General features: G+C 37.3%; 2 protein-coding genes and 2 long non-coding RNA genes across 5 annotated transcripts; 1 reads left to right on the top strand and 3 right to left on the bottom strand.

The window, feature by feature from the left end:
• The first annotated feature begins 30,786 nt into the window (after positions 1-30,786).
• PLEKHG7 (pleckstrin homology and RhoGEF domain containing G7) lies at positions 30,787-97,168 on the top strand. Its single transcript, XM_079142854.1, has 17 exons — positions 30,787-30,855; positions 34,002-34,723; positions 35,235-35,257; positions 55,714-55,841; positions 58,836-58,876; positions 64,102-64,197; positions 65,020-65,163; positions 67,744-67,839; positions 68,438-68,539; positions 70,603-70,716; positions 77,575-77,749; positions 79,682-79,797; positions 80,118-80,211; positions 86,921-87,000; positions 89,204-89,357; positions 92,308-92,405; positions 93,594-97,168. The coding sequence occupies exons 1-17, from the start codon at positions 30,825-30,827 to the stop codon at positions 93,699-93,701; spliced, it is 2,322 nt and encodes a 773-aa protein (XP_078998980.1). The 5' UTR covers positions 30,787-30,824; the 3' UTR covers positions 93,702-97,168.
• On the bottom strand, positions 96,435-224,375 carry EEA1 (early endosome antigen 1). Of its 2 annotated transcripts, XM_079142821.1 has the most exons (30): positions 222,922-224,375; positions 179,274-179,366; positions 176,224-176,349; positions 168,236-168,363; positions 163,202-163,256; positions 163,046-163,111; positions 161,144-161,183; positions 160,049-160,162; positions 159,091-159,212; positions 157,592-157,747; positions 152,848-152,964; positions 148,732-149,070; positions 144,668-144,817; positions 143,650-143,769; positions 139,036-139,239; positions 136,086-136,286; positions 134,293-134,406; positions 131,592-131,747; positions 129,579-129,718; positions 117,945-118,275; positions 117,369-117,470; positions 114,334-114,528; positions 111,076-111,258; positions 105,274-105,459; positions 103,552-103,683; positions 102,443-102,628; positions 101,275-101,513; positions 100,885-101,005; positions 100,183-100,281; positions 96,435-99,483 (listed from the first exon to the last, which is right to left on the bottom strand). In XM_079142821.1, the coding sequence occupies exons 1-30, from the start codon at positions 222,943-222,945 to the stop codon at positions 99,361-99,363; spliced, it is 4,362 nt and encodes a 1,453-aa protein (XP_078998947.1). In that variant the 5' UTR covers positions 222,946-224,375; the 3' UTR covers positions 96,435-99,360. The 2 variants fall into 2 exon arrangements, with proteins under 2 accessions (XP_078998947.1, XP_078998948.1); XM_079142822.1 differs by lacking the exon at positions 176,224-176,349 and having other exon boundaries at positions 222,922-224,101.
• On the bottom strand, positions 149,078-152,722 carry LOC306662762. The gene is made up of 3 exons (XR_013764223.1): positions 152,070-152,722; positions 150,642-152,015; positions 149,078-150,593 (listed from the first exon to the last, which is right to left on the bottom strand). It is a non-coding gene; the product is annotated as an uncharacterized lncRNA (long non-coding RNA).
• A 50,565-nt stretch (positions 224,376-274,940) lies between the features above and the next one.
• On the bottom strand, positions 274,941-277,852 carry LOC306662697. The gene is made up of 3 exons (XR_013764201.1): positions 277,678-277,852; positions 276,045-276,148; positions 274,941-274,969 (listed from the first exon to the last, which is right to left on the bottom strand). It is a non-coding gene; the product is annotated as an uncharacterized lncRNA (long non-coding RNA).
• Between the last annotated feature and the right edge of the window lie 10,506 nt (positions 277,853-288,358).

The raw sequence follows: 288,358 nt of genomic DNA on the forward strand, positions 1-288,358 counted from the left end.
TAAATAGCTTCTATTATTAGCATTCTTTGTTTTCTATTGAATTATTAACCTGGAGCAGAGAAAAAGAATGTCCTTCCCACCAGTTTCTATGCATTTGGCAACACTCTGGAAAGATGGGGGGGGGGGGCGGGGGAGAAACAGCTAATATTAAAATGTCAACTCAAAACTTTTTATTATGCTCTGGTTTTATACTTTATGAAATTTTTCAGCTATCATAAAAGTGTGCTGGAAATAAATGCCTTCCCTAGTTAAACTTGTTATTTCAAGAAAAATTGGGATAAAATTTTCATGCAGGAACAAAATGACTTTATGCCTGCTGATCCAGTGTTTCTTAAAAGTGAATAAAGTGATCAAATTGTACTTGTTTAGGAATAGTTGGAACTTCAAATATAAATTTTAGGAGCTGTGTATTCTTTGATAGATTGTAAAGGTTATGGAAGTTCAAACATATTGGGAAGGTGATCATTAGACTAGGGAAATGATCCAAATTATTCCTCTTCTTGCATAGCTTTGTCCTTTACAATAAGGCTTTGCAACTTCTTCCATCGAAAGGCAGGATTCACTTCCTCCCTCTTGAACATGAGTTGACCTCTGACATCTTTGGCCAATTAAATCTGGCAAAGCAGCATGTGCAGGAGAAGGCTGGGATATTTCAGAGATATTTCAGAATTTCCCACTTGCTGCTTAAGGAACTCTGGATCCACATGAACTAACCCAGGGTAGCCTCCTGGGGAATCAGAGACCATCTGTAGTAAATATGATCCATTGAAAGTGAACCCAGTGTCCCTAAAACCACTACACGGCAGCCAAATGTGAGCTGACCCAGCACCCAGTCACATCTGAACCCCACCCAAATGGTATTTTCCACAGATTTTTGTGCTAAATAACAAGCTGTTGATAAAAGTCACTGCAAAACTTAGTGGCTTGTATCAACCGCTAAAGCTGACTGATGCAGCCACTCATAGATTAAACTGAAAAGACTCATAAATCAAATGCACTATGGATCTTTTGTGGATGTTGATTGAAACCAAACCAACTACAAAAGGATACATTTAAGATAACGAGGGAAATTTAAAATGGAATGAGTACTAGATGTTATTGAGGAACAATTACCAATTTTGTGAGATGTGATAATGACATTGTGCTTATTTTTTTTAAAAAGTCCTTATCTGTTAGGAGCATAAAAATTATGTATCCATATATATGTATGTAATAATTATATGCATACAAACACATACAATCTGAAATATTTAAAGGTGAAATGACTTTATACTTGGAATTTGATTTGAAGTATTCCAGCAATGAAATTTAAAGTGGAGGGGAAATGAGGAATAGAAAACATAAGAGAGGCAAAGTGTTATGGTGATAATTAAAAATTGGTAATGCCTACAGGAGAGTTTGCCAGGCTTTTCACTCTAGTTTTGTAGATGTTTGAAAATTTCTAAATTAATTTGAAATGTGTTTTTTGCCAAAAAAGAGGTTCTTAAGATTATTTCTGGGACTTTTCCAAGAATGTGGAAAAGACACAATTGCTAAATAGAAAAACCCTCTGATATAATCACTGGCTTGACTGTTTACTCAAATAACCAATAAGTTACATAGTGCCACTATGGAGACAGGATGAATCAAGTAGTGGAAGCAGGGATTAAATCAGCTAAAAGTCACAGTAGAAGTCAAACCCACAAAGTATATGAGTTTATGTGAACCCTAAATACCCAAAAGACAAAATTAGTAGGGGAGGGACAAAGAACTTGGATTTTCTGATTTTGGGGGGGGGGGGGGGTACCAGGCATTAAACTCAGGGGTACTCAACCACTGAGCCACATCCCCAGCCCTATTTTGTATTTTATTTAGAGACAGAGTCTCACGGAGTTGCTTAGCACCTTGCTTTTGCTGAGGCTGACTTTGAACTCGTGATCCTCCTGCCTCAGCCTCCCAAGTCACAGGGATCACAGGAGTATGCCACAGTGCCACAGTACCCCACTTGGATTTTCTGAGTTTGAGCCCTGTGTTTTTCCACTGTAACACCAACAACACTCCCTCACTTAAGTTACATTAAAGTGGTCAAAGGTTGTAAACAAAACTCTTCTGGTTGCAAGGAATAAAAACACAACCTAAATTGCCTTTAGTAATAATAGGTTAATTTTTAGATTGATTAATTAAGGAACTCAATCATCAATTGTTTAAATAGTTAAACCTCCAAATCTCAGTATCCTAACAAAATAAGCATTTCCTTTTTGCTTATACCACTGTTTGATGGTAGCAGTCTTGGCAGAACTTGCAAGATCCAGCTTCCTAGTCAATGGATAGAGAAAGGAAATGAAAGATTCCTCATGGGATGTGCTTATGGGCTGGGTCCGGAAAGAGGTTATATTGTGTTTTAGTCATTTTTAGTGAGAAATCACAGCCTACCCTTAACTACAAAAGGGCCTGGAACGGTAGTCTAGCTCTGTGCACTAAAGGACAAAGAAATGGGTTTTGGTGAACACATTGCAGTTCCTTCCGTAACTGAGCTTTATCCCTGGGAAGGCAGAAGTGATACATCATGCACAACTAGGTCCAGAGTTCTACCATCATGTGGTCTCTTTCACACTGTCTCTTCCTCTCTCATTCCTAGCATTTTACACCTCAGTCCTGTCCACTGGCTTTAATTTTCCTCTACTGCAGGATGTTTAGGCATCTATCCTGTTTGGAAACATAGTTAGTGTGCATGATTTACATATTGGCTTTTCCTGAATATCACAATGCTGTCATGTGTTGCTTAACAATGGGATGCTTCCAAAAGCTGCATCATTAGACAATTTCATCACTGTAGGAACATCATGGAGTATATACTTACACATCCCTAGATGGTATGGGTCAATCACTAGACATAGTTTCTTGATGCAATCAAGACAGCTGGTTAAAAACAAGATGAGTGAGACTGCAGTCAGCATAATGTCATTCTTCTTTACAATAAACTTCTTTCTATAAATAGGAGTACCTTACAAAATTATAACAAAAGTAAGTACATAAATCAGCAACATAGTTTATTATAAAGTACTATATAAAGTGTATGTGCTATATTTTATATAGTGGAGAGCAGTGGGTTTGTTTACACTAACATCACCACAAGCATGTGAGTAAGGTATTATGCTGTGACATTATGGCAGTGATGGTGTCAGTAGGTCACAGGAGCTTTTCAGCTCCATTATAATCTCCTGGGACCACTATCATCTGTTCAGTCCATCATTAACTGTATTATCTTTTTGTGGCTCAGGACTATAGTGTCAATCATTTGTTGAAACATCATGGTTTCCAGCAGAGACACAGGGAAGAACTTGCAAAGGTGGTAGGATAAATACCACCATTCGAGAGTGTGCACACCTATGGGGAAGAAATTAATGTGGTTGGAGCACACAGGCCATCAAATGAATGGGCAATAAGATATGAGGAAGGAATTTATAGTCTAACTGCAGAAGATCTTGTCTACTAAGTTTGAGATTTTGAATTGATAACCACATAGGTAATGGAAGATTTTGATTCAGAAGTCACCAAAAGTGGGGTTGTTTGCTTTGGTCATGAAATTGTTGTTTTATACCCAGGGATTTTTAATCTGATAGGGTGTAATGGAAGATTTGTAGTGGAAATGTGGAGACGTGAAGTCCAGAGAGGAAGCTGAAGTGCAGGCAAGAGATGAGACATTGCACATGAGAAAAGTGGAAAAGTGGGTAAAGAGTAGGGAATTTCCACAAGGGCCTGTGGACAAATGACCCCATTGATGGCTTGCTTCAAAACGAAATGTAATTCAAGGGAAAAGAAAAGGGAAATACTGGGGAATGATATTGGCCAAATTATATATGCATAAATCCCACCATTATGTGTAACTATAATGCACCAATTAAAAAATGTGTAAAAATAAACAAACAAAAATCCCTAAGAACCAGAAAAAAAGAAATGTAGTTCATTTGAGTCATATTTCCATATGTTTAAGCTATAGGAAAAAAATAGACAGAGAAACATTTTTTTTTTTTTTTTTTTCGTGGCCAGGGCTCAAACCCAGGGCTCTGTGCATGCAAGGCAAGCACTCTACTGACTGAGCTATGTCCCCAGCCCTGAGAAACATTCTTTGTGAGATTTTATATCAGGTTTTCAGAACAACCATAGTACACAAAACCTGAATTAAAAGAGCAGAAATTATGTTGTATAAAGTTTGATTGCTGGATGGTATATGTGGTATTTTCAAATGAAAACCATAATCAAAAACCAGTCAAAAACTTTGATCGGGTCAAATTTTTTCAGTTTTAGAGTTCGACATGCACCAATACTGTGCCTATTTAATACTGTACCTTTTTAATAATGTCCTTTATGTACTTAAAATCCAGATAAAAACTAGAGTCCAGGAAAGTATGCATTCTGCTACCTGAGGTAGTTTTATTTTGTGTTTAACGGAAAATAAATCATAAAACTAAGTATTTCAATGAAGAATTTCTAGATGGCATTACTTGGAAAATGTACAAGAACTAGCTAATGACCTTTTGAGAGACTCATAGCAAATGTTTTAGAAAAAATAGGTGTAGAGATTGAATATCTACCACAGTACTCGGAACTGGAATTGAGAAATGTCCAAAGACATTTATCCTTTTGAAATCGATGTAAAATATTTGATGTTCCCCCAGAGTCAACTTAATGTGGCAGAAACAAGCCAAGAGAAGAGAGGTGGAAATTAGAAGAATTTTTAAGATGATTTTGAAAAAGTAATTAGGCCCTCATTTGTTCTGAACAGATCACATTTTATACAATTTTAATAAGGACAGGATACTTAACACCATTACCCTATTTTACTTAATTACCAATTCCAAATGTTCTATGTTAAATACAGCAAAATTTCCGTCCTAGGGAAGCCCACTTTCCCTCATTGGGCCAACACTGTGCCTCCTTCACAAGAGACTGTGGTGCAAAAGCAAACACTTTTTCTGCCAGTTTTGAAAAATCCTCTGACACCACAGGCCAATCTCAAGTATGTAATTGGTCTGGGGAGCAAAGGGAAGCCCCAGGAAATCACTGAATCTTTCCTCTCAAGGACCATATGGACCATCTGCCTTCAATACCAACTGTCTACAGGACATGGAGTTTTCTAGTCAGTTTTCTATTACTGTAACAAATACCCAACATAATCAATTTATAAAAAGGAAAGGTTAATTTTGCAGTTTTCAGTCAATGACCAATTGGCCCCATTGCTCTGGGTCTGTGGTAGTCCATTGTGGTAGGATCACATGTGGAATTAAAAGAGAAAATTCCAGCATACCACAACCCCCTTTGAGCGCACATCCCCAATAACCTAAGCTCTCTCACTAGGCCCCACTTCTTAAAAGTTTCCACCACCTACCACCAAACTAAGGGCAGAGCCTTTAACACATGGGCCTCTGACTGACAATCCAGACCCAAACTACAGCATGGAGCAAGTCACTGAAACTCTTCACCTCTAAAATGGAGAAGTGCTATAGCTGGTTTTCACAAGGTCTTTGGTTTTGTAAGCATGTATAAAGATTCAGTGAGATGATGCAAACACAAGATAAAAGCAGAAGGGATTCTTCCACTGATGTTGTCCTTGTTATAGTACTATTTATAATAATACAAAATTTGGAGAGAAGTTGAGAGGACAATGTTGAAGCAACTTGACTTTTTTGCAATCCCAGAATTCCACAACTGGACTCTTCAACAGAATAACGTGGTGCAATTTATTCAATTGACAGGATAGATAGTACCACATTATCTTTGGCTCTCATTTCTTTCTTACAAAAATAGGTTTCTTTAAGTAATACTTGCTTGATATATCTCTCACAAGAAACATCCAGCCCTGTAGCTATATCCTACTGAATTAGAAAAGAATTAAGGAAATCAGTATTCTCAGGGTTTCCTGAGAAGCAAAGGTTATGGTAAGAAAAGTTTGGATTCAGACCTTAATTAAATTCTGATTGACTATTGAGACAGTGACTTTAGATTCTCTTTAGCCTCAGTTTTCCATCTTTAAAATGGGGCAGAGGGTAGAATAATACTTACTTTTCAAGAGCTGCTGCGAGTATTTGTGGCAAGGTGTAAATGTGCTAGCCAGAGGCCTGGGTAGCAGGAACACACTCCATAGACAGTAAAGATTGCTCCTGGTTCACCCTCTTGCTCCTTCTGCCTGAGTCTGAAGAGATTTCTAGTTTGGATCAAGTTCAGGTTGGCTCTTCAGGTGTCAGAAATAAGTGAATATTGACTTAGGTGTTATGTTGACAGATTTTGTGTTTTGCATATATTTTATTCATATTAAACATGAGAATGGAGTGAGAGTGACCCAAATGTATTCTATGGAGACTGAGAAATTAACACAATGTGTAGTTTTGATAATCTAGCTCTGCTCATGGTGAAAACCAAGAAAAGAACCAAAGCAATTATCTTGAAAATACTCTAGGAGATAAATGTTACAACTCACAGAACACTGGCAATTACTTATTAATAGAAAACATCTATATAATAGTTCCTTCCCCTTTCATATTAATTTGCATCTTTTATATTCATAAATTAAAGGATTTTAATAGCTTTTAAAATTGTCACCTTTACATTTGCTAAAAAGTGAATGCCAATTCATTGGCTTTTCAGTAAAGAATGTTAAAATTGTTTATGGAAAATGAAATTGACATAGATTTGTTATACCAGATAATAAGTTTTGTCTCAATTCTAGCTAGGAGACAAATAAAATTCCTGAGACAATACAGGCATTTGGAAAATCTCTTTAGTTTTGAATCCAACACTTATGAAGACTCTATAGACTACCCCAAGTACCAGGAGAATATCATGCTGGTGTTGGCCTTGAATAATGCAGTTTGCATGTGATTTCAGTGATCAGTATTGTGGTTTTGAATGTCTTCCAAACTCTCATGTGTACAGATGAGGCTTTTAGTCAATTAGAAGATCATGAGTTCTCTGATTTCATCAGTGGATTAATGCATCACATGGATTAATCCATCATGAGTCCATTTGATAGATTAATCCCTTGATAACTGAATAGACTTCTGGGAAGTGGAACCTAGTTGAAGGAGGTAGATCACTGGGGTCAGACCCTAAAAGGATTTATCTTCTCCCCAGTCCCACTCCCTTCCTCTCTTTCCCCCTTCCCACATTCCCCCCTGCCCGTGTTTCCTGGCTACCATGAATGGAGCAGCTTTCCTCCACCGTGCCTTCCACCATGATGTTCTGCCTCACCTCAGACTCAGAGCAATGGAGTCAGCTGACCATGAACTGAGACCTCCGAAAGTATGAGCCAAAATAAATCTTTCCCCCTCTAAGTTGTTTATGTCAAGTATTTTGATCACAGCAACAAAACACTAACAATCAGATATGCACTTCTGAAGACTTGCTGCTCTTCACCACTCATGGAACCCAGCCAGAAAAATAAGCATGAAGATAATGGTAATAAAACTTCCCATCCCACCTAAGAAGTTCTCAGAGATCATCGCCTCCCTGTCTCCCCTCTTCCTCACCTCTCCCTTCTCACAGAAGGTGACTACTTACAGGTCTAAGCCAGGCGATTCATTCCTTCCACCCCTTTTTTCCTATTAAAGCCACATCTCTAATCCTAGCCCATCCACCTTCCAGCCCTCAAGCTCTTTCTCCTCTCTCCTCAAAACAGACACAACTCGTGCAAACACCTCTCGGCTAGAAACTCTCAGACTAGTGAATTCAGTTTGACTGGGTTGCATGTGATCTGGTGTCATGGATCCTCCCTGTGGGTACATCACAGTCAGTTTGTAGCTGTCCCTTTGTTTACATAAAGCAAAGATGGGACTTTAGTGACAAAGCTAGAGAAGGTCAATTTGAAGCAAAAGAAGGGATCACTCACCTTGAATGCCTTCTCCAAATTGATGACTTCTCAAAATGCTTTAACCAAATATGTTGACATAATGATTGCTTAAATTAATTAATGAAATTAAATGCAAAAGGAGAGCTAGAGAAAGTTAGATGGTAATTAAAGGGCCCCTATTTGTGCTTGCTTTCCTGTCCATCATTAGCCATCAGCAGAGGCCCATCCCCCACATACCCTCCCCCACTCCCTGGCTCTCAATGCTAAGAGATGTCTCTAAAGGTACATTTACAGTGTACTTTCCCATTACCCTCAGAACCCAACTTGGCCTGTGTTTAATATTGGAGTAAATTTTTTTAGATTAAAAATGTTTTTCTCAGGATAAGAAAGGACAACAATAATCCAATACACTTAAATGTAGTTTTCATACCCTTCAAAAAACTTTTATCTTCAATATCTTATGCAATAGGTATGAAAATTTATAGGTTCCCTTATATTGGAAAGGAAACTGGGGTATTTGATGGTGAATGAATCTATCTAAAGTCACACTATGATTAGAATCCAACCCTTGAATTTAACATCCAAGTCTCCTGTGAATATAAGAAGTTGGCTTCCAATTCATGTTGGAATTAACATAAACTAATGGATTTTAAATTATGAAAGATATTAGAAGAGTCTAAAAGAAACCAGGCTAAAGATAAGTGAATATTTCAGTACTTTTCTATTATTATTTTCATTATTATTAATGACCCCCTGGTGGTATATTTTAGGATATTGATGAACTTGACCTTGGATGTCATACCATCATGACATTATTAAGTGTCAGAAGAATTGATAGATTTTAGAAAGTAACAGCAAGAATGAAATTAACTCCCAACCGGTATGCAGTTGACAGCAGCAGATGGATGGAAGGAAAAAAAAAAAAAAAAAAAAAAGATGTGGTTGCAAAGGAAATTGCAAGTTCCTGTCCCCTGAACCTCCGTAACCAACTTGACTCAGCTCAGTTAGCATCTGTGTTTTCCCCATTATGATCTGAACTCAGGGGTGGGAGGAAATGAGGCCTTCCCTTTTACTTCCATTTACCACAGAACTGGAGAATCCTGATTTATGGATGCCTTGGCCAAATTAGAAGCAATTCTCTGTCAGTTCTAGCTGGGAAGCAAAATGTCTGGGACAATATAACCATTTGCAAACCCTGTTTTGCTTCTGTAGAACAGGTGCTTGCAAAAGGGCTAGCAGAATACAGACTATGGAAGAGGTTATAGCCCATGGAGCTTCCAAGGTTCTGCTATCCTCTGGCTTTGTCCACACCATCTACATGTTGCTTGGAAACACAGCAGCCCAAATTTCCAAGTGGAAATTTGAAAAGAGAAAATACAGGTCAGGAAATTTTGAATTTTTTTGAAAAGGAATAGAAAAATTTCTGGAAGAGTAGAGGAGTTTAATAATAAAATTAGCTTTGAGAATAAATAAGAAAGCAAAAGTAGTATTTTAATTTTGTTTTAATTTTAATATCAAAATTAGAGAGCAAAACTGTGGTTAAAGCGGGGAACTGCCTTACTTCTGTGGTCACCCCCACCTTATGCCAGTCCCTCTAGGAAGCCCATGTACTCCCAAATAGTTTTTGGAGGAAGGGTGCCTCTCATCAGTCTTAGAGTTGTGGGGTCGGGGAGGCAGGAAGTAAATAATTCCTCTGTAATTATATAGGTCATAAGTTCCGTGAAGGACCAAGACTGTCATGCCTGGGGGCCTAAGAAATTGACAACAGAGGAGGGAGGGAAAGGGGAAACCCTGAGGAATGACGTGGGTCAATTTATAGTGTAATATCAAGTGCATCTACAAATATGTTTCCACCGATCCTGCCATCATGTGTAATTATAATGCACCAATTAAAAATATGGAAAAACATAGGAGAGTGACCACAGAACAGAACCAGGGTGAAGGGGAGTGATGGGCAAAGGCAGAAAGGGAAGAGTTGTTTCAAAGTTCTGTGGCAGGAAGGACCGTGACACGTTCAGGGATCTGAAAGACAGTGACGAGAGCAAAGGACAGCGTGGGGAGGGGAGGCTGAGAAGGGGGGCCCTGGGCCACTGGGACCCTGGTAGGCTGTGTTAAGGGGTCTTACTTTATCTTGAGAACACTGGGAAATGTTCAAGGGCTTCAGGCAAGGAGGTGGTAAGATCCCTTGTGTCTTGGGAATGGATCTTTCTGGAATGTGGAGAACAGGGCATCTGTGCTCAGGCAATTTGGGAAATGGAGTTAAACAGAGGGAACCAGCTTTCTTTCTGTGGGACTTCTCAAAGGTTATAAAAACCAAACATGCATTGGGAACCTCCAGGACAGGGGTTAGTTAGGATGCAGATTTTCTCAAGCTTGTTTGACAAGTACTTTTCCCCTCAAGCCAACAATTATCATATCCTAAACTTCCACTCCCTGGAATACCCATTTGGGAAACAGTGGTTTGGGATTCTGGCTGCTCCAGAGTTCAAGGATATGGAACACATCCCCAAGGACCTCAGGCTCCCTCAGAACAGGTCTCTTCCCTGAATCCTCCTACACCCCAGCAGGCTGTCTCCCCTGTGCCATCCCTAAATGATCATCTTACTGACGGAATTACTATTATGTTTTGAAAACTTGCTGTGAGTTCCTGACACTGAGTATACATATCTCATCTCCTTGGAGCCTCACAATGTCCCTCTGAATTTCATGAAGCTGCAAGGAGACGAAAACGAATTTTCATGTTTCAGCAAAGACATGGTAAAGGCATCCAATATTAATCTTAATTTCATAGTAATTAATTTTACTCTTCCTATTGTCCTTTCCTGCTTTATCTTGAAAAAAGTGGGGAGACGTGTTTCATAGCCATCAGCAAAGGCTTTGTGACATATCCTCCGTGGCTTCTTGGTAACTCTGTAATTCTAATTATGACAAACTTGAATGGCTCATTTTAGAGGATTTTTTTTTTCCATGAAACAGGAGTGAAATGACAGCTTGCTCGTAGATGATTCAATATGCAAAGAACTCTTATTTGAGAAACCCAGGGCTAGAAAAGTCAATGATCAAATACCAAAATCCCTCTTGGCCACCTGCCCAGCACAACCTCCTGGTAAAGCACTTCTCAGCATGGAGTCAGGCCACCTGCACTTCTGCTCATGTGTCTGCTTGTCCTCCGGCCCTGGGAGGAGGGCAGCGCCACCTGGGCAGTGCCTCAGGGTGTGGCAACACCCTCTGCTTCCAGGAGTCAGCCCAAAGTGCTGCTTGCAGGGAGAAGTCAATATCAATCCTACAATGGTCCTGAATCCCCCATGTGCAAAGGTGTAAGAGCTCCTCAGAGAGGCAGAAAATCTGTTCCAGATCATCGAATCAGTATTTTCACCGTCATTTTTATCTTTGAAACTAACTGAGTAAGTATTCACAAGTGACTAAACAATAATAACTGTTGGGGTTTTAGAAAGCTGAGAAATGATACTTATCCTATTATTTATGAAATTAATGAAAAAGCAGATGGATAATAAGACTAGCAGTTTTATCATTGATAGTAAAACTCCTAGTCTGATTATTGATAATGGTGGAACTGGATAAATATGACCACATTAGGTTTCCTAAATATCTCCTTCCATAAAAAAAGAATTTAGCCCCCTTTAACTGAATGACTCCCTCATGACAGAGCTGATACAGTGTTCTCTGTAGTTGAGAGCAAATGAAAATGTGCATCCTCTGCAGAGAGCCAGATCCCAGGAATGCTGTTTCTTCTTCCTGATCTCTAGTCAAGGAAACCATTCTCCTGCTCTGGAACAGAGTAGGACAGAGGAGATAGAAGTTCCTTCCGATATTGTTATTAAGGGAATTGGACTAAGATCCCTTTGCTTTTGCCATGACATGAGGAGTAGGAGATACACTTCCCACAGTCCAAATCATCATCATGGTGACCACAGCAATGAGGGAGAACCCTTCACACAGGTGGGCACAGATGGTAACAGAGTTCACATCAGCCCTTGGAGGGCAATGCACTGTCATCCCTACCTTGCAGATGAGAAAAAATATGTTTTGTGAGGTTAACTGACTTGTCTATATTTGCCCAGTTAATAAACCAAACTCAATTTCAACTGTTCTGCTACACTGTCTTAAAATGGGGCCAGTAAGTAAACCCGAGGTTCTGGCCTCCCCTGAGAGCACCAACCACATGCCATTGCCCACCTCCCCCCACAATGCTGGCTGCCCTACACCATCACTGACATGACCATCAGCGTTGGAATGAGAGTCAAGGGTTGGAGACATTAGCAGGAGAAGTTTGATATAAATTCCATGTTTGCTTCATTTGGAAATTCTCAGAAGCTAATATGATAAGAACACCACAAAGCAGGATCTGATGGTGAATTTGGGTCCAATTTTCCTCTTTAAGCTCCCCTGCGATGTGATTTTGGGGGACCAAGTCCCTACTTCATCACATTAAACCAGAGATGTGTCCAGAGCTGCAATAGGCAGTCTCTGGAACGACCCCAGTGGTCCCTCCTCCTACTGTCCATGCCCTGTGTCACCCCTCCTCTTGAGTGTGGACTGGACCCAATAACTTTTTTCTAATGGAATGGAGCAAAAGGAATGGAGGCCAAGATTAGGTTACACAAAGATGCCAGCTTTTGTCTTGGACGCTGCCCCTCTCCTGCCGCTCACAGGCCCCAGGTGACACTGGCTGCTGTGCTGTGAGCCTCTCTATAGAGAAGCCCAGTTAATGAGGAACTGTGTCTGTCCAGCAGCAGGAAGGACTGGAGCCAGCAGCCATGCAAGTGAGGGGAGGCAGATGCTCTCCCAGTTGAGCCCTGACCCAGGCACAGCACCAGAGAACACTCCACCTGCCGCCTCACCCAGACCCTGAACCAGAGGCACCTGGCTAAGCTGCGCCTGGATGTGAGGTAGTAAGTGGTGGCTGTTTAAGACACCACAATCACTTGTTCTACAGAAACCGATAATGAATACAATAAGAGACATTGCCATAGCTGGGTATGAAAGGTGACCTTGAATTCTTCTCAGCAGATTCACCTTTGAAGACTCCTCTTCTATATTTCCTATGGAGGAATAGGAATTTTGTGAGTCTCCCAAACAATGACACGTCAGGGACTTTGCGATCTGAGCCCTGAGATTTCAAGTGTAAGGGGGTCTACATTCATTGACCCTAATGCCCTCTGTTTAGCCCAGCACTTGCCTTTTCTAGAAGAGTAAAACCGATGTCCTCTGTTGTATCTAAGTTCCTCTACTTAATTGTCAAGTAACTTTTGTGTGTGTTTATATTCTTTTTTAAATCTGAAAATCTTCACACATGCATCTATCGAGTGTATTTGCCTTTGACACAAACTGTCAGCTCAATGATATGAACAAGTGAGCAGTATTATATTAAGATGTACTGTATACTATACAAAGAGTACATTTATTCATAGAGAGACTTCAAAGAAAGTCATGGTGTTAAATGGTAACTGCTGTAATAGAAAAGAAATGAAAAGTGGCTTTGCTTTACTTAGTATCAATGGAGCAAAAGCCCAGCACATAGAACAATGTATCTCCTAACAGACTATGAAACAGAAATTATTACTGAGTCATTTCATCAATTAGCTATTGCCAGTATCTGTCGCTTCCCTACTATAACTGCCTCTTCATTAATTTTATTCTTTTCATGTAGAGGAATACTCTTGGCAGACAAATACTCCCTCTTCCCCATTTGTTCAAACTTGACTCCCCAGCTCTGAAAAGCCTGTGACTACATATGGCACTGGAAAAGAGAATAATGACCCTTCATAAATTAACCCTACTATAAAAAGGCAAGTCACCTGTCTCCCTTGATAAGTTAAAGAGATGAGCACCATGAATAAGGAATAGCATGTTTCTCTATTTCTCTCTCTCTCTCTCTCTCTCTCTCTCTCTCTCTCTTTCTCTCTCTCTCTCTCTCTCACACACACACACACACACACACACACACACACACACACACACACAAACACACACACACACACACACAATTCCTTCCCCCAAAGAATCTATATTTTTCCCAATTGATATTTGAACAGTGTAAGGATTTATATCTCAGGGCTTAGTTGATGACTATGGAGATGCTTAAGACCTCGTGGAACCAAAACAATTCTCCAACTCTGAACAGACTCTGCAGTACTAAGGCTCACTCAATATTAACTTGCTCAGAGGAGAAAGCAGGTACTGTGTCCAGACTCTCAAGGCAAATGAAGCACTGACATTTGTGGTTTTCACATCCCAGAAACAAGCCCTTGGGGGTGAAACTGTCACCAAATTGACCCTTCCCTCAAAAGGCTTCCCTTGGTGCAATTTCAGTCTCATTAGAGCCATCTGTGCAAAGGAGAAGGCAAAGCATCTCCCAGGTTCCTGTTAACAAGCAGCCACATGCACAGCTTCCAAGTGCAGGGCTTTGGACCAGCTGAACTACAAGTTTTCCCCAACTCTGCAATTCCTCTGCTGCACACCAAACCCAGCATTGGTGAGGCCATCCCTAAGAGAGTTCCATGACCACGTGGATCTAGAACCCTGAAGTCAGCCTGGCCTTGTCCTCTTTGCTACAGGCACAGAGGGTCTGTCAAAGACCAGAATCTAGTCCCCAAAATTCAAGTGACATGAACTGAGGGATCAACAATCCCAAGAAATCAGAGGCTGTTGTAAAAGGTCCATGCTAGGCAATGCTGGGCATTGCAAGGGACTGTTCCAACACCCTCACAGAAGTTCCCGATTTCATCCTGATTCTTGGTAACACTCCTTGGAACAGAATGGAGTTCCTGGACGAGTCAAGGATAAGATCATCCTCACAATGATGACTTTGAGCCCTACCACTCCATGCTCAGTCTTCACTGGAAAGCTGGGGTTGAAGGACCACATGCAGAATAGCACAATGATTACGGGGCTCCAGAGTCAGAGAATCTGAGTTCAAATTCCAGATCGACTCTTCCTCGTGTGGCTATGGGCAAGAAACTGAACTTTTCTGGGCTTCAGTTACCCATGTTAAAATGGAGACAATAAGAATACTTAATTCATTGAGACTTATAGAATTAGCTGAGACAAATCTCATGCAACACTTAGCAAAGTGTTCAAAACAAAATAAAATCATAGATCCACCTGGAAATTATCTCTGCTTTCTAGCAATGGAGATTACTTTGATTGAAAGGAAAACTAATGCCCACATGTAAAAAGTGTCCCATGAAATCGTTTATTGTCAGTGTTCACTCCAGAATCAGGCACATCAAAGACTGTCGTGATTGCAAGAAAAATAGCATATTGTCCTTGATGGTTGGCCTCCCAGACTGACTCCAGAATAAGGGAGAGTCAAAGACCTGGACCTGGAAACTCTAGAACAGTGTCCAGGTAGCCACTCACCCTGAAGAAAAAAGCAGTTCAGGGGATGTGATGACTGAAGGAGCTTTGAGTTTGACACCTCAATACCATTGAACTCCTCTTTCCATATGTCAAATCTAGAGTTGTGTCAAGTATTTATAGTTGATAAAATCCAAAGAGCATAATGTGAAGAGCAGAGCAAGAAAATAGGTACGGGCTGTCCCCATGTTTAGTGGATTAAGAACAAGAAAATGCTCTCAGCAAAGAGGTACCTGAACGCCTTGTTTATTGAGGGTCTCTTCACAGTAGCTGAGACATGTGGAAGGATCTTCATAACCATCAACAGATTAACAGATAAACCAAATATGGTAGACATACATAATTCACAATATTATGATATTATTACACAATAGACATTATTATTCTGCCATTAAAAATTATATCCTATCAATTGCTGCAAAATGGGTGGAAGTGGAGGACATTAAGTGAAGTAAGTCAGACACAGAAAGATAAATACTTCCTGTTCTTTCTCATGTGTCGTGCTAAAAGCAATCTATATGCACATTGAATGGTGACTACTAGAGGCTTAGAAGTGGGGTTAAGGAGGGTGGAGGGAGATTGGATAACAGGTACCAAACCACAGACAGAAGTAATAAGTTCTAGCGTTGTATAGCAGAGTAAGAGAACTATAGTTCACAACAACCTATTATATATTTTATGAAAACCAGAGATAAATTTGAAGGCTCCAAATACAAAGTAATGGTAAAGAGATATAAACCTTAATACCCTGATTCAATCAATACACATTGTATACATGTATTGAAATATCACACGGAATCTCTTAAATAGGTGCAATTATTACATGTTACTAAATGTTTTGGGTTTTGTTTTTTTTTGATGTTTGAGCCAAGCACGGGATTGCATGCCTATAATCCCAGCAGCTCAGGAGACTGAGACAGGAGGATTCACGCATTCAAAGCCAGCCTCAGCAAAAGCAAGGCACTAAGCAACTCAGTGAAACCCTCTCTCTAAATAAAATACAAAATAGGGCTAGAGATGTGGCTCAGTGGTTCAGTGCCCCTGAGTTCAATCCCTGGTACTCAAAAAAATAAAAAATTAAAAAATTAAATTGTTTGCGAGGGAAACATTAACTACCCTGATTTGATCATTAGACATTATATACATTTATTGAGTTAGCATACTGTACCGCATAAATTTTTCCAATTAAAATAATAATTTAATTTTTTAAATTTTAAAATAAAAAAAACCATTTCAATAGCTTTTAAATGAAGGCTCTTACCCTCATCATAGTGGGAGAACTGTTGGAATAAAGAGCAGTCAGGACCAAACTGAGACAACCCCACATCCCAGAGTGACGTCAGGAGCAACAACAGCAGGCCCAAAGTTAGGGACAAAAAAGCAGAGTCACTGCAGTGGAGAGTCCTGCCAGCCCTGAGTGGAAGATCGCAGGGTAGAAGACCTCAGTACCTACTTGTTGAGTTAAACAAGTAAAGTCGATTTTCAGAGCGATGACGTATAGCTGGTATTTTCTATTATCCAGATACGAAATCAGAGATTCAGATGGAGGAAAATGTCTAAAGTTACATAAGCAGATAACAGAAGAAAAATCAAATGGAAATCGAATGCAGATCTCTATGCTGAGTTCACGTCTCTTGGTCATTTTTAAGTGTCCAGTAAGTGCAAATTACTGCATCTGCAGCATGTCTACAATGATGCGCAGGTATCTTGGCCTTCATTACTTTGTGTCATTATTGTTATTACATCATAATTTAAGATGAACAAAGTATATATGAACTCTGCCTTCCAGGAGCATGTCAGTTACTATATACAAGTCTGCGACCTAAATAAGTTGACTGGAGCCACCTTCCAAGGGTTCTACCAGTCCCAATGGGACATTAGGGGAGTTATTTCTGGCTCTGGGCCCTTGATCTACCTGTGCTGACTTAGTTTGGAACCATTGCAATAGGAGTGTGAATTCCACACAAACATATACACACATGACTGCACTCAAAAAAAAAAAAAAAAAATCCAACTATAGTAAAACTTACTGACTGAAGATTTACAAGGAGAGAGTCACATCTACTAGTGCACTCCACTTCACACTGAGCTTTAGAGTCAAGTTTGACATGAGATTTCTCTGTCTCTAACATACTTTCTAGGCAACCAATCACTGAGGAACTTTGTCTAGCCACTTCATCCCTGAGTCATCCCAGCCATGTTACATAGAGCTGACTTCTTTCAACCTAAACGTGTCCTCTCTCCCACTTTTTTTTTAACTTTCTCTACTTTCATTTTTCTTCTCAAAAACATAAGAATATTTATCTCATGTCTCATTCAGAGTACAATCATCACCTTTGGTGTTTTGGCTTTTACTAAAACCAGCACATCTTTTGACATCAAGTAACTTATCAAGTTCCCTCCCTGAGAGTTATTCTGTTGGCTGTTGAAATAATCCACTAAAGACTTGCTACAACTGTATTATTGTTCAATCTTATAAGCTCAACAGAGATTTAGAAAACAAGAGAGAGAGAGATTAAAAAAAAAATTAGAGTAAGAAAAGGCTTACTTCCAACTACAGATGTTCATAAAAATCTTAGGTGAGGAGGCTGGATTTAAGGTCATTCCAACAGGAACAGGATAAGCAAGAAGGGGTACAGGTATTCTGGGAAAGATGTGTGTTCCAGGGAAATGAATGGAAGTGGGAAATTGGGGGGAAAAAATTGGGAAAGTGTGCTGACACGAGCAAGAGAGGGATTTGAAGAGATCTGTTTCTTTCTCTAGGAACTAAGAAGCTATTTCTGAACAGGATATTATTTTACAATCTCAGCACAGAGGAGAAATACAGAAGATCATTTATCAGAACAGAAAGAACTCTCCACGGTAGAGACATGTGTATGCAGACTGAAGGGAGACTAAAGAGTTCAGGGTCAAGATCTCTCCCATTCCTTTCCTTGATTCTTTAGGAAGTTCCTTAACTGTGATAGGACCAGTGGGTAGAAAGTAAAGAAAAGGACTCCCTCACACCTGCTGCAAGGGAGGGAGCTGGCAGACTACCTGGCTACACGTACACCAGAGTGCACAGGTGAAATAAGAGCCAACAATTCTGATTATCTACTAATGAAGATTTTGCTTTTATAGTTTTCCTCCAAGTTGAACTAGAAAAAGGGATCTCAACCCTGTGATACTCCTCCTAACTGTTGATAGACTTAGACCAGAAACCACCAATTTTGAAGGTGTCCTAAAGAAGACTATGTAGGAAGGGCATACAGTCTGGCTATTTGTACCTGGACTTTGGAGCTGAACAGACTTGAGTATCAAACCCATTTATCAACTGCTATTTACCAGCTATGTGACTTTGAGCAAATTAATTAACCTCTCTATGAAGACCAGCCAAAATACAATTATAATCCAGATTAAGTGTGTGAGCTTCTGACAGATCATCAAAGAAATACTATTTGGAAAATATCTGGTACATACTCAATGCTTGAAAAATAAAAGCTATTATCATTGTCATTGTTTTGGTTTGGATGTGAGGTATCCCCCAAAAGCTTATGTGTGAGACAATGCAGGAAGGCTTAGAGGAGAAATGACTGGGTTATGAGAGCCTTAACCTAATCAGTGAATTAATCCCCTCATGAGATTAACTGAGTGGTGACCGAAGGTGGGTAGGGTGTGGCTGGAAGAGGTGGGTTCATTGGGGCCATGCCTTTGGGGTACATATTTTGTATCTGACGAGTAGAGTCTTTCTCTCTGCTTTTTTTTTGTTGTTGTTGTTGTTTTTGTGGTGCTGGGGATCGAACCCAGGGCCTTGTGCTTGCAAGGCAAGCTCTCTACCGACTGAGCTATCTTCCCAGCCCTCTCTCTGCTTCTTTATTATCATGTAAGCTGCTTCCCTCCACTGCACTCTTCTACCGTGATGTTCTGCCTCACCTCGAGCCCTAAGGAACAGAGCCAGCCTTTTATGAATTGAAATCTCTGAAACTGTGTGCACTCAAATAAACTTTTCCTCCTCTAAAATTGTTTTTTTTTTTTTTTTCAGTTCTTTTAGTCATGGTAGCTTGAAAAAAGAAAAAACTGACTAAATCAGAAATCAACGTCTTATTTTTCTTAAAGATGTTGGGAGTCCTGCTGAAATGCCATGTCCAGGTCTCTCGGATAGGACTCTATATACACAGGTTCAGAAAAGCAAAACAGACCCCTCCCCAAGTTGCAAAGCATGACCTCTGCATCTGTCATCTGGTGGCTGCCTCACCTTGACCTTGTCAATGAATAAAGATGGCCGACCCCACCTCTGTTAAACATGTGCCAGCAACATAAGCATAGCCTTCTATTCAGTCCCCAGCCCATGCCTACCTTCTTCCCCCAAACATTGTGTTCGTATCCAACTCCAAGTTTTATTGGAAAGCCCTTGTATCTCCTCTCTACTAGTCAAATCCAAAGTCTGCTGCAGACAGAAATTACACAAGCTATTGGGAAGAAGTAGAAATATGTAAGACCCAGATCTGCTTTGCAGGGGCCTGAAAATTATCAAGGACTTTTGTCTAACAGGCTCCTTTCCTTTCTTATTAAAATCAGCCCACACTGATACTTGGCAGATTATCTGGTCCTTTACCTTTTACACTCAGCCACCACCTGCACTGAAAGTTTTCACACTGAAGTGCTTCCACACTCATTGAGTATCTCTGTCTTCCATTCCATCAATGTAAGGTATGGGCCCTTGATCCAAACATTCCAGACTCCTCTTTTTCTAGTCCATGAAGCTCATTACTGGTCATCTTGAGAATTCTCTGCTTGGGAAACAACTGTATCTACATGCTGAAAATCAATATATAATGTGTCTGTTCTCCACCTGGGTTCAAAACCAACTGTTAGACACTGGAGTCAGGAAGATAGAAGTAAAAATACCACCTCGATCATAGATGAACTGTTTGGAGAATGTTTTTGTCAGCTTTTTCACTGCTGTGACTAAAAGAACTGTAGAGGAGGAAAAGTTTATTTGGAGGCTCACAGTTTCAGAGGTCTCAGTCCACAGAAGGCTGGTTCCATTCCTTGGGGCTTGAGTGAGGTGGAACTTCGTGGCAATAGAGTGTGGCAGAGGAAGCAACTCACATGATGATCAGTAAGCAGAGAGAAAGACTCCACTTGCCAGATACAAAGCATATATCCCAAAGACACACCTTAAATGACCCACATTCTCCAGCCACACCTTACCACCTTCAGTTACCACTCAGTTAATCCCATCAGAGGATTAATTCACTGATTAAGTTAAGGCTCTCATAACCCAATCATTTCACCTCTGAATGTTCTCACATTGTTTCACACGTGAGCTTTTGGGGGACACTTCACATCCAAACCATAACAGAGAACACAGATGTGAAAAACAGTTGGACTTTCGATATGCTTTCTGCAATCCCACCTTGTCTAAAATTTAGAACCATCTGCCCAAAGGAGTGGATGTACCTATCTGGGAACACTGTCCCAAGCAGACTGAGGTAGGGAGGAAGGAAGCAAAACCTGGGATCCTTTAATAGATTTTCTTTACCCATCTGAGCTAACCCATCTGGTTTCCCCCTAACCAGCTCCAGCACTTGTCCTCTGGGGACAGAGTGAGTGAGAGATGGAACAGGAGTAAGAGATGTCTCTTTGGAGAATTCTTCACCTGGAAACCTGAAGAAAGGGTGATGGGTAGTCCCCACAGGTCTTATTTACATGCTTTTTCACAAGGAATAGAGAGAATAATGTCAGTCCTGCTCTGCACGTGGGGATGAGGCAGGCATGCTGAGATTCCCAGGGTGGAAAGTTGGCTAGGGTGGTTTCTACAGTCTCTCAGTGGCCAAGAGTTTCAGAACCCACATGGAATCCTGTGGGGTTATACCCTGCCTCTCCTCAAAAGGCAGACCCCAGGACTTCGGGGGACTCCCAGAAAACGTCAATACAGACTCTGTCTCCAGGAAGAGACCTAAAGACAAAGACCCTTTCACTTCCCACATATGATGACCCTACAGTGTGCTCTGCTCTTCCCTATATGTAACCAGGGTGATAATGTTCTCTCTGATTGACCAGACCTGGTTCTGTGTTGGGGAAAGAAGTAAAATCAGCCCTATCCAAACCAAAGAAAAAGAATCTAACCACCAGATGAGGGAATGGAGGATCATCACCCTAGTTCAGCAGTGTATCCTGCCATAAGCCGGGTGACAGCATTATTGATAGAAGCATGACTGCATAGTTCTAACTTCATATTTAGAAGAGTAGACAGCTCTTAAATATGTATACACTCAGTGACGCTAAAGGACGCCTATGATTTGTTAAATGAAACCAAAATTCTCACAATGGAATGTAAACTATTTTATTATTTTTATAGATAATACACTTCTGGGCTGGGAACGGAGCTCAGTGGTAGAATGCCTGGTTAGCATTCATGAAGCCCTGGATTCAATCCCCAGCACAACCAGAAATAATGATGATGATGATGATAATAATAATAATAATAATAATAGTAATAATATGTTCTAAAACCTGCCTCCATACCTATCGCTACGAGCTCTTTTGACATAGAGTTGATCCCTACTAACCTACTACATGTCAATTTAGTCCAAATGTCCCCATCTCAGCCTAATAGATAGCAGGAGTATCTTTGTCAGATACAGTATTAAACTCATCTACGATAATTCTCTTTATCAATGAAAAGAAGAAAATAAGAATATAAATTATTGATTTTTCAGACAGTGAAAAATGAACCCATGCAATCTTTCCTAATTTGGTTGACCTTAAATATAAGGTCTTTAATTATGCACAAAGGGTTGAACAAAATGGATAGCAACTGAATACAACAATATCTGCTGAAAGAAAAAGACCAATGAATTGCAAATGATTATTTAACCACCTAATGTTATATAATCAGCCTTGCACCCTGATCATTTCTCAACAAATGTTCTCACCATGCAAGCAATAGAAAGCAAAAATAAATTTCTGATTGTTCTAATCCTTTAAACAATAATCTGAGAAATATTCCTGCCTGCAAAGCAATGGATCAAACCAGGCAAAGGGCTCCTTGGACATAAAAGTTTAAGGATGACTCTCTTTATACAATGAGTGTAGATCACATCAGAAATTATATGCACTGCATTTGGAAAAAAAATTTACATCCATATACAATGCGACTGTAATATGACCCTCCTGACAGAGTCCCTTTGGCTGGAGAAACTTCACAACTGTCATTTGAGAAAACAGAATCAAACTTCCTTCCATTTAGAAATAGTTTGTGCTTTATTGAAAAGCCCATATTTTCTTTCTTCCCTACCCACTTTCTTTGCTGTCTTCAGGAACATTTTCAGAAGGGCAGAAGGCTTTGTATCCAGGGCTCCTGCTGTTCCTGCTTACTTACCACCTGAAGTCTTAATTCTCTGTTTGGAACAGCACAATTGGCTGCTGTGGAGATAATTTTGACATAATTGTGCTAAAATTATGACTTAGGGACAGAGATCATAGGGAAGTGGAAGAAGTCTTACAATGAGTCCTAAATCACACACAAAAAAATTTAAATGAAAAAAAATAAATAAAAGAACCAGAAGCAGGATGGTTTTCAGGCCTAATTATCTGTTCTATCTTTACTACCCTGAAAAATAAAATTCACAGGCGTATTTCCCCCTCATGGGGCTTTTAAAACTCATTCCCTAGGTTGTTACTATAGTCTTGAACTTCTTTCTTCTCAGCTAGAAGAACCCTGACAAGGGAAGCAAGCCCAGTCACTTGACCACAGTCAGAACCAAATGTGGGTTGAGCTGAGCCAGGGGTCGAGTGTGCTGTGTAAGTCAGCAGCAGCTTGGGACTTCAGCACAACTCAGAATGAATTTCAGAAAGAAATCTCATCTCCCTGTTATCCCGCTATCTGGGGAGAGCATTTGCTGCTGGTTCAGTCAAGAGCAAAACAGCTTCATTCACAAAGGACTAAGCATGACTGTGAGCCCCTGTCAAAATAAGATTCAAAGCAGTCCATGCTAAAATTAAACAGAAGAAATCAACCCCACAATGTCTCTGCTGGGTGTTGGCAAACATAGCAGACCTGGACCAGAGCCAGGAGCTGCCTTAGCAATCGTGAAACCCGAGCCGTGACTGCTTTGCGGGTTTCTGTCAGGTAGAGTTGCTTGGTTTATTTCCACTTTTTCACACTGCCTTCTATCTCTCAGAAGCCAGGATTTAAACACTTAAATCCATTTGTCAGGTCAATGCGACACCAAAGACAGAGGAATAGATGTGGTGCTGGGGGTAGAGGATATGTCTAAGCCTAGCTGCAAACCAATCAGAAAACTCACTATTGAAAATAACTGTAGCAGACACAGTCTAATGTGACCTTAAGCCACATTCTTGTGTAACCCTCCCATCAAGTGTGGGTGGGACTTGTGATTTGCTTTCTTTTTTTTTTTTTTTTTTTTTTTTTTGTGGTGCTGGGGATTGAACCCAGAGCCTTGTGCATGCAAGACAAGCACCCTACCAACTGAGCTATATACCCAGCCCCAATGTGATTTGCCTTTAACCAACAGAACACAACAAAAGTGCTGAGATTTCACTCCTGTCACTGTATCGTAACATATTCAGAAGACCCGACTCCACCCCACCAAATTGACTACACCGCTGGTTTTCAAGGATCAAGCTGCGATGTAAACTACCCGTGGAGAGGACCAGATGGCCTCTAGGCACTGAGAGCTTCAGTCCTACAACCACAAGGAGCTGAATTCTTCCAACAACCACATGAGATGGGAAGAGACCCGAGCTGCAGAAAAGAGTGCAGCCCAACCAACACATTGCCTGCAGCCTTGGGAGACACTTGGCAAAGAACTCAGATAAGCTGTGCCAGACTCTTGACTGCCAGAAACTAAGACAACAACTCACAACTGCTCACTCTTTGAGCCATGGCATGGATGCTAATTCACAAAGCAGCAATTGAAAGCAAATATAGTAACCAAGAAAGTACTCACAGCCAAAAACATCAGCATGACCACTGGAAATCAAGAATTGGTGCCGACTCTCATCCCCAGACTTAGAGGGGTTGATTTTTTCAGATATAGTTTAAATGCCCTGGATGAAAGAAAGATGCTGAAGGCTGCCCTCTTCCTGAGGAAGAAGAAAAATTAACAGATCCCTGCAGACACCTCTGAATCAATGGGGGGGGGGGGGGGGGCAATTAAAAGCAAGAAAATAAAAAAGCATGTACAACAAATTTAGAACAAATAAAAAAATCTTTTAGAAAGAAGAAAGCATGATGCAAAGTGATTTTTTTGGAAAGGTATTGAGTTCAGGAAACGTCAATGTAGAGAAATGTCTTTCTGGAGTTCAAGGACTATTTCAGCTACACAGTGATGTCACTAATGTCCAGTTCTGTTTGGTTTTTGTCTCTCCTGTCCTACTCTCCCCATCATGGTGGCAGACATACCCTAAGCCTGGCTCCTCCACCCCTCTGATACCAAGTTGACTGCCAACTGCCCCATGGCTGCCTACCTCCCCAGGCATAACCTTCAGGAAAGAGCATCCTTGTCCCAGTATTCTCAGAGGAATTTCTGAGTCACACTGATTGGACTGGCTTCATTCACATGCCCATCTCCTCAACCAATCCTTGAACCCCTTGAGGACAGAATGCCTATTTGGCTTAGCTCATGTTCCACCCCTCAAGCTGGGCATGGAATATGCATGAGGGAAACACTAAGACCATAAATGGAAATCTCAACTCTTTGGAAAGGGAAGGGGTTCATCATGGTACAGAGAAGCTACGTACAAATGTCTACTAAAACTCCAATTGCAAGAGTTAAGGTTGAAACTCAGAGGGAAGAGGGCATTTATCAAAGCACCTGTCCTTCAGGCCTTCTCACTTCAACCCACAGATAGCAGCGACAGTAATGTATGGGAAGGCCTCTGTGTTTCTTGTAAAAAGTGTCCCCAGCCCCCTCAGAGGTTCGAAAGTGCTAGAAAGCTCATGTGCTGGTTGCAACTTCAGCTGTGACTCTGGATCCTGCCCCTTCAAAATCACCAAACAAGCAATCTGATTTTTTAATTCTATCATTCTCATGCATCCCCTCAAAATAGATTCTATTTGCTATAAACCTACACAGTATTTCTTCAGAACCCAGTTCAACATTTTCTTAACCATAATTCAACATAAAGCAAGCAAAGATATACCTCAATAAGGAACAGCAAATAGAATAACTGCATAGGAAATAGGAAAATAGCTTACAGGTCATAAGAATAAAGTAAAAAAAAAAAAATCCATGATGCCTCAGTAAAGCTACTTTTATTGGATAAAGAGTTATTTCAAGAAACAGGAAAAGTTGGAAATGTTCTGATTCATGATTCTCTGACTTTAATTTTTAAAACCACATGTACATAGTTCAGTTAATGATATGCCTCAGTTCATGACACACTAAATAATTCATATTTTCAACATGACTCAAGAACCTACAGTCTGCCACCATTAAAAGGAAACATTTGCAATAAAAAAGAATTGCACTGAACTAGTCCTATTTATATTAGAAGTAAAACTGATGTTGAAGCCATTATGCAAACAGTTAAAAGCAATCTGGACTCTGGAAAACTGACAAAGCAAAATAGAAAATGATGTCAGGAAATTATTCCTGACTATAGGGGAGAAGGTAAAAACAATGAAAATAACGTAGAGAGAGGATGAAATGTCGGAGTCAGGAGAGAATAGACCTCCCTGAAAGAAAGAAAAGGAAAGAGATACAGAAAATATTCCTTATTTGGAAAAATTATTTTAAATAATCAAGAGTGTGTACCAGATCCTTGGTAAAACAGAATTTACCTCGTCATGTAATAAACAACTCTACCTTCAAATTGAAAAAACAAATTTTAAAATATGTGTAAGGAGAAATTACTTCACAAAAATATACACAATAGCACAAAGAAATATAAGGGGAAAAATAAAGAATACTTAACAAAAAGCAAATATTTTATTGACCTATTTCAACTACTATAGATTTAAAAATCATGCAAAATGTCTTTGGATGCCTAAAGGAAAAATCCGTGGTACAAGAATTCCATGCCTAGCATTCATACATGATAGCAAAACAGACATTCTTAAATATGGGACGACTCAAGAATATGTGCTGCCTAGAAAAGTTTCCTGAACAAATAACTCAAAATATTGAAATATATCAAAATGCATTCATATTAATTATTTTAAACATGATATCACTGGACTTTTGTAACCCTAAAGTCTAAAGCAAACTCAAATAAAAATAGCACTTCTCTTTTTTTTCTTTCTTTCTTTTTTTTATTCTTAGCAAGTACACATCAATTTCATTTGGGAACAGGGAAAATGTGAACATTTCAGAGTAATCTTAGTAAAGTAATATGTGGCATTGAAAAATTTCTTTCATTATCTTTGACAGTGATAAATTGTTCTAAAAATTTTTTTCATACATGTATATTAGGGTAATAATGTCTGTCTCATTCTACTGTTCTTCCCATCCCCACCACCTCACCCCTTCCCGCACTCCACTCTGCACAATCCAAAGTTCCTTCATTCCCCCCACTATGGATCAGTATCCATTTATCAGAGAAAACATTCAGCCTTTGGTTTTTTTGGAATTAGCTTATTTCACTTAGCATATTCTCTAGCTCCATCCATGTACCTGTAAATGACATAATTTCATTCTTCTTTAGGTCTGAGTAATATCCCATGTGTATATGTACCACATTTTCTTTATCCATTCATCTGTCTGTTGAAGGGCATCTAGGCTGATTCCATAGTTTAACTATCATTAGCTGAGCTAGTTGTTCTTTTCAACAACTAGAAAAACGGTATTGTTTTTTAGAAATTTCCCAATTCAATGCCAGAAAGTCACTTAAACAACTAGTTAAGCAGAATATCACCTTTCAACAGATACACTTCAAAAAATACTTTTTACTGAAAGAAAACATACATAAGCATCAAGACGCATGCATCCTAAGTGTGCTAGTGACTGAATTTCCACAAAAAGAACACACTCAGTGCCACCACCACTAAGATCAAGAAACAGTGAAATATATAACTTCCCAGAAGCAACACTCCTGACCCTCAGTCACTGACTCTCCCCAAAGATAAAACTGTAATGAGACAAGGAATTGCCATAGTCGTGTGTTATGTAGTAATAATGAGCTGTATTTGGTATTTGCCTGGACTTGTAAAACTAAAATCACAAAAGGCGCCTGGTGACAAACTTGCTGTGTGGCAGGATGACACTCCTGAACAATGCTGATATGAACATTCATCTATGATTTGAGTGGTGGCTCCTAGTCTAGTCGTGTTCTGGTCTTTATCAGTGAAGACCAGAGCATGACTGGGCCGAAAATCACCACTTAAACCCCTGGACCCTTGGAGCAAACTGTCAGCAGCACCGCGATCAGAGGACTCCACGTTGCTCTGTCTCTTGACTGCCCCGGCTGCTGTCCACTCTATCGCTGATTGCTGATCAACCATTGTCACTGAGACCAGACGACTGACCACCTCTCCCGTGGCGACGACTGCCACCCAGCCTCTGGCTTATGGGACACCCAAGGACATCCAAAGACATCCAAGGAACTGAGAGAGGTTATGGCTGATGAATCCCCTCGATCTTGCTGACTGACTTCTTGGCTAAGAGACGTTGCACTGAGTAAGTCCATGGGGATTGGACTCTAGGTGAACGAGGGAGTGAATCTTCAATGTATTTGTGACTTGCTATTATTAGGGATGTTGAGTGTGCTTTGCATGAATAAAATCCACTTGATGGAACCAAACTTGATTCCTCTCTTACTCATTGCTCACGACAAAAACCACGACCCTAACTTCTAACCCCATCAGTCAGCCTCACCTGTGCTGGATGGTCCTGTCAATGGCATAGGACAGCCTTGCTTCTCTCATTGAGCATTCTGTCTGAGAGTAATCATTTCTTCATTTTCTTTGCTGAACAGACTTCATCATAGAATCATGCATTCATCTCTTGATGATGGATATCCTACTAGAACAGACCTTGGGTTTGTCTCCAATTTGGAACTATTACATATCGTGCTATTAAAAGAAAGAAAACTCTACAAGCACAATGATAAATACCAACAGCTTACCCTGTGTCAGGGAGACTGTCAGGAGTGTTAGAAACTGGTGAAACGGGTCGTGCCTGTGCTGTCTGAAACAGGGAGCCCATCCTCAGATCTAGTTCTTCAATATGTGTGGGAATATGGGCATAGGAACACAGCACTGCCAGATTTGTTCATCTTCTTAGAAAGCAAATTTTACAATTCAACTTTTTAAACAAATTCTCCTAATTTCTAATGTGGGACTATTTCTTTTTTAAAGCCAGAGCTCCGTATCTAATAACCTCAGATCTGGATATTCATGATACCAAAACAGCTTATAGCCTTTTGACTTCACATGGGGCACATTCCAAGTGACTTTCTCCCTAGCCAAGATGGGCCCCTCCAGTGATGCAAAGAAAAGGCCAAGACGCCGAGGCAAGTTGCTCCCTCTGCAGATTGGAGAGTCCTCCGTGCATCACACTGAAAGATAAAGGGCCACCTTGCAGTTTGCGTGGTTGCCCCAGGGTCTTAAAAAAGCTGACCCTAGAGACCATGTTTCCTCCAGAGTGTCCCCTCCCCTCCTGGTTCAAGTGGAAAGGCAACTTTTTTTTATGATCATCCTTTGTGGCTTTTCTGTAGACTCTCCATTTTCTTGTTTAAATTACTACTAGAGATCAGAGATTTCTGCATTGGGATCTAGTATTCTATTATCATGATTCCCCGGGAGTGTCTGCTTTACAACCAGAGGCGTGTGAGGGGACTCTAGATAAAAGACGACCTACCTCCCACTAGCCGAAGGCTAAAAGACTCCATTCATTTTCCTTTCTTCCTGAAGCAAAGCAATCCATTTCTAGACAGCCTTGGCAGGAGCTGTGACTCTATGATGTCAGTCCACAGTGGCAAAGTAGATATGACTTGATATTCCACTGTGGGTTGAGTGCTGGCAACAGTGGCCAAGGGAGGAGGCTGAGCCGTTTTTTAAAGCGCTAAGGAAACGCTGTTCTAACAAGACCAATATGAGAGAATTCAAGACTAACACAAAGGTTATCACAAGGCCAAGATCTGTAAGTTAGGTGTTTTTATTTCCAAGACAGAGGTTCCCAAATTTTAACGTAGTTCTCAAATCACCTAGAGGGCTGGTTAAAACACAGAATTTTGGCTCCACTGTGAGGTTTTTGAGAGCAAGGGGTGAAATTTTCCTTTCTTTCTTTTAAAGATGGTCAAGCCCTGTATTTATTTATTTATTATCATTTATCTGTGCATTAGAATTATGCACAAAAGTGGGATTCATTGTTACATATTTCTACATGCACATAACATCATTTGGTCAATTTCGTTCTGCAGTTTCTCCTCTTTCCCTCCCTTTCTCCCTCTCACTCGTCCCCTTTCTATACTCTACTGGTCTCCCTTCTATTTTCATGAGATCCTACCCTCTTTGATTTTTGTTTTCTTTTGTTTTGTTTTTTCCTCTTCCTTTTTTCTAACTTACACTTATTAAAGAAAAAGTGTGACCCTTGGCTTTCTGAGCCTGGCTTATTTTGCTTAATAATGCTTATAATGCTCTCAAGTTTCCAACCATTTTTCTGCAAATGACATAATTTTTGTTCTTCTTTGCAACTGAATAAAACTCTATTATATATATATATATACATATATATATCTATATATATGTATATATATATAGATATATATATACGCCACATTTTCTTTATCCGTTCATCTGTCAATGGACACCTAGTCTGATTCACTTGGTGGGTCCTTTGGGATCTTCCTAACAAGTTCCCAAGTGATGTTACCCTGCTGGTCCTGGGTTTCTACCTTGAACCACTGACTAGAGAAACCTTCGCAATAAGTATCTTTATTGGTTCTAAGTGATAAAATGTCAGTAAATTGGCAATTAGAATTAGTTTGATATTTTCTTAAGACTACAGAAAAATTTTAATGTATATGCCTTTAAAAAACTCATACCTAGGCACTAAATAAATGTTCTTTGGGGCTAGTATTGGTGAGAATGCAGGTAGGTATACTTTTCCATCTGCATTTTAATTATTTGAAAATCAATGTTCACAGATTTGCTCCCTAGTACAATGACCATTTCCTCTAATTGTTCAATGTTGACCAAAGCATCCCATTAGTAAAGGAGATTGGCAGAAAATATTCTAAGATGTGAAGAAAATAAAGTCCTAGGAAATGATTCTCTCTGCTTTAGAAGAAATAAACAGAATACAAAGATAGAACTGTCTCCCTGAACTATCGTCAATGATTATTGGACACCTTAGGGGGAAGTAAGAGGCCAATTTGCATCCTTTCTGCATTGGAGCAGCTATTGTTCAGTAAAAACAGATCACCTGACTCTGTCTTAGGCGGTCTTAGATTCTGAACTTGCTTCTCTTTAGGCTTTTTCACAAACAAATCACTAGAAAGGTCTCTAAGGAGAGGAGAGGCCAGTTCCTCATTTCAGCTCTATCAAGGTCACCTGCACTCAGCAGGGAGGGTGCTTTGTTACAGGTGTTGAACCTTTTGCTTGGAGCCCGGGTCTAGCAGCTCGCTTTGGGATTCTGCAGTCTCTAGATGATCAGGACCCACGCAGAAAATGTCGCACTCAGAGGCAGACCTTCCCACAGGTAATAAAGACATTCAGCTGTTTTCTGTGTTTCCCTCCTGCATTTTCTGTTTGTTGAAAACCGGTTGCCACCGGCTTTGCTGGGTCCCGTCTGGCTGGTCTTTCCAGATCTAATTAGAATCCGTGAATCATTAATCCATGTGGTTTAATTTCCAGTACAGTGAGATCCTTCTCCAACAGTGTGAATGGCTGTTTGCTGGATTTCTAAAACTTGGGAGGTCAAAGGCTGAAGACCTCTTTATAATGATCAGGAATATCAATCTGGCCTTCTAGATAACACAAAGCAGTGTTGGCATGAACCAGTTCACGGTTAACTTTCAACTCTTTATCAGATTCACAGGGGTAGTCTTTTGGGGAGGGCCTCCCATGAGCCTTAGTCAGTATCTCATTTAATTCCTGAAACCAGCCCATGAAGGAGATACCACAAAGGCCTTCTCCTAAATGCTGCATGCACACAGACAGGGAAGTGGCTCATGGTAGGTCACACGGCTTAGTTGGCAGTGAAACTGGAAGAGAAGCCAGACCCACCTACTCCTGAGCTTGAACCCTTCCTACCTCTCTGCAAACCACCTCCCAAAGCCCTGCTGCTTTTCTCCAGTGCTGGGTGAGTCCTGTTGCCAGTCACTATGCCTTGGCCCAAGTGCCACTAGTAATGCTTTGGTTCCAATATTTAAGACGCTGGCCAATAAGCAATACTTAATGACTCTTAAATCCTACTGGACATAAATAAATGCCTACCAGTGATTATCCACCTGTGTCTGGACATCTATAAAGGCCACCCAGGCTGTATTCTAACCCTTCCAAGGAGGAGAAAGCAGGCCAAAAGGACAGAGGGGAAACCTAAGGGCTAAGAACTCTGGTACAACCAGTATGGAAGTGCCCATGTAAAGGTACTGAATTTCTGTAACATTATTGCTGCCTTGAACTTGGATAATCCTCTAAAGGAGAAAAATAATAGAATCCTTGGGTGTGTGCATGGGTGAAAGTACCTATAACTCCAGGCCTCAGTTCAGACATTTTTTTGGCAGGAAAATGAGGAACTGGGTCCTCCGTGGAACAGCCAGGGCCTCACGACCTGAACAGACCTTAACACACCTAACGTAGCTGAGCTCATCAACAGTCAGGCAGGCTTTCTCCTTCTCCAGCAAAGCTGTATTCATCTTTAGAGCAGCAACCAGAAATTACCAATCTCAGAACAAATCCAGTGCAGCCTCACCTTCATTAAATACAGGTTCTAGCTGGTATTACCCACCCTGCTCCATCCCCCATGAAGTTACCCCATGCATTCCAGCGTGACACATGAAGTTTCATAACATGCAAATCCTCAGCTCAAAACATTTTACAAAGTTCTTTTGTAAAAAAAAAAAAAAAAAAGAATTGCATTCACTTTCATTGCTAAGTAGCTCCTTAAACAACTCTCCAGTCTAAAATCCAGTACCTGTTAGTTTTTATCTGACCTGAAACCAAATGAGAGTCAGGGAGTCAATAGAAGAGGTCAAGGAGTCCTCGACATTAATATCACAACATCGTCATGACAACGTGGCAAGGCTGGGTTCCTCCTCTTTACTGATAAGGATGACTCTAAAAGCCTGTTAATTCTTTCTGTACCAAGTTGTTTGACTTCTATGCCTAAATACATCAAAGGAAACAGAGTGGGAGAGAGTGCTGCCATAGGCAAGGAAGTGCGATGAAAAGGAACAAATAAAGTAGAAGAGGGAGATAATCATAGGCTATGAAAGCCTGGACCGATTATTGTCTTCTCCACAGAACTTCAACAAACACAGTAACAATCACAGTACTGGAGTGATCGTCAATACGATGAGGTCAGGTCACAAGGAAAAAGTTTATTGGCTTTCAGCAGTTTCTGTTATAAAGTCCAAGCAAATAATAGACTCTTAGAAAACGCTCTACTAAAAAGTATTGTCGATGCAATTAAAATCACATAGCACTAAAAAACGTAGATTATTAGGATCTTTAAATTTTGGCAATTCAAATATATTCATTCCCAAAAGGTTCCACATTGCTGTTTCACTGTAGAATTGTAGAGTGGTTCAAACTGTTACTGGAGGTCTCAGAATAAGCCATCAGCTGCTGATATTCCAGCCACAAACCATCCATGCACAGTCTAAAGCCACCCTGCCGATTGCCGGTGGCAAGGGAAGACAATTATATTCTCTCTTCCACAGTGTCGCCCTTCATCTGTAAATAATCAAGTGTTGACAGTCATGCAGGAATTGATGGGTGGGTGAGGAATGATGTTTTCTCACACAGAAATACTTTGTTCATGTGGGAAACTACAAAATAAAAGAATTGCCATAGATCATTTCCATTTTGCCATGAATCAAATTGTCAAATGGAAGAATCAGCTTTCCTTGAGCCTGAGAAGGGCTTGATAGGGGAGTAACTGTGCCTGTGTGAATCCTAGAAGATAAGCTAATTGTGAGAAGCCAGACATCTGGTGACACCTGGATTTACCTTTTCAAACTCAAGTCATTTTTATAAAATATGGGGATTGATAAAACCTGAAGTTTCTTTTGTCAAATACTTTACACGTATTATCTTTGAAGGCATGTCTCATTATGTAACGTAAAACTTAAGGGACATTATCACCCTATATACACTGTTGGTGTGACTCTGCACCATGTACAGCCAGAGGAGTGAGAATTTCTGCTCCATTTGTATACAATGTGTCAACATGCATTCTACTGTCATGTATGACAATTAGAACAAATTTTTTTTAAAAACTTAAGGGAAAGGATCTTATTCTCTTTGTTCTAGAATGTACCAAAGTACATAAATATACCCATACATACATACAAGCTGAATGTAAGGATAATTTAGTGTATATCTGATTCTCTTAAAATGGAATAATCAAAAGGTGGTTAGCTATGTGGCTTCCAAGGAACTCCTTAAATCACTAAAATTTTTAAAGTTTTTTTGTTTGGGACTAGAAGGAATATTAAGTAGAGAGTAAATAGATTTCAGTATACTATTTAGATATGATGGCTGAAATCATGAATGCTCATCACCCTCAGTGAAGGATGCTAATGTGAACTCACTTCTGTCTATTTCCTGTGACGAGCTGGAAGTTTGCCTTGGAAGTCTCGGACACTTTTGTCCTCACCTCAGTCTCCTCATTTACTGCAGATTCCACAGTCTGCTTCTCTTCACTGGAGAAGCAGCAACCAGCTTGTGATTCTCCTCTGGGAAAGGACCAAGAAGTGCCAGAACAAGAGTGGCCCCCGGATGTGGAAACTGAGCAATGCCACTGTGCTCCAGAGAACAGCAACCCAGAGGGTGTCTCCTGGAAGCTTCCATCAGTTGGTCCTCTTAGCTGTGTGGGGAGAACAGAGTCTTCCTGCCCAGGAGTGCAGCCCCAGGGCTGCGGGACCTCTCCTCCGGGCCCCTGGAACCTGTCGAAGAAGCACTGTGAGAACCAGGGAAATCTTCTCCAGTTTGACCGGCAAGCCCCGGGCCGCATTTCCACCTCTCCCACTTTGAGGAGATTGAGGGGCAGTAGCCAGGGGACTTCCATCTCGCCAGCTCCGCAAGATGTCTTGGAAGTGCCCACCCGGAGAAGCTGGAGAGACCCTACAGGCTCCCCAGGGCCCTTTTCCCAGAGTCTACCTGGAAGCCCGAAGGAGTCTTCACCCTCCCTGTCACCCCTGAGACCCCGCTCAAGACTGTTTTCAGATCCCGAAAGGGCCCTCAGTGCAGCCGACTCCTTCAAGTCCCAAACCAGGTCCCCTGATGAACACGCCCTTCTTGCACGTCAACCCATCAATGAGACGTCTCCTCGCGGGGCCTCCCTTCCAGGGCAAGAAGGCCACTCCCTGCCCAGCCCCACTGCAGGGGCCTCAAGACCTCAGGTAACACGGCTCTAAGCCCCCTGCCTAGCATTTTGTAGACTGCAAAGCAAAATAAGTCTCAGGGTTGCCCATTCCCCAAGGGCCAAGGGACCCCGACCCCCACTCCCGCCCCCGTGAGGGGAGGCAGCACAGAAAGACATGCTGAGGGGAAGCACTGGCTCTCGAGTAAAAGAGGTGCCATACTTGGGAGAAGGAAAATGGATGTCCAGCCTCATTCACCTTCTCCTGGGTCCTTGAAGGCGCACTCTAAGGTGAGGCTACCATGGTCTGTCAAGCATTGGGTCGCAGTGGTGGTGACCCTCTCGCCAAACACCATTTGAAGACAAAGAGAGGCTGATTTAAGAGAGGAAAAAGAGCTGATGATTCAAATTCCCTTCTACCCCCTCCCCTCTCCCCACCCCCTAATCCAGAATATTAGCTGGGAGAGTTCAGAGTCTCTCCCTTCGAGAAGTCTGCTTTGGAATACGGGTTCCAGCAAGACTAAAACAAATTCTTTTCATTTTTATTTCAGGGAGAAGACCTGCATCAATCCAGGTGTGTATACGCTGGTTTCCTCCCACGCCCAACCCTGTGCACCGTTTGCTTTTAGATCCTTCATTTCTGTTCTGACGCAGCACACCTGATGGTGTAGTGATCATGCACCTGCACAACACCCAAGTCACTCTTCACACATCCTGCAGGAGTGCAAGGTGCACGAGTCTCGAGCTCAGGAGTCTCCTCCCAGGGCACGGCATTTTGCCAACCCTCCAAGTGCAGGGTATGAGAGACACAGAGGCACTCAGAATCATGGATGATTCTGAATCATGGATGCCTTGGCCCTGTAGCTTCATTAGCATCCATTTAGTAATAGGTTTTGTCTGGGTAGAGAAAATGGAAAGGCCAAAAACATTCAATAGCTTTTCAAAGAGAAATTCAAAGCACAAGGATTAAAGGAACAAGATGTCCTGCTTGATTCTAGCATGACCTTTAAAATGCCTATTATGACAGCCTCTGCCCTTATCTCGAATGCAAGTGGATTGTGTCACTTCAGAAACCGGCTCTGAACTTTCAGTGTGACCTCCAGGTTGTAGCAGCAGATATGCGGTCCCTCCCAGGGATGAGAAGTTTCTGTAGCAGGAAGGGAAAGATCCATGCCTGGTTTTATCCACCCAGTTTGTGGATTGGTAAGAAAACCTTCATTACATTTGGAAAGTCACAGAGGTGTGGTGGGGGAGTTAGCCACTGTTGTATTACTGAAACTGAATCCTGGAGCCACAGTTACTATTCATAAAGTAGGGTGATAGCCATCTATACAGTCTTTAACCCTGATTTTCCAAAATATAAAGGTTTACTATGAAGAGTAAAGATAGAGGATATTTACCAAACCCAAGAAAATGCAAGTCATTGTGTCTAGTGTATCAGTTAGCTATTGCTACCTAACAAACAACCCCAAAACACTTAAAATGCTATCATTTCCCATAAATCCATTTGTCCACTGGGGCTTACTTGACCTAGGCTGGGCTCCATTGGGCATTTCTGCCCAGAGATCCCTCATCCTTTCCCTGGGACCAAAGGACTTCCCTGAGCATAGTCCTCTCACAGTGAAAGGACAGGTTCACAGGGACAAGTGGAAATATGTAGGTCTCTGGGGTCTGGGCTCTGAACATTATCTAATTTTATTGGTCAAAGCAAGTCACTTGGCTGAACTCAGAGCCAGGCAATCAATTATGTGTCCCCATCAGTGGGAGGCCTCTGAAGTGCCACATGGACAAGAGTGTGGACACATCCTGGTGAAGATGAATCACTGGTAGAAATCTATAGATGAGAAGCACAATAATGTTCTAAAATGATACCTTATGTAGGTGTGTCCGAGAGTTAAGGGAGAGTAGTCTCAGAGAAAGATCAGTGTCATTTAGAGTCAGAGCAGTAGGGTCTAGTACATGTTTAGAAATTTTGTTTCTTACCCTAACAGCAATGTGAAGACATTGAATGGATCAATATAATTAGATGGATGTGGGATTCAGATGAGAGTGAACTCTAGCAGAACAAACAGAATGTCTGAGTATGAGAAGCTGGTCGGTTAGTTAAAAAGAAATTTCTCTAAGAGGTGTGTAGAAGATATAATCATCTAGCCTGTGAGGGGCAAAAGGAAGGAAATTGACAAGAATGACCTCTGAGCAGCTTACACAACTGGGCAGTTAATGTTTCCACTCACTGAGGTAGTTTAACTTGGAAAGGAACTCTTTTTCTGACTATCATAACCTCTCTTCTTCTACAATATGTACATGAACTCGTGCTTACTCCAAACTTTTTCCTACAGGAAAGAATGCCTCCTGAAACCAAAGTCTTTACAATACATTCTTACTAAAGTGTGAAGGGCTTCAGGCTTAACCAATATCTGCTCTCACTTTTCCAAGTAGAGTCAGTACATTCCTCCCTTTTAGATTTCCCTGCACCTTATAAATGCCTGCATCCTGGCATCTAAAACAGTATATTGTTTCTTTTACATTTATCTGCTCCTCAACCCTAACCTTCCTGAGATCAGAGATCACTTCTTAATTAACTTTTTTTTTTTTTTTTACAGTTTGTCCGTTTCTTTTATTTCCCCATTCTTTCTTTTTTTTTCAAGAAAAAGTTAGGTTTTATTGTTTGTTCTATTAAGTTATACATGACAGCAGAATGCATTTTATTTCATTGTACACAAATGGAGTACAACTTTTCATTACTCTGGTTCTATACCATGTACAGTCACACCATTCATGTAATCATACGTGTACATAGGGCAATGTTTGTCTCATTCCACCATCTTTTCTACCCCTGCCCTCCCCCTCTCCTCATTTCTTTCTACACAATCCAAAGTTCCTCCATTCTTCCCTTTCCCTCCCACCCCAGCATTATGTATCAGCATCCACTTATCAGAGAAAACATTTAGCCTTTGGTTTTTTGGGATTGGCTTATCTCACTTAGCATGATATTCTCCAACTCCATCCATTTACCTTCAAATGCCATAATTTTATTCTTCTTTATGACTGAATAAGATTCCATTGTGTACATATACCACAGTTTCTTTACTCATTCATCTATTGAAGGGCATCTAGGTTGGTTCCACAATCTAGCTATTGTGAATTGAGCTGCTATAAACATTGATATGGATATATCACTGTAGTATGGGTACATTTTAAGTCCTTTGGGTAGCCAAGGAGTGGGATAGTGAGTCAAATGATGGTTCCGGTCCAAGCTTTCTAAGGACTCTCCATACTGCTTTCCAGAGTGGCTGCACCAATTTGCAACCCCACCAGCAATGTATGAGTGTACCCTTTCCCCACATCCTTGCCAACACCTATTGTTGCTTGTATTCTTTTTTTCTTTTTTTTAAATTTATTTTTATTGTAAACAAATGGGATACATGTTGTTTCTGTTTGTACATGGAGTAACAGCATACCATTTGCATATTCATACATTTATATAGAGTAATGATGTTTGATTCATTCCATTATTTTTTTCCTTTCCCCCCACCCCTCCCACCTCTCTTTTCCCTCTATATAGTCCCTCCTTCCTCCATTCTTGCCCCCTTTCCACCCCCCATTATGTGTCATCATCCGCTTATCAGTGAGATCATTTGTCTTTTGGATTTTTGAGATTGGCTTATCTCACTTAACATGATATTTCCCCAATTTCATCCATTTGCCTGCAAATGCCATAATTTTATTATTCTTTATAGCTGAGTAATATTCCATTGTATATATATCCCACAGTTTCTTTATCCATTCATCAATTGAAGGGCATCTAGGTTGGTTCCACAGTCTGGCTATTGTGAATTGAGCAGCTATGAACATTGATGTGGCTGTATCTCTGTAGTGTGCTGATTTGAAGTCCTTTGGGTATAGGCCAAGGAGTGGGATAGCTGGGTCAAATGGTAGGTCCATTCCAAGTTTTCTAAGGAATCTCTACACTGCTTTCCAGAGTGGCTGCACTAATTTGCAGCCCTACCAGCAATGTATGAGTGTACTTTTTTCCCCACATCCTCTCCAACACCTATTGTTGCTTGTATTCTTGATAATCGCCATTCTAATTGGGGTGAGATGGAATCTTAGTGTAGTTTTCATTTGCATTTCTCTTATTACTAAAGATGGTGAACATTTTTTCATATGTTTATTGATTGCTTGTACATCTTCTGTGAAGTGTCTGTTCATATCCTTAGCCCATTTGTTGATTGGGTTATTTGTATTCTTGGTGTAGAGGTTTTTGAGTTCTTTATATATTCTGGAAATTAGTGCTCTATCTGAAGTATGAGTGGCAAAGATATTCTCCCACTCTGTAGGCTCTCTCTTCACATTGCTGATAGTTTCTTTTGCTGAGAGAAAGCTATTTAGTTTGAATCTATCCCAGTTGTTGATTCTTGCTTTTATTTCTTGTGCTATGGGAGTCCTGTTAAGGAAGTCTGATCCTAAGCCAACAGATGAAGATTTGGACCTACTTTTTCTTCTATAAGATGCAGGGTCTCTGGTCTGATTTCAAGGTCCTTGATCCATTTTGAGTTAATTTTTGTGGAGGGTGATAGATAGGGGTTTAATTTTATTCTGTTGCATATGGATTTCCAGTTTTCCCAGCACCATTTGTCGAAGAGGCTATCTTTTCTCCATTGCATATTTTTGGCACCTTTGTCTAGTATGAGAAAATTGTATTTATTTGGGTTTGTGTCCATGTCCTCTATTCTGTACCATTGATCTACCTGTCTATTTTGGTGCCAATACCATGCCGTTTCTGTTACTATTGCTTTGTAGTATAGTTGAAGTTCTGGTATTGCAATACCCCCTGTTTCATTCTTCCTGCTAAGGATTACTTTAGCTATTCTGGGTTTCTTATTCTTCCAGATGAATTTCATAATTGCTTTTTCTATTTCTCTAAGGTACATCATTGGGATTTTAATTGGAATTGCATTGAATCTGTATAGCACTTTTGGTAGTATGGCCATTTTGACAAAATTAATTCTGCCTATCCAAGAACATGGGAGATCTTTCTATCTTCTAAGGTCTTCCTTAATTTCTTTCTTCAATGTTCTGAATCTCTAGCACTCAGTACCCAGCTGAAGCACACTTCCAAAAATACCTGTTAAGTAAAAGACAGGTAGTTAAAGAAAACAAGCTTGCTGGCGGGATACTTAGGTTACCATGTCCTTTATCCCCAATGTATTTCATTTTGAAAAAGGACACGGCTAGAAACAGAAGCATTTTGGAATTCCACACATCAGGAAGCAAGGGAAGGACATTTTCTGGTAGAGAAGGCCTTCTGACGCTCCTTAAATTCTCTGTGCACAAAAAAGCTGCCTGCCTGACCTAATTTTCAGGTCAGCCCTGCTGTTGGGAAGGGAAATGTATATATTACATTTCTGTGACAATAAAGGCTATCCTTCAAGGAACCAGGAAGAAAGTTATATATCCAAATTAGCAAGTAGTGCAATGTTAGCACAAAAACCAAGGACAAGTTATTTGAAAGTTTATTTTGAGGAAGAAATCACAAAAATACCAGTAAAACTTCCCCATAAGGCAGATCCCTCTGCGGTTACCACTAGAGGGCAGCATAAGATGGAGTTAAAAGCTACGGGAGTCAAAGGCCTGAGTTTGAATCCCATCTCCACTTCTCTCTGACAACGTGATCTTGGGCAATTTCTGTAACTGTTGGAAATAGATGTTTTCATCCAGAAAGCAAAGATACAAACAGTAATCATCTCATAAGCCTTTTGCCCTGATTCAGTAGTACATACAGCTCAGTAGCGACTACCGTTCATTCATTTATTCGGCATTTATTCTGCATTTCCTGTATGCAAGTCATTGATGCAAGTCTTCCTAAAATATTATGATGCCAGCAGTAAGTGATTGATTAAGGAAAGTTCATCCGATGTGTTCGAACATTTTCATACAATATTAAACCTTCCATAGACTTTCATTTAAAAATTAGCCCTGACTGAAAACAGAAATATTATTAATGGAGAAGATATCCAGTAAACTTTCCCCCCATATTATTTCATTGGTTCATTATAGTTGTACATAGTGATGGGATTTTTTATCACATGGTCATGCATGCACACAACAGAGCAGTATAATTTAGCCAATGTCACTCCCCTGTACTTCTCCCCTCTCTCCCCATAGTCCCTTTCCTGCTCTCCCTTTGATTTTCATGAGATCCACCCCCAACTTTCTTTTCCTTTTTCCTCTCTAGCTTTCACACATGAAAGAAAACATACAACATTTGACCTTCTGAGTTTGACTTATTTCGCTTAACATGATGGTCTCTAGTTCTATCAATATTCCTGCAAATGCCATAATTTTATTTTTCTTTATGGCTGAATAAAATTCCATTGCATATATGTACCACATTTTCTTTATCCATTTATCCACTGTTGGACATCTAGACTGGTTCCATAATTTGGCTACTGTGAATTATGCTGCTATCAACCTGGGTATGCTTGTATCACTGTAGTAAAATGACTTTAATTTCAGGATAAATACAGAGGAGTAGTACAGCTGGGTCCTATGGTAGTTCCATGCCTGGTCTTTTGAGGAAACTCCATACTGAGTTTCATATGGTCATGCTAATTTACCATCCCATCAACAGTGTGAAGTGTTCTGTTCCACATCCTCTTCAGCATTTATTATTATATGTATTCTTGTCAACTGCCAATCTGACTGGTGTGAAGTGAAATTGTGTAGTTTAATTTGCATTTCTTTAATTGCTAATTATGTTGAACATTTATTCATATATTTGATGGCCATTTGTATTTCTTCCTTTGAGAAGTATTTGTTTAATTCATTTGCCCATTTATTAATTGGGTTATTTGATTTTTATTTTTATTTTTATTTTTTTTTTGGTGTTATGTTTTTTGAGTTCTTAATCTACTCTAGATATTAAATCTCTTCCAGAAAACTACCTAATTGTTGCCTGCACCTATATGCTGGAGTGTTGACCCTATGTTTTCTTTGAGGAGTTTCCTAGGTCTTTGTTCCATTTTGAGTTGAATTTTGGGCAGGATGGTAAATAAGGGTCTAGTCTCATTCTTCTACATATAAATAGCCAGTTTTCTCAGCACCATTTGTTACAAAGGCTGCTTTTCTCCAATGTGCTTTTGGTACCTTTGTCAAAGATCACATGACTGTATCTGTGTGTTCGTCTCTGTGTCTTCTATTCTGTATTCTATTCTTCTATTCTGTACCATGTATCTGTTTTTATGCCATTCGTTACTGTAGCTCTGTAGAACAATTTGAATTCATGTATTGTGTTGCCTCAGCATTACTTTTTTGGCTTAGAATTTCTTTGACTATTCTGGGTTTTTCATTCTTTCAAATGAAATTTAGGACTGTTTTTTTCTAGTTCTGTGAAGAACGTCATTGGTATTTTGATGGAGAATGCATTAAAACTGTATATTGCTTTTGGTAGAATGGCCATATTAACATTATTAATTTGGTCTATCCATGAGCATGGGAGGCCTTTCTGTCTTCTAGTGTTTTCTTCAATATCTTTCTTCAATGTTCTACACTTTTCATTGTAGAGGTCTTTCATAAATAGGATTGTTTTCCTGATTTCTTTCCAGCAGATTCATAATTGATTTATGGAATAGTTACTGATTTTCATATGTTGATTTTGTAAACTGCTACTTTGCTGAATTTGTTACTAGCTTTATCTGCCTTTTGGTGAAGTATTTTGTTGTTGTTGTTTTGATCTTCTAAATATAGGATCATAACATCAGCAAAAAGTGATAATTTCACATCATTTTTTCCTATTTTTATCCCTTTTATTGTCTAGTTTTTATTGGCTAGAATTATATTAAGTAGGAGTGGTGAGAGTGAGCATCTTTGTCTTGTTCCAGATTTTAAAGGAAATCTTTTCAGTTTTTCCCCATTTACTATGAGATTGGCTTTGGTTTATTGGATACAGCCTTTATAATGTTGAGGTAGGTTTCTTCTATCCCTTGTTTCTTTGGTATCTTTATCTTAGCTGAATTTTGTCAAAGGCTTTCTCTGCATCTGTTGAAATGACTAAGTGATTTTTGTCCTGAATTTTACTTATGTGATGAATTACATTTATTGATTTGCATATGATAAAACATTCTTTCATCCCTGGGATAAATCCAACTTGGTCATGATGTGCAATCGTCTTAATATATTGTGGAATGCGATTTACTAATATTTTATTAAAGATTTTTGCATCTATTTCCATCAAGGATATTGATCTATAGTTTTCCTTCCTTGATGTGTCCTTCTTTGGTTTGAGTGTGATAATGACTTCATAGAATGAATTTGGAAGTGTTCTATCCCTTTCTATTTCATGGAATAATTTGAGGAATATTGGGATTAGTTCTTCTTTAAAGATTTGGTAGAATTCAGCTAAGAATTTATCCAGTCCTGAGCTTTTCTTTGTTGTAAAGCTTTTATTACTGCTTCTATTTCATTTCTGGTTTTTGGTCTATTTAGATTTTCTATATCCTCTTGATTCAATTTTTTTTTTAATTTTTATTGTAAAAAATGGGATACATGTTGTTTCTCTGTTTGTACATGGAGTAAAGGCATACCATTTGTGTAATCATAAATTTACATAGAGTAATGTTGTTTGATTCATTATTTTTCCCTCCCCCCCACCCCTCCCACCCCTCTTTTCCCTCTATACAGTCCTTCCTTCCTCCATTCTTGCCGCCCTCCCTAACCCTAACTCTAACCCCAACACTAACCCCTCCCACCCCTCTTGATTCAATTTTGACAGGTTGTATGTGTCTATAAATGTATCCATTTCTTCTGTTTTCCAATCCACTGGATTTCTGTGATGTCTGTGATGATTTCTTTTTCATCTTTAATTTTATTAATCTGGGACTTTTTTTTTTTTTTTTGGTTAGTTTGGCCAAGGGCCTATCAATCTTGTTTTTCTTATCAAAGAAAAAACTCATTGTTTCATTGATCCTTTGTATTTTGTTCTATTCTCAATTTCACTAACTTCAGCTCTGATCTTATTTTCTTCCTTATACTTGTTTTGAAAATTTTTTTTTTTTCCCAAGGATCTTGAGACACATCATTAGGTTATTTATTTGGCATATTTCTGATTTTCTTATGTAGGCACTCATAGCTATAACCTTTCCCCTTAGAAATAACTACTTAGTGGTCCCAGAGGTTCTGGTATGTTCTATCACTATTCTCATTTGAGTCTAAGAATTTATTCTATCGCCCATTTATTTTTCAAAAATGTATTTCAGCTGGGCATGGTGACACACACCTGTAATCCCAGTGACTCGGGAGGCTGAGACAGGAGGATCATGAGTTCAAAGCCAGCCTCAGCAACAACAAGGCACTAAGCAACTCAATGAGACCCTGACTCTAAATAAAATACAAAATAAAGCTGGGGATGTGGCCCATGGTTGAGTGCCCCTGAGTTCAATCTCTAGTACCCCACCAGAAAATATATTATTCAATCTTCACGTGTTTATATAGTTTCTGTAGAGTTTTATCATGTTGATTTCTAATTTCCATTATGATATGATAAAATGCAAGGGATTATATAATTTTTTTGTTTGCTAAAAGTTGCTTTGTGGTCTAAAATATGGCCTATTTTGTAGAAGGCTCCATGAGCCACTAAGAAGAAAATGTATTCAACTGTTTTTTGATGAAATATTCTATAGATGTCTGTTAATTTCATTTGATTATCATATTTTTCAAGTCCCAAAAGTCTTTACCAAGTGTATGTCCTTATGACTTTATCCAATGGTAAGAAGTGTGTTGAAGTCAGTCACTCAGTATTATTGTGAAGCTTCAATTTGAGTAGTGCCTATTTCATGTAATTACTTTCATCCAGGGTGTATTTATTATTGTTATATCTTCTTGTTGGATTGTTTCCTCTACCAGTATGAAATAATCTGCTTTGTCTCTTTGGATTAATTTTGGTTTGAAGTCTGCTTTGTCAGCTATGAGAGTAGCTGTTTGGGGGCTCCTGCTTGTTTGGGGGCTCCATTTGTATGATATATCAACTTTCATTCTTTCACTTTCAGCCCGTGGCTATCTTTGCCTATAAGGTGCATCTCTTGTAAATAACATATAGTTGGATCTGGGTTTTTAATCCATTCTGCCAGCCTATGTATTTTAACTGGAGAGTCAAGACTATTTACATTCAATGTTATTACAGGGATGTTTATTAATTTATTTCATTTTGATCTATTTCTCATGTTTAATTTGGTCCTGTTTCTCATTTGCTTACGTATTCTGTAGATGAGATTTGTCCATTTGTGAACTCTGGAGTTTGTTTTTGATTTCTTCTGTGTGGAGTATTTTGTTCAGTAAGTTCCATAGGACTGGCTTTGTTGTCATGAATTCTTTTCATTTCTGCTTATCTTGGAAGGTTTTTATTTTCTCTTCAAATTTTAAGGATAGTTGTGCTGAATATAGCAGTCTTGGTTGACAGTTATTTTCTTTCAGGTCTTGACCCACATCATTCCAAGGCTTCCTGGCTTTTAGAGTGTGTGCTGATAAATCAGAAGTGATTCTGATTGACTTGATGCTGGCTGTACATGACATTTTTCTCTCAAGTCTTTTAAAATTCTATCTTTATTCTCTATGTTAAGTGCTTTAATTTTAATGTATTGTGGAAAGGTTCTCTTTCGATCTTGTTTATTTGTGGTTCTGAACACCTCCTGTATCTAGATGATCATCTCATTCTCGAGGTTTGGAAATTTTTCTGTTATTATTCCCTGAAAAGATAATCCATTTCATTAGCCTGCATCACACAACCCTCCTCAATTCCAGTGATTCTTAACTTTGGTCTCTTAATGTTGCCTCAGATTTCTTTTATATTATGATCATGGTTACTGATGTTCTTTTCCTTTATACTGTCTGAAGGTTCAAAGCAGGCTGTTGTGCCTTGAAGCTCTGAAATTGTGTCTTCAGCATGGTCTACCCCATTAGAGAGACTTTCAACTGAACATTTTATTGACTTATTGTGTCTTTCATGTCCAGGATTTCTATTTGATTCTTTTCCGATATATCTCCTTATTGAATTTATCATTCATATCCTGTACTTACTTAATTCATTCAATTGTTTTTCTGTGTTCTCTCAGAATTTATTAATCACTTTTATAATGATTCTTTTGAATATTTTATATTTCATCCATTTCAATGTCTTTGGGGTCAGTTGATGTTATAAACTTTATGAAATGCTATTTTTTTTTTTTCATATTTCTTGTGTTCCTGTGTTGGGTTTTATGCATTTGTTGGGAGGAATTTGTCTTTCAATCTTGTGTGTGGGCCTTTTTAGGACAGTCTTCACTCACAAAAGTGCCTTAGAATGATCTTGATTGAAACCCCCTTGTGGATGGTATCCACAGGCTTTGTGTTAATTCTCTCTCTTTTTGCTGCAGCAATGGATATCTGTGAATGGGATATGAGGGTCCACCCCTCGCCATTTCTACTTGGGTCCTGGTTGTAAGTTTGGGTTTTTGTCTCTTTTATTCTTTATATTAAACTGTAGATAAAATTGAGTGTCATTACTCTGTGTGGAGCGAGGTACACTATATTTTGGTTGAGTTTAGTTCAGCAGCAGAGTCTCTACCCTGAGAAATTGTAGTGTCCATGTAGGTTCCCAGCACCTCACAGACTAGGGGGAAATAAACAGCAACAATTGATGCAAATATACAGCATTAAAATAATTACCTGGTTCACACTATGACAGCTACAATGTTAATTACCACTCAAAAGAGAAATGGTGGGGTCAGCAGTTGCCAATAGCAAAAACAATAAGTAACCATATATGTATTATATACTTATTGGCATTAAAGCAAACAACAAATGCCATCTATGTCATCCACAGCAATAATAATTGCAACAGCATGAATGGTAGGGGCAGGAGTTTTATAAACCAATTAGTTCTAAAAGATGATAAAAATATAGTTAATGAAGAGAATAGAAATTGTGATAGAAAGTAGGAAAGAGTTTACAATTTCAAAAAGTAAATGTAGAAGAGACATAGCAAGAGATGATTATAAGGAAGCAAGAGAAAAAATAGAAGAAAAAAGTTAAGGAGGAGAAAAACAGAGAACAACAGAATTTAGCTCTTAGCAGGAAAAGGAGAGAAAGAAAAAACAAACAAAAACAAAACAAAAATATAGGAGCAAACAAAAAAAACCCTAACCCTCAAAAAACAAGGCAAAGAAGAATAACACCATTATTAAAATGCTAAAAATAAGAAAAAAGAAACAAATATTTATATGTGTATATGTCCATGAAGCAATCAGCACAGCAAGAAATGCATATGCACAAAAACAGGAAAAGAAAAAAGAAAGAAAAATTTAAAAATTCTTAGTGAAAAAAGAAGAAATCATTTCACTGAGGTGGTCAAAATAGTCAACAAGAATGGACAGTAACTGTTTATGCCCAACTACCTTTCTTTCCATTTCTTCTTGAGCTATGTTCTGAGAGAGAGAGAGAGAGAGAGAGAGAAGGGGGGGGGGGGGGGGGCAAGGGCTAAGGGTTGTTGACCCCTTCCTCTTTTTGTGTTGCTTTCTGACCTGCCAGTTGGGCTGGCCTAAACCTGAAGCTGGATTAAATAATTCTCAGCTTTCCTTCTCCCCAGTATGAAGTGGGATGGAGTGGAATGTACTGTCATTTGGAGTTTCGTCCACACAGACCAGATCTGTTCTCCAGGACTGCTGCAGAGGTCTATGAGTGGAGTGCCTACAGCTGGGGCTTAGGTCTAATCAGGCCTCAGGGGCTTTGTTGGATGGTGTCTGCTCTGGAGAAATTAGATCAACACACTGACTTCCTTAGGGCCTGGGAACTGCCAATCTCTGACAGGAGTCTGGAGTTCAGGGACCTCCCAAGAATTCCACTTAGGGAGCAGGGGAGCCAATCCTCCACATACACAGTGGCCCACGAGCACCGCTTTCCTGGGCTTAGTCCCTGAGTTTGTCCACACCTCCCTCTTCAGATTCCCAACCCAGTTCAGCTGGTCATATGAGCCCCAGGACTCAAACGCAAAGCAGGCTGGGCTCCCCTTTGCTTTTCTGACTTGAATCCCCCCCAGGTACAACCTTCTCAGTGCCTGTTTCACACACATCCTGCTGTCTAACCTCTAGGCCACATGGCAGGGCGTCCAGGACAGTGTAGTCGTGCGTGCTCAGATCTCCCAGCTCCTGCAGCTGCAGCGAAAGCATGGCCTCCTCAAGATGGCTCCTGCCTCAGCTCTCACAGACAGTTTGAAATAGAGCACTTTTCAGGTATCAGTGCCCAGGGCAGCTTCTGGATCAGCTAAGTTCAGGCTTCTTTCCTCAGCTCAGGTTTTTCTGTACCAAATTGGTATTTCCCTCTGTGTTCTCCCTCCCTCTGTGCTGAACCACTCTGCTGCAACCCTCTTAGCTCCAATTTAGCCTCTACTCTTTGTATAACATAGCCAAATTTCTGAGTCTCTAAGACTCTGACTGTCCAATATTGAATTTTAGTGAAATCCCTCTTTCACCTACCTCCCTGAGAAGCAGTACTCCCTCTGCTGAGCCACATAGCACATAGGAACGCAGGCTTCCTCCAGCCTGCCATCTTGAATCACCTCTCAGGAAGTTCTTAAAAAGATTGTTGGAAAAGTATTAACCAGACACTATTAGCTAGTATATTGTTAATTCCTGAACAAAGAAGGCAGCCGTCTTGGACCAGCACTCCTGACACAGGCCTGGCAGGAGAGGAGCCATGTGCCCTTCCTCCTCCAGCATCCTCACCTCCAGAATGGGTGTTCCAGGAAAATGCTTTTTGTCTATTTGTTCTTTGCTGCTTCTCAAGTATACACGGCCTGGAACATGGTAGGCACTGAATAAATGTTGAAGGAAGGGCAAAAAAGAAAGTGGATTGGCTATATATTAGGTTTGGACACACTTTGTGGGGGAAATTGTATGATCCCCTTCTTCTTTTGTATATTTTGTCCTCTGATAACTTATTTGTTTGTCTCAACACCCTTTGGCTTCTCCCATCTTTCTTATTATTTTCTGTTTATCTCTTTAATGCACCTCAGGTTTATAGGAATTTGTGTAATTTTTGTTTGATTCCATTAAATAGGATTTTGACTCTTGTCTGGAAAAGACAACAGTCTAGAAAAAAGGTGAGCGCTAGAGACAATTGCTGACCTAGTCACCCTGGTACTCTGAACACGGGTGTGTCCAAAAAATATTATTGATCGAGCCCAAGAAGTCCCAGCACAGGGTATTGAACACATACTGGTGAGACCCTCAAGTGGGGTCTCTGCTTTGTGTTTCAAAGGATGTGGCAGCCATGCGTCTTCCAGTGGTTCACTCCCCTTTTCTGAAGCAACCACCAGGTCCCAGGTTCAAGTCTGTAAACAGGTAGAAACCCCTCATTCTTTCCGTCTTCTCAGTTGAAATTCCATTATCAAAGGAGGCATTCCGGTAGAAAGTTGAACTAGAAATGACAAACATACATTCCCAACAATCTCCCGAAACTCCTAATGGAAAAACATATCCCAGGTAACCAAGAGAGCTTTAGTTCCAAATTGGCAATAGAGTTATCATTTCTCTGTTAATAACAGGAGTATTTTTTTAAAAACAGACTATTACTGATTCTTAATTTGCTCTTCCCGTGTAATCAACCCATCATTATAAGCAAGCATTGCAAATTGCACTATATTCCTTGTGTAGGGTAGAACATTACAATTCTTAAAATAAAATAGCTGCTGCTTCTGTCACCCAACTGCTGAAGAGCACCTGCTAAAAAAGGCTACATTTACCATCAGCTTTTACTATCAAAGATTATAGTTTCTGAGAAATAGGACCTGAGACAGCCTGGCTGATTAAAAAAAAAAAAAAATTGGGCAAAATTTATAGTAAAGGAAAAGATGAGACTGTGCCTTATTCAAATTATGGAGCTTCCGATGAGATGTTGTTCAACTAAGGCACACGCGTCACTGCAGGGAAGTTGCCACTTACTTCCCTTATGCTCGAGACTTTTTCATTGTTCTCCCTTAAATATTGCACCCCGGAATTAAAGGCCAGTAGTCCTGGTTTTAAATCTGCTGAATAAAAGGAAGATTTTTAAAATGCAAGTGATCTATCAGTCATATTTCTAAAGGGGGAACTTTGAATTATTCATCTTCAAACAGTTCTGTCAAGATAAATTACTACCACATAATTACCACCCCCATCCAGTGCCCAATGAAGGGGACAATGAGCATGGTCCTACTGGATCCTCCCATGTCCTGAGGGATGGAAAGGGTCTCACCACACTTCATCTCCACATAGGGAAATGGAGACCCAAGGAAGCAACACCCTAAGGTCACACATGATAAAGGTCACAGCTGGGAATCTGGGTCCTGAGCCCAGCACCTCTGCCACTCAACTACAGTATTAGTTTCCTGTGACTGCTGTAATGAATTACCATAAACCAGGTGGCTTTAAACAATAGGAATGTATCCTCTCAGTTCTGGAAGCCAGAAATCTGAAATCCTGATCTAGGGAAGACCTTCCCCTGCTCCTCCATCCAGGCATTCCTTGGCTTGTAGCTGTGTCACATTGATCACTGTCCATGTCTTCACATGACCTTCTCTGTGTCTCTCTTCTTTAGCTGTCTCTTATCAAGATTTTGGCATTAGATCTGGGGCCTACTTGACAACCTAGAATAATCTCGTCTCTAGATCCTTACTTTAATTACATCTTTTACAAATACATTCACATTCATGGGTTCCAGGGGTTAAAATACGGGCATATCTTTGTGGGTGGTCACCATTCAACCAATTGTACTCCTTCTTTTACTAAAGTAGTTACCATCATTATATCCATTTTTTAAAGTATGTGTCCTTTACAATTGGCAATACCTTTTTCTCTTCTTCCTATTTATAAATCCTTTTGGAGGTGGTCCTTCATATTTGAATTTTGGATTCTGGTTATGTCATTCACTAAAACAATGTGTCTGCAGGCGAGTTCTTTATCCATCTTTCTAAGCCTCAATTTCTTTTGGTCTAAAATGTGAATAGGAATGTCCATTCCTTAGGGTGCTTGTGAAAAATCTATTTGATTATAATGCATGAAGGTTTTGTTTAACAGAGTGTCTAGGAAAAACTGGTGCTCAGTAAAGGTGGGCTGATTTTAAGTTAGAATAATATTCACCAAGACCAACAAAATGTGTGCATTGGGCGTCCACTAGGGGGCACATTTCCAGCACCCAGAAACTGTCCTGGCACCAACATACCAGGGCAGCTTCATTGTTGAGGACTGACTCATGGGCGCAGGGCCTGCTCAGCAGTGGGGGGGAATTCCCTGGATTCTCTGAATTGTTTCTGTCCCAGCCCACACCATGGATCTTCCGATCTGCAGCAGAGGACAGAATAAGGAGACATTCTGGTCCCAGAAGGAAGATAAGATTATTCCTGCAACCATGGGACTAGTCCCTTCGGATCTGACCAGCTTGGGGCATCGCAACTCAGGGTTAGTGTTTGGGGTTTCTGAGTGGGGGTGGGCAGGCCAGGGCAGGGGTGTCAAGCCCTAGAAAGCTGCAAAGTCTAGGTGAGGCACCCACTTATACAGCCCCAGGGATTTGGAAATTTACCTGAAGCAAAGAATCAGATTAACCAAGCATGAGACCAGCAAACAATAACCAAGAAATGCAATTCTCAAAGATACTTGTTTAATTGTGTTTTTCCAAACAAATGGAGGGCAGCATAAATTGCACTGTATTTTCACAGTGACGATGCGTTGCTAGCCACACCCTAAATATTTTGCATGTATTATTACTTTATTTCCTAGCTTAATTTCCTCAAGAGGAAATCAGATTTCTAAAAATTCTGCTTCCTGCCCTCTACTCAGGACACCCCTACCCCAGGCACACACCATTTTGTTTGGGGAAGGTGGGTACAGATTCTGAATTCATTACAGTGCTCACTTCCAGTGCATAATCAATCTGGAACCCAGTGCAATGATCCTGCATGCATGCTGCTTTTTTAAAGACTCTATCCTAATATTTAGAACAGCAAAAACAAGACATCAATTTAGAACCAAGCATGTGTGCTCACACACACAGGAGACCTAAATTCAAAGTCATGCTGATCTCATTACAACTATTTGCAATAACGTCATTAATCCAATAATCTGAGCAACTCCATGTGACACAGATCAGGATCCTTTTCAAAATCCCAGAAATCCAGTCCACTGCCAGGCATGGGATGTGAGACCACATATTCTGTACCAATCCCTGTCTTTTCATATTAAAGGACTGGCTTTCCTAAGTCTCTGTATGGTAACAGCTGCGGTTCCTGATAGTCTCATTAACCCTGTGCCTTCTTGATGAACAAAAAATGTTCACATCCACAGAGATTCTGTTAGGCCTTTCCAGGGACATTCCCACCTCCCAGAATGAGCATCATGGGGTTTGACCACAAAGACCGAAAGCCAAGGTCATAGCTCAAGCCCTGTATAAGACAATTGTCTTCCCTCTGCTCCATATGTGCAAATTCAACTCCAAACCTGACCTGTGTTGTCCCAAACAGTTACCTTATGCTAGATTACCCCGGCTAAGGAAAAATGGATAGTGGTAATTTAACCACCTACAACAGGACACAAGGCAGGTTGGCAGGTGTGGGGGATGGGGCTCAAACTGTATCTGGCTTTGTATATATATATATACATATATATGTATATATATATGTATATATATAATTATTTATTTATGATCCAGAATGTAAAGCCAAATTCATTTGAAGACTGCCGATATTTTATTCTATCAGTCAATGTGTCTATTTATTCAACAAGTTTATTTGAATACCTGCTCTATGTCAGAGTCCATGCTCAGTGATTAGATTCTCTGAGGCATAAGACCCCGTAAGAGACTTCAAAAAAACTTTCTCTGAGTGGCAGAGGAGAGAGAGCTGACCCTTCCTGAATGGATCAGAAAAGACTTCTGGGGGGAAGAATGCCTAGGCTGGAATTTGCCAGTAAGACCCGGTGGAGATGGGCAGGTAGATGGGGACCACCTCACCAGGGCGTGGAGGTGGGCAGTGCAGAGCATATCTAAGGAACTGTATGAAGCTAACTCACCGAAGCACAGGTTCTGCAGGAGTTTGTGTTGGAAAACGATGCCTATTGCTCTAAGCTTGTGCAGGTTTGGTTATCGTCCCACGTACCTAACAAATGTTTACTGAACCCTTCCTAAGTAGGGGGATTAAACCAGGAGCTAGGGACTTAGGATAATAGAGGAAATAAGACATGAACCTATAAAACCACCTTATGAAGTAAGTCACTTCCCATGAGGGAGGACCTCTGTTTTAGTCAGCTTTTTCAGTGCTATGACCAAAGGACCTGACCAGAACAACTGTAGAGGAGGAAAAGTTTATTTGGGGGTTCATGGTTTCAGAGGTCTCATTTCATAGACAGCAGGCTCCATTCCCCAGGGTTCAAAGTAAGGCTGAACATCATAGCAAAGTGTGGCAGAGGGAAGCAGAAAGAGAAAGAAAGACTCCACTGTCCAGAGACAAAATATATACCCCATAGCCACGCCCCCAGTGAACAACTTCCTCCAGCCACACCCCACCTGCCTCCAGTTACCACTCGGTTAATCCCATCAGGGATTAATTCACTGATTGGTTAAGATTCTCACAACCCAATCATTTCTCCAATGAACCTTTAACTGTCTCACACGTGAGCTTTCAGGGGACACCTCACATCCAAACCATAGCAACATCAGAGGACTGTTCTCGTGTTCATCAGTGATAGAGCATTGAGAGAAGCAGAGAAAGTAAGGTAAAATCAATTTTTAAACCCCAGGGAGTATAGATAATTAAATAAATCTGAGCCAAATTTTATTTATGTGTTTCCCTTTTTAAGCTACTTAGCCAAGATCCCCCATGGGCCTGCATCTCTGCCTATTAGGCTTGGGAGAATAGGAGAGGGGCAAAACATTTCCAAAGTACCGAGGTGTGAAACACCACTTTTGTGGGGACTTACAATCCATTCCCTATTTCCAGAAAATGAATTTCCAAGTAAAAAATACCAGTAACATCACAGAAGGGCTGGGTGCATGGTTTAACAATGTGCTTACCTGGTATAAGGTGAAGAGCTACTGAAGCCAGAGGGTATCAAGGTCAGACTTGTATTGTGATAACTCATGTTTAGTGACCATGCACAGGACAGAATCACAGCTGAAGGTAAAGAATTGAGTTAAGAGGTGATCGTGTCACTCTGCCCAAGATGCTGAGGGCCTGACCCAGTAGGTCCCAAAGGAGTGTGCAGACATGAGGAATTGCCTCTTTGAGCATTGGCAGACTCCTTGGAGCAAGCAGCCTTTTCGAACTGGAAATTTAACTTCCCATCTGCAGAGCCTGAGGCAGTCTTCATATGTTTTATAGAAATTTACAGGATTTAGGTTGTTTACCAATTAAAATTGCTAAACAATTTGTTCTACTATCAATATGAAAAAGTTTTTTAGCCACAAGCTAAACATTTGAAATAATCCTTTAAAATGCAAAGGAAGGGAAGGCCTATATTAAGTTATTTATAAACTTAAAATTAGTTTGTTCTCTGACTCTGGTGAGTATCTAGGAAGCTGGGTGAAACTCCTGATGGCAAGGCTCACCACAGACCTACAGAATGGAGACCCCATAGCCACGCCCCCAATGACCCACCTCCTCCAGCCACACCCCACCTGCTTCCAGGTACCACTGGGTTAATCCCATTAGGGATCAATTCACTGATTGGTTAAGACTCTCACAACCCAATCATTTCCAAAGGCGGGATGTGAGATGGGTATTTATAACAAGTTCCACAGATTTCGGTCAGCAGCATGATGGACATGATGGGACACGACTAGACCCAAACAGCAGACATATTAGACAAGAAAGGAACTGTAAGATCCAAGATTACACAATCACGAGGCAAGAGATGAAGCTCAGGCAGAAAGCTGTCTCTCGTGGAAGGTCAGAACCATGGGACCTTGGTAGGTCTAGAGGAGCAGGCAGGTAGGAAAGTGGAAGAGGCAGAGGGAGAACTGCACTAGGAGACTTATGGAGTGCCACACGTGGCTAATTGGGGGTCAGGGGTGCTACATGACAATGAACAAAATCATAAGAGCTAAAGGGCAAGACCAACCTGAGCTCTCAATTTTCCAGGCAGTTCCTCGGCACTTGTGTTAACATTTCCACCTGACCACTTCTACTTTGGATTAGCCAAAATTTCTATCTACATAAAGTAGCCTATATGGTAGATGATGTGTTGGTAAAAGAGAATTTCAAGATCACATTTGTCAGTGAATAGAAGGAATTATGTCTTCTGTCCCATAGAATAGACTACAGGAATATATGAATGGTCCTGATGAGGAAACTGAGAATCCCTAGGATTTGCTATACCGTGTGTGTTCCCAGCGTGGAGACCCCCTTCCAGCTGTGCTCCTTAAATAGCACTGTGCAAATGCTCAGTGACTTTGGAGCTTCTCCCCACCATGTCTGATACTTGAACTCTTTATTTTGTGACTATCCAACAAATAGGAAATTTCATGAAACAGTAGAGGAAAAGAGAAGCTATATGTATCTTCCTCCTTGCTAAGTTTTTCCTGCAATATTTCTTGTTTTTCTCTAAGAAAAATAACAGTGCTGACTTCAAACAACTGACTTTGAATTGCTAGGAGTGCCAGAGGCCACCACCATCCTATTCACTTGTGAGGCAGTGTGCCTCATGGGCAGAGACTTCTGTGTTTGATACTAGGAATTCCTCCTGGTATCCTTACAAGTCAGAGCAAATAGGATACATTCACGTTAACATTTCTACTGGCCTCTTCTGCTTTGGATTAGTTAAAATTACAAATGGCCAATAAGGACCAAAGAAGAGGTGGCCAGTAAATGTGGTCTGTGTGTCATTATGATCTGGATCCTGAAGTGGCCCTGAGACTTTCCTAGAACAGGCACCAGGTAGCTAGCAGCCACTTCTGCGTGACCAGAGAGGGTCTGAACAATGAACCCGCCTGCACCCCAGCTCTGAGCTCTTGTCTTTCCTCTTTGGGGCACAGGTTGTACGAGCACAGACGCAGCTCTGTGGTGCTGAACTTACCTGGACTCGAGGTGTTCCCTGGGGACCTTCTGGTTTCTGATGGAGCTGCGGATTACCTGTGCCATCCACTGCTGCTGCTGAATCCAGGTCCCGTTTTGCTCAGCCTATGTTCGTGATATGCCAGCTCTGGGACAGAGAGTGCCATAAGCAAGAAAGGTGTCCCTAGTATTTTAAAACTAGTGAAGTACGTGAACTGACCAGTTAGAATGGAATGGAACCGACACAGGCGTGGTGTACCGGAAACCAGCCGGCTCCCAGGCCTGGTTTTAGGCATTCCGTTCAGAGGTGGATGAGTCATGGTTCTCCCCTCACCATGTCCCCTTGCCATAATTTATCCCAAGTTGAGGATCTGGGACAGTTGCACCAGTACAGTGACCATTTTGGACCAGAGTGCCCTCACTGGGCTGATGGGCAGCTTGCCAATAATTGCTACAAAGCTTATCTCCCACCCACTCTGGACTTCAGCCCCACATTGGCATTTTCCAACCAGGTGGTACCATGGGGAGCCAACGGTGCTAGAACAGATGAGCGTCTGATAGAGAGAGGCAGCTTTGGGGCTGACTCTTCAGCTGAGAAAGAAAAGAAGAATTGTTCAGGGTGCTTTCCTCATGGCTCTGAGGGTAAGCAAATTGAAGCATTTGAGAACTAAAAAGGAGGCCTAAAAATTGTCCATGATGGTAACTTTAAGCTGGTTTTGTTCTTAGCAGGATGTTTTACAAAAAAAATCCTAACTTGAAAATTCAATGTATAAAATAGATGTAGGTGAAGTTGTATTGGTTGAATCTGGGTGGACGCCAAACTCACACCAAGGTGTCCATGGACACCTGGCAAAACAGTCTGAAAATCATCAGGTTCATGCCTCATTCACATATGTACGAAGTGAGACCCAAAAAGGAGAAGCATCCTATTCACGGTACGAGCTTGTTAGTGTCCAGGGAATGAATCCAAGCTCCAGACTTCTGGTCCCCAGCCCATTCTACCAGCCTGCATCAGTTACCCACTGTGGGCAGATGTAGCCTTCTGGATGTGGAATGCAGAAGCCACCAGGAACACAGAAAAATGAACAACCCTTTGTTCTGTGTAGATCTCATCCACATCTACTGTCTGATGGGGCACACAACACATAAGGACCACTATCTATTGTCTCCTATGCTACCACAACTCAAATAACCAAACCAAGAGGGGTTCAGGACACACCCCTACAAGGCAGAAGTAGTTCTAAACAGTGCGTTCTTAACATAGGTTAGTACATGTTTCATGATGCTTCACAAACACTCACACCGAGGGACAACGAGAGCCTTGATTCCCAAGGCTGGTCTTAGATCAGCAGCTTCAGCATCCCCTCCCCAAGAAGTTGTGAGAAATCCATATCCTGGGATCCCATCCCATACGTACTGAATCAGGAGTTCTGGGAGTGGTGTCCAGAGATTCGCTTTCTGACAAGCCCTGCAGGTGCTCAGATACCAGCTGAAGTTTGAGGACCACCTCACTGAAGAACAAGGTCCTGACTGCTGTGTGATGCTTCCATTTCACACTAGCTGTTTTTGTAGTTGTGTGTCTGGGGTCATAGTAGCCACCACATAGTACAGAAGACAAGCAATGTCCTCCACCACAGCCCTCCAAGCCCACTCCTCAAAGTGTTTAGAATAGAGGTCTCATGTCCCAAGTTCATGCTCCGTAACAAGGGTCTCTCAAGCTTGGATGCACATATAAGCCACCAAGAGATACTGTTAAAATGGTCTGATTCAGCCAAGATGAGATTTAAGATAGATAATGAAAGATTGTAGTTTTAATAAAAACTCATTCAAATCCTCTTCTGAATACTTGGGAAGTATTCAGAATCATTTTCAAAATTAGAAAAACAAAAAACAAAAAACAACAGAGGAGAGAAATTTGCCTAGGATCCCAAATATTATTGGATAATTTGCCACTAGTCATTTGAGGGCTAAGTATAGTGAATCTCATTTATCCCTATGGGAAATTCTACCTACTTTCCCCTTGAAAAAGATCAATAACATGGTCATAACAAATGAGAGGATACTCAATTGGGTTGATTAGGTCTCATTCAAGGTCACAGTCGAGCAGGTCCCTCAAGCACATCTTTGCAGTGAATGCTGTAATTACTTCTGTCTGATTGAAGTATTAGGAAGACACCCCTGGTAAACCAGCCTGAAAGAGAGACAGATCTATAAGATTTCCATTTTCTATATTGAGCGGTCAGAACATCCCATGAAGCTAAGAGGCAATTCCCAACTTTTTCTGAGTAGCATAAACAATATAAAAACCAAAAGATCAGAATTTACTCTTTACTACCTGGTCACCAAAGAATGTATAACTGAATAATGACTCTCTTCTCATCTCAAAGTCACTCCTAAAGATGATTTGGATGGTGACCAACAGCAACAAGCCACCATATAAAGATTGGTGACATCATGTTGATGTCCCCTATTTCAGGAATCTTCCTTTAATGGTAGCTGGGGATTCCTGGGTTGATGTAGGCTGAGTCTCAAGTTTGGTCGGGTGTCTGAAGTTCCATGTCATAGATGTCATAGCAAGCACTACGATCCTCTGTATTAACTACTTGACATCTTTATTGAAGCTCATAGATTTCTTCCCAAGTGATAAGGGAAAGGAATCTAAACAATATCCTAGCATAGACATGCAGGAGCCAGGTGTGATGGCACACGCCTCTAATAATCCTAGCAGCTGGGGAAGACTGAAGCAGGAGGATCCCAAGTTCAAAGCCAACCTCAGCAACTTTAAATAAAATGCAAAAAAGGCTGAGGATGTGGCTCTCAGTGGTTAAGAGCTCCAGGTTCAATACCCAGTACAAAAAATATATATATGTACGGCACCATGTCATCTTCAGGCAGTAGAAACTCAACCTTTAGGTCTCGATACAGGATCATTCACTCCTTTGCAAAAATATAAATATTCATGCTGTGTATTTTCAAGAGAAGAATGAAAGCAGGATGAATTCTGTTTGACTTATTTTCAAAAAGGAGGCTTCACGAAGCACTGCAAGGATCTGTCACCAGTTGCTCTGAGTAACAACATATTTTCTTTTATTTCACCCACCAGAATCCAAGAAACCAAGATGGCCTTTCTCCAAGAGAGGAGTGGTAAGTGTCTCACGTTGTCATTTTTGTTTTTAATTAAGCCTCCTGTAGCTAAGAAAGTAAGAAACGGCTGAAGAGTCTCTTTATTCTGCTTTCTCTCTGCTTAAAAGCAGATGGCACATGAAATGTAAATGATATCATCACATCCACAGTATTGGCTATAGAACATGCCAAATGGTGTCATTTTGTGCAGCAAAACAGTGCTAATTGCCAGCAGTTAATGAGTTCTGCAGAAAAAGTGAAGCAACTCTAACACGGTGATGCTTTACAACCCTAAATTTATACCCTGGCATGGCTTAGGATGCACGCAGCTCCCTCGGTGAAGTAAAACTTAACACCAGTGTGTGTGCCCCAGGTCGTAGGCAGCACCGTATATACTGGGAACATTAAAAAATTCATGAGTATTACAGAAACAGATTCCACAAATACACTTCTATTTCTGGAAGAATCCGTTGGATTAATCCTACTGGGCTTTTAAATTTGTTCTTGGTTCCGTCAATTATTGAAGAGTAATAAATCTAAATCAGCAGTCCCAAGTCCTTACTGCCTAGGACAAGTCAAGCCTGTCCTATGACAGGTCATAAGTGGAGGGGGAGAGTTCATGATCACGACTGAACTCCATGCTCCTGTTTCCTGGAGGAAGGGAAAGGACTGATGTTGGTCTCCCCGCAGTACCAGGTTTGAGACCTGTATATCACAGCCAACAGCCACAGGGCCATGTGGGAAGTCACTGTGCCTTGTTCTGTTAAAAATCTGCCCATGTGGCCTCTCTTATTCGTCTGTCACTGATTGCTGACACCTGTGATGGTTCTACAGACACATTATCTTGAAATGTCTTTTAAGTCCAGTAGCTAAATTAAAACCCCCCTGAGGTTCCAATACCCACTACTTTCCTTCCTGCTCCAGGACCTTGGCCAACTGGTTTACCTTCCTCAACTTCAGGTCTTTTCCCATAAATGGTGGACAGTCCCAATGCCAGCCACACAGGGCAGTTGGGATAAGTGAACTGTAATACACAGGGCGCTTCCCCCAGAGCTGGGCACTCGTAAGCAATCAAAAGTGGTCATAGTAGTATTTTAGAGTTTGGAAAATGACTCGTTCTCATAGCCAGATATATGATGGAATTTCACATTATTGTTGTCCGAAAATAAAAAGTTCTTATGGAATGGGATCTGAATATTGCAAGTTGCAAATCATAACCTGTCAGTGATGTGGCCACACCGTTGACTCTGAGGTTGTTGTCATCAGGCATCCAGGGATGCGTTCTGTTTCCTGGCAAGTCTGAAACAGGGCAGCCTCTCCTGAGTGCCTCCCTTGTGTGAAGGGAGGCAGGGCCGGTCACTAGTCAGGTCTGGTGTCCCAGGAGTGGGGGTCATTTCCCCTTGGCCCTTCCAATTTTCCTGGGGGCAGGGAAGCTCTAGGAGGTGCCTGGGAGACGTGTGCCTTCAGAAGGGAAGAACGTGGTCACTGATCGGATGTCCTACAGCTGGTGAGATCAGTCCATTCTTTCCCCCATCAAGAAGCTACCTGTTCCTATGTGTATTGGGTGACCATTATGTCCTGGGTACTGTGCTGTAGAGATCTCAGACACCAGTTGAGAAGGTCAGACCTGATGTGTAAATTGGGGAATGCTAAATGGTTTGCCTTCTGGGGTGGGTGCGGTGATGGAGATATGCTAAAAATGAAGACTCAAGTCCCTTATGTGAAATGGCGTAGTATTGGCATATCACCTAAGCACATCTTCTCGTACACTTTAAATCATCTCTACGTTATTTATAAGACCCAATACAATGTAAATGCTAGGTAAATATTTGTTATACTGTATTATTCCAAGAATAATAATAAGAAAAAAATCTGCACATGTTCAGTATAGACACAACTTTTCTTTGAATATTTTTGGTCTGTGGTTGACTTGAATCCATGAATGTGGAATCTGTGGATACAGAGGGCTGACTAGAGAAATGACAAAATGTCTTTGACAAGTGTTCTCAGCAAAGAGGACAAATTCATTACTTGAAGCCCCATTTCCATGTGGACACAATATCTGCGTCCCTTGAAATCAGTATGTCTACTTCCTTCATTTGAGCCTTGTTTACTAAGTGATTCATATCCTTATAAAGGATAATTCACATCAATATCACACACTTCTTTTACATATTTTCCTTTTCTTATTTGCCTGCCTTCCCTCCTTCCTTTCTTCCTATCAATAACAATATTAGTACTAAAGCTAAAGTAATGCTACCACACTACCAGGCCACTAGGCACTGTTTCTATTTACATGTGTCCTTGTCTATGCATGTCATAGTTTACATATGTGAACTCAGATTCTCACAACAATCCAACAAGGCAGGTAACATTACACCCTTTTCACAAATGGGGAAACAGGTTCAGAGAGGTTGAGTAATTTGCCTGAGGTCACACTGCTTATAAGCAGAACAGGGATTTGTCTTCATCAGTCTCAGGCAGTCTGACTCTCAGCCTGTTCTTTCCTGACGTTGTACCACTCCTCGAACTGTGGGGGTCTCCATAACCAGACCTGAATGCTCCTTCCTCCTTTTCTTTGTCATCAGTACTATGAAAGATCTTGTCTGTCCCCACTGAATCAATGTCACTCTGTCAACCATTCTAAAATGTAGATATTGGCTTTTTTTTTTTTCTTTTTTCTTTTTGGTAATAGGGATTGAACTCAGGGGCACTCGACCACTGAGCCACATCCCCAGCCCTATTTTGTATTTTATTTAGAGACAGGGTCTCACTGAGTTGCTTAGCACCTCGCTTTTGCTGAGGCTGGCTTTGAACTCGTGATCCTCCTTCCTCAGCCTCCCGAGCAGCTGGGATTACAGGTGTGCACCACCACACCTGGCGATATTCAGTCTTAACCTTCATTTTCCCTCTAGTTCCCAGTGTCCACTGCAAGTTCCCATTCCTATTACCTCTTGGGTACTAACTTTGAGAGCCCAGAATCTGCCTGGATTCTCACTTTTCTTCACCCTCCAGTCCTCTCAATTGCTCTCCCAATGCTTCTTCGCCTCTCATAGCCAAGGCTGCCATAGTAGAAGCCACTGTGACTCTAAAGAGTTAATGTGTCCACTGGAAGAAGCTTCTCCTCCCTTCTCCCTGGTATATCCACAAGGCTTTGACCAGGAGGTTGGTCAGACCCATGGCAAGCCACAGTGAGTGCCCTTCAGGAGCAGAGCTGGCGACTGCTTTCCCTCAACTCCAATGCTGCTTCCATTGTCTCAGTTTCTTCCTTTTCCAACTGGCCACTGATTTTTTTATTGCCACAACACACAGTTGCTATGGTTTCAGACATCAACAAAAGGCATATGTCCCCGTTTCCGTAGGAGGCCCCCGACCAGCTCCAAGATTCCTTTGCTACTGTGGAGGCTGAAGAATCTACAATAGATTTCCTCTCTCTGTGCCCCAATCCCACCTCAGAAACCAGCCACAGCCCTCCGCACATTTTGAACCCATCCAGAGTCTCCTCTCCGCCCCACAACAGCAGAGAGACTGTCTTCTCATGTTCTTAATGTTGGTTCCTTTGCACCAAATTCTTCAGATCCATGCTAGCATCCTGCACCCAGAGGCAACACAGCAAGTCGAGAGATGATTTGTGATAAACACTCCACTGAAATGCAGCCAAGTTGACTTTAGAAAGCCTTATACAGTTATTTGATAGCTTTTTCCTACTTTGAATGATAACGCGAATTCCTTATGAGGGTAGTTCCTGATGTTGCAATAGAATACTGAATCAAATAAATGTTCTTAACATATTGCCTTTAAAAATCAAGTTATACAAGAACATGTAAATATCCCTTAAAGTTACTTATGAATATAATCAGAAAAATGATCATCTGATGATGGGGTTTATAAGTAGCTTTAATTTTCGTTGCATTTTTACTTCTCAAATTTTCTGCAGTAACCACATATTACCTTTGTAGTCAGATTTTTTAAACAAATATTAAGAATAAAGACTATATGATACAGCCACACCAATGTTTATGGCAGCTCAATTCACAATAGCTAAGCTATGGAACCAACCTAGGTACCCTTCAACAGATGAATGGATAAAGAAAACGTGGTATATATATACACAATGGAATACCAGCCTTAAAGAAGAATGAAATCATGGTATTGCCATGGAACTGGAGACTCTCGCGCAAAGTGAAATAAGCCAATCCCTGAAACACCAAAGGCTGAATATTCTCTCTGATATGTGGATGCTGACTCACAATAAGCAGGGAGGAGGGAAAAACAGAAGTTCACAGGATTAGACAAAAGGGAATGAAGGGAAGGGAGGGGAGATAGGAATAGGGAAGACAGTAGAATGAACCGGACGTAACTTTTCTGTTCATATATGAATACAGGACCAATGTAACTCCACATCATGTTCAACCACGAGAATGGGAAGTTAGGGAAGGGGCAGGGGAAGGAAAGATAATTGAATGAGACAAACATCATTACCTTATATGCATGTATGACATGCATGGAAGACCCTCCTTCCTACCAGAGAAACGATAGTTGTACTCCATTTGTGTACAATGAATCAAAATAGGAAAAAAAGTTTTTAAAAGAATGGGGAGTTAAACTCCATGTATGTATGATATGTCAAAATACACTCTATTGTCATATATATCTAAAAAGAACAAATAAAAAAGAATAAAGACTATAACAGAAATAAGTGGGTGGCTCCATTTTAAGGAAACTAGCATTTCTTTCATATTCTGGTATTCTTTAGCAGAGAATTATTATGTTGGCCAAGTCTGTTTAACACCATGAATTTTATTTAGTCATATGCCAGCTGAGGGGTTGAACTGACAGGTCAGAAGCACTTTCCCATGCTAATGTCCTATGATCCAGAGTCCCAAAATGTTAAAACCATGAAGGACATGTATCACTCCACAGGTGGGCACTACACTTGGGTCCCTCTAATGACTCTATGACCATTCTCTGGTATTTTATTTTGTGTTCCCATTAGGAAGAGGACAGGTTTAGAATAGACATTCTCACAAGCCTCTGGCACCAGCTCTCTGTGGTCCTGGAATCAGACTATAGCTCAAAAATGGCATTGAAAGTGTTCATGCCTAAAGGTGGCTGGTTCTGGTAGTGGTTTGGTCTATTCTTATGAATGTCAATGAATGTCAATCAACTGAAGATGCTGAAGAGACCCAAATCATGTCATTGAGAATGCATGTCTGAAAACCCTGTTTCTAACGCTCTTGAAGCAGGGCAAAGACAAGCACAAGCACATAGCCGAGCTGGAGAACTGCCTCTCCTCCGTGAAGATCACAGACTTCAGGGGCTACGAGTTCTGTGGCTTGAAGGTAGGGTGCGTGTCATTTATAAAGTGGCACAGCTCTTCCTTTGTCTTTTCTTTCCTTGATTATTATTTTAAGTTGTCAAAGTACAGCTCGCACAGGGGAGGAGCCCAGGGCTGGGCAGGACACTGAGCCCTGGGAAATTACTCTATCTGCAATCAGGTAACGGCAAGGAGAGCCCATTATAGGTCAGGAAACGTTTAAGGAAGCGTTACTGCAGCCAAGCACCGCACAGTGATGTGCTGGTCAATAGCAGGCCACACCTCTGGTGGTCTCCTCACCAGGGTCTAGTGACATCATCGCCACCTTTGTCTGCGTAGGTACATGCTGATGTTCACGCAGCTATGGAATCAGCCAACAGCACACTCCTCAGAACATACCTTAAGGGACAGATGGCTATAGCTCTTAAACTATTCACCCCTCCGGGCCTCAGGGCCTCCTTTGCACAGTTAGATGTTTTGGGTAAGACAATTTCTAAAGGTCTCATCCAGATTTAAAACTCCTAATTCTTGATTCTTCAGTAGTTGATTTCAGTGAGCTTTGCCAGTGGAACCTGGCATCAGACTTCTCGGACCTGGGAGGGTTCAAACAGGGCTCATGAAGTTCTCAGGCATCATTCCAAGCAACGTCGGTTTGAATTTTTCTTCATTTTAAACTCCCATGCTTTGCATGGGGGGCAGGGACTGGCTTCCCCAGCCGCAGGGAGAAGCCAACAGGGACACGGGGGCCTGCAGGATTCCTGCCATGCACGCTGCAAGGAAAGCTGACAGCAGACAGGTCAACCACTGGGGTAGAATGTTTTGTTCTCTCTTTTCTCCCCACGTGCAGGATAAGACCTGGAATGAAGTCATGGAAACGCGTCTGAAATGCCCCACTGCTGGATCAGACTTGGGAAAGCAGGAAGAGGCCCTGTGGGAACTCTTCACAAGTGAATGCACTTATTTCTTGGACCATTTATTGGTTCTTAAGATGGTAATGCAGGCTTTAATTTTTGTAATACATGAAAAATACTAATTTGATTCTTTGGGAATTTGTTTTTCTTCTTCCATGCTAAAAAAATAAAAGCAAGTCGAGAGATGTTTTCCCCTTCTTTCTGAGGCATTTGAAGAAAATGGTATTCATTGTTCATTTTTGTTTAGCTACTACTTAGTTGTCTCTGTTTTTTTCTAAACATATCTTCTCAGGGTTAAATAAGTCATCCCAGCTTCCCATCTGCTATCCAGATCTCACCAGTGTTAACATATCGTCAAATCCAGGAGCCCCCCCGCCACCTTCAAGGCAGTCCATCCCATCTCTGGTGGCTTCTGTCATCACAGTGCAAAACTGGCCAGGAATGTTCACGACTGGGTCACAGCACCCCCTACTTCACAGAAGCAGGTGGCAGCACAGATTTACAGCCTGCAGGCTGCAGTTTGATGATCCCTGTGCTAAGCTATAAAAAGGAAGTGACGAGGCCACCTCTGGCTATGCACTAGATCATTGTGATGATCAAAGCCGTTTCCTTTGAAATCGGTTAAGTGCTATGCGAGTGTCAGTTGTTTTTATCTGTAAGATTTATTGCCAGTCACTGCACACCTGACTTAGCAAAATTTAAACCCCAAAGACACAGTATGAGAGAATTGAAACTTAGAGTCCATTTGGTTAGGATGCTCGTAAGAGCAGGCAACAGAGAACTAGCTTAAATTATATTGGATTTTTATGGGCCCATGTGGCTGTGAAGTATAGAGGTGGGAGAGAATTCAAGAGTGGGTGATCAAAGGGCTCAAAACTAGGGACAGAATTTCTTTCCATCTTTCATCTCCACCTTCTATGGCACCAGTTTTATCCCATGACTAGCTTCTCTTCATCCCAAAAATGCTATTCTTGAACTCAAGAAGAGAGAGAGAGAGAGAGAGAGAGAGAGAGAGAGAGTAAGAGGAAGTGGTGGGGAGAAAGAGATCTTCTTGCACTGAGGACAGAAGTCTTGAGATCCATTCTGATTGGACAGCATAGGTCACATGCCCACAACTGAACCTGCTACTCTAGCTAGATAAGGAAAGGATGCTAATTGACCTGAGGTAATCCAGGTCTATCCCTTGGGATTAAGGACATGGCATGTATTTAAATATATATGTACTTCCCTATACACAATCAATGAGTATCCCAAAGTTGCTTATGAATTGAAAATTTGAAACTCAAATAGTAAAATAAATATACTGGAGGACTTAGTATTTTTTTAAATGGAAAAATGTTCTGTAAAGCAATGACTCTTACAACAAAAAGAATATTTCTTCTAAATTTTCCTAGTTGAGCTATTATAATGAGTTCTAGTTCTTTTTACAATTAAATGTTTTAAATGTTTAGACATTGACAGGTTTCTAGAAACCAGTATTATAAGGATTTGGGAAGCCGTAATTCAGTGGTTTTAACGTGGCCTGCAGAGCAGCTGCATCCAGATCACCTGGGAACTCGTTAGAGACACATTCTCAGATTCCATCACAGACCTACGAAATCACAAACTCTAGAGGTGAAGGTCTGGTTTAACAAGACCTCCAAGTGATTCTCATCCATGTTCAAAAACCACACACTGGTCAGGCATGGTGGCACATGCCTGTAATCCCAGCAAGTCGGAGGCTGAAGCAGGAGGAGCATAAGTTCAAAGCCAGCCTCAGCAATCTATTAAAGCCCCAAGTGACTTAGCAAGACCCTGACTCAAAATAAAAAATAAAAGGGTAGGGTTAAGTGCCCCTGGATTCAATTCCCTGTAAACGCCCCACCCCCCCCCCCCCCCCCAAAAAAAAAAAAGACCCCATGTACTGCACTAATGAAATAGTGTGGGGATGGGAATTGGAGGAGGTTAACCATCTCCAGTCCCATCTTTTCATACCTAGAATTCTTTGTCCCCTTGAAAGTTTCCCACTCTATATATTCATAGCATTCCTGTGCCCATTAGCAGCTCTCTCTTCAGTTTATAGAATGAAGAGCAGCTTGTCTGTGAGGACTGATTCTCCTTTCTTCCTTTGCTGTCTGGTTCCCCTGGTGTGTGAAAGAATTGGATCAGGTAATAATAACAAAGACTCCCTTAATGTTTTCATGAATATTTGATACCTTGATCCAAGTCAAAACATTCCACCACTTATCAGCTATTAACTCACTAATTCTCCATTTTTAATTCCCTGAAAGTAAAGGACATCAAGGTTTTGGCAGAGGAAGTAATCACCAAGAACACAGCAGGGGAGTTGTTTTGTTCTCCAATCAGGGCTGTTGGCAATAGGAGAGCCCCTGGGACACCCTAGCCCCAGAAACAGCATGTCCGTTTGGACTGATCATATTCCACAGACATATTCTCAGGACTCACATGAGCAGCAACGTCACACTGAAGAGCACATCTCCAGTGTGTTCTGAAAAACTTAAATGTCATGATGTGTATGGAGGAAAATTCTTAAGCCTTGGGAATACTGATTTTTACCTTGTTCTGTAAGGTTACACCCAGAAGGTTTATGTTTAAAGTTCTTGTAAAGGGCATGCTTCAAATTTTAAAAACAAAAACTAATGTACATTTATTTTTTTAAGATCTTTATGAATACATTAAAATATCTGCAAATTCATGAATATCTCCTGGATGTGGATTTATGGAGACTTTTTGCAAACCTGGAGGAGTTAACTCAGGTGAGCCAAAGTAGGGAGATGCCAGCGTCCATGTGTTAAAATTCACCAGATGATCTTGAAAATCCATGCTTGGTGCATGAATGCAGGACTTGTATTCCTTAACAGAAATTGAAATATGATTATTCCGTCTTCTATCCCCACATAATCTGATGATCAGGAGTTCAGATTTATAAGGATGGTTAAGCATCCACCAACATTTTCCATTCAATTATAGATATTTGTTAACCCTCACTTTTTCATTTTTCCACAACTCTTTAAGAAAGTAGAAATATTCCTAAGTTCTTCATCAGCTTTATGAATGTTTCTAAATGCTTTCTCACATATATTATAAATAAACATATCGCTTCTCGGCCTTTTGGCTAAGATCAAGTGTATTATAAATAAACAATATCTTTCAAAAAGCAGGGTAGAGAGCAAGAAGGATTTATTTTTGAAAAACTTATAATACATACATATACATTTCAGAGGAGGGGAAGTAAATCTTAAATTTTGCTAGGAGATGACTTTGAAATGGGAAATGTGTGTAAGAATGACGTTTGAGGGTCATCAAATTTTTTATTCCTCAACCTACTCTTGTTCTCTTTCTCTCTGGCCCTAGACAAGCCTTGGTTTTGTAAACAGTCTTTTCAGCATCATTAAGGCCTATGTAGAAGCTTCTGAGACGTCACCATTGATGGATTTCATTTCTGTGCTCGCAAAGGTAAGATCCCTCTGAGAGATCTCAGCTTCCTGCAATGAATCTACCCACCTCCCAGGATGGTTGTTCATAGCTATTTGATTTTTTTTAGTTCCTGGGAAATTTCTTCCACTACCATCTCACAAAGGGACCATCCCTTTCTCCCCAATCAACGTGTTCAAAAGTAACTTGCAGATTCTGTTTTCCCATTGTTACATCTCCTGCGGGTTTTATTGACACAAAGATCTGCATGCATGGAAAAGCCATTTCCAAGTCTGTTTTCTTAAATGACTTCAATTTAAAGCAATATTCATGGCAATAGTTTAGTGTTCGCTAATTACATGGTTGAGTCGTTCTTGTAACAAAAGTGCCAGTCTCTCAGAAAGGAACAAAATAAACTCTCAAATCTATCAATACCCTTGATAATATTTCTGTGTGTGAAATGAGGAGAAAAGGAAAAATCTGCAGGCCTGGCTTGATAAGTGCTACTTATTCCTTGAGAAGATATTTAGACCTCATCCCCCACCTATTTTTTTCTTTTAACTTTTTAATCCAGTCCCTATCTAATGTTATTTGTCAAGATTTGAATTCTTATGCTCCATTTAAAAAGCCATAGATTAAGATTTATTGAGCACTTAGTAAGTGCTATGTATGAGGGTGATATTCTGTACACAATATGCAAAATTAGATAAGCTTCATGCCCTGGAGGAATTTTCAGTCCAACAGGGAGAGAAATTAATCCAATAATGGGACTAATGATTATAGAATCAAATTGAGATGAATGCTGCAGAAAAAAAAAGCATCACAGCTATTATAAGCATCTAACAAAGGAAACCTTCCATTTTGGGGTAGTTACTGGAAGGAAGTACTTCCTGGAAAATAATACTGAAGGTGAGATATTAAAAAAGGGGGGGGGAGTTTTAACAAGGTAAAAATAAGCAGGATGTTAGATATGAAATAGGCAGATCCTTTAGTGAACTTTGAAAACAATTAAACTTAAAAAACTGTGAAAAACAAGAGAGATTGTCAAGTTTGGGGAGTCAGTTAAATTCTCAAGCTCTCTCAGTTCCTTAAAAGTCAAAAAAAATCTAAATTTAATTCTTAGTAAATAGTCTGGAGAAATATCAGCTTCTCATTAAAAAAAAAAGCGTTCTAAAGAATGAGATATTAATAGACTCTTTATTAAATGTCTCTAACACACTTTCAAACACAGAACTTCAGAGAGATGTTCCAGATTTCTATAGTTTAGAAGCCAGGAGAATTAAATTTAATGGGTATTTTTGAGGAACATTTGATGAAAAGGTGAATGTCGTAACTTTAATCACTTACTACCAACACAAGCTTAACCTCAACCATCATGAGCACTGAAATCAAAGGCAGTATTTGTCACTGGCACCATGCGGCTTTTTAGGACAAAAGGACCAGGCCAGATGCAAACTTCACAGATCAGCTCAGCACAGTGATGCCTCTGAGGGACCCATTTTCCTGGTGGAAAATGAGCCATCATCCAAAGGGTTTGGACTAATATAGGTTACACTGAGAGGTGACTCAATTAATGAGCATGTTGGTTTGGGCTGTCTTTACTGGGCCAGATGATCAGTTTAGGGTAGAATCAATACTTTGGCCACTTCTCAGAAACTGTGATTCAGAGTTGATGGAAATTTTCTCCCAGGGGCCTGTCTTGTCACTGGGAAAGATGACGACTCCCTCATTCCTTCTCCCTGGGCCACATCATTTGGGGGTTTATCTTTTTCCATATCCAACATAGGTTGTGTTAGCCTCAACAAAGCATAAGTGGAAGTAAAAGGGTGAATTAAATCAAGAAGTCCTAAATAGAATTTTCTTAAAATATGGGAGTCGGGGAGAGATTGTATATTGAGGTATTAATTTTATTATGGGAATACCATATTTTTTAAAAGAATGTTTCTGGTGGAGATTCCCTGTTCAATTCACACAGCCATAGCTCCTACATGATCATGGGGGCTCCTTTGCTCTTCCCTATTCTAGTTAGTGAGAAAAGTGAAGAGAAAAAGGAGGTCTGCCAGGCTTGGTGCTCGCCCTGACTCGCGTTGGTTCTCCTCTTGCAGTATTTCCGAGGGAGCCTCTGTCAGAGTCACCAGACCTACTGCCTGAATTACTCTGCAGCTGTGTTTTATCTGGAGAGCCTGAGGCAGAGAGATGACTTCAGCATTTATTTAAAAGTAAAGTACCACTTTATCTTCTTTAATATTTTACCTAACACTCTTTGGGTGTAAAAAATACTGGGAATTATTATGCCCAAATTTAATGGGAAAGAAGAGAACTAAGCGATGTGAAATACATTATAACTGTAATTCTACTTTCTTTGTAAATACAGCCTCCACTTCTCACTTAGGAATTTTAGACTGTATACAGCTGGAAGCACGCACGACATCATCCAATATACCTTTTTGAATTTTGACTGGCACATGAGATGTATTATTTGGGCATTGGTAGAAATTGGTGCCTTGTAATGAGACAACCGGAATAAGAATGTAAGCTTTGTGGGTGGCTAGAAGTTTGGCTCTTGTAGGATTTGGTCCCAGCAAAGTCCTATAGTGCAAAAAGTAGAAGCACCATTTACGTTGTGTTCTGCAGGAACACGCCCCTGGAGTAGCTCAGAGAGCACAATCTAAGTGTCGCTCCTGGAATTGTGCAACATGGTATCTCTGGGTCCCAAAAGCATTAGAACAAAGACTTTCTGCTACGGGTCTTCGGGTCTTCAGCATTTACTAATAAGCAAACCAGGAACCAACTTTCCTTGACTTCTCTAGCTCCTTTGACCCTTCCTTTGTCATTCCAGTAGCCTCAATTGTACCTTTTCAGTAGTGATCCTGAGAAAATGGTCCAAATCCTCCCAGAAAACCCTCCTTTCCCTGCAGCTGTAAGAGTCTGGGAGGAAAGACAGCCACATTCCCAGTGACTCAGCTCTGAATCCCTGGGCCTTTGCCACAGCTTCAGCGTGCCAGGAAGCCTGGGTGTGGCAGGGATAAGAAAAGGGAAATGATCTTGGCGAAGAGAGTTGACTTATTTTTGTTGCTTCAGCCTTTCAGTATTTTCTTTGCTACTCAAACTGAAAACTGAAAGCTCATTAGATTTCTAAATATGTAGAATAATCAGGCTGCAAATGTTTTCCCTGGAAGCAACTAGAGAGGATTGGGTCATTTCTCTCCCTTCCCAGCTGGGGGGAGAGGTTAATTTAGCAAGGTCCAGCTACCATTTTCAAATAACTGTGGAAAAATCCCACATGAATTGTGATAGAGAAGGATGGTTTACATTAGTATGTGAAGCACACATAGCATCCAAAGATATTGAGGAAAGGGGGCAAAGGACACCATGCTGTTAGGGTAACACATGAAGCTTTTAGAATGAGAAATGCTTTACCAGGCACTTTTCTCTTTTAGTTGTTAGCACAAACCTGTGATGTTGATGATATTGTTCTCATGGCTCCCTGAGGGTCAGAGAAGTTATACTCCATTTTCAAGTTCACGCACATAACCAATAGGCAGCAAATAAAGCACCATAAAAGTCTTTAGGCAAAGAAAGATACATTTATCCTGATTTAAACATTATACAATGTATGCCCACAACACAACATCACAGGGAAATCCATAAATATGTACAATTTTTTTAATGTTTCTCTATCAGCTAAAATGATTTCAATTTAATCTCTAAAAAATCTAATGCTGTTTACACTCTCACGGTTTCCAACTCCTCGGGGCTCTTTTACATCTCCAGGGAAGTATTAGCCTCGTGAAACAAAGGTGTGGGGTTTGGGGGAGACTCTGAAGGAGATAGAGAGGAACGTGCCTTCCACAGCCCCATAATACAGAACAAAAGCGTCCTTGCATACACTGAGTGGCCAGGCTTGGAGTCCTTGCACCATGCTCTGTACCAGACATCAGAGATCTCTTTGTCTACAACAACTCAGCAGAATTTGATATTATTCCCATTTTCAGGAGCTTGGGCAGATCAGGCAAGTTGCTGTAAGTCATGTCGTTCTGGGGCACAGAGAGGACTCACAGTCAGACCTGTCTGAAGCTGATCTTCATTCTCTCACTATGCCCTGCTATGAACACCTTCCTCAGAGAATCTAAATTTATGTTGTATTGTGGCTTAAAATTGGACTGTGAATGCACTGAGGTCTATTTACCCTCTGCACCATGTGAGACTGGGCTTGAATATATATACATTACATGCATTATCCTGGTGCCAGGTCTGCTAGTGCAGCTCAACTAACAATAGTTAACAATAACAATCACTGACGGGCACAATGGCACATGCCTGTAATCCCAGCAGCTCGGGAGGCTGACGAAGGAGGATCCCGAGTTCAAAGCCAGCCTCAGCAAAAGCAAGTCACTAAGCAACTCAGTGAGACCCTGTCTCTAAATAAAATACAAAATAGGGCCAGGGATATGACTCTTTGGTTCTGTGCTCCTGAGTTCAAACTCTGGTATACCCACCCCCCCACCCCCCAGTGCCAAAAAAAGGAATAACAATCACTAACAACAACTAAGAACTCCAGAACTCAGGGAATCTGGAACTCTAGAATTTCAGGATGTTACAGGCACTCTTCTATGCTTTTTGTGTGGATTATCTCATTAAAACCTCTCACCAACCCAATGAGGTACTTACTGTCATTATCTACATTCAGCAGTTAGGTTTGGAAGAGCGTAAACTTCCCACAGTTCCAAGGATATTCACTGTCCCACCCCAATGCTGTGTCCCTGTTTTAGTCAGCTTTTTCTCTGCTGTGACTAAAAGATCTGACCAGAACAATTGTAGAAGAGGAAAAGTTTATTTGAGGGATCACAGTCAGAGGCCTTAGTTCATAGAAAGCCGGCTCCATTCCTCAGGGCTCAAGGTGAAACTGAACTTCATGGCGGTAGAGTGTGGCCGAGGGAAGCAACTCACGTGACAGTCAGAAAGCAGACAGAGTGACTCCACTCTCCAGATACAAAATACATACCCCGTAGCCACGCCCCCAATGAACCACTTCCTCCAGCAGCACCCCACCTGCCTCCAGTTACCACTCAGTTAATCCCATCAGGGATTAATTCGCTGACTAGGTTAAGGCTATGACCTCATCACTTCTCCAAACCTTCTTGCATTGTCTCACAAGTGAGCTTTAGGGGGACACCACATCTAAACCCTAACAGACCCACCAAGACATATTTACTAATTTTTGCCTGTTAACTCCTTACATTGGTCCCCTAAACCATTGGATATATATTATTTTTTTAAAAAGGAGCTGCCATTGATCTAGATCCACTCATGAAAAGGCCTTTTATGTTCAATATCTCTTGAAAGAGATGTTCTTTGATTTCCCTAATGGACATGAAAAAATAAAGAGAGATGAAAGAAAAACTTAGAGCTTTCCTTTTATAATTTTCAACCAACGATTTTTGCTCTCTTCTGAGGCCTTCTAAAACACTAAAGGCTTCTGATCCCTCTGACTCTTCTTCCAAGTTACCTGTCGCTGATGCCTCTGGCCTCCTTGCCTCTATCTGGAGGAGGTGGTGATTTCAAATTTACCCTCACTACCCTGAGTGCCGGGGTCAGTGCTGCTCCTCACAGCATGGCAATCTGGGGCAGTGGCCCAGGGCCTTGTGTTTTGAGGGGGTCCCTAACTACTGCTGAGAAATCAGCTACTGATAGCTGAGGTATGGCTGCGAATCAGACACTCAAGCCACGCCCTCCTTCCCGCCCCTTCTCGCCAGCTGCCACTTGCAGGCAGCCTTTCCCCACCCGCAGCCCTTGCTTCCTTCTCCGCCTCTGCCACCCTAGAGAGAACCGCAACCATTTGGAGCTGGATGAGGACTCGGAGATCATCTAGTACTTTCCACCACGTCACGGAAGAGGGAATTGAGCACCAAAGAAGGGCAGGTGGTCCTTGTGCCCCAGGCACCCAGGCCCCACGCTCACTCCCACAGCACTGTGTGCGCTCAGGGTGCGAAGGAGTTCCGGTGAGGAAGCGCTGACTCTTTTCAAAGGACACACCTGGCTGAGGGGCTGGGGCTTAGCTCAGTGGTAGAGCGCTTGCCTCGCAAGTGTGCGGCACTGGGTTCCATCCTCAGCCACATAATAATAAATAAGTAAATAAAGATATTAAATAAGTAAATAAAGATACTGTGTCCATCTACAACTAAAAAATATTAAAAAAAAAAAGAAAGAAAGAAAGAACGAACTACCTCGATAAAGCTGCTAGTGGGGCCGGGTGAGAGACCCAAGGACAAGGTCAAGCTCTAGAACCGCCAGTTGCTAAGCAGAAGGCAAGGAGGTGAGAGGGGAGGATTTGGAGGGGGGAGAGGCAGAAAGCACACACGTTACAACGAAGATAAAATAACGTAGGGGGCTTGGGGGTGGAGTTGTGTGCAATGTATTCAACCCTTTCTACAACCCAAAACCTCATACTCACAAGCCCCTTGGCATGAGGGGGCTCACAGTGAAAATGGACATAAGAAATCAACCGCGGGTGCCATGAATTGAACGTCTGCCCCACTGTGAGATGGTAAGAGGTGAGAACCCGTGAAGCCTTTAAGAATTAACTAGGTCATGAGTGCTGTGTCCTCATGAATTCTATTAATTCACTTACGGATTAATGGATTAGTGGGTTTTCCCAGGAGTGGCTTTGTTACAAAAGCCAGCTCTCTGGCTCGTTTGTTCTCTCACCATGTGGTACCCTGAACTGCCCTAGACCCTGTAGAAAGTCCCCAGCAGCAAGAAGGTCCTCACCAGATATGACCTTCTCACCTTGGGCTTCCCAACATCCAGAACTGTAAGGAATAAAATTTTTCTTTATAAATTACTCAATCTTGGGGGGCTGGGGATATAGCTCAGTTGATAGAGTGCTTGCCTTGCAAGCACAACGCCCTGGGTTCAAATCCCCAGCACTGCAAAAAGGAAAAAAAAAAGAAAAGCATAAATTACTCAATCTTGAGTATTCTATTACAGTCGCAGAAAATGGACAAAGGCAGAGGGGCGGTGATTGACCCATGCTGTTCAGAGAAGAAATGGTGTGTGTGGAAACAGAGCCAGACAAAGCCATTAGAATCTCAGCAGTCATAGGTTTGTTAATATCCAGGGAAGGGCTTTGGATTTCCACGGGCCATTGGATTGGCAGGAGTTTGCGCCAATTGTACCTAGATTTCTGAAATGCAATGACTGAAATTTGGGTATAGAGACATGTCTGGGGAAGCAAATGGAGCCCCCCCCCCACAGTGTACCTGGCCCACCTGAGGACAGCCGTGAAGCATCGGAGTCACAAGGAAAAGGAGTTCACCTGGGCAAGGCCTGAGAATAAAGGTGGAAATTAGGAAAATATTGATGTAAGGCCAGGATCCCCACTGCAGCCAATTCGGGCTGCCAGTACAGACCCCCAGAGACTGAGAGCTTAAAACCACAGAAATTTAAGGTTCCTCCTCGTGCTCTCATCATCTCCCCAAGGCCCCCCCCCCATGATTTCATCCCACAGGGGTTAAGATTTCAACATATGAAATTTTGAAGGGATACAAACATTCTGCTCATATTAATATTAATTCCTTTGTAGCTGAATTCAGGATCAACTGGGCAGAAGCAGGTGGGTAAGTGAAAAGGAAGAGAATACACCCCCCATAAGACTCCTCAAGGTACCTTTTAGTACAGGAGCCGGGAACCTACCTCCATGCAGCATATGTCACCTTCATAAAAGCCAGGGCTCTTACATCCTAAGAAGTGTCACATTCAAAGACACTATTAGCTGACAGCCAGGCGTGGTGGCACACACCTGTAATCCCAGCAACTCAGGAGGCTGAGGCAGTTCAAAGTCAGCCTCAGCAACTTAAAAAGGCCCTAAGGAACTCAGCAAGGCCCTGTTTCTAAACAAAATACAAAAATGGGACGTGTATGTGGCTCAGTGGTTAAGCACCCCTGGATTCAATCCCCAGTACTGGAAAAAAAAGAAAGGAAGAAAGAAACAGCTAACAGACAAAGCAAATGGAAAAGCTATTATCATATTGATTTGTGTTTCTCAAATGTCATTTACAGAATGTATAGCCCATAACATTACTTCCTCCTTTTCCTGTCTTCCCCTGTGCTTACATACCCTGGAACTGCCTCTTCCCCAAACCCCAACTCCAAACACTCCCTATTACCACTGTGTATGCCTTCATCCTCTCCTCCTCCTGGTTTGCTCTGTATCATGTGGATCAACTTAGCCTCCTGGACTTAGATTTTCATTTTCGATCACTGCCCTGATTCTTCCCAGCAGAGTCAAGGAACTGACCCAACAAGCAAAACTCCTTCCTTTCCCCTTCTCTCTCTGCAGTCTTGACTCTCAATGCTGTAGCCATGCATCACAACAAGAATGGGAACAAGGCTGGTGAAACCAGACACCCCCTTAAGGGCCAGAGAGTAGAAGAAGCCAAGGGGAAAATTAAACCCTTACATGAGAAGTGTAAGCAAACAGTTGGGTACAGTGGCGCACACCTGTAATCCCCACAGCTCAGGAGGCTGAGGCAGGAGGACCAAAACCAGCCTCAGCAACTTAGCAAGGCACTTAGCAACTCAGCAAGACCCTGTCTCTGAATAAAATCTAAAAAAGGGCTACAGATGTAGCTCAGTGGTTGAGCAACTCTGGGTTCAATCCTCAGTACCAAAAAAAAAAAAAAAAAAAAAAAAGTATAAGCAAGACTGGAACTCATGTCTTAGTACATCTTATCACCACCACAAACACTTCACATGTGTGCTTTGGGGTATTTAATGAGTATCAAACTCTTCTTGTGAAGGATGCTTGCCTTTCTTTAACTGAAAAGCAACAATGCTAGTCAGTAATGTGTAATAAATAATTCTCTTGATCATACCTAAGAACCCAATGGCAGGCTCCGAATTTGTCACTGATACATAGAAGCTTGCTATCGGCAGTTTAAAATGGAGTTTTCAAAATGATGTCTAGTAAGTTTTCCTAGCAAGCTTGTAAGTGTTCCCAACTTCTTGGGTCCAGGTTTCTTAGAGCCTCGATGGGAGAGGTGATGTTCTGATACCATTGCTTTTGCCTTCCCCAGTGGTGTGAGCAAAATGAACAGTGTAGACGGCTCCACCTGACTGAGCTGCTGGTGGCCCCGCTGCACAGGCTTACTCGATATCCCCTGCTGCTGAAGAATATCTGGAAAAGGAGCTCAGACTCTACTGAGAAGATCATGATCTACTCCATCAAAGAGAAGGTGGAAAAGTCAATCCGTGAGTTCCCGAGATACGTGGGCTTAATTGAAGAGTTGGGGATCCACATGGCTCCTGGGAACCATCTGGGCTTCCATCCCAGAAGGCAATTCCATTGACTTGAGGTCACGACTCTGGGAAATGGGATCCACATCTGAGGGTTTTATAAATCAAACACAAAAAACAATGGGCTCTGGTCACATCCTGGTGAACTGATGAGAATCCAACACCAAGTTAACACAGGACATGGCTCTGTCTCCAAGGGTTTCAGAAGTGAGGTCAGGCAGGCAAGTCTCTACTTCCCAGATGACTGAAGGCATTCCATTTTTAACATCCATCCAAAACCACACACAAAGTAAATGGCAGTCAGCTCCGTGAAAAACCTATCTGGAGGATAAATTACTGAAATCCAGGGCCATTGCAAAAATAATGTGAACTACCATAGGAACAGAAATCTAGGGATAGGAACTGAACAAGCCCTGTGACTATTTAAGTGTACCTAGATAGCTCTGTATCATTAAAATTCAAATGAAGTCCATGATACATGCCCATAGTACAAGATTTCCTGGTGGGCATCAAAAGGGAACACTTCAAACTGATAATTAACAGCTGTACAGAAATGACATGTTTGCATTCCTTTGCCAATTCAAAAGCAAAATAATTATCGATATAGTGGGGGATTCCTTTCCTCTTTTCCAATTTTTTTATGCAAATTCCAAAATAACCTAAGGAATTGGAATTAAGTTTATCAAGTAACAAAGCAACAAATTCAATTAAAGACCAATTTTTAAAAAGCTTTTAAAATAATTGAGGATCATTTGGATGGGAAGATAAAAGCAAATCCCCTGGAAATATCTCAATAAGAGATGGCTTCTTACTGTTGAAGGAAGGGTATCCTTTAAGTCTGTCTCCTTAAAGGTGACAAATTCTCCAGGGTTCCTCAATCCTTGTGATTCTATGGGTTCTAACTTGTCTCCGTGTTTTCAAAAATTATTTCAAAACCTCAAGAGTTTATAACAGCAACCTAGATGCTCCTCAAGAGATGAATAGATAAAGAAATTGTGGTTTATATACACGATGGAACATTACTCAGCCATAAAGAAAAATGACTTTATGACATTTGCCAGCAAATGCATGGATCTGGAGAATATCATGCTAAGCGAAATAAACCAAACCTAAAAAACCAAAGGTTGAGTGTTTTCACTGATATGCAAAAGCTAAACCACAATAAACAGGGATAAGGAGAAGAAGTTCAGTAGATTAGACAAAGGAGAACAAAAGGGAGAGGGGATAGGAATAGGAAAGACAGTAGAATAAATCTAACAATTTTCTTATGTACACATATGAAAATACCTAAGCGAATCCCACCATGGTGCGCACTCACAAGAATGGGGTCCTAATTAGAATAAGATGTACCCTATTCTTGTATAATTTTATCAAAATGGATCCTACTGTCAATGTTTATCTAAGAAGAACCAATAAAATAAAATTAAAAAAAAATCCTCAATAGCAACAATATATTGTTAGAAAATATTGGAAAATTAATAAAAATCTTCAAAGAACAAATCAAGTTCTTACCAGAAAAGATCATCCCTGTCTTAAAGTAAATGTATGCTTTATGATTGAGACAAAAAAGATGTTTGTCTTTTCTGGTCCAGTATCTTTTTTTTTTTTTTTTTTTTTTTTTTTCTCTACTTGTAGGCTGTGTATGGTGTGGCAGGTAAGAAAGATTACCAAGCTTTTATTAGCATTATCTTTCTCTGCAAGAGGCTGGTTTTAAATGAGTGATTTTGGGGGACATTTAAACAGCAAGGATTATTTTAAGCAAACCTAAATTCTGATTTGCTCCAGAGGTAATCAGTCTCTCTAAGTGATTACTGTGAGTATTGGTTAAAATTTATGCTGTGGTGTATCATGCCTTCAAACATACATTGGATGTGTTTTGTCTTTCAGGGGATCTTGAAGGAAAAGTGAAGTGGCTTGACAATTTCCAAAAATTTAGACATCTACAGGAGATTATAATATGGCCTCCGCTTTGGGATAGAGATAAAAGGTTTTTCATTCCAGAGGTACAAAAAGGATCAATAAGGACTTGCCTTCTTTTCTGGAAGTCTGGCATTCAGGTGGAAATACAATAGACTTAGAAAGCCCCTAGTGTCCACCTGAATAAATCTACTTTTACTGGCAAGAAGTAGAGCCTTCCCCCACGTGCCCTGTATAGGGGGAGGCCCATGACCCTCCAAGAGATTTTCGCACCCTTTCCATCCCCCAGTCCCTCTACTGGCATTTCTAAATATCTCGAATTTTCTAGGTGGAGTTGATTGCCCCAGCTTCTATTCTTTAAAAATCACTAACAACATCTCTTTTATTTTCTCCCTTGTTTTGCAAGTGTTTGAAACACATTTTTAAAGAACACACGGCAGAACACATCTTGTCTCCAACCAACAGACACCTTCTCCATGAAGGAAAATTAACTCTTGCAGGTAAATAACTGCTTGGTCTAAAAACCCAATGTCTTTGCTGCCTTATAATTTGCTCCGTTGCTCTTGGTTGAAGGATGGGAGGCATTATGTTCATCTATGTCCAAGGTAGCGTTGGATGTGAACCAGAGAGCAACCGGCTTGAACAAGCACTTCACAGTGGGACTTACATCCGTAAGATGAGATAATTATATCTATTTCACAATATTGTTGTGAAAACCAAAAGGTGTACATATACACAAGTTCAAGGTTTGGCATTGAGTAGCTCTCAGTCAATGTCAGCAGAGGTCATCACATCACTTACCCCTGACCCCAGTGAGCTGGGCAGTCAAGCTAGCAAGTGTTTATTGAGAACTCGTTATGTGACACATGTCATGCCAGGTAGGCACCACTGAAAGGTATAAAACAATTGCTCTGTGTATCCTTTCCCTCCAGTTGAGAGGTTCTATCTTCATTGCCACAGCTGAAGTGTAAGTTCAGAAAAGACTCTAGGGCTGGAGACCCAGGCGAACTTCATGGGACACATGGGATGGGAGGCGAGCTTTGAGGAATGGAACAGGAGGGAGGACATCCAGAATGAAGAGAGCAGAGCAGAAGAGGCTGGGAGGCAGCAGCCTCTTGAGAGGATGGTTCCTGGCAGGGCCATAGGCCTGTGAGCCCCGGCTGTGCCTGGCCCACTGGCCTCTCAGCACTTTTTGCCTCTATACTCTTGAGCCAGTCACAAGGATCCTTCCCACTTCAGTGTCCCCTCTTTGTCATGATGGGTAAATAAGCCAGTAGATGTGCAACCACCTGAGATAATGATGGACCTAAAGTTCACACTCAGGGATCCTGGAGATGGGGCTCAGTCAGTCCGGCCAGGGGTCCTACGGGGCCTGGCTGTTGTTTCAAAATGGCGGCAGCCAGGTGTAATCAAACCTGCAGGTACTGTGACAGTGAACTTCCAGGCAACATCAGGCAGCTGGTGCTCCACTGGCGGTCTGCGGTCAGTCTGCTGGCAGCTGGACGTGGGCAGGTGGCCCGGGGCTGCTCCGGGGCCGGACTAAAGTTCACACTCAATAGATGGTCAGAAAGGGCGGCCTGACCAAAAAGGAATTTGCAATCATTCATTTATTCATTTCTGCACAAAATATTGCTTGGGTACCTACTGTGCTAGTTGCCCATTTATATTGGCCTGAGATCCTGTGAGGAGGTTCAGGGGATAATTCCTCAGTCAGTAATCCCCACCTGGGATCAGATAGGGAGGATGCGTGTGTCCAGCAATTTATATCAAAGTGCTTTTCATGCATTCCCTTCTTCCAGTGAGGTATACAGAGAAGGGGACCAATCCCATGTTACCGGGGAGGAATCTGAGCCAGAAAGGTTTCATATGATGCTTAAGGTGACCCAGCCCATAAACAGCAGAACCTGGTAGGCTTCCAAAGTCACAGAAGCTGCCTGGAAGCCAGAGGCGTCCACCTAGGAAACGCAGGCAAGGACAAGTCCTTGCCTTCCTCTGTGTGTGTGTGTGTGTGTGTGTGTGCACTTGCACACCAGGGACTGAACTCAGGGCCTCACACGTGCTCACATGCTAAGCATGCTCTCTCCTGTGAGCTATACCCCAGCCCTAGTCATTGCGTTCTTGCCAGGGATGTGATAAGCCTTTAAGGGTGCTGAAGAAAGAGCTATCTAGAAGCAATGCACACAATGACCCAGGGAGCCCAAAGCAGAAAGACCAGGCAGGAAGTTCAGTGGAGAAGCAAGGGGTGTGGGAAGCCCCCGAGCCAGTGGAACTCAACCATCCTTAGCCTATAGTTTACCACCCCACACTTTTGTTTAGAATAACAACAGGTTCAACTTTTCTTTAATGTTACTTATTATTTCAAAATAATTATATATCATGACAAGACTAAATCAAAATAATGAAGCAAGAAGATTATCGTTTCCTGCTCCGGAAACATGACTCTCTCTCTAAATCTGGCCTCCAGCTAAAGTTCTCAGAGATTTTGCTTCCCCTTCCCTCTACCTGCCAACCTCCGGACAGTGCGAAATGCACTGGCCTACATAGGAAATGGACATTGATAGCAAAGGAGAAATGTAAGGGGCATTTCAGAGGCAGAACAGGAGGACCTTATGATTGATAAATGGATGACGAGGAAGTAGGCCATAGATGCCTTCAGGTGTTGTGATCCATATGTGAAAATATCACTGACAGCACTGTGACAGTGGAGGGAGTGGCCAGGGGGTTGATGTTCGGTTCAGGTGTGGGTATGATGGGAAGCCCTAAGACAAGCTGGCCAAACAGCTCCTGGTGGGTGGAAAGCCACATCAAGTGTGCATGCACATATGGTGAGGGCTCAAACTGACTGTCCTAGAAGGAGAGGTGGAGACTCACCTAAGAGTCTTGGCAAATCGACCTACCTTTTCTAGGAAATTCTTCTCATAGGATCAGATATGGTTCAATGGAGATGAGCTACATAACATTACTAACACCAGGACCTTGTTTAATGGTAGAATCTGCATTAGGAAAATTCCAGCAGAGAGGAACCCCAGAGAGTATAACAGGAAATCAAGTTTAAAGTCAGTGGAACTCCAACTTAGAGTTGAACAGAGATTTGATGGGGCAGAGATAATAGTATTAGGAGAAATAGGACATCATTTTTGGATGGGAGAAGTACTGAGCCAAGAATCAGCAGAGGTTCTGGGGAAGTAGGTCGGTGATAGAGCTCAAACTTGTCATGCACAAGGCCCTGCACTCAATCCTAGCAGCGATTAAAAAATACATATATATATATACATACATATATCAGGGGGTCTAGCACCAATTGTGGCTCTGGGAAAATTGTTTAAATTTCCTTAATCTCCTCTGTAAATGTTAATAGTGATGATGATGTTGTTGATGATGGTAATAAAATCTGACACATAGGTTGTGTTTCCAAATTTCTTCCAGTCTTAAAAACTATACTACTGTGACCAAAAATAAGTGTATATATATATATATTTTTTTTTTTTTTAATTGCTGGAAGGTACTAGTTTTCATAACTTTCAGAGCCTAACCATAATTGTCATTGGCATTCAGGCTGTACTTCCTTCCCAAATGTATTGCTCCCTTCAGATTGGCAGTTCTAAATAAAACAGTCAGTAAGGGCACACCCTATCTGTCCCACAGCTGTAAGAGCACATGCTGGTCACGCTGCTGCAGAATAGAAGTAAGGCAGTAATGCTATTCCCTTCTCTACCACAGTTCAGAACCTATGAAATAATAAAGACCAAATTGGTATAACATTGCAAAAATGTGAAAGTCTCAGGCCAGGTTGCATAGCAATTATCTGATCTAATTCCTGAGTCACCATGTTCATTAGCTAAGAGAATGATCTCTTTTGATGAAAGTTATCACTGGGCTACAATAGCCTTAAACTACTGAAATAGTAAGTGTGAACTAATTTAGGACTTACCATTGTCCTCCTCAGTCATTCTCTTTCAGATGATCATATTTTTCTCTGTAGCAATAATTGTTTCTAGATTTATCTTATTTTAGACCTTGTTTGCAGGTGCACTATGATTCAGCTCCCCTAAAACTAAAGCTCCCTGAAGGCAGGACAGTGTCTAAATGACTGATGCATAGGTGTTCCAAATTTGTAGGCTACTTGGTGGAACTTGGAGGCCTTCATAAATTGTAGCTAAAAATAATCATTTCCTAGAATAAAGTCTAGGACATAGAAGGTCTTTGCTACCCATTTGTTCCAATGAAGTGTTTAAAAATGTGCAAGGGTGATTAGGAAGAAAACACAAAACTATTTCATTTGGACAGTGCTCATCAAGCTAATTCGTGTGAGAGCAGCAGGGGGTGAGGAAAACAAAATGAGCAGGTCTTACATTTTGCTATGGACTGAATCATGCCCCCTCCCCTACCCACATACACAGTTCATATATTGAAGCCCTAACCTGCAGTATAAGTATTTAGGAAGGAATTAAGATAAACTGAGGCACAAGAGTGGAGCCCTGATCTAAATGGATACATGCCCTCATAAGAGAGACACCAGAGAGGTTGTTCTCTCCCTTTGCTGTGGGAGGACATATTGGAAGGTAGCCATCTGCAAGTGGGGAAGAAAGCCCTCTCTGGGAATTAAATCAGCCAGTACTTTAAGCTTAAATTTCCCAGCCTCCTGAACTGTGGGAAATAAATTTGTATTGTTTAAAGCACCTAGTTTATGATGTTTTATTACAGCAGCCTAAGTTGACCAAGAGGAAGATCTAATACTGTCCAAATTTCCCATTCCTAGCCATCTGTGTTAGCTGGAATATAGATCAGCCACTGGAGACAGACAGATACCAATCACCAAAGGATTATTTCTCTCTTGTGTTCAATCCCAAACTATATGTCTGTTACACTCCATGAGATAGAGACCCAGCCTCCTTCTGTCTTATTGCCATCTCTTGGGCATTGCTTTCTTCAGTGTGGCCCAGGATGACCCACCCATGTGTCTGTCTTCACCAAGTGAGAAGGAGGGGGCCATGACAGAACTCAGCCCACCCTTCCGGGATGTGACTCATAAGTGGCAATGTGACTCAGAATTTAGTTCCTTGGTCATATTCAGCTATAAAGGAAGACAGGAGATGTACTATTTATTCTCTGTGGATGTATGCCCACTAAAACTCAGAAAGTTCATTATTACAAGAGATGGGGAGAAGGTTTTTGAGGGACAAACAACAGTCTTTGCATAGCCTGATTTATTAAAAGGAAAATACTATTTGTAATACAATAACAGCCTTTAAAAATATGCAAATATGCTGTCTGATTTCTCTTCTATACACATGCAGAGGATCTTTCCTCTAATCTTAATAGAGGAGGAGAAAATAGAAATTAATCCTAAATACTTTATCTATTAATTTTTAGTCTTTGCCACCTATTTTCTAGGAGAAAGCAGATTAATATAAATGAATAAAATAAGTAGAACAAACAAAAAAGAATAACTTGGGCTGTGGTTGTAGCTCAGTGGTAGAGTGCTTGTCTAGCATACACGTGAAGCACTGGGTTTGATCAGAAGCACTTCATAAAAACAAATAAACAAAATAAAGGTATTGGGTTCATCTACAACTAAAACAAACAAACAAACAAAAAAGAATTACTTGATTTCTTACCAGTGCCTGTCACACCCCCTTCCTTCAAAAAACTGTCTTCTCCTCTGAAATCACTTAAATTTACCCATTTGTTTTTCTAATTTCTAACAAATGGAGTAAAATAAGGAAAGAGATACTTTCTTCTAATATTCGATTTCCCTTCTCTACTATTTCTTTCTTAGGGAAAAGTAGAAAAGCCTATTTGCCTTAAATAACTCTCAAAAGTGGGATTGATGCTGGTGATGAGAATCATCCCATTCCTTGAAGAGGGAACACCCTGAGAAACACTGAGGCAGCATAGAAAGCAAGCTTTGCCTGGAGGACAGAACAGAGGTAGACTTCACTGCAGAGAAGGGGCCCCAGAGCTAGGCATCTGAGGAAGTGGGGGTGCCCTGCCCCTTTTAAACATTTTAGATATCCTTTGTTCTCATGCTCTCTCCTCCCCCATCCTATCTCTCTCCTTCCCGCATCCTGCCTACCAGACTAGTGACCCCAAAGGTGGGCCAAAGGTGGGGTGATCCTGTGCAGGAAAGAAAGGGAGCAGCCCAGGAGGCATTCATTCATTAACAACTCCTAGTAGGGCGGAAGGATCTGCTGGAGGCTGGTCACCGTGGTAACAGGTGGAGGAGGAGGAAGTGTCCTGAAGGTACTAACATTTTATTTCCTCCTGAATCTGCCCCCATCTTTCTGACCCAATCATTCATTACCTACACTGCTTGTCTTTTTGTCCCCCCGCCTCAGCCTCAGAAAAGTTTGTAATCATAAGACTATGTGGAGAATATTCAATTCCATAGACACATTGTGAAACATGAGAACTAAGTAGTTTAATGACTGTTGTAGTCAAGTAGGGCATCCAGACAAAATACCATAGACCAGGTGAGGTGGCTCAAACAACAGAATTTCTGCTACACTTGAGGCAGAAGTCTTAGATCAAGGCGCTGGCCTATTTGGTTCCCGGTGGTTCCTGGACAGGCTCTCTTCCTGTCCTGCAGACGTCCTCCTTCTTACTGGATCCTCACGTGGCAGAGAGAGAGCTTTCTGGTGACTCCTCTTGTGAAGACACTAATCCTATTGGGTTGCTCCATCCTCAGGACCTATTTTACCTTATTACTTCCTTACTCTATATGCAACCACACTGGGGTTAGGGCTTCCAACTTATAAATCTGGGTAAGGGGGTCCCAGTTCAGTCCATAGCAATGCCAAAATGTCTTTTTTTTTTTTTTCTGAGTAAACATGTGTCTTGCCAAAGACCACCCAAAGAGATGAGTTCAGAAGCCAAAATGCAACAAGTTCAATTTGCTGATGGATTTGTATGGGGCTTTGTTGAAACCACAGCATATGAGTTATCTGAGTTATCTTAGATTTTCTTGAAATGCATCACAAATACAATGTCCTTAAAGTTGAAAGCCTGAGCTCTAATCAGGTCTTAGGAAGAAATCAATTCAACACTGATGTGGTTTTTCTGATTCACTTGACAGGAGCTCCCTGAGCTACAAGTCCACCCTGTTTTGCTTTCTAAAAGATTCTTTGATTTAAAACGAAAAAAAAAAAAAAAAAAAAAAATCTGCCTACTATTTCATGTCCCCATTTTACCTTCTCTTTCTTTTCTCAGAAAGCACAAGATTCCTAGATGTGTATCTGTTCCTCTTTGATGATTTCCTCTTAATTACAAAAACTAAACGCAACAAAAAGGTAAAACTAAAGACATTTCTAAAGAAGTTATAAATATTTCTAAATCAGCCCTGTTCAAACCATACAATATTCTTATACATTCAATTGAATCTTTCCCTCTTAAAAAGTCAAATAAATAACAAGAAAATTGCAAATTTCTCAAGTTTGTGAAGGGAGATATCCTTTTTTAGAACAACTTAGTCTGTATATCCTCAAGGTTTATAGAAACAATGGGGCCTGACCTGCCTAAACTATGGAACCCCAAAATATCTTTGTCCACATTAACCCTTCCAAATTGGCCACCTTAGCGCTGCCAGTTTGGGGGCCCTCCAACCTCTGAGTGGCCACCACTCATTCTAATTCATATCCACCGCTCATTCTAATTTGAAAGTTCACATTATTCTTGAGAAATGATGCTTTGGGACACAGACATCAGAAAAAGCTATGATCTTTCAGTGTCTACCTGTACAAAAACTGCAGAGGTAAAATGTGTACAGCTGGCATCACAGAAAAAAATGAGTCAACTAGGGGCTACAGAGAGTATGGATTTTTCGAACTTCTTAAGTATTAGTGTTACCATTATTATCACTGCTGTTGTTGTTTGTCACTATGATTAAGTTGCCCATCTGATGGTCCAAAGTCTATCTTTCTAATCCCCCGCCTCACAGTCTGCTCCCTGAATAGTGTGTGCGAGTGGTGTCAGGAAGGGCAGTTCCTCTAAGGTTCTCAGACCCCTGCCCTCAAAGGTGGGTCTTAAGCCCTGAGAGATATCTAATGTGTTATTCCTCTTGCTTCTTTACCAAATGACTCACCTTACACAGATAATATCACAAGAATAAGCATCTCATATCTTTTAATAAACCAAGCTTCTTGATGATAGGTCGGTCAGTTGAGCTAAATAATTCAAAGATCTTAAAGCAATAAAATAGATACCCATTCATCAATCTATGAATAGTCGATGGTTAGCTAGGGAAGGAGTGGGTGTAGGAGAACACTGAGACTCAATGTTTCACAATGTGTATGGCCTCCTATTTTAAGCTACCGAGAGTAGCATATCTGAGCAAACCAAGTTCTGAAACATCCTACCCACTTCAAATACCTTAATGCTAACTCTGCTTATCTTCACTTCAAATAGTGCTACAAAACTGGGCATGGTGACACATGCTTACAATCCAGCGGATCTGGAGGCTGAGGCAAAAGGATCACAAGTTGAAAGCCAGCCTCAGCAATTTAGCGAAACCCTGTATCTGAATAAAATTTTCAAAAGGGCTGGGGATGTGATTCCATGATTAAATGCCCCTGGGTTCAATCCCTATTACAAAAAAAAAAAAAAAAAAAAAAATTGTGCACTGGTACAAACCAGAGCACATGAGTTAACAGAGGGCCATATTGGTTATACTCTAAGGCAATATTCTGGGTTCATGCTTCAAAAATTGACTTCAAAATAAGAAATGTTATTAGTTTATTTCTCTGTACTATTCCATTCACATTACATGCAAATCACATCTTTTACACCTTTTCAGAACATTCAGCATCTTAGATATTCAAAACCATTTATATTACTTACAAATTCTAGAGCATAGCCTCCATTTGCAGTTTTATATTATAGCCCATACACAGCTTGGCCAACATGAAGCTCCCCTTCTTCCTGCCTCTAACTCTGTACTAGAGAGAGATGAAGAGATTGAAATACCCAATGATATGATGGTGATTAGGGTGTTTCCCAATTATGAATGCCAAGCATTATTTATTTAACTCAACTTGGAGTCAGGTATACTTTGCCTTAATCACTATGCTTAAGGACATGTTTTTCAGAATCCATTAAAAATAGTAAGTTAGATGTTGAGAAACTAGTTTCTATGGCGGAAATAAAGCTAACCAAACTCTCCTAGTACATATGTGAATATAATACAGTGAATTTTACCTTTAGGTATATCCATAATGCACTAATTTTAAAAACTACAAATAAATAGAAGCAAGGCCATAGAGTAGAGGAAATAGGAGGGAGGGAGGAAAGGAGGGAGGGGGGAAGTACTGAATTGAAGCAAATTATATTCATGCTTGTATAATTATGTCAAAATGAGCCCCAATATTATGTATATCTATAATGAACAAATACAAAATGGACTTGTTTCTAAGAATCTATCTGCATCAGGATGCCCTTCAGGTATGTGCACCAATATCTCCTTCCTATATGTTGCTTTATTTTTCTCTTTAATTTCAGAAACTTGGAAGCTCAGACACTGGTTTAATATGTCCTTCACTTACTCCTGAGCTGCAATCCGTAATAAAAGAGGGTGGCTCATGCACAGTACTTGATCAGCCCATTCCACTAGACAGACTGGTCGTCAAGAGCATTGATCCACTTTACGTGTCAGGTATGTGTGTTTCCATCATGCAACTCTGCTGCTTGCCACCACGGTTTTATATTGGACATTTTCGATAGCTGGACCTGAATCCAGTTTAAGTCTTCATAGAAGATGACTGCTTTCTTATGTGGTGTATATCATTCACTCTATAAATCGGTTATGGTATCCAGTGACCCAGCTCTGTCACTTGCTAGCTGTGTGACCTTAAATGCTTACGCAAGTACTTCTAAGCCTTGAGTTCCTCTTGACAAAATAGGGATAATAATGTCTACTTCCATAGGTTTGCATGAGAATTAAATAAAATAATGTATGTAATGCATTCAAAAATTATAGCTATTATTAGTATTGCTATCCATTAAAATTCTGTTATTGCTATTGTTCAAGCACTACTAAACCATGATGTGCTATGAAAGAGTAAGACATGTTATTACAAACACTCTATTAGAGAAATGTCAGAGAGAAGTGAAGGGAAGGGATGGTGAGTGGGATTAGGAAAGACAGTAGAATTAATTGGACAAAACTTTTCCTATGTCCATATATGAATACATGACCTGTGTAACTCCACCACATGTTCAATCACAAGAATGGAATCTTAATCAAAATACATTACCCTATGTACATGTATGATTCCATGAACGATATGAATCTACATCGTGTATTACCATAGAAATGAAAAGATGTACCCCATTTGTGTACAATGAATTTAAATGCATTCTGTAAAAAATAAAAAATAATTAAATAAAAAAATACATTACATGTATGTCAAAATACACTCTATTGTCATGTATATCTAAAATGATATACATGACAACAAAAAATAAATGTCAGAAATACCTAATACATGTGTATACATATATATGTGTGTGTGTGTGTGTGTGTGTGTGTGTGTGTGTGTGTCTGTGTGTGTGTGTGTGTGTGTGTGTGTATTTCTATATATATTTGCTTCCTGGTCATGAGGTGAGCATGCATGTATGCACACATTCACATGCACACATTCATATCATAAATAGATATATTCTTCTTAAACTTTTGTTCAAGCATTTCCTGAGTGTTACCTGTTACCTCAGCAGGCAACAGCCCCTGTCCTTGAAGATCTCTCAGAAAAGGGAAAGATCAGTAAATTTGTCAGTCGTAGGACTCTGAGGGACTGGAAGGACATTTTGTCTCCTGGGGCTTGGTTGGGTGGTGGCAGTGTTCAGGAGGAAGCAGGTGGCCACTGTTTCAGGGGGAGGCTCCTATATCAGCTGAGGCCAGGCAGGTAATGATTGTCTTCCTGTCCCATGGGAGTAGCAGCAAGAAATGTGCTTAATTCCTAGCTGAGTGACTAGCATAGGACCAATCCATACATAGTAGAACATCCTTACAGAGAATGAATGAGTGAATGAATGGCCAACATTTGCATAGTTATATTATTAAAATATATTTAAATAATTTCCATATACTAATTCATGAATGGATGTGATTGCTCTCTCCCCAAGAGCAAAAGGGCTCCACTAAGGGAAGCTTGGACCCAGAAATACAGCTTCTGTCTCCTCTATTCTTTTTACTTTCAAAAAGATTTGCTCACAGGTGACATAGACAGGTCAGAAGACTTTTTATGTTTGATTTGGATGGGATAAATAATGATCTATAAAGCTGTATTGGTCAGCTTTTCATCATTATAACAAAATTCCCAAGATACCTGACTTATAAAGAGAAAGGGCATATTCTGACTCACAGTTTTGGAGATTGGGCCTGTGATTAAGCTGGCACCATTGCTTTAAGCCTGCAGTGGGTATGCATGGCAGAGCATAGCACTCACCTCAAGTAAAAAACAGTAAGATCAGGATCCCATGATCCACTTTGAAGACACACAGTATGACCTAAAGACCTCCCACCATACCCACCTCCTAAAGGTTCAACCACCTCCCACTAGTACCACCCTCCTCGGGACTAAGCCTTTAACACATGAGCCTTTGGGGGAGGTTGGATGTCCAAACACAGCGTAAGCAGTTAAGAAAACAAGTCTACATTATTTTGAATCTGAAATGAAGCCCCATCTGCCTCTGATAAATTCACAAACTTCAGCAAGTCACAATGACACGGAAGGAAAGTCGGGAATAAATGTCACTTGCTTTCTCCTTCCTGAAGGGCTTGATGTGACCAGGAGACAGCCCCCGACTTCATTTATTTATTAATTTATTTTGGTTTGTTGGTTTGTTTCTGAACATTAACAACTGTAGAAAGAATGGATAAACTGCAGAATTCTATACTCTGTGTTGTATTATTAATAATTCAAGGAAGAGCCTTTCATTTTCAGAGTCCCTGCTATGTTAAAAAAAGAAATGTGCTCTCTAGTACTTCTTGTCTTTTTTTTTTTTGAAAGATCAGACAGAAAATGACAGGACAGTTTTTTTCTGCAAACAGAAAAACTATGCATTTCTTTTTGTTTCATTTCACATTTCATGTAATTTGGGGCAGAATGCATCATTTGAAACAGTTTTTTGGCTTTTCTTGGTCTGTTGGGAAACATTCAGGTACTTTTGCATTTTTCCCCATCTTAATTTGATTGTAAGCTCTGTTTTGATGTGACTTCCCTTTAAATACAAAAATGAACACTTACAAAGGAGGGGCAGGGGATAGAAAATGTCTATTGTTTTTCATATTTTTATCAACTACATCTTCACATACACGCAATCCTCCTAATTATGCCTTGCTTCTATGAGGAGCCTGCTTTGTCATTTAAGCCATAGTTGCATTTCATCAACTCTCAGAAGTCTTTAATTGAGGAAAACAGAGTTATCATATTAAAGTGAGCTCTATTTGGATGTAGTAGTAGATATTTTTTCCTTAGTAATCTACATAAACCTCCACCCTCATTAAAATGAAAACATACCAAAATACAAGACAAACTCTGGGCTCCTGTTCGGATTTCATATTAAATGATTTGGCTTTTTGTCTTTGTAATATCTCTTTCTAGGCTTTGGGCTGAGAAATGCTTTCCTTATACAACATGAAAACAGATATCGACAGTGTATAGCAGCATTTTTATTACAAGCCCACACGGAAGACATCAAAGTATGTATCTTAACTGTGTATGTTTTTGCTTTTCAGAGTTTACATAAGGCAAACCTTCAAGCCTCCTAAGTAAAGGTGAATTAGAAATTCCCTCACCTGCTTTGAGAAGGGCAGAAGTTGGGAGGAGGGGAGACAGACATCTAGTCCATATGCTCAGAAACCTTAGCGCTGACACTTTGCTGACACAGGCAGAGCTAACACAGCCTCTCGCTTTCTCTGCTGCCAAAAGCTGCCAAGAGCTGACTCTTCTGCGCATTCTGTAGGAAAAATGGGGGAAAGAATTGCTTTGCATTGCCTTATTAACTTTTTTTTTTTGGGGGGGGGGTACCAGGGATTGAACTCAGGGGCACTCGACCCTGAGCCACATCCCCAGCCCTATTTTGTATTTTATTTAGAGACAGGGTCTCAGTGAGTTGCTTAGCACCTCACTTTTGCTGAGGCTGGCTTTGAACTTGCGATCCTCCTTTCTCAGCCTCCTGAGCCACTTGGGATTACAGGCATGCAGCACTGCACACAGCTGCATTCTTAACTTTTAAGATGCTCCAATTTCCAAAGTGCAAATAATGCAATGTCAGCTTAAGTGATGGCCCAATGCAATAATGAGCAACATCAAGTCCGTTCTTCAACCTTTGAAAATATGCCATTGCTTTATAGCTATGAGTTGAAAGAGAAGCCGCCTGACTCTGGCTTCTCTGTAAGTTCCTACTTTCTCGTCTTACCCCTGGTGGTCTTTCATTATAGCAACAATATGGCCAGACCATAAACACAACGTTGCTTTATTTTTAAGAACTCCATTTTCGGGTTTCCTTCCTCAGAGTCTGTTTTTCAAATTATACCACTAGTTAAGAACCTCTTTCTTAATGGAAGTCAAGAAAATCAACTTCCAAACTATTTTTATTCTCAGTACACATTTTTCTAATTAGTCATCACTGACGATTATGGTTCCTTGATTACCCATGACTATTTATCCAGCTTGTACACCATATTCAGTTAAGCTATTTGCATTTTTCTATATGATTAGAGATACTTAAGTTAGATGTAAGAAAGAAATGGAAAACGTATGCAAATGTTTGTTAGTCTTCAGTCTTCAAAATCAAGCCAATAAATATATTGGAAAATATGAACCCAAACATGTGAGAAATAATCTGTTTAGCATTCTAATCTAGGTGTATTATTCTTTTTTCACAGAAAACATGGATGACACAAATAACAACAGCTATCTCTTGCTTCACCAAGAGTCAGGAAACCAAGAAAATACCATTATTCAAAGTACCTGCAGAATCCTCTGAAATTTAGGGACCTAAAGCAAGTGGCAAACTTTATTAGAGGTTAGGGCTTAAAGTATTCTTTTGTTCAACTTTTTGGTTAACACTTACCTAGTAATGAGCTAGAAGGAATTGTGCATTTTATAGGCATTCCAGAATTTGAGAATTTGAGCTAGGAAAGTCCTTAGCATAGAGGAATAATGACTGCACCAAATTTGAACTCTGAGGAACTTCTTAACAACTACATATTGATATCCAGACTGTCTTCTAATATTTCAGTCAGATTTGTATGAGGCATGAGTGAAGAATGGTGCTACTGTAATTTATAAAGGATGAATCATCAGATAAATGGAATATCAGAAAGAAAACAAGGTCCACTCCTTGTGTCCAGTATGAATTCTGATATTTTACTGTGTGTATCCATAAAAATAATGAAATCAATTTTCCTACATTGCTTGTAAACCAGTCTTACTGCTTCAGAGTCCTACCTCAAACACAGTAATTTTTTGATACAAAGTTTGCTCTTTTAATATATTAAGAAATAAATAAGTTCTGTATTTTAACAACAGCAGTTTTAAAATTCCTATTCTCCAGTGGTCAATTTACTCACCTTAGGTTTATTTATAATACTCTAACTTGGAAAGAAAAAGAACCCAAAGATCAAATTCCATTATTTTATTTTAAGAAAAATAAAACAAATATCTCTTCTACATTCACCAATTAACACTTTAATATGGAAGATATTTGTAGTTAGGTATCTTTATCTTTGCTTTTTGAAGAATGATGGTATTCATCAAAAAAATATTTTCAGGATTTGACTGGTTTGTGTGCGTGTGTTAACACAGTATAGTCACTCAATTTTATTCAACAGAACTTAGAACTTTATTCAAATTTTTATCAAGAAAGGCAGCTTGAACTATTATTCATGGTGGGATGTACCATTAGCTGCCTTTAAAGAACCTGCTTGTAGGGTCAGATAGTATCAAAGGGAAGCCCACAAACTTCAATCTCAGGCATGGTGCTTTTTGCAGTTTCCAAAGTGGAAATAACAAATTTATCAAATTTTGCTACCAGAAAACTGAAACCTTAACTGTTTTATTAAAGCTGCAGAACAGAATAGAGAGGATGATGTTTGGGGAAGCAATGTGCACAGTAACTCTTTGAGGAAGACACAGATTTCACCATGCAAAGTAGTGTGGACAGTGCAGCAGAAAAGCCCTTGTGCAAGAGCCAAGCACCATTGGATTGAGTCATGACATTCGTCTGTTAGGAATCAGTGAAAATGAAAGGAAAATCTGGAAAGTGGTAACTATTGCTCATAGCTAAAAACAAATGAGAAGAGGACAAGGCAGAGAAGAGAACAGATTTCAAGTGAGTTCCAAGAGATGTTATCTGGGTGAAATTGAAAGCAATTATGTCCAGGTGAAGACAATACAGGTTTATGCAAGAGAAGACTTATGAAGAAACTTCTGACTAAAATAAATATTTTTAGGAAAAAAATTAATGATCATCTTACAAGGAATTTTTGCTATTTTTGCTATAAATCTCCCAAGGAGGAAGGCAATGGATTAGGATGAGGCCATCTCTCTAGATCCCTTTCAGTCCCTTGAGTCCAGTAAGATATAAAACAAGAAAAAAGAAGAAAAAAAAAAGTATATTGGGTCTTCAAAAAAGTATCTTTAAATGGTCACCTGAGTATTAAAGTTACATATACTATGAAAGGGGAAATTAATTTTATATTTTTGATATTTCTTTTTGGTTTGTTAATTCTCCACAATGTGGAATGGAGTGAAAAGGAAGTGACTCAAGCAAAAATGGCATTTAATTTCTCTTGAGATCAGGAACTTAATTACTATCCTAAGTTGAATGACACTAAAATATAATCACTGTCTATATCCAAGTGCAGAGTCCTAATAATCTGTAAATAAATTCATGCGAAATGGTTAATATCCTGTTCTCTTCATTTATATTTTATTTTGGTACCAGGGATTGAACCTAGGGGTGCTCAACCACTGAGCCACATCCCCCACCCTTTTTAAATATTTTATTTTAGAGACCGGCTCTTGGCGAGTTGCTTAGGCCCTCACTAAGTTGCTGAGGCTGGCTTTGTATATCTTGTTCTCTTTTTAAAAATAGACGAAATAATTTATAGTCATAGAATACTTCTATTAGAAAGAAATGCTTTTTAATATCATCTTTAACATATTAAAAAAAGACAAAAGCAACAATCCAGTAAGGATCCTTCCATTGGTCTTTACACAGATTTAAATGCTGTGATGTGATTTATCAGTTATATTTATAATCAATAACCCGAATCACTGAGGTTAGAAATTACAGTATTTACTGAGCTAAACTCTCTCACAAAATAAGGCACAACTACATGATCACAAGTAGTAAATACAACACAAATAATGAACCCAAAAACTAAATGAGAAAATATTCATGCAAAGGTATGTACAGAAGCTATGAATATATGATCCAGTCCAAGTACAGAATGTCATACACACAACTACATCATTTTACAATAAGTTCATTACTTCTACACAGAAAGAACTTAGTGATTTCCAATTCTATTTTACACAATTTTACATAAATTTAGTAAGTTTATGCACAATATTCACATCTGCAACAATAACAAATTGATCATTAAAATTCAGGCATAGGGCAAGTAAGACACGGTAATGTGTGGCACATTATAATTACAGACTATCATTCATCAGGCTCGTGTCTAGGAATACAAACTCAATGGCACATTTAAATCATATGGATCAAATCATCCATGGTTTTATAACCAAAGTGCATTTAAAAAAAAAAAAACTTCTATCGTCAAACAGGTCATGAATATCAAAATATATGATCATAATTTGCTCTCCACTTAAAAGCTAAACATTTTTAAGCAAGTGCAAGATTAAAAAAAGTGACTTTAAAGATCTTAAAACTATATGAAAATCAAAGACTTTTTAAGAGAGATGGGAAAATAACAAATTTGGCAGTTACTATTTAACATTACTGTACGGAAACTACTAAACTAGCTAATTCCACTTTAAGAGGTAGTTGAACAAAATGTTATTTGTACACTGCATTGAGGTTTTTGTGTGTTTTTTCCCTCTTTTTTTTTCCTTCAAAATTAACAAACCCTATACCAGCAACTTTGCCTTCTATTAAAAGAATTCTGTAGGTATGATTTATTCCACACCACGCCAGCAAAACCTGATTTTAACTAACATTTCTGCAGTTTGCAATTTGCTAACACTTGATGCCAACATGTTTTTCATTAGAGCCAAGAACTGAGACTCTGTACTTGCCAGCTCCAACTTACTGAAAAATTAATAGTACCAGCAAACATCTAAAATGTACAGCCAATAAGAACTCAGAAAAGGACTTCTTAATCAAAAGGGGAAAAAAAAAACCCTTTTTGTTTCCAAAACACATTAAACTGTTGAGAGTGAATAGCAAGAATGTTGGGTTTCATTTATATTATCAGTATAATAGTCTAAATAGGTAAATTATTGAGACCTATGAAAAGAGATTAATTAGATAAAAACAGAAAAGTCACTCAAACACACATTGTTTTATTTGTTACCCCTACAATTCTGTGAGTACATGTGGGTGAGTGGGGGTGGAAGACCCAGGGAAGTCTGCAGTGCGTCCAGTGATAAAGTTAACATTCTAATCCAGAATTCTCATGAAGTTTTACTACCTTAAAACAACAACAAAAACAAAAATTCACAACGGTGTTGTGAATATCTGTGTTTTTCCCACAGACACAGTGTTACTTACATGTAAATGTATAGAATTAAGACAACTTTGAAAGAATTTATTAGTATATAAAAAGGATAAATTGTTCAGTTTATATTATCCAACTATTATTTTTCATTAAGAGCCATAGTATTTATTTCATCATTATAGATGCTCAAGGATATGTTTATACAAGTTCATGAATTTAAAATCAGTATCCTTAATAGCTACTGACTGACAACAGGATTTCTATAAATTCTTTTTAGTAATTAAATGAATATGTGGCAATCTCTTTTTATTTATATATGTGTAGGTATGACAAAAACATAATTTCATTTCAGAATGATATTTGAAAGCAAGTGCACCTTATAAATTATTTGTGGTAAATGAAATATTAACTCTCATTCTTAGCTACTATTGTTATTAAATGATTCCACTGAATGAATGTATGACTTTACATTTCTTCTCTAGAAAGATAACTAATAAACGAATATTAGTGACTTCTGTCTCCAGATGCTTTCCAGTTTTCTAAATTAACAAGATAATGAAAAAAATAATGTTCTAATTCATTGTTTAGCATTCAAAAGGGTTAATTATTATTTACCCTTAAGGTGTGTGGTAATTCTGTTTCAGTTGTTATCATAGCTTTGGGGTTCTTAAATATATTTGTTTTGGGTGATACACGCTGTTCTCCAGCTGTTACTTAAAGGTAATTTCCAAGCATTATTTTTGCAAAGTTAAAAATTTGAGTTCCCAGTTAACATGGTCCCCAACTCAAAACCATCTGAAGTCAATTTTACAACTTTTAAAAATTCTCCCCTATTAGGTAAGAAGAAAATGTGAAGTAGAATATTTAATGATTTCTTATCATTTTGTATTTTGTTTTCATGGCAAACACGATAGCAATACCATTTTCTAGCCTTAAGATGCAAAATTACTAAACAATTACAGTGATGCTGAACTATGCTTGGGAAGATAAAACCAAATAAAGGAAAAAAAACCCCAGATACATTAAAAAGCAAACTCAGAATCCTGAAGATGCTGGAGAGACAAAATGAAGGTGTAACATGAAAGCTAACCTCAGGAGACTTCCCACTTACAAGAAAATGAGAATAGGACCATGATACGATTTCTATTATTCATGCTCCAATTGATGGTGAGGGTGGGAAGCTTTATAGGATTTTTAATGGAAAATATGTGGGAGTTTAAAAACAAAATGGAAAAAGACAAAAAGAAAAAGAAAATTTAACCCTAATATTCGAAATACAATCCCAGAGTTACCATAAAGTAAGCAAACTGATTTTATAGAGGTTTTCATAAAATCTACTGAAGAGAATTTAATCCATAATATCAAAACAAAAACCATGTTTGAATCCATGGTTAGTACATATTTTTAACACAAATTGTATTTAAAACATCCAAGTAGTAAATTTATAACATAACAACATAACTGAGCTACAGACCTATATATAAGTGATAAAGATAGAAAGTTTTATAGCTCTGTGCATGAGTCCACAAAAAGAATACTTAAAACAATTAGTGTGCTACTGTGCAACAAAAGCAAGTGATAACATGATCCATGTACACTTTTGTACATATAATTTGGGAGAAAGAAGCTATGGAATTATACTCATTTGTGAACAATGAAATTATATTTAAAAAAATACATTGCTATTTTCTGTCCAAAGTTTATTTACATTTCATTGGCTAATTCTAAACTTGGCATGAAAGCTGTTCCAGGGGTTAAATGGAAAAAATAATGGAAGATGAACCCAAGTTTCACAAAAATAGAAGAGTTTTAGTTGATATCGATAACATTCCAAAATATACGAATTCTAATTTGGTCTAGTATTGCAACCAAAGTCCAAAACAGAGTAGTCCAAGACCTCTATTAAGCACATTTATTAAAAATCTAATGTTAGTGTAATATTACTCCAGAGTTGTGATGACCATCAGCCTTGCAAGTCATTGAAACATGCATCGCAGACGCGAACAGGCTTCTTGGAAGAGGGAGTTAAGGCATTTTTGGCTGAACATTCAGCACAGAAGATATTTCCACACTGGCGACAGTGATGCTGTAAATGACAAAAATTAAACAATTTCAAGTAAAAAACTATACCAAAAGCATTATAAAACTACATGAATGTCACAAAATACACTGTGAAGGCATACTAACTTTCCAGTGATTATCCTATTATTTAATGAAATAATATTTCAATATGTTAATTTAACCCCTTTGTTATATTAAAGTGAATGCTTCCTATTTAACACTACATCTAAACATTTAATGCTGGTTTTTATCATAAATTTTTCAAAAAAAACTCTAAAAGGCATTTTTAAGTGTAAAAACAGGCCTATGGAATGGAAAACTATTCTATTTGCCAAATGTTTCAGAAATACTGTCTTTGATCGTAATTTAAACATAACAGTATTATTTCAAATACATTTTCTTATATCTCTCTGCTTTTTCTTCCTTTAATAGAACCCAATGATGACTAAAACTCATGAGTTTGACACTGGTGCACTGGATCAGAAAATGTCCCATAGAATAACTCAGTAGGAAAAAAAAAAAAAAAATGACTGAATTTAAAGCTAAAATTCAAACACAGGCTAACTAGAAACTAGAATACATGAAATTTATTCTATGTGCTTAAAAATTAAAGTTTACCAATAAATAAAAAATTTTAAAGAACCCATTAAATGCCCAACTATTTTGATGATTAAAATATTGCCAATGAGGAATGAAATCCAGCTCCAGGAACCAAATCACTTACCCGTCTCACTGTGACTGAAAAGCCTTTCCCACAGGCCATACAGTTTTGTACTTCATTGTCCTCGGCCCACTTTCTATTCAATGCTTGTGTATGTTTGATCTATTTTTTTAAAAAAAGTTCCAAGATATTATGATATTCAACATTTTAAAGAATGATAAATTATTTCTAATTTTGGCTGTCTGCAACATGGAATAAAATTTAAAAATCAGAAATAGATTGCTCAACTTTCATTTGTCAAAAAAAAAATCTGAACAAAAATAAAATTAAATTATATTCCTCAGAAGCACTGGTAATTAGTCTAACCCTAATGATCAATCCTTCCTGGGGATTCTAAGGACATACTCATATCACTTCTTTAACACATTCTGACTTTTCCATTCTTGGGTATTCTTGAATTTTGTAATTCTTTCCCTGTACTGACGATTCATGCATGAATGACATGGCTCTCAAACTAAATAGATCTCTTAAACAAGTTCTTTATGTTTTATATTTAATAACCTATAAAACCTATAATATTGCTGCACAGACAATAGCCATTTGAAAATACTTATTAAACCTGAGCTCTGTTGTTTTGCTTTTTTTTCCAGTGCTGGGATCTTACCCAGGCCTGGCATTCACTAGGGTAAGCCACACCTCAGACCTGCTTTGCACTAGGAGGTCCATTCTAGACTGAGGAACTGCCTCACATCTTAGGTGACTTACCTGTAGGGACTGGTTTTCTCTGCCCAGCTCCTGCACTGCTGCAGTTGTATTATCCAGCTTTCTTTGCAATTCTAGGACTTTGGTCTGAAGTTTTTCTATTTCACCTTCTCCTTTAAGACATCTGGAACAGACAGAAAAGAGATAATTAAAAAAAAAAAAAAATCATGAAAGAATCTTTCCAGAATATAGGCAATGGACTAGTTAGCAATTTTAAATATAATACATTCATTTCAATTATTTGATTGTTCTAAGGATTAATTTTTTTAAATGGCTTCTTAAATACTTGGAGTCTTAACATACTTTTCTTAATTCCTCATTTTAAAAGTATGGACTGTAACAATCTTTTAATTACCCACAATGGAAATCGACTATGTAGTAGACATCAGTTACCTTTCTAGCAGTGCTCTCCTTTCATCTTGATTATTCTGAACCGTCGCTTCTAAGACTGCAATCTCACCACGTAAGTCATCAGTTTGTTTCTCCAGCTCACTAACTCTCCGCTGACTAGATTGCCACTCCTTCTTGACAGTGCCCAAATTCTCATTCAATGCTGTAATCTGCATGGTAAGTTTAGCCTCATTTTCTTCATGTTTCTTCATTCCTACTTCCTTTTCTTTTATTTCAGAGTGCTGAAAAAAGAAAAAAATGTGGGTGTGTGGGGGGACCTATTACAAAATTATTAAATTTACAATACTAGCAATATAAATAAAATTGCTGCTTTAGGAAAGGAGATAGGAGAATGTATTTCTTTAGACATACATAAAACATTCTGCAAACATCTGTATAATTTGAATGGGCTCAAATGCTATATTGCTGAAATGATGGGTAGCAGGCCTCTCATAAGGTCCAGGTAAAGTGACATTACTTGAGAGTCTCGTTTTTCTACCAGAGCAGGAGAAAGCTGCACATGGTCAGGGATAGCACAATGCCCTACAGATAAAGCTGCCATTTCCTGAGGTCACTCAGTGTATCCTGTAGTCTCTATCAACCTGCCAAAAACACAATACAAGCCCTTCAAGTCACTCTCTGAACTAAAAATGGCAGCTCTTCAACTAGGACATTCAGCAGTCAAGTTATCTGGGGATATTTGAAGTTAATTCAATAAAGGAAAGCCAGATGCTTCCCATTTGGCATGTACAGCTTAGGGAAGGAAAAGCTGACTTTGTTCATCCTAATTCCAAACTGAAGTTTCCGTTTCCCCTTATCAACATTCACTTTGACAAAACAAATTTCACATGAGTAGCTTTCACCCCATTTATGTCTCAATCTATAAGTTTGTGTGTTTATGTGTTTCAAACATTTCTGGCACACACACACAAAAAATGTGTTTTACAATTATATTTTAATTGAATTTTCACTGATATAAACCAAAATATGATAATAGAATAAAATGTTCCCAATCACATGTCAACTATTTAAGCAAATCAGATTTCCTTTCCTGAAAACTAAAATGTTAAGAAAGCATAACTTCAGTCACAACTTGTAGGTAGAAAAATCCTCCCCCAGACTGATTTAGAGCACTGTTCCAGAACATACTTCCCACCACTAACCCACTGACCAGTTTAGCTTCTTTCTCAATAAATTCTTTTTTCAACTCATCTTCTTCCTTTTTCACCTGCTCTGTTAGAATCTGCAGGTTTCTCTTCTCCTGTTCAAGAGTTGCCTTTAGTGAGTCTACTTTTCCTTGAAGTTCTAATTTCTGCTGAATCAAAAGTTGTTTGGCATCCTTGAGATTGGTTATCTCCTGTTGAAAGGTAAAAAATAGATCATTCTTGATAGTAAATATTTCACAGGCAGCTGAAATTTATGCAATTTACCACAGACACAATGAGTCTTACTAACATATGATGTTCTTCAAGTTCAGCATTTGGAACAGTTGGCTAAAGAGCTGCAAGAGTAAATTTGCTTTCTGCCCACTCAACATCATTATTTAACTTGGGTGACGTGTGGCATGTACATGTTTTAATTATATTATGTGGAGAAGATCTCTACCCCTTCCTCTCCCTTTCTCACTTAATAAGCATTTATTAAAGGTTGTCATTGAGTCATCACACATTGTTACGTTCTGAGGATGTAATGAGTTATAGACCTTCCCTGCTTTACGGAAGTCAATTCTGGAGGAATATGAGGGTGTGAGACAATAAATTATGATGCAAAATGTTAGGTGTGCTGACAGAAATAAAGAGTATTATGAGAGCACTTGAGAGAATCTGTCCTTTCTCTAAGAAAATGAATAACATTTTATAAAGCAAATGACAAATGGTTTCCTTAGCTCACACCTGATCTATGCTTATAACAGACAAAATGTTAAAAACAAGAGATTTAAAGGATTTTAAGAAGAAAAATAATTAGAAAAAACAATTCCTTAAAGTCTTAATTCCAAATTTTTACATATTTTTATTATTTACAAGTATCATTTTCTAAATCAATCTCTTAATTATCATTCAATGAAATCTAATCTCTTAGGGTTATTGTAGGTAAGGTACCATGAAATGCAAAATCACTCTTCAAGAGTTACTGGTCAAAAATATCAAAATAATTTGCCTAGCACACAGCAATTTTCTCTCAATTTTCCTAATATAACATATTAGTTATGTCAGCACATATGCAATTTTATAGAAAAGTACAACAACACAGAGGAAAGGAAAAATGATTATTTTAACATACCTTTATGCTTTCTTGTTTGTGGGACTTGAGTTCTTCACTGAGCTTGGTGATTTCTTTTTCTTGTCTACATTTAATTTCTTCTATCTCTGCCAATTTAGATTTTTCATTTGCTAGTTCTTTTTCTTTTATTGACTGTTAAAAAAAAGGGCTTTATTAAAAAAAAATTTCAAAGCAAACACTCAACTGAAAATTAGTGTAATAAAAATACTGCAACTATTGACACTAGCACTCCCTTTTGTACTTAATTTGAGCAAATTAATGTACCCTCTCTAGCCTATTTCCTTCAATAATATCATTATAAGGTCTAAATGGTTATAGTTAATACTGTAAAATGGACAGTGTGGGACCAGAGTAACAAGTCTACAAACTTTAGCCAAAACTACCATTCTTCTTCTTTTGTTTTTTAAACTTTCACTTTAACTTTTTTTATGTGATGCTACTAAGGATGGAACCCAGTATCTCACATGTGCTAGGCAAGTGCTCTGCCACTGTCACGCTACAGCCCCCAGCTCTCATTCTTATTCTTCTAACTTCTATTCTCTCAGTATCACTATCTTTACATAGGTGCCTAGCAGAACATTACATATTATATCACTTAATCTCTATAATAAATAGATTTTTAATCCCCATTTTGTAGGAGAAAGATCAAAAGTTTAAGATAAATAATCCATTATAGGTGAAGTTACCTCTGAAACCAGATGTGTCTGATATAACACTGTTGCAATTAAATACCTAAAAACTACAGTTCCAGCTTGGTGTGGTAGTGCCTGCCTGTAATCCCAGCTACTTGGGAGCTAAAACAGGAGGATTGCAAGATCAAGGCCAGGCTGGGCAGCTTAGACCCTGTCTCAAAATTATATTTTAAAAAGCGGGCTGAGGATGGAACTCAGTGGTGGTGTGCTGCTGGGCTAAATTCCCTGTAACTAATACACACACACAAGCGTGTGTGCACACAAAACCTATAATTCAGTCAGAACTTTCCAAACTTGACGTATAAATCATGAATTCCAACTTCACCATCCCTATATCCACAAAAACATCCCCAATTTTTTTATAATTAAAAAGAATTTTGGGAATTGCACAATTTAGAACATACCAATAACTTCAGGAATTATTTAGAATAATGCCTTATCAGCTGATAGGAATATATAATTTCAAATAATAAACAAAAAATAAAATGTTTCTGGATCTAGCTTTCTCTTCTACATAAAGTTTGAAGTGTTTTTTTTTTTTAATGTACTGGTCATATAAAGCAATGCTTTCAACTTCATAACTTCATATTGTTTATATAAAATAAACTTCTACTTCCCCTTAGTAAAAGCCAATTCTTTCTTTTAAGAATTTTTAACACGCATGTTCCTAGACCTTTTATTATCTCATTCACACATTTAGAGAACAACATATTATATGAGAAATAGTAAAAAACTGTAATACCTGTTCTTAAGTAACCAAGATTCAATGGTGTAAAAAGCAGTTGCTTGTAAAACTAAGAAGAGCAGTAAGAAAAAAATGGGTAGAGATGGCAAGGAGGTTATTAAGAAGTACTTCCTAACACAAAACTCCCAGTGACCAAACATGTTTTAGCTATTCTAGCCATCCTGAGAAAGCTATTGAAAGTAAAGGTGATACCTATGTTGAATATAAGGCTAAAAGGCTTGACTAGAAGATCTCCAAACCACTGAAGCTTTTAGATTCTGCATTTAAGTCAGAAAAATGAAATACCTTTTCTTTTTGAGTATCTTGTAGTGTTTTACACTGCTCCTTCAATTGCTGTTCTTTCCTTGCCGAATCCTGTTCCAAAGCAGCTTTGGCAGTCTTCAATTCTTGAATCAATTTGTTTTGGTTCCCAATTTGATTTCTATTTGATATCAAGTCCTCTTGTGCTAAAGAAAGCTTCTCTTCTACAGACTTATAAAAAAAACAAACAAAAAAAAAAACAAATTATTATATGCTATTTTTTAGCAAATTTCAACAGCAACATAACAGTTAATATAAGCATTATGGAAAACTATATAATCATGTGTCACTTAACCATGCGAGCATGTTCTAGACATCCTTGTTAGCTAATTTTGCCAAGTGACATGTCACAGAGTGCATGTACACAAATCTAAATGGTACAGCCTATTCCACACTAAGGCTATGTGGTAGAGCTTATTGCTATAAACCTGTTAAGAATGTTACTGCACTAAATACTGTAACCCAATGTTAAGTACTTGTGTATCTAAACATATCTTAAAACAGAAACGTTCCAGTAAAAATACAAGGCAATAGGAATTTCTCAGCTCCATTATAATCTGACGAGACACCTCTGTATATGCGGTCTGTAGCTAACTGAAACATCACGACATAGGAGCTAACTATATTATAAAAAGTTAACATGTTATGCCCTTCAATAGATCATGTAAAAGTTAAAAAAATCTGGATGTTTAACTGCTAAGTCTGTGAGACACATTAATGGCACAAAATATTTAATAAAAGCAAAATAATTCCACAACCTCTAGAAATAATCTAAGCATATTTACTGAATGCTTATCACATCTTCAATATTGGCCAGGTGATAAGAAAGACTATCAAATAAGTAGGGATCATACCAAATACACTTAGCAAATATATATGTGGTTAAAGAAAAGACTGGGGAGACATGAAAGGACACAGTTTTAAAAGAGAGTTAAATGCTACATATGTACACATATACATTTTGTAGGATACATGAGGTCCTAAGACATACTAAAAACTTTGGTAAATAAGAAGGAATTTTGTCTTTATGAAAAAGAAAAAAGTGTTCCATAGTTGCCTGATCAAGTGAATCAAAAGAATAATTCAGTCAGACATCTGAGGCTATATCCTGAAAGGAATACCAGCCCATCTTCTCAACTGCCTATCTATGTGGTACAAGTAGTTACTGCCAGTTAACAGACTACAATCGTTGACAATCCTAAGATCCAAACACTGTGAGAAGGTAAAGTTGAAGAAAGGGCAATTTTTTCTTCCTCAATTAGGTGTCATTTGGGGGAAGATATGATAACAGCTAAATAATGGAAATGGCAGGAACTTTGCCACTCTCAGTTGCTTTTGCTCACATTCAGCAGGGACAGAGAACTAACTCCAAGATGCTCTTCCACCAGATCTAGAAAGCTGAACTTTCTTATTTGTGTCATATAGTTTCTTTGAAAAGGAAGCAGACAATATAATTCAGGAAAGAATCTTTACTGGCTAGGATTATATAAATAAGTACTTAGTAAAAATAAATGAAAGAATAAATGAGGACCTCATTTACCAGGATTCTTAAGGTTCCTAAAAAAATTTTACTGCTTACCAATAATCAAGTTCAGAATTCTTTCTTATATAAATTAAATTTTAGTTTTCAATGACTGCCAGTAGGACAATAAACTTCTTAAGCCTCCTTACTAATTGGTCAACTAACCATTAAGTGAGAAAGGTATAAGCCAGTGCTTAATTTACAGGAATTGACTAGATAGCCTGAAAAAACAAAATAAGCATATAACATAGAAACCAAATAGGGTAGTAAAGCACTTGCTATGTGCCAAAAACACAGAAAAAGAATGAGTATGAGACCCTCTAAGAAATGTGGTTCACAGAAGGCTCCTGAGTACACTTAGGAACTGACGTATATGTCATAAGCATAAGAGTGACTTCACATGTAAACAATAAAATTTGCAAAGTTAGTCCAGTAAGTCTATTGCAAATAGAATAAGGTAATAGAGGGCCTAATGTAATACTAAAGAATACCAAGGTTTACCAGAGCCTGGAAAGCAATTCCACAAGAATTCCTAAGAATTCTACAAGAACTCCATAAAAATTTGAAAATGGCCATGGATTATAAAATCTTAAACTCATGGCCTGTAAAATTTTAAACCTATAAAATCCAGTGATAGCTCTTTAAAGCCAAACTCAAATTTGGACTGTTCTATGAGGTCCTTTTGAAGATACCAAGACATATTGTTATACACTGCCTCTGAATATTCATCTATGTTATTCTGTGGCATACTGTTATGCACTTGAAAAGTTGTTTTTATATTACTTGTCAACCATGTTATCTTGTCTGCCAAGCTTTAGGAATCCCTTCTCCCACTCCGTGATTTTGTTGGAATTATCTTAAACTCATCCATACCCATTGCAATAGGCAAATCCTTGAGTAGATTACCTATTAACCTTAACACTGATCACACCAATCACATTTTAGTATCTCAGCAAAAGAGAGTTCCTGTGGTATTGTGAAGTAGCTATTTATTTTGTCTGTTCAGCAAATTTTCTCAATCTCCTTTCAAAATAAAACCTTTTTGATTTATTTCTTTTTCTTGATGCGTGATAAAAAGAAGAGATAGTACTAGGTGAAAGAGATTTAAATTTCATCCTAAACTTATTACCCTAGAATTTTCACTTCACTCAAGGTATAATATTTACAGTTAAATTCCACTTTTATCTTTCCTGGACAGCCAAGAATAATATATAGCATAACTAATTTGAAATATTCAATCAACAAACTTAAGTATTTCATAAGTGATCCAGCAGATGGGGCTAACATTGTAAACTGGGCCTGGCTGTCTTTTATTTCACTGGTGTCCAAGTACACACTGTGATTCACAGTGGTCAAGCGGCCTTAACTTAGGTGGGTGTTGTGGTGCACAAGGTTCTGAATCTTTCCCCTTCTCTCTCTCTCTTACCTACAAGATCATATAACATCACTGAAGAAAAAGAAAAATAATAGTTGATCTCTTATAGTGGTCTATAGTATCATTTGCACTTCCCTAGGTATTTGTCCTTTATTTGAAATTAAATTCCTAAGTAGTTCATACACTTTTCATTTTAAAGGCATTAATACAAGATTTGGAAATCTTTTGTCAAAAAAAAAAAAAAAAAGCTAGTAAAATGGTGATGAAAGAAACAAAAGAGGCTCTGAATAAGAACTAAGACCTAACCTTGTTCTATCATTGTACAGCATTAGGCCCATTCTTACCTGTAGAAGCAAGCTTTAGAATAAATATCTAGCCAGGACTTCTTAGTTGTAAAATTCTATGGCTAACTGACCCTCTGTTTTCTTTTTGCTTGCATTTATATTTGAATTATTCTTTCATGTATGAAATTATGAATATACAATATAGTTTTCAGGTATAATAAAAATTGTGGCTTAAAATGAAAAAAATATTGATTTAAGAGATTTAAGTCCTGTTGTTAAGTTATGTACTCTGGGTAAATAATAGATCTATATGAAAAGAGTGATTTCTACAGGACCTTTACAATCATTAAGTTTCAACTCTTTTATCATTTAAGTATTCTTCAAATTCAATCACTTTTCTCCATCCTTACTGCTATTACTAGCCCAAACCACCATTATCCTGCAGTTGGACTACTGTAAAGTCTTCTCCCTGGTCTCTGTATTCATCCCTGTTCCTTATTCTGCAGCCAGTCATTTACCTAAAATACAAATCTATGTAATGTCTTCAGTGGTTCCTAATGCTGTTAGGTTAAGTCCCAAATCCTCCACAACAGTGTTTTGAAAAAAAATAAAAGTAATTTAACACCACCTAAATGTCAAGGGATCTTTTTTTCTTATGTTCCCTTATTTTTTGTTTTTTGGATCTTTTTGATCTCTCTTGCTCTTTCTGTCACACACAGGTAAATACATGTGTATACTACTGACATTATAAAAATTCTCTTACCCATTTTCTTATTCTTTGTTAAATCATGAATTATCATTTCTTCTTCCACTTCCCTTGAAGCCTACTATGCATTCATCCCTTTTGTTTCATCTCTGTGGTTAATCTCTTCTATTCCTTCCTCTTTAACTTTATTCCTAGTTCTAATCAATTCACTCCTGATACAAGAATTTATGGAAAAAGGGATATAACCTCTTAATTAAATTCCCAACCACTTGACAATCCACTCCTGGTTAAGTTTCCAAAAGTCTATTCTCTTCATTTATTCTCTGCTTAGACTTCACTTTCCCTTACCCCAAATGTAAAATCTAATCATCTTTATTAGGCATCTAAGATACTTCACCATTTAGATCTTCCTTTGGAAACCTAAATCCCACACATAAACCAGCACTTGAGTCAGACAATAACTTGTGTCCTGCCTTTTTATTCCCACTGTGGCACCTTTTCTCAAATTGTGCCTCTAAGTGAAATGGCCTTTCTAGGATTCTGCATATTCAAATTCTACATATCCTGCAGGACCTAATCAAGTCCTACCTCTTTCATAAAGCCTTCCCTAAAAGAGCCTGAGAATAAAATATATACATTATATATGTAAAACATTTTAACATTCTGTGATTTTCAACAGAAATTTTCCAGTAGTGCACTTGAAATAACAAACAAATCCCAAACAAAGGATAGAAACAGAAAGCATGATATTTCACCTTATCAAAAAACAAAACCAAAAAAGAAAAGAAAAAGAGATCAGGTATGGTGGCGCACGCCTGTAATTCCAGAGACTTGGAAGGCTGAGGCAGGAGGATTGGGAGTTCAAAGTCAGTCTCAACAACTTAGTGAGGCACTACGCAACTCAGCAAGATCCTGTCTCTAATAAAAAATAAAAAAGGGCTGAAGATGTGGCTCAGTGGTTAAGTGCTCCTGGGTTCAATCCCTGGTACAAAAAAAAAAAAAAAAAAAAACCTGGCTGGAAACTGTGAGAACACACAAATTCCATTTTCCTTAGAGAACTGATACTTTAGTGTTATATAAAAATTGTTTATCTTTTTTCCATATCCTTCATTTTAATAAACATGTATTTTATCAAATCAAATAGTATTATCAAGGGTAAAATTTCTATACATTGTTAGTTACAATTAGTATTAATTTGAGTTAAAACCTCCTAATTTAAATCACTGGACATTTCAGTAATCTAGGGGAGTTGACAAATATACAAAACTAGAGTCAGTATTGCCTGACAAGCAAGAAAGGCTGTATTTTTCACAAAGTAGTTAACCTTTAAAACGCATTAGATTTTCTAACAGCAGACCATTTTTGAAATCATTTTTTAAAAAAGCAAAAAAAATTTAATAAGCTAACAATATAACATGTTGAAATATCCTACTATTATAGATATAATCACTTTATTTTGTATTTATTTATTTATTTGGGGGTGGCACCAGGAATTGATCCCAGGAGCGCTTATCCACTGAGCCACAACCCCAGCCCTTTTCTATATTTTGTTTAGAGATAGGGTCTTGCTAAGTTGCTTAGGGCATCACTAAATTGCTAAGGCTGGCTTTGAACTTGGAATCCTCCTGCCTTAGCTTCCTGAGCTGCCGGGATTACAGGTGTGCACCACCACGCCTGGCAAAATCCATTTTAAAATGTTCATATTTTGTATATCATTATTCTAATATAAAATAATTTAATTTTTAAAGCATCTAATCCAAAAGTAGTCATTTAGTAGAAAACAAGTATGATATTTCACAAATATTAGCCTTCCCTTTCCAATCTGGGCTCAAATTAATCAATTAATGAATGTCTATAAACAAGTAACAGAGTTTCTAAGACATAATATAGTTTATTATACCTTAAGATCTTGCCTCGTGGCCAGAAGTTCAGATTCCTTCCCATAGAAATCAGATTGAAGTTGTTTTAGATTTTCCTGACATTTTTCGTAAGTGTTCTGTAACACTGATATTTTCTCTTTCTCTGCTGCAAGTTCCTGGGCTGCCTGTGCTGACTGCTGCTGCAGTTTATTCTCAAGCTCTGTCTGAAACATACAGTAGTTATTTGAAACAATATGCATACTAAAAATCATAAAATGAAATTCATGCAACTAAAATTTCTGAAAATAGGTTAATCGCATTTGTGCTCTAAAATTTTACTTCAATAAAGAGTAATTTATTGTATACTTCTAAATCAAAGAATTACCAAATCCAACAAGTCACAACTTAAAAACCATAAAAAACACAGGCAGAGGTGTAGCTCAGTGGTAAAATGCTTACCTAGCATGCAGGAGGCCCTGGGTTTGATCTCTAGCACCACAGAAAAGTTAAGTAAATAAATAAATTAAAAACCATAAAATGCAAAGGCAATTAAATGAAGAAAAAAGCATTTAACTAGGAAGTAGTATCAGGTCTCAGAAGAAAGAGTAACAACTGCATTCTGATGGAAAATACAGTGCTGGATGCCTCAGATAATATATTTTAAGGTTAAACTAAAGGAAACTTCTACATGAAAGAAATTAAGACATATATGTTTTCTACTACTTGGAAATTCAAGAATAACAATTTTCTGAAAATTTTCTGAAGGTCATCTTTATTAATATCAAAGCAGAAAAAGAAAAATCTCACAAAGATCAAAACATCTCTAAAATCAACTTGTCTTTAGTCTTTAAGAATATTTGGTAGATACTGGGTGCAGTAGCGTACACCTGTAATCCCAGTGATATGGGATGCTGAGGATGGCAAGTTCAAGCCAACCTGAGCAACTTAGCAAGATCCTATCTCAAAATAAAAATAAAAAAGAGTTGAGGGTGCAGCTGGATCCAATCCCCAATACAAAACAAAACAAGCAAACAGAAAATTGCTAGATATGCACACACAGGCTAACTTACATACTCCCTTGAAATTAAAAGCACCAAATTGTTTTAACTTGCAAACTGAACTATCTGATATTGCCTGATATTGACAATGGAGGCTGAGGGGCTTCCACCACCCAGGTCCAGACACTTGAGATAGTGACATATTTCTGATTAATACAGCCTAGCTATATCAACATATGTAGAATTCCTGCCTTTTGTTTCCCTATGCCTCCTCTCTCTTACAAAAGCTTTCTGTGCCTTTGAGTACCTGAAGATGGAGAGTTGAGAAAGAAAAAGTTCACTGTCTTCCTCAAGACCAGCTTTGAATAAAACCTATTTTTTTCCCTTGGCAAGTTGTCCTGAGTTATAGTGAAGTACCATGATCAATAAAGATTTTCCTTCCCAGTTACATTTGGCTCCCTATTATTCTATGCATGCTCTCTCCTTTGAAGATCGCAAACGGACCCATGTCTTTAAATACCTTTTATTTATAAGTAACTCTCAAACTGATGTCCCAGTTCTAACTCTCCATCTGAACTCTGGGTTCTTAAATCCAAGAACTTTCCTGACCTCTCCATTTGAATGATCCATAGATATCTATCTCAAGAAGAATACTTGATTTCTAATAGTAACCTTTCATATCAAAAAGCTGCTACTTCTTCCAATATATGGCATTACCAACTATTCATGAACACAAACTCAAATCTAGAGTTATCCCTGATTTCTCTTTCCATTACCTCTCACCATCTAATCTATCAGAAAGTCTCAATAACTTAACTTCTAAAACATATTCCTAAATCATTCATTTCTAACACTTTAGTTTACATCATCTTTTACTGTCTAGATTATTACAACAGTTTGTCAGTGCTTTCCCTGCTTGCTCCTTTATTTCAATTCAGTCAAATCACCTAGCAAAAACCTCAAAAAGCTAAATTTTAATTCAGATCCACCTAGCTCTAAAATTTGTCTTTCGAGATGCCACACTGTTCCTCAACAAAACCAGCCTGACAAATATTCTCCAGTTGGTTACTCTAAATTCCAAGTCTAATTTATGAAGACCATGAATGCAGAACTCCCAAAAAACTCAAAAGGCTGCTGCCCTCCTCAAAGTCAAGAAACAGATTCCTTATTCTAGCACCCAGGTACTAATATAAAGGTCTATATATTTAATTCAAAAATCTGAAAGAAATTTATCTAATAATTTAATGAAAGAGAAAATATGCTAAAATAGCTGTATTTTAAAAATTCACTAAGTTATGAGGCTATAAAAATGAGCTTCTAACAAAAAAAATAAACTTCTCAGGAAGTTCTCAGGAATATGAAACTAGAATATTTTGAAAAACAAAATAGACCTAAGATATCAAAGTATGCAATAAGAATGCACACTGTGGTAATTGCACCCTGGTTTCTGATTACCTGTGATAATAAAATTTGTCCACTCTTGCTTACATTACTGGAAAACTACTCTTTTGTAAAGTTGCATAAGAGCTACAAAAACACTGATCAACATAAAATGCATAATTATGATTTTTTAATTTGTATTCTTTTTACTCTAAAAGTATGACAGCCAACTCTCAATGGCACGACATTTAGTTTATTCTCCACACAATGGACTTATGTCTCTCTTCTCCATTGACCAATTCAAGACACATGGGAATGTTCATTTTGTTCAAACATTTTATATTAAATATAACCCACTTTTACCAACTTTTGGTCTGGACAAGTATTAAGACATATTTGAGCATGAAGAAGAGACACTTAACAATAAATTGTGCCATTTCTTATTGAAAATGGAAACCATTATGAAGTTATTTAAAATATCAAATATGCCACGTGAAATTTCATATTACTGAATTTTTTAAGATACATCCCCACTTTGTGATTTTTGTTCTTTTTTTCTTAATAAAGATGATTTGTGTTGAATTCCTTTAAATTTTTCTTATACACTAGAAATGTTACACAAGTAATTGCCTTGACATTAAGTGGTAGTTATGTTATTCTACAAAACGCAGTTTCATGTCCAGCAGACAGATGATTAGTACCAGCATTTTAAGCAGGAATTATCTGACAACATGGTTATGGTGAATGGAAATCCAGACTTAGAGATTTAGTCATACAATCAAATGTAAGTCATACATTTAACTTAGACAAATTTGGAGCATATATAAACTTTCCTGAGCTACAACTCATCTGTTTTAATCATGTTACCTTAATTTTCCACTTTTTCTTCCTATAAAAAGTAAACAAATTTCTTATCAATACCTTCTGTGAATGAGCAATTTTAACTTCTCCTTGGAGTGCTTCAATTTGCCTTTTCTTTTGTTCAGTTGATTGCTTTAGTTCATTTATGTTCCCCTGAAGCTGTTTCTCTTCTTCTTCCTTTTGTCTTAATGTATTTTGGGCCTGTATGACTTCTCCCTTAATAGAACTGAGTTCCAACTTCAACTGATGAGAAGTCTAAAAGAAAATGAAATATTTGGCATTCATTTATTCATTTGAAAGACATATACTGAGTTCTTACTACATGTTGTGCACTCCTTTAGGAAGAAACTACTGAGCCTGTTCAACAAGAATAACTAGTACTTAACAAAAGAGAACTATCCCTGCCTTCATGCTGCTTTTACAACTAATACTTTTCGCTTAGATGGCATGTAAGATTAATTTTCTTTAATCCTATCTTCTTTTTAGATTATAATTATATAAGGTAGAGTTGAAAATGAACTAATTCGTATGCTCTTGTATCACAGAGAATAGGAAAGTCAATATCAGAGTCTAGATTGCTGGAATATCTATTCACTTCCAAGAATATGCTCAAATGTTATTGAGCCTATTTGCCACAATTAATCAGAAAGATTAGCTCTATATGAACAATGATAAAACTAAGTATCTCTTTAGCAATTATTTCAGTATCTATCCAACGAAATGAAATTAAACTGTACAATAATTATTTGGAGACCTGGGGCATATTTTGCTACTATTTTGTTTTTATAATCTACTAGGTTGTTTCTGTTCAAAATTAGATAGCATGTAGAAGTCATCCTGAGGATCCTGTGCAGTCAATTGAGCTATTACTATTTTTCATTTTCCAAAGTTATATTTTCATGTTTCACACATACTTTTTTTTTAATGTCATAAAACCTTTAATCAGTGAAAGAATGTCTTCAGGGGGAAATTCATCTGCTTTTCTTTTGCCTTCCATTTTATAAATGGAAGACATATATACCAGTGAACATTTTCATTTACTTAGCCTTTAAGCTTAAAAGTGCAATTGAGATTTATTCATAATAATCAGATAATTTTCCACTATGTGACTGCATCCAAAGGACAATCTTTTGCAACCTATAACATGATCGTGAATACACATCACTTCAAGGCAGCTTCTGTTTGACTAACCTTTGTGTTAATGCCACAAGTTGTTTACAAAAACAGTAGACAAATAATTTGTTAGCTGCACTACTTTTCTCTGCTTCAAAAACAAAATCCTTGGTTGATATATTTGTTAGATTTTGAATTTGGGGAGGACCTAAACTGTATTAAAATAACTTGTCTGATTCTTTATAAAGAGAATTGCAGTCTGAGACAAATCAAAATTAGAAATTTCCCATCCCTCATATGCTGTTGGGGACAGTGAATGGATTCCTCAACTGAGTCAGTTTCAGCACTCAAATTTCCTTATGTGTAGCTACTATGAAAGACAGATGAATATTTTATGAACACTCTTCTACTTGAGAAGAAACAGAATGCCACACAATGGTACCAGTAACTAATATATCTTGAAAACATCCTGTTTTAGATTTTTATTGAATAAATGTAAATGAATCAAACATACTTTTTTAAGAACTAGGAAATACCTTTGGGCATTTAGCCATATTCAAAGTTACTTTTGAAAAAGTTTCAGTGCTATGTATAGATGCCCCAGTTTATCTCCAGTGTAGAGCCTAATATTTTTGTTCAAAACAGAAGTAAGTATAACAATAGGAATGCTTATATAGTGTTAACCAATAATAAAACATTAGCTAATATATGAACATTTACTTTTTAAAATCATCATTCTCAGTACTTCAAATACATTATTTCCTTTTTAAAATTTTTTATTTGTTCTAATTATACATGACAGTAGGATGCATTTGGACACATCATACACAGATGGAGTATAACTTCTCATTCTTCTGCTTGTACATGATGTAGAGTTACATAGGCCATATAATCATATATGCACATAGGGTAATGTCTGATTCATTTTACTGTCATTCCTACCCCTATATCCCCTTCTCTCTCTCCCCTGCCCTTCATCTAATCCAAAGTACCTCTGGTCTCCAGTCCCCCATCCCCAATTCTTGATTATTGTGAATTAGCATCCACATATCAGAGAAAACATTCGGCCTTTGGTCCTTTAGGATTGACTTATTTCACTTAATATAATATTCTCCAGTTCCATCCATTTACCATAACCCATTTATTTCTAACAATAACTTCGTGACATAGATTTTATTATATTTAGCCCCCACTTTATCGCTAAGGAAATGGAGTATTTTTCTAAGTTGTCAAACATAAAAAAAGGTCATAGCTAATAAATGACATTGCCAGGATATAAATTTGGAAAATTTTGATTCACAGCTTATAAGCTAAACCACTATTACTTTGTCACTTACATGGCTAGTAACTTATAATACAAATATCTTCTATCCATCAAAAACCAGAATACAATAACATCACACATTTGTCAGGACCACAAATCAACATTATCAAATCAGATTTTCTAGAAAGCTGCAAGTCTAGACTCCAGCTGCCAAGAGGTATGTCTTTGGAGAGTAATAACTATACTTTATACCCATTTGCTTGAGTTTTTAGCTAGAGAACAACAAAAGCATTAACCATAGAAATAAATATCTCTTGATGATTACATAATCATTATCAAATATATTAATATGAATTTTCATGAAATAAATGCCCCCTCAAAAAATCATTCTATGGAAAGCCTATTAAGATTTTTTTCAGCCATAATAATATTTCTTAACCTAGATTATCTAACTATAACTATCATTAATTGACCCAATTTTCTACTTTTATTAACTATATTCCTTTATTTTAGTCTTTTATTTTAAACTAGCTTAAATATTTTCAGTGGTACATAGGACACAAATATTAATTTTAAAATTAAATGTAATTGCATGACCCATTACATTTCAAAGAAATAAACCTTCCTTTTACCTAAGTATCCAGGTGGAAATATTTTTTAAATATAAAAGCCTTATTATACTCTATATATTTGTGCTACAGAAGAAAGAAAATCTTACCTCCTTCTCCTTTTCAAGTGACTTTTTCAGTTCATTTTGTTCCTTTAGTGTGCTTTCTGTTTGTACTTGAAGTTGATGCTTTAATTCTTTGCAAGTGTTTTCCTAAAAAGGGGGAAACTATATTACACAGAAAATATTTGTAATCACCTTAAAAAGTCTGTTTTATAAGCTTAGTAAGATACATACAAGAACATAAACTAAAATCATGGAATAGGCTTATCCATTTCCATGATAAAAACAGGTAAATAAAATAGTAAAGGGGAAGAAACATCAACATGCTAAGAGTTTCTATCATCAATTAATAGTTACAATAAAATAAGTTACATAACATTTTAGAACATTTTAGAACACTTTGGAAATCACATTTTACATTGCTTATAATTAGTCTATTTTTAAAGTAAAACAATGGGTTTTAAGAAAATGGAAACAAGAAATTTTTAAAGTAAAGTGTTAAATAAATTAAGAAATAATCACATAGGGCTGGGGGGTATAGTCAACAGTAAATTAAGCAAAAAAAAAAGTACATTTAAAATAAGATATCAATTTTACCTAAGGAAGTAAATGTAAACAACTAACCAAATCTAATATGGCAGCTTTTCCTTTCTGATTCTCCTTTTCAAATTCACTTTTGGAGTTTTTCAACGTATCAGAAACTTTTGATAATTTCTCTTTTGCAGCAGAAAGCTCTGTCATTAGAGTTTCTTTCTCCATCTTCACTTCTTTCAGTTCTGTTACTGCTGTTTGAATTCTGTCATTCAATTCCTTGTGCTGCATCTTTGCATCTTGATTTAACTTTTCAATTTCTTGTTTCAGGATCATTTTTTCCTCTTCTTTCATGGTAAGCACTTGCTTAATATTTTCAAGGGCTTCAGATTTTTTCTGTAAATCCAATTTTGTACTGGATACACTGGACATTTAAGAAATACTTTTAAAAAATAATGCATAATTTACCCTTGAAGTTTAATCATAAATAATTACTGAGCTTTAAAATTTTCTTGTACATAGTTCATTAGTAAAAATAATTTAATTTCATAAAATCACACAACTGAAAAATGCCTTAAAACATCTGACCAAAACATTTAGCAGATGTAGATTTTCCTTAAATAAGTAAATTGTAAAATCAAAACCCTTTAAGCCTCCTGACCTAATCCAGTCTTGTCTACCACAATAGATCCTCAAAACAAATTGTATATTGCAGACCTTACAGGGTCTACCACAACCAGAAAAGTTTTCCATGTACCCTAAAGCACCTAATTCAGTGTGTCAGTTCCTCAGCACATAGGAAAATTTGCTTCTTTCCTTGAAAACATGAAACACATGATGTGTTTGGTCTTAAACATCAAAATATTTAACATTATTGCAGAGAAAAAAAAATATTTTATTTCAAAAATAGATTTTGAAATAATCTATTTAATCTATTTTAAATAAACGATTTCTTTAACCATAACCTGGTTGATTACATGAGTGATTTGTTATCATTTATCCTCTAATATAGCATTTTTGTACCAGAATGAATAGATGAAGATATAATTTTAAGAAAGTTAAACTACAGCCTTTCACTATTTTCAAAAAAGACATGAAATCATGCATATTACACAGTAAAAAAACACCATTAAAAATCAACCATTTTTAAAGTCAAAACTAGATGCAAAACAAAATTTCTAAAAAGTATACTCTTTCCCATGTAATCAGTATAAATTTATAACTAGCATAAATTCAGTAATATGCTAACGTAAGGTTGTTTAAAGACATACTAGTCACACATTTCAAGTTGAGAATCAATATAATAACAGAACTGTATTTGTATCTTGAAATCTTCCAACTTTTAGTGTCAGAAACATGATTTTACTCTATTAAAAAAAAAAAAAAAAGAAAAGAAAAAAAGCCAAAAACATGCTGAAAGTTAGCAGGTTCATAGGACACAATAGTTCCCTGACAGTTCCTTGACATTTAAAGGTCTAAACAGATAAGGCATTTAACTCTTATTATACGATTAAACACATTATGTCTTACCATCCCATATATGACATCAATAAAAGATTAAGTGGAGCAATTTTATAGTGGCCCTTTAAAATTTTATAGGATTTTATAACTGGCCTATACATGAAACAACGGGACATGATGGATTAAACGTAGTTCAATTCTCCATAAGGGGATGGGAGCGTTGCTCAGAGGTAGTATGCCAGCTTGATCCATAGCACCAAAACAACTTCTAAAAACAACCCTAAAATTAGGACTAGCTACATTTACTTACTATGCCATATAACTTTCCCCAAAATAATTAGAAAAAAAGGTGAAAAAGGTGGTCCCAAAAAAGATGAAACAGAAATAAAACTTGTTTATTAAAAATAAGTAGTAACTGAACTTATACATAAACAAATCCACAATCATAGTCAGAAATTTTAACATGCCTTACTCAAAAATTGATAGAACAGCCACAGGAAGGAAAAACTGTCAAGGATAGAAAAGAACAACATTACCAACTACCTCATTTCATTGCTATTTATAAAACACTGTACCCAACAACACAGAGTACACTTATGTGCACACAGAAAATTATCTAAGATAAGTCATACATTGGGCCATGCATTTTGAAAGTTTAAATTTTAACCAAGCATATTTTCTGCAACAATGGAATTAGAAATCAATAACAATAACATATCTAGAAAAGCTCCAAATAACAACAAAAGTTCCAAACATTTGGAAAATAAGCAATGTATCAAAGAAGAAATAAAGAAATTAGAAAATACGTAATACTTCAGAGTAATAAAAATACATTGTAAGATGAGTGTTGGCACTAATTAGAAAAAAATTTTAAATAAGTTAATTAAAAAAAAAAAAAAAAAAAAAAAGATGAATGTTGGAGGAAAGGATTAAGTGCCCAAATATAGGTTGGCCCCGGGAAAGTGGAACTTGGTGGCTAAGCCCTGTGCTCATTGGTGGGGTTTGGTCAAACCCCAGATATGTTTACATGAAATAAGAGCAGAAAGGACCCAAATTTCCTTTCCTGTGTAGTAATCTAGAAATACAAGACCCCAGAGGAGGAATATTTGCATGAAATACAGAGGTGATAAAGATCTTAGTCTTAAAGGTTTTCCTACCTTGATATGATGTGGGAACCTATGAGTGATTTCTGAAATATGAGATTAGGACAAAGAACAAAATAGGAACAGAAAGATTAATGGGCCTGCTGGAACCTTGAGGAAGAACAGAAGAATCAACTCAGAGGCGATCTTCATGGACTAATGAGCAGATATTCTCCCCAGATACCCAGGTACCGGAAACTACAGTGAGAGGAATGCCACTTAAGGCAAAACACACCTGTAGATCATTCAGTTCCAATGATCAGAACCTGATTTACCAGGTATAAGAACAAAAAATGTTTCTTTCCTACTACATCTTCAAAACAAGGATGAATTCCTTGAAAGTGTGAACCAACTTAATCATCAACTCTGATGGGTTTGTTTCACCTCCCTGAAAGACATTTTTCCCAGGCTCTTTGTCTCCACTTTTACTTTTGGAAAGATCAACAGTCCTCAAACATTTGATACCATTCAAGTTCATCAACTCAGACAGACTGGCCTATTTGGAGTTTAAATACAAATTCTACTTAAATGTGACCAGTCACTAGTTCTCAGACTCAACTGTCCCCCCTTTAAAAGAATGTGTTTTTGAAATATTTAAGTCATAAAAAGCACAAAGAATTACACACAAACATTGTGTGCTCATCACCCAGTTTAAGAAATACAACACTGCCAGTAGAATTGCCAGCCTTGTGTATTCATTCTCAGTAACTTCCCTTGTAAAAATAAATCCCTTAAGGGATGCAGAAGAGATCATTATATGAAATTGGGACATAGAGAAAAAGAAGAGCAAGGGAGTCAGACTTCCCTCTGCTTTTTAGTGTGAGCTCCGGAGTAAATTAAGTAGCCTTCTGGGCTTCAGTTTCCTAAATCATAAAAAGGGTGATGGTGTCTACTTTACAGGACTGTCATCAGGATCAACTGAGAAAAATATATGTGAAACAACCCAGTACTAGGCTTTCAAAAAGATCAAATGTTCTGTGTGGATTTCTTTATACTGTTTTCACAAGTATTCTTGAGGGGCCTCTTCCTATTTCTACAACTCCTATTTATTTTTCACTATCTTATATGTAGAGAAGTGTCTTAGGACTCAGCCATGCCCTGGGCACACAGGAAACTTGAGTTCTCTGCTTGCAATCAGGCAGGGTCAGGAGACAAGTTCTTGCTCATGAGCAGGAAGGAAAATGAGTATCATTTCTAGGTCAAAACATTTGATTTTCATTGCAATACTCTGTTCCTTGTGTTCAACCACAGAGACCATGAGACAGCAATAAGAAGGAAGAAGAGGGGCACTAAATTGCTTGCATGCATGAAGGGTGGTAGCCTTGGAAAGTAAACCCACCTGCCGTGGACTAATATGATCAGAAATAAGTCCCTGTTGCTTAAGCCTTGGAGATACTTGGGTTTTCTTTTCTGCAGCATAACCCAACTTATCTCATGCACAGTTCCTTCTTGAAGTCTTTTCTGATACTTGGAGTCAAAATATCAAAGTTATACTTCTAGTTCTGCTTCTCATTAAAATTTGGCCTGGTCAGGTGTCCTCATCTATAAAGTTGAAATAAAATCTACCTTGTTTTCATTTCAGAGCTGATATGAGTTCAAATGAGACCATATGTGAAGATGCTTCATAAAACAGAAGTACCCAACAGATGAAAGGAATTGTGTATTTTAGCTAGTAGAGTTATCTGTTATTGGCACAGCAACCACAATGCTCAGGTTTCCTGAAATGCATTTAAATATTGTATTCAAGTGTCCTTATAAGCAAATAAAATAAGTACAAAATATAATTTTTTAAATGTGACCAGTCACAAGCCCTCCTATGAAAACATTCAAATGAATGGAGCAGGAATGATTTTTATTCATCAAAAGTCTGGTGAGTGATGTGTCCACTGAACATCTCATGGCATGACCAAAATCAACATTAACTTCAAGGAATGACAAGCTGAGCAAGAGATTAACTCTACTTTGAGAGTGAAGGAATGATGCCACAACTCTGCACTTTTATGGCTATATGGAATGTTCCCAGAACCACATACTCACTTCTGCCACCAGAAAGAGCTGAAATTTCATAACACAATTGTTATAGGTCCTAATATATTCTAAACTAATTTCCCCTTATACTTGTTACTGCCATAAGCCCACTGACCACATTAGTGCAAATTATAAAGAAGACATCATTCAAGATAATTTATTCCATGTTAAAAAACTGTCATACTGATTTTATTAGAATAAGACATGTAACTTCCAACTGCAGAAATCTGACATCAAACATTGAGAAATAAAAAGGTAGTGAGGAGCTGAGAAAAAGAAACAGACACTACAGGGGCTGGGGATATAGCTCAGTTGGTAGAGTGCTTGTCTCGCAAGCACAAGGCCCTGGGTTCAAATCCCCAGCACTGTAAAAACAAATAAACAAACAAAAAAACAGACACTACAAAATGGGAATAGCCACAGGAAACTTTCATATTAAAACACTATTTTTTACAAAAAGGGAAAACACTTTGCCCTTGCCTGCAAAAGTAATATGAGGTCAATGGGCAAGCACTGCCAAAACTGGTGCAAATTGTACACTCCACCCTGGCCCCACCTCTAGTCCAGCCCTTAGCAACGATCTCTCTATAAATAACAACACCCATAGCAAGGGGTTGCTGTCTCCTCTCCAGCTGGCCCTCATTGTCCCTTAAATGTGTATCTTTGCTTTACACCCAAAGCTGCTCACTCTTGAGATAGCTCACATTCTCTCTTGAATGTGTCTCTACTTTCCAAAATAAACCTTTGGGTCTCAAAAAAGCTGTGGGGAGGGGGCAAACTAAACCGAAAGTAAGTCAAAGGAAAACGTAATAGAGGAGAAATAAATGAAACAAAAAATTAATGGATAAAAATAAAATCATGGGCTAGGGTTGTGGCTCAATGGTAGAGTACATGCCTAGCATATGTGAAGCACTGGGTTCAATTTTCAGCACCACATAAAAATGAATAAATAAAATAAAGATACTGTGTCCATCTACAAAAATAAATAAATAAATAAATAAAATCATTTATATCTAATAATTCTGATGATATATCTACTAAAGATCTCATGGCATGATCAAAATCAACATTAACATGAAGGAAGGACAGCTTTTTTATACAAGTCTGTTAAAACTGATAAATCTCTAAGTTCATCAAGAAACAAGAGGGAAACTACTATTAAGAACAAAAATGGGACATTATCATACATCCTACAGACATTAAAAGTAGAATATTATGTCAATAAATTTGAAGATCAAATAAAAGGGGCAAATTCTTAGAAAGATGCAAATAACCAAAAAAACTCAAGAAAAATAAATTTAAAAATCAGAATAGCCTTCTATCCATTAAATAAATTGAATCCCCCGTTTCACACCCAGTTGGGTGAATTAATTGGCAAATTCCACCAAACATTCATGAAGTAAATAGTACCTATCTCAAATAATACTTTCAGAAAGTTGGGGAGGAAGAAATACATCTCAATTCCTTTTTATGATCAGTGTAACTATAATACCAAAATGTGACAATGATATTAAAAAAAAAATTACATTTCATGAGAGCATGAAAAATACTTAACAAAGTACACTTGTCTTTCATTATCCATTGAAATTGTTTTCAGGCCCCAATAATAAATAAAATCTGCAGATGCTCAAGTTCTTTATATGTAAAGTGGTGTAGTATTTTCATATAACCTACACACATCCTCCTGTACACTTTAAATTACCTCTAGATGACTTAAAATATTTAATATCATATAAAGGTTATGGAAATAGTTGTGCTACATTGCTTAGGGAATAATGACAAGGTGGAAACAGTCTGTACATATTCAGCTCAGACACAATTTCTTTCTCTGAATATTTTCAATCCTCAGTTGAATATACAGAAGTGGAACCTACAGAATTAGGAACCAACTGAATTATCAACTAGAAAACAAAATACAGAAAAGATAATACAGCATGGTCAAGTGGAATTTATTCCAGAAAAACAAGATTGGTTTATATGAGAAAATCAATTCACTAAACAGATAAAGAAGAAACACTATATAATCATATCAATAGATGCAGAAAAAGTTCATAAAATGCAGGCATAATTTAAGAAAAATTTAAACAAAACTAGATATAGTAAGCAATGTTGTTGATAAAAGGAATCTATGGAATACCAACAGCTAACCTCAAACTTGGTGAAACACTACTGCATAAGATTGTTAACAGTGCAAAAATATCTCTTATTACAATTTACATTCAAAATTTTACTGGAAGTTCCATCCAACAACAAATCAAGAAAAAGACCTTATTTTAAACAAAAACAAAAACAAAACCTACACACTGGGAAGGAAGAAGTAAAACTGTCTCTATTCACAGGTAACAAGATTTTTCTACTTTAAAAAAAAAATTACACAAATGGTATGCCTTTACTTCATGTACAAACAGAAACAGCATGTATCCCATTTGTTTACAATAAAAATAAATTTAAAAAAAATAATAAGTAAAATTAAAAAAAAAAAAAAAAAAAGAGTTAGCCACCCCCACCAAAAAAAAAAAATCTCTCCTGGTGTGGTGGAGCAGGCCTGTAATCTCAGTGGCTTGGGAGGCTAAGGCAGTAGAACAGCAAGTTCAAACAAAGCCAGCCTCAGCAGCTTAGTGAGGCCCTAAGCAACTTAGCAAGACCCTGTCTCTAAATAAAATATAAAAAGGGCTGGGAATGTGGCTCAGAACTTAAGCACCCTGGGCAAAATTCCCAGTAGCAAAACAACAACAACCAAAAAAAAAAAAAAAAAACTCAAAAATTCTACAAAATAATGATTAAAACGATAAGATAAACTTGACAAGGTTAAGGGGTAAAAAGTTAGTCAATAAAAAAAAATGTATTTTATAGTAGTCATAAGCAAGTGTGAAACTAAATTTTTAAAAATTAATTTCATTTAAAATAACATTGAAGGGCTGGGGAGATAGCTCAGTCGGTAGACTGCTTTCCTTGCAAGCACAAGGCCCTGGGTTCGATCCCCAGCACCGCAAAAAAAATAAATAAATAAAATAAAATAAAATAACATTGAAAAACATATAATAGTAATAAATTTAACAAAAGATGCCCAAGATCCATTTTTTAAAAACAACAACATGCTACCAAGAGAAATTAAAGATCTAAGTAGATAAATATATACCATCTTGGTGAATTAGAATACTCAGTATAGTTAAAATGTCAATTCTCCCCAATTGAATTATAACTGAATTATAGTTTCAGTGCAATTCCAATCAAAATCCAACAACTTTATATAAAGAAATGGATGAGTTAATATGAAAATTTATATGGAAAACAATGAGCTTAGAAAAATCAAGACAATCTTTAAAAGGAATATAGATGGATGACTGATATAATACTTACCATAAAACTAAAAAAAACAAGATCATCAACATTGGATGGTACCATTGGTGTCAATATACATAGAGACACACAGATTAGCAGATCAGCAGAAAAGAATAAAGGCCACAAATATAAGGTAAACTGCTTTTGACAAAGATGTCAAGTCACTTAATGGGGGGAAAGTTGTTTGTTTTTTTCTTCAACAAATGGTATTGGAATAATTTAATAATACATGGGGAAAAAAGTTATCCTGGATCTCTCACTCAGACCTTCACACAAAAATAAATTCAAGATAGAGCCCTGACTGAAATATAAAGACAAAAACTATAAAACTTCTAAAAAACAAACAAAAAAACTAAAACAATTTTTCATAAATTCTAGGGATAAGCAAAGGTTTCTTAGAACACAAAATATAAAAAATAAAAGAAAAAACAAGAAATTGAATTTAACAAAAATTTTATATTTATATTCATTGAAAGACACCATTAAAAAAAAAAAAAGAACTAAAGATAAGCCACGGACTGGGGAAAAATGCTTTATTATATATCTGTCTATCAAAGGATTGGCATTTCAAATATACAAGTAACTCCAAGGAAAGAAGTTAGAGAAGGGGCACCAAAAAACAATTCTAGTTTTCTATAGCACAGTAGGGTAACTACTGGTTATGATGAGAAACATATATTTCAAAATAACTGGAAAATATGAAAGCTTCCAACACATAGAAATGTTTAACATTTGAGGACATGGAACATGGAAGGGCTTAAGTACTCTGATCTTTTCATCACACATTGTATGCATGTATGGAATTATAATGTACCTCATAAAGATGTACAACTATTCGGTCTCAATAAAAATAATAATAAAAAAGAATTCTAAGAAGTCAGTAATAAAAAAAAACTCTAATAGAAATATTTAAAGAGTCAAAAGAATTTAACAGACTCATGTGAGCAAAAACATTTGAAAGGTTTTTAAGAGCCTCATGAGAGAAACACAAGCCTGTAATCCCAGAGGCTGGGAGGCAGAGGCAAGATGATCACAAGTTCAAAGCTAGCTTCAGCAACTAAGAGAGGCCCTAAGCAACTTAGCAAGACCCTGTCTCAAAATAAAAAATAAAATAAAATAGGACACAGAGACAAACCCAAATAAATAGTTTTCTCATACTAGACAAAGGTGTCAGAAACATACAATGGAGAAAAGATATCCTGTTCAACAAATGGTGCTGGGAAAATTGGAAATCCATATGCAGCAAAATGAAACTAAACCCCTATATCTCACCCTGCACAAAAGTCAACTCAAAATGGATCAAGGACCTCGGAATCAGACCAGAGACCCTGCACCTTACAGAAGAAAAAGTAGGTCCAAATCTTCATCATGTTGGCCTAGGATCATACTTCCTTAATATGACTCCCAAAACACAAGAAATAAGAGAAGGAATTAATAATTGGGATAGATTCAAACTAAAAAGTTTTTTCTCAGCAAAGAATACTATCAGCAATGTGAAGAGAGAGCCTACAGAGTAGGAGAAAATCTTTGCCACACATACTTCAAATAGAGCACTAATCTCCAGGATCTATAAAAAACTCAAAAAACTTTATACTAAGAATACAAATAACCCAATCAACAAATGGGCTAAGGAAATGAGCAGACGCTTCACAGAAGAAGATCTACAAGCAATCAACAAACATATGAAAAAATGTTCAACCTCTCTAGTAATAAAAGAAATGCAAATCAAAACTACCCTAAGATTTCATCCTCACCCCAATTAGAATGTCAGTTATCAAGAATACAAGCAACAATAGGTGTTGGCAAGGATGTGGGGGAAAAGGTACAATCATATACTGCTGGTGGGTATGCAAATTAGTGCAGCCACTCTGGAAAGCAGTATGGAGATTCTGTAGAAAACTTGGAATGGAACCACCATTTGACCCAGCTATCCCACTCCTTGGCCTATACCCCAAGGACTTAAAATCAGCATACTACAGTGATGCAGCCACATCAATGTTCTTAGCTGCTCAATTCACAATAGATTGTGGAACCAACCTAGATGCCCTTCAATTGATGAATGCATAAAGAAACTATGGTATATGTACACAATGGAATATTACTCAGCCATAAAGAATAAAATTATGGCATTTGCAAGCAAATGGATGAAGTTGGAGAATATCATGCTAAGTGAGATAAGCCAATCCCAAAAAACCAAAGGCCAAAAGATCTCTCTGATAAGCGGATGGTGATACATAATGGGGTGTGGGAGGGAGGCAAGAACAGAGGAAGGATGGATAGTGAGGAAAGAGGGGTGGGAGGGGTAGGGGGAAGGGAAAAAAAATAAAAAAAAAAAGGACAGTAAAATTAAAAATAAAGTAAAATAAAATAAAATAAAAAGGGTTGGCAATATGGCTCAGTGATTAAGCACCCCTGTTTTCAATCCCTGGTGTATACATACACACACACACACACACACACACACACACACACATATAAAACCCACAATGAAAGACCATTTCACACTCAACAGATGCCCAAAATTAAGAGAACCGATAACATAACACCAAATACCAGTAAGGATATGAAGCAACTGCAACATTTCCAGTAGGAGTATGAAATGGGACAACCACTTTGCAAAAAGTTCTGGCAATTTTATCTATTTTTAAACACACTTTCCCCACCGTAACCCAGCAGTTTCACAGAAAAATACTTTTATGAGAATATTCACAGCATCTTTCTTCATAACAGCTAAAACCTAGAAACAACCCCAAAATACCTGTTAGCAAGAAAATAAATTATAGTAGGTTCAGTGGAATAACAGTAATAAATAAAAAGAATGAATTCATTCGACTACATAGATGAATTTTAAAAAGCAGAACACTACGTGGAAAAGAGCTAGTCACAAAAAGAATAAATCATGATTATACTTAGACAAAGTTCAAAAACAAAATCTATACAGACTAAAATAGAACTGTGATTTTCCACAGGGAAAAGGGAAGGTATTGACTAGGACATATGAAGAAACTTCAGGAGTGATAAAAGTTTCATATAGGGGAGGGAGAGTTGAAGGAAGCATGGTTACACAGAGTATACACTTATTAAAACTCAAATTGTATACATAAAATCTGTGTATTTAACTGTGTGTACATTTACCTCAATAATAAAATTTAAAAGATGTGGATGGATTCTGGTGTTTCCTTTATGCTCAATAACATAGACAATTTGCCAAAATGCATCACAAAGCTAAAAGAAAATAATTTATTATAAGAAATTATACAAGGGCTGGGGATATGGCTCATTTGGTAGAGTGCTTTGCCTTGCAAGCCCAAGACCCTTAGGTTCAATCCCCAGCACTGCAAAAAGAAAAGAAAAGATCCAATCCTTAACTTGACACAGTACTTGAAAGCATAAGCCTGAGTGCTCTTGGGTGATACACATAAATATCCCTAAACTTTAAACTTTGATATTAATATATCCAAACTGGTAAGAACTCAAAACAATTGCTCAATAGAAATAGGTACCATATTATCATTGAAAAGAGACTATCTGGCCCAAATTTTATAAAATTAAGTTTTCAGTCCTTTCTTAGTGACATTAACTCTAACCACATTATGATGGTTTCGTTTTTCTTTCATATTGACATCAATATGTTACAAAACCAACACAGAATAAACATTTAAGGATGATGATAGCAAAATTGAAATCTTAAGGAAATTTTAATATTTAATCTATAATCTCTTCCTTAATTTATAAATGAGGGGGTTTAGCTTACATTTCTTTCTCTGCTTCAAGTTGTTTACTCAATTCTGTGGTTCTAAGCTCTAAATCTTTATTCAGCTGTCTTTGCTGTTGAAGATCCTGCAAAGCTTGCTCCTTGCTTGCTTTTACATCAAGAGTATCAGCTTCTAGTTTCTATGGAAGAAATAAAGTAGTCACTCTAAAGTTGATAATTATCAATCTATTATTAAAATACTGTAACATTTTTGCTTATATTCAAATTGGTATTGACATAACACACAAAAATGTTACAATAAACACATTCTAAAACCATTACTGAGTAAGGGGTTTATTTATTTTATGATCTTTCACAGGACCTAGCATACACTTTATACATAATAAACATTTACTGTGTACTTTTAAAATCAATCCGGAAAAAGAGAATAAACTTAAAACATTTATTACTAGACTAAAAGAAGTTAATGTAAATTGAAAAATATTAAGTAACAGGTCACTCGTGTACCTACTTAAAGTACATTATCTTTATATTCAGTTAAAAACACTGAAGTAATTATAAGATTTAAAATTAAAATGGAGTTATCCTATAGGCCTTCTCATTAACACCCATTGACCTTAAATATAAAGACAATTTAGTTCCTGATTTTGCTTCATTATCTCTTGGTTTAGACATTATTGTTCTTCAGAATGTAGTATGCATTTTTACAAATTTGCAAACTCAAATGCTAAACACAAGTTTAAATATCTATAAGCAATGTGTTTTCTTGCACAGTCATAATGATTTTGCAAACAAATATTTTATAAAATGGTACCTATGGCTCTTAATCAACACCTATATTGAAAATATTCACAAAAGATTTTTAGTGTTACAAATTAATTCCACAGCAATGTTCATATGAAACATATAGAATACCTCTTAAAGTAATAACAAAATGTTAAAGAGCTGATGATCACAACAGAATTCTCATTCTAAATAACTACTATTTTTAAAAGGTACCCAACATAGAATTCTTATTAGATACTTTTCAGTGAAATAGTATTTCCATTCTTTTCAATCATAATCTGAAGTGATTTGTCATTACTACTATCATTGGTTGTAAAGAAAAGAAAAAGAAAAAAAGAACCCATAAACAGAATTATAAACATCATTTCCTCATTGAAAACACACACACACACACACACACACACACACACATCCCCATATCTTGTGATTCTGTAATCACATATACATTTCACCTTATTATGGAAATGTAAGTTATATATATATATATTTATACACACATATATACACATACATACATACACCCACTCACAGAGTAACTTAAGAAAATTTTGTTTAACACCTAATAGTTCTAATTTAAAGGACAAAAGACTCAGATCAAATCCCTCTTTGATATATCCAATGACTTCTTCTCTTAGTAAAGCAACTCCTTCACTTGGAATTGTGTTAAAGATTCAGTTTATCATGTATGGCTTAAATGTATTATTAGATTAGAAGCAAAATCCAAAGGTTAAATATGTAAAGCTTAAAAATGAAAAAGTTAAAAAAAGAAAAAAGTCTACCATGTCTGAAATATTATATTGGAATAGAAAGGAAGATGGAAAAATGAAGGTATAAAAGATACTTTACAACAACAAAAATTTGATAAATTTCTTGTAATTATAAAATGAATCCCTGGTTGGTCATTTCTTGGAAATAGTTAATACTTTATAAGGAAATCAGTATATATGTTAACTGTTACTTATAAAAGTCATCCATTAATAAAGGAATTAAAAATAAAGATGGATATACATTTATGAATATGTCAAAATGAACCCCACTATTATATATTACTATAATGCACTAATAAAAATAAAAATACACATCAAAAAACAAAAAATAAAAATAAAGATGGAATCCAAAATTGAAACAGTTAAAAATTATAATTTTTTGAAATTATATACCATAACTTCACCTTTCTTAAATAAAAATCTTTGATTCCATGTAGATATCAGATTCCAAAGCTACTGAGTAGAAAATACAACTAAACTCAACTTCTTGTATACAAACCTTAATCTGACCTTCTAGCTCTTCAATTTTTTGTTCTAAAGAGAGGTGTTTCTCTTTATATTCTTTAAGATGGCTTTCCAGCTGAATGCAATGTTCTTGCTTATCTTGTAACTTTATAGTGACCTGATCCAACTGAGAGGTGATCTTATTCAGTTCCTACAGAGAAGCACAATTGATGAAAATTTTGGTAAGGTTTACTATATTGTAGTGCCCAGATATTCAAAGTGAAATAGAAAACTAATTTTATTAAGAAAAATCTGGAGTCAGACCCCAAATAATGATTTGTCAGAAGCTCTCTTTCTCCACCAATATAAAGGACCTGAAATGGAGTTTGATAGAGTGAGATACTTTGTATGTATAACAGTTAAATAATATTGTTGTTTGATTGTGGTTCTGGGGATCCAAAACAGGGCCTCTTGCATGCTAGGCAAGCATTCTACCACTGAGTTATACGTCCAGTCCAGTGAAATAACCTTTTAATGTTCTTGTAGAAAGTTATTCTAGGAGCTAAAACCTACATCATAATACTAAGGAGGCTAATAATAAAGTCAATTTTATATTACAATTAAACATTTTAAAATATTCCAAATACTATTTTAAAATATATTTTGAAAATATTACAGTGGTTACATCTATTATACTACAATTCATTTGAAATACCCAGTGGCACAGAGAACAAACAAAAATTACTAATAAGTCTATTACCCATGGATAATCACTACTGATGTTTTGATAACTTTCTTTCCAGTCTTTTCTGTATGCTAATTTATATTTTTTGTGTATTTTTAAAATAAAAATAGGATCTTACTTTACATACTATTTTATTTCAGCCTCATTTGTCTTTACAAAACAAGGCATTATAAAACTTCAATATTGTTTTCTAAAATACTGTACTCAACTGCATGAATTTTCATTTTATTGATACAATTTACTGCTTAGTCAAACCTCTTGCAATTAAATTCTTAGATTGCTATTAAATTCTCTCCATATTAACAAAGATGCAAATAGAATCTTTAAATCTATGATTATTCCCTTAGAATGAAAAAGTGATCTAAAGAATATGAAAAATTCTAATGTTCTTGAAATATATTGCCAAATAGCTCCTTCTCACCCAACCCACCCAAAAGGTTGAACTAATGTATTCCACCACCAGCAATGTACTAAAGTGATTTGTTCTTCCACCATCTTTCATCCTTCTACTAGTAATACATACTTTTCCTCTATACAGGTAAATGTATTCCATTATTGTTTCAATTTGTACCTGACTCTTAATAAACTTGAATATTTCCTAATAAAATTTTGAAGATACACAAATTAAGAAGGCCTTAATTGAAATGCTTCAGACCATTACTGTTTCATATTTCAGATTTTTATTTTAGAATATCTGCATAGACTTTTACAGGTTGAGCACCACTAATCGGAAATCCAAAATTCTAAATATTCCAAAATTCATCAAGTCAGTGCTCAATAAATTTTGGATTTTATAGCATTTGGGACTCAGAGTTTTGTATTAACAATGCTAAGCCTGTATTTTCTTGTAGGCTCATTTATTTCTTATGTAAAAAGTGTTTTAAATAATTAGGATATTAACCCTTCAGACATATTCCATAAATTTTTTTTTTGCTATTTGCTTTAGAATTTTGTTAATATTTTCACAGATAAATTTTAAGCTTTTATGTGGTTATTCTTATATTTTGCCACTTTATTTTCTGACTCTGACCTCATCATTAGAAAACATTCCAGATGTATGAAGAAATACTGTAAGTAAAAAGCAAGTTGCAGAACAACATACATTCTCTGATTCCTTGTTCATTAAGAAAAATTTCTGTGTGTACACATATGTAAATAATTAAATACACATACATTTTCAATGCTTATAGAAGTCTGAAAGGATACATATCAAATTTAATAGCAAACATTCCGTCTAAGGAGATAAAAAGAAATTGGAGTAAACTGGCAAATAAATAAAACTGTTTTATCTTGCTTTTTAAATTTGTTATACTTCTGAATTAAAAAAAAAAAAAAAAAGTACCAGGAACCAGTATCACTTCCTGAGTAGCAAGTAAATTCTAAAAACTTGTACCTGATAAAAGGTGAGAATATCTAACTAGTACTTTGACCCTAAAATAGAAATTTCTGTTATATCAAAAGTATGAGAAAAGTACTTCTATATTCCATCCAGCCCTCAGTCCCTCTTACCCCTGAGAAAAAGAGGAGCTTTTAAGTGAACTGGAATACATAGCCCTCTTTTCCTATTTCTCAGAGGTAAGAACATCTGGGTCATGGCCTTGTATAACTACTAAAAACAAATGTGGAGGTCTATCCTCTGTCCTAATCATTGGTGCTTGATGGGTTGAGGCAACAATTCAGTAATTAGGAGTAAATGTTTCCACTCCAAATCAAGGCCTAGGCCAGGGAAGAAATGCAATACAATATTAGGAAACCCAAGTACATCTGCACACCAGTTGAGTTTTATCAAAAGCAAAGATATATAGATATCTATCTATATATCTATAGATAGATATCTCCATCTATCTGTCTCCTGTATCTACTCTCAAATGGGTCAGAACTCCAAGAAGGAGTAAAGGAGGATAAACAATTATAAGATAATATAAAATTGGGTATCATTTTATATAAATTTTCAATAAATTTATCTACCAAAGCATTAGATTATAATATGAAATTGCATCAGGTTCCTTACCTGCTGTTTATCTTGTAATGCATTCTGAGCTGTGTCCAAATGATTCTGAAGATCAGCTCTTTGGGCAGTTTTTGCTGCTTCTGCTGATAGTAGTAATTCAGTTTTGGCTTTAATCTGTAACAAAATTTACAAATTATTTTATCCTATATTTAGTTGTTGATTTTCCCTTGCTTGAATGCACATTGGTTTTTCACTAAGCTATTTAAAAATTAAGCCCTTTGGTTAAAGAGAAAAATAAGGATTTAGATATTTAAAAATATGCCTGAAAAAATCCTCAAAATAGGAATGGTAGGGGAGAAAACTCTTAATAAACGTTTGAAGAAACAATGGGAAAATGTTCCTATATGACCCCAAAACACTAAAGTACCCTTTTGGTGAGAAAGAAAGGGTATACTTTTTTCCTGAGAAAGGACATTGCAGTTTTTTAAGTGAATCTAAGTCTACCACTGTTAACAACAAACTAAATAACTATGCTTTAAAAAAAAAAAAAAAAAAAAGATGGCTTCAAAGAAAATTTTTCCAGAATCCAAGGACACAAAACACCTAGACAAACCACAACTACATTTGAAATTCACTATTACCCAATAACTTCTCACCTAAAGGGTTTTATTTTTGATGCTCATAAAAATGTCAAAAAATTACATATTAAAAGTCAACGTTTTCAACAATAAGCTTTAAATAAAATCAAGCAAAAAGCACACAAAATATAAGCACCTATTCAGAACCAAAACATTTTGAGAAAAGGGTAAAACATGGGAGGACAATAAATATAAGAAAGGATCAATAAACATAAGAAATCTAAAATACACTGTAGGAATAATTTTAAGTTAACAGGAAAAATGTTTTCTCAATAGCTAAATACTTAGCTTTCACAGAAACAATGGTTTTATATATATATATATATATATATATATATATATATATACACACACATTGAATTAAAAGTGAAAACTAAAAAGATCTACATTTTAAACAATAGGAAGCAAATCTGATGAATGCATGTCACTGACTATAAAGAGCTTATTTTTTCAGAAGCAGCTTCATTTACACATGACATTCTATCTGAGGAACCAAAAAGTTATAAAATATTTTAATGCAAAATAATTGCCCATGATATTTTAATATAGTATGCTTCAACTAATATGAAATATTTTCCAAAATTATGGGACACATAAAGAAGAATCAGGGGAGATTAATAGTTTTACTGGTTTATGTTATTTCATAAATACTTTGATGGGGAAATACAAGGCCCTTCATATAGCCTGCCCCTCTGCAATCAATATTTAGAATGGAGAAAGAAATTCATCTTATTTCATATGCCATGATTTACTCATTAAGCAAAACTTCTGGAACAACAGAATTAAAATACTAAAGGTAATACATATAGGTGCTCTTTTTCTTAAATCAAATCTTTACATAAAATTTTTTAAATGAAAATAAAAAATACATATAACATAGAGATCTTATGGTAAAATAGCAAACTAATTTGAACTTCCAAAGCAAATAAGACTTGATTAAAAAAAAAAATCAAAAAGCTAAATGATTTAGTAATTTTCAGAAGTGTAGTTTGCTAAAAGGGGCAGGGGAGCAACAGGGAGAGACAAGAAGAAAGAGAAAACATGTCCAAACAGAAAAGTTCAATACATTTTCTAGATTTTTAAATGTCATTTCTATTCCAAATATTTTTCTAATAATATGTGAAGCCAAAGGAGAGAAAGAATCCAAAACATTTGACAGCCTAAAATTTGTGCACTATTCATACAAGTTCATTAAACAGCATAATTCCATACTACCTGTATGTCAAGCTGGGAGACCTTCTCCTTGCTTTCATTTAATTGGCTATTTAATTCATTGACACTGGTTTCTAGAGAAAGGACACGGTCCTGTGCAGCTCTAAGATGTGCCTTCTGCTCTTGTACCTGGTCATGTAAATTTTCCTGGGCTTGTTTATGACTTTCCGACTGATTCTTTAGCTTCTCTGTTAGTTGAGTTACCTATTATAGAAGCAAGATTCTAATTATGAAGTTCACGAATGATATAACAAAAACTAAGAAGCCCAAATTTAAACACTATGACAATATTAAACCTATACAATGTTATCTCAAAGTTTTTAAGGTAAAACTTCTCAGATCTTTCCAAAAATACTTGACCTTGATATCTCAAATCATAAGAAGTAATATCAAAGACATATTTTTAAACCATCTCTATTCAGTTATAACTTATATGCAATAAAATTCATCTAATTTAAGTTGATAATGTGAGATTTGATAAATGTATACTCTTCTTTAACCATCACCATAATCAAGACAGAGAATATACTATCCTAAAATATTCCTCATGCCCCTCTGTAATCATTTCCAACTACCATCTCTGGCCCTGGACAATCATTGTTTAACAAAGTAACAAGAGTTCCTTATATATGCTGGCTATTTGTAAACTGTTATTTTCTCCCACTCTGAGTCTTGGCTTTTATTTTCAAAATGATATCTTTCAAAGAACAACAATTTTTTTAATTTATATGAAATTTTTCATGTACCTTGCTTTGAATTTATTGAGTTTTTGAATCTTTGGATTTATACTTTCAAATTTTAAAATTTTTCAGCCATTATTTCTACAGCTATATTTCTCCCCTCCCCATCTTTCTGCGACTCATTGTATTAAGCCAGCCTACTTAACGATACTATCACATGGATTAAGGCTCTCTTCACACCAACTCCTGATAGCCATTTTGTTTGTTTGTTTCTTTGTTTCATTTTGCATGGTTTCAATTGCCTTGTCTTCAAGTTCACGTACATTATTTTCTATTTGCTTAATCTATCCAATGATATTTTTATTTAAGGTATTTTAAGATTTTGCTCTCTAGAAGTTCATTTGGTTATTCCTTAATATTTCCACTTCCATCTCCAATCTCCATTATTATAGTTTTCCCTTTATACTCATAAGCATATTTTAAAAGGCGTTTTAAAGTACTAATCTGATGAGTTTATCAACTTTTATTTTAGGGTTTGTTTCCATTAGATGATTTTTCTCTGGTTATTTTTTTTTTTTGCTTATTCATATTTCTAGTAAATTTTTTTGTTATTTGTCATGATCAGTCAGGATTCTGTTGCATTCTTTCAAAGAATGCTGAGTTTTGTTCCAGGAAGTAGTTAATGCACCTGTGGCTCATTTGGGCCTTTTCAAGGCTGGTTTTCACATTTTGTTAGGTCAGATGTACAGCAGCTTTTACTCTAGGACTACTTTAGCCTTACTCCTCTCCTAAGGTGTGACATTTCTGGTGTGGATTTCCCACTCTTTATGTCTTTCTTCTCTGACTACTGGCACTTAAACAAATGCAGCCCTGTGTGAGCTCTGGTAATTTTCCAGCCTGTAGCTCCCTGATATTGCTCATTGTCTGGCCTTGTAGAATCTCACCTTCTAATACAAAACTTAGCATTCCATCAAAGCCTCCAGGGGATCCCCAGAGGTTCCAGAGCTTTTTCTCTGCCTTAACCTCTCTGAACTTCAGTCTCTCAATTTATATCAATCTTTCACTCCTCAGTTCAGTGAGATCATTGTGTTTTCCTTAGACTCTCCCAACCTTCACCATGGTCTGGAAAAATGTCTCTGGGTCAAAAACTTCACCTCCCTGATTTCTCTTCTCAGAGAAGAAAGGGATCACTGAAAGCAATGACTTTATACATGATTTCCCATTTTTCTAGGTGGCAGAAGGGCTAACTATGCATTACTAACTCCCCAGAAGTAAGTCAATTTATTTTATTTTTTTAAAAAAAGCATGACTTTGTTGATCATATTTGTATGATGAGCAAAGTCAAATTGCAGATAACTAAAAAATAAGCTAAACAATTTTTCATAAAAACTAACCAAAGAAGTTCCTTATAAGAATTCTTCAAAACTAATTTGGAAATCTGGGGGGTAATCTATATTATATTCTAATTCCAAAATTAGAAAAGTGATATGACCTACTGACACTTTGTTCTTAGTATGTTCTTATTTAGATAATAATAATTCTCTAGGTTCCTAAATAATTCTTCCCCAAAAAAAGCAACTGTCAATTATTTTCAGTTTGAATATGTATTAATTTAAATTTTATGTTTCTCTTTAACTACATATGAATATTGTGACAACAAGGCAACTTATCAAAATTATTAGCTATATATTGTCCAAAGACTTATATTATCCAAATATAAGTAACTGTTAAATCTGAATAGTAACACCCAGTAACAACTAGTACTTGATTAGTACATATAACTCATGAATACATTTTGTTTTTCATTCCTTTTTCTAAACAACACAAAATGCTATAAGGCAAGTGTGCACTATTAATAACATCACCACTTTTCCAATAAGCTAACAAGGTTAAATGATTTACCTATAGTTAACAGTTTAATAAGTTACATCCTAGAACATTAACTGAGGATTTCCTATGTCAAATCATGTTAACTAACTTCACTATAGTAGTAACCAACCTCTAGGGTAAATGAAATGCTGTGTCAAAAATACAAAGGGTTTTAGGCTGGGGATATAGCTCAGTTGGTAGAGTGCTTGCCTTGCAAGCATAAGGCCCTGGGTTCAATCCCCAGCACCGCAAAAAAAAAAAAAAAAAAAAAAAAAAAAAAAAAAAAACAAAGGGTTTTAAACATAGAAAAGAGTCAGAATGATGAGTCATTGAAACAAAGCATTTAATGAGCTTTAGAGAGAGGAAAGTAAATCTGAGAAGTAAAATATATTTTACAAGCTTACTTGCTCCTGTAACATATGGTTTTTTTCTTGCAACTGGTTAAGAACAGCAGTCTCTCCTTCACCAGCCTGAATTTTTGCATAAAGATCTTCTCTTTCCTTTTCTAGTAATGAAATATTTTCTTTACTCTTCTGTAATAAGGCTTCAAGGTTCTGTATCTTTTGGTCCTTATCACCAATCTGACGTAGTACTTGTTCCAAATCATTCTGTAAAGAATTGAAAACTAGTGTTTTAAGGATAAAGAATTCAAAAAGTTATTCCTTAAACAAAGAATGATTGATAACAAATTCTATCAAACTATTAGTCTTATTTTTTAAACTAAGTATGACATATTAACATGGCAAATTTAATTAATTAAATATACTTAACAGTATAAATCTATATTATTGATAACAAACTAGAATTTAACCAAAAAAAATCTTTACTTAACCACCTTCTTTTCATAGTCTCTTACCTCACCTTAAATCACTCTCTCACCCATTTCAGACGTATGGGACTCATTATTCTTGATCACACCAGGTGCACTGCCACCTCAGAGTCTTGCACTAACAGTCCTCCTGCCTGAAATGCTTCCCTCACAGAAACACTCCCTATCATTCAAATGTTTGCTCAAATGGCACCTTCTCAATCAGGCCTACCCTGACCAATACAGTTAAAATTGTAGCCTTTCCCAGTACTTTGTATTCTGGCTATTTTTCTCTTTCCATTGGACTTATCTTTAACACACTAAATAACTGACATATTTTTCATGTTTACCTGCCTCCCTCCACCCCCATCATTTGAATATATGCTGCACAAAGATGAGAATTTTGTTCTGCTTTATTCACTGAAATACATCTAAGATATCTGACACATGGATTCTAATTTTAAAAAATAATTACACTTTAACACACATACCCAGGCTCATTTCAATAACTCAATAGGACTCTTATTTTACTTTAACAAGAATTTTAATGTTTCACAGAGCATAATTCAACAGCCCATATCCAGAATAATATCTACTTTCTCAAGCTATTTGACACCATGGCCTTTGCCTCTGCCTCAATCCTTTTACGAGAGCCAGAGAGCCTCTACCCAGAACAAGGCACTAATCATCCCCTATGAACCTTCTAGTAACCCAAACCACCTTGCTGAGGAAAAGTCAGCCACCCCCTGGGACCCTCAATGATTTGTGCCAATATTAAAATATCTGAAGGTCAATCACTTTCAAACATGCTTCTCATCCCTCTAAGCTTTAATCGTGAAATGATGAAAGGCAATCTAACCTCTTTGCTCTCAGCTTTTGTTCCTGCCACCAATTACCCCTCTCTCCACATTCTATTAATTTTCTGGAATGACAGTTCCAGGCAAAGTTTTCTTCCAGAACAGTCACTCTGTTTTCACATCTTAATTGAAATTTGGTTCTCCTTTTACAGATTCCAACTCCCCCTTGCCTTCTCTAGTCAGGGAGACTTACTTCAAGGGGCACACACACAGAGGAGGCTGAGCATCCCCTGCTGCTTCACTGTTATTACTCACTCCCTCACGTAAAAGTTGTGTAATGCTTTAGAAAGAGTGCCGTTCTCACTTATCTACTTTCTACTCTTTACTGCTATCATCTATAAATCCCTACCTCATTCACTGAAGACTTGAGACCTGATTTAGTTTTTCTCTCAATCCCAATTTCTGCCAATTTCCTGGGAAATACAAAATACATACAGAATTAAGAGCATAGCCTCAACATGCATATCATCTTAATTCCTGGACCTAACTCATTTTTACATTGTAATTACTCATATATAGGATCTTGTGATAACCTGAAATTATTCCAGCTTAAAAATTCCAACTATCTTATCCTGTAACTACAACTTCCTGTCTTCCAATTTCATGACACTCTCATATTCCATGTCAGAGACCTCATCTCCTCCTCACTTGCTCACTATACGCCAATCTTTTCTTCCTAAACCTCATACAAGGACATGAACTAACTTGATTCTAACATTCCCCATTTCCTTTTACCTCATAATTTCCAAGGTAGCCACTCCTGCAAAAGCTAATCTACAGCAATACTGCAATCTGTTTTTTCTACTTCTATACTTCTAAGTACTGTTAGAATAAAAGCACAAACTTCCATTTTTCCAGGTTTGGGTCATTACAAATTTCTAGATTCCACCCTCCACAATATACTCACAAGCATCTTTTCAACCCTTTCATTTGAATAAGGTCCTCACCCTCAAACATTTTCCTCAATAACTATTTAAAAGCTTCAATATTCTTTCCAAGTTCTCAGTTTGCAGTATGCCAGTCAGCTACTGCTATCTCCAACTTTATCCTGAAATACAAGATTTTCTGGAATGATCTTGATTTTTCAATCTTTCATCTATATAATTATTTATACATGTGTGTGTGTGTGTGTGTGTGTGTGTGTGTGTGTGTGTGTCTCCATATTTACCTTCTTTCCTCCAGCTTCAGGATAAATTCAAACTCACCTCTCCACTGTATGAGTGATAATATAGTTTATTATTATTATTGAATTCCTCAATCACTTTTCTTCCAATATCCATAATAACTACATCCTTACCTGTCTCTTTGTCCTAGACTAGAAACATGTTTATGTCTTCTCTTAGTCTCAAAAATACTTCCTAGACCAAGTTCCTAGCTATATACAAAGATGGAAATGTGAGTGTAAGAAAGGGGTACAGTATAAGAACACCTACTTGGTTGCTGATGTATGCCAAATTGTGCAAGCTAGCTTTACTGCCCCATTTCTTTCCTACCCTTTATGGTAAAATCTCAAAACTATCTATATTTATTTTATCAAACTTCTCTCTTCTCATTCTCTCTTGAACCTTCTCCAATCAGGCTGTCATCCCACCTTCTCCATTTAAATTGTTCTCATCATCAAGGTTATCAAGGATCTCTATGCTGCCAAATCCATTGGGATTCTCAGTTTTCTTCTTGCTCAACCTCCATCCTTCTGATTGCCCAGGCCAAAATCCTTGGAATCATCCTTGACTTTTCTCTCAATATTCTATATCAACCCATCAGTAAACTTGTAGCTTTACCTTTAAAATACAACTAGAATCTGACCACTTCTCACTACCTAAACTGTTCCCACTCCAGTCCAAGCCACACCATTTTTTGTCTGGATTACTATAGTAGACTCTCAGCTAATTTTCCTGCTTCTACTGTCCCTATAGTCTACTCTTACTACAGCAGCTAGAGTAATCCTGTGCAATTTTCAGTCAGATCATACCACTGCTTTGCTCAGAACCCTCCAATGATTTCTCATCCTACTCAAAAATAAAAAAAAGGAAAGTAAAATCCTTTAAATTGTTTATGAAGTAATACCCGTTCTGACCTTCTATGATCTCTTGTCACTCATATCACTCCAGCCATTGATTTCCTGTTGAGATGTGTTCCTGCCTCAGGACCTTTTACTGTACTACTGATGCTCCTCTCTGATAATTACACAGCTCACACCCTCCTTTGGATCTCTCATCTTCTCAGGGAAGCCTTTCTTAGCAACCCTACCTAACTCTATAGTATCACTTTCAGGCCCTACATACTTCTTATTCCTTATTCCTCGTTTTCTCGTCTCTACAGCAATTATTAATGTTTAACATACTACATATTTTGCTCATTTACCTTAGTTGTTATTGGCCTCCCTCACTAATGTGCATGAGAACAGACTTTTTTGTTTGTTTTGTTTGCTTCCACAGCCACATCAGTTCCTTGGCTGAGAGCTGACATAAATGAATACTTATTAACTGAGTCAAAGAACAGATAAATGAATCCAAAATTTCAACATCTATTTGTCTTAATCCCATGTCACACTCCAGACTTGAAAGGGAAAGAGATTACTGCTTTCTTCACACTCCAAGACTACCCTATGTACACATCTTAAAGGAATGGCAGGCACTCTACCGCTCTATTCTCAGTGCTGAGCACAGTGTCTGACACACGGTGCTCAGTAATAGTCAATGAATTAATGAAAGCATAAAGGAATAAATGAATATCAAAGTCAAATTCACTTCAAACATTTGGGTACCCTTCCCTTATCATAACAAAATAAAAACTAAACTCTCAATCTTCTAAGCTATGTTATAGGATTTTCATAAATTTAACCCATTCAATTACATTTTCTATGCCTACAATTCCAATATTCAGATGACAGTTAAGAAGAAATAAAGGACATGACCAATAAATACTCAGTTCTACTACAGGAAATATATAATGCTCTTGCTTACTGAGTTAACAAAAAGAAAATTGCACTTGAATATATTTGATTTTTCAAATAAGGTATTTCAATAAGTAATAAATAACCATAAATATTTACTTATCAATTATTTCAATAAAATTAGTTATATTTAATAGATCAATTTATGTAAAGTTCATAGATTTAAATATTTTACATAAATTTATTTACCATAAAAAATTGTTCCTAAAACATTATTTTAAGCTATTTTAACTTTTCTCCAAAATAATCAAAAAAGAAAGAATTTTCTGATTCTCTAGACACTGAAAAGTCCCTAAAATTCCTCATAACCAAGTATTTTGCATTATCTACACCTATCACAACATAATGGTTCAATTTGAATTTTGTTTAAAAGGTTAATTATTCAAATAATTTTTACCTGAGCTTCTCGAAGTTTTGCTGTAGTGCTTTGCTGAAGAGCCTGTTGTTCTTGATGCTGTTGCTTTGTTTTATCTAATTGGTGCTGCAATTCTGTCGAATTTGTTACTTTTTCCTTCAACTTTAAAAAAATGTAGACTGTCAGTTGACAACTTAAAGGTATAAATGCAATTATTCATAAATATTTGGCATTAAATTCTCAATTCTCAAATATGGTCAGAAAAATAAATTCAGACCATGTGGAAGATATCAACTTTAAAAGCAATATATTGCCAGGCATGGTGGCACACACCTGTAATCCCAGCAGCTGAGGCAGGAGGATCACGAGTTCAAAGCTAGTCTCAGTAAAAGAGCAGTGCTAAGCAACTCAGTGAGACCCTGTCTTTAAATAAAATACAAAAAATAGGGCTGGGGATGTGGCTCAGTGGTTGAGTGTCCCTGAGTTCAATCCCAGGTTCCCCCCCAAAAAACAATGTATCATTACTTATAGAATCTAAATCTCATAATGAAACTATTCTCTAGTGATAGAATTTTATCCTAAAAAAATACAGATCTTTCTCTAGGTTGGCATTTGTTTACTATTGTTTGTTGTATACCAATATGAACAATTAATTACATATACAATTTATTTTTTAATAACAATCTGAACCACAGAATCAACACTTCTTTTTTTCTATAATAGTCATGATTATCACTTTAGAGGAAAAGAATCAGATCATCTACCATATCTAAGATTACAGTTCTAAAAGAAAATTATTGAAACTATAGATTTTTTAACTCTGAATACTTATTCAACTCAAATAAAAGACATAACTTAATGATAACTTTTACTTTAATCATACAATGGGTACCATGTTGAGCAACTACAACTTTAGCAAAGCCCTGTCAAAACATTTTACAAGGACTGGGAGTGCAGTTCAGTGGTAGAGCACCCCAGATTCAACCTCCAGTATTACAAAAGATGTCTCAAATTCATCAATAAACTTGATAATATCAACTCATTTGAAAGTTGGACTTACCTGTTCTTCTAATCGAGAAAGTTTGAGCTGTAAGTCAGCCACTTGTTGTTCTCTATCCATCAGCTTTTCACTGGAAAGCTGTCTCTGCTCCTTCAGCCTACCATGAGCTTCCCCTAGTTGGCGCTCAGTCTCCAGAAGTTTGCTATGCAACTTTAAAAACATAAATAAAATAAGTGCATATGCATGCATGTGTGTAAACACATATATACACTACTACCTATTTTCCAAACAATATTCCTTTTTCATTAATATAAGTGATAATTTGGAGAAACCTAAGCTAATATAGTAATTTAAACTGCAAGTGATTTTTTAATCACATAAATGATAATGAATCTCATAAACTTATGACGAAGCATTACAGATTTTATTCCTCATACTAGTTTTATCGCTCTCTTTAAAAAATATAGGGGATCAAGGGCTGTTTTATAGATGTAAGTATTGCCATCACTTAAAATAATAAAATGAAACTTAAAAATTAAGTTACTCAGGGCATAGTCAGACACATTTGATAGTATTTTTTCAAAGATCCACAGTGATTCCTGCTGTATCTATAAGTTAAGAACCACCACAGTTGACTTTTTACACTTAGGTATTGAACAGAGCTCAAAGCATTCCCAAGTCCTCAAACTGGTATGCAATTTCTAAATAAAATGTAGAAAACTATATTTTTTAAGGAAAACATTAGGTGATCTTCATTCATTAATTTTAGAAATGTCAGCAATGGACTAGGGGTATAGCTCAGTGGTAGAGCAGTTGCCTATCACATTTAAGGCCGTGGGTTCAACCCCTAACACCAAACCCCCTTGCCAAAAAAACTAACAAATTACAAGCACCATTTTCTCTGGAACTAAGAACCACCACTTTTTCAAATGATGTAGTTGTATTACTCTGATTGTATTAACAATAGAATAATTTGTTTTGGTTGTATTAATATAACCCAGAATAATTATTGGTTTTTCCTGGAGCGGGTAGGGAGGAAATTTTCTTTTTACTCTTTTCATTAAAAAAAGGACTACTATGCTGGAAGAATACTATGCTGGAAGTGTAGAACAAGAGTTGCATGGATCTAAGGATGTTAAGACACTTGGCAAGGCTTACACATTAAGAACATCTAGAATATCAGTCTCATAACACACAAAATCAAATGCATTTAATATTAAGTATAAGCACCTAGGTTCAATCCCTAGTGCCTTGCAAAAAACAAAAAACAAAAAACACAAAGAAGAAAGAAAGAAAAAAAGGAAGAAGAAAGAAGAAAGAGAAGGTGGAAGAGAGGAAGGAGAAAAAGGAAGAGCAGGAGAAAGAAGAAAACATAGGTAAAGGACTTAAGATAGATAATAGCTTGAAGTGTTGGTACGTTTGAAGAACTGAAAGAAGATCAATATGGATTCACAATGGTATGAGAGAAGTCTAAAGACATAACCTGGGCAACACTATATACATAGAAGCATACATGCCAAAGAAAGAAGGCTGGGTTCAATTCAAATTGCAATACAAAACCACCAGCAGGTGACAGCAGGTGTGATTATATGCTCCATGCATTAAAAGGGGACCTCTGGCTTCTGTATGGAGACTCCATTAAGGAGCCCACTCAAAGGGAAGCTGTGAGAAGGGAAATGCAGTATTTCCAGGCAGGCAAAAATGGCAGCTTAGATTAAGAATGCTGGCAGTGTAGATGGAGAGAAGTAGAAAGATTTGAAAAATATTTTGAAGGTAGAATACAGACGACATGCTGAGAGAAAGAAGATAAATGGCATTACTTCAAGATCTTCAATATGACCTCTTTATTTTGCATGAGGTGACTAAATTAAATAATCATAAATTCAAGTCTTATTGTGTCTGAATGAGCTCCAAAAATTCTTAATGCCTCTCCACCCACCGACAACCAACTAAAGCCCAAATCTCTAGGCCTGTATTCAGGACCCTACATAATAAATTCCTATATGCTCTTTCTGGAAACAATATATACTCCTATAATACAGACCTTACCTAAGAACAAATCAATGTCCATTCTTTTTATAACATTTTTCTGCCAGTAGTTTGTTCCCACTAACCTTTCTGACAGGAAGACTCTCCTGCTTTCAAACTGCTAGTTGTTAAATTCTATTCAAGGTTTTAACAATTTCAAGGAATAGCTCTCTTACACACAAAGCTTTTCCTGATCATATAATTAGGGGAAAAATTTTTTTGCATAAAAGTACTATAATGAAAAAAAAAAAACCAAAGTGATGAACTCTTGAATTCCCATAGTATATGGGATTATTTTATCATGATTCTCACAATCTTGGTATGGCATAGTACTTGCCTTATCTCCCCATGAGATATATATACATCATCATTAAAGGCAAGTACCATTTCCCATTTGTTTCTGTATCCCTTAACAAACGAGGCAATGGTGTCTTTTAGAAAGCATAAATGCTGACTTTGTATATCTGAACTAAATGTCAAATACAGAATTTATTTTCAAGTTATTTACTAATATTCTCAAGCCTCAGTTTCCTTCCATTATGATGCCTTCATGTATTTACTCACTCACTCACTGTAACATTTGCTGAGAATGTGCCAAGTAGTAAGGATTTTAAAAAATGGATAAGATGAGGTCTTTGCATCTAAAGGGTTCATTCTAATGAAAACATAAAGTATGAAAATATACTCCACTTTGGCAAGTAAAATATTCAGGGTGTGGGCATGCCTAAGTTATCTTGAGGTGGAAGGAGCAGTGGTAATGTTTACAAAGGTATTTCTAGAACAGTGACAAGTGAAGTAAGTAATATTTATCAAGGTCAAGAGAAACAGGAAGAATATTTCATATCAAGAAAACGAATGAATGACACAAAATCAAGATGCAGTATAACTTATAGAAAAAAATGAAGGACACATCTGTATTCTTGCCATGGAGAATAAAATAAAGAATGGTACAGAACTGAGTGGGTATACCAACAAATCACTGGGTGTGCTACATGTCATAATAAGCACTGAACTTCATCTATTGTGCCATAATGAGCTATTAGAAGATATAAGCAGGTTGGAAACATGTTAAGATTTGTTTTTAAAATAGATTACTTTGGTGGTTGGATGGAAGTTGACTTTTATGGAATGAATTGAAGGTAGAGAGATCAGTCAGCAGTTGTTAGAAAGGTTTACAAGGACAATTAAGATGACAGGGCAGTGGAAAGACAGAAGGCAAGGACAAGCTAAAGGAACATCCTAACTATTCTGATACATTGTCTCATGGACAGTCTAATCTCAAAAATTAGTGACAATAAATGTGAAGTATTTACTCTAACTCCCGAAATATGACTGAAGTTCAATAAATTACAATCATAATTATAACTATTATAAAGGAGTAAAAAGTCATGAAAATGACTAATTGTAATAAAATATCATGGCTCCTTAAGTAAAAGTAGATGAAAATTTTTAAAACATGGCTAAGAATTTTAGCCTCCACCATAATTTTAATCTCTTCCAGTTTTCAGTCAAATCTTAATGTTATCTAAAAGCAATTAGAATACACATAAAAAATATGTTAATGACAAAATCAAAACTTGTATCAGCTTTACCAGGTAGATACTATTTACCTATTAAAATAGTTTTATTGTACTAATTTGTCTTCTACTTTCAAAATATCTGATATTTATACTGATGATTTGATTATACTGTTAAAAGTTGGTAGCAAAGAAAAAAGATACGAATTTTTACACTAAAGAGTGGTCAACAATTTGACTTAATACCTAAAACCTAGTATCTACCATGTATCAGGTACCCTTCTAAGTAATTTATATGTAATAATTCATAAATGCTTCACAATAATGCTGTAAAATGGATATTAACTTCTAAGTTTTCTAAAGGGAAAATGAAATTAAAGCAAGCAAGATCTGATAATACTAAAGGATACAGAAAATACTAAAAGATATAGAAAATAAAAATGAAGGATAGAGAAAATAAATAAGAATTTTTTCAATAACAGTTTTTTAACATGAACAATATTATGATCAAACAACCACTAAGCACTCTAAGAAGAAACCATAAGGAGAATTATAATAAATAAAACTAATATCACTTACTTGATTAATTTCACTTTGGAGTTGTAACCCATGCTGTTCCTTTTCTTCTCTTTGTTGCTGTAGCTGTTTCAACTCTGCCTTGAGATGCTGGTACTTAGTCTCTACTTCAGATAATTCTTCTTTGAGCTTTTGGGTTGCCTCTCCTTTTTCACTTAGTTCTGCCTGAATCCTCTGCAGTGAGGTTTCAGATGCAGATAACCTTGATTGAAGCTGTTGACAATCTAGGTCTTTTTGATGAAGGGTTGCCTGTATATTCTTTTTACTCACAAATTCTTCATTATATTTCTCCTCTAACTGGGTATAATCCAGTTCTTTCTTCAGCAACTTTTCTGACAAGTTCTGAAATATCAATTTAAAAATGTATTTTTCCTAATACTTCTAATCTCCAATATTGTCTTAGTCAATATTACAAGTATAAAACAATAAAAATATTCAATAATTATAAATACTAACTTGTGGTTTTGTGATTGGTCCATGTGACTAAACTATTAATACAACATAATAACTGCCATGAAAATGTTGATATAAAATGAAAACACTAAAATCTACTGGATTCCTAGCCAGAAGTGTCGGCACTCTGCCTGTAATCCCAGCAGCTCTGGAGGCTGATGACAGGACACCAGCCTGGGTAACTTGGCTAAGCCCTTTCTCAAAACAGAACATTTTTAAAAAGGACTGGGTCATAGCTTAATGGTAGAGCACCCCTTCATTCAATCCCCAATACCCCAAAAAATAAAATAAAGTCTACCGGATTATTTGGGGTATGCAATGTAGAATCAACAATAAAAATCACATAATTATTTCAACAGCTGTGGAAAAACCCTTTGACAAAATTCAACACTCATTCATATTTAAATACTGGAGAATCCAGGGATAGAAGAAACTTACCTTAACATCATAAAGGCTATATATAACAAACCCAAAGACAACATCATACTGAACAGAGAAAAACTAAAAGCATTTCCTCTAAAATAAGGAATAAGAATGTTCACTCTCACCACTTCAATTACAGTTCTTCAAACTCTAGCCAGAGCAAGCAAGCAACAGAAGAAAATTAAAGGTATACAAATAGGAAATCCAACTATCTCTATTTGCCAATGACATGATGATTCTATACCTTTAGGACCCCCCAAAAAACTCTACCAGAAGACATTTAGATTCTATAAACAAATTTAGCAAAATACCAGGATACAAGAGCAACATACAAAAAATAGCTTTCCTATACTCCAAAAATAAATTTGTCAATAAAGAAATTTTAAAAACTATTCCATTCATAATAACTTTCATTCAAATTAAAAAATTAAAACTATCTTTCTTCCAACAGAAACTATTTGGAATAACAACATACTATGCCAATTCTGATTGTGGCTTTGTAATTTCATGGTTAGTAAGAGCTTTAGCGATATCATCCATTGCTGTAGTAGACTTGATTGTATTGATAGCATTTTTCCTTTCTTCTTGACAAAAAGACCATTTTTTAGAGTCACCAGCTAAGATTAATTTAAATTTATTTGTAGAGATATAAAAATAATGATCTAAAGATATCACATACCTGCTTTTTATTTTACTCAATACTATAAAGTATAAACTTTAAAAATAGTACCTTCCAAAGATTATATTGACCAGCCTATATCAAACATCAAAGTTTGATCTCAATGATGGTGTTACAATTAATATTGAACATTTAAGTCAACTTATTTACAAATAAAACATATATCAGAATTGTAATTCGCCCATGAGAAAAACAGCCAAGATAAGATGCCACGATAAGCACTTTGATGAGTCAATCAGTGGATATTGGATTATATGCAGTGTGCCAGAAGGGGAAAATACAGAAATAAGGACAGTCAAAACCTCCTAACCTTAAACAGACTGTGACCTAAATGAAACACACACACACACACACACACATACACACACAAAAGTCCTCCTAAGAAAGTTAGAACATGAACACATAATACACAACCTAGAATGAATTAATAAGAGCTATGGATGCCAGTTTAGTAGTAGAGGCCCTGGGTTTGATCTCCAGCACCAAAAAACAAAACACAAAACAAACAAGAATTAACATAAAAACTTTCTTAAATGCACCACTTATAAAAAGAAAAAAATGAATAAAAATCAGATTGGGCTAGCAAGATCCTTGAAAATAATAGTTTGCCAGTTTGGTTTGAAAAGTGGTAAGAAGAATTAAGGAACTGATGTACATGACTCATGCCATCTGCTAAATTCAAAGACAGAAAGAAAGGGACAAATAAATTGCAGGCGGGTAAGAACAATCCTATTACTTAAGGGGGAGTGATAAATCTAGGTACCAACATGGGAAAGGCAGAAGTAAAGGTTCTTGAACATTATCTAAGAAAACATGAGGGATATAAATTATCACGTAAGAATACACTACAGAAAAGCAGTGTCCAGAGAGGAGATAAGTATGTATAACTTAGGAAACAAAAAAGAGCAACCAGGAGACTGCAGCAAATTAAGCCAACAGAAGTGTTCTTTGACCAAGCAAAAGAAACAGAAAAAAAAGGAAGAGTCAAAGGACTAGAGAAAAAAATTATATTTTTGATTCAACTAGAAAAGCTTTGAATAAACACTTTGTGTTACTCATTAGTGACTCCAAACATTTCTTGATATAATTTTACATTTATTTTTGTTTAGAAAAATAGCATTTATTTTTGAATTCATAAGTTAAATTATCTACTCATTGATCTAAACATATCTTTGTAAATAAAATTCTAAGTTACTGAATTTAATAATGAAACCAGGCTCACATATACTGAGGGTTTACATGCTATACAATTTTTAAATGTACAAAAATTAAGGTTAGTAACGAATTAATAAGTCTTTTTTCCTAAAGTAATTGTAAAAGTGACCAAGTAATTCCACCACTTTCTACACACCATTCAGACAATTTTATTATTTCAGAAGCAAAAATATATGACAATACCAGGGATTATTTAAAGTTCTCTTATAATAAAAAATTAATCAAAATCTACCTTTCTAGCTGGGTGTGGTGGGCATCTGTAATCCCAACTAAAAAGGAGATAAGGAGGATTAGAAGTTGAAGGTCAGTCTAGGAAGACCCTGCCTTAAAATGAAAAAATAATGGGGGTTAAGTTGTCCCTCAATGGTAAATCACTGTACTAGCAAGCATGAGACAAGTGGTCTGGTTCTACACCCAGTACCCAGAAGACAAAAACAAAAACCCTTATTGCACAGGTGATAGTGAAATAAATTTTCTTCCAAGAAACCTAAATCATTCTCTTTCTTTTTAAAAGAACCTAATCCACTCACAGTGCATACTTTTCCTAAACCATTTTCTTTTTTAAAAGAACCTAATCCATTCACAGTCCATACTTTTCATATGCAAAACGCTGTCTAATTAGTATTACAAACTTTTCATTCTTATTGTGATCTTCTCATAGAATCTGAAGCAAAATATTTTGGGGACTCCACAGTTTGTGAAGACTGATTTCTTAAAAGTACTGTGAAATTCATTAAAGAAAATAAAAGTACTTTTACTTCTCCATACCAATTCTTAACAACAGAAATTGGAGATCAATATTCTCCCCATTTGCAGATAATAAAGCCAAAGTGGAAAGAACCTGATATGATTTGGTCAAGAAGTAGAGTCATGGATTATGATGCTAAATCCAATAAAGTTTCACAATACAACTTAGTAAACCAATTCATCTTTCCTAAAATATATCCTATTCAAGTTTAAATTATAAAATGCATGCTAAGCCTATCTCATAACCTAATTATCATTTGGGTATGAAAAATTCTTCTCTTCAGAATGTCCATTCTTCTAATTTTCTCAAGAACTATTTTCTCAATACACTTTCTTATAGTTACAATTTCCCTTTATTAGACTTCACTCATTATTCATTTGTTATTTGCCCAGGTAATGAGAATGGATGAAAAAGAATGGCATTTTTAATGCTTACCACTAGCTCTCTGACATCTTAGATTTCATGAGATGTATATGCCCTTATATAAACACAGACACACACAGAAACAGACATTTTGTGCTATCATATAAAGACGATTCACAAAACTAAAATTTAAGTCATAAAATCAATTAACCACTATATGTAGCTTTAAAATCCTCACCTGATTTTTTTGTGTTAACTCCTGAACTGAACCTTTAAGTTTTTGTAATTCCTGCACATATACAGCAACTTCCTGGGGACCTTTGGCAAGTTCACTCCTTAGCTGGTTTATTGTAGCCTAAAAAATAAAATAAAAATTAAAGTAAACTAAATTTAAAAAGGAAACACAAGTATACAAGAACTTTAAGATTATAAATATTCTGTTGTAGTAGTTAAATTGAAATAACACTTGGAACCTTCAAGTTGATTCTTTATCCTACCACCCTGATTGTAACACCAGTTTTTTTTTTTTTTTGGGCTTGAAATTAACTTTAAAATTTTATCTAACGTGTACAACATCATTTATCTAATAATACATGAAATGAAGCATTGACATCTGACTTTCTCTAAGGTAAGCATCAAACTGTGAACTTCAATTTATTCATTTTGAAACTCTATACTTGAATCCTCTTGAATTTAAAGAGGAGAAGCAAATTATGTCTATGTTTCTTTTTAATTTCTATCACATAAACTTTTCCTTTTAAAACACGTAAATATAAAGCTTGTACATATAATAATATAAGAGAAAGTCAGTTAAGCAGAGATCCTGAAAATATAAACTTTCTACATTTGAAACCTCAACCATTAGAAAGATCACCTACTGCTTGGTTTCCTGAAAATGATATTAACAAAAGAAATTTGTATTTCTAATACTGCTTACTGGTTTTACTTTTCACATTCTTAAAGTTCGTTATTTTCATTGCTTCTATTCTTTATTACTGAATAAACTTCATAATAAGGATGAGACATATTTCAATTGAGATTTTAATTGTGAGGGAGGAGATAGAGTGAATCAGACTTCCCCTTTTCCTATTGTACATCATGAATCATTTTAATCTTTTACAACGATGATGTGTCATGTTTATATTTGGGAAAAAATAAAACCTAAGAAAGACAAAAATTTCAAAGGAAATAAAATACACTCTTCTTTCAATGTCACCAAGGGTAAAATTCAAATACCTCTGCCCTTGCTACACTGACTTTGCTCCCCACTTAACAGGCTAACCTCTTTGGTGCCTTGGATTTCACCAAGCACATGCCATAATTTCTCAGGAATCCTCACTCCCAAGGCTGCACCCTGATTCTTATTACTCTTTCTCACTTGTATCCTCCTTGAGATGGTCTCTGATCATTCTAAAACTATCCCATGTTATTCCCAATTCCCCTACTGCCCACATCCTGGCTTTTCCCCCTTCTTCATAGCACAGTCATTACCTTCCTATAATGATTGGTTTACTTATATATTGTTTGACTTTCACAAAAGAATATGAACCTTATGAGAGCAGACATTAACTTACTCTGTGCTATATTCCTCACACCTAAAATACTTCCTGCCACTGAGCATGAATGCAAAAAATACTCCCTAAAGGAATGAGTCATTATACCTCCAAAGATTTAGTAGATATTTATTCCCATGGAAACAGTATATTAGTCCCTATAAAATAGTCTGCAGTTACTTAACACTATATTATTCAATTCAACATTAAATTTTTACTACAATCTTTAAAACAAAAATGATTAAGAAATAATATTTCAAACAAACATTCTGCTGGTTGTTTTAGAATTACATTTTTAACATTTTACTAGTAAGTAAATAATCATTTTACAGTGGTTGAAATTTTGCTGATTAACAAAACAAAAACAAGCATGTCTTTGAAGATCTGAGATTGCCTTAAAACACAAAATTGCCATATGACAATAGAAAGTTAGGCTAGCATTAATACCAAAAGCCTTCCATAAACACATTACCTCAAATTTAAGCATCTCCATAAGAAAGCACAAAAAAAATAATAAAATGATGGATGAAATGTGGAACACAAGACTGACAAAATTATACATTGAGTACACAATAAAAAATGTCCAAACATACCTAAAAAACTGACCTCTTAAATTAGTATACTTAAAAATATTTACTCTCCCTAATAGTTACGGGTGTAATCATAATTATTCCATACCTATATAAACATTCTTACTCTTAAAAGGAGGATTTAAATGAGTTTATTTGGAAGACAGATAAAATTCTTTAAAAATTATTTTCAATAAAGACCACACCAAATGTTAAGTTGATTTTAGTTGATACTTTTAATGATGTAAATTTTTTTAATTAATTCTTTTTAACCTTTAAATCTTCAATTTCCAATCTATAAAACAGCCAATTATTTATTAATTGAAAAGCCTTAGAATAAAAAATATGCCTTTAAAAATATAAATACAAGTCAATGAATTCTCAAATTATATGTTCAAGTAATAGACATTTGATGACATTTAATAATGTATACTAGATTATATATCTTCAGCCTTAACTAGAAATACTAGTCAAATAAATCCTTGCATCTTTAGATTCTTGAATTCCTGTTAATGTGTTTGTTTCTGATTGCCAATATTGAGATTCAGTAAGAGTAGCAACATCCATAATAAAAATTTTTCTTCTAAATTCTTTAAGTGCCATAATATACCAACCCACTTGAGAACACATAGGACTGAATTTTAATAATTTAATAAAATATATGCCATATATTCAAAGTAAGTAGAAACTAAAAAAAATGGAGTTTAAACAAATAAGTGAGATGAAGCAATTACACAGTAATTTTTCATATGCAAATGGTGTGAGATACAGCTCAAAAACATTTAACACAATATTATAACATATAATTTGGCAAAAATTTTAAAGTAATAATAATAACGAATATTAGGACAAGGTTGATAGCAAAAATTTGCTTATAAGTCAATCATCAGGCACTGAAAATAAGAAACAACATACTACAGGTTTTGGATAAAACCTGGGTCAAAACCCTAGTTTCTTTATATTAGGCACATGACTGTGAACAATTTACTTAACCTAACTGAGCCTCAGGCCCCTCCTGTGTAAAACAGATCTAATACTTAACTAATAAGGTTATAAGAAACAAATAAAACCACAAAAAGTGCCCAACATGGTACCAAAACCTAATGATACTCAAAGAGTTCAATTCTAATAGTAAGATTAGCACACTTTATACTACCACTTCTTAAAGTTATTACAAATATTTTAACATAGCCTGAGGTCTCATTCATCATTATATACATATTAACCAACTAAAGAAGGAATAAATGTCTTCTCTATTTCACTGAAAATATAGTGAAATATTAAATTACCTATTCAAGTACTCAGTTAAGACTAAAATTTATCTTAAATATTTGAAAAGAAAACTTTTTATGAAAACTTGAACAACATTAAGATGTAAAACAATTGATTTCTAAGGCATTTTCCTTCTTTACCAGAAACATCTTTTCTATAAAAATAAAACAAAAATATTCTTTCCTACAATTAGCCCTGCTTATAGGACAAAGGGAGACACTAAATTCTTACATGTCCAAATATTTTATAACTCTTGTCATAACTTTTTCATCTTAAATAATCTTGATAAATTTGTGATTTCCCTGAAATTATTTGTAAAATTGTGGGAGTATGTGTTATTGGGGGATGAAGAGTCATTTTTCAGAAATCTGTATCTAATGGCCATAAATCAGTGTTAAAGCATCATAAAGCTTCACATGTCTATGCATGTTTAACCCACACACTTTTGCCATTCCTCCCTTGACAAGAAGAAAGACAAAGGAAAATAAAGCATGAATTAGCATGGGCTGTCTATAATATTTATACCCCATAGTATGGTGGCATGTTACTACTTAAGAATAGAGAGATTTTAGATCACCGGCTAAAAAACTGTAACACAGAGAACCAAACTGAATATCACTATAACAACTTTTAAAACTGAAAATATAAAAAACAGAGGTACACTTCACATAAGGAAGTTTAAAGACTGAAAATAATAATAATAATAATAAAATACATCCTATAAGGAAGTAAAAAAAAAAAAAGACAATGGTTAGCCTTTTTAAGCAAATACATTTACTATCTATATTAGCTCCTGTCACATATTAACATAATTATGTAAGGGATTTACAGGCCAAAGTCATGCTCTGTGAAAAATAGGAGAAAGAACTAAGAACATTCTGGAAGAGGAAATATGAACAGTCTTCAAATATCTCCAGTGGAAAGAGTAATAATTTGGTCAGTGTAATTCCTCAGAAGAGAACTGGAACCAATGAATGTGAATTACAGGGTCACAAGTGTCAACTCAATAGATTAGGAAGAAATATGCACATTTTATATTATCCAACAAGGGTTGTGGGTCTCACCAAGGCTGCTGTAATTCGGCAGGGAACCCTGGATGTACTCTTAGACTAGATTATTTTTAATATTTCTTTCAACTATATAATTCAATGTCTATCAGTCAGAAATAAACTTATTAGAAATAAATCTTTCCTAAATACTTTTCTTAAACAATATTGATAATATAATTATAGAAAATTTTATTATTCTCCCTTTACTCCTACCAAATTAAGTTCAATTAGCATTTGTTAACTAGTCTTGAGTAAATTTAACTTTAAATATGATCTCCCCACTTAGCATTCATTACACAAAATAATAATATATTATTCAAACACTCCTCTCCAAATGTCTAGTTTTACAAAATAAAGGTAAAACACATATGACTATCAGACCACTATGACTATAGACAAATATTACTCATATCAAATGAAGCAAAGGCAAATACTGTTTTGAAAAACCACCTGGAAAAATTTCAAACCTTGGTTTTATTCAACAGTATACACTATTCAAGTTAGTATCAAACACATTTAAGTACACTGAACTTTATTACCTCTGAGTTAGCATATTCTGCTTGTAACTTTTTGCAATCATCTTTGAGTTTTTCAGATTCTCTCTCACGCTCCAAGGTCATATTATCCATGAGTGTTTGAACTTGGACCAATTCTTTCTTCAGCACAGCAACATCTTCTATACCAGGTCTCTGAAGCTGTGAAGTCACACATTTTAATTAAAAATTACAGTGAAAAACTAAAATAATATACCTTTTTAGAATGGATTCACTAAAAATAAATCAAAATGAAGATAATCTTATCACTTTTGGACTCTGAACATTGATAATCTGAAACTAATCTGAAACTGATATCTCTTTTCTAATAAGCCACCTCCTCTTCTCACTCTTCCATTTAACAGTAGTATCACCCGAGGTACAATCTAGCAAATTCACAATTATTTTTCCTGCTTTCCTTTCCATGGCAAACAGCATACACTGGTAATAATGACAACTTGATAAAGACCTTGTGCCCTTTTTTTCTATCCTAGGAAACTGGTAATAAAAATGAAGAAAGAACATAGCTCAGTGGTACAGCAATTGTCTACAATTCTAAGGCCCTGGGTTGGATCCCTAGTACCACAACAACCAAAACAAAAAAAGGGGGGGGGAGGGAACAGATATAAGAACAAGTAGAGGGGGTGGGGAGATAGCTCAGCTGGTAGAGTGCTTGCCTTGCAAGCATGAGGCCCTGGGTTCAATCCCCAGCACAGCAAAAAAAAAAAAAAAAAAAAGAACAAGTAGGGTTTTCAGCAAGTTGCATGTTGTTGATTCATTTACTCATATATTTATTAAGTGCTAAATTAAGGAAGAAAGAAGTCAAGGATAGAGTCAAGATTGGGAAAGGTGTTGAAATATGGTATCAAAGACAGAAAAACAGTCATAGATGAAATGTGATGACTTGGATTTTATACTTGTTGAATTTGAAATGAAATTCAACTGGTAGGATTCTAAAAGCAGGTGATTTTATAAAACTGAAGTACAAGGGAGCTAGGAATGCCTGCATATGCCTGTAATCCCACTGATTAGATTGGCTGAAGCAGGAGGATGATGAGTTCAAGGCAACTTAGCCTGGGCAACTTAGCAAGAACCAGGCTCAAAATAAAAAATATAAAAGGACTGAGGATATAGCTCAGTGAGAGAGCAGTCCTGGGTTCAAACCCCTGTACTGCAACAAAATAAAATTTTTTTAAATTTTTTTAAATAAATTGCAAGAGAATGTCAGAATCAAAGATTCAATTATGGAAAATACTAAAAAAGACATTTAGATAAAAGCAACAAAAATGTTAAGGTAATGTTATGTATCATAACATATTCCATTTTTATTTTAAAAGATCACATATAGTATACATATGTAGGTGGCAGAGTAATTTTTTTTTTTATTTTTATTTCCTTCAGTTTACTCAAACTTCTTAAAAAAAAACATTTCTTCAGAGTATACATTTCATTTTAATTTAGAAAGAAATAAAAAAATACATTCTAATAAATGGTTTCTAAATTACCAGTTCAGTCTTCAGATCCTGAATTGCAGTTGCCTCTTTGTTTAATTCTTCTGTCAAATGTGTTACCTTCTGTTCTGCAGCTTCTCGAAGGCTCCTCTCCTCATCATATTTTGACTTTAGATCTAAATAAAGATAGTAACAAAAATTAGTTTCATGACATTATCTCTGAAGGAATTTTTATAAATCCCTGCATATTACTCTGCATATCTGTACATCACTCTAACTTCAATTAACATTCTTTAAATAGCTATAAATACACACAATAAAATTATACTTCTGATTACATAAATAATGAGTTTAAAATAATCAGATGATTTGTCTACATGAATTCCCCCCCAACACTGCTACTAGTTAGGCATTTTAAAGAATAGTTACATGTAATATTTTACTTAAAAGCACATACTTTATATACATAGTATGAGCTGGGCATAGTGACACAGGCCTATAATCCCAGAGACTCAGTAAGTTTAGACAGGTAGATTGCAAGATTGAGGACAGCCTCAAGAATTTAGGGAGACCCTGTCTCAAAATTTAAAAATTAAAATAAACGGGAATATAACTCAGTGGTAAAGAATTCCTGGGTTCAATCCCCAGTACAAAAGAAAAGAAAATTTTTAAAAAGTATGTATAATTGATACCATAACCAATGGTTATATATCTATTATATTATGCAATTAATTCCTTTAAAATATTACTTTTTAATCTTTAAGCATACCCAAAAAGAAAACTTATCCTCTTTAAATTTCAAGAATAATTTGCAGAGAAAGCCAGTTCTTTGAAGGGAGGTAAGAGGACAAACAATAATTTATAAAACAACTATGATATCAATCCATTCATCACCACTATCGTCTATAAAAAAGGCTTTCTCACACTAAAATACTATTTTTTTCCTAGGATATATAATGGTGGAAAGGTAATGAGGCAAATTTATTAGCCAAAAAATTCGGATTCAATTTACCTGCAATTTCAGTTGCAAGTTGGGCTGCTTTCTGTTCAAATAAATCTTTCATTTGCTTAATATTAAAATTTTCTGTCTGGGCTTCTTCTAATTGTTGTTCCAAAGACTGTAGTTCTACAAGAAAGAAAAAAAGTGTAGTCATTATTTAAATACAATGTTAATTATATATACTAAATTATTTTAATTATATCATAATCACTGTCTTAGTAAAAACAATCAACATGAGCTTATTATCTAATTACAAATAGAATATTTTCACATTTCAAGAATTAAGGGGGCTGAGGAGATAGCTCAGTCGGTAGAGTGCTTGCCTTGTAAGCACAAGGTCCTGGGTTCAATCCCGGACACCCAAAAAAAAAAAAAAAAAAAGTATTACGTATATCTGACTTCATTCATGGCACAAATTGTAATGTATAAACATAAAACAATTGAAAGAAATACCTAATCACCTCCAAATAATCTAAAAATATTTGTTATCTATAAATTTATAGATTTGTAAATCTATAAATATTTAAAAGTTATACTGACTTCATATTTCAGAGTTATTTTCTTATATCCATCAAATGATTTGATGTAACATATCCTGCTCCTCTAAAAAAAAGTAGTTACAAAGAAAGATGAAATTAGAGATGGTTAAGAACAACCAGGTTTTGAAAAAAATTAATCAGTTAAAGTATAGAGTCAACTCCTAATATTACTTCATTCTCATAAAAAAGAGATTTCATAAATACAACAGCTAATTGTGACATATAATTTTGGTTAGTCACTGAGCATTCCTCCACATAAAGACAATTACAAAAATTCTAGTTCCATCAATTTACTTCGAGGGATACAGACTATACAACTCCTTCATATAGACTTCAGTCTTCATTAAACAATCATATTGATGTAATATTACAGAAGTTCATTTCTAACTAAATTATGAAGGACACAGGTAACTTTCTAAGCCTAGAACATGACCATAAGCAGAATACATTTTAGAGTTACAAAGGATAACCACAAAATTCCTTTAGCAAGCATCAAAGGAGGGGAAAAAAAAAGAATAAGAAAGAAGACAAAGAAAAATGAAAACTATCTGTTCTAAGTAAAAGTTACCTGCTGATGAATCAGCCACCAATCCATCAGGTTTAGCCTCCTCAATGAAAACAAAAGACAAAAAAATACATTAAAAGAAGACAATACTGTACAATTACAAATATTAAAAATCTCTCAAAGCTACATGTCAGGTCAAGTAGCAAGATTCTGGTAAAAATTCAAGTCTGATAGTCCTCATTCTTCCAGATCTATAAGGTACCACTAGGCAGACTACCTGCAGTTCACCAGTTATGAGACAGAATTTTTTGAATGTTAATATATGTGAAATTGTGATGAATCTGACAATAGATAGCATCCTAAATTCCATAACTTCAGTAATAAATAAACAGAGGACTTCCCCTTCCTTCTAGAATGTGACATCAGACTTTTCCTATCCCAAATGTAAGCTACTAACCTCAACTACTACACTTCAAAATATATAAAAAAAAAAGTGTCTGATAGACATTTTGACAGCTTAGGTCACAGCAGGCCACTCTCTATTGACTGCTTCTCCAAGATCCACAGCTCAAACTGTGATAGGTCCATACCCTGTCAGCCTTTGAACTTTGAAGTCTCGCCCACCAACACTTGCATTGCTGGCTAGCTGCAAGAAATTCAGTCATTTCAGATCTCCATGTTGGAAAGAATCACTCCCAAGAAATGCTCATAAACCTATATCTTAAATTTTAACTAGACAACTTTCTACAGACACCTGCTTTCATCATGACTGAGCAATCAGACATTAATAATTTGGGATCTTACTCACTGTGATTAATGTATCTCATCTACTGAGTATATTTCATGTGAAATGTGTTGACATATTTTCCCCCTCTTTAAGCACTATGAACCTAAGAAAAATTTCTTTATAGGTAATGCCATAATATAATGCATTATCCATGTGTTTGTTTTGATAGTGGTGTAAACATACTGTTCTGACAGTCAAATAAAAGTATAGCATATACAATTACATACAGTACCTAATAGTTAATAACGCAGATAAATGATTATTACTAGTTTATATACTTACTATCCTATTCTTCTATTATGATTTTAGAGAATACTTTCCGCTTTTAAAAATTGCAGTAAAATAGACCCAATCAGGTCCTTCAGGAAGAATTTCCAAAGAAGGCACTGTTATATGAGAAGAGATCTATATGTGTCACTGCCCCTGAAGACTTTCTCTACAAGACAACATATAGAGTTAGAAGATGGTGATACTGATGATCCTGTCTCTGTTTAGGCCAAGGCTAATGTATATATGTGTCTTAATTTATAATGAAAAAGTTTAAAAGCTAAAAAAAATTTAAAACTTAAAAAAAAAAGGCTTATAGAATAAAGAACAAATACAATGTATTTGTGTTTTTAACTGTTATGAGTCAAAAAGTTTACAAAATGAACAAAGTTACAGTAAGATGAGGTTAATGTATTATTGAAGAAAATTATTTTTGTAAATTTTAATGTGGCCCAAGTATATAATGCTTACAGAGTCAACAGAAGTGTATGGTAATGTCGTGGATCTTCAGATTCACTTGCCACTTGCTGACTCACCAGAGCAACTTCCAGTACTGTAGGTTCAATTCATACACGGCCAAGTGGCATATACACATATCATTGTTCATCTTCTATATCATATTTTTACTAGATCTTTTCTATGTTCAGATACACACATGCCATTTTGTTAAGCCCAACATAAAAAAAGATACATAGGTAACTGATTCTTAGTAACATCTTTAAAAAGTTACAACTTTACTTCTCATATACTTCTCATTAGCATTACAAAGAATATATTGCAGGCTATTAAACACAGAAACAAATTAGAAAGCTATTTATATCAGGCCACTTACTTACAAAAATATACACAATTTTCAACAATGAAAATAAACTACTAATGTAAATGTTTCAACTATTTAAAAAAGCAATTACTTGCTGTTGCAGTCCTTGATATTTTTCTAATTCTTTCTTTAATTCTTCTGAGTACCATTTTTCTTCCTAAAAAAAAGATATTTTAATTAGTAAATTTTAAGAGACTTTTAATATGAAACACTAAAAATAAGCAAGTATAGTCATATTTATTATTACCTTAAGTGAAGCCTGTAGGTCTTGGACCTCTTGTCTGAGTAGTGTTATATCATCTCTAAACATGTGGGGGGGGGGGGTATTAATAGTTAGTGTCCTTTAATTTATAACCTGTTCTTTTAACAAATGACAATTAATTATATAATAATAAGTAGTTTTGCAATCTTTAAAAAGAACTATAGAAGAATTTATGTATAACAACAAATACATAAATCCCTTAGAAAAATAATTTTATGCCTAAAGCTCATTATTTATATGTGGGAAAACATTTTCTCATGGAAATAATCATATTACTGATTGTCAAATGCCTGAAGCAGAAGTAAAATATCTTCTATTAATTTACCAACAATAAGCATTAATGTCTTCCTGGTGCAGCTAACATAAAATCTAAAGTCATTAACAAAGACTATAAAATCAGTAAAATCTAGTCCCTGCCTTAAAACTCTCCCCTTCATTTGCTTAGCTCTAGCAACACTGGCTTATTCCTGTTCCTTGAGTTTGACATGCTCTTTCCTGCTGAGAACCTTCTCACATTCTGTTCCCCTCATCTAAGATTCTGAAAAAGAATGGTAAGCAGACCTATGCTAGGCCCTAATGCAGGAGAGAAATTCCATGAGAAAAAACATTTAGGATTATTATTCTGCATGTCAAGAACATTTCTTCCCCTTGAGAATTTAAACAGTAGAAAATGGAGCTCTCCTCACTCCATGCCACTCTGATAAAAGATAAAGGAACTGGAATGGGAACGGGAGTTGAGTAGAATTATCAAATGAATGATTCTAGTCTAAAACAAATAGAAGAACATGGTCAGTTCTATGATGGAAAAAGTCAAGATCACTCCAGCACAAGTAAAAGATATGAGCAAAGTGAAAGATAATGGAAGAGATCGGTGGGAGAATTATATGCTATAATAGGGGTGGGAGTAAAGGGTAAGACAGCTTCATCTGTGAAGAAGGGCTAGTAGCAGAAAAGGAAGAAAACTGCCAATAGAGGAAAGGTAAAGCATGAAGAAATTAGTCCTCTACCTTTATAGCCATTCATATGTAAAGAATTCATTCATTATTCAACAGGCATGTGTTGTCTGTGCCAGACTCTCAAGTTGTTCAGTCTAATGGGGGGAAGTAAACATGTAAACAAGTAAGTGCAATAGACCATTATCAGTTCTGTAACAGAAATAAAAACGGAGGTACACAGAGAGTGGTCACTTCTACCTAGAGGACTCAAGAAGGGCTTCTAGGAGCTGGGGTTTGTGGCTCAGTGGTAGAACGCTTGACTAGCACACGTGAGGCACTGGGTGCAATCCTCAGCACCACATAAAAATAAGCAAGACAAAGGTATTGTGTCCATCTGCAACTAAAAAAAAAAGAAGGGCTTCTTGATGGAGGGAAAGAAAACAATGACACAAGGTCTTTTTATTCTCTGACTACCAAAATAAAATTCATAGATTTCAGCTACTTTTATTGACTTAAAATTTGTCTTTCTGTGAGTTTTTCATTTGTTACCATTTCTCTGGTGTTTGTTTATGTGTGATTGTGTGTGATATGGGTGCGGCCATCCTTCCCTCTCTCCCATGTCTTTGAATAATGTGATTTGTAGAAATCACATGTCAACTGAAGGTCACTTAAATCATATGTAAATGAAAATATGTGTGTTTTAAGTCTTCTCTATTATTCACTAATCTTCTAACTCTACACATAAACTAAAATGATAAAGAAAAGAATTAACAGTATTTATACTATGTATATACCAAGTATACATACATTTAAAAATCCTGTCTAAAAGCTCATTAAAATACATCAGGTTTCAGGAACACACCTATAATCCCAGCTACTCAGGAGGCTGAGACAGAAGGATCTTAAGTTCAAGGCCAGCCTAGGTAACTGAGTGAAACCTGTCTCAAAATAAAAATAAAGAAAGATCTGGGCAGGAAGTTTTGTGTTTACCTACTATATGCAATATCAAGTTCCTCAGTACCACAAATAATAATAGTTGATAAATAAAAATTAAAAAGGATACCTGCAAAGACAATTTGGGAATATCTAAGTTTTAAAAGAAAACTTTATTTAAAAATTCTACTTTTAGAAATTTATTTTGCAGTACATTCAAACTGAAAATGCTATAGCCATCATACATAAATTACAGCATTATATTAATTCAAAAACACCGGAAATATCTTAGATCAACAAGAGAATGATAAAATTCCATACTATCATTAAAAAGAATGAAATGGCTCTATTCATAAGATACAGAGAAAAACAAAAGGTACAATGCAATGTAGAATTGCTACTTTTATGTAAAGACATTCATTTATATACATAGATACAAGCATATGTACAGACTCTGGAAGAATACAAAAGAAACTGATGAAGAGGATAGGAAAAGGGGTATGTACAAGGTTCAATTTTCACCTTAGGACTTTTTTTTTTTTTTTTTTTTAGTTATAGATGTACAGAACACTTTTATTTTATTTATTCATTTAATGTGATGCTGAGGATTGAACCCAGTGCTTCACACGTTGTGAGGCAAGCACTCTATCACTGAGCAAAAATCCCAGCCCACCTTAGGACTTCCTGAACCATTTAAATTTGGTACTATGCATATACCAGCTAAATATACATTTAATACATTAATGTATCAGGTTCCAGTATTTTATCAATACTCATGTAATTTACAAGTAAACTGACAAACAGCTTTACAGCAAAAAAGGTTGTATGACTCACTTATTTGTGAACTATATAACCTGCCCATAGCCACATGCTATCTAATGTATTACAAGGAGGTAGCAGTTCGTCAAAAAACTGAAGAGGTACAAAAAAAGGGAACAAGAAATAAACCTGGAAGACTACACAGTAAATATCCTATAAGCAATGAAAAAGTTTCTTTAAAGAGCAATACAATTCTCCAATAATTTGAAGAATTAATTATACGGGTACTATTAATTAGCCAACTATAAATACTGAAACTATTTCTCAGTGAGACATAAGTCATAAAATAAGCTGTAGCAATGAGGATGGGAAAAGATATGAAAGCTGTTCAGGAAACAGAATGACAAATTTTGTGACACTTCAGATGAAGGAGAGCAGAGACAGGTGCATAAAAATGAGCACACACAATTTTCTGGCTTTAGTAACTGGGTAAGTAAATAATGCCACCATTCACCAAAATAAGTAACAGCACACAAGAAGCAAGTTCAGAAGGAAATGTAATCAATTGTTTTCAAAATGTCAACAGTGAGATGCCTTGGGAATATCCTAAGGGAAGATAACTACTAGGCAATTTGGGAGATAATTCTAGGTTGGAGATGTAGTTTAGTAGAAAGTTATAGATGTGGATATTACCACAAGTGGATGACATACAGGAAGAATAGCACATAAAACAATAAACAAAGAATGATCACAGTATTAAGTTGTCTCAGAAGTTTAGAAGAAAAAGGGACTAGCAGAGTTAAATTTTGCTAAGGTTGCAGTAATCTACAAAGATGACTACCATTGAATTCTTCCATTCCTGGACACAACTACTGCTCCACTGAAAGATGAAGTTTACTTCTTGGCCTCTTGAATTTGAAATGGCCCTATGACTACTTTTACCTATAGAATGTGGCAGAAATGATGCTCTGACAGTTTTGAATCAGGCCTAAATTAGAAGACTGGCAGCTTCTACTTCTTTCCTAATGAAATGCTCTTTCTTGGAACCCAACTGCCAGTCTGTAACTCTAAGTAGTCATAGAAAGGTCATAATGAAGGAAAACAAAGACCTCTGGAACTAGCTGAGCTCCTAGCCAGCATTCAATGCCAACAACCATCAGTCATGAATGTGAGGTCACTTTGGACCTTCTTGACTCCTGCCTCCAGTCGACCTCACTTAAATCAGAAAAACCATTCAATCAAATCAGAGACACGAGAAGTAATGAACTATTATAGTTTCAAACCCTAAGCTTTGAATGAATCGTTAAGCAGATAGAGATAAACCAGAATAGAAGTTCTTAAAATAAGAACTGAAATTATGCCATTGGCCTCGGAAGTGAGCTAAACACTAAAGAAAAGTAAAGAAGAAGGATAGACCATGGATGTTTTTATGTTGAAAGTTTATGTATGGTATTAGACACATCTAAATCACAGCTAAAAAAACAACTTTACTGAATTTATATTAAATATAAAAACATTTGTAATGTGATTTAATATAACTATATATTTTATCTATTTTCTAACAAATGACAAAATATAGCAACCAAACCAAAATTATTAACTTACAAATAAGAGCACCAAAGAGCATTAATAGTCACAGAAAAGATACACTCTTCCCAAAGCACATTTTAATGTATTATAACAATATATTTTATCATTTTATTGTTTTATTGTCCTATTTTATTGTTCTACACTATCACCCACAAAGTTATGTAGCCACAATACTTTTCCTTTATTTAGTATTCTGTGTTACATCAGAATAATAAACCAAGAATTTTTTTTAAGAAAAGCATGAAAAAATTTTTTCCAAGTAGAATGAAATAAACCCTTATTCCTTAATGGGTATAAAAGACAACAGCAGAAGAAAAACAAAGTCATATTGTTGAATGCTGTTCTAAGTTGCTAAATATTTTGGACTAATTTTAGTCCTAAAAATGGTTAAGTAAAATTGCCAAGAAGCACACTGGTGATTATAAATGAATTTTTAAGATTTAAAGTTTTAATTTTATTTCTTATCTAAATTCATTATTTTATTGACTTACTATAAAATCATCTAAAAAAGCATATCATTCTTTACTGAACAGAATACACCAAATATAATTCAACCTTCTTTTGCTAATTTGGAATCTTCATTAAAGACAACCTCTATACCATGTTGCAGATGTTGGTATAGATAGCTGCTGGTCACAGGCTGAATAAGTCACAATGATAAGAGAAGAAGGCAATGCTGAGAACAGATTTAAAATTAAATAATATGAAAATATCACTATTTTTAGAAACTAATCATTACTAAACAATGATATCACGTGCACATTCCATAACAACATTACACTTTGAAACTATCATACCATACCGCTTCAAAGCGAGATTGGCCTCTCCTCCGTGACTTGCATCATTACCAGCATCATGAACTGCCTGATAGTGTTCAAAAAGTTCATCAGCAGATCCAAGAGATTTCATACACTGGGGACATATGAAGCCCTATGGAAAGAGGTAGAAAAAGGTATCAAAATGGTTTTTTATATTGTAAAATAATACTTTGCATATTATGAAATAAAGTCAAATGTCTTATTCATACAAATGGAGCAATTGTATGTTTTGTATGTAATTGTGGTATTAGCCCAAATTCATGTATCACTGTATATTCTTGTTGAAGTTTACAAAATAAAAATAAAATCCTCGCAACTATCTTTTAGGTTGAATAACTTAATGGCTAGAATACTGAATTCTAATCTAAGAAGTTTTTTCTAATCTAGATTAGTTGAAAAGATTTGCCATTATATATTTTCTCTCTCTAGATATCCCCTTTATTAAAATATGTGCTCTATTTTATTTCACAGGAATGCTACCAAATAAATTAAGATGAGTACTATCATCACTGAGGTGAAGATTAACCTAAAATGAACTTAAGATTAACACAGTAATAAAACCTAAAATTATGGGGCTGGGATATAGCTTAGTCAGTAGAATGTTTGCCTTGCAAGCACTAAGGCCCTGGGTTCAATCCCCAGCACCACAAAAACAAAATAAAATAAAGTTAATGTATAGCCCTACATTTTATAAAAATCTTATCATTAATCCCAGAATTTTTATATGGTTAAGACTATTAACTGGAATACTATGTTAAAGATGCTGATATAGATCCGTGTTTTACAAATTCGGGCATGTAATTCATTAATGAATCATGAAATAAACATTGGGTTATAACTTTTTCAATAAAATATATTAGAGTTTATCTTATGTAGTAAGTATAATATTATCTGATTTACTTTTGTCTTGAATGATGACAAATAAGTCATTTATTACAGTGGTTGCCTTAAAAAGTATTTGAGAAGCACTCAGAGTTGTTAAATGAAGAATATAGGATAGAATGAGTAATAATTATGATTACTCTTTTATTGATTATTTTTAGTTATACATGACAATAGAATTAATTTTGACATGATTATACAAGTATGGAATACATCTTGTTCTGAGACAATTACTTTTTTACTGAGTCCATACTATTGTGCCAAGTATTTTCCCTACACAATCTCATTTAAATCCCACCAGTCTTTATTAGATAAGTATTAATATCTTCATTTCATAGAAGAAGAAATCTCAGAAAAGTTAAAGGATTTTATAAGGTTATAAACCTAACTAAACCAGGGTATACACAGGTTTACTGGAAAAATTCCACTTTCTTTCCAGAACAGTACACTATCTCTTGAACTTATGACTTAACCCTTAAAAAGCACTTCCTTAAAATAAACTTTTTAAATCTGCTTTCTAGTAACTTCATTCAACAGATACTTTTATCAATTCAAGTATTATAATATTTTACTGGAAGATACAAATTATTAAAATAGAGTCTCAGTCTTCAAAGAACTGAGAAGACAGTGTATATACACATGAAAAAATATCTTTATATGAAATCAAATTAATGACTAATCATGGCACGAAAGCTTACATTTTAGGGGCTTCTGATGGCAAAATTTATTACCAAGTCAAGGCTGAAATAACTTTTTCTCCAACTTTCTGTTGACCTTATAGAAAATTATTTACTTGACTTCTACATTTTTCATATTGTCAATATTCTGAATATTACATATTACTTCAGTCTAATTAATCCAATATACAAGAGAAATTTTTCTCAACCTTAAATTTATCTCTCAATTAACTGCATTCAAAATTTTTACAGACATTAAAGAAATAATTTCCTATACTTTGTACTCAAACACTCCCCACACTAAGGGTTTTGAGGCCACCTTACTCCAAAATCTTTTTTTTAAAAATATCAGTTCTGAAAACTCTACAAGTCCCTAGCAGACCATCTTTCACCCTAATCTTCAAGAATATACTCATACGATCTGTTTTGCAGGAGTATGATGTCATAAGCTAAATATTTAAATTCATTCATTAAGTTAAGGATGAAATAGTGATCAGCACAAATCTGGTGAATTTATTACAAATACAGTTCTGCTAAACCAAGGTAGCAAGACATAAACTTATTTTACTTTCATCAAGTGTACAATTCTAAAATTATCCTCTTTAGGAAGACAAAATGTAATGCATGTGAAGTTGGTTTTTTCAGTATATTCATATATTGTAAGCAACAAGTAAATACATTATGACCTTGAAGGGTCTATAGAAAGTTTTGTTTAATGGGAATGTACAGCTTTTACCTATTGAAATAGTCCTCTTCTCTTCAGTGTATGGTGTTTTGTTTTGTTTCGTGTAGTACTAGAGAAACCAGGGTCTCAGATATGCTAGGCAAGCACTCTGCCACTAAGCTACACCCTTAGCCCTCTCTTTTTATTCTATTTAAAAAAAAAAAAAACCATTCCCCTTGAAGATCACTGTTCCCCAATCCTACCTCATTGTCCTTCCCATTTTCTGAATCAACATTCTTCCTAGTATACAATAATGCAAGTGGTTTTGGCTATCACTTACATGCTAATGACTTCCAAATCCATATAGCTATCTAAGAACTCTTCCCAGAAGTTTTCTGGATCTATATATTCAACCACATACACTCTCTACCGGCATCCCATAGGCATCTCAATACAATTAATCTAAGATTCAACTTATTTCCCAAACCTCCTTTTCTCACTAACACAAATCTTTCAACTGAACTAAAAATCATGCTGAACTATTCTTCTATCTCATTTCTAATAAAATGCTAAGCCTAAACATTGCTCCTTTCCATTTTTTCATCTCTATCCCCACTGCAGTTGACCGTGTTCAGACATTCATTATCTCTTGTCCAGACTACTGCAATAACATTCCAGAAAGTGCTACTATGCCTGGTCTCCCTTCTCCCTGATGACCTTTCCACACAGCTGCCAGAGGAATCTTTCTAAAATAGATTCTACAGTATTCTTCACGAATCTTTATCATCAACATGGCATACAAGTACTTGCCTGCATGATTATTCTCCTAATGACATTTGCAGTCTGAAGTCTGGATACCTCGCAATCTATACAATATGCTTCAATGATACTAAAGTACCTGTGTTTCCCTGCACTCACCATGGTATTACAAATTTCTGGGCCTTTTGCATATATTGCTTTTTTCCTCTGGCAGTCATTAGCCTGTCAAATTCCTTCACTCTAATATATAACACACAGGATCTTTTCATCTGTATTTCCCTAACGGCTAAGGTAGTACCTTCAGCATAATATATATTTTCTACATTCTGTATTTATTTACTTATGTATGCATGAACCTGGCAATGCAAAATTTGGTGGAAAAGCAGGTCTTTAAAAGCTTACAGATTAAAAACCTTCTTAGAACAGGACTTCATTCTCTAAGGCCAGTATGACCTCTAGTTCATGAGCTACAACCAAAGAAGGGGAATAAAGAAGGGAGTCTTTACACCAGGGCTTGTACAAAGCAGACTGCCCACAAGTCAACCAGTGGAAAAGCTACAAAAGCTGCTCCCAAGAGTGCGCCCTCTATTGGAGGGGGTGCAGAAATGTCATCATTACAGGCCTGGTACTGTGGCACTCTATGAATTGAGACTTTTCAGAAGCCCACTGAACTTCTAGTTTGCAAACTCCCCTTCCAGGTGCAAGAAATGTTTCAGGATTTCAAAACAGATCTGCACTTCTAGAGTGCAGTTACAGGTGCTCTGCAGAAGAAAAGTGAGGCCTGTCTAGTTGGCCTTTATGAAGACAACAACCTGTGTTCTAGATATGCCATATGTGTAACACTTATGCCAAAACACATACAGCTAGCACAAAACATACTTGGAGAATGTGCTTAACAATCCACTATGAAGAGAAATATTTCATTCTCATTTTTTTTTTCTCTTCTTCCTTTTATTCTGAAGGTAGGTTCCCCACCATCCCCACATGGAGTTATAAGGAACCTAAGTATATGCCTGTCCCTGGAAAAAGAGGGGACAGATAACAGGTATTGGCAGTTTTTCCCTTTGTTTTTCATCTGTGTGTGGTTTTTAATACAAATTCAGGAATTTAAAGCACTAATGAGTCAAAATATTTCAGTGAACAAGCTTAAGCAGTTCAACTTTATAATGATTATAAATAAACCTGCTAAAATTTTCTTAATAATGCCAGCATTTGGATTTCTTTAAAGAAGCAAATTTCTGTTCACCATCTTTAGTAATAAGAGAAATGCAAATCAAAACTACACTAAGATTCCATCTCACCCCAATTAGAATGGCGATTATCAAGAATACAAGCAACAATAGGTGTTGGAGAGGATGTGGGGAAAAAGGTACACTCATACCTTGCTGGTGGGGCTGCAAATTAGTGCAGCCACTCTGGAAAGCAGTGTGGAGATTCCTTAGAAAACTTGGAATGGACCTACCATTTGACCCAGCTATCCCACTCCTCGGCCTATACCCAAGGACTTAAAATCAGCATACTACAGAGATACAGCCACATCAATGTTCATAGCTGCTCAATTCACAATAGCCAGACTATGGAACCAACCTAGATGCCCTTCAATTGATGAATGGATAAAGAAACTGTGTGTATATATATATATATATATATATATATATATATATATATATACACACACACAATGGAATATTACTCAGCTATAAAGAATAATAAAATTATGGCATTTGCAGGCAAATGGATGAAATTGGAGAATATCATGTTGAGATAAGCCAATCTCAAAAATCCAAAAGACGAATGATCTCACTGATAAGTGGATGATGACACGTAATGGGGGGTGGGAGGGGGACAAGAATGGAGGAAGGAGGGACTGTATAGAGGGAAAAGAGAGGTGGGAGGGGTGGGGGGAAGGAAAAAAAAACAGAATGAATCAAATATCATTACTCTATGTAAATGTATGAATATGCAAATGGTATGCTGTTACTCCATGTACAAATAGAAACAACATGTATCCAATTTGTTTACAATAAAAATAAATTAAAGAAAAAAAAACTGGAGAAAGGGATATTAAATGTTTTCAGCTCAAAGAAATATAAGTATTTGTGGAGGTAGATATGTTTACCTGGATTAGAACATCACACAATGTGTACAGGTATTGAAACATTATAGGGTACCTTATAAGTGTACATACATTTTAATGTGTCAATTTAAAAATTTCTAAATAAATAAAAATAAAATTTTAAAAAGAAAAGAAAAAAAAGTTAATGTGTGTACATATATAATTCTAATATCACACTTAGAAATTACATGTGTGTGGAAGGAGGAGGGAAAAGAGGTTTGTATGTGTCTTAGTGGATCTTTTCTCTTGGCACAGTGAAAAAATATTGCAGTGTCTTATCATTTTTGCTTTTGTTATTGATAACTAGGTAGTTAACTATGGGTAATTTATCTTTTGAATCTGTTAATTTTTAACATCACCTATTTGTTGTTTATTTTAAATACCTTATAACTAATGAATGAAATAGAGCAAATATTTTAGAGGTAATCACTAAATGTTGATGAGAGATATGCGTATTCAAAATTAGCTGATGATGAATAAAATTTTTAAATCTTCTCCCTCTGTCTTTCAAGATTTGTAAACTATTTTCCTCAACTTCTGATCCAATGGTTTTCTACTATTTTCCCAGTAATTTCTTCAAATCTTATAATTCGTTGAATTTCTTGTGTGCTATTTCAAATATCATCTTACTCTGAATTTCTAACTCAAATACATGTTTTCAAAAAAAAAGAAGCAAATTTCTTACTGATGGCAACTAAATGATGTTTATGGCATTTTTTCATAGTAAATTCTATCCATTCACTAAACTTTTGAGTTGTCCTACATGCAAGTATATGTTTTTAGTGTTATCTATCTTCTGTGCTATGTCTGTAAGTTTGCTATTAAAATATAATAAACTATCTTTAAAACTTCCAAGAACAAAATGAGCCTAAAAAATAAAAATAATGCATATCTTCTCTATCATTTATGCATATCAGATGGCGGAATCAATGTTACAATATAGATATATTAAAGAACTATGGGAATACAGGAGATGAGGGGTCCAACTCTGCCTATGGCAGCAGTTAAGGCTTTATTTAAAAATACGTACATGCATACATGTGTACAGACTATGTATTTCATCTCTATCCTCACTGCAGCTGAACATATTGTGTGTGTGTGTGTGTGTGTGTGTACACACATGTATATATGAGACTTTGGAATTAGGTACTCAAGAATAAGCAGGAGTTTACCTGGCAGAGTAGAACAAAGGCATTCTAAACAAATGGAAACGCATTAGTGAAGATACAGGAAATGCTAAAAAAGATGTTATGCTAATTTGTGAAACAGAGGTGCTTCTAGGTGTGCTTTGATCACAGAGCCAGTGTGAAGGGCAGAGGCCCAACGGGTGAATATTTTTTTTATTCCTAAGCTATATCTAAGGGGACCAATGTTGCTAGAAAGATAAATTACAGAGAAGGACTATTAACCATAATTATAAAAACTATCCTGCTATATTTATTTCCCTTAAACATTCCAAACTTGTCACCAACTTCCAAAAAATGTAACTTACTTAAGATTAAAAGCAATAAATTCCTTACTCAAGAATTTGGTTATCCGTAATCCTTTTTCAGATCCAATGTAGCTAAGAATTTACCTTGATACTTAAGATACTCCTGTTGAAACAAGTGTCTTTAGTTACCCAAAAAAAAAAAAAAAAAAAACTCCTACTAAAGTGACAAGTGGGTGAGATTGTTACTTTTGCTGTTGGCTAATCCCTAAAGAAAAAGCTAAAGAAAAAGCTGACCAACATGTACAAGAAGACAGGCAGTAACATGCTAAACAGTTTTCCAAGAATCTGTTGTGCCTCCATCTTTGCTTGCACTGTTCTAATTGGTTTAATTAGGTATCATCCTGTATGCACCCATTTATCCCACTGCCCAAGAGAATATCTGGTTTAATTGTTCCCCTGTAAAGTTCTTTTTGAGTCCCCTTCATACTGAACTAGCCATTATACTCTTTTTGCAAATAACACCTATTATAGAAATTTCCTGGGGTAGAGATATCTTATTCACCATTTTCTCTCTTTCACCTACCAAAATATCTGCTATATGAAAGAAAAGTACTCCATTAATAAGTTAAACAAGTGAGTTGTGCGATTGTTTTCTTATATACATAATTGCTTCATGGAAAAAGGTCATAATTTTGGTCTTTCGTGATATACAAGTTTTCATTATTTTATAAGATTTGTAAAAGAATCAAAAAGTAGTTTCTCTTTGCTTTTACAATTTTTACAATAACAGTGATTTTCAAAGGAAACAGATATATCAGGATCATCTGAGGAACTCGTTCCAGCCTGAAACTTCTTCCCCCTCACTTGCTCCCATCCTCAGCCTTAGATGTGCACCAGCACCACAATACTTAAAGTATTCTTTGGGTGATCCACTGTTACTGATGAGAAGGTATCATTCTGTCACCTCCCTTAGGTGTGGAAAATTAAAACAAAGATTGAGACAGTCTTAGATTCAGATTCTAAAGCTGTGTATTTTTCCAAATAGGGACAACGACAGTTCACATGCAAAGTACTCTTTCAAAGTAAGAGTGTTTTAACCTAAAACATTTTAATGCTTCATTAAAAAAATACTAATAATATATAATTTATAACTGTTGAAATAACATTTATTTTATATGTCAATTTCATTGCAAAATTTATGCCAAAATATTAAACGATTATATTTATTTACAAGTTCACAAGACAGATGCAAATAGTAGGAAAAAACAAGCAGACTACCCAAGAGCCTCTTTGCTTTATAGAGTCTTCCTTTAAGCATGCATAATTAAAGCAATCCATATCCCTTTGTAGCATAAAAAGAAACCAACACCTAGGTGGAGGAAAACAGAGCTATTTTAAGCAACCCATAACCAAGCTGCTAAAACAAAATATACAGGACCCACAGTAACACTGGAGTCATTAAGAAGTTCCTGTCCTCTTGTTTCATTTTCAGCGTGCACTTTCTGGTAATGTTCCGACAAATCAATAGCAGTTATACATCTTTTCATACATAATGGGCAGATGAAACCCTGTGAAATAATAACTTTTAGAAGGATATACATTAAAGGTTATATATATATATATGTATATATATATAAAACAACACAAATATAACAGGAAAAATAATTATTATACCTTTCTTTACATATAGTAAGGGAAACTTCAAAGCATTAACTGTACAAAAGGCAAAAGATTTACCCAAAGAAGGACTTCTATAATTAGTTTCCATCCTCAGATCCTAAATTTTCATTGTTTGTTGTTGTTGTTGTTATTGTTATGGTAGCCAGTTTTCATGGTTGGAATATTATTTTGTTTACAATTTGTAAGAAATATATTTTGTTTATGATACTTTGTACATTCTTATCTGAGACCTACTGGCAAGTTAGCTTTTATTTTTTATTTTAGATCAAGAAATTACTGGTAGATACAACATTTTTGATAGTGTTCTCAACAAAGAAGTTCTCTTAATGAAAGCAATTTTCAGTCTTTACCATATTCCAGTAACCTAAGATCCCATTTTTACCTATACCTATAATTCCCAGAAGATGATCAATCCTTCAAATTTTCTGAATTAAATAAAACCATTTTAAAACAATTTCTCAAATTCTCTATATACCTAACAATGTTTATCTTTTAAAAATATGGAGAGTGCTTACCTCACAAGCACAAGGCCCTGGGTTCAATTACCAGCATCACACACACAAAAAAAAGAGCGGGGAAGGGGGATTATTACACTGACCCATGGCTTAAAGTTTTGTGAGATAAGAATAGTAAGATGCCAGGCATGTGATGTGCACCTGTAATCCTAGCTACTCGGGAGGCTGAGGCAGGAGGATCACAAGTTCAAGGACAACCCAGGAAACTTAGCAAGACCCTGCCTCAAAATTAAAAAATACAAAGAGCTAGGGATGTAGCTCAATGGTACAGCACCTGTGTAATGTGCACAAGGCTCTGAATTCAATTCCCAGTACTGAAAAAAAATTAAAAATAAATCAAAACATATCAAGAACAAAAATAACTCAAGTGGGTTCTCCCAGTTAAAGGACAAGTTATATGCTGTTTATTAAAAAAGAAGAAGAAAGAAAGAAATCCAAAACAAAAGAAGCAAAAATAAAAACTGAAAAGGGAAAGCCAGAAAAGGTATTCAAAATACTAATCAAAAGAAAGCTATGTCTTTGAATTATTATTAGAACAGTGACAAAAGGTCAATTCACAAATAAAAGATATAAAAGATCTAAGAGAAGACATGAAAACTGTAACTATTAATAATATATTAGCAAAGTTTGGCTCTGAAGCAAATGATAGATGGTAACTGTCAAGAGAATTTCAGGTCAAAGGAAGGGTTTTAGTTGTTGTTTTTTCCACTTTTTATGTTTTTAGTATTCTTTTCTTGTCTCATATGTATTGTACCGAACACATGTATGCTGATAGAACATTGTAGGCTCACAGGAATAATTCATAATCCAAGCTAACAACTAAATTGGCAGAAGAAAGACAATAAGAGTGAGATAGAAAGGAATGGGGAGATGAGGGGAGCCAGAATGGAATTCAGAGAACTAGAGAAAAGAATAAAATCTGATAGGCAAAGGAAACTGTATTCTATGAACTAAAGTAAAAGTATAGTGTTAGTGATAAAACAAGGACATTTATGTGACGGTGCCTATTATTTTAATGTTATGAAGGTAACTAGGGGAAAGCAAGAAGAGGGTAAAAGATTTGAGAAACTTGAGGATAAAGAAAGTACAAAGCAACTATCTCGAAAAGTGGGAAGACAACCCCACTAAGACAATACAACAGCATTGCCAAAGCAAGTGCTGCTTGAGAGCAATACCCATTGGAAATACTATTTTTTGGTTTGGGTTTTTTGTTGTTATTGTTGTTGTTTGTTTTTTGGTTTTAGGTTTGTTTTTGGTCTGACCAAAGTTTACAGTTATTATTAGATTCTTTCCTGGAACAAAACTGAACACTTTAAGTCCATTATATCATTAATATAGTATGAAAAATCTTTCTGAAAAAAATCTTTCTTTTCTGAAAAACATTTCCTGGACTGGTGATATAACTCAAAAGTATAGTACTTGCCTAGGCTGCACAAAAGTACACAAGGCTCTAGGTTCAATCACCAGTACCATAAACAAAAAAAAAAAATCTTAAACTTGTTCTTAATAGAGTTCAACTGACAATTTTCTCACTCTCTGTAAAATCTTACTATGGCTACTATGCATATACATGAAGACAGATGATCAGAGAAACAAAACAAGTATGACAGATAGAAAGACAAACCCAGAAACACCCAGGAGACACAAAAGACTAGACAACCTACAGGAAAGGACAGAACAAAGAAAAGGTCTGGGTGGGAGTTTCAGGTAGCCCAGAGGGGTGACTGATAAAAAACATTAGACAAAGAGTGAGTGTGTTGATCTGTGGCAGGGGTGACTTCCGAGTCCTCTTTCCTATCTCTTTTTTGTATAATAAACAAATATTGCTTGTTTATTAAAAAATAAAAATAATAATGCAATCACAGGGATTAATTTATTTTAAATTGAGGCTGATTTTTAAAAAGGCATATTTTCCACTAGTTTCTTAATAAAACTATCAAAAAATTCTTACAAAGCCATAATTGAAGACAGAAAATAACTGTAAGATTTATAAATAGCCTACTTTTCCATTAGCCCAATAGTTCTCGACAGTACACATACAGAAATAGACATAAATTCACCAGCAATTTTTTATACATAGACTAAAACAAATTCATAAAATTGAGATGACATCAGAATGAAAGACAAATTGGCAATATTATTTTTCAAAGTTGTAACATAAATTTTCTCAACCTCAAAATTCACATTCTAATTTGTAGACTTCTAAGAGTTCTTCCTACACAGACAAGTCACACAAATATTTGCTAATTTTCCCTTAAGTCACAGTGAATTGTATTGCCATGTTATGATTTTCATACCTCTGAAGAGCTTTCATTATTGACATCCACTGTATTTATAGGAGTTGCTGTTGAATCTAAATCAGAACCTTGAGAGCCCACTCTCCCAGGAGTCTGAAACAAAGAGGGGAGGGAAAAAAAAAACAAAGCAGATATTAATATCACATTCAGAGCCATGTAATAATATAAACCTTTTGATATAAAGAAAAGTAGATATCTTCAAAATAATAACAAACAGTACTAACAATATCTTTTATGGAAGACTGTGTCTAATATATGTATTGAGATTTATATATGCATTCAATTCATTTTTTGTCTTTCTAAATTAATAAAGTTTACTTTTGAATATGATGTTTTATAGTCTTAAATTCACTCTCACAAACACCTTAATCATTGACATCTCTGAGAAAAGTAAGACATATGTAATCTCTACAGAGGAGAAAACAAATTTAAAGCAGTTAAATAACTTCTTATTAATTACACAGATAACAAAAAAAAAACAGAAAAAAAAGAACTAAAATGCTGATCTTCTGATTCCTCTTGCAATGCTCTCTTTATGACACAAAGTAAACTACAATGATTTGAGGAGTGCCAAAAAAAAAAAAAAAAGGAAAGAAAAGAAAAAAAAAAAAAATACACATAACAACACACAGGCCAAAATATCTAGCCACCCATTCACCTACCACTCAGACCATCCAGGTACCAGTCTATCCCTAATACTTGATATGGCACCACCAAGACACGTTTTGGAGGATTAATTTTTTTCCCTACCAGCATTTATCATCTAGTATTACCATTCATTAATATCTAGCTGTTACTTTAAATGAATTTTAAATCTAGTTAAACTCTGGATAAGAAGAGATCTAAGACACAAGAACTGACACAATAATCCTCATCAAAAATGTGTGTTATAGGGCTGGGGAATAGCTCAGTTGGTAGAGTGCTTGCCTTGTAAGCACAAGGCCCTGGGTTCAATCCCCAGCACTGCAAAAAAAAAGAAAAAAAAAAAAAAAAATACTAGCATGATTATTACTTTACAAATGGGAGAACAAAAGCATAGAGACTAAGAAACTTGCCCAAAGTCACACTGCTAATAAATGTAACAAAAGTTTTAATTCTAGCAATGTGGTTCTTAATCACTGATGTATACTGCTTCTCTGCTAGACATACATCTCCACTGAAATGCACCTCAGGCACCCAAGACTGAGAACAACTCACTATACACTTGCTTTGACACACAAATACGATGCATATCATCATTAAATAGTCAACCTAAATACCAAATAGGAATGAACTGATACTCTTTTGAATTGATCAATTAAGATGATTATTAAAATTGCATTAAACAGTAGACAATGTGTACACTGTAGCTATAATTACATTAAAAAACTGTATAAGAAATAGGACTTGTCACGTATGGTAGATCAAGCCAGTAGTTCCAGATACTTGGGAAGCTGAAGCAGGATTACAAGTTTGAAGCCAGCCTGGGCAATTCAATAAGAACTTGACTCAAAAAATAATTTTAAAAATTCATGTTAAAAAAAAAAAAAGAAAATGTAAGTCAGGGTTCAATCCCCAATACCAGCAAGGCAAGGGGTGGGAGACCACTAAGAAAAGTTCCAAAATGCAAATAATGATGTCTATATCAAAACAAGATTATAAGAGTTCTGAGGTTTGGGCTTTCCATTTTGGTTTTGCTATACTTTTTTTTTCCAGAACTTAAATCATAGTTAAATTACTTCAATATTAAAAAAAAGTTTTATATTGATAATCAAATTGCACAATACACATTAACTTTAATTTTATTTCCTTAGGCAGATACTTTGTACATTTATTTAAATTTTCTCCTTATATTAGTCTTCTAAAATTGGGAAACTGAGACAAGCAGAAAATAGCAGCAGGTAATTAAAGTAACAAGGAAACCAAAACTCTTTTTAAACATACTCCTTCAAAAGAGGATGTAAGATTAATTTAAATACCTATTTTATATCCTAGGAAGAAAGAGGATGAACTAAGCATGCCAGGATAACAACAGGGAGATTAAATGATCTTAAACTTCTTTTAAAGTGCAGGTTGAACATCCCTAATCTGAAATGCTTCAAAGTGAGAAACTTTTTGAGCACCAACATGATATACAAGTAAAAAATTTCAAAATGAGAAATTTTTATGCACAGTATTTATTTAAAATATGTATAAAATTACCTCTAGGCTACTATATAAGGTGGAGATGATACATAAATGCATTTTAGACTTCAGTCCCATCCCCAAGAGATCTTTTTACATATATACAAGTTCAAAAACTAATAACCTTAAACACCTACAGTCCCGAGGATTTCCAATAAGGGACACTCAGTCTGTACTTACATCTTCTTTAGGATTCTCAGAACTCTGAGTACTATGAGAGTTAGACTAAAGGAATGACCATTATCTTGTATAACTTTCCAACACATATGGCCAGAGAACACCAGAGACACATTTCAGAAGGGACAGGTACCCTACTAACAAGTGACCAAAAAAGGATATCAACCAAACAGTAGCTAAAGATGGAAGTAATCATTATAGCTTATCCAAGAATTATTGCTGCTACCACACACTGAGACTTATCCAAATCAAGTATAAAAGTGGCAGAATTCAGATAAAGCACTGAGAATGAAGAATTCAAACTGAATCTCTAGCCAAAAGTTTAAAAAAAAAAAAAAAAAAAAAAAAAAAAAGGTGCTGGGCATGAAGATTCTCTTTTTGGTTGTCAAATCAAGAGATACTAGGGAAAGTTAAAAGCCTCAAATTTAGCTGGGTGAGGTGGCGAAGGAGGATCACAAGTTCGAGACCAGCCTCAGCAACTTAGCAAGTTCCTAAGCAACTTAGTGAGACTGGGGCTAGGGATGTGGCTCAGTGGTAAAGCATCCTTGGGTTCAATCCTCGGAATAAAATAAATGCCTCCAATTGACTATTTTTACTTCTTTAGACTTGAGGATCTCATTCTTCTTTAGACTTAAGCATCTCAGCATAAAAGCAGCTTTCTATCTCTTTGACAGACAAGAACTCAACCAATGAGAAGAGCAAACAACAGAGAAAACTATGAAATTAAGCTTGAACTTCCTACCAGTTTTGGTGAGGTTGCTCTTTGGTTTTGCACACACCCCTCAGTGGGTCAGGTCTCAGAACCCAAGCATCCTCTCCTCCCCTTAGCTTGGTTGTGCTGCCCTTTCTCCTGGGAGTACCATTTCCCAGACCTTGAGAAGGTCGGGCAGATAGAGCTTAGGAAAGGACCAAAGCAAAGAGATGGTTATGCCAAGAATGCAACTGCAAGAAAAGAGGACCTGGGCTCCTGGACCTCAGAGCTCACAGAGCCGGATCCAGGATTCCTGAGGCATAACACAGGCACCCTCATACTGTGACTCTGAAATCTGTCAGGACCATCTTCCTGAGCCTCAGCAGGTCAGCTTTTTAATACATAGTCTCATCTTCACATGTTGAGTAACTAAAGGTGTTAGAACAATCGGGGGCAGGAAGAGGACAGTAGCCCTCCACTTTCTCCCGCATTTTATTCTCTTTGTCCTTATTTTCCTAAGATGCCTATGCTTTGGGGGAATAGGTCTAGCTTTCTCCTACAGACTGAAGGCACAACAGGATCTTGTAAAGCCTCAACCACATGACGCTCAGGTGTCCCTTCCAATGTCTCTGATGAGGATTCCCGACTTCAGAGGGTCATTCTCCCATTGGTGGAAATTATTCTTTATATCTTGAGTATTTGGTGATAGTTTCAAGTTTCCAGGAACATGTTTGGGTGAAAGAGATTGGTATTCCTAGCCTCTGTCACTGATAGGTTTTTTTTTTTTTTTTAATCCATTATGCTGACCTCAGCTGGCTTTACAGAAACAAGAAATTAGCAACAAAAGAACCACGAGTCAAATGATTAAGGAAGTAGTACCCTGACTGTTCCCAATGATTATCCTTAGTTACCATGGACACAAAAGGTACACTGATCCAAGATCCTCCCCACTCTAGATTTATCTAAAGAAGTTCAATAGCCTTCAGAATACTTTCCTCAGGTTTTTGTTCTTTGTCTAAGAAATCTCAGATTTTCTGGTGAAGTATGAAAGAACAGGCCTTGGTTTCTACATTCTCTTTACATTTTCCCAAAATCTAACTTTCCAAAACTTTCTACACCAGAATGTGGTAAAGAATGAATAGTGAAAAGGTTAAAAAGGAATTGCTGCAGCTCAGTGTGATGGTGTATGCCTCTTATTCCAGCGACTCAAGAGACTGAGGCAGGAGGATTTCTAGTTTGAGGCCAATCTGGGAAACCTAGTGAGACCCTGTTTCAAAGTAAAAAATAAAAAGGGTTGGGGATGTAGTCAGTCATAGAGTGTTCCTGGATCAATCCCCTGTACCACATAAAAATTAAACATTAATAAACAATAAATATTGTTGGGCCAGGGTTGTGGCTCAGTGGTAAAGCGCTTGCCTAAGCATGTGTGAGCCACTGTGTTCGATTCTCAGCACCACATATAAATAAATGAATAAAATAAAGGTCTATCAACATCTTAAAAAATATTTTTTTTAAATTGTTGCATAAAACCATAAATTCATTTTTAATTCATTAACATTTGGGTAGCATCACACTAAAACAGTTTTTAAAATACTAGAAACAAAAGCTATGTTTTTCCCATATATTTATTCTTTTTCCAGATTCCAGGTGATTTTTCACTTGAGATTTACTCTACCTGCAAGGTAGTGGGAAATTCAAAGAAATATTGTACTTATATATAATTCTATTACCATCATCAAAAATACCCTTTAGCAAACCCTCCCCGCCACCCAGTACTGGCAATTGAACCCAAGTGCATTTTACTGAGCTACAGCCCCAGCCCTTATTTTCATTTCCTGACCCAGTCTCACTAAGTTGCCCAGGGTGGCCCTTGAACTTCTGGTTCTCATGATGCAGTTTCCGCAACACCTGGAATTATAGTATGAGCCACCACATCTGGTTCCCTTTTGCAAATGTGCTTAAAATAGTCTTCATAAAAAACATAAGCCCAAGAGGCATGGAGAGTACAAGGAGAAAGAACAGGCCATTCATCATATAAGATATGGGTTTCTGATGCCCATTTTTAAATGTTCTTTCCCTGGCTTTTCCTATATTGTCAAAGAACTTCTTGTTCTGTCCTTATACACTAGTCACCTTATTTCAGTGAGAAGTAGAATGACACAGACGCTGAAGAAACAAAGCATTCTAGCTTTTCTAATTACAAAATTTTTATTTCACAAAAACAATAGGATAAGAATAATTTGTGCTAAAAGTTTAAAGTGATAGAGAAATACCTTCCAAATTTTATTAATAGAAAAATTATTACATAAACATAGATACCTTTTACAGAAACCCGAAAGCACATAATACATTCATTTTGTTTAATAGTTTCTTCAATAGATACAACAGATGTGTATTCATCTTTCATGAGTAACCAATAACCTCACAAGGCCCTGAATGCCAAAAAGGAGCAGGTTGAGTGTGAAAGCACTGTAGGAGAAACAAAGACCATGCCTTAAGGAGACCACAAACTGACTGGGGACACCAAGCTAATAAACACAAAAAGAGATAAGAAGTAAACAGAAAAAAAATAAATACATAAATAAAAGAATGCTACTTGGAGGGATTCTCAGTGCAGATAGAATTCTGAGAGAGAAAAGATCAATGCTGTAATTGAAAAAACATGTGTTCCTTGAAATTAAAGTTACATTTAATTGAGTAGAACAGCAATCATATCAACTAGATGGGAAAAATGCACAAAGAGGGAGAAATAAGACTGTTTAAAGAAATATACATAAATGTGCCCCAATGGAAAGTTATCAGATGAAGTATATTTTAAAAACATACACACACACACACACACACACACAAATAGACTAAAATGACAATGTGGAATGGCATAGGGGACTTAAAACACTTAAATGTGCCATGGAGAGAAAGCACGTCCAGAACTCTAGTGCAAATGGCACTTAGGGTTCACATGGAACCCACTGCCTCTGCAGTCATAGATCAATGAAAAATCAAGAATGCTTAAATATTAAAAAGGCAGAACCATTTTCAAAAACGAGATTAAACATTTCAGATGACAAAAATTAAAACAAATACACACAAGCATACAGGGTTCTAGGATCTAAAACAGGTAGTGTCAACCAAGTTCCACAATAGGTATCAAAAATGTCCTACATGCGGTAAGAAGCCATCGTGTGAATTCAGAACAAGGCTACTGCCCTTTGCCATAAATAGACACTTTTTTAAAACACTGTAAATTCCACCACATCACTGTTTGGGCTTGAAGTTTGATCAGAAATTTTCCAGGAAAGGATGAAAGGGCATTCCAAGCAATGCATTATCTCCAAAATTGACAAATTATGAGAAACCTGCATGTTCAAAACTAAGAAATAAGTTAACTAAACTCTGATATAAACTTTCAGCAAACTGGACAATTAAAAATAACAAGCAGAGACGACCACTTGTCATTAAAAATAACAAGTAGAGTGACCTCTGGGTGCCGCTGTCCCTGACGCTGTTGCCATTGCCCAAGGGTCTTCTTTTGGGGCACAGCTGTCCCTGATGCCACTGCTGCAGGCACCCAGGGCTCTTTTCCCTGGCTGCAAATATTCTCTACACTCCTGCCACTGACTCTGCCGCTACCACCAATGGCGCTGCCACCCCCCAGAGGTCACCTGGAGGTCTTCTCTCTGGGTGCCCCTGCAGCCGCAGCCACAGTCGTTGCAAACGCCGCTGCCACTGACCCCTGACCTGCTGCCGAGACCACCAACCCACTGCAGCTGCTGCTGACCCACTGCCTGCTGCCACCAAACTCCACCACTACCTATGCCACCACCTCCCTGAGGTTCACTGCCAGGGAGACTCCAGTTTGGTTGCATGCAGTCACATCCATCTCGAGACACCAGTCAGGATCTGGGAGGTTGAGGTGCTAGCAGTTTTGCTGCCACTGCCAGCTTGGAGCGCAGCTGCCCCTGTCCCGGGACTCTGGCCAGGACCTGGATGTTCAGGGTCAGGTGCCTAAGGGTTTGGTTATGCCTGCGGTCTTCCTCCTGGGAGTGCTGGTGGCCGCCATCTAGTTGCTGTTTCTCAGAATTGCGCATCCCTGGTGATCTCTCTCCAAATTGCAGTGACATTGAGATCTTGGGACTATAAGGCAGCTGAACCCAGGATACCTGAAGGTCAGCCCAGTGGGCTAGTGACTGGGCCTGCCAGGGCTCCTCTGGGTCAGGCAATCTTATGAGAAGTCAGACACAAGGCTGAGAAACAAAAACACCACAGAGACAGTTGTTCAATTTTCCATTGACATTTATTTTATTTTTATTTTTTTCTTTTCTAACATCTCTCTCCATCATATTTGGAGTAAGATACTTTTCACGCATCATTTGTTGAGGATGGTGATAAATGAATGGTGTTTTGTAGTTGTTGTATATTCTTATATTTTAAATTTTTTCTCTTTATATGTATTCTTCCTCTCACTTGTCTGTTTTCCTGGATTCCCTTTCTACCTGTTCTCCAGCTAACAGTCAATTTCTGCTGGTTCCTCTTCTACTCTTCCTGTGGATTTTTACTTCTACCTTCTCTCCTTCTTCCTCATGAACATCATGTCTTACACTATTTCTGTTCTCTCTTTGTCCACCATTTGAAATTGTAAAGTCTTTTAGCAAATTTTTGGTTTATATTGTACACAGTGATTGAAGTCATCATTTCCATTTATAGCAAGAAAGCAGTAGATGCCTTGGTGGAAGCTATTAGATTAAAGCCTATATATTGTTTACACTGGATGATGTTGATATTGTTTTCCCTTTTAAATGTGGGGAACTGGAAATCTTCAGAAACAATAAAGGTCTATAGGGTAGACTCTGTACTGCCTCAGACCTATACAACTACATGGGAAAACACACAAACAACATGAAAAAAACAAGGAAACAAAGTGCCCCAAACAAACCAAGTTGCCCCAGTAAGAAAATCCACTGACAACACAGTAGAAGAAATGCCCGCAGAGGAGTTTAGAATGCATATAATTAAACTGATCTGTGAAGTAAGAATTACATAAAGAGTGAAAACAAAAAAAAAAACACGGGAAGTGAAAAATCACTTCAATAAAGAGGCAAAAATTCTGAAGAAAAACCAAAAAGTAATCCTCAAAATGAAGGAAACAATAAACCAAATTATAAATTCATGGAAAGCATCACCAACAGACTAGACCATTGGGAAGACAGAATCTCATGCAATGAAGACAAAATACTTAATACTGAAAATATAGTTGACTGCACAGAAAAGATGGTAAGAATCCATAAACAAAACTTCCAAGAATTATGGGATAACATGAAAAGACTAAATTTAAGATTTATGAGAAGAGACCAAGGCCTGGAGATACAAACCAAAAGAATACACAATATTTTCAATGACATAATATCAGAAAAATTCCCAAAGCTAAAGAATAAAATGGAAAATCAAATACAAGAGGCTTACAGGACTCTGAATGTACAAAATTATGGCATACCCACACCAAGACACATTATAATGAAAATGACTAAAATATAAAATAAGAATAAAATTTTAAAGGCCATAAGAAGAAGAAAGCAAATTGTATACAGAAGGAAACCAAATCGGATCTCAACTGATTTCTCAACCCAGACCCTCAAAGCTAGGAGGTAATAGAACAACATATTTCAAGCTCCGAAAGAAAATGGATGCCAACCAGAATTTTATTATCCAGCAAAATTGTTTCAGATTTGAAGATGAAATAAATCTTCCATGATAAACAAAAGTTAGAAGAATTCACAAATAGACTGTACTACAGAACATTCTCAACAAAATATTCCATGAGGATGAAGTGAAAGAAAAAAAAAAAAAAAGAGTGAAAACAAGCAAAGGGAGAAACTACACTAAAGGAATAATCAATCAAAGGAGAAACTAAATCAAATTAAAAACCAGAAATATACCAAAATGACCAGGAATATTAAATCATATCTCAATAATAACCCTGAATGTTAATGGCCTAAACTCATCAATTAAAACACATAGACTAGCAGACTGGATTAAAAAACAAGACCCAACAATATGCTATCTCCAAGAGACTCACCTCATAGGAAAAGACATCCACAGACTGAAGGTGAAAGGATTGGAAAAAACATAATACTCATATGAATTGTGTAAATAAGGAGGGGTTTCCAACCTCATATCAGGTAACGTGAAATTCAAGCCAAAGTTAATCAAAAGGGACAAAGAAGGACATTTCATGCTACTGAAGAGAATTATACATCATTAAGACATAACATTGTAAATATTTATGCCCCAAACAATGGAGCATCTATGTACCCAAAAAAGCCCTTCTCAATTTCAAGAATCAAATAGACCACAACAAAATAATACTGGGTGACTTTAACAAACCTATCTCACTACTGAACAGATCTTCCAAAAACTAAATAAACTACAGAACTAAATAATACAATCAATAATTTATACTTATCAGACATAAATAGAATATTTCATCCATCAGTGAGCGAATACACCTTTTTTCTTGGCAGTACATGGATCCTTCTCTAAAACAGACCATATCTTGAGTAGATCAAAGGTGGTGGACCGACTAGAGGGAGGCTGCATTCCTTGTCGCTCGGTAACTCGGGATTTAAGCACCCATCTGGTCCAGCACCCACTGGACTGGAGCTAACATCAAACCTCAGAAAACCCTACCTATAGGTGGAGAAGGGAAACTGAGAAAATTTTTGAAAGCCAACAGAAGCGATCATTCAATTTCCATTGAGACTTTCCTCCTTTTCTTTTTTCACCCTCTTTCTCACACCTCTACCATCTTTGAAGCCAAATATTTTTCATGCATCAATTTATTGAGGAATGTGATGTTTGAATAGTATATGACAATTCTGTTGTATATTCCTATATTTTTACCTTTTTAAAAAAAAATCAGTGCATACTTTTTCTCTCATCTGTCTCTGTCTCCCTAGATTCTCTTTCTCACTTTTTTTTTTTTTTTTTTTTTTTTTTGCAGTGCTGGGGATCAAACCCAGGGTCTTGTGCTTGCAAGGCAAGCACTCCACCGACAGAGCTATCTCCCCAGCCCCTCACTTCTCTTATACTAACAGGCAACCTCTATTAATTCCTCCCTTGCTCTTACTACATATTTTTACCTTTATCTTCTTTCCCTCTCCCTCATAAACATCACATCTTACACTACTTCTGTTCCCTCATTGTCCATCATTTGAAAGAGTCAATGCTTTCAGAAAACTTACTGTTTATACTGTAGACAACATTTCAACACTTTATTTCTGTTCACTGTGACAAAAATGTAAATGCCTTAACAGGAGCCCTTTGGTTTAAGATGGTATATTGTTTTCATCTGGTGCTGTTAATATAGGTCTACCCCTTAAAAATGAGGTACTAGAAGCCTTCAGGAACACTAAAAGACTATACGGTACAATCTGTACTGCCTGGGCCCCATACCACTAGATGAGAAGACACACAGACAACGTGAAAAAATAAGGGAAAAAAGTGCCTCAAACAAACCAAGACGCTCTAACAATAGAAACCATAGACAACATAGTAGAAGAAATGTCAGAGTTGGAGTTTAGAAAATACATAGTTAGATTGATCTTCAAAATAAAGGATGGTGTTGGACAGAAAATACAGGAAGTGAAAGAACACTTCAACAAAGAAGCAGAGATTATAAAAAGGAATCAAGCAGAAATCCTCAAAATGAAGGAAACAATACACCAAATAAAAATTCAATGGAAAGTATCACCAACAGACTAGACCAATTGGAAGACAGAACTTCAGACGATGAAGACAAAATATATACTCTTGAAAACAAAGTCGACTGCACAGAGAAAATTGTAAGAAGCCATGAACAGAACTTCCAAGAAATATGGGATAACATGAAAAGACCAAATTTAAGATTTATCGGAAGAGACAAAGGCGTGGAGATACAAACCAAAGGAATGCACAATCTTTTCAATGACATAATATCAGAAAACTTTCCAAATCTAAAGAATGAAATAGAAAATCAACACAAGAGGCTGATGGGACCTGAGATATACAAAATTACAGCAGACCCACAACAAGGCACATTATAATGAGAATGATTAACATACAGAATGAGGATAGAATTTTAAAGGCTGCAAGAGAAAAAAAATCAAATTATATATAGGGGGAAACCAATTCGGATCTCAGCTGATTTCTCAACCCAGACCCTCAATACCAGGAAGTCCTGGAATAACATATCAAGCTCTGAAAGAAAATGGATGCCAACCAAGAATTTTATATCTAGCAAAATTAAAATTCAGATTTGAAAATAAAATAACCTTTCATAATAATAATAAGTTAAAAGAATTCACAATTAGAAGGCCTGAACTACAGAACATTCCCAGCAAAATAATTCACAGGAAGGAAATGAAAAAAAAAAAAAAAAAAAAGAAAGAAAGAAAGAAAACCAGCAAAGGGAGGAACTACACTAAAGGAAAGGTCAATCAAAGGAGAAAGTAACTCAAGTTTCAAAAATAAACCAAAATAACCAGGAATACAAATCCTATCTCAATAATAACCCTGAATAACTAAACTCATCAATCAAAACACAGACTGGCAGACTGGATTAAAAGAAAAGACCCAAAAATATGCTGTCTTCAAGAGACTCACCTCATAGGAAAAGACATCCACAGACTGAAGGTAAAAGGAAGAGAAAAAACATATCACTTACATGGACTGCATAAACAAGCAGGGGTTTCCATCCTCATATCAGACAAAATGGACTTCAAACCAAAGTTAGTCATAAGGGATAAAGAAGAACATTTCATACTGCTTAAGGGAATCATACACCAACAAGACATAACAATTGTAAATATATATGCCCCAACCAATGGAGCATCTACATACATCAAACAAACCCTTCTCAATTTCAGGAATCAAATAGACCACAACACAGTAATACTGGGTAACTTTTACACACCTCTCTCACCACTAAATAGATCTTCTAAACAAAGAAACTATAGAAGTAAATGATACAATCAATGATTTAGACTAAACAGACACATGGAGAATTACATCCACCATTGAGCAAATAAACTTTTTCCCCAGCAGCATATGGATCTTTCCCTAAAATAGACCATATATTATGCCACAAAGCAACTCTCAGCAAATACACAAAAATAGAAATACTACCCTGCATTCTATCAGATCGTAACAGAATGAAACTAGAAATCAACCATAAAATAAAAAATAGAAGCTACTCCAACACCTGTAGACTAAATAGCATGCTATTGAACAATGAATGGGTAAAAGAAGAAATCAAGGAGGAAATAAAAAAAAAAAAAAAAAAAACACTTAGGAGAGAAATGAGAACACTGATACAACATACCAAAATATCTGGGACCCTATGAAGGCAGTACTAAGAGGAAAGTTTATTGCATTGAGTTCATTTATTAAAAGAATAAAAAGTCAACAAATAAATGACCTCATATCTCAAAGCCCTAGAAAAAGGAGAACAAATCACCAAAAGTAGCAGAAGACACAAAATAATTAAAATCAGAGCTGAAATCAATGAAATTGAAACAAAAGAAACAATTTAAAAAATTGACAAAACAAAAAGATGGTTCTTTGAAAAAATAAATAAAATCAATAAGCCTTCTGCCACAGTAAAAAAGAGGGAAAACTCAAATTACTAAAATTTGTGATGAAGGAAATATCACAGCACATACTACTGAAATACAGAAGATAATTAGAAACTATTTTGAAATTTATACTCAAATAAAATAGACAAACTTGAAAACATTGATAAATTTCTATAGACATATGATCTACCCAAACTGATGTGGGAGGACATACACAATTTAAACAGATCAATTTCAAGCAATGAAATATAAGAAGCCATCAAAAGTCTACCAACCAAGAAAAGCCCAGGACCACACAGATTCTCAGCCGGGTTCTACAAGACCTTCAAAAAAGAATGAATAGCAATACTCCTCAAATTAACCAAAAAATAGAAAAGAAGAAAATCCTTCCAAACTCATTCTATAAGACTACTATCACCCTTAAACCAAAACATCAAGGAAAGAAAACTTCAGATCAATATCCCTCATAAATATAGACACAAAAATTCTCAATAAAATTTTGGCAAATCGCATACAAAAACATATTTAAAAGATAGTGCATCATGATCAAGTGGGGATCATTCCTGGAATGCAAGGTTGGTTCAACATACAAAAATCAATAAATGTAATACATCACATTAACAGACTGAAAGCATTCCCCCTAAAAACTGGAATGAGACAGGGATGTCCTCTTTTACCACTTCTATTCAACATTTTCCTTGGAACGTCTAGTAAGAGCAATAAGACAGACAAAAGAAATTAAAGGGATACAAATAGGAAAAGAAGAACTCAAACTATCATTATTTGCTAACAACATGATTCTATATTTAGAAGATACAAAAAGTTCCATCAGAAAACTTCTAAAACTAATAAGTGAATTCAGCAAAGTAGCAAGACATAAAATCAATACCCGTAAATCAAATGCATTTCTATTCATAAGTGATAAATTCACTGCAAGAGAAATTAGGAAAACGACCTCATTTACAATAGGGTCAACAAAAATAAAATACTTGGGAATCAATCTAACAAAAGAGGTGACCTCCACATGAAAACTACAGAACACTAAGGACAGAAATTGAAGAAGACCTGAGAAGATGGAAATACCCTCTATGCTCTTGGATGGGCAGAATTAATTAATTGTCAAAATGGCCATACTACCAAAAGTGTTATACAGATTCAATGCAATTCTTGTTAAAATCCTAATGACATTCTTCATTCAAATAGAAAAATCAATCACAAAATTCATTTGGAAAAATAAGAGACCCAGAATAACGCAGGCAATAGGGCAACGCTTAGCAAGAAGAGTGAAGCAGGAGGCATCACACTATCAGACCTTAAACTATACTACAGAGAAATAGTAACAAAAACCGCATGGTATTAGCACCAAAACAGACATGTACACCAATGGTACAGAATAGAAGATACAGAGACAAGCCCACATAAATATAGTTAACTCATACTAGACAAAGGAACCAAAAACATACATTGGAGAAAAGATGGCCTCTTCAACAAAAATTGCTAGGAAAAATGGAAATCCATATGTAACAAAATGAAATTAAACCTCTATGTCTTGCCCTGCATGAAACTCAACTCAAAGTGGATCAAAGACTTAAGCACTAGAACAGAAACCCTGTGTCTAATAGAAGAAAAAGTAGGCCCAAATCTTCATCATGTTGGCTTAGGACCTGACTTCCTTAACAAGACTCCTAAAGCACAAGAAGTAAACTTAAGAATCAATAAATGGGATGGATTCAAACTAAAAAGCTCCTCAGCAAAGGCGAAAATCAATAATTTGAAGAGAAAGTCTACAGAATGGAAGAAAATCTTTACCACACACTTCAGATAGAGCACTAATCTCCAAGATATATAAAAAAACTCAAAAAACTTAACATCGAAAACACAAATAACCCAGTCAATAAGTGGGCTAAGGAACTGACTAGATACTTCACAAAAGAAGAAATACAAATAGTCAGCAAACATATAAAAAAAGTTCATCATCTCTTGCAATTAGAGAAATGCAAATCAAAAGTACTCTAAGATTTCATCTCACTCCAGTCAAATGGCAATTATCAAAAATACAAGCAATAAAAAGTGTTGGTGAGGATGTGGGGGAAAAGATACACTTGTACACTGTTGGTGGGACTTCAGATTGGTGCAGTCACTTTGGAAAGTAGTATGGAGATTCCTAAGAAAACCTGCAATGAAACCACCATTTAACTCAGCTATCCCACTCCTTGGTTTATACCCAAAGAACATAAAATCAACATACTACAGTGACCCAGGGACAACAATGTTTATAGCAATTTAATTCATGACAGCAAAACTATGGAACCAACCTAGATACTCTTCAACAGATGAATGGATAAAGAAAGTATGGTATATATACATAACGGAATATTATTCAGCCTTGAAGAAAAATGAAAATATGGCATTTGCAGGTAAATGAATGGAACTAGAGAACATGATGACAAGTGAAATAAGCCAAACCCAAAACGACAAAGGGCAAATGTTTTCTCTGATAAGCGGATGCCCATCCATAGTACTGGGCGGGTAGGGAAGAATGAAGGAACTTTGGATTGCACAGAGAGAAGTGATGAGAGAGGAGGGGCAGGTGGGAATGGGAAGGATGGTAGATTGAGACAGATATTATTACCCTATGAAAAAAATTTTAAATATTTATCACTGTCAACAAAAAAGATAATGAAAAAATAAATAAGTAAAAAAAAAAAAAGAAATAGACCATATCTTATGCAACAAAGCAACTCTTAATAAATACAAAAAAAAAGGAAATACCCTGCATTCTATCAGATCAAAATGAACTGAAATTAGAAATCAATGATAAAATTAAAAATAGAAGCTGCATAGAGACTACATAATACACTATTGAAAGACAAATGGACAAAAGAAAACAAGGATGAAATAAAAAAATACAGGTAAATGAGAATACCTATACATAGTCTCTCGACATATGAAGGCAGTACTAAGAGGGAAATTCATTGCATTGAGTTCATTTATTAAAAGAATAAAAAAATCAACAAATAATGACCTAACATTAGCCCTAGAAAAAGAAGAACAAATCAACACCAAAAAAACAGAAGACAGGAAAAAATTAAATCAGAGCTGAAATCAATGAAATTGAAGCAAAAGAAACAATTCAAAAAATTAACAAAACAAAAAGTTCTTTGAAAAAAAAAAAATCAATAAAATTGATAAATTCCTAGCCACATTAACAAAGAGAAAAAGAGAAAAAAATCCAAATTACTAAAATTTGTGATGAAAAAGAAAATATCACAATGGACACAACTGAAATACAGAAGATAATTAGAAACTATTTTGAAAATTTATACTCAAATAAAATAAAAAATATTGAAGACATCAACAAATTCCTAAAGACATATGACCTACTAAACTGAATATGGTGGTAATACATGATTTAAATAGAACGATTTCAAGTAATGAAATTGAAAAACCCATCAAAAGCCTACCAATTAAGAAAAGCCCAGGACCAGAAAAAGTCTCAGGCCAATTCTACAAAACCTTCAAAGAAGAATTAACACCAATACTTCTCAAATTATTCCATGAAGTAGAAAAGGAGGGAACTCTTCCACACTCATTCTATGAGGCTAGTATCACCTTGATACCAAAACCAGACAAAGACACAACAAGGAAAGAAAACTTCAGACCAATAACCGTGATCAATATAGATGCAAAAATTATCAATAAAATTCTGGCAAATCACATACAAAAAACAGATTAAAAAGATAGCACACCATGATCAAGTGGGGTTCATCTCAGGGATGCAAAGTTGGTTTAACATATGGAAATCAATAAACAATTCATCACATCAATAGACTTAAAAACAAGAATCACATGATTATCAACAGATGCAAAAAGAACATTTGACAAAATATAGCACCCCTTCATGTTCCAAACACCAGAAAAACTGGGAATAGTAGGAACATTCCTCAACATCATAAAAGCCATGTATGCTAAACCCAAGGCCAACATAATTCTAAACAGAGAAATGTTGAAAGCATTCCCTCTAAAAACTGGAACAAGACAAGGATGCCCTCTCTCACCATTCTTATTCAACATTGTCCCTGAAACTCTAGCCAGAGCAATTAGACAGAAGAAAGAAATTAAAGGTATACAAATAGGTAAAGAGGAATTCAAATTATCACTATTTGCCAATGATGTGATTCTATATTCAGAAGATACAAAAAATTCCTCCAATAAACTTCTAGTACTAATAAATTTAGCAAAGTACCAAGAAATGAAATCAATACCCATTAATCGAACATGTTCCTATACATCAGTAATTAATCCACTGAAAGAGAAAATTTAAGAAAACTACCCCACTTAAAATAGCGCCAACAAAAACAAAATACTTAGGAATCAATCTAACAAAAGAGGTGAGAGACTTCTTACAATGAAAATTACATAACACTAAAGAAAGAAATTGAAAAAGACCTTGAAGATGGAAAGATCCCATGTTCTTGGATAGGCAGAATTAATATTGTCAAAATGGCCATACTACCAAAAGCGTTATACAAATTTAATGCAATTTCTATTAAAAGCCTAATGACATTCTTCATAGAACTAGAAAAACCAATCATGAAATTCATTTGGAAAAATAAGAGACCTAGAATAGCCAAAGCAATTCTTAGCAAGAAAAGTGAAGCAGGAGGCATTACAATACCAGACCCTAAATTATACTATAGAGCCAGAATAACAAAAACAGCATAGTACTGGCATGAAAATCGACATGTAGACCAATGGTACAGAATAGAAGACACAGAAACAAACCCACATAAATATAGTTATCTTATATTAGACAAAGGCACCAAAAACATTCACTGGAGAAAAGATAGACTATCCAACAAATGATGCTGGGAAAAATGGAGAGCCACATATAACAAAATGAAATTAAACCTTTATCTCTCACCCTGCAAGAAACTCAACTCAAAGTGGAACAAAGATTTAGGCACTAGAACAAAGACCCTGCACCTAATAGAAGAAAAAGCTGGACCATATCTTCACCATGTCAGTCTAGGATCTGACTTCCTTAATAAGACCCATAAAGTGCAAGAAGTTAAATCAAGAATTAATAAATTGGATGGATTCAAACTAATAAGCTTCTTCTAGAAAAAGAAACAATAATGTGAAGAGAGAGCCTACAGAATGGGAGAAAATCTTTACCACATATACTTCAGATAGAGCACTAATCTCTAGAATTTATAAAGAACTCAAAAAACTTAACACACACAAAAAAAACCAAACAACCCAATCAATAAATGCGCTAAGGAACTGAATAGACACTTTACAGAAAAAGATAAACAATCGATCAACAAATATATAAAAAAAAAAAGTTCAACATCTCTAGTAATTAGAGAAATGCAAATCAAAACTAAGATTTCATCTCAATCAGAATGGCAATTATCAAGAATACAAGCAAATGCTGGTGAGAATGTGGGGAAAAATGTACTCATACATTGCTGGTGGGACTGCAAATTGGTGCAACCACTATGGAACACAGTATGGAGATTCCTAAGAAAACCTGGAATGGAACCACTATTTGACCCAGCTATCCCACTTCTTGGTTTATATCCAAAGGATTTAAAATAAGTATACTACAGTGACACAACCACATCAGTGTTTATAGCACCTCACCTCACCTCACAATAGCTTAACTATGAAACCATCCTAGATGTCCTTCAACAGATGAAGGGATAAAGAAAATGTGGTGTGTGTGTGTGTGTGTGTGTGTGTGTGAATGTGTATGATGGAATATTACTCAGTTTTAAATAAGAATAAATTATGGCATTTGTAGGTAACTGGATGAAGTTGGAGAATATCATGCTAAATGAAATAAGCCAAACCCAAAAAACAAAGGCCAAATGTTTTCTCTGATATGCAGATGCTAATTCACAGGGGGTGGGGTACTAGGGAAGAATAGAGTTACTCTATATTAGGGAGAAGGGAGTGATGGGAGGGGAAGGGGTATGGAGATAGGAAGGACAGTAGAGTGAAACAGACATTATTACCTCATGTACATATATGATTGCATGACAGATGTGATCCTACAATATGTACAGTCAGAAAAATTAGAAATTATACTCCACTTATGTATGATTTATCAAAATGCATACACCTTGTAATCCCAGCTACTAGGGAGGCACAACATGTACCACTCCAGGAAACAAGGCAAATCAGCAAAAGCTGAGTTAACAACAGATTAACCTTCCAGCAAAAGGTGAGTGTGCTAAAATCAAACTTTCACTTTTACAAAAATCTCTGATAAACCACTGCTGTGGTCTGAATGTATACCCCCAAAATTCATGTGTTGAAACCAAATCCCCTATATGAAAGTATTTAAGGTAGGGACTTTAGGAGGTGATTTAAATCATGAAGGTAGAAACCTCATGAATGGAATTAAGAACTTTATAAAAGAGGTATAAGACAGTTGTTCATTCCTTTTGCCCCTTCCACTGTGTAAGGATACATCAAGAGGCACCATCTTAAGCCAATCTCAAAAAACTAAAGGACGAATGATCTCGCTGATAAGCGGATGAGGACATATAATGGGGGGGTGGGAGGAGTTAGTGGCAGGGGTTAGTGTTAGGGTTAGGGTTCGGTTTAGGGTTAGGGATAAGGAGGGTGATAAGAATGGAGGAAGGAAGAACTGTATAGAGGGAAAAGAGGAGTGGGAGGGGTGGGGGGAAAGGGAAAAAAAATAACAGGATGAATCAAACAACATTATCCTATGTAAATTTATGATTACACAAATGGAATGCCTTGACTCCATGTACAAACAGAGAAACAACATGTATCCCATTTGTTTACAATAAAAAAACAAGAGGCACCATCTTGGAAGAAGAAAGCACCTCTCATCAGACACCAAATCTGGAACCTTGATCTTTAGACTTCCAAGTCTCCATAGCTATGAGAAAATAAATTTCTGTTCTTTAAATATTTTTTTTTAAGTTGTAGATGAACACAATACCTCTATTTTATTTATTTTATTTTTATGTGGTGACAAGGGTCAAATCGAGGGCCTTGCGCATGCTAGGAGAGTGTTCTACCACTGAGCCACAACTCCAGTCCTAAATATCTGTTCTTTTTTTATTTATTTACCAGTATTGAGCACTGAACCCAAGTCCTCTCACATGGTAGGTAAGTAATGTACCACTGAATTAACTCTCCAGGCCTTTTCCTGTTTTGCTATTGTTGTTGTTTTGTGATAGGGTCTCACTAAACAATTGTGCAGCCTGACCTCAAACTTTCTATCTTCCTGCCTCAGTCTCCCAAGTAACTAGGATTACAAGTATCTGCCACCACACACCCAGCTTAAATTTCTGTTCTTTATAGATTATCCAGCCTTGGATATTTTGTTATAGCAGCAGGAATGAACTGAGACAGGTACTGTATACAATTTACACTTAGCAAAATTACTTCTGAAACTGAAAGAACACAAGTATTAAAAATTATATGATATACAACCTCAGAATATTGGGGATTTATAAGAAATCCCTTGTGAAATGTAACTTTCAGCATTGATTTTGTTACTGAATTTTGCCTTCATCCCACCATAAAAACAAATTAGAAAGATTTTCACTAATTCAAAAAGTAAACTACTACTATATGTAGACCTTGAGAAGCATACTTTAAATGCATTAACTGAGCCTTGTACTATAAATGGATAACCAAAGCTATCATAGGGTCCTCATTACCCCTTTCCTACCATTAAGAGTTTCTAATATATAGATGAAGTAAAAGGTATATTTGTGAATAACAAAAACTATTTCACAAAATAAAATAATTTCATATAAAGCACTGGAAAGATTCCCAGGCAGTTTTCATACTTGACCTCTTAGTTAATACTCTGTAGGTAATTTCATTTACTCCTTTAATTTTAATTACTAACACTGCTGACAATAATACTAAGACTTTAAATCTAATCCTGACCACTGCTGAACTTCCAATTCATATTTTCCTGTCTTGCTAAATATTTCTTCCTGAATGCCTTAAAAACACTACAAAGTCAGCTTATCCATAACCAAATTAATTATCCTTTCTCACAAATTTTCCCAACTGCATTCCCTATCTCAGATTACAGAAACCATCACACGCTCATTTTGCCTAAATCCATGGCATCATCCTTAACTCCTCTCTCTTAACCTTCATATCGAATCACCAAGTTAATTTAAATGCCCACATAAATTTTACAGCTATCTTCCTTTCTCCATCTCCCTGGCCACTATCTTAATTCAAGCTGTCATTCTCTCTCATCTGAACTATCAAAGAAAAACCCAATTTAGCACCCTATATCTCCACACCCACATTCCCAGTTGCTACCTAAGATGTCAAATAATGGCTTGCCCACAGTACTTCAAATACATCACAACCAAAACCAAATCCTTCATTCATCTCAACTCTTTACCATCCAAGGGGAAAATATTATTTTCTCTAGTTTAGTTAATAATACCATTGCTTAACAAAAAATTTTGTCAAAACCTAACTAAAGGGCTGCAGATGTAGTTCAATTGGTAGAGTGCTTGCCTCACAAGCACAAGACCCTGGATTCAATCCCCAGCACCGCAAAAAAAAAAAAAAAAAAAGCCTAACTAAAACAGATATTTTAAAACAGATATTTATATACCAACATTCACTGCAGCACTAGTCATAACAACTAAAAGGTAGAAACAACCCAACGTCCATCAGTGGATTGGTGGATAACCAAAATATTACAACATAATGGTCACCACCACAATATACATATTCATGAGTATTTCATGCATCCTAATCTTGCACCAAAGATAGTTTAGTAATAAATGATTTTTAAGTAATAATAATAACTTCACATAATGGTTACACTACTTTTCTGCAAAAAAATTAATTGGCATAAAATCTGCAACAATTATGTGCTGCAATACAGTAGTCAGTCATTAAATGGAAGGAAATTCCAATATATGCTGCAACATGAAGTTAAACAGCATTATGCTAAGTGAAATAAGATGAACACAAAAGGGCCACTACTATATGATTCCACTTACATGAGGTACCTGAGAATAGTCAAATTCCTACTGATAAAAAACAGAATAGTGTGGTTACCAGGTGCTAGGGCATATCGGAGGAATAGAGTTACAACTTAATGGGCACAGAGTTTTACTTTGAGATGATAAAATTCTGGAAATTAATGGTTGCAATGATCGCACAACAATTCAAATATAACTAATACCTCTGTATTATACATACAAGAATGGCAAAAAATATAAATTATGTATTGTGTGTATGTATATACATATATATACATATACATAATTATACATATAATTATATGTGTGTAGATGTATATAGATACAAATATAAATCAGTAAATTTTTTTTCTTTTGTGGTGTTAGGTAGGGATTGAACTCAGGGGCAATTTACCACAGAGATACATTCTCACTCCTTTTTATTATTTTTTAATTTTCAGACAAGGTCTCACTAAGTTCCTAAATAGACCTTGAATTTGCAATTCTTCTGGCTCAGTCTTCCAAGCAGCTGGGTTTACAGGCATGTACCACCATGCCCAATGTATTATGTATATTTTATAATAATCTTAAATTTTTTTAATTTTTAAAAACCTATTTGAATATTAAGTTGATGATATAACCACAGAGAGAAAATATTTAGAGTACTTAAAAGAACACAGGATTTTGATTATATATCCTCAGTGATACTGTATAAGAACATAAAAAACTGCTAAAAATAACACAATAAAATTTATTCAATGATCTTAACAGTTATGTTAGTATTGTTATCATAAACCTATTTTATGTACAGTTAGGAAAAAATAATTATGTGAATATTAAAAAACAATTTAGTAGATTTAAAATACAAAAATATAGAATCAAAATGAAATCTCTTTTAGAATCTTAAATTTGAACTTCTGTTTTGTTGTGATTTTCACTTCAAAATACATATATCCTAGTTCTTATTACTCAAAAGCTTAAAAGCAAAAACAACTGTCAAGGAAAAAAAATCAAAATAGAGTAGCACTGGTTTGGGGCACTCAGGATGGTGTCAGAGCCACATATAATGGCATGTGCCGTAGTCTCTGCTACTGGAGAAGCTGAGGCAATAGTATGGCATAAGCACAGGAATTCAAGGCAAGCATGGACAATATGGGGAGACCTTATCTCAAAAGACAAAAAAAAAAGTTGGGATGCCACTCTTACCCTAAATTACCTATAGATTAAAACAACACCCAATCCCTTTCTAAAAAGGCAACTTAACAATTCCTGATAAGCAAATGAAATAACCACCACCAACACTTCGCAATTTTTTTTCTTTTTTTTTTTGGCAGTGCTGGGGATTGAACCCAGGGCCTTGTGCATGCTAGGCAAGCATTCTATCAGCTGAGCTATATCCCCAGCCCCCAATGCTTTGCAATTTTAAGCTGTAAATGCAAAAAACACTTTGTAAAACCTCATAATACATTTTCAAGACTGCTTGAATCTGTGTTTTATTGGATTGTAATTAGCCCTAGATAAATCTATTTTTTTCTTGTTCTCACCTAGGTTGATTTGATTCTCAGTCAATATAATCCAGAAGTAATGAGTTGCCTAAATGTTCATACTATAACTTCTAAACATCACTCCCCACTAAAAGGAGACGAGATTTCTTAGAGAAATGACTAGTTATGGGTATGGGGAGGGAATGTACAAGATAAACTGACAGATTTTGTGTCAAAAAGAATGGAAGCTATTGAACACTAAATGACAAAAAGTCACCTTAAAGGCACTCCCACTAGCTAAAGTTGGGATAATTTGCAGATTAGCAAACAGTATTTAATATTGTAATCGATGAAACAGACTAAATATATGTAACTCCATGCACTCATAAAATGTATAAAAATTCATGAAGTAGTCAACAGATCTTTGTCAAAGGTGCAAAAGCAATACACATAGTTTTCAACAATGGTGCTAGAACAACTGAACAACCACATGGGGGAAAAAATCTAAACAGATCCTACATGCTTCACAAAAATTAACTCAAAGTAGATCACAGATCTAAATGTAAAACATAGAATTTTAAAACCATAAAAGATAACACAGGAGAAAATCTAGATAACCCTGTGTTTATCCATGACTTTTGCTTTTATTTACAACATCAAAGTCCTGATCCGTCAAAGAAAGAACTAACAAGGGCTTCATTAAAATTAAAAATTCCTGCTCTATGAAACACACCATCAAGAGAATGAAAAGGACCCAATTGAAAAATAGGTAAACAACAATACATGAAAAAATGTTCAGTATTTCTAGCAACCAGGGAAATGCAAATTAAAACTACACTAATATTTTTAACTCACACCAGTCAGAATAGCAATTATCAAGAATACAAATAATGAATGCTGGCAGGGATATGGGAGAAAAGGTATATTCATACATTGTTGTTGTTGGGACTGCAAATTAGAACAACCATTCTGGAAAGCAGTATGGAGATTTCTCAACAAAGGAAAAAAAAAAAAACCATAGGAATGGAACCACCATATGATCCAGCTCTCCCGCTCCTTAGTATTTATCCAAAAGAACTAAAATCAGCATACAATAACAACACAGTCACATCAATGTTTATAGCACCACAATTCACAATAGCCCAATTATGGAACCAGCCCAGGTGCCCATCCACTAAAGAATGGTGGTATATGCCAGACATGGTGGCTCATGCCTGTAATCCCAGTAACTCAGGAGGCTGAGGCAGGAGGATCACAAGTTCAAAGCCAGTCTGGGCAATTTAGGGAGACCCTCAGCAACTTAGCAAGACCTGTCTCAAAATACAAAATAAAAAGGGACTGGTTCAGTGGTACAGCACCCCTGGATTCAATTCCTAGTACCAAAAAAAAAAGGAAAAAAGCCTGGAAGACTAAGTGACAACTGTCAATCTGATTTTGAAGGTACTATAGTAAATCATTATGCTTTTATTCTTTGACAATAATCCTGGGTCAAAGGGTATTAGAAAACAGCACTCACAAATACTATTTTTAAAAAAATTATGTATTTTCTGAGTTGCTGCTAGGAAATTACCCAATGTGAAATTCACAAATATGCTTTAAACACATTTACAGCATTGCTTATAATAGCAAAACTGGAAAAGAACTAAATGTCCTTCAAGGGGTCCAGTTAAACAAGTTCTGATAATACATACAACAGAAATATAATGTGACTAGGGATATAGCTCAGTTGGTGCTTGCCTCACAAGCACAAGGCCCTGGGTTCAATCCCCAGTACCACAAAAAAAAAAAAAAAAAAAAAAAAAATATATATATATATAATGTAGTTATTAAAAATAAAATTAGTTCTGAAAGTGCTCATATTAAAAGATCTGCAAACTGTTAAAAGGAGAACATGCAAACTCATATGAACAGTGTGACTATGTTTGTATAATGTAAATGTACATTAACAATAAAAATTTTGAAACAATACAAAAAAAGCATCAGCAATGATTACTGGGAAAGGGGCCTTCTACTTTTCCATTTACACCCTCTATACTGGTACTCTTAACTCCTAGCTCGTAGCTTCAAACTTCATACAAAATTTCTCTCTTAAGTACTTTCTATTCTTGCTCTAAATCTTCAATATTACTTGAAAAGTAATATTTTTCATTCTAATCACCATTATAACTGTAACACCCTTAACCTTGTCTCATAATTCATTTTTACTAATTGTTTTTTTTGTCTTCAGCATTTCTTCTTATTTCTTCACCTTAGTAAAACTGAATACAACCTGATTGATATCAAATCCTGAATAGGCTTTTTCAGGCTTTTTGCATTTTGAGCTTGACCTAGAAAATTAATGGTACCATGGAACTCCACAGATACTTTTCAATTTATCATAAAACCGTGTACAATAAGTACAAATATACCACATTTAACCCTAACCCATTTACAACAGCTTTCAGTTGAATACAATTCCTATTTTCTGAACTGTGAACAATGCCGCCTAACATAGAGTTATCTACAACTTTAATGAACAAGCAAATATAGACACCTATATTGTTCAATCATTAATGTTAAATTCAATACAAATATTCAATGTGTCTCTCAAAGTAGTCTCTAAGAGGCTATCCACCCTGTTGCATCTGACTCCACCCCTTCCAAAGTTTCTCAAGTGCCAGCATACAAAACATGTCTGCCTCCTAAATCTTTTCTGTGTGACCTACAAGTACACAATACTGCACTATGCAGGAGAGAAAAGAATCAGAAGTGTATACCTTTTCTTTATTTTAATATTTTTGTAGTTGTCAATGGACCTTTATTTACTTATATGTGGTACTGAGAATCAAACCCAGTGCTTCATGCATGCTAGGCAAGTGCTCTACCACTGAGTCACAACTCTACCCCCCTGTATACCTGTCTTTTATTTTCATCAGGGCAGGGCAAGTATTCCAAAAAACAAAGGTCCACCTAAAACCAGGTACAGTGATTCAGAATGCAGAAGCTGGAGTCATATAGACCCTCATTCAACTTCCAGTTTAGCCATTTATAAGCTCTGTAAATTTACTTAACTTCTCTAAGGCTTAAATTCCCATTTATAAAGTGGTACTAATGTCAGTCTCACCAAAGTGTTGTGAAGATTAAATAATAAATGTAAAATGTTTAAATCAGTGCCTGGCATTATGATAGATAAACAATAAAAAGTAGATACATATTACTTATTTCTCTCCCAAAAAAGACCTAAAATCAAAACTGAAAGGCGCTCAAATCATCTGTTCTAGTAGCACTACTTCACAGATGAAGAAACTAAGTCCTAGAAAGAGTAACTGGTTTGCCTAATAGTACTCTGCTATCTAATGGTCGAGTTGTAACCCAAAGTTAGGTTTCCAAGATCTCAATCAGTATTCTCTCTACAATCTCAATGTTTCTCATTTATCTCTCTCTCTAATAGCAATCAAGACAATTCTGATCTGAACTTCTTCATTGATAAACTGCAAGGACAGAACAAGATCATAAGTCCTTCCAACTTCAAAATTCTTATTCCATAATTCATTTAGGTCCTAAACCGACTAACTTAAAACAATATCCACAGGAACTAAGTCAATTATATTGCTAATTTCTATAAATGTAAAGTTCTCTTCTGGTCATTATCAAAACTTGAAAATTTAAGTTACTGATTATTAATAGTTACGCAAAGGAAATTTACCTCTCAAATGCAGCCAAGTCATGAGGGGAGAAAAAAAGCAGTCAACTCAGTAAAACACTAAGACGGTTACAACTAATTATAGATTAAAAAGTTACAGTAACTAAACTCAGTTTATACAATAATTTAATATTATTGTACAATAATTTAATATTAAATAAAAGAGAAAAAACTTTTAAAATACCTAACACATTTAACTAAAATTTATAAATGTGTGTGTGTGTGTGTGTGTATATATATATATAAAAGGCAAATTGAGAGTGTAGGACATTTTGATTCATCAAATATAGACAGACGCCAATATAAGAATTCATGTTCCTGTTTTGAGAAGCCACTTTTTTTTCTTTATACTTAAAATCACTTAAGGGAACAGGGAAAGATGCTGACAATAAAATTTTCTGAACAGAGCATGTGTGGGCCATGCTCAAATTCCAAGTAAATGAAAACCTACTACGTAGCACTTTATAATCTAACAAATTCTAATCTACTGGCTGTGGGTGCCTGATATAAAAAGATAGGTAGAACATCTGTTTCAAAGAAGTAGAACACGGGGCTAGGGTGTTGCTCAGTAGTACAGCACTTGCCTGGCATGTGCAAGGCCTTAGGTTCTATCCTCAGCACCACCAAAAAAAAAAAAAAAGAAAGAAAGAAATTAAAAGAAGAACACAAAATTTGTAACATTAAGATCCATCCTAAATATAATCATTTTCTATGATGCAAAAGTTCCAGACAAAAACTATCCAGAAGTAGATGACCATCATAATTCAGGTTCCCAAGGAAACAGACTCAAGACAAATATACAAGCAGGTTCCTTGAGAAGTGATCTCAGGGACAACATCTGTGTGGATATAGAGGAATTAGTATGATTGGGTTATGGGAGAAACTGACAGTAGAGAACAGTATCACAACTGTCACAGCAGCCTGAGCTAAGTGCACTGAAGCTGGGATGGTTCTTCATATAAGTCCCTAATAAAAAAAAAATGGATATTCTTTGTACCTTACACAGCAACCAGTAATGAAGTACAGGCTGCTTCTGGAAAGGGGACATTTTGGATGAGGCAGCTTTCTTTTGCTAGGGCAATTTCCAGACAGAGAGAGAGAGAGAGAGAGAGAGAGAGAGAGATACAGCTATGAGCCATCAGCAGCCATGACTCCAGATGGCTAGGGAAATGTGTCTCCATTCTGAATGGGAACTTAGGTGTCATACTACAATAATGTACCCTGACCTGGGTATGTAGCTCAGTGATAAAGAATTTGACTAGTATGTGTGAGACTCTGGGTTCAATCCCCAGCACTGAAAATAATAATATAGTAATAATAATTATAACAACAACAATGTACCTTACTTACGTGTGAGACACCACGAAGGGCTATACACTAGGGGGAAAAGATCTTAGAAGGAGGTCAATATCTTCTGGAGACTGCAATGTGGCAGGTGCTGCTGTGACAGTCACCTTATATGAGTTATCAAATTTATCAGAGTCCTTGCCTCCTAAAGACACTTTTTCTCAGTAAAGGTGCTAAAGAATAGGATAAAAGATATCAGGATTTGTTATATGCCTGAAATGTGACATAAGATTAGCAAACAATCTGCACTCAAAATTCTGGTGCTTCCTTGGTTTTCAACTAAAACTTTTTTGCGGGGTGGGCTGCAGGAGGAAGGTTTTACCAGGGATTGAATCTAGAGGCCCTTAGCCATTGAGCCCCATCCCCAGTACTTTTTTTTTTTTTTTATCTTTTATTTTGAGATAGGGTCTCACTAAATTGGTTAGGGCCTTGCTAAGTTGCTGAGGCTGGCTTTGAACTTGTGATCCTCTTGCCTCAGTCTTCTTGGATCACTGGGATTACAGGCATGTGCCACCATGTCCAGGTCTACTAAAACTTTTATCCTAAAAACCACTTTAGAGATCACCTAGGTGGTGTCTTAGCTGAACTGATAGGGAAAATGAAGACCAATTTCCTAAAGTCACACTGGAGTAGAGGTAGAACCTGAAAACTCAGGTCTTTCGATTCCAAATTTCTCTACTTGTTCTGGTAGCTTAACATTAAAAGATCAAAATAAAACCAAACTAACTAAAGTTCTACTTGTAAAGCTCAGAATATCAACTTCCCCTATATCATGTGCATACTCATAAATCACACACATAAGAAACTTAAGTTTTATACTAAAAAACACCAATTGATTGTTGGATAAGTTAAGAATAACAATAGTTAACATATAACCCCTATGACAATCACAATTGCATGCACTTTGTTTGCTTTATATCATTTAATCCTCGCAATAATTCTTTCAGTAAAGACAAAGGATTGCTCCTATTTAGCCAAGTGGAAAACTACAAGGTCAAAGAAGCTAACTTAGTTGTTAGCTAAGATCACAAATGTAATACTGAGCAAAGCTGGAATTCCACCTGACTTCAAAGCTTGTATTTTTAATGTTAAACATTCACGATGCCACAGCCCTATGCTACTTCTCAATTTTACTTTTCTAAACTTTGCAAACTTCTGTAACATACATAATTTATTTTCATAATCATAAATATATCACATTATTTTAAAAGTTTTATACTTAAAACTAAATCATTGCGTAAAATATTACGGTACACGCAAATAAGATACAATAAGTTTATAGCAAAGAAAAACAAAAGCTTTATAGAACAAATAAATAGGATAAAAGATATCAGGATTTGTTATATGCCTGAAATGTGAATAAGATTAGCAAACTCAAAATTCTGGTTCTTCCTTGGTTTTCAAATAAAACTTATCCCTTATCAGAGATCTAATTCAATATGATCTACCACTTAATCCATTCCACATGGCAATATATTTGGCATAGCAAAATATAAAGAAAAAAGTTTTTTTCAGTACTGGGGATTAAACTCAGAGGCACTCTACCACTGATCCACATCCCTAGCCCTTTTCATATTTTCTATTTTGAGACAAGGTCTTGTAAGTTGCTGAAGCTGGCCTTGATTATAGACATGTGCCACTACTCCCAGTTTAAAGATAGGAATCTTAAAACATTTTCCAAACTGAATGTGGTAGCCAGCACATGCCTATAATCCCAGCTTGGACTCAGGAGACTAAAGCAAGAGGATTTTAAGTTCAAGGCCAACCTGGGCAACCAAGGAAGACCCCATCTCAAAAACAAAAAACAATTTCTAAATATTATTTAGCTAGTAAAGTCCAAATAACTACTGAGACTCTGAAAAAAAAATTCTATGTAAAACTTTCAACCAGAGTTCAATATTAAAAACTGAGATGAGGAAAAGCATGTGATTTTTATTAAATTAAACCTACTGATATGACCCCCATAACATTTAAATAGGTATTTATACAACTCTATCAATCATATTGTTATATTAAATATGATAATCAGTCATGGGGCATACAAGGGCTATGATGCACACAAAGTAAACTGGTCTTCCATAGTCCATTTTAAGAACACAAAGACAGTTAGCTTATATGACCCATGCCTATTGCTGATTAACCAGTTACGATCACCTGGATTCAACAGCAGCTATTCACAAGCTGGCTAGCAATCAATAAAATGGCCAAGTGGCAAAAAATAATTATAAAAAAAGTCTGTTCCAATGCAAGAATGAACAATTATAGCTAAGTACCAGGCTTAGGCCTTTGAATTGCAAACTATGAAGGAATGACCAATTAGTTACAGAAACTGGCACTAAACAGATAAACTGAGTAGTCCTGAGATAAAGTAATAGTGCATGAGAGGAGATTGAGCAGATTTACTACACAGTCAAAATTTCAAAAGACCATAGATTCTGTGTGTGTGAAAGCTACAACATGAATTAAGAAAGAAAAAAAACTAAATAAGAAAATTAGTTGAGTACAAAAACAAAAGAATATAGACCCAAGGGCACAAACATATGAAGAAATCCCTGAGTCCTTTAACAGCTGAACCCTACAGTGAAAATCTATAAAGCCCTGAGATGGAATAGCACTGCTTGGGTCCTGAAAAATTTTCCAGTTGAAGAAAATAGTCTCAGAGGCTCCACCCCATGCTACATTTTTTACTTTGAATTTCTATGAAATTCCATCTCTCTTATTGCCTAGTGTATCCTTATCATCATCCCTATTCTATTATTTAAACTAATCTGGTGGGTCCTAATCTGGTCCTAACCACTAACTGGTGGTTAAATGAAACACCTAATCAGAGCCATTATCACTGTTTCAGAGCCATGGTAAACTTTATTTCTAGAAAAATTATCTGTAAAAGAAGTTGCTATGATACTGCTACATCTGAACGTGTCCCCCAAAGGGCTATGTTCAAAGCTTGGTCCGAGTCCATTGCACTATTGGAAGGTGATGAAACCTTTAAGAGGCAGAGCCTAGTTGGAAGTCTCCCAACCATATTGGGGGCATGCTCTTGAAGGGAATATTGGGATCCTGTCTCCTTCTCTCCCTTTGCTTCCCAGACACCATGAGAATAGCAGCTTCTCGCCCTTATGTCCTGCCTCGTCACATGCCTGAAAGCAACAGGGTCTACCAACCATGGACTGAAACCTCTAAAACGATGAGCCAAAATAAACCTTTTCCCTTTATAAGTTTTAAGGTATTCGTTACAGTAAGAGAAAACTGACAAACACAGAAATGTTTCATGGTGCTACAATTCCTAGAAGAGGGACTCCACCCCATCCCCAACCTCAGTTGTCAATACACACCTGACCCAGAGGAAGCAAATCTATTGGCCAGTCAGAGACCTGACTTGACAAGAAAAGATGAGAGGGATGTTTCAGATTCTTCTCTTGGCATTTGGGAAATGAGATACCAGGCCTATGCAAAGCTTAGGTGAAAGGCATGCTGAATCATGTCAGATGGCCATTTGGAGTCCTGAGATACTGAGTAAGCAGTGGTGTGAGGATGGACACAGAAAAGCAGAAACAATAATTCAGCGGTCCATGAGAGTGAGACAGAAGAGCTGCCTCCATCTCTGACACCATTCTATGTCCTATTCTCTAGATACCCAACTAACAATAGAGCAATTCTCATTCCTGGATCATTTTGAAACCTTACAATAAATTCTCCTTTCAAGTTAAACTGATTTGAGGATGTTTATAATCCTTCAAAGTAAGAAGTTATTAAAACATGGTCCAAGGATGACAGATGACATTCATCTATTTAATACTTTTTGTGATTTGGATATGAGATGTTCCCCAAAAGCTCCTGTGTTAATGCAGGAGATGAAATGATTAGCTTGTGAGAGGTGTAACGTAATCAGTAGATTAATTCATTTGATGGATTAATAATTTAAATGGACTAACTGGGTGGTAACTATAGGCAGATGGGGTCACTAGGGGGCATGTGCCTGGCACCTCTCTCTCTCTCTTTCTGCTTCCTGGTTACCATGAGGTAAGAAACTTTCCTCTGTCACGCCCTTCTGTCATGATGTTCTGTATCACCTCAAGCCCAGAGGAATGAAGTTGGTCAACCATGGACTGAACCTCTGAAATTATGAGCTCAAAATAAACTTTTCCTCCTATAAGTTGTTCTGGTCAGGTATTTTAGTCACAGTTACAAAAAGCTAACTTACAAAATGCTTCAATACTTTCCATTTCCTTTTCTCCTTAGTTAGTGGATGAGTAGTCTGTATTCCCTATTTCTATTTCCTTACTTCCCAGTCATTCATGAACCCCATAAGCCTATTCAAACTAAACTAGGTATAATCTAACTATCCCATTCAGTGGGCATTTCTTGGCCCTTATTTGACTTGATGTCTCTTCACCATTCACATGTATCTAACACTTGCCTCTACTTGTCTCTTGAATGCTGGAACCACAGAATATCTTCACTGGTATGTAAGACCTCTAATGCACAGTCATCCTTCCCAAACCTGTTTCTCCTCCTTCTCTACCCTCAACCATCTGATCATCTACTCAGCTATCCAAATTACTCCCAAGTCAAGAAGTATTATCAATTCTCTCTTAGTTTTCTTTCTTGAAAATCAATCTATTCTCTATTCCCACCCCAAATCATTGCCTGAACCCAAGCTTTCATTATATCTTAGACCTCCATCCAGAGATCCAGAAATTCTGACTTTTTTTTTCTTTTCTTTTAGGGGATGGGGTGTAGCTCAGTGATTGAGTGTTTACCTAGTATGCATGAGTCCTTGGGGTTTGATTTGAACCTCAGCACCACCAAAAATTTTTTAGAAGAATCTTTTTTTTTAAGGATTCCAAATGATTCTAATATGCAACAATTTTAGGAACTACCGTAACTTTCTAGCTGGTCTTTTCCTTAATGAGGTCATTCTCTCTACATAACCACCAAGTAGTCACACATATTAAGGAACCACCAAGCATCAACCATTATGGTGAACCCTAGACATACTAAGATAGAAAATAAATCTGCCACCCTAATGGAGTTCAGTCTTAGGAGAAGTCTAGAAGCCAAGTAAACAAATTACAAAATAAACATGACAAATTTTCAAAAGATTTGTAGTGTAATGGCTGTTATAGAGAAAGTGTTTGTTAAATGCTGGACAGTGTTTTACAAACATCATTTCGTTTAATCCCTCATACTACTGTGAAGTAGACACTACCAACAAATTAAAGATAACAAAACTAGGTCTCAGAAAGCCTGAGATTTTGCACAAGAAGCCCAAAGCCTAAGTGATGGTCTAACTTACATACAAGGCTACTCTCTTTATTCATATGGGGTGCTTTGGGAGAAGGAAAAAAAATAATAAGTAACTCCTAGTGAGATGGGCAAAGGACAGGTAGCTAATTATCAAAGAAAAGGAAATGGGTAGATAGTACTCCTCATCACCTGGTTGCTAACAACCTCAGAGGAGGGAAGGATCATTTTCCAACACAAGCAATCACCCCCTGGATGGTTCTCTTCCTGCCCTTTTGGTCACTTTTGGTCAAGTAGAGAAGATAACACAAGGGAGGGGTGTGAGAAGAAAGGACATCTGAAATCTATAAAAGGATCAGGACACCCCTACTCCCTCGGGCACCAGCTCTGGGCCAGTCCTCTCCTGAGGTGTCTCTCTCTCTCTCTCTTTCTCTCTCTCTCTCCATCCCCCTCCCTTTCTTGTTTCATTTCTTTAAAAAAATTTACTCTTTTGCTCTTGCCTCAGCATTTCTCATGTGTTTAATCTTCAAGGGGCAGGGGGTAGGGGGGACAAGGACCCCATCATGATTTTCAAGACCAGTTTCCCTAGTGTCCTTTGAACTGAAAAATGGACAACTGAGAATAGAGGATAAGTTTTCAGAAACACTGTAAGATATGGCAAGGTCAGGGCACAGAGAGGTATGTGGATGTCCAAAGTGATGTTAAAGAGACCAGAACATTAATTAAGGACCTGTGTTCCAAGATTAAAAAAAAAAAAAGTCTGGACACTGAGAAGTCACTAACAGATTTTAAGTAGAAGAATGACTCAACTGATTTGGAGGTTTTGTTTGTTTTGTTGTCTTCCTTGTTTGATTTGGTGAAGAACATGGGCATCAACTAATTTATTTCTGATAAAGATTAACCAGGAAAAATATTTTCAGAAGATTTTCCTTACTATAAATTTGATCATTTAAAAACTTTCTGTGGCTTCTTATTGTCTATAGTATAAGATTCAAAACCCTTCACAGAACCTTTTCAATTTCATGTATTATAACTATCCCCATCCACATGCAGAAATACCCACAAGCCTATATGCTAAGCAAGGCTACATCATACTCTTGCTTTTGCCTGGGTCTATCTCTAAAATGGCCTTCCCTAATGGGGAGGGAGCAGGTAGGGGAAGGAAAGAGTGGACTGAGACAGGCATTACTACCCTAGTACACGTATGATTGCACGAATGGTGTGAGTCTACATTGTGTACAACCATAGAAATGAAAAACAGTTGTACCCCATTTGCATACAATAAATCAAAATGCTATCTGTAAAAAGAAAAAGAAAAAAGAAAATAAAATGGCCTTCCCGTTCTTGCCCTTCCTTGTTGGAGTCAGTCAGTCTCTGGAAAGCCTTTAACAATCTCGTTCCCTGCTCTCCCTATGGCAACCCATCTTCAACACAGAAATACTTTTTCTTTTGTGCTCCCAAACCTTCCTCTGCATATCTATTAGGGCATTTACCACACTGCTTTATTATTTAAGTATTTGTCTCTTCCATTAAAACTCAAGAGTTTTTTTAATTCTCAAGTGTCCCCCCACCCAAGCCCAGCACAATAGTTAGCAAAGAATAAATGTTCAACAGTGTGTTAAATAAATATCTATGGTCTATGCCTAAGCTGAGTCCTTATCTACTGAAGGGGTGGGGGGTATTAAAAAAATAAACAAAAAAATGTCAGTCTGTTTTCTATTGCTATAATAATAGAACACCTAAACATGGGTGATTTATTTAAAAAAAAAAAAAAAAAAAAAAAAAAAAAGGAAGGAGGGTATTTTGGCTTGTGGTTCCAGGAGTCTAAGAACAAGGTGTTGGCATCTGATGAGAGAAGTGTGCCAAATATGGCAGGAAAGCAGAAGGGGATAAAGATGCCTGCAGAAGACAGGTCACATGGCAAGACAGACCAGCGGGAAACCTCAAGCTCATTTTACAGCAACAGACCTAATCCTGCCTCAAAAGACTTAATCACCTCCCAAGGATCTGACCTTCCAATTCCACCACATGGAGAATCAAATTTCAACATGAGTTTTGCAGTGTTGGGGACTGAACCCAGGGCCTTGTGCTTGTGAGGCAAGCACTCTACCAACTGAGCTATATCCCCAGCCCTCCACATGAGTTTTGATGGAGACAAATCATAGCTAAACCAAAGCACAGAGTGATTTAAAATAATGTGTTCCTTGAAGAAGTATGGAGTGTATAACAACAAAACACCGACAGAAAAACAGCCAATATTTATAGAGAATTTACTGTGTACCAAATACTCTTGTGTTCTACATATATTAATTCATTTAGTCTTCACAACCACTCTGGGAGGTGGGTACCATAATCAAAACTATTTTTCTGAGATACAGAAAAGTTAAGTAACTTGCCCAAAAATAAATAGCTAGTAAAGAGTGGAGATACCACCCAGATACTCATCTTCAGAGCTCATATTCTCCCCATCCCCCCACCTCACCCTGCCATACATAGTCTTGCTGTATAGCCCCACTCGGTGGCCCAGGTTGGCTCCAAAGTCCTGAGTGAGTTCATATTCTTGACCACTGAGTTGCATTGTCTCTTTAGCTCAAGCAAAGGCACTGGAATTAGAGGACAGAACATAATGGGGCTCTGTTTCTTATATCTTAATCTCTTCTTTAATCTTAATAAACTAAAACAAAAAAACTACACAAAAAATAACTCCATTTAGCTGTTACTTTTTAAAACACACTCCAGCGAATTAGTAATAATTTCATCAAACTTGAATGTGCAACTAATCTGGGGAGTCTTTCTTGGCATCTTGTTTAAATCAAGGCCCTCTCAATGTGTACTCTGAAGGCTCCCTATGCTCTTCCTTCCTAGTACTCAGCCAACTATGTACTGGTATAGTTAATGACTCTGAATAATTCCTCTCTCCTCCACCGGACACTAAATTTCACAAGGAGTCATGTATGTTTTACTCATCATTGGGTCCACACCACATTATTGTAGGACCACAAGAGATGTTAATATTCCTAAAAAAAAGTCCTTTCAGTACTCATTCAATAAATATTATTAAATTCCTACTATGTGCCAAGTATATTTCACAGCTTAGTAGAACCTTATTGATTTCCTCTGCTTATAAAATAAAGTTTAAGCCTGATGGGGAGAATCACAGTGTCTGGGATAGGAGTTCCCTATGTTTCTCCTTTGCCAGCAAAGCAACCAACTTCTTTTTCCTTTTTCTCAAAAAGGAAGGAAGGAAGGAAGGAAGGAAGGAAGGAAGGAAGGAAGGAAGGAAGGAAGGAAGGAAGGAAGGAAGGAAGGAAAGAAGGGAGGGAGGGAGGGAAGAAGAAGAGGAAGAAAGAAACAAAGAAAGAAAGATAGATTAAAATTGAGCTGGAATTGTCTGCTGGAACAAACAAAAAACAAAGACACTCCAGCCCTTAGACTATGATACCATTCTCCACTAAAAGTAACCAAGTCTCCTCAGAAATATGGCTGATTTCAGAATTGGGAACAGGTAAGTCCAGGAAAAGTTTAGGATCCTTATTATGCCAGAAAGTAAAGACATGCTTGAAAAAATTATGGGGACATGTCAAAAGGCACTGGGGCCACCCTTTAGGGTCTCCTATTGTTCAAATTTGGGACAATCTGAGTACCAAAATAAGTATAGGAATGATTTATAAACCATTTAAAAAACAAAATTCATGAGTTCATATCAGAAAGAAGAAAAGGGGTACAGGGGAGAAGAAGGGAGGAAAGGAGAGACAGACAAGAAGGGAGGAGAAATATAGGACCAGTTGGTAAAAGTGGAAAAGTGCTACAGTAGAAAAATCACTATTTTGTAGCCATTGGCTAGACTGGATCATACAAGAATCAACAATAGGTACTAAATCTAGGGCAATTTTTTAATAAGCAGATTATTGCATGGTCTTAAAGTATCTCACCACAAACTACCTATTAGTTGCAAAGGAAGGGGAGAAAAAAACCAAAAATTATATAGCAAGGAAATTGAGCAACACCTTAACCAGGTATTCAAAATTAACATTACCTGGGGCTGGGTATGCAGTTCAGTTGTAGAGTTTCATATGGCCCATGGAAATACTAATACTACTACTAATAATAATAATGATAATATCATCACCTATGAGGGACAGAAAGACATCATGGGTCTCCAGATGTGATAACTTGAGAACACAATATCCCCTAGCAGTAATCTTGGCAAGAATGTATAACTTCAATCTAATCACAAAGAAGTTCCCTACTACATTATTATTTGATCACTTTCTTTGGTCATGTTTAAAAACAACATGAAGAACAATCTAGTTTTAAAAAAAAATTTTTTTTAAGCAGGAAGGTGCTATGGTCTGAATGTGTCCCCAAATGGCTATGTCAATGCAACAATATTGGAAATTAGGACCTAAGTCAAGAGGGGTCTGCCCTCATAAATAGATTAATATTGATATTTCAAGGGTGAGTTATTTATCAAGAGAGTGAGCTGTTACAAAAGCAAGTTTGGTCCCTCTCTTACTCTCCCTCTCACTCTCTTGCCCGTCCTCTTTCTGCCATGGGATGACACAGCATGAAGGCCCTCACTAGATGTGAGCCCATCAATCCTGGACTTTCCAGCCTCCAGAACTCTAAGAAATAAATTTCTCATCTTTATAAATTACCCTCAGCAGAATTCTGTTACAGTAACACAACAGACTAAGATTGAGGGGAAATGTATTCTCCAAAAGTGTAGAAATGTTCCACACTAAAGGGAGCCAAAGAAACATAACAGCTAAATGTAACGCCTACTAAATATCAACAAAATATAATATCTAACCCTAACTTTTCCTATATTAGAGGGGGTAAAGGCTACAAAGGACATCATCAGATAAGCTGCAAAACTGGAATTATGAAGGCAGGTGAGGTGGCACACGCCTATAATCCCTGCAACTCAGGAGGTTTTAGTGGGAGAATCACAAATTCAAGACCAGTCTCAGCAATTTAATAAAAAATAAAAAATAAAGGGTTAGGGAATGTAGCTCAGTGGTAGAGCACCCCTAGGTTAAATTCCACATTACACATGCGCGCGCGTGCACACACACACACACACACACACACACACACACAAAATGAAATTATGGATAGTGACTTGACTCAGTGAAAATGTATGACATTAACAACCAGACTGCAGTTATGTAAGAAAATGTTTCTATTCTTCATTGAAGTGTTCAAAGGTGAAGGGTCATGACTGATTCGAAAATGGCTCAAAAAAACACACCACACACACACACACACACACACACCCCAGAGGGCAGGGGGAGAGACAGAGAGAAAGAAAGTGACCAAATAATAATGTAATAGGGTAAAATATTAATAGACTGGGACTGGAAGCACAAGCCTGTATGTAATCCCAACAGCTGGAGAGGCTCAAGCAAGAGCATTACATGTTCAACGCCAGCCTCAGCAATTTAGCAAGGTACTCCTAAGCAACTCAGTGAGATCTGTTTCAAAATAAAAAATAAAAAAGGGCTGGGAATTGGTTCAGTGAGTAAGCACCACTGGGTTCAGTCCTAGTACCAAAAAAAAGTTAAGAATAGGTGAATATAGATAAAGAATATAAAAGTGGTCTTTGCATTATTTTATTCTTATAACTTTCTGAAAGCTTAAAATTAGTTTGAAATAATTTAAAAATTATAATATACATATATTCAACTATACCTGTACTACCCAGTACAGTGCCCCTAGCTATATAAGGCTGCTGAACAACTGCCATGGTTAGTCCAAACTGAGATGTGCCACTAGTGTAAAGCACATGCCACATTTCAAACTTAGTACCAAAAAAAGTTAAAAAATCTCAGAATTTTTTTATATCAATTGTATGCCGAAATGTTTTTAAAATAGTGAGTTAAAGGAAATAACATTTTTTATTTTATTTCCTTTTTTTAAAATGTGACAACTAGCAATATTAACTTACAATATTAACTTACTCATGTTTGCACTGGATACAGCTGAACTAGGCAATTGAGCAACTCCACAATGTTAGGTTTCACGATATTTTGCAAATTTGTCTCTCAATTTCTTTCTGCTTTACATATACACCTCTACCTCTAAAAATCACTTGATTTAAAGCTACTTAAGAATACAGAGTGGGTCTGTATGCAGCTGTAGCCCTAGAATCTAACACATAGCAAGTTTATAAATATTTGCTAACAGGTATAATGCTAAGGAAGGGAGAGCAGGAGGAATGAACACGCTCCCAGTTTGAATCTTTCTTATACCATAACTCCTTGCTGCAATGCAACTTTTATCTTCCCCTCTCAATCACACACATTTTTTAAAACCCCACCTCAAGCCAATTTCCCCAAGGTCATGCCCACACACATTCATTCTGACCCTTCCTTCTCTGTACTACTATAGCCCTCATTGTCTCTATCATTTACTTTAGCATAACATATAAGTCGAGGCAGGAGTTGGGTCTCATATTTATCCTCTACCCTCCACAGTCACTAGCACAGTGCTAGCAATATCAGTGGAGCAGTGGCAGGAAAGGGGAAGGAAGATGCCAGGAAAAGGGAAATGAATTTGGGGTTGGAAAATTTGGCCCTAATCTCTAGCAGTCTTTGACATCTACTGTGTTGTCTTAGGTAAATCACCTAACCTCACTCTCAGTTTCTGCTTCCTCATTTTTAAAATCAGAAAGACAGACCTAATGTTCATAGAAGAAACCCTTCCACTTCTACAACTATGGAATAATTAAATCTGTTCTTTCTATAGCAATATATTTTATATTTCCCAACAAAAGGAAATCTAACACACTACTATTAAATCACAGCAAGTTACCTAAGAAAGATATGGCAGTGAAGCTTATAAATAGACTAAGGTACTAAATGCTGACCATCTTTACGGTCATCAAGTTATTCTTCATAGAACTATTAAAAAAATATTGAATACAGGGCTGGGATTGTGGCTCAGCAGTAGAACACTTGCCTAGCATATGTGAGGCACTGGGTTCAATTCTTAGCACCACAGACAAATAAATAAGGTTCATCAAAAACAAATAAAAATATATTTTTAAAAAACATTGAATACATACATATTGGAGCTCCTACCTCATTACCATGATTGTTATTTTCCCAGACATTTTCAAGTCTTAGAGTAACACCTTTTTTTTTTTTTTTTAACTTAGTTAATGAGACAGAAGACAGAGGAAGAGAAGTAAGAAGAAAAGCACAAATCAAATTTCTGTAAAGTACCCTGGCACCTTATTGGTAACATTCAAATACTCTGAGTTGTAACTGATTATAAAAGCATTGTCCTTTCTTCTTTCAAAAATGTTATTTAAAGGACATTATTCAGAAAAGAATTATATTAGCTAAAATGAAAAGGTCATCTTAAAAACAGAATGGTAAAGAAATGCAATATTATTCCAAAGCATGGAGACCATTTCAAACTTCTAAATCAGCAACACAGTTTTAATTATATATCTTAATACCTATGCTAAGATATAAGGTTATCAGGGTGGGGTAAAATAAAATGGTGCCATGTTACATACTTTTAAAGATTCAAGTTATACTTGTTAATAAATACCACTTACAGAGTTAATGTGCATTTTAGGCTCCCAACTGTGATAAAAATCACAAAATTTAAGAGTTTTATCAAAATGCTCCTATTAAATACTGAGTATTAACACTGACCCATCTAGAAGATAAAAGCTGAACTCCTTCCAAAGGACTCCAGGTCCTCTCATACTTTGGTCTGTAGCTACCAGGGTAGCCTCATCTCCAACCAAATCCCTTCATATCATCTCAATTTCAAAACGTAATTGTTCACCCTCACCCTAGTATTTATTACAGGTTTCCTTTGACTCCATGCCTTTGCATTTTCTGTTCCCTCTGTCCAACATGCCCTACTCCCTGAAGCTTTTCCTTAGTGCTTCGACACCCTCCCACAAAGAGTTCCATGTAGCACTGCAATTACTTCAAATGTCCACCTCTCCAACCAACCAGGATATGAGTTCTAAAGGGAGAAGCCATATCTTATTAAATGGTTTCCCAACTCCTAGCGTAATAGCTGGCATTTACTGAAACCCTATATAAGTACACTGAACAAAAGAAAGTTAACTGTGAGAAACACTTCAAACCTTCCTATTGAAGGGCACATACATTTAACAGGGTGGTTCTCGACTGGGGCAATTTTGTCCCTACAGGACATTTAATACGTCTGTAGAAAATTTGGTTGTCACAGTGGAGAAGGGATTTGAGGAAATGCAACCAGTATCTAGTGAGTAGAAACCAGGGATGCTGCTAACCATCCTGTACAGGGCAGCCCTCTACAACAAAGAATTACCTTGTCACAAATGTCAATAATGCCAAAGTTGAGAAACTCAGCTGTCAACTGACTTATTCAAAAATGATGTAATATCACATCTTAGCAAAACCACAATAAATTCCAATTTTGCTGTCTGTATTGAAACTTCTTCAAGAATTGATATGTAGATGCCAACACTAAAAAAAAATCATCTTTATATAACCTCAATGCTTAACAACACGAAACCAAGAGTACTGGAAAGCATGCCATATTTCTTGAAAACTAATCTATAACGACCAGTAGTACTCCCAAGTCAGAACAGTTTTATTTATAAACCTTAAAGCAAACCACAGGCAAAATAACTTTCACTCATAGAACTATGGCAGAAACATAATCTGAGGCATCAGGTAATCAGTTCTTCCAGGTCTGATCAAAGAAAAATCTCTTAAATAAATCATGCACCACGGTCTTTACTGGTTTGCTTGTTTCTTGGTTCCAGGAATTGAACCTGGTGGTGCTTTACCACTGAGCCACATCACCACTCCTTTTAATTTTTTTTATTTTGAGACAGAGTCTCGCTAAATTGCTTAGGGCCTTACTAAATTGCTGAGGCTGGCCTCGAACTTGTGATTTTCCTGCCTCAGCCTCCCAAGTCGCTGAGATTACAGACATGTACCACCGTGATACTCTTTACTGTTGAACAAAGGAAATGATGGCGAGAGTAAAGGGCATGCCCTTGCTGCTCCAAATCAGTGCTTATCAAGACTTCAAAAACTGACAAAAGCACTGCAGAAAATATAAGTGTCAATACAGGGAGTCAGATACAGAAGTTAACTATTTCTCTCAAAAATAGATGACCGAGTCTCACATGATTTCCAACATTTCAAGAAAGCTATGCAAAAGCAAGAACACTCCCTATATGCTGAATGACTCAACTCTCTTTGACACATGCTGTGAGTAAATACTACAAATTCACTAATTTATTTTTTGTCTTTTGAACTAGTTATTGTACTTCCTAGGCAATCAACTAAGGGGTTTGACACCAAGATTTCAATAATTTACACTTTCTTACACTCTATCAGTCTAGCAAGAAAGAAAAAAGGTGTAAAACATACTTGAGTGCAGTAACTCTTACAGCAAAAAGAGATTTTAATCATGTTATTCTAGGGACTGCTTCCTAAACAGAACATTCACAGCTTTCTAACGTTCTTATTATCAAGGTTTTCCAGACTTCAAATAAAGATTGCAAAAGCAAAAACTGAAGTGTACACCACTTGAAGCTTACTGTGAATTTATTCTTGGATAGCTAAAATAAGGTACTGGAGCTTGGAGGGGAAAACGCATTTTTAATTTAAAAAAAAAAAAGTTTCCAACAGTGAGTAATCTCTTCCTTCTCAGCTGACTTTGCCAGTAAGTGTCAGTCCCACGATCAGGCCCACGCTAGGCCAGGTCTCACGTTACCCTCCAATGCTGTCCAGATGAGAAAGAAGGCTAGCCGCGTGTGGCAGGTGCGCGTCGCGGGGAGTTGGGGGGGCACGGTGGGCGGGGAGGGTGGGAAGAGCCAGGCAAGCCGCCCGCAATCTCCCGCGGGGCGTTCTCCAGCCCGGCAGGCGACTGGCCCGCCCGTCGCTCAGGCACTAACTCTCCATTTTCATTCCCCATCCTGGGATTCCGGCAGGGACGCGCCGGCACCACACCCTCGGACTCCCAGTGACAGCCCAGCGCGCGAGCGAGCGCCGGGCCGCGGGGTCTCCGGCCTGCCGCCCGCCGCGCCCCACCCGCCCCGCGGCCCGCCCCCGGGCCGGACGAGCAGGCCTAAGCGCCTGCCCGGCTGCGGGGCCTAAAGAAGGAAGGAGCCCGCGCTGAGGAGGTGGCGCCCGCGCCGCCGCCTGGGCTCCCAGCGCGGCGGCGGCGCCCGCGGCCCGGGGCTCTCCCGCTCACGTGCTGCCGGAAAGACGGTTTCCCTCTCTTACCCTCTGCAAAATCCTCCTTAACATGGTTTTTACACCACCCGGCGCCGCCGCGGTGACTCTCCGAACCCTACGCGGGCTACTCACTACTCGGGGGCACGCGGGCCGGGAGGGGACAAGGGAGAAGATCGGGGCGAGGAGGTGGCTGCGGCCGCTCAGGCTGCCCCGACTTCCCCACAGGCGACGAGAGGGAGCGAGCGCGAGCAAGCGAACGACGAGGTAGCCGGCGAGCGCCCGCCCGCCTGCCGGGCCGCCTCTGTAACTGACAGCTGGGCGGGCCCGCCCGCGGCCGCTGAGGGGAGGAGCCGCTTCCGCCCCGCCCCCCGGGCCTGTCCGTCCGCCGAGGGCGGGGCTGGAACGGGGCTGGCCCGGGTCTGTGACCAATCGGAAGCGGCGGGAGCGTGGGCGGCTGCATGATGGACAGGCCTCAGGACGCTGGCGCCGCGGCTTCTTCCGGCCGGCCAGAGGACGCTAGGGCAGCTGAGCTCACACCCGTGCTCTGTGAGAGGTCCGCGCCCGCCCATGGACCGCGTCCTCTCTGCGGTCCGCCTGGGATGTCCCTGACCCGGGCGGGAGGAGTATACACCTATATGAAACCTTCTACTGAGCTTCAGACAGTTTTGCAAAATTTCTCAGTGCGCCCCTTCCGGTTCCTGCTCCTTGGACAAGGCGTGGAGCCTGAGCTGATCCTCATTTCTGCTGGAAATCTGACAGCCTTTAGCCCCTGGGTCAAGCAGAGGAAAGAAACACAGACCTACTTAAACGGTCTTTTGGGCTTTCCTCTGCTTTTCCATTCCCTGGTTTTCTTTCCCTGCTCCCTTCCTGCTTCTAACTGCAGTTAAAGAGTCAGCAAGGGATCAGAAAAAGGAATGGGAAAATGCTGGAATTTGAATTAGCAAAAAAAGAAGTTTGGTCATGTCCGTTTTGGACCTTCTCAGCCTCTTGTAAGGAATTTTAAATCCTATTTTGATAATGGATATATGAAGTAAGTCGCCAATGATGCCTGTATTTTGCAGATTAAGAAAAAATGAGGTCGCTGCTAAACAGGTGCCAAAACAAGACTTGAACTTGGAATTGATGTCCTGGCGCAAATGTTATTATTTAAACCTGAAAATCAAAACCACTGCTTCATAGCATTCTGTCGTTATTCACAAACCAAGGGGCCCAAATTTCACCCTGAGCAGGAAAAACAAAAAAACAAAAAAAGTCTTTAATACTGCATAATTAAGGAAAGAAAGGGAATGATGGAACTCTTAACAACTGAAGGATGAGGAGGATAAACCTTGAAGTCTCCCAAACAATGAATGAAGAATTTATTGAAAAGTGCTTTCAGAGCCTTTGAAAAGATGCAGCAAACTAGGTATTGTTTTCAAGCCGGTTAATTAATGTGGAAGTATTTTATAAAGTGTAAAAGATTATATAATATGTATTTCTATTACAAACGTGTTTTGTTTTTTATTGTGTCTGTATTCATCTCTCTTTATAATACATCAAAATGTCATGCCTACAACTGATTTATTATTAATAATGATTGATAATGCACTTACAAAGCATACATTTTTTCATCTTTCTAGACCCAAGATTTATTTTCAAACAATATGAGAAACAGTCTCATTGCATTCTGTGTTGATCAGCTGTGACAAAACAGGTGAGAAAAACAACTTAAAGGATAAAATGTATTTTGGCTCATGGTTTTAGTTCCAGGTCCACTGGCTCCATTGCTCTGGGCCTGAGGTGAGGCAGAACATCACTGTGGAAGGGCATGGCAGAGGACATTTGCTCACCTACTTACAACCAGGAAACAGGGAGAGAGAAAGGGGCCCCAGCATAAGAAGGGGGTCACACCCCCAAGGACCTTCTATCTTCAACTAGATCCTACCTCCAGCAGTTTCCATCACCTCACAAAAGTCCACTCATTGATGAGATCAGACCCCTCCTTATCCAATCATTTCCCCGTAATTCCTCTATGAATACCGCTTCAATGGGAACCAAGCCTTCAAACACGAGCCTTTAGAGTACATTTCCAGATCCAAATCATACCAGGGTTATAAAAGTGACTTTTTTGTTTGCTTTTCAAAGTTAGTTTAAAACTGCTCATTAATGACATATACCATATTCTTTCCTGGAATTCTTATGGAGAAATTTTTTACCAATATAATAGGCTCTCATCTACTATTTAGCTAGACAGTTTATTCAAATCCTGGTAGTCCCCTGAAGTTTATGGTAACTCTGTCACTACAGTGATATTCTAGAGAACTTAATTACTACAGAAGAAAATAAGTAGTGATTGAGACAAAAATGTGTAAGAATACCATTTACTAATCCCACACATAACAACTCTGTTGCTCTATATGACCACTAAATCCCATCCATTCATCTCTCTTACATTAATATTCCCACAACCATCACTTCTTTGACTTCCACCAAGACCTCTAACCCACCAGCATGTCTTACTTTCTTATTAGAAGTCATTTCTCTGGCCTGCATATTTCCATCCAAACTTGAGTCCATGATCCAACTTTACAGTTTTCTCTTAAAAATATTCTTGATGTTACCTGTCTCTCTTACTCCATTGTTTTCATTTAACAAAATACAAACCTGGTTTAAACCCAACAATCCACCTACTCTACTACACAAGAGCAGCTGAACATCACTAGAGATACTAGTATATAATGAAGGTCCCTGGGCTCATTTTGCATTAATAGCCTTAGAATTTAGATGGGCACTGAATGAAAGAGGTGGAGGAAAGGGAACAGAAGGAAGGGAAAGAAAGATTGAAGGAAGAAAGAAAGGAGTAAGAGAAGGAAAAGAGGAAGACAAATTTTAGACAGGTTGTTAGTAGTAAAACAATTAGATTACTCTTCCAAAATGGACTCTTTGTTTCCTCAGACTAGTAATTTAAAACACACCTGCCTTTTCAGTGACTTTCATCCCACCAAAAGGTAGGTTTTAATTCTTTGCTTGAAATTGGGCTGGACTTAGTGACTTATTTCAAATGAGTAAAATGTGGTGGAAGTGACATGGCATGACTTAACAAAGCTAGCATAAAACTGTTTAACACAAATGAATGGAATATTTTATTATGTAATTGTTAGCACAATATGTGTTCCAAGAAATTGTCTTATTTCAAAAATCACATGCAGTAAATAAATTTAATTAGTTCTTTATTGTGATCACAAAGAGAAGAACACTTTTAAATGAGTTTCTTTTTTATTAATGTTAATTTTTTGATTTGCACAATATTTGCCTGCTTATGAAGTACATGAGATGTACACATTGGCTAATAATAAAAGCAAGATGATTAGCACATATATCACCTTAAACTTTTATCATGTCTTTATGGTGAGGACATTCAAAACCTTCTATCAAAAACTATCAATCATGAAACATATGGTGCATCATGATTAATTATATTTACTTACTGTGCCATAGAATGACCAGAACTAATTTTTCCTATCTAACATGGTAACTGTTGACCAGACTCTCCTCATCCCTCCTCCCTGTTACTCTCCCTACTTTCTAGTAACTACTATTCTACTCTCAGCTTTTCTTTTGACTTTTTAAAATTCCACATGAGTGAGATCATGTGGTGTTTATCTTTCCTGACATACACAATTTTTAAGAATATATCTATTTATTCCTTCCCTTCCTAAGTAATTATTAAAGAGTCAAGATGATTACTCTGCTTAAACATCCATGTATTTCAATCCAATCTTGCTCTAAAAAATGTACAATAACAAAAGCTGTCTGGGGCCATATTGTCTAATCAGGTAGAAAGTTTGTACGTCTATTTCTCCTGTTTCTTTATTCTGTGTTATATCATATGTTGTATGGGCAAAGTTCCCAAAGTCAAATCAATGGCAACAGCTTCTCTCCACAATATGGTCCTCCAGTTTCCCCAGCTGTAGTCAAACACAGGAAGTCTCTCTGGCATAAGACCAGCAACAATATTTATGGAGGTGTAATAAAGTGAGGACTAAAATGCATACTGCTGCTCTCCTGGAGCTTCTAGTCATATAAGGCCTGCTCAACTTTGAACAGACTGCAGAATGCATACAAAAAGGTGACAGGTACTTATTTGTTGATTTTAATAATTGTGGCTAAGCAAAGTGGATCACACCCAGGCTGTCAACTCCAGGACCATAATTATCCTCCCCCATACATTCTCAATGGGTTATCAGTCACCCTGTGGTTTCTATCTCCTTATTATGCATTTGCTGGTGATGCCCAAATCTCAGTGTAGATCTCTTCTGAATATGAAACCTGGCTGTTCAGCAGCCTAACGAACTCACTCATTTAAACTCTAGAGTGCAATTAAAAATGTCCAAACCCTAAACTGAACTTATCATCTCCCTGTTCTATACACCCTTCCTTCATGTCACACGAGCTCCCAGGCTCCTTTATCAGTGCTTGTCAAGCTAGAAATCTCAACATCATGCTAACCTGTTCCCTTTTTATTTCTACCCATATCCAATTAATGAGTTACTCCTATAAATTTTACCTTACTACACCCCTTTTTGTGTCATTTTATTTTAATGTAGGTTACTAACTCATCTTTTTGTTTTTGATCTTGCATCTCTCCAATTCATTCTCTGTGCTAAGATCAGAGTGATATTTCTAAAGCATAAACCTGATCTTTGTTAGCGCCTACTTTAAATTCTTCACCAGTCCCCCATTTTGAAAGACCGTTTACCCAGACTCTTTATTGTGGCATTCAAGACTTTCACATGCACTTGCCCCACTAGGGCTGCCCCATCCCTTGACATTATATTTCTGTACCATACACTCCAGGCATACTGAACTGTTGCAGTTTTCCATACCCATCACAGTCTCTCTCTTACTTCTGAGCTATAATTTACGCTCTTGCCATATGCCTGGAATATTCCCTACACTCATCAGTCTAATTCCTATTTATCCCCAATTTCCCACTCTCACACTGAGCTGCGTAACCTAGATGTGGCTATATTTTGTACTCAAGCTTATTATAGGGAAAAGATCTCTTGCTCTGAATGCACACTTCTAAAAGTTGGTTCATTTGTTTTTGCCATTCTTTCATTGTTGTTGTTCTAATTAGTCTTCCAAAAGTTTTTGACTATAAATCATTCACGTTTGGGTTCCATGTAGTTTTGTCTTTAAAGAGTCCTGTTGATGAAGCACAACTAACAAGAAAATTTTATTGCCCTTGGTGAATTAATAAAATGACATTTTAGTCTAAGTTTGAATAATATGAGTTCTCAAGAAAATAATTTACTTTCCATGTGCTGGAAAAATTCAAGTTTTGAACCTACAAAGAAAGATTCAGAGCCTGTTCCCCAATGAATTTACCAATGTAAATGAACTTCCTGAGGTCTTTTGACAGCTACCCAGCTGGCCTCCCTAGATGACATAATTAGAATGATGAGTTGTATAGAATTTAAACTTACAATAGGTCCATCTCCCCTTATGATTTGCAACTCTATGGTAGAAGATTCCAGAGTCCATCTAATTCTAACAGTAAGTTGCTTAAGCCTGTGGGTTCAGAATAATCTGAAGTTTTAAAGTAGTACATCCTAGGTAGAGGTCAAATAGCTAAATAGTACTTTGTAAAATACTAATCAGAAAATGTCTTAGCAACATAAAACTTGGAGATGGTAGCAAGATGGAAGAACAGAGATGATGAAACACTTTAGTTAATATTTATTCTGGTCAAAACAGTCCCCCTCCCCCATCTGTATCTATTTGTACTATGAAGAAAGTTTTATTTGTCAAGGGAGAAAAACATACTTGATAACTGAGGGCAGTCATCCCTCATTTATATCATCACTTGTAACTGATGTTAAAGAAACTTCCTATCAACATCTGGAAAATAACACAAAAATAATACTATATGCATTTTTAAAACTTAATTTAGGATGATGCTAATAAAGGCTATTTTGCTAAAAATGGGATTCAAAAGAGTTTATTGACAGATTTTGGTTAAAATATAAAATTGACATTTATTTGACTAAAAAAATAAAATAAATAATCTGAGAATAAAATTAAAGAACAACTTTAGGAAAATATCATATCCTTGTTTCCTTCTTCCTTGATGCCTCTTTCCCCAAGTCAAGGAGCATAGTGTTGCCTTAAAAGAAAAAAAAAAAGTTACTTGCTCATTTCATTTGAAATCTAGATTAAAATATTGTTCTCTCAAGAAACTATTTTATAATTTATAAAATGGCAGGAAGAAGCTTGAAGTTCCTTTAGTTTTGATTAAGAAATGAGAAAAATTTAAAAAATGAGAAAAATCTTTAAATCCTCTTAATATACTGAAATAGCATATAATCAACATAATGGAGCAATTTTTTGTCTCTCTTTCTCTCTCTTTTGATGCTAGAGATCAAACTCTGGGCCATGCTTGTGGTAACATACGCTCTACCATTGAGCTGCATCCCACATTCCCAGAGTAGAGCAATTTTAAGTTGAAAAGTTGAGAGAATTGTTAGGTAAATGAATATATTTGTCTCTCCATATTGACAAACTTGTTGGATTTAAAGTACTGTAAGTTAGAATAGAATAAATGGACTTGTTCTATCTTTTGTTCTAACTTAAGTAATTAAAGATACTTGGAAAGACCTAACACTTTTAAAGGCTTAAGACATTTGGAACTACCAAGTCATTTTTCAAGCCTGCACAGTAGTTTCTGAACCCATTAGGAAGCTGTCATTAATAAATGTGCCAACAATTTAAAGGAAACATGTCTATTTTTGTTTTGCTTCATTGCATGGTATTTTCATATTTGAAGTTTGTTTCTGTTATTTCAATAATTACTAACTACTAATGTTTGGGACAAGTGTAAATCCTCTACATAAATGTGCTTGCCAAATCTTTTCCTTGTATTGTAACTTGCTTAGACAAGCAACAGTTAACTTAGGAAGTTTGTTTTTTTCTTTGTTTTTTTTTATTCAACCATTTATTGAGACCTAGGTTTGACCGAACAATACAATTTACTATACTTGTAACATGTTCCACAAGGTAATAAAAGAACTGTCCTAGTAGATAAAAAGTTCATCCATTATGATTTTTTTTTCCTTTTTCTTTTTTTTTTTTTGTGGTGCTGGGGATCAAACCCAGGGCCTTGAGCTTGCAAGGCAAGCACTCTACCAACTGAGCTATCTCCCCAGCCCTCCATTATGATTTTTTAAATAACTTTCCTAAATAGAACTTCTCAATGGTGAGATTTGTGTGTGTGTGTGTGTGTGTGTGTGTGTGTGTGTGTGTGTGTGTGGTGCTGGGGATTAAACCCAAGGCCTTATGCTTCCAAGGCAAGCACTCTACCAACTGAGCATATCCCCCGCCCACTTTTAAAGTAATTTGCACAACTAAGAATTTCCAATGGTTACTTACTTGTACTATATTACTTTACACATTGTAATTTTCATTGGAAAGAGAAAATAGCTAAATAGAAACTTTGCAACTAACATTTATTGGGTACTTAGCACCCTCTGAGTTTCTTTTTTCTTTTTTTTTGTTTCTTTTTTTTCACCTTCTGAGTTTCTTTCATTATTTAATTTGTTCTTCACAACAATTCTGTGAGTATTGAGGTTTGAAGAAATTAAGTAACTTGTCCAAATCATTAAGATTGAACCAAGATTTGAAACCAAGCAGCCTGACTTCAGAGCCTGTACAACTAAGCATTTCCAATGTTTACTCTAACTATTGTACTAGTTACACTAGTAAAGAGACAATAGTATTTTAGAAAAGTCGAGTGTTTTTTGTACTTATCTATATATTTTAACATTCTCATAAGATTTCATCTCATAATTGTGTGGTCTTCATAATTTCCATTTTTAAATGCCTAATAGTCTATCAACATTATTAAAAAAAAAAAAACAATTCATAAGATTTTTTTTAATCTCTATAGTTTTGTTTTTAAATAGGCATTTTTTTATGTTTTTGTTCATTAAAGATAGATAATAAATAAGAAGTACCTAGACTGCATTCAATGTATGATTTTAAAAAGCTAAAAATCATGTCTCCAATAGTATATATGTAGTCGAAGAGCTTATGAATAGAATGGCAAAGCCAGTTGGGGGGGGGGCACAAGACAAACAGATGTATTTATAGTCACTGGAAGAAAATATGCTAAAATATGATTACTAAATTACACACACACTTAAAAAATTGGGTAATGCTCCATCTTGCAAGAAAATGAACTGTTAGGTTATAACAGATTGCCTGTACCTCTTTGGGACAAAGGTTATTTGCAGTGCTATTACACAAAAAGTAGTCATATCACTATCTAATTCCATCCTTCTAATCCTTCACTAATCATTACTGTCTATCATATTACATATTTTACATATTGATGGGGTTTTTTGTTTGTTTAATATTTTGTTTTAGTTGTAGGTGGACATAATACCTTCACTTCATTTTCATGTGGTGCTGAGGATCCAACCCAGGGATTCATGTATGCTAGGTAAGTACTACCACTGAGCCATAACCCCAGCCCGGTATTGATGTTATTTACTATCTGCTCCCCCTATTAGAATATAAAGGCAGGGTAGGTCCCATCTCTTGTACACTACTATATATTCAATGCCCGGAAAGTGTCTGATATATAGTAAATACTTAAAAATATGAGTGAAATGAATAAACAGGTTGTAGTTCACTTTGACTATAAGAATCAAGGAAATCCCTCCCCTCCTTCCTCCCCCTATTCTTCCTCTACTCTTCTATTTATTTTTTTTTTTTAATTTGTGCTTTGTGTGTGTGTGCGTGTTTGTGGAGAGAGAGAGAGAGAGAGAGAGAGAGAAAAGAATCAAGGAAATATTTTTTATTTGTTCTAATTAGTTATACATGACAGTGTATTTTTCATTTTGATACATCATACATAAATGGAAGAACCAGGCCATTTTCAAAGGAAAAACAGAGTCAGGTATGGTGGCATATTCTTAAATCCTAGCAGCTTAGGAGGATGAGGCAGGAGGATCACAAATTTGAGGCCAGCCTCAGCAACTTAGCAAGTCCCTGTATCAAAATGAAAAATAAAAAGGACTAGGGTACTGGGGCTGTAGTTCAGTGGTAGAACACTCATTTGGCACATGTGAGGCCCTGGGTTTGAGCCTAAGCACCACATAAAAATAAATAAATAAAGGTATTGTGTTCACCTACAGCTAAAAAAATATTTAAAAAAAAAAAAAAAAAGGGACGCGGGATGTGGCTCAGTGATAAAGTGCCCCTTGGGTTAATCCCCAGTACAAAGAAAAGAAAAGAAAAAGAAAAAGAAAAAAAAAAAAAAGATGAGCAAAATGTAAAATGAACTAACACAAATAAGTTAAAAAGTAGATGCCTGAAGAACCCAAGCTCTAATATTGGTGTCTGAACAAAGGAAATCTGCTCACCTTTGAGTGGGAAGAATAACAAAAAGGATAGGTGATGAGGTAGAAAAACAATCAGTCTACAAACCCCTCAATCTGAGGGTAAAGGTGAAAAATATCCCGTATACCAAAGAGGGGAACCTCTTACATATGTCTTAAATTCTCAAAATGTACAATATTTTTAAAAAATTCTTTTAAAATGCATTTCTAATTCATTTGTATTATAGAAAACATGTTCCTCATACAGTAGTCCTTTACAAGTCTTTTTTGTATGTTTTCCTGGACAAATACATTTTTCATAGGCCACTGAAAGGAGTGCATGCAACACAGCTGTCAGCTATGAGTGTCTACATGTGTCCATTACATTGTGCGTGTTAATTGCATTGTTCAAATCCTCCATACACGCCCGGCCCTGTTATCTTTCGTGATTAGTTACTGATGTAGATGTCTTGTTGTGTTGTTTTGGTACTGGGAATTGAATCCAGGGGGCGCTTAACCACTAAGCTGCATCCCTAGCCCTTTTTTGTGTTTTTTATTTAGAGACAGGGTCTCGCTGAGTTGCTGAGGCTGGCTTTGAACTTGTGATCCTCCTGTCTGAGCCTCCTGAACTGTTGGTTCTTTTTTTTTTTTTTTTTTTAATTATTTTCATTTGTTCTAATTTATTTTTTAATTTGAGACAGTTTCACTAAATTGCTGAGTCTGGCCTTGAACTTGTGAAACTCCTGCCTCAGTCTCCTGGGTTTCTGGAATTATAGGCATGTATCACCACACCTGGTTTGATAGAATATCTTACAATCTCCCACTCTGATGGCAGATTTGTGGGTTTTCCTTGTAGTTTTGGCTACTTCTACTTTATGTATTTTACAGATGTGCTCTGAAGCCCAAACAATTTTAGAATGACTAAATCTTTTTCTTTTCTTCCTTTTTTTTTTTTTTTTTTTTCTTCTTTCCTTTTGACAGTACAGGGGATTGAACCTAGGGGCATGCCACCACTGAACTGCATTCCTAGTCCTTTTTGTTCTATAAGATGGAGTTGTAGTCTCAGTAAATTGCCCAGGCCGGCTTCAGATCCTCCTACTTCAGCCTCCCAAATCACTGGGATTACAGTGATTGTAATCACCTCCACACCCAGAGAATGACCAAATCTTGGTGAAATAAATCTTCTATCAGTGTCTTTACTCTTGTGGTATTAGCTTTTGTTTTAAAGTGTAGAGGAAGGAGGGAAAAGTTCTTTCCTCTAACCATCATAGATTCATTGATTTTTGCAAATTAGATTGACAAAAAATAAGTTAAGAAAAGAAAAACAGAAGTTTATGAACATGCACACCATCACACATACACATGGAAGACCTCAGTGAAGAGTGCTTCCAAGTGATGTTTAGAATTTGGACCTATATGGCATCTCTGCAAATATATATCATATATATATACAAATTATTTTATATATACAAATTTTATATATACACAATTATATATTTTATATGCATTTATAAAATTTTATGTATACATATAAAATTTGCATATGCATACACAAAAATCTTGTAGATATATATGTGTGTATATATGTATATGCATATATGCATATATATGTATATAAATTTTTTTCCAGTGCTGGGAGTGGATCAGAGGGCCTCACACATGTGAGGCAAGTGCTGTACCACAGAACTACACCCCAGTCCAAACAACAATGATTTAGGTTAGAAGTGACAAGACAAAAGGGAAAGGACTTGGAGTCCCTATGAGCAGGAAAATGTGGGAAGGCAAATATATGGGAAACTCTAGGTAGATAGCTACTTAGCCAAGTTTCTTAGTATGCTCTTTCTTGATGCCATTGAAAGAATGGACATTTTTTTAAGCTGTCTGAGGTCACCCTCCCAGTTATCTTAACTCCCTAAGGTCACCCTCCCAGTCATCTCAACTCCCTAAGGTCACCCTCCCAGGAATGGGAACAAAGCCCTTAAAGCTGTTCCAAGAAACAGCCCCAAACAGAGAATAAAAGGGTAAATTGAGCCAGATAGCCAGATAGTGATCAAACAGAATGATTACCAGAAACTATTGACCAGAATCTACGCCCTGTTGTAAAACATTGTGAAACATGTTGTATGTTATCAGCAAACCCAGACCCCCTTTGAAATTTCCCGGCAGCTTTGTCCCCCTTTTCCCTTTCATGTGCGACCCCTCCCGATGTGTGGTCTCTGCCTTTATAAACCTACAAGATTTTCTGCTAGGGACTCGACTCCTCGAGTTGGGTCTCAGCGTGCTGGAATAAACACCTCTTGCAGTTTGCATCAAGTGATGCCTCCTGCGGTTGATTGGGGTTGCCGTGGATCCATGGGACAGAGTTGGGGTTTCCTTTTTGGGGGCCTTACACCATCTCATCTCTAATGATAAGTTTTTAGCTCTTTCCTGATAAAGACGTTTCCGGGGAGCAGGGAAGAGGAGAGGGAGTGGTTTATACCTCACAAGAACGGTAAGAAGCAGCTCCTAGTCAGCCACATGATCATAAGGGAAAACAACCAATAAAAACTCTATAGTGGACTGTGTTGGTAAACTGTGATGTTTGATAGATTAGGTATATTAAATGCACTTCACCACTGAGGTGCATCCTCAGCCCTTTCTATTTTTTTTTATTTTGAGACATGATCTCACTAAGTTGCTGACGGTCTAAGATGCTGAATTTAGCCTCAAACTTGTAATCCTCCCAAGTCACTGCAATTTCAGGTGTGTGCCAGCATGCATGACTTCAGTGCATTTTTAATTTAAAATATTTTCAATTTATAATGGGTTTAGCGTAGTGAATTTCTGTTTCTGCTACATACAACACGATGTTTTGAGGTACACCTGATATCTAGCTAATGAACATACATTATCATTTTTTTGTTGAGAACATTTTGCATCCATTCTCTTAGCATGTTTCAAGAACACAATATATTTTCTACTATGCATTACTTAGGCAAAAATCCTCAAGGGTAGGAAACTAGTTTTATATCTACTCATTCAGGAATTCATCCAAACTTGACCATTGATTAGTTAGGTTTCTATGATTGCAAGCAATGCTAAGTCTGGTCAATTTATGAAAAATCAAAGAGAGTGATATCTCACAGAAATCAAGGAAAACATGGATCTGTAAAGGCAGACTAAAGGCAAACTCAGGAACCAGAAAAAACCCAGAGATCTAATTAAAATAAATCCATAACATTTGATTTCTTCAGTTCACCACAGTCAGGGTGAATGCACTTTGACTATTTCAAGTCTCCCTATCACCTTGCTCAAGCCCTCAGTTTCAGAGAGGGGGTGCCTGATTGGCCTAGTTTGAGTCACATGCCCTTCACTTGTTTGGAATAGGAAGATGTGTTGGGTACCTCTAGTGACCATCCCACCAAGATAGCATTCATTGAAGGAAAGAGAAATGTTTACGTCAAACAGAAGCAAGAACAAAGGTCAGGCAGTTAGCGTTGAGAGATGATCTGGTAGGGTCAGGAAAATGGCAGCTGAGTTGGGCGGAGAAGACAGAAGCTGATTGAAAGGGAAGGGAAGGTTAATATCTTTACGACACGATCCTCACTGCTGGCTAAAGTCGCCTGCCTCTGGGATATTGAAATTCTAATACTTCCAGAACTCTTTTCCCTGCTATAAGCTGTTGTCAAGGTGACCTCCTTCCAGGGAATTGTTCCTCCCAACAAGGGGCTGTTAATGAATGCCTCCTGGACCTCTGGGTGACTCCTTCTGCCCTTGGCCCACCTTTTAGTCACAAGTCACTTTGGCCTTGAGTCATGTAGGCAGGATGGTGGGGGAGAGGCTATGACAACAAAGACATTCTAAAATGTTTAAAAGGACCTGGGCACTCCCACTTCTTGGGGACCAGGATACCAACTATCATCCCCTTCTCCAGGGAGAAGTCTGAGCGTGTTACAATTATTTAAATAAAACTTGCTCTCTACACTTGCCTCTGGGTTTCTCTGGTGTTTAATCTTCACATCTGGGAAACAGAGCTCATAACTGGCAGAACTCAAAACTAATAGCTGTTCCCCAGTATCTGTTCTTCCCTTCCTCCATGATATTGAGGTTTTATTGTGCCATGTGGTCTACCCAATTAAGAACTCTATTACCAGTCCCTTAGAAGTTGTGTGGGGCCGTGGAACTGAGTTATTGCCAAAGGATACAAACAGGAGTAATATGTGATGTGTCTAGGTTTGTGACCTTAAAGAGTGGGACGAAACTGGGGAGAGGGGGTGTAACTCAGTGGCAGCACGTGTTTGGCATACATAAGACTTTGGGTTCAATCACCAGCAAACCCCACTCAACCAAAACAGAGAGACAAATATGTTCCTTGGGTCTTCTTAACCCCTTCCCATGGAGCAGAGAAGGCTACAACTATGTAGTGATCTTGTGTTGGGCCAGTGGCGGAAGTAAGGCTACTAGATTTAGCAAATAAAAATGTAGAACACCCAGTTACATTTGAATTTCAGATAAGCAAGGAATACTCAAAAACAAAAACAAAAACAAAAACAAAAAACCTGAGCTATTCCCATTTAATATGAACGTAGGCCCAGTGTAGGTAAGTATAGAGCAATGATATACATCCATTGGTTAATAAGTCATATGCTGGCTTATGTTTCAAAAATCTAGTCTATTTTAAAATATGACTATTCTGGTTGTGATGTGAGAGAAAGAAGAGGAAGTTGCTATATCTATCTAGAAAATAGGTAATGAAGTCCTGGACCAGAATGGAGATTTAAGAATGAAGAAGAGTAAACAATTGAAGATAGGTTGAATATCATTTTATTTGTTCTAAGGATATTGTTATTAGTGATATTTGCAGGTTGGGCAGGGCCTAAAAACATGAGGGATTTTTGCTTTCTCAATTATATATTCCTGCAATTTTTTTTTCTTTTTTTTTTGGTGCTGGGGATTGAACCCAGGGCCTTGTGCTTACAAGGCAAGCACTCTACCAACTGAGCTATCTCCCCAGCCCTTCTGCAATATTTTAATAAGAAATATTGACATATTTGGCTTTCTAGAAATAAGAAAACTTTTGTATGCTTAAAATAACTATAAAAAGCTAAAAGATAAACACAAATGTGAGAAAAATAGATGCAAAATAAGTGCTAGGAAAAAAGTTAATGTTCTGAGTACAGTTACATTATAGATTATAGTTGCATTATAGATTTCAGATTTAACACAACAAGGTAAACCATTACATTAAAGATAGTCCCTTATAGAAACAGAGCAAGAAATGGAAATTAAATCTGCTAAGGCTAATATTTTCAGTAATGCAAGCCAGGTGCTTTGCCAAGTGTTTTATACCCATTATCTCATTAAATCCTTATTACAGCAATAGAAGCCATTATTATTATTATTATTATTATTATTCTCATTTAGCATATAGGGAAAATGGAGTTTATAAGAATAGAATGAATTGCCTAAGGTCACATAGAGAATACAAGCCAGCATTCTAACCGAGGTTAATTTCATCGCATTATATCGCACTCAGATCTTCAAAAATAAAAGACATCTAGTATTTGAAGAGCTCATTCAATTTTAATTAAATTTTTAACCTTTTATACTGGAAATTTTCACATGAAAAAAATAGAAAGAATAATATAAGGAAGGTTCATTATACCCATCACCTGGCTTCAATAATTATTTATATGTTGCTATTCTTTTCTTCATTAATTCTTACTTCAAATTCACATTCACACCCTATTTTCCCCCCTTTTACCCTGGAGTATTTTTCTTTTTCTTTTCTTTCTTTTTTTTTTTTTTAATTTAGTATTGGGAATTGAACCCAGGCGTGCTCCACCATTGAGCTCCAACCCCAGTCCTTCATATTTTGTTTTGAGACAGGGCCTCACTAAGCTGCCCAATTGGCCTTAAACTCTAGGTGCTCCTGCCTTGGCCTCCCAGGGTGCTGGGATTACAGGTGTGCAATACCGTGCTCAGCTGGAGTATTATTCTTAAGTCCCAAGCATCGTATTTCTTTACTCACAAATATTTTAGTATGTTTATCTAATATACAAGATCTTGAAGAAAAGGAAACAAGATCACAAATAACATTGCCATGTTCTCCCCAAATGAGTAGTAATTCCTTAATATTCTTAATATCCCGTCCAGGTTCAACTTTTCTTACTTGTCTCAGATGTATCTTTTTATGGCTATTCAAATAAAAATTCAAACATAACATACTTATTACACATTAGAGTTCTCTTAAGTCTCTTAATTTATGACAGAGCCCTTTCCTTGTTTTCCTCCTTTTCTTCGTGTTTTTAAATGTGGCAACATGAATTCACCATGTAATGTGCCACGTATTTGTTGAAGTAGGGCTATTTGTCCTGCTGAATTTCTCACATTCTGGATCAGGCTGACAGTTTCCTCCTGTTGTCATTAACAGGTCCTTCTAGCTTCCATGTCTCTTGTAAGCTAGTAGTTAGTTAAAGAGGCTTGATCACATTCAGGTTCAAGTTTGAAAAAATAAAAATTTTTGGCAAACATAACACATAGCTGGTGTAATAGCTTACATTTTAAATACATTATGTAACTGATTTATTAAACAGTGAATCTGCAATTATAATCAATATCATGGTTTTTTTCTTCTCGACTGCTACCTTCACACAGGCAGATCTCCCTTTTCATCCTCAGATGACCACTCAGGCAGATGCCTGATCTTTGGTGTCACTCTCAGATGTGAGAGAAGTTTCACTTTTAGCTATGGAAAATTGTAGTCGAGTACACATTAAATTTTAATTTCTCACCCCATTCAAACTGCCTCTCCGACCCTCTCTGTTCCTCCTCTTTCCTATCTAGCTGTCAGGTAGGGACCAACATGAAGGAGATGTTACATGGCTTGTCTTTGAATTCCGTTAGGTGAACAGTCTATTGTGTCTTCTTGGTCCATGACAAACATCATGCACTCTTGCCCAGTCAAATGGTGGCAGTGTAGCTTGCTCCACTGCAACCCTCTGTCCTTTCCCTGCCACTGAGGGCAGCTCCAGCCTACCTCTAGTCTTCAGATTTCTTTAGACCCGTCAAACTCCCTTTTCAGTTTCTCCACAAACTCACTTGTGCTTTCCTATAGTAACACAGGGCAAACCTACACATCCCTCCAGCCCAGCAAGCATCTGGCCAGAGAGCAAACCCTAACATCCCATCCTGGCTAATGTCCCACGTTCTCTAAAGGGCTCTCTTACTACCTCTCCTCACTTGGCCCTGTCTCATGTAGGACGGGGATGAAATGCTGCCCAAGTGCTCTCTTCTTAGGTGTATGAACATGACTCTGCTCTAAGGAATCTCTGGTCTTTTCTGTAGGCTATTGGGAGCGATAGTTGCTGGGTCAGGAATTTTTTCTGTGTCAGAGTAAGACCTGTGCATGTGTTAAAATGTAGGATTCCTTCTTTTTCATTGTTGGTCCACTAAAGATTTATTCTAAGTTCTTGGGCAACAGGAAAATCCTAATATGTATTTATATACATTTATTAAGATTTATCCTCAACTTCACTTTATAGTTTTACTAAATATACAGGATTTCCTAGTTTAGTTTTAAATGAATGAATTAGAAAAAACTGAAATTTACATAATACTCTCCAGGATTTCTTATTTCTTTCTCTCTCTCTCTCTCTCACTCTCTCTCTTCACGTATCAATGGGATATAAAGCTCATGAACAAGAGTAAACAAATTCTTGTCTTCTGTTCTTATTCAAGGAGACTTGGGTGGTCTACCACATACCACAATCAACAGAAGATAAAAATGGAAAACATTTCTAAAATCAGCAGAAGATAAAGAAGCAGGCCACAATGACATGTCAATTACATTATTTAAAAATAAATGGATGAATTAATATACCCGGTCTTCTTTAACATGTCAGCATTTGGACATAGAATCATGCACTATTCAATTCCCATGCTTTATTGGATACTGCCTATAACCATTGTAATTGATGTGTTAAGTTCTATGTGCATTTTTAAATTAATGGGTTTAATTACAATTGCTAGGTAGAGAATTGCTTATTTAAGTTCTTAAGTAGAACTACAATTAGGAAATGAAAAGAAGGCCTACTGACTCATTGAAGCCACCAGAAAACATTTTTATTTTTCTCTAAGCCAAAATAGGAGCAAATAATAAACTCAGAGCTGCATGGTAGAGAATCAGTATTTATGGATAAATGTGAAGTGGAAAAAAAAAGGCCAGCTCTATTACATCAAATCAGGCTTAAGTAAAGAGTTTTTAAAAATATGTGGGATGCTTCTGGATGTTTATGGTCAATTGAATCATATTAAGCATACTCTGGACATAGCGGGTTAATTATGCCTGGATCTAAGTATTATATATTCAAAATGTATGCACCTAGCAGAGCTCCCTACTCATACAAGGAGAGAGATTTGTGGAAGAAAGAAGGGAGAGAGGCCTGGGAAAAGGGAAGGGAGGAGGAAAAAAAGAAGGAAAAGAAGAAAGAGAGATTGTTTTTTATTCATTTCAACATCTGAGTAAGCATAAATTGGCTAATGGTCTTTTCATAGTGTGGTCAAAATGTTGATTTTTAAACCTAATTATGCAAATTAAAGTAGTAGTTTAATAAAAAGCATGTTATGGTCATAATTGAAAAGATGACAATGCAATATGACTTTGGAAAAGTTACGTTGAGCATTTGGGTTTTTTTTTTTTTACATTTTTTTATTAAATCTTTTTATTTTTGACAGACTGCAATTTGATTCATTGTACACAAATGGGGTACAACTTTTCATTTCTATGGTTGTACACAATGTAGATTCACACCATTCATGTAATCATACCTATACAAAGGGTAATACTGTCTGTCTCATTCTACTATCTTTCTTTCCCCTACCCCCCTACTCCATTTTCCTCTACACCATCCAAAGTTCCTTCATTCTTCTCTTCCCCTGCCCCGCCACCCAGCCTCGTTATGTATCATCATCCACTTATCAGAGAAAACATTCAGCCTTTGATTTTGGGGGCTTGGTCTATTTCATTTAGCATATTTTCCAATTTCATTCATTTACCAGCAAATGCCATAATTTTATTTTTCTTTATGGCTGAGTAATATTCCATTGTGTATATATACCAGTTCCTTTATCCATTCATCAATTGAAGGGCATCTAGGTTGGTTCCACAATCTAGCTTGTGAACTGAGCTGCTATGAACATTGATGTGGCTGCATCACTGTAGTATGCTGATTTTAAGTCCTTTGGGTATAGGCCAAGGAATGGGATAGCTGGGTCAAATGGTGGGTCCATTCCAAGTTTTCTAAGGAATCTCCACACTTCTTTCCATAGTGGCTGCACCAATTTGCAACCCTACCAGCAATGTATGAGTGTACCGTTTTCCCCACATCCACACCAACATTTATTATTGCTTGTGTTCTTGATAATAGTCATTCTAATTGGATTTAGATGAAATTTTAGGGTGGTTTTAATTTGCATTTCTCTGATTACTAGGGACAATGAGCACTTTTTCATATATTTGTTGATCACCTATATATCTTCTGTGAAGTGTCTGCCCAGTTCCTTAGCCCATTCATTGATTGGGTTCTTTGCATTTTTGGTATAAAGTTTTTTAAGTTCTTTATAAACTTGGGAGAATAGTGCTCGGTCTGAAGTGTGTGTGGAAAAGATTTTTTCTCACTCTGTAGGTTCTCTTTTCATATTATTGATTGTTTCCTTAACTGAGCAAAAGCTTTGTAGTTTGAGTCTATCCCATTTATTGATTCTTGCTTTTATTTCTTGCACTGTGGGGGTTAAGAAAGTCTGGTCCTAAGCCAACGTGATGGAGATTCGGGCCTACTTTTTCTTCTATTTGGTTAAGGGTCTCAGGTCTAATTCCTAGATCCTTGATCCATTTTGAGTTGAGTTTTGTACAGGGTGAGAGATAGGGGTTTAATTTCATTTTACTGCATATGGATTTCCAGTTTTGCCAGCACCATTTATTGAAGAGGCTGTCTTTTCTCCATTGTAACTTTTTGGTACCCTTGTCTAATATGAGATAACTGTACTTATGTGGTTATGTCTTCTATCCTGTACCATTGATCTACCTGTCTATTTTGGTGCCAGTACCATGCTGTTTTTGTTACTATTGCTCTATAGTGGAGTTTAAGGTCTGATATTGTGATACCTCCTGCATCACTCTTCCTACCCATGATTGCTTTGGCGATTCTGGGTCTTTTGTTCTTCCAGATGAACTTCATGATTGCTTTCTCTATTTCTATGAGAAATGTCATTGGGATTTTAATTGGAATTGCATTAAATCTGTATAGCACCTTTGGAAGTATGGCCATTTTGATAATATCAATTCTGCCTATCCACGAACCTTTCCATCTTCTAAAGTCCTCTTCAATTTCTTTCTTTAATGTTCTGTAGTTTTCATTGTAGAGGTCTTTCAACTCTGACATCATGATTAACTTTGTAACATTCCAAAATATCAAGTCATTCGTTCATTCTCCTAGAAACCCCATTTTCCAAGTCATTTGAATTTAATTCCAAATATATTTAAACACAAAGTCCTATTAATTAATAGAAAGCAAACATTACGTTAAGAAATCCAATGTAGATTGCATGTTTAAGGGAAACCTGATAAGATAGAATTACAGAGCAAGACAACGTATTAGTCATTCTTCACAAAATTATGGGCAGATTTCAATATTATCTTTTGTCTGCATAAGAGTCTTGGATGAAAATACCGAGAGGGGCACAGCCATAGTCCTGTGAGATTCAACTAAAGACTGCATACTTCAAACTATCACTCTCCCTCTCCATTGCATAGAATTACTGTCCAACCTGCTATTCATTTCCCATGTAGTATTATCCTTCACCCCTCATTTCATCCTCTTGGAGAAATACACAAGAACCTAAAGAAAAACATTATGAAATGGCTTCATGGCCAAAGTCACCCTTTTGGTATTTTATATATCCTCTAGACTGGTCTTCAAACACCATGACTTTAATTTCTTGTGCACAGAACACAGATTCCATACACATAGAGTTCAGATTCATTTTGGAATCATTGTGACCACACTGATAAAGCTGTTACACATCACAATTAGAACTGAACAAAATAAATGTGATTCCTGAATTTTAGAATGGTTTCATCTTTTGAGAAAGAGTCATTACATAAATCAATAGGAAAAAATAGGAGATTGAAAGTGTATCATGAAGGAAGAAATTAGGGTTGCAGGGGCCAGAACAGCAAGGGGTAGAGAATTAAAAATTTCTCTGAGGAATCAATGTTTCATTAAGACCATAACTGGGAGTTATTCAGAATATTCTGGTTTAGTGAGAAGAGAAGTGTGCCTACGAGTTAGGACAGTGTAGGTCTCATCTTATCCTGCACAGGAAGTGTAATGGTTAATTTGAATTGTCAACTTGATTGGATTGAAATGTGGATGATTAAGAGGCTTCTGGGTGTGTCAATGAGGGCGTGTCTAGGAATGATTGGAATGTGGGATAGTGAACTGAAGTAGAGACCTTCCCTAAGCGTGGGCAGCATCACTCAACAGGATGGAATAAAAGTTGGAAAAACAAGGAAGCAGATGCAGATGCAAGCTCAACTCTTCTTGAGCAGGTTCTTGATTGCTGCCTTGATGGATCATCCGAGGATACCAGACTCTCCCTTCTTCTCTTCCAAAGTGGACTCTGCCAGTGATTCTCCAGGAAGTTTCCAGAAGCCTTGATCTTGGACTAGGGTAGCACTGTTGATCCCTCTTGTTCTGGGGTTTCTGCCTCTTGGACTGCTCAGCTACTGGTTCTTCCAGCTCTCCAGCTACAGGCGGCCACTGTGGACTATCCAGCTTCTGGTCATGTAAGCCAATCTAATAAATTCCCTTTTTATAATTATACTTCCTGTTGATTCTGTTCCTCTAGAGAATCCTGACCAATACATAATCAGCAAACTATATGGAGGTATGGGCCAGCTGGAAATAAAAGGCTGAAAAAAATATGATTAAGAAGGGCTGGGGATATAGCTCAGTTGATAGAGTGCTTACCTCGTAAGCACAAGGCCCTGGGTTCAATCCCCAGTACCAAAAAATATATCTATCTATCTATCTATCTATCTATATATATATGATTAAGAAATAAAGACAAAGGACAGTTAAAGCAGGAGCTTTATGGGTGGAAAAGACCTGATGGGTCTGGTCCTAACAAAAGAAAAAGGCCTGCGAATGCTTTATTTATAGTGTAACACATCAAAGGGGGATTTATTGTGAGAAAAACTTTTTCAAGATAAACAAGAAGTGAGAGGCTGTAGGAAGTGGACCTGATTGGAGACTTGTCACTTGCACAGTAGTTCTTCCTCCTTCAGGCACCTAGCACCTCAAGGCTATTTGGGTGCTATTTGGGAGTGGTGTTTGAACCTAGAGCTATCTGGACCAATAAAGTCGGCCATATCACAGAATTATTTTTGAGAAGGAGGTTGCCAAGGCAACAGAGCTATCTCAGATGGGTAAGATGTGATTGAGAGTTCTCTGAGGGTCGCACCTCCGTTTAGAGATGGCTCAGACAGGCCCACAATTCATTTGAGGCTCCCAACATGTTAGGGAAGCCTGGGGCCACTGGGACTGGAACAGATGGGGTAAGAGGTGAGAGTGAAAGAGTCAGGTCAGGAACCCAGATGCCATGGGGCTTAGGAGGCCACATACTATATTTTATCCTGGCTGTCAACCACTGACGGTTTTAAGTAGGTCTGGTGTGATTTGGGTTCTGTGCCTTGTGCTTACTGACTAGCATTGAATATTTACAGATAAATAGATTAAACAATGAATCAATGATACAGTGTATATATGCCATTTCTGAGTTCTGCCAACCTCAGGAAATTAAATTGTTTTGATATAACTTTTTCTTAGGAAACAGATAGTAGAAATCTATTAATTTTTAGTCAGTTACATTCATTGTCCCTTTCTACCAGTCCTACATTTTATTCGGGGTAATATGTTGTGATGTTTAATTTTGCATGTCAACTTGAGCTAAGGGATACCCAGATAGTTAATAAAATTATTTTTCTGGGTGTTTTCGTGAAGGTATCTCTGGAAGAACTCAGCTTTTGAACCAATGACTGATCAAGAAGATGTGGGTGTGCATCATTCAATGCACAGAGGCCCAAATAGAGCAAAAAAGGCAGAAAAAGTGTGAATTCACTCTTTTCATGAGCTGGAACAGCCATCTTCTCCTGTCCTGGGACACTGGAGCTCGGAGTTCTCAGGCTCTGGATTCTAGGGTTTACACTAGGATCTGGTCCCCTTCCCCCATTCTCAGACCTTTGACAAATTACACCACTAGCTTTCCTGGTTTTCCAGTTTGCAGACAGCATATTGTGGGGCTCCTGGCCTCCATAATCACATAAGCCAATTCCCATAATCTCCTTGTGTGTATCTACATGTCCCAGTGAGTCTGTTTCTCTGGAGAATACTGACAAATACACACACCTCCCCACGATGAGCATTCTTGGTGCCTCATTCATCCTTTACCAAGAGGCAGATGTGAAAACCAAGCCATTCCAACCGGACTCTCAGGAATTAGAATCTTTGTTGAGTAATTACTAGCAGGAACCATATTTGAAGGAATTTAATTTCAGACTTGGAAATTTGAAAAAACTGCATGTATTACAGGCTCCAGTGCCCGTGACTTCCCTGGCACCTGCTCTGGTCTCAAGCTTGAGTCCTTAACTTTTCATTTTTCATCCCAATGAAAGTTCCACCAGTAAATTCATTTTTTCATTAAAATGTCCAGCATGAGTTTTTGTCACTTACAATAGAAATATCACCATAATTGACTGAAAATTCATTTTAGCTCTGAATGATGATCACATTTGGGTCTGAAGTTTTAAAAACCTCTCTTTAGAGATATTACTTGTTCATTTCCAATCTAATGACATCTTGAACATTTTCTTTTACAGCTCAAAGTTGGAATACACATTTGAGGCTAAAAGATTTGAAATCCTTGAAAACAGTTAAGTTCTCTCTCACATTTATTTAGGAAAAGACAAATCTGCAATTTCCTAATGTAGTTTTGTCTTTGCCCTTTGTTCTTTATTTTTGTTGCATTTATTTCATGTGTTCTTTGAGGAGAGACCACTCTCCATTCTTTCAACAATATTTTCCAATTGTATTCCACAGAACACTAGTTCCATGCAATGCTTCCTGATTAAAAAAAGAGAGAGAGAGAGAGAGTCAATAGTTCTTACACAGGGCGAATGGCAGTCAAGACTTTGCCCTGGGACTGGGGAGATAGCTCAGTCGGTAGAGTGCTTGCCTTGCAAGCACAAGGCCCTGGGTTCAATCCCCAGCACAAAAAAAAAAAAAAAAAAAAACAAAAAGACTTTGCCCCTATATTAGGATTTTGGAAAACACTGTCCAATTCAAAGCATCTAAATAACCCTGCAGTAAAGAGACCTGAGTATTTCCTCAGAATTTTCCAAATGTTTCTGATCATGACAACTCTTCCTCTTGCAAAACCTATTCTATTACTAGCATTTTGTGGAGCCGCTTTGAGAAGTTGCTTTTAAAGCTTGAAGCAAAATGAAAGTGGGATTTTTCCCAAGTTTTTTTTTTTTTTTTTGAGCCTATTGTGAATAGTTTTCCTAATTTCTCTTTCAGAGGATTCATCTCTTATGAATAGAAATGCATTAGATTTATGAGTGTGGATTTTATATCCTGCTACTTTGCTGAATTCATTTATGAGTTCTAGAAGTTTTTTGATGGGATTTTTTGGGTCCGCTAAACAAATTAGAAAAAATGCAAATCAAAACTAAGATTTCATCTCACTCCAATCAGAATGGCAGTTTTCAAGAATACAAGTAACAATAAATGTTGGCGAGGATGTCGGGGAAAAGGTACACTGATACATTGCTGGTGGGAATACAAATTGGAGCAACCATTATGGAAAGCACTATGGAGATTCCTCAGAAAACTTGGAATGGAACCACCATTTGACCCAGTTATCCCACTCCTCTGTTTATACCCAAAGGACTTCAACTCAACATACTACAGTGACACAGCCACATCAGTGTTTACAGCAGCTCAAGTCACATTAACTAAACTATAGAACCTACCTAGATGCCTTTCAACAGATGAATGGATAAAGAAAATGTGATATATATATATATATATATATATATATGAAGGAATATATATATATATATGAAGGAATATATATATATATATATATATATATGAAGGAATATTACTCAGCTTTAAAGAAGAATGAAATTCTGACATTTGCTGGTAAATGGATGGCATTAGAGAATATCATGCTAAATGAAATAAGCCAAACCCAAAAAACTGAAGACTGAATGTTTTCTCTGATATGTGGAAGTTAATTCACAATAAAGGAGGTTGTAGGGAAGAATAGAGTTACTTTATATTAGGTAGAGAGGAGTGAAGGGAGGGGAAGGGTTATGGGGGAAGGAAGGATAGTAGAGTGAAACAGACATTATTACCTCATGTACATATATGACTGCATGACCCATGTGATTCTACAATATGTATAGTCAGAAAAATGAGAACTTATACTCCAATTATGTATGATTCATCAAAATGTATAAATGCATTCTACTGTCATATACAAGTAATTAGAACAAATAAAATTTAAAAATTAAAAAAAAGTATAAATTCATTCTGTTATGTACAACAAATTAGAACAAATTTTTCAAAAAATTTTAAATGTGGGATTTTCCCATTTTTCTCTCTGCCGTCTGTTAACATAGCATCATGTTCATTTGACAGTGGGGTAATTCCTTTTCCCATTTTTCCTGCTTCAAATACACCTTGAATATTCTTTTACTTATTGTTCTTTTTAGATTTTTTTTTTTTGATACAGGGGTATGAATCCAGGCATGCTTAACCACTGAGCCACACCCCAGCCCTTTTTATTTTTTTAATTTTGAAACAGTCTCATTAGGTTGCTTCCAGCTTCACTAGATGGCTGAGACTGGCTTCAAACCTGAAATCTTCCTGCCTCAGCCTCCTCAGTGACTGGGAGAGCAGACAGGTGCCACCATATCCTGTATCTTTTTAGAATTTTTAAAGGCCTCAGTCTCCCCGTTTACACTACTGTTTGGTATTTAGTCTAGATACATCCTTTGAAATGCCTCTTAAAGGCCCATCAACATGCTCTGAGTCTTGCCACAGTATTTACATTCATTTGTTTTGTTTATTTTTCTCTGTGTGTGTTTCCTGATTGTTTTTAAAATTAGGGGTGATAAAGTCATGAGAAAGCTTAACTTTCAGCTCATTCAGGTCTTTGCTGGCACATGTGTTAGTAAACACATGCACAAACACAAACACACATAGGAAAAGCATGGTCTTTCTCAAAGCCACCCCAAAGACATCTGATTGCCTTCGGGTGGTCCCAATGCCCAAGCTGAGATTGATACTGTTGAGAACAGGGTGATATCTGTGCAGCTAACTGTCTTAATCACCAGGATGCAGGCAGTTGCGACTGCACCCTCAAGAGCCAATACAGCGCAAACAGGACTGCTGGGCCCCCATGCTTATCGAGGTTGTTAAGAGATATTTGTCTGAGGAATGTGCAGTTGCCTAGAAACCTTATCTATCAAGGACAGGATGGGCTAACCCCGACTCATCTCCTGCATAGTTCACCCCTTCCCTCCTCCCTTCTTCTTCTAGGACCGTTCAGTTCTGGTGGGACCCAATGAGAATCAAATAAATTGGCAGGACCCAACCAGAGGAGGACTAATGTTTAGCTGTTCAAATGTTAACCAATTAAAAAGAGCACTGTAAAACTGTTTGCCTTTCATTATAAAAGCCTGCTGAACAAGGGCTCAGGGTCTCTTAGTGTCACCGGTTACCGAGTGCGCGGAGGACCAGGCTCGAGCTTGCTAATAAATGACTCTGTTGCTTGCATTGATCATGGTCTCTGTTGGTCTTTGTGGGGTCTCGAGCCACTGGGCACAACAATACCACCATCTACCGGTGATGCATTCTGCTCCCTCTAATGTTTGAAGTTTGAACACTAGAGAAGCATGCCGAGGCAAGTTTAGAGTAGAAAGTAAGCTTTATTAAAGAAAAGTAAACGCAGACTTCTCCCTGGTGGAAGAAGGGGACCCAGAGGTGGAATCCATAGGATAGGCATATCCTGTCCTTTTTATAAGTTTTGTTCTCCAATTCTTTCCCCCTTATTTCTTTCCTTCCTGCCTAGGGATTAGGCCTGGGTTTTGCAGGTGAGATGTAAAAGGTGAGAAGCAGATGGGGCAGGGGGAGGGCCAAAGTGATTCAGCCAGGTAAGGGCCCAGGGGGTATTAATTAGCATCTCCTTGCCTAAAGTCCCTGACAAGGGCAGGTAAATTTGGTTATCGATGGGCTCTGTAGGTCCTTGACATTCCACTCTCCCAGCGTGGTTTCCAACCTCCAGAGGCAGATGGCTTTTCATGGCCTCCATCTTCTCCATCTGACCCGATTCCCTATTTCTACACTAACTGCCTGTCCCCAATTCTGGCTTCAAGATGAAAGATGTGAATGGCAAGTGAGTTATGGGGACAGATCATCTCTCTCCCAACTTGGCCTGACTAGTCTAACAAGTCTGTGAGATGGAAGGTCAGGGATGCCAGGGAAAGGTCAAACTGAACAGGAACAGGGACGGAGGATCAGCAGTGTTGGTTGGACCTTGGTACAAGTAATTTCATCTAAACAACAAACAATTGTGTCCTTAACTCTTCAATCATTTGCTAATTAATTTATTTGACTAACACTACTGAAGTAGTGTGCTTTTAGTTCATGACTTCAAAGAACTCACTGTCATATTGGGCCACTAGGAACCTACCTTAAAAAGTACAATGTAAACTAGGAAGCATTATGATAGTAAGGAAAAAAAGTTTTATTTTTCTGCATTAACCTAGATATTTAAATATACTCTAAAAATCTAAGCTGTGCTACTCTAGCTACTCTAAAATGCATTTTTTTTTCGCTGGGGAGATAGCTCAGTCGGTAGAGTGCTTGCCTTGCAAGCACGAGGCCCTGGGTTTGATCCCTAGTACCGCCAAAAAATAAAAATAAAATAAGATACATTTTTTCATGAATGTGCCTTCAGTTTTCTCTTGTAGATAATATTCATTCATGTTCATTGCTTTGTAGCATTTTTTGGTTTTATTTTTGCTTGCTTGTTTTGTCGTGTGCCTTTGTGTCTGTATGTATTTGTTGTGGTTGTTTTTGTTCTAGTGCTGGCAATGAACTCAGGACCTTGTGCATGCTAAGAAAGCTCTTATAGAATTTCATTGCAGAAATGTAATGCAAGATTTTTTTATCTTTTTAAAATTTTTTACTTATTCTTTTTAGTTATACATGACAGTAGAATATATTTTGACATATTAAAAATACATGGAGTACAATTCCCATTCTTATGGTTGTACATAATGTGGAGTTACAGTTGTTGAGTATGGATATATGGTAAGGCAAAATTTAAGTTACCAAAATTATTTGTTGTTAAATAAAATATCCATTCTGTTTATGACTATTTGGATAATTCTACATTTGTGCAATGTGGTAGGGAACTTTTCTCAGCACATCTGATGGATGTGAAATGGTGCAATAACACCATTGTGCTAACTGTGGTTTTAACTTGCATTTCTCTGATTGGCAGTGAGGTTGGACGTCTTTTATTCATTGGCACTTTGGGACTCTATAAATTTTTTTTATACTCCCTTTCCTTGAAATCTAGTATAGGACTACCACAGAGACACACCTCCCATGAGTAGCTTATTCTCCTCACCATGACCATGTCGCTTGGTTTTCTCACACTAATATCAGTTCCTTACCTTCTAGGTTGGCATCACCTATGCAAGTAGGTGGGCTCTAAAATACTTGAGTTTTGGTAGACCTAGTATCTGTGATGCCTGTAATGTGTTCATTACAACACTCTCCTAAAATTCACTGCAGGGATTTAGTCTGTGGGATTACTCGACTAAAGCCCTATGAAGTCTTCAAGATGGGGTAGAAATTTTCCATGGAAGTCCAAGTTTCTGGGAGGGTTTTTCTCTAAAAAGATGATCCATTCTTGAGCATGATATTTGTTCTTTGCTAACTTGAAGCATCACCTGTACATAGAAACCTTTGCTGCCCTGCTCCATATATAGACCCTCTTAGATATCATCAACAGTCAGATGCCATCAAGTCTGTCCTCCCATTTGAACACCAACTTGGACCACTGGCCAGCACCTGGTGGGACAGAGCCATAGCCATATCATGTTCCTGAGTCCGACTCCAGCCTCTCCTTCCCACAGACCAGACATTGAGATCCTATATGTTCTGAGGTTGCCCTGCTGGAGCATGCTGTCCTTTTTCTTCAGTTATAAATATCCCAACTAAATACCATTTTTTATCAGCAACTTTCAAGCAAATGAGACTTGTTTTTCTTCTTTGAAAGCAAAGGTCAGAAGATGAGAATGCCACCAATCTTTATTAAAAGATAAAGTGGGACTTGACTCTCTCCTATCCAATTGGCCCTTATGAATCATAGTTTTCTGTCTGGGGCACGAATGTTTCAATCCAAGCTAGATACTCATTTAAAATCATTTTGGTGATGTTAAGCAAATATCTCTCTTATAGCGTAGACAAGAAAAAGATCAAAGTCTGATACCTCAGTGGATTTTCATATTAGGTCAGCATTTTTCTTCTAATTTGGGTATGTAGAAATTCTGTGGCATTTATTTTACAAAACAGGTCATTCAGTAAGACAGTAATATGGACAGAAAGTGCTGTAAAACATCACAGCATGAGGAAGCAAGTGATTTTCTGCCAAGTTCACTCCAGGCACCCAAACATGGCCCAGTTCTACACTGGAAGAGAAAAGCACAACGAATCTCTAATCCTGGACCTTCTTCCTATTCTTATGCACAAAAATGAACCCCCAACTGCTGCCCTTGACTCCCCTCCCCAACCCCCACTTTTCCAGGGCCAGGCTATAATCTTAAATCACATTTATCTTGAAGTATATTATGCAGATTCTAAATTCTGAGAAAAGGAACCGCTGTTCCTTTAGGAAATGTTATTCTCCACTGTCGCTTGGAACAAATCATTTACGAGCTCTAAGTGGTTTTATAATATGTCTTAGGAAAAGAAAGAAAAAAAAGATCAAGTTGCACATCAGGAAGCTTTCAGAGAGAACATTATCACTGCAAATCACCAGTTGTGTTTTATTGCCTTGGCAGAACAAATGAAGAAGAAATATTTGTTCCCATAAAAGCAGAGAATTCTGAGATTTGACTTGGTTGCTAGTGGAAGGATTCTGACCACTACCCTCTGCAAATATAACCTTTTTCATATTCTGGGGTTCATGTCTCAACCCTAAAGTGAAAGGATTTAGAGTTTTGGATAGTGTGTACAAAAGCATTAAAAAGCAAACAATGGTTTCTAGGAAGCAAGTTTTGAAAAATTAAAAAATAAAAAGGCTTTCTATAGTTGTTTTACTATTCACTTGGCCATCCTTCATTCCTAAGCAGACTTTGAGTGTCGATTGCCCTGAGAAGTGTTCCAGTTCAGTGTTCCCATGCAGAGGTGATATTTCTTAAGGGTAGAGAGTGAAATACACATGGCCCTGGGCCTAGCTGGAGGTGGGGAGGCATCAGTTTCATGTACTGATCAAGCCCCAGCAGCACACCATAAAAATTCATGGGACCACCTTGTGTCATGCACCCAGATACAGAACCACTGCCTTAGGTCTAGCTTGAAAGAACAACTGCCCCTGGCTAACAAGGAGACTACATTTAGCAGAGGGTCTCAGCTGATTAGTGTAAGTCAGTGTTTTCCAGGGGCCTCAAAAATAAGAGATGAGTTTAGTAATATTATAGGCACAGCAGTTGCTAAGTATAATTATGTGGCTCCTTTTAAAACTCTCTTGATTCTTCTGGTTGCATCAGGAGAAAATTTGAGTTTGACTCTGCTAAAATTTGGTCATCTCTCTTCTTTTATTTTTTTGGGGGTACTGGGGGTTGAACTCAGGGACACTCAACCACTGAGCCACATCCCCAGCCCTGTTTTGTATTTGATTTAGAGGCAGGGTCTCACTGAGTTGCTTAGTGCCTCACTTTTGCTGAGGCTGGCTTTGAACTTGTGATCCTCCTGCCTTAGCCTCCCAAGCTGCTGGGGATTTCAGGGGTGCACTGCCAAGCCCTGCTGGTCATCTCTCTTTTTAAGAGCAATGAGTGAGAGGTAGGGGATAGAGAGAGAGAGAGAGGGAAAGAGGGAGAATCATAAATGTCAGTTCTTTTATTACCTAATCTCAAAGTGATATCTTTTTTTTTTTTTTTTTTTTTTTTTTTGCGGTGCTGGGGATTGAACCCAGGGCCTTGTGCTTGCGAGGCAAGCACTCTACCAACTGAGCTACTCTTCAGCCCCAAAGTGATCTCTTTTTTAAAATTTATTTGTTCTAATTTATTGTTTGTGATTGTACAATGCATTTAAAGATTTTAATAGATCATATATAAATGGAGTATAATCTTTCATTTTTCTGGTTATACATATTGTAGGATCACGTCGGTCATGCAGTCATATATGCACATAAGGTGATAATGTCTGTTTCACTCTGTCATACCTATCCCCTACCCCTTGCCCTCCCTTCACTCCCCTCTACCTAATATAAAGTAACTCTATTCTGCCCTATCCCTGAAGAGATATCTACTATATTCTACTAATGTCCAGGGTGTACTACTGGCATGGATATCAGTAGGCAAGAATCCTTTGGGCCTCTTTAGAGGTCCCTACCCCAGAGATAGACTGCAATTGCCTATCTTCTTTCTTTTCCCCAGTGACTAAGTGCTCCATGAGGGTAGAGAGACTGTCTCGCTCATTGCAGTATTCCTAGCACTGGATGCAGTGCCTGAAACTTAAAACTGCTGGAAGTTTCTCTGAAGGAAAAAAGTAAGGAGAGAAGAATGGAAGGAAAGAAGGGAGGGAAGGAAGGAGGGAATCCTAGTGAAAAGATGAGACCAGGATGATCTGCTAATTCCTAGAGAGCCGGGGATTTTTGCTTGTTTGCTTTTTTCATTTGTTTGTTGTTTTGCAACACTGGAGATTGAACCTAGGATCTCTTGCACGCTGGGCAAGCACTTGACCACTGAACTGCATCCCTAGCTCCAGGGGATGACTCTTTAGGAAAGAGAGTTCAACCATAAGAAGCATTCTAGGGAGCAGAGTCAGTACTGTCTCTTCCTTATTCTGAGCATAAATGAGCTTCCAGGGAAATGGAAGCAACTCTGAGAAGAGACAATATCCACCACCCTGCTCCCAAGATAGCTCCTATGGATGATGAACGGCTGAACTACAAACAGCCAGCAGTCACCCATGGAGGAAGCATCTTAGTTGGGGTCCTTAATAGAGAAACGGGCTCTTTTAGAGGAGCTGGGGTCATGGTAGAATAGATCAGGGAGAACTCTGAGGTACCTTTTCCACTTGCAGAGTACAGCAATACACTAGACTGAATGTATAGAGGCCACTGTGTTTTTCAGTTGCCTGTTACTATAATGAGTGCCCAAGATAATCAACTTATAAAGAGAAAAGGCTTATTTTTGGCTTACAGTTTTGGAGGTTTCAGTTCATGGTTGGTTGGCCCTGTTTCTTTGGGGCTTGTGATGAAGCAGCACATCACAGCAGGGAGTGTGCGGTGGAACAGAACCATCCACCTCGTGCAGGAAATCAAGAGAGAAAAAAGAGCCAAGAACCTCACAGTCCCTTTTTAGTCAGCTATTTCACTGCTGTGACAGAAAGATCTGACCAGAGCAATCGTAGAGGAGGTAAAGTTTATCTGAGGGTTCATGGAGGTCTTAGTCCATAGAAGGCCGGCTCCATTCCTTGAGGCTTAAGGTGAGACTGAACATCATGGCAGGAGAGGGTAGCAGAGGAAAGCAGCTCACAGCATGGTGATCAGAAAGCAGAGAGAGAGAAAGAGACTCCACTCACCAGATACAAATATATACTTCATAGTCACACCCCAATGAATCACTTCCTCCAGCCACACCCCACCTGCTTTCAGTTACCACTCAGTTAATCCCATCAGAGATTAATCCACGAATTAGGTTTAGGCCATAACCCCATCATTTCTCCTCCAAAACTTCTTGCATTGTCTTACACGTGAGCTTTTGGGGGACACCACATCTAAACCATAACAATCCCTTTTGAAGTCACACCCCAATGACTTAAGGACCTTCCCTGGGTACCATCTCTTGAAGTCTCCACTCTCTCCCAATAGTGCCAAGCTGAGGACCAAGCCTTTAACACTTGGGCCTTTGGGGGACATCTCAGGTCCAAACTATAGCAGCTACTTTGTCATTTAATAAAAACTAAAGATATGACTTAGTTGTGACTTAGTTGTGAGACTAATTTTAACAGCTCCATAATATTTCATCAAACGGATGTACCATAAGCTGTTTGGCTATTACTTTGCTATTACATTTATGGGTTGTACCCATTTTCCACTGTTATATACAATGTTTTAATAAAGATTTTTGTAAACTTATGTTTTCGCATTGTACAAATAGCTCCTTAGGTTGAATTCCTAGAAGTGGAATTGCAGAGTAAAAAGTGTGTGTGCTGGACCCGGGATATAGCTCAGGTGGTAGAGTGCTTGCCTTGCAAGCACGAGGCCTAGGTTCAATCCTCAGCACTGCAAAAGGAAAAAAAAAAAAAAAAAGTATGTCCTTGTGTCTGTTTATACATCATACTGTCCCTAGGAATAGTATAAATTTTCTTTCTCAGTGTATGAGACTGCCTAGTTCTATACCTTTGCTGAGAGGAGGTTTTAGCTCTCTTTCTAAAGTTGCCAAGCTAGTCCCTGGAAACAAAAATTTATTGTTGTGTTAATTACCTGTTACACTCATCAATGCTCTCCACCAAATAACTCTGACTTTCCTTTTTAAAATTCTCTTCAAACACAAAGAAGGATTGTATGTCCTGGCCCTTAGGGTTAGGTGGGGTCAATGTGACTTGTTCTGATCAGTGAGTTGTGCATGGGAACTGTAGGCAAAAATAACCAAAACAGTTTCAGCACCATTATGAAAACACAAATAACCAGGTTGGAAGCAGACCTCAAATGGATCAGCAAGCTCTCCTTTATTCTGCAGTAGAGTCAGTCAGGCACTGGTCAGGGGGGCTCATTTTCTGGGTAGAAAAATGGCCACCAGTTACAGAAGGAGTCTGAGTTTTATAGTTTACAATGCGGGTGGTTTAAAATTATTGAATACTGAAGCAATATGCTGGTTTGGATAGTCAGTAAATTGTAAAAAGCCCAAAACTCACTGTCACTGGGAAAAGTTCAGAACTCTGTGTTTACTGCTTATCCTCTTTCTCTGGGATTCATTGTCTTTTGGAGTTTCATTATTTGCTTTTCTCCTTCTAGGACTCATTGGTAATGGGAAAGGGTAAAAGTCCAGGGCCCAATGTTTTAGTATCCGCCTCTTCCCTTCAGGACCCATTGTGGTTGGGAAGGGATAAATGTTTGCTTTTGGTGGAGGTGCTGGGGATAAACCCGGGAAAAAAGGAATGTTTGCTTTTTTATCCCTGGGGCCCGTTGTTACCAGGAAAGGATTTACTGGGAGAGGATTAATGATTGCCTTCCTCTTCTCTCTTTTTCCGGGTCAAGTGGTATTGGGGGGTGGTCATTTCCCTGTCCTAGGGGTTGTCATTTTCCATACATACCCTTCAGGAAGGACATGCACCACTTCTGGGCTGAATATTCTACAACTGGTGCAAATCCCTACAGAGTCCTCTTGCATATCTACAACTGGTTACCAGCAGTGTTTCAGAAAGTAGCCAATGTCTAATAATTGAAGTGGACGATTATTTCCATGTTAATCATTTCAATGGAACATGGCATAAAGCCTCCAGTTAAGCCATGATATGAGCAAAAAAATAAAACTGCTGTTTTAAGTCACTAAAACGTGGGGTTGAATGTTATAGTAGCATTACTTAGACCATCTGACTGAAACATTAAATATCTTTGATTATTACCAAGACTCAACACATTTTCCTATGTCTGTTGTTCCCTTTGTGTGAATTTTCTGCTCATGTCTTTGCATATTAACTTTTTAAACTTATGACCCTCAGCTACACAGTTGCTAAGGTTGGGCATGATTACCGCTGAGGTATTATTAGGAAGAAAGATTAAAATCTGTGAAATACAACATAAAGGTCTACCACACACAATAGACCTGAAGGTCTCAGGCCAAGATTACTAGGCCATAAAGAAGAATAAAATTATGGCATTTACTGGTAAATGGATGAAGTTGAAAAATAGCATGCTAAGTGAAATAGACCAAGCCCAAAGAATCAAGGGTCAAATGTTCTCTCTGATAAGTGGATGACAATATATAACAAGTGGGGAGTGGCGGTGGGGAGAGAAGAATAAAGGAACTTTGGATGGTGTAGAGGAAAATGGGGCGGGAGAGGGTGGAGGATGGAAAAATAGAATGAAACAGACAGTATTACCCTATGTACACGTATGATTACATGAATGGTGTGAATCTACATTGTGTGCAACCATAGAAATGAAAAGTTGTACCCCATTTGTGTAAAATGAATCAAAATGTAGTCTGTAAAAATAAAAATTAGTAAAAATTTTTTTTAAAAAGTAAGTAAATAAATAAATTTTAAAAAGAGAATTTGCAAATACTTCACCACAGAGGCTTTTGTTTATTTGTTTTTTAAGTGATGTGCTTTCACTTCGATGATAATGATACCGCCGTTTACCGGTGACAAGTTCTGCTCCCTCTAATGTTGAAGATTGACCACTAGAGAAGCACGCCAAGGCAAGCATATTAAGCAGGTTTTATTTAAAGGTAATAATACAGACTTCTCCCGGGAGGAAGAAGGGGGCCATGGCTAATGTTCTAAAGTCCCAAGAAGTGAGCGCACCCTACCTCTTTTATAGGTTAAAGTCTCTTTTGTTCTCCAGTCCTCTCCCCCCTTATCTCTCCTTCCTGCCTAGTGACTAGGCCTGGTTTTGCATTAAGTGAGAAGCTATGGGCAGGGGGAGGGCCAAGGTGATTCAGACAGGTAAGGGCCCAGGGGACATTAATTAGCAGCTCCTTGCTTGCAGTCCTTGATAAAGGCAGGTAAATTTGGTAATCAATGGGCTCCGGAGATCCTTGACATTCCATTCTTCCAGGGGCAGTCTCCAACTTCCAGAGGCAAATGGCTTCATGGCTTCATTTCCTCGATTTGACCCGATCCCCTATTTCTACACTAACTACCTGTCCTTAATTCTGTCTTCAATAATTTCAAAAAATTAGCAAATATATTCTGGATCATTAGAATGACCACGTTTTACTTGCTATATATCTTTGCCATCCAAATAGTTTCTTATGGGCGTTAAGTATCACTACTTTTGTAAGGCTCCCAAAAAGGAAACCCCAACTCTGTCCCATGGATCCACGGCAACCCCAATCAACCGCAGGAGGCGTCACTTGATGCAAACCGCAAGAGGTGTTTATTCCAGCACGCTGGGACCCAACTCAAGGAGTCGAGTCCCTAGCAGAAAATCTTGTAGGTTTATAAAGGCAGAGACCACACATCAGGAGGGGTCGCACATGAAAGGGAAAAGGGGAACAAAGCTGCCGGGAAATTTCAAAGGGGGTCTGGATTTGCTGATAACATACAACATGTTTCATAATGTTTTACAACAGGCTGTAGATTCTGGTCAATAGTTTCTGGTAATCCTACTGTTTGATCACTATCTGGCTATCTGACTCAATTTACTCTTTTACTCTCTGTTTGGGGCTGTTTCTTGGTACAGCTTTAGGGGCTTTGTTCCCATTACTGGGAGGTTGACCTTAGGGAGTTGAGACAATGGGAGGGAGACCTTAGGGAGTTGAGATAACTGGGAGGGTGACCTTAGGGAGTTAAGATAACTGGGAGGGCAACCTTAGGGAGTTAAGATAAAACAGACAGCTTAAAAAAATGTCCATTCTTTCACTTTCATGCACACGGACGAATAAGAAAAGAACCACCATGGACCTTATACATCTAATGTTTTTGTACCAAGGTGTGGGAGTGGGGGATGTCTGAGAACATCATCCACTGTAAGATCAGAGGTTTCACAGCAGAACAAGTAAACTGGGAAAGTGTTGAGTCATCTTGTAGCCTGCATCAGCAGGAGCAGGCTCTACCCAAAAAGTCTGGCACAGCACTTGGCACCGTTCTTACGTTGTCATTTGTCTCAGTTATGGCCCTTTGCTTGCAAGCAACAGAAACAGATTCTATCAAGTTCAAGCAGTAAAGAGCTGACTGGAATAATACAAGAACCTGCAGAATTTAAAACAGAACAATTAGAACAAAACAAACAAATAAACAAAAAAACCCAATAACCTGAACAAAGCAGACTTAGAAAGAACCACGCTAGAGGATCTCCAGGGATCTCAGTACCAGGAATTCCTGGATGAGTACTTTTTGGAAACTGCCAGTTGGATGACTCAGCCCCAGTCCTTTGTCTGTGTTTCTTCATGTTGTAGAGTCAAATGCCTGACTTCATTTGGGTCATGTGCTTTTTGATTTGGCTGTGGTGAAGGGGAAAATGTTTGGGACTCTGAAATGCACAAGACATCTAGATGCCTGATTGGAAAAAAAAAAAATGTTTACATATTCTCAAAATATGTGCAAGACGTCAAGGGCCGTTTCTAGAGCGAGTATGGGATTCAATCTTTTCTGGGTGGAGGAGTACAGGGGAACTCTTTCTTATAAAAGCCTTTCTTATCATAAAAAGTAGACTAAAATGAATATCCAGAGAAGTATTCAGAAAGAACATAAATTAAAAGAACAGCACCTAGCCTAAGGAGAATGTTTAAAAAGGAAGTCCTTCTCCATGAAGAGAAGGGAGGAAGGGAAGGAAGACAGAGATGATTCTGGCTATGTGAGGTTGTCTTGGTCACATTCAAAGGAACAAGTCAAAAGGGAATTTAACTCTTTACTTAGTCTCTTGGCAAAGTATTAAACTTTTTAATGTATTTCCAAACTCTTTAAAATACACTTTAGTGAGCTGTAGTGTAGCTCAGTGATAGAGCGCTTGCCCAGCATGCACACATCTCCAGCACCAGAAAGAAAAAAGAAAGAAAGAAGCTTTAGAATTTAGACACTTTTCTTGCTACTGAGTTCTATCATGTGCTCTGTAAGATTTTCTTTTTTCTTTTTTCTTTTTTTTGTTTTTTGTATTGGGGATGGAAGCCAGGGGTGCTTTACCACTGAACTCTATCTCCAGTCCTTTTGATTTGTTGTTTTATCTTAAAACAGGATCTCACTAAGTTGCTTAGGACCTAGCTAAATTGCTGAGGCTGGCCTTGAACTTGAGATCCTCCTGCCTCAGCCTCCCGAGTTGCTGGGATTAAAGGCATGCACCACCATGCTGCTGTCAGGCACTCTGAAGTGGTTCCCCCAAAGCATTTTTTCCACTCTACTTCAGGAAACACAGCTTGATCTTCCTTTGGTGCTTCTGTTCCTTCTTAAGTCCATTGAACACCTCTGAATTCTTTTCTTCTTTTCTTCTTCTTCTTCTTCTTTTTTATTTTACCTTGTAGCCTGGCTTCTGCACAACAAAGTACTCCAGAAATAACCCAGAAGCCAACACAGGTCCTAGATGGTGATGGGATTCCTTATCATTGCTCTGGAACACTGATTATATGTCACTAGCATTTTCCATTTTCTTTCTTTTTTTTTTTTTTTTTTTTTTTTTAGGATTTTTCTTCTTTATTTAATCAGCTGCCTTAGATTACAGCTTTTTTTTTTATTGTAAACAAATGGGATACGTGTTGTTTCCCTGTTTGTACATGGCGTAAAGGCATACCATTTGTGTAATCATAAATTTACATAGAGTAATGTTGTTTGATTCATTCTGTTATTTTTTTCCCTTCCCCCCACCCCTCCCACCCCTCTTTTCCCTCTATACAGTGCTTCCTTCCTCCATACTTGCCCCCCTCCCTAACCCTAACTCTAACCCTAACACTAACCCTTCCCTCCCCCCATTATGTGTCATCATCCACTTATTGGCGATACCATTCTTCCTTTGGCTTTTTGAGATTGGCTTATCTCACTTAGCATGATATTCTCCAATTTCATCCATTTGCCTGCAAATGCCATAATTTTATCATTCTTTATGGCTGAGTAATATTCCATTGTATATATATACCACAGCTTCTTTATCCACTCATCAACTGAAGGGCATCTAGGTTGGTTCCACAATCTGGCTATTGTGAATTGAGCAGCTATGAACATTGATGTGGCTGTATCTCTGTAGTATGCTGATTTTAAGTCCTTTGGGTATAGGCCAAGGAGTGGGATAGCTGGGTCAAATGGAGGGTCCATTCCAAGTTTTCTAAGGAATCTCCACACTGCTTTCCAGAGTGGCTGCACTAATTTGCAGCCCCACCAGCAATGTATGAGTGTACCTTTCTCCCCACATCCTCGCCAACACCTGTTGTTGCTCGTATTCTTGATAATTGCCATTCTAATTGGGGTGAGATGGAATCTTAGGGTGGTTTTGATTTGCATTTCTCTTATTACTAGAGATGTTGAACATTTTCCCATATGTTTGTTGATTGCTTGTAGATCTTCTTCTGTGAAGTGTCTATTCATTTCCTTAGCCCATTTGTCGACTGGATTATTTGAATTCTTGGAGTAGAGTTTTTTGAGTTCTTTATAGATTCTGGAGATTAGTGCTCTATCTGAAGTATGATTGGCAAAGATATTCTCCCACTCTGTAGGCTCTTTCTTCACATTGCTGATAGTTTCCTTTGCTGAGAGAAAGTTTTTAGTTTGAATCTATCCCAGTTATTGATTCTTGCTTTTATTTCTTGTGCTATGGGAGTCCTGTTAAGGAAGTCTGGTCCTAAGCCGACATGTTGAAGATCTGGACCTACTCTTTCTTCTATAATCTGCAGGGTCTCTGGTCTGATTCCGAGGTCCTTAATCCATTTTGAGTTTAGTTTCGTGCATGGTGAGAGATATGGGTTTAGTTTCATTCTGTTGCATATGGATTTCCAGTTCTCCCAGCACCATTTGTTGAAGAGGCTATCTTTTCTCCATTGCATATTTTTGGCCCCTTTGTCTAGTATGAGAAAATTGTATTTATTTGGGTTTGTGTCTGTGTCCTCTATTCTGTTCCATTGATCTACCTTTCTATTTTGGTACCAATACCATGCTGTTTTTGTTACTATTGCTTTGTAGTAGAGTTGAAGATCTGGTATTGCAATACCCCCTGTTTCACTCTTCCTGCTAAGGATTGCTTTAGCTATTCTGGGTTTCTTATTCTTCCAGATGAATTTCATAATTGCTTGCTCCATTTCTGTAAGGTACGTCATTGGGATTTTAATTGGAATTGCATTGAATTTGTATAGCACTTTAGGTAGTATGGCCATTTTGACAATATTAATTCTTCCTATCCAAGAACATGGAAGATCTTTCCATCTTCTAAGGTGTTCTTTAATTTCTTTCTTTAGTGTTGTATAGTTCTCATTGTAGAGGTCTTTCACCTCTTTTGTGAGATTGATTCCCAAGTATTTTATTTTTTTTGATGCTATTGTGAATGGGGTAGTTTTCCTAATTTCTCTTTCTGAAGATTCATCACTTATGTATAAAAATGCATTGGATTTATGAGCATGGATCTTGTAACCTGCTACTTTACAGAATTCACTTATGAGTTCTAAGAGTTTTCTGGTGGAATTTCCAGGTTCCTCTAAATATATAATCATGTCATCAGCGAACAGGGATACTTTGAGTTCTTCTTTTCCAATTCGTATCCCTTTAATTTCTTTGGTTTGTCTAATTGCTCTGGCTAGAGTCTCAAGAACGATGTTGAATAGAAGTGGTGAAAGAGGGCATCCCTGCCTTGTTCCAGTTTTTAGGGGGAATGCTTTCAGTTTTTCACCATTTAGAATGATATTAGCCATGGACTTAGCATAAATGGCCTTTACAATGTTAAGGAATGTTCCCACTATCCCTATTTTTTCTAGTGTTTTGAGCATGAAGGGGTGCTGTATTTTATCAAATGCTTTTTCTGCATCTATTGAAATAATCATGTGATTCTTGACTTTAAGTCTATTGATATGGTGAATGACATTTATTGATTTCCTGATATTGAACCAACCTTGCATTCCTGGGATGAAACCCACTTGATCATGGTGCACTATCTTTTTAATATGTTTTTGTATGTGATTTGCTAAAATTTTGTTGAGAATTTTTGCATCGATGTTCATTAAGGATATTGGTCTGAAATTTTCTTTCCTTGATGAGTCTCTGTCTGGTTTAGGTATCAGTGTGATATTGGCTCCATAGAATGAGTTTGGGAGGGTTCCCTCCTCTTCTATTTTATGGAATACTTTGAGAAGTATTGGAATAAGCTCTTCTTTAAAGGTTTTGTAGAACTCGGCTGAGAACCCATCTGGTCCCGGACTTTTCTTTGTTGATAGGCTTTTGATGACTTCTTCTATTTCAGTACTTGAAATTGGTCTATTTAAATTGTGTATGTCCTCCTCGTTCAGTTTAGGCAATTCATATGTCTCTAGAAACCTGTTGATGTCTTCGAGGTTTTCTGATTTGTTGGAGTATAGATTTTCAAAATAGCTTCTAATTATATTTCGTATTTCAATCCTGTCTGTTGTGATATTTCCTTCTTCATTCTGAATTTTAGTGATTTGGGTTTTCTCTCATCTTCTCTTTGTTAGTGTGGCTAAAGGTTTATCAATTTTGTTTATTTTTTCGAAGAACCAACTATATTTTGTCAATTTTTTGTATTGTTTCTTTTGTTTCAATTTCATTGATTTCAGCTCTGAGTTTAACTATTTCCTGTCTTCTACTACTTTTGGTGCTGATCTGTTCTTCTTTTTCTAGGGCTTTGAGCTGTAGTGTTAGGTCGTTTATTTGTTGAGTTTTACTTCTTTTATTAAATGCGCTCCATGAAATAAATTTCCCTCTAAGTACTGCTTTCATAGTGTCCCAGAGATTTTGATATGATGTTTCTTTGTTCTCATTTACCTCTAAGAATTCTTTAATTTCCTTCCTAATATCTTTTGTTATCCATTCATCATATAATAGCATATTGTTTAATCTCTGTGTTTTACTCTTTCATTTATTTCTAACTTCAATCCATTATGATCTGATAGAATACATGGTAGTGTCTCTATCTTCTTGTATTTGCTAACAGTAGCTTTGTGGCATAATATATGGTCTATTTTAGAGAAGGATCCATGTGCTGCTGAGAAGAAAGTGTATTCACTCTTGGTTGGATGGTATATTCTATAAATGTCCGTTAAGTCTAAATTATTGATTGTGTTATTGAGATCTATGGTTTCTTTGTTCAATTTTTGTCTGGAAGATCTGTCCAGTGGTGAGAGAGGCGTGTTAAAATCACCTAGTATTATTGTGTTATGGTCTATTTGGTTTCTGAAATTGAGAAGGATTTGTTTGACATACATGGATGAGCCACTCTTTGGGGCATAGATGTTTATGATTGTTATATCTTGCTGATTTATGCTTCCCTTAAGCAGTATGAAATGACCTTCTTTATCCCTTCTGACTAACTTTGGCTTGAAGTCCACATTATCTGAAATGAGGATGGATACTCCAGCTTTTTTGCTGAGTCCATGTGCATGGTATGTTTTTTCCCATCCTTTCACCTTTAGTCTATGGGTATCTTTTTCTGTGAGGTGAGTCTCTTGCAGGCAACATATTGCTGGGTCTTTCTTTTTAATCCAATCTGCCAGTCTATGTCTTTTGATTGATGAATTCAGGCCATTAACATTCAGGGTTATTATTGAGATATGATTTGGTTTCCCAGTCATTTGGTTCATTTTTTAAATTTTATTTATTTATTTGTTTGACACAACTTGTTTCCTCCTTTATTTGACAATTCCTTTAGGATAATTCCTCCCTTTGCTGATTTGCTTCTTTGTTTTTCATCTCTTCCTCATGGAATATTTTGCTGAGAATGTTCTGTAATGCTGGCTTTCTTTTTGTAAATTCTTTTAGCTTTTGTTTATCATGGAAGGATTTCATTTCATCGTCAAATTTGAAGGTAAGTTTTGCTGGGTATAAGATTCTTGGTTGGCATCCGTTTTCTTTCAGGGCTTGAAAAATGTTGTTCCAGGCCCTTCTAGCTTTTAGAGTCTGGATTGAAAAATCTGCTGATATCCGTATTGGTTTCCCCCTGAATGTAATTTGGTTCTTTTCTCTCACAGCCTTTAAAATTCTGTCTTTATTTTGTATGTTAGGCATTTTCATTATAATGTGCCTTGGTGTGGGTCTGTTGTAATTTTGTGTATTTGGAGTCCTATAAGCCTCTTGAACTTGATTTTCCATTTCATTCTTCAGATTTGGGAAATTTTCTGATATTATTTCATTGAATAGATTGTTCACTCCTTTGGTTTGTTTCTCTAAGCCTTCCTCAATCCCAATAATTCTTAAATTTGGCCTTTTCATGGTATCCCATAGTTCTTGTAGATTCTGTTCATGATTTCTTACCATCTTCTCTGTTTGTTCAACTTTGTTTTCAAGGTTAAATATTTTGTCTTCAATGTCTGAGGTTCTGTCTTCCAGGTGTTCTATCCTACTGGATATGCTTTCTATGGAGTTCTTAATTTGGTTTATTGTTTCCTTCATGTCAAGGATTTTGTTTGTTTTTTTTTTCAATATCTCTAACTCTTTATTGAAATGATCTTTTGCTTCCTGTATTTGCTCTTTTAACTGTCGATTGGTGCGATCATTCAATGCCTGCATTTGCTCTTTCATCTCATCGTTTGCTTCCCTGATCATTTTAATTATGTACAATCTGAACTCCTTTTCTGTCATTTCTTCTGCCATGCTGTCATTGGGTTTTATTGATGTAACATCTAGATTTGTTTGCGGCATTTTCTTTCCTTGTTTTCTCATATTGTTCAGGTATCAGTGGACCACTGAGATAGTGCAGATTTCCTTTATTGACTTACAATGTCCCTGAAGATTTCTATATATAAATCCCCTCTTAGCCTTCAGTAAGCTGAAGTCTTGGAGGAAGTAGATAATGTGGTGCTCCACAAGGAATCTGCCTCTCTAGGAGTGGTGGCCTTCAGGTGGGGTATATTCCCTGCTAGTGGGCAGAGGTGCCTCCACTTGTTGACCAATGGTCATCCAAAGGGGAACTAGGCTGCGGGCTGAGGCAAGGCCTGTTGGGCCTGTGTCTCTGGTTTTACTGTCCTTGTGGGGAAACCTCACCTGGCAGGGAAGACTCACCCGGTGGGGAGGTCTCGCTGGCCAGTTCCCTCCTAGAGGTTCCCTTCAATTTACAGCTACCGCCTGGGCTGGGCTGCCTTCCTCTGCAAAGTTCCCAGGGTCCCGGCCCTACCTCCTGGGCCTGGGAGCCTCACCCTTCGCAGATGAATCTCCTTAGGCTGCCCCTCCTCAGAGAATCTGCCCGCAGTCCTGGAACCTTCGCTCCGCCCCTAAGCCTGTCTCTGTGCGGCTCTTCCACCAAGAAGCCTCCTAGATCCTGGGACCCTGCTCTGCACCTAATCGCCTGGCTATTCGGCCCCTCCTCTGAGCAGCCACCTGGGGCCCCGTACAAATGCTCTGAGTCTCAGAGACCCGCCACACGCCTCTTCTTCCAGACAGCCGCCCAGTATTCTGGTGCGGTCACTACAAGTCCAAGAAACTCACTGCATGCCTCCTCCTCCCACCGACCACCTGTAGCCCGGGGCAATCAATCACTCCGAGTCAAAATGACCCTCCCCCTTCCTCCTCCTCCTCCAGGTAACCCCCCGGGTGTTCAGGAGCGGTCACTCTGAATGGCTCTGAATCCACGTGACCCGCTGCACGCGTCCTCTGGGCAACCACCCGGAGCTCTGGTGCGGCCACTGGAGACCAAGCGACCCACCACGCTTCTCCTCCAGGCAGCCCCCCTGTGTTCAGGAGCGGTCGCTTTAAGTCCAAACAACTCACCAATCGCCTCCTCCTCTGAGCAGCCACCTGGAGCTCTAATGCAGTCACTGCGAGTCCAAACGCCCCGCCATGCTCCTCCTCCTCCTTCTCCTACTCCTCCGGGCAGGCCCTGGTGTTCAGAAGTGGTCTGAGTCCAAACAGCTCGCCACGCAGCCCCTCCTCTGGCAACCGCCTGTAGCTCTGGTATAGCCACTCCGAATCCAAGCGGCCGTGCTCCTCCTCCTCTTCGTCCTCAGGGCAGGTCCGGTGTTCAGTATCAGTCACTCTAAGTCCAAACAGCTCGCCACGCAGCTTCTCCTCTGGCAACTGCCTGTAGCTCTGTTGTAGTCAGTCCGAATCCAAGTGGCCGCGCTCCTCCTCCTCCTCCTCAGGGCAGGCCCCGGTGTTCTGAGTCCACACAGCTCTCCTCGCCGCTCCTCCCCTAGGCAGCCTCTGGAGCCCCAGTGGTTGCTCGAGTCCCAGCGCTGTGCCGAGCGGCCTCCTTTACGGCGCTCCCAGTTGTCCAAGTTCACTGCTCCTGCGGGGGGAAGGCGTCTCGCCGGCAGCTCTACTTCACAAAGTTCCCTGCATTCCGGAACTACCGTCCCATCCAGGATGCCTCCCCAATGGGAGAGACTCACCCGGCTGCTTTGAGTTGGTCCCAAGTCTCTCAATTTCTCCTCTTTTGAATCCTGAGTCCTGGAGCAACATGAAATGCAGCCACCCTCTAGGCCGCCATCTTGAAACCCTCTCCATTTTCATTTAATTCTGGATATTTTCTAATTTCCCTGTGAATTTCTTTTTGACCCAAGATTATTTAGAAGTATGCAGTTTAATTTGCAAATATTTAAGGATTTTCCAGTGTCATTTCTGTTATTAACATCTATTTTATTTCAGGTATGAGTTCAAGCCCTATTTTTGTATTCTGCTTTTTTGGGGATGGAATATTCTACAAACACCAATTAGATCAAGTTGACTGATTTTTAATTAATGACAATCCAGTTTTAAATACATACCCTATGATCCTGACTCCTTCCTCTCATCTTTGATGCACCTGTTGTTCTACCCTGTATGTCATGTACACTTACGGTGGTGATACTAGTTGATCACCCAACTTTTTATTTCATTTTCAATTTTTTATTTGTTCTTTTTAGATATACATAACAATGGAGTGTATTTTAATATATTATACATACATGGAATATAACTTCCCATTCTTGAAGTTGTATATGATGCAGAGTTACACTGGTCATGTATTCATATATGAACATAGGAAAGTTATGTCCAATTCATTCTACTGTCTTTCCTATTGCCTCCTCCCTCCCTTCCCTTCATTCCCCTTTGTCTAATCCAATGACCTCTATCCCCCCCGCCCCCCTTATTGTGCATCAGCATCCACGTATCAGAGAGAACATTTGGTCTTTGGTTTTTTGGGATTGGCTTATTTCACTGATCACCCAACTTTTTAGAGCAATTAGGACTTAAAAAGGAATTTAAGATTTACCTTTCATTTATGACATTTCCAACACTCTTTATTTCTTTGTGTAACTCCACATTTCTGTCTGATATAATGTCATTTCTGCATGAAGAGATTCCTGCCTCGTTTTTAGGAGTGCAGATCTGCTTATAATTCATCCTTTTGGTTGTGGCTTGTTGAAAAATGTCTTCATTTACCCTTCATTTCTGAGAGTTATTTTTGACAGTTTGTTTTTTTGGTACATTAAAGTTGTCACTCTACTGTCTCCTGATTTGCACAGGCTCTGACAAGAAGACCACAGCATTTTTTATTTTTGTCCCTTTTTAATGGGTGGTTTTTTTCTGTCTGCCTTTAAGATTTTTCTCTATATTTGGCTTTCAGTAGTTTGAATTCAATGCATCTAGGTGTTGACTTTGTTTGTGGAACAGTTGTTTCTTAGAGCAGTCCTTTCCAGACTTTAATGTGCTTGCAAATCTCCCAGGTTCCTATTGAAGTACAGATTTGATTGAATGGTCTGTGGTTAGGCCTAAGTTTCTGCATTTCAAACAAACTACCTGTAAAAACAATGTGGGAAAGGCATTAGCACATGCTGTCAAAGGAAAGGAGATCAATTTTCCCTCCAGCAATTTCTGATTACATGTCTCTCACTGATCATATTCATCAGAGAGGGTGTTAATATATTACCCAACCACCATATTTCTGGGCTATCTTGCCAGGCCCTTCAGTGTGACAGAGGGAACTTCCCTCTCTGAATACGGGTGTAAATGATGTTCCCAAAGCAGAGAGGCAAGAGCCTAGAAGACTGAAGGAACTGTTGGTTTTGGACAATGAGAAAATGGTGGTGATGGCCACAGGAAAGGCACAAGTCAGAAGCAGGATAATTAGCAAGTAGCCCCAAAACAGAGTCCAGTACCAAAGGGAAGGTCATTAGGGGCATGACCTGGAAGTGGACACATCTATTCACATCTCATATGGCAAAAAACTAATCCTATGGCCATATTTACCTGCCAGAAAGACCGAGAAGTGTTTATGTTAGCTGGGAAGCCATGTACTCCAAAATTTTGCAGAATTAAAAGAGAACAGATTAGAAAGTTGGCTGGTAGTCTTCGCCACAACGATGCATAGGACTGTTTCTCTATGGCCCAGATCATGCCCACGGCTGAAGAACATTTCCCTATGATCAGAAAGAGCTGAATGTTGGATACTGACCAAATGGAGCAGAGTCTCTTACTGATTGGTATTGAGCACATCACAGACAATTTGGTCCACACTCTGTCTACACTGCTAAATTGCCTCCAGAAATATACCCATATTGTACTTATAATATCTATATTCTAAAGTACAAGACATGTCCATTGGAGCAAAGTAGATTCTCCATTTTCCCTCCAAATTTTGGTCCTAGATAAACAGACCTTTCAGAAACAAAGTTCACGGTCCTTAGATGTCCTTCTGATATAGTAACAGTAACTGTGTTGGAACTAAATTTTCTGGGACAAAATTTAGACAACTGCCTTGTCAAAAAACTAATAGTCATTCATAGGGAGGAGGCATCAAGGGTTAGTGACAGATCTCTGTAGAAGTACTAAAATAATACCAAGTTGTAAAAATCCAGCAGCCTCCGTAGACCTGGAAAATCAATATCCAGCACTTGCTTTTATGAGACAGGAAGAATAGTTTTATAGTGGCCAGGTTTTTACCTGGGTTGAATGCTATTTCATAAATCTCCAATTACATCTTTTTTTTTTTTTTGCTAGAACAGGACTTCCTAACCATTATAAAGAAACTTTGAAAAAACTGTCCCCAAATACACCAAAGCATTGAGAATACAATGGTTGGTTAACATCTAACTAGCATTCACTTATACCACTTATACTCAGGACATTATTATAATTTCAATTATTAAAATTATTTCAATACTAGATACAAAAATAAAGTCAGAACAGTATATACAGGAAAGCAAACATTGCTAAAGACCCATATATCTCATTATGAGAAATGAAGGAATAACATCCCTACTTTATAAATAGCTCAATACTTTAAAATGAAAGATAGCCACTAGAATTTGTAGAAGGCAAACAATGGATATGAATAAGGAAATGCAAATAACCCAATAAGCACATGAGAAAAAAAATCAACCTCACTAATTGTTAAGAAATATATATCTAGCAGGGTGTAGCAGCTCATGCTTATAATCCCAGCAACTCAGGAGGCTAAGGCAGGAGGATCACAAGTTCAAGGCCAGCCTGGGTGACTTGAGGAGACTCTGTCTCAAAATAAAACAGTAACAATAAAGAGGTCTGGAGATGAAGCTCAGTTTTGATCCCCAGTTACCAAAAAAAAAAAAAAAAAAAAAGTATATATAAATCTCTATAAATTATTATTACTCTAGCAAATTTGGGAAAATTTAAAAATTATAGTACAATTGTTACCAAGGATTTGGAAGACATACACACACACACACACATACACACACACACATATGTATATACTTTAGTCGTAGATGAACACAATACCTTTATTTATCTTTATGTGGTGCTGAGGATCAAACCCAGTGCCTCACATGTGCTAGGCAAGTACTCTATCACTGAGCCACAACCCCAGCCCCCAGACACACATTCTTATACACTGCTGGTGGACAAAGGGATATTTCCTGGAAGGTAATCAGTACTATGCAATGAATGACAGAGGAATCCAGGGTGTCTTGCCAGGAACAGTTGTCTCCATCTTTTCCACTGTGTTGTCATGCTTCTCTAGTCACAGCAGATTAGACCCTAAATAGGTCCCTAGTCTGAAGGCAGACAATAACCAAGGCTTACTATGTAGAAACAAAATATGAAGTCTTGATTTGCTTCAATAATATGCCAGCACTGAATATTGTAGGAGAAAGTTTTGTATGAAAGTCATGTGTAAAAGCTTCACTCATTCGAGCGTAGTGGCGCACACCTGTAATCCCAGTGGCTTGGGAGATTGGGGCAGGAAGATTGCAAGTTCAAAGCCAGCTTCAGTAACTTGGCGAGGCCCTGTCTCAAAATAAAAAATAAAGAAAAGGCTGGGGATGAGGCTCAGGAGTTGAGCACCCCTGCATTCAATCCCTTACATTAAAAAAAAAAAAAAAAGTCTCACTCAATAGGGATAAAGTACAACTATCCTACTTAGAGAGGTTGAACACAAGGCACCCAAAACAGCCACAGTTCACAGCAAAGGCAAAGACTAAAAACAAACCGAGACACCACAGTAAGGAAACAAAAAGCTAAAGCTAGGAGGCAATGAAAATCAAAAAGGAGGAGAGGGAATGAGCCAGAGATGGAAAGACACTAAGCAGAAGATGTAGTACAGAAAATAGTAATGGAGGCCCGCTCAAGTAGGGGAGCCATAGACAAAGCTAGAGCTTCTCTGTATCACGAATAACATTCTAATTTCTCTTCTTCGAGATCTTTCCTTATTTTTCATGTACTCTTGTAAGTCTGCATTTGAAGAAAATCAAATGCATTTCTCTTCTTTACAAAATAATAATGCCCAACTGACTCATGTATTGTATCTATTAATTTTAAAAGTATACACATTCTAACCCAGTAATTACATCTAGGAATTTACCCTAGGAAAATAATCTTAATGGTTCCTCAAATATTCATTTTATTCATTTTATTGATGTTTATGTCAGAAAAATCAGAGACAAATTTATGTTCAAAATAGATTATAAAATATTTTTCTGTAACTATACACTGGAATTACTATGCATTCATTTAAAATGATGTAGTAAAGGGAATTTTTTTTTTTTTTTTTTTTTTTTTTTTGTACTGGGGATTGAATTCAGGGGCACTCAACCACTGAACCACATCCCCAGCCTTATTTTGCATTTTATTTAGAGATAGGCTCTCACTGAGTTGCTTAGCACCTTGCTTTTGCTGAGACTGGCTTTGAACTCACAATCCTCCTGCCTCAGCCTCCCAAGCCACTGGATCACAGGTGTGTGCAACCACGCTCAGCATAAAGGGAATTTTTAATGGCACAAAAGGAACTAGGGATATTGCTTAGTCGGTACAATATTGCATGAGGCCCTGTGTTCAATCCCCAATACTACCAGGAAAAAAAAAAAGACACAAACAATAGTATGTATCATTGCATAAAAATAAATAATTTATCCAGTGTATAAATCCAGTGTATAAATCCAGTGTTTTATCTGAAAAGCTTAGAGACTGAAAGACTCATTCTTAGAGGCACTAAGCGTAATTTTTACTACAAAAATGTCCTAAGAAAAAACATTGTTATTCTTTTATATTAATTTTTATTGAGAAATAGTTCACTTTAATTAGCATAAAATTTATTGTGTTAAAAGAGTACAATTCAGTAGCTTTTAGGATATTCACAGACCTCTGCAACCATAACAACTATCTAATTCTGGCAAGTTTTCGCCTCCTCCATTAGCAAGAAGTCACTCACTGTTTCCTCCTCCACCCAGCTAGAAACCACTAATCTACTTTCTGTCTCCATGGCCTATTGAAGAAATTTTATATGTAAGGAATCATAGAATATGTGGCCTTTTATGTCTTACTTCTTTCAGTTAGCATAATGTTTTCAAGGTTCACACATTTACAAAATGAATAAATGTTCATTCTTTTTACGACTGAAGAAAATTCTATTATATGGATAGAGCACATTTTCTTTATCTAGTCATCAGTTGATGGGTATTCGGGAGTTTTCCAGTTTGGGCTATTATAAGTAATGTCACTATGAACATGACATACATGGCCATATGTGGACATAAGTTCTCCTTGTTCAATTAGTTTAGTGGTTAGCTAATGATTGGACAAAGATTTCCTTAAATGCTGGATCCAGTAAGTCTACCCCATTTTTGTCAAAAGGTTGTATGAGCATGTGGGGTCACACCTTTAACACTCCATTAATTTTGGACTCTGCTTTAGTCTTCATTTCCTGCCATGTAGGCCCTCAAAATTAGTCAGAGGTGAGAATTCAGGCCTTTCTTCTTTCTTTCCTGAGCTTGTGTGCAGCCCAGGTTATATAGGTCCCCCATCCCCAGGAATACATCAGAATATTTCAAAGCCCTCTATGGACATGTTGTTTCTGGTTTTTCCTTAACTTTTTTATTAGCCTGTAGTTTGCCCCAATGATTGTCTCCCACCTGAGGCAGTCATGATATTAAACGATTGCCTTTGATTATTTTTAATAAACACCTATGGAGAAAGGACTATTGCCTTGCATGAACTCCAACTCAAATCAAATAAAGGCAGTCTTGCAAATAATGACTCCAAAAAAAAATCACAAGACAGGTTAAATAATGACCATTCTCTGGAAATGGGACTGTGAAGGAACTCCAACATCATTTTGCCACTTCGGTGCCTGCCAGGCTGCTGGTTTCCATTGTGATCATGGGCTGCTGGCTTTCAAGACACTGCAAAACTGCAAAGAGGAGAATGGAAATAGAATAACTTGAAATGTAACAAAGCTCGTTCTTACCGGAATTCAACCATTTTTCTCTAATCAATGTTTCCCAGATTGTGCAAGACTTTGGCTATTTTCTAGAGTTCTGGAAAAATTGGTTCTAACAATTTTTGCATTATTCATTGTTTTTTTTTTGGAGAAGAGGATTTTCAGGGGTCCTTACCCAACCATTTCAGTAATGTCACCCTCTAATAACCTTTGATACAAGTATAACCCATAATTTCATAGATTAGCAGTATTGCAGTTAGCCACCAATTATCTAATTTCAAGTCATATAAATTATACTTATTTTTCTGTCCCTTTTTTTTTTCTCCAAGGTCTTGGCTTTCCTCTTTTATATTAAGTAAAATACTTGCTGCTTCTACTTGAAATTGCTTCTACTTCAAGTTCTTGTAGCCAAGAGAATCAGCTGTTCCACAGTATTGGAATTAGTGAATACTTGAGGATCATAAACTGAGTAGTTTGAAGATAAAGTTGCCAGATTACCTAACACAGAGGATAGCCGGTTAAATTTAATAATAACAGCAGCAAAATGTTTAGTGTGCATGTGTTCCAAATATTTTTGTTTTGAAATTCAAATTCGTCTAGGTATCTAGTATTGTAGGTGAAAACCCCATTGTAAATAAGTTGTAAATAAAGATGACCTATGAAGGAATTTTCATATGACTCAATGAGTTTATTTTATTTTCTTTACTATTAAGCTACAATTGAAGCCCTTTCTAGTCCTTAAGAGATGAGTAGTTTTGAGTAGTATAGGCTTAGATATGCCAGTTTGGCATATCACAATCCTACCCAGATTTCTCATTCATTCAACAAACATATGTAGGATGGTCTACTTATAATACTAACCAAGTCTTGTAGTCGATCCACCGAGAGTTTTAGGTTCAGCTCAGCTCCTGGGAAAATACAAATATAGACCAAATATGCTCATGGAAGTTCTCTAAAAAAAAACAGAACACCCAAATCAGGAAAGCAAATCTTGTCAGTAAAGTTAAGGACATGGAGATAGAGGATACATAATAGGTAGGTAGATAGATTAATGAATTTAGGCACTGCAATTAAACACCATGATATAATTTGTTACGTAACATAAAATTTATTATTCACTAACAACTAATTACCAAACTGACTCGTACAGAGGGTTGGTAATTTGGAATCTCATTGTCACTGGAAGCTCAGGAAAGGCTCAGACAAAAATAATCTCTCAAAAAAGGTGAAGTATGGAAAAAATATCTAAACACCCTCCAGACATAAGTAAGTCTTTGAAGAACCTTTTTGAGCCTCAGGGGCACCTTTTTGCCCTGGTGACACACAATTTTAACCCACTACAATCCTCTTACTTGATCATCCAATAAATAATTTCAAAGTATTCTTAAGAAATTTGGGACCCTTGACCAGGCATGGTGGTGCACTCCTGTAATCCCAGTGATTTGGGAGGCTGAAGCAGGAGGACTGCAAGGTCAAGGCCAGCCTGGGCAATTTAGTGAGATCTGAACTCAAAATAACAAAAGGCTGGGGATGTGGCTCAGTGATTTAGCATCTTGGGTTTCAATCGCCAGAACCAAAAAACAAAAATGAAAAAGAAAAGAAAGAAATTGGGACCCATAGTACAAGGTGATTCCTATAGTATTTCTAACCCTAAAGACTTTTCAGATTCACCATTTGTTGATCATTCACTCTGTGTTCAGCATCATGCCATCATTCCATCATTTTAGAATCCATTTATCTTGGGGTGCTAGTCAATCATTTTATCTTATAACTACATTGGGCAACTTTGATCCTGGAAGCAAGCCCTGGAGAGCCCAGTTGTATTTGCCAAATCTTCCCTTTTTCATTGCTCTCATTGTACTCCTGATGCCCAAATGACAACACACTGTTTGTCTCTGGTTTCTATGCTGGTCGGCTTCTCATCACTATAATGAAGCACCTGAGACAAATAACTAATAAAGAGAAAAGGGTTCTTTGGCTCACCATGTTGGAGCTTCCTGGTGGACCCATTGCTCTGGACCTCTGAGAGCAATTCTGGATGGCAGTGCTGGGGAGCACGTGATAGAGGGAACTCCTTACCTCATGGCCTGAAAACAAGACAGAGCTAAAGGGCCAGGACCCCACAGTCCCCTATGGGCACACCTGGATGATGTAAGACCTCCCATTAGGCCCTCCCTCCTTACAGTTCTGCCTGAGGGACCAAGCCTTTAACCCACGGGCCTTTGATGGACATTCAACATTCAACATTCTAGCTTGGAGACACAGACAGGAGTGTGCCCCACAGCCCAGACCTGTTCAATGTCCAGGACGGGCAGGTTGCCCATGAAACAGCAGTTTACACAGAACTAGGCTGAAAGTGGAACAGTGTCCACTTCATGCTTTGAATACAGCCCTTGCAGCTCTGCCGCGGCAGCTTATTTTTAAAACGGACACGTTTCTTTCTCTTCCTCTTCCTGCTCCTCCCTCATCTCTCCCCATCCCTAATCTCAGGGGAAATAGGATTACCCTTCTTCCCCATCCTAGGCAGAGTTATCTGTCCTGAGTACACATCCACTACAGGAACAGAGTAATCCAGACTTCTGGGAGGACACCAGAAGATCTCAGAAATGACTGTCTCCCAAATTAACAAGTAAATTACAATTCCAACAGAGAACATTGTAACCTTTGAATCACCTCTTGAAAAGCCCCCTGTTCCTGCTGATGGGCAGAATCACAGCCTTTGGAACAGAAGTCTCTTGTGTTTGTCCTTTGCTAGCAAAGCAATAAACCTTTTTTCTTTTTCTCAAAGCTGTGTCCTTGTTATTCGACTGGCATCAAGGACAAGGACCAAGCTCTTGACAACAAAAGGGATGACATTTCCAACCTCTAATGGTTCAAGCACTGCCTGTTATTAATAATCTAACCAGAATTTTCCTGAGCTGCTCAGAATCCTGAATGTAAGTCCTACAAGGAGAAGAGAGAGAACATCAAATGTTTATGAAATGGAATCCATTTCCTTGCTTCTACCTGCCTCTATGAATAGTAGGAACCACTCTGCACAGGCAGGGAAATGTGAGCTCTGAGGAGCTGAAAAGACCACCCACTCAAACTATGAATATACTTACCAGGCTACCACCTCCCCACCTGACACCCGGTTGACCAGATTTCCTGAGATTGCCATTCCACGGTCTTCTCATGGGGCGAAGGCTGAGCAGTAGCAAGAGTGCACCTTCCTCTGTGGGATCCATGTGGGGTAGCTCGACATATCACATGTGGGAAGTGAGTCAAGAATAAAGATTTGGGTACTTGCGGATTAGAGCGCTCATGGTCATACCTCAACATCCAGTTTATCCACCTGTCTCCTCTTCCTTCAGATCTGCTCTAAATCACCTCCTTCTGGAGTTCCACCATGACTGGTTTGTTAAAGAGAGCTTGCTCCACTGTCCCCACCACTCTAAGGTCTCCCTCTCATTTCTTATTTTTGACTGATCACTGGTCTTTAAATTTATTTTATTTATTTATTTTTTGTGCTGGTGATGAAACCCAGGACCTTGTGCATGCTAAGCAAGTGCTCTGCCACTGAGCTACATCCCGAGCCAAGCATCTCTTTTTAAAATCTAGAGGCCAGAGTTCTTACTTCTTTGTAAGAGTGAGCTTCCTGCCAGGCACAGTGGCACATGCCTGGAGTAGCAGTGATTCAGGAAACTGAGGCAGGAGAATTGCAAGTTGAAGGCCAGCTTCAGCAACTTAGTGAGGACCTAAACAATGTAGCAAGACCCTGTCTCAAAATAAAAACCAAAAAGGACTGGGGATGTTGGTTCAGTGGTTAAGTGCTCCTGGGTTATCCCCAGTATCAAAAAAAGAAAGAAAGAAAAGTAAAGAAAGAAAGCAAAAGAATGTGAACTTCCTGAGGGCAGGGAGCTCTCTCTCTCTTGTGTTAGAACTTATGGGGGGGGGGGGGGGCTGGCAACTAGTTGCAAGTCAACAAGTATCTGTGAATAAATAAATATGTCTGGAAATGTATAATGCAAATTATATATATATATATATATATTGCAAATTTAAAAATATGAACTCCTCCTAGGTAAAATATGAACTCCTTCTAGGTGGAAGAAGAAACATCAAGAGCTAGAGAGAGAATATTCCTATTTGATCTTCCTTGCCTATTACAGATCCAGTGCTCCCATCAAGGAAAGCAGCCTCAAAAGAGAAATGAAGGAAGCTAATTCTTGGCTGCTATGCTTCCTGTTAACTTAAGAGATTTTCATTAATAATTTTGACAAATAGGAATTTTTTTCCCCCTTAGGTGCCTTAATTAGAACTTCACCACCGAGCAGTAGTTTCTCAAAGTCATATAAAGGCCGACAGAGGGTGCTAGTTCACTTCAAAAGACTGAAATGAGAGAAGAGGTTTTTTTCAGGCCTGGGAAGAGTTTACAAAGCAAGCAGAGAAAGGGCTCGGTAACAACAGAACATCCGCCTTGCCATGTTTTCTTCAAAACCAAAGTTAAAGAAAAACAAAACAAAACAAAACAAAACAGGACACCATTGCTCTTTGAGTGTGAAGAGAACCAGGCTGGGAGCAGCTGCAATTTCAGGGAGGGAAGGTTGACAGGCCCCTGCTACATTCCACCCATGCTTGATGCTGGGCCTTGGGGAGGGACTTCAAGGCCGGGTGTGAGATGCCTGGAAGACATCAGATGGGGGTGTCCTCATGGCTCCCTAACTGAGCATAGCACTCCTGACATTGACTCTTGCTTTCAGTGTTTGGCAAGAGGTAGTGCACGCCCAGGTGGGCCAAGGCAGGTAAGTAGTTGAGAGTTTTGAAATATGTAGTTTGTCACAGCAGGGACAAGGGCAAGGAAGCTGTTAGCAGGGTGAAGCCTCTTCAACATCTGGATCTGCCACAAAATCTTGCGGAGAGGAAGTGTAACAGCTTCTCATGAAAGCTTTTGACTATGCAGCAATCGAGGCAGCTCTGAGCATCCGTTCAGAGCTAACGTCCAGGCTGGGCCTCACGACCCCAGTACTCCAGCCCTCACACTGCAGTGACAGGATTCACGCTTTCAGTGAAAAGTTGGACTCAAAAATCTGTCAGTGCTGTGACTCACCTTACCATCACGTGCAATAATTTCATTTGATGGCTCTTCTTCCTTTTGTCAGTTCAAGGTGGCCCAGTCACTTTATTGTGACGTTCAATAGCTAAACTTTAAACAAAAATCAATAAAGGGCAAGGAATGGGTTTGTGAAAACAATCAGACACCTCCCTTGACTTAATGGTAAAATCAATCAAATCAGTTTTCTTTGGCACTGAGTGGGGAAAAAACATCTGTTTTATCAATGAACTATATGTTGATTAAACGGTTTATTTGAAGATATAATCACAGTGCCTAGATTTTCCTCTTTAGAAAAAAAATTATTGCTGGGCACAGCGGTGCATGCCTGTAACCCCAGTGGCTTGGGAGTCTGAGGCAGGAGGATTGCAAGTTCAAGGACAGCCTCAGGAACTTAGTGAGGCTCTAAGCAACTTAGCAAAACCTTGTCTCAAAATAAAAAACAAAAAGGGCTGGGGATGTGGCCCCCGAATACAATCCCTGGTACTAAAAAAGAAAAAGTTTATCATGTTTTGATGAATTTTTGTTTTGTTTTGTTTTTGATACCAAGGATTGAACCCAGGGGTGCTTAACCACTAAGCCACATCCCTAGCACCTCCACCCCCATTTTGAGACAGGGCCTAAATTTGCTGAGGCTGGCTTTAAAATTGTGATCCTCCTGCCTCACCCTCCCAAACTGCTGGGATTATAGGCATTGAAGTCAGCTTCTTTTCCTTCAAGGATTCACTTCATTTGAGATGCTCAGTAAATCTTCCTTTTGTTACTTTTAGCCTTTATCTATGTATTCAAATCAGATCTATTTAAGTGCCTAAGGGTCAATATAAGCCCATAATCCTAAATACCAGCAAGTAAAAAGGGAGAAGGAACAATTATTCAGATTTTATTAGGAGCCACTTTACATTTTATTTTATTTGAATAATGTTGGGGTTCCGAAAATGGTACTCCAAAGTATGGGTGTAGCCTGCTAAGCACTAGGAACGGAAGAACACTGGAAAGCCTCAGCAGCAGCTTCAGAAAGTTTCCTCCTGACCTCCAGCCCTTCTCTCTCCTACTCCTCTTTTCTCTGAAGGCAGACCATGGAAGCGAAGAGCTCCTCTCCCACAAGACAGACCTCAGAAACTAGAACCCTTCCCAAAGCCAGCCCTAAGACCTAGAAGGAATTCTCCAGCCTCCTTCCCTTTTCTGTGTTGGGGCTGGCTGCGCAGAAATCCTCTGCCCTATCTTGGGTGAGGGTGGGATAAGACCCTCTTTCAGAAAGGGCCCTGCCCTGTAGCCAGGAGAAAGGAAGGCCACACAGAGGGACCCAGAGGCATCCCACAGGGGGTCTTGCCGGGTTTCCCCTCATCGGTCTCTCACCAGGTCAGATCGTTTTTGTCCAATCGCGTTTCTACCCAGCCTAAGCCCAAATACAGTTTCTCTGGATCTTTAGACCTTCATTTCTGAAGGTTCCTGTGTCACGAAAAAACTCGAATTAAATAAAGCTGTTCTGTCTTTCTTTTGTCAGCCATGACCCATCATCATGGGAAGGGAAGGCGTCACGGCTTCCCACCTTTACAGCCTGTGTAAACAGATATTTGGGGAGTACTGTGACTCTACCATGGTCAGAGGTAATATGAGGTCACAGGCCAGGCAGGTAATGGAAATGAGCAAAGCAGGCCCGCTATGAGGACAGTTGCCATGTGGGAAGATGGGAGCAATATTTCTAGGCCCTGTTTTTCAAGAGAAGCCAGGAGATTCATGTGACAGCTCCTATCCTCATTTTTTCAAAAATGGTAATAACTAATGAAAAGAAGTGTTTTCAATACTGTGTGGGCTGAATGAAAGAAATTTGGGGTTGAATCTGGTCCAGGAACTCTTTGGCAGTCTGGGAACAGATCAAGATAAGACTCAGGAAGGTGATAGCAGTGTGCTACATAGCATAGCTGGTAGGTAACAGGTGGATTTCCCAGACCCCAGATTTTCCTGCCTACACCATTCTTAGATGCTCGCACACACTGCCGAGCATCTATCCATGGAATCCTTTCAATACCTGCAAATATAGTAAAATCCATTTAAAAAAAAATCACAATATGCTGATTAAGCTTAGGTATGAGATGGCCACACAAACACATATCTGAAGGGAGCAGGATTTGGGGCTGGGGATCCTCCATGGAAACTTCCCTCACTGCCTAGGAAAACTATCAGATAAAATTTCCAGGAGTAAGAGAGACTTTCCCCAAAAGGATTATTGCGAGGGAGCGAGCGCAACCATTGCAACAAGTGAAACTGTCCACCCTAGAGACTGCGAGCAGCCCAAGAAGGTGTCAAGCAGGTACGGTGACCTGCGCACACCTGTTCCAGCAACTTGGGAGGCTGATGCAGTAGGATGCAAGTTCAAGGCTAGCCTTAACAACTCAGACTGCCTCACACTAGCATAGCTCTAAGGGCTGGGGATATATCTCAATGACATAGCACTTGCCTAGTATACCCAAGGCCCTGGATTCAATCCTCAGCATTAAAAAGGAGAAGAAAAGAAAGAAAAAGAAATTTAAGTGAGTCAAATAAGATTTTTGCTTTCAGAGAGAGGAATAAACATGAACTGGGTGTGGGGAGGTGGAATGAAAGGGCAACCTGATGGGATAGTCCATCAAAGAATGTTTCATGGGAGGTCAGCTTGTTTGGGGAGGGCTCCTTGGAAGGGGCTGGATGCCAGCTCAGGGTGGGCTTAAGTTCAGGGATCTGGGGGAAGGAGACTATTAACTAAAGAGGTTGACAGGTATTTTGTTCTGATCAGTCAGCAGGGATAAATAATCATCTAGGAGACTAAGAATGGGAATTTGGCAGGACTATATCTGGCCTTGTCATTAGTAACAGGAGGGCATTATCTAAGTGCCTTGGGGAAGGGTGTTTCCTTGCTGTGAACCATTTTCCAGAACATGAGGGGAGAAGGGCTTTCTTAACCTTCAGATAAAATGCCACATTGTCAAAATATAAGGCCAACGTTTTATGAGTGGGAACATGCTTTCTGTTGACCTCAAGCTATTTGAGTCCAAAGTGGACTTGTCCCCTCTTGTCCCACTGGAAAGCAGGAAGGAACGAAGCTAGGAAAGCCCTGGTACCCATGGGGAGGGAGGAGCTGGAGGGCGGTGAAGGGCTGCTGCACTCTGGGCACTGGGAGGTGGGGATGGTTTGCTGAAGGCAGCAAGTATGAGGGGTGGCCTCAATTCCACCACGATCAAGGGACAGGTGCAGAGCTGGCAGGTCACAGGGTGGCAGTCTCTGGTCCTAAAAGACCCTGGAAATTGCCTAGCATGGGTGAAGCCCTGGGTTCAATACCCAGTACTACATGTGTGTGTGTGTGTGTGTGTGTGTGTGTGAGAGAGAGAGAGAGAGAGAGAGAGAGAGAGAGAGAGTGAGAGAGAGACCTTGGATAGGATGTGGTCCTGTAATCCCAGCTACTAGGGAGGCTGAGGCAGGAGGATCACTGCCAGCCTCAGCAATTTAGCAAGACCCTGTCTCAAAATAAAAAGAAAACCAACAGCCTGGTGATGTAGCTGAGTGATCAGGTGCCCTGGATTCAATTCTGAGTACAGCACAAAAAAGAACAAAAAATTAACTGACTAAATAACTAAATAAATAAATCCCCTGGAAATGATTGGCAGCCATTTCAAGTTCAGGGAACCAACAGGAAACATGGTACAGAAAAATCCCTCTGATTTCACTCACTTATCTCCATGTCCATCTCAAGCCACCAAAAAAGTCTCAGAAGCCAGGTGATATGATGGCACATGCCTGTAATGCCAATGACTCAGAAGGCTAGGTAGGAAGACGGCAAATTCAAGGCCAGCCTGGGCAACTTAGTGAGGCCCTGCCTCAAGATAAAAAAGACGGGGGATATAGCTAAGTGGGAAAGCTCCCCTCTTTCAATCCCCAGTCCGCCTCCCAAAAACAAAGACTCAAAAAAGTTCCAAGAATCAGCAGACAGGAGCTTGTGAGAAACAACTTTTTTTTTTTTTTTTTTTTTTAATTACAATCTTGTGCTATTACTCACCTCTCAGGGTGATGTGAACTGGGAGATAATATTTGTTACATTATGTTTATTTAAATGGTGACATTCCGTGTATGGATGCTTCTCTCTCTCTCTCTCTCTCTCTCTCTCTCTCTCTCTCTCTCTCTCTCTCTCTCTCTCTCTCTCTCTCTCTCTCTTTAACCAGGGATTAAACCCAGGGGTGCTTAACCACTAAGCCACATCCCCAGCCATTTTTATACTTTATTTAGAGACAAGGCCTCCCTAAGTTGCTGAGGCTGGCTTTGAACTTGTAATCCTCCTGCCTCAACCTCCAGAGCTGCTGGGGATGCAGGCCCGTGCCACCACGCTTGGTCAGGGTATGTTCTTAAGTTAACTTTCCATTCCACCAGTTCCTCTTTTTGTGGAACTTGATCTTATTCCTACCATTTCAACTCCAAATTTATTGTCCTTTTCTTACATTCTAAACCATTGGGGGCTGTCTTTTAAGTGAAAATTGTCATGCCAAACACTTGACTGATAAATTATTGAAAGTTTAAAATAACAAACATAACAACAAAAGTACTCTGCACTGGGCTGAGTACCTCAGGGAGTCTTCCTGTTAGTTAAATCACTTTTGAGTTTAAATTGCAATCCTTCTATGGCTGAAAGCTCCGGAAAGCTCCATCTTTGTCCCCGATGTCAATCCAATAACAAGGACACAGTTTTGAGAAAAAGGAAAAATGATGGTTTATTGCTTTGCTAGCAAAGGAGGAACAGAGGATTCCTGTCCCAAGGGCTGTGATTCTGCTCATCAGCAGGAAAAGGAGGTTTTTTAAGAGATGATTCAGAGAAAATGAGATTAGGGAGGAGAGATCAGGAAGGAGATCAGGGAAAAGAAGATCAGGGAAGAGAGGGTCAGGGAGAAGTTTGGGGAAAAGAAAAAACATGTAAGTTTCAAAGCCACAAGGGATCAAAGCATCAAGTGAACCCCTGTTACACTTCTAGTAAATTAGCTAATGTCTGCTGTCTGCCTGGTAACAAAGAACACTCTATTAAAAACTAAATATACCCTCGACTCCAGTCATTTATTTAATGTCCAGGACAGCACTGGCTCATAAAGTAGAATATGAACCATATATCATTTTAAACAGTATATAAGTCACATTAAAAATAAATAGAAAAAAAGATGAAATTAATCTAGTAACACATTTTTTTATCTCAGCACATAAAAAGTATTATCATTTCAGCATGCAAAAATATAAAAATCATTGAGATATTTTATATTCTTTTTTCTTCATGCAAAGTCTTAAAACTCATGTTTATATTTTATACTTATAGCACATCTGAATTTGGGCTTATTGCTAAAAATTAGAATCAGGATGTGCAACCTCAAAAGATGACATTTTGAATTGAGTGAAATGACACATACCTGTAATCCCAGCAATTTGGGAGGCTGAAACAGGAGGATGAGAAGTTTGAGGCCAGCTTCAGCAATTCAGCAAGGCCCTAAGCAACTTAGCAAGACCCTGTCTCAGAAAAACGGGTATAACTTCCCCGTGTGAAGGTCTTCCCATACCTACAAGGGGAGAATGAGTCTTATCACAGGAGATGTGGCATCCAGCCTGAGAAAAGTTTGAACAAACAGGCCTTACTAAAATTATCCATATCCTCTATTAGTTCCCCATGGATTTCCTAGTCACTTATCAAGTCATCATCTCTTGAAGCCCAAATGCTCTTTTCCTTGTTAAAACGGTCTGTAAGTCCCCAAATCTAAATACCTCTTTGAGTTTCACTTTTTGTTTTTATGAACTCTCATGCAAGTAAATATAAATAAAATGATATGCCTTTTCTCCTATTAATGTCTTTTGCTAGTTGAACTTGCAGGGCCCCAGCTATGAACTAAGAGGGTGAGAAAAGTTGCCTTTCAAATGCTCAACAGGCACAAAAGTCTAGTGGCTGCATATTAGACGAAGTAGATCTAAAAGAATGATATGTAGTGTGAGTCATTTTTTTCTTTTTTCTTTTTCTTAAATAAAGGAAGGAAGAAAGGAAGGCAGAATTGGTGAAGAGGGCACCATTTTAAAAAAAATGTTTTTCGTTGTGGATGGACACAATACCTTTATTTTGTTTATTTAGTTTTTTTATGTGGTGCAGAGGATCGGACCCAGTGCCTCATGCAAGCTAGGCAAGAGCTCTACCACTGAGCCACAACCCCAGCCCACTTAAGTCATTTTTAATCTACACTTTCTTATATAAAATCCATTTTGGTCAGTTCATCACTTGGTTGAAGAAACTCAACATAAACAGTCTTACATTCAGCAAGTATTAACAGTTAATAACTCAATTGGGTCTATGTTCTCATCTTACATTCTCAAAGGTCCTGGAGCAGGAGAAAAGGGCCAATTCTTTCCCAAATTTCTTCATACATTGGTCCTGACAGAGTCATTACTAATGGTTTTCTAAAGCAGAAAGGAAAAAGAAATAAATCTCAATTAAAAAATTATAGGCAGGTAGTTTTAACTTAAAAACAAGTAAACGAAACTGGACATTGGTGGTGCATGCCTGTAATCTCACAGCTTGGGAGGCTGAGGCAAAAGGATGACAAGTTCAAGGCAAGCCTCAGCATTTTAGCAAGGCCCTAGGCAACTTAGTGAGATCCTGTCTCAAAATATAACATACAAAGGACTATGGATGTGGCTCAGTGGTTAAGTACCCCTAAATTCAATCCTTGGTACCAAAACACAAACAAACAAAACCCAAATAAACAAAACTAGACTAAATAAAAGTAAAGATCAGACTTGTACCTTCCTGGAACTTTCTATTCTATAAAATATGATGGTTTCTATCAGTGCTTTTACTCTGGATAAAGGGAGGGGGAAACTCTTTGGAATCCAACTAAAATAACCAAATATTCTAGAGTTAATTAAAAATATAAGTCATTTTAATATAAATAGTAGGATGGGTGGGGTGGGTAAGAGAAGATTGGATTGTGTAGAGGGAAATGTAGGGGAGGGGGTGAGCGAAGAAAAGATGGTGGAATGAGACAAACCTCATTACCCTATGTACATGTATGATCACACAAACGTTGTGATTCTACATCGTGTACAACCATAGAAACGAAGAGTTGTACCCCATTTGTGTTCAATGAATCAAAATGCAGCCTGTAAAAAATAAAAATAAATATACTTAAAATTAATAAATAGTAGGATGTACCATTCATTGGTTTTAATTATTTCACATCTTTCAAAATCCAAATGGATTTGATTAAAGCATAATTTGATTTGTTAAAATCTAATTGAAGTGCTGGGGATATAGCTCAGTTGGTAGAGTGCTCTCCTCACAAGCACAAGGCCCTGGGTTCAATCCCCAGCACTGCAAAAAAAAAAAAAAAAAAAAAATCTAATTGAAGGCATGAGTTTATTCTCTTTTTATTTGTCCCAAAATATAAAGATGTGCTGTTTATCCCTTTGTATTTTTGCCTTCATTTAAAATTTATGGATGAGGTGCAAAATTAAGATTCAGTGTAGGTGTAAAATCACATCACTGTTATTTTATTTTTCCACAGTTTCTAACATATTGCTCTTGTTTCATTCCACAATATGCCAGACATTAAAGATGAATTGCAGGGCTGGGTGTGGCTCAGTGGGACAGCACTTGCCTAGCATGCACGAGGCCCTGGATTCGACCCCCAGGACTGGGGGAAAAAATGGATTGCAGAAATATCTTCCTGCTTTCTTTTCATGCTATGCTCCATTACAGGTCTGGTCTGTGTCTCACGAAGACTCATGCTGTAACAGTTAAATGGAAATAATATGTCTCTTTAATATTTACTCTGGAATGATATTTTCTTTTTTGTTGTACACTTCCTAGCAAAGGAGAGGATGAAAATTCACCATTACTAGGTGCATTAGACTTTATGGTGATAGCAATTAAAGTTTTGATAAACAGGTGACTCTGAGAATAAGTGAATAAACAAGGCCACTCCAGAGGATGTATCAAATAACCAGGTATCTGGTGTTTGAATCAATGCCTAGTTCTAGGAAGGCCCTGAGTGTGGTCCATATTCCTTGTCCAGTCTTCCAGGAGTTCTCTATGATGATTGTTCTCTAGAAAACTGCCCAAAAATAAATCTGTAGAAAGTTATTTATGTTTGGGGCTGCTGAGCAATTCCTCAAAAGGACTAGAGGTCTGATAAGATCTGTGGAACTCTGCTCAGCTCATGTGCTGCCACACCACCCACACAGCCCTAAATAAGCTTCTGTCCACTTTAGCACAAGTATTTACCTTAAAGACTGGTCGAGAAAACTACTGTGACTACAGAAACTGAAAGTCAACCACACTGTGGTGCTTCCAGCCTTTTTTTCTATTCCAACGTCTCAGAGGGGCTAACTTACAGGCCATAGATTCCTACTCAGAATGTGACATTAGGAAGTCCCTGCACCTCTGGAAATGGCATGCCTCTTTTATTTTTTTTATTTTTTATTTGCAAAGAAGTCTCAGTGGATTCTTGCAAAATTCAGAACCGAAGGGCAAAGCAGACATGCACACTGGGACCTGAGAAGCAACACAGTCATAATCAGACAACAGAAAAGAACTCATGAAAGTCTGAGGGCTGAGGACCCTGCTCAGCCACTCTGGTTCAGGAGAATACTCAGACATGGCCTGGCACATCGTACGTCAGCCGTGGGGTAGCTTTGGGTAGCTTCTGCCCACTCCCTGCGTAACTGTAAACCACACTAGACTTTACTAATCAGATTTTTTAGTTGTAGAGAAAAGATGGCGTAGGATTAATACATCACATGGTTGTGCCTGGATCTTCTCTACCATACTGATATAGTGACTGAAGTTAAGAGCATCAGCTTTAGATGTCAAAAGTAAAGGCAGAGCTTGGCCCTGTCGTGTGCCTGTGGGCATAGCTGCACTGGATGGATGGCCAAGGATGTTCCTCTCTAAAGTGTGGTTTGACACCATTTGACCCAGCTATCCCACTCCTTGGCCCATACCCAAAGGACTTAAAATCAGCATACTACAGAGATACAGCCACATCAATGTTCATAGCTGCTCAATTCACTATAGCCAGATTGTGGAACCAACCCAGATGCCCTTCAATTGATGAGTGGATAAAGAAACTGTGGCATATATATACAATGGAATATTACTCCACCATGAGGAATGACAAAATTATGGTATTTGCAGGCAAATGGATGAAATTGGAGG

The sequence above is a fragment of the Sciurus vulgaris genome, assembly GCF_902686455.1.
Source record: "Sciurus vulgaris genome assembly, chromosome: 5".
NCBI classification, from domain to species: Eukaryota; Metazoa; Chordata; class Mammalia; order Rodentia; family Sciuridae; genus Sciurus; species Sciurus vulgaris.

Bases quoted from the DNA above. Each gene is read 5' to 3' on its own strand.
- PLEKHG7 (XM_079142854.1), top strand. From the start codon at position 30,825: ATGTCGCACTCAGAGGCAGACCTTCCCACAG. The intron at 35,258-55,713 runs GTGTGTATACGC...TTTGGGGCACAG, and splicing joins GAAGACCTGCATCAATCCAG to GTTGTACGAGCACAGACGCA. The intron at 77,750-79,681 runs GTGAGTTCCCGA...TTTGTCTTTCAG, and splicing joins GAAGGTGGAAAAGTCAATCC to GGGATCTTGAAGGAAAAGTG.
- EEA1 (XM_079142821.1), bottom strand. From the start codon at position 222,945: ATGTTAAGGAGGATTTTGCAGAGG. The intron at 118,276-129,578 runs GTAAGCTAAACC...TTAAATGTCCAG, and splicing joins CTTGAAGCAGAGAAAGAAAT to TGTATCCAGTACAAAATTGG. The intron at 111,259-114,333 runs GTATTGATAAGA...TGTATGTTTCAG, and splicing joins AAATTGCTCATTCACAGAAG to ACAGAGCTTGAGAATAAACT.